The sequence below is a fragment of the Anolis carolinensis genome, chromosome 3, assembly GCF_035594765.1.
Source record: "Anolis carolinensis isolate JA03-04 chromosome 3, rAnoCar3.1.pri, whole genome shotgun sequence".
Lineage (NCBI taxonomy): Eukaryota > Metazoa > Chordata > Lepidosauria > Squamata > Dactyloidae > Anolis > Anolis carolinensis.
The window spans coordinates 111,606,190-111,881,597 of record NC_085843.1 but is presented as its reverse complement, the minus strand read 5'-3'; the positions used below and the strand labels follow the sequence as shown (position 1 = coordinate 111,881,597).

At 39.7% G+C, this 275,408-nt stretch overlaps 1 protein-coding gene and 1 long non-coding RNA gene across 3 annotated transcripts; one reads left to right on the top strand and one right to left on the bottom strand.

Moving 5' to 3' along the window:
* Positions 1–62,188: 62,188 nt before the first annotated feature.
* Positions 62,189–76,963, top strand: LOC134297539 (uncharacterized). Its single transcript, XR_010004313.1, has 3 exons — positions 62,189–63,301; positions 65,153–74,694; positions 76,055–76,963. It is a non-coding gene; the product is annotated as an uncharacterized LOC134297539 (long non-coding RNA).
* A 9,912-nt stretch (positions 76,964–86,875) lies between these two features.
* Positions 86,876–254,876, bottom strand: atp10a (ATPase phospholipid transporting 10A (putative)). 2 transcript variants are annotated; one of them, XM_008107099.2, is made up of 21 exons: positions 253,610–254,864; positions 182,035–182,239; positions 144,784–144,869; positions 138,255–138,361; positions 138,036–138,167; positions 136,832–136,965; positions 133,717–133,969; positions 125,275–125,492; positions 123,735–123,929; positions 120,856–121,423; positions 117,792–117,895; positions 117,471–117,597; positions 114,904–115,088; positions 111,703–112,024; positions 108,626–108,702; positions 102,645–102,770; positions 96,856–97,056; positions 95,214–95,294; positions 94,196–94,300; positions 89,268–89,455; positions 86,876–88,139 (listed from the first exon to the last, which is right to left on the bottom strand). In XM_008107099.2, the coding sequence occupies exons 1-21, from the start codon at positions 254,035–254,037 to the stop codon at positions 87,446–87,448; spliced, it is 4,536 nt and encodes a 1,511-aa protein (XP_008105306.2). In that variant the 5' UTR covers positions 254,038–254,864; the 3' UTR covers positions 86,876–87,445. The 2 variants fall into 2 exon arrangements, with proteins under 2 accessions (XP_008105306.2, XP_062831434.1); XM_062975364.1 differs by lacking the exons at positions 86,876–88,139; positions 89,268–89,455; positions 94,196–94,300; ... (4 more) ...; positions 111,703–112,024; positions 114,904–115,088 and having other exon boundaries at positions 121,037–121,423; positions 253,610–254,876.
* Between the last annotated feature and the right edge of the window lie 20,532 nt (positions 254,877–275,408).

The following is a 275,408-nucleotide window of genomic DNA, read 5'->3' as shown; positions in this document are numbered from 1 at the left end:
TAATAATAATAAGGAGCCATGGTAGTGCAGGAAGATGGGGTTATGAGAGTGCATAGAGTGTAACTGTGGGACCACAGAAGAGCAAATTAGCACAGTTGCACTATTGAAGAGAGGTGCAATATCAAAGGTACTCAATTTGGTATGATCTACTATCAATGCTTATACAGCTGTAGCAGATTGGTGTGATAAAGCCTTATATATGCTTAACGCTTAGACTAAAGAATGAGGGAGCACACTATATACCGTATACAAATACTGTACACACTCTCTACCCTTAAATGTTTTCCTTAAATATTTAGAGATGACAAAAAAATTAAATGGGTGATTGCTCACCAACCAATGCCGTTTCTTGAAGACAACCACTTTTGAGGTTGAGTGTTAGTAACTTGGTAACCTCTCCGACAGTTCCTACAACTGCAATTATATCTTTAGAAACAAACCAGCTATTAGAGCAATTTTCTTGAAGTAGAAACAATTTCCCCCTCCTGTACCCTTTTGTGATGTTCTCAGCACAGCTCTTTAACACCATCTGTCAAGCAGCAGCTGAATTTCAGCTGGGTATGTCTATGCTGAGTTGTTCACATACTTGCTTCAGTGCACAATTTTCATCTCCAGCTTTCAACCTGGTCATGAGAATTGACCTGAAGGTCTGTTGCTACACTACATAATCCTCATATTTAGCCAGGCCAGGAAGAAAGAGAGAAAGAGAGAGAGAGAGGGGGGGGGGGTGGATTTCCAGGTTGGAATCCAAGTTAGGAGATTTAATAATAAAACACAGAAAATCTATATTGGATTGGCCTGATGAAAGACATGCCTAAAATGTTTCTAAATTCTAATGTACGTTTTTAACAAATGACATCTACTGCGCCGACCAGTTTAGGAATTGACCTCTCTTTCCCCAATTGCTTAAAGGCAATGTCGGTGATCTGGATGGCAGCAGAGCTTGAAAAGGCTGCTTTCTTAAAATACATGTTCCAGAATCCTCCAGTCATTCTGGGAGTTGTAACCCAAAATCATAGTTTTTTTAAAAAAAATCCTCCCAAGATCTGCATAGAAGAAATGACAAAAGAGACTTAATTCGTCTGAATTCTACTGCCTCCTCCTTTTATCATAGGAAAAACAGCTGAGAAAAATGAAATGGCTTAAAAATCCCTTCCCTGGCTAAGTTCCTGCTCCTATTGCTTTTTAAAGCAGCGAAGAATCTGCACAAATTAAAGTTTGCCTGCGAGGTTCCAATTATGGAGAACACAAAGGGAAATATTGTTCTGCTTTCCATCTTTGTCTATTTGCGGCCTCCATGTCATTTTGTTGAATGCCTAGTTGTTTCCAAACTTATGGTGACCCTACGGTCAGTTTGACTATCACAGGGTTTTCTGGGATTGAGAGTGTGTGACTGAGCCGCAAATTGAATTCTGGTCTCAGAAGCACAGCCCAAGGCTCAAACTTTTATATCACACTTGTTTGTTGTTCATTCATTCAGTAGCTTCCGACTCTTTGTGACCTCATGGACCAGCCCACGCCAGAGCTTCCTGTCGGCTGTCGTCACCCCCATCTCTTTCAAGGTCAAGCCAATCACTTCAAGGATACCATCCATCCATCTTGCCCTTGGTCGGCCCTTCTTCCTTTTTCCTTCCATTTTCCCCAGCATCATTCTCTTCTCTAAGCTTTCCTGTCTTCTCATTATGTGGCCAAAGTACTTCATCTTTGCCTCTAATATCCTTCCCTCCAGTGAGCAGTTGAGCATTATTTCCTGGAGGATGGACTGGTTGGATCTTCTTGCGGTCCAAGGCACTCTCAGAATTTTCCTCCAACACCACAATTCAAAACCATCTATCTTCCTTCGCTCAGCCTTCCTTATGGTCCAGCTCTCGCAGTCATAGTTTACTACGGGGAATATCATTGCTTTAACTATGCGGATCTTTGTTGCCAGTGCGATGTCTCAACTCTTCACTATTTTATCAAGGTTGGTTATTGCTCTCCTCCCAAGAAATAAACATCTTCTGATTTCCTGGCTGCAGTCTGCATCTGCAGTAATCTTTGCGCATAGAAATACAAGGTCTGTCACTGCCTCCACGTTTTCTCCCTCTATTTGCCAGTTATCAATCAGACTGGTTGTCATAATCTTGATGTTTTCTTGATGTTTAACAGCAACCCAGCTTTTGCACTTTTTTCTTTCACCTTGGTTATAAGGCTCCTCAGCTCCTCCTCGCTTTCAGCCATCAAAGTGGTATCATCTGCTTATCTAATGTTTCTTCCAGCTCCATTGTACAGGCCCTGAAATGATATGGCTGACCTGGTAAAAATACTTTCAGATGTGTTTAAGAAAATAAACATAATAAAAATGTAAAATGTGGCTGAAGGTAAGGAATTTTTTTTTTGGTTTGTTTTTTTGCTCTGGGGAAGTAAAGTTGCTTGGAGGCAGGCAATTAGAGAAAGAAGCTGCTGAGCTTGCAGTCATAAGAGTCAAGACAGAAGTGCTTCTGTACCAATGGGACTATATTATATTGTAGCCTGAAAAGGTTGTACAAACATTGTTTCTATGGAGAGTGCCAAAACTGTTTGCTGCTCAGTTTAAAAGGGTAGAAGGATTTGCCTCTATTCTGGTTCTGTGGGAATACATGATGTAAACCTGTTTTAATATATTGTTTCCAGAAAACTACAGAGTAAATCTCACATTTTGCTCTGCAGTTTCCAGGAAACATTATTCTTTTAGCAATGTGTGTTCATCTGAATCGGAGTGATATTGGGGGCAGGGGGTGATAGTGAGGGTAGAATAGTTAAGTGGGTAGCAAGCAAGCATTGCCATTCAAAACCTGTCTGTGCTACTTTCTGGGGGGCAAGGTAACAGTATTGTAGACCACCTGGTAAAGTAGTGCCCTAGACCCTGCCTACATAACCACTCACAGGAATAAAAAGGGAGGAGGAGGAAGAGGAGGGGACCCCCCTTGACTCCACCATCGAAGGGGAGGGGCACTTTCCTACTTCATCACCAACGGTACCAAATGCACCCTGCTTTATGTATGGCATAAACAATTTCAATCCATCAACAAGGTTGTGTTCACCTGCCCTTGTATAGACTGATGAAAGGCTGTCATACATTAAACAAATGAAGCAAAATAGAAAATGAACTGGGCTATAGTGTAATGACTAATTCTTGCAGTTGACCATTTGAACTGGATAAAGGATTTCAGTGGTCATTGTTTATCTTTACATACCATTGGATGAAAATCCCAAAAATGGATTGCAGGACCAAGTTAGTACATTACTTTCAGTGCCTGCAATATACTTTCTAGGTGTGTGGCTCATGCTGTCCCATGCTTGTTTGTGCTAAATGGAATACTGTCTCAGGCAAGAAATTAGGGCAAGTCCTGGAAAAAAGCCAGTGACGTACGTGTGTGTGTTTGTAAGAGGAGGTTAGACGAAAGATGTTAATCCAACTTCATGTGAACACGTTGGCCACAATCCAGCCACAAACAATGCAATTATGTTGATTATGTGCATCTTCTTCCACCTGAGTACATAGAATGGGTAAAGTTACTCACCACTTCATCACACTCATTAAATACTACTGAGCTACCCACTTAAGAAATGGCAACCTACTGTGTTCATCACATGACGTAGGCTTCAAAGTGTAGGGCAGAGATATCGTGGTGTTTTAAAAGGGTTGCAAAGGGATATCTTTTCAGATGCTTTCTAAGCTGGTTGGCAAGCGACTATTATGCAAATTATCCAGATAGAGATGGGCAAAATGGCCAATTCGGCCATGTGATAGTATTCATCATTCTCAGCTTTAAAATTATACAGTTAAGCAATTTGTGGGAGGAGCCGAAATGTCCCTTTGAGAAAAAGCTTCACCATTATCTTTTGCTCACGAAGGAGGAAGATTGGCAGTATGCTGTGTTACTTTCTGTCTCATGCACTTTCAAGGAGCCTGTCTTCCTTCCTTCTCTGTGTTGTGTGTCCTGTGTGTTACCTCCCCCTCCTCTCCCTCTTTCCCTCTTTCCTTCCTTCTTCCAACATGGGGGAAGGAGAGAGAGAGAGTTCCTTCCCTCCTCCTCCTCCTCCGGTTGACCCCAAGGAACATCTAGTCCAACCTCCTTCTTTCTGCCATGTAGCAAAAGCACAATCAAAGCACCCATGACAGATGGCCATCCTGCCCCTAAATAATAATGATAATAATAAGGAAAATAAGGAAAATATTTTCCTTATTATTAAAATCTGTTTCAAGTGTTATTTCTAGTTGAATTGTGTACTTTGAAAGTAGTTGTTGTGCTCCAGAAATTTTGTTTTTGAGCCCACAGACTATGTTAAATTGGTGGAGATCTACAAGATATTCAATCAATGAGAAACTAGAGCAAAATATGCTATAGCAGGATGTCCCTCCTGCAATGACAAAGTTTTTGCAGTTTAATAAACTTTTCCCATGTGTTTATGATAGAACGAATTAGGAAATGACATTTATTACCCAGGAACAAAAATCATAGTCCAGGAGAGGAGGTGTTTCTTTTCACAAAGAAAATAGGGGAGGGACAGTGGGCGGAAACAACTCTCTACATGATGGCAAATCATCTGAGAACACCTGAATAAAATGGATAGTTTGCTAGTATGTGGGTAGGTAGGAAAATTATCCATTTAATTTCAAAACGGAGTATGCCTGAGCTGTATGGTAAACCCACTTTTCCAAACACTTGACATGTTCAGTGGGATGAAGTCTTCAAAAACATCTGTGCTATGAACTGAAAGGCTAGGGGTATAGCCATGAGAAGGGGGAATCTGTACATATTGTCCCTCCAAAATAAGAATTCTGCCCCCACTTGAAATTTCGCTTTAGTTTCTAAATTTCTAGCATTGTGATAATGAAAAACTCCAATGAAACATTTGGAAAAAGAGATTAGGAATCTATTCTAAAGAAAAGGGGCAGGAAAAATTACCATGGGAAATAAAATATAACAAATATGGGTTCTAGGTGTGAATGTTTTTCAACATCTTTCTCTCTGCAATGCTCAAAATTGAGGAACTGGAGGAAAAGATTCAGTGGGTGACAGATTTGGTATTAGTGGGGCAGTTCCCTCATCACCCTCTTTGCCAGATAACAGATTTTTTTTACACATTCTCTGTGGGAAGCTCACAGCAACTGATATACAGATGTTAGAAGTAATATACGTAGAGCTATCCTGGCTAATAGCCAGTGCCTTATCCAATCCAGTCTGCCCTCTGTCTCCAGCCAACATCTGTCTTGAAGTCACTTGAATCATGAAGTACCTGAGAAGTCCATTGATATTGGATACACAACGCCTGAATAGTTTTGTTGGAAAATCTGTGTGATTGTTTGTGTAGGGCCTTGATGTCCCCTACTACCAAGCTGTTCACTAAAAACATTTTTTTTTTGTAATTCTCTTTGCTTATTCCTTTCCGTTCTCACTTATGTAGGTAAACACAGTGTGCAGATGATATTGCTTGTCATTTATGAAAAAGCAATGCAAAGCAAGAAGGGAATTATCTATCCCTTACTCGCTTACTCTGTTTTAAACACAGACAGTCTCATATTACAGACAATCCCTTGGGCATGAGTTACCAATACAAGAGAGGAGTTTAAGGATTCATGACAAGGACTGGGAACCACTAAGCTCACAAAACAGGCAAACTGCCAGGCACACTCATGTCATGAGCTAAATATATCAGGCTTGGCTTGTTTCATGTGAGATTTGTCCAGTAATGGCATCACAAATTCTGCTTTCCGAAGGTGATGATGATGAAGGGCAAGAGCCAGTTGGTAGCTGTTATCAGGCATTACCTATCTAGACTGTTTCCCCTAAAATAAGACATCCACAGAAAATAAGACCTAGTAGAAGTTTTGCTGAATTGCTAAATATAAGGCCTCCCCCGAAAGTAAGACTTAGCAAAGGTTTTGTTTGGAAGCATGCCCGTCAAACAGAACACCAGAGCACGCAGGATCGGTAAATGTACGTATCACAGAGTGTTGTACATGGAAATAATGGTAGTAACAAGAAATTCTTGATAGTATTCACAGTTTGTCTGGTTATGATGGTTTGTGATGACAACTACTGAACAATATATAATAAATGTTCACTTTTTTGGTTCAACAATAAATGTGAATTCTTCTTCATGGAAAAATAAGACATCCCCTGAAAATAAGCCCTGGAGCATCTTTGGGAGCAAAAATTAATATAAGACACTGTCTTATTTTCGGGGAAACATGGTAGGACTCATCTTGCCCCAATAAATTGATGGTTTCCTATTGCTAATAAGGCTAAATAGAAGTTCTAATTCATGCGGAGACTCTCCAGGTGAGCAAAGACACAAAAATTTAGAGTTCTTCATTTCATAGAGACATTCCAAACAAATAGGAACTCTTCAGGGGGGTTTATGATCCTCAGCTGTACAAAGCATAGCCTCTTGCCTTTGTCAAATTTGAATGTGACCGAGGATATAATGATGTAACCTCTCTTTGCTGAGGGCAAGGTATATTCTTAGTGGGAAACATTAAGTGTGAAAAACAATTTACAATCTGCGTGGCACTTCATCACCATCCTGAAATTGCTAGGGCCGGAGGTGATAGAACAGCCAGTTGCCTTGCAAATTTGCACTGTGCTGTAAATCAGAAATAAAGTTAGAGCCTCTTCTTTCATCAGTTTGGAGTCTCTTATGTACTCTGGCTTTTGAAAAATGATTTTGAAAGTACAAAATGGAATTTGTAGACAAAAGCACATTATTTCCAATTTTCTTCATTTATATTATGCAGGTTAAGTTCAGTTGTGTTAAATTCAACATTGTGCAGTAACTATTGAGAAACTGTCACTGAACAGTAAGACTGGCTAATAAACTTAATTTTGGGGTGATATTCGTCTAAGAAGGCAGAGCTCTTATGAATCTGCAAAATAATTGCAGTTATTTAGAAAGATATAGTAATACAGGTACAATCTTAAGAGCATTTTGTGTGACTGGATTCTGGTGGCTTGGGTGGAGCTGGGAACTGAAGTACGGATTAGTTGTTGCAAGACTCTCTCATTTTATTTCCATGCTTTCATATCCAAGAGAAAGGCAGCTATACCTCAGTTAATGAAGTAGATATGTATTCCTAGACATTACTTCTCAAACAGAACAGTTGGTACCAGAGGTAGAAAAAACATGAAAAGGACAAGGATAGTTTCCTACAGCAGAAAAAAAGAATATTTTTATTCAAAACTAGGAATATCCACGAGAAATGAAACACCCATGTCAGATAAGCAAGCAAAGTAAGTGAAAATATTTTCAACCTTCTAGAGACAACTTGAAAGTTTCTTTCCAAATGCATCCAGGGCCCCTTCCACACAGCTGTATAAAATCCCACATTATCTGCTTTGAACTGGGTTATATGGCAGTATGAACTCAGACAACACTGTTCAAAGCATATATTGTGGATTATCTGACTTGATATTCTGGGTTATATGGCTGTGTGGAAGGGCCCTAAGAACGAGATAAGAAAGAAGAGCCAAATTGTTACAATGCACCAAATTACTAGGTAGGTTTTGAAAGATAGTAACTTAGGGTCCACCTACACTGCAGAATTAATATGTTTTGACACCACTTTAACTGCCATGTCTCAGTGCTATGAAATTCTGGGATCTATAGTTTGGTAAATTGGCATTATTTTTTTTATCAGAGAAGCCTTGTAAAACTGCAATTGCCATGATCCCATGTCAAACTGCATTAGTTCTACAGTGCAGATTCACCCCTGAGTGAATTTTAATACAAAAATCACACCCAGAGAGTCGATTTCAGTATAGTAGTCCCCCCCACCATCCAATTATTCTGGAAAGATATATGAGCTTTTAGCACTAATGTAATATGATGTAGATGCAAATATTGATAACTGTTAATTTTCATAATACAACTAGCTGTGCCAGGCCACACATTGCTGTGGTGTCCTAAGTGGGTTTTTGTTTGTGGAGGCAAGTATGAATGTTGTAATTAGTCACCTTAATTAGCATTGAATGGGCTTGCATCTTCAAAGCGTGGTTGCTTCCTCCCTGGGGGAATCCTTTGTTGGGAGGTGTTAGCTGGCTCTGGTTGTTTCCTGTCTGGAATACCCTTATTTTCAGAATGTTGTTCTTTATTTGCTGTCCAAATTTTAGAGTTTTTTTAAATGCTGACTTCCAGGTTTTGTTTATTTTGATGGTTCCCAGGAACCCAATTATGATGATGACGCTGAGGGGGAATCCTTTGTTGAGAGGTGTTAGCTGGCTCTGGTTGTTTCCTGTCTGGAATATGCCTGTGCTTGGCTATGTGTTGGTGTGGCACAGTCTGTTGTTATGGAAAATAATGTAATGGGAAGCAGCAATGAATACTTTACTTAAGGTATCCACTACTTCCTTTATGTTAAGAACTATACTAATGTAGTGAATGAGAATACAAGTAGTGGATACCTTAAGTAAAGTATTCATTGCAATATATACTACTAGTAAACGTAAGAGATTCCATAGGGACGGGGCTATGATCTACCACTGTTTCTAGTCAAATCCAGTTTAGATTGATGTTAATACGACACCATAATCCCCTTCTTTTGCAGCTTGTATAAAAAGTGCCACTAAAAGGTGTTTATATAGAAGATAATATTACATTACCAACATAGTACTTACATATTATATACCATACTTTCCTTTTTACGTTTCACTGCAGCTGGTTAGTAGCCAGCTGCAATAAATCACTACTGACCGCGAGGTCATGAGATCGAAGTCTGGGTCGGGTTAAGCCCTCCCGACCATTAATAGCCCTAGGCCGCTGTTTACCTAATCAGCCCGAAAGACAGTTGCATCTGTCAAGTAGGAAATTTATGTACGCTTTATGCGGGAGGCTAATTTAACTAATTTACAACACCATAAAATTGCCAGCAGTACGTGGAAAGGAATGAGGAAGTAATACCATCAAGGGCTCGGTGTCACAAGTGGACAGTGAAGCAGCAGCTCCCCCTGTGGCCGGAATCAGCATACCTTCATGAAGCCAGAAGCTGGAAAATGTTAACTTGCCTCTCTGTGTGTCTATATGTCGAATGTCTAATGGCATTGAATGTCTGCCATGTATATGTGCATTGTAATCCGTCCTGAGTCCCCTTTGGGGTGAGAAGAGCAGGATATGAATACTGTAAATAAATAAATAAATAAATAAATAAGAACCTCACAGAATTCCTAGCTAAGGTCTGGTGTTAGTCTTTTTGTTGGCAGGCAAAGCCTTTTGTTTATCCAGGCTGTTGACTGTAGACTGGCTGACAAGTGCTCTGTCTTTTTATAAAATCAATATTAGGTTTTAATGTCTTTTGTAATTTTTTTAAAAAAAATATGTTTATTAAAGTGTTTGTAAAAACATAATACAGACTTGTTTGAATTGTACAGTTGGACCTTGTAAACCTTGATTTTGCCATTTATATAAAGGAACCATTTTACAATGCCACTGTATATAATGGGATTTGAGCATCAAGCAATTTTGATATCCGGGGTCGGGAGGGGTGTGTGTGCAGGAACTAAACATCATTAGACACCAAAGGCCCACTGTACTCCATTTTAACTTATGGTATATATTTTTTAGGGCTGAAAAAGCCCCTCACGGCTTATACTCAAGTGAGGGTCCCGGCCAGCTTATATTTGTGTCAGTTTATACTCGAGTATATAGGTAATCAGAGTTGGACAGTCTTATCTTAAATTACAATTTTATGTAAATATTCAAAAACATTTAACCTGCTGATGCCTCAATTAATGTAATTTGATTGGTATTTTTATTTTTATCTTTGAAATTTACCAGTAGCTGCTGCATTTCCCACCCTCATCTTATACTAGAGTATACATGGAAACCGATGTCCCCACTGCGGGAGAACATGCAGATCAAGAATAGGTCTCTTCAGCCATCTACAGATCCATCCCCAAGATAGCGAAGACGGAGGACCATCATCCTCAAACTATGAGGGATCGCCTAAGTAAGTAAGTAAGTAAGTAAGTAACTTAAACTAGAGTCAATATGTTTTCCCAGATTTTTGTGGTAACATCTGGTGTCTTGGCTTATATTTGGGTCAGCTTATACTCGTGTATATAAGGTACACTAATTCACATAGGAACCTATCTTGGGAAAAAGAAGGGTAAATAAACAATTACATAAATAAAATGATAGGCATGCAGGGGTGCATCTACAACTTGCAACTTGATACCACTATAACTGTCATGGCTCAATGCTATGGAATCATAGGATTTAAAATTTTACAAGGTCTTTAGGCTTCTCTGCTTGTGCTTCACCATACCACAACCTACATAATTCTATGGCATTGAACCAAAACAGTGTAAATGAACTCTAGGTAGTCAAGCTGAAGCTGCAAAGGTCTCTTTACCAAGTTCAAAATGACAACATCTAGATGCTGGTTCAACAATCTATGGACTTGGCTGTGTCTGAGTTTTCTGGATCTTACAGATGAATGAGGTTGAAGCCAAGCCTGTGCATGTTTTAAGTGGAGCATCCTTGTTCTTGCCCACACCTCACATTTGTGCAAGTGCTTCAGCCTGTTTGGGATTGAGGCCAGAGGAAAGGAATGTCATCTTACAACTTCAGTCCTATCTTGATGGAGTACACTCAATGCTGCCTGGGTCCTGGAGACAAATGCATTGGCAAACTTACTGTATGGCCTATGGGTGAATTCTCAGCTTCATCTCAGGATGTCTGTTGAATTTATCTCTTTTTTACCATGCAAAAAGTACGTGTGGCAGGAGAATCCTGTCTGGATCATTATTTTCAAAATCTTTCTTTTGAGAGTACTTGCTCCTTGGAAGATAAGAAATGTTTTTGAGGATCATAGCCCTCATGACTGAAAAAAAACCTGCAGACTTTCCATACTCTGCAGATAAGGACAGAGTGGTTATACAGGCCAGACTGGGCTTTCAAACAAACGTGCAGTTTCAAATATATCTTTTTCCAGGCAGATAGTAACCTTTTTTTAATTATGTGTTTCTGAAAATTGATTTACATTTTTAAAAAATCCTAAATAATACTGGTAATGATAGTTTAAAATGGAATAAATGGTATAACTGCTTGCATGAAATTAAGTGATCCTTAATCATTCTAGCATAGAAAATCTGATGGTTTATTCAAAAAATTTCAAATAAATTTATAAATTCCCAACTAATCCTAGTGAAATTTCCTGAAGAGTTGTAAGATTTATAAGTTCATCTTCTATACCAGCATGTTTTTGGGGCGTGTCTTTTCTGGAGTACTCTGTTCTGAAGCTGCCCAGATACAACATGTATACATCCCAAAGCCATTCCACTCTCCAGACAGTTGTTAGGGCAACTGGTGCCTTGGAAATGATGCCCTGCTAAAAGCAGCTCCCCAGTAGAGCCCTGCTGGTGACGTTGTTTTTGGAGAGGTCAAAACAGGGTGCCCTGCTATGTGATCACTAGAAACGACATTGCCAGCAAGCTTTGCCAAGGAGCTGTTGCTGACTGGTGACATCGTTGTGGGTTTTTATTTTAAAAAATGTTGACAGTCCGATGGAGCTCTCCCCTCATCAAAAGCACTGGGATCACTCTGGAGTTTCCTAGAAGCTCTGGGGTAGCTTGTGGTTATACTTGTGTTAGAATCTTAGACTCATACAGTACTTCTGCTTTGGAAATGGCCCTATATCATGTAGTCTGCTCCCAATGGGTTTAAGGTAAGTTAGGAAAAAAAGTCATATTTGTTATTCTATATGGTACTTTGTTATTTCTTTATAAAACCTTTTCTCTTCTTAATTAATTTTGCTGTTTTAACACTCTTAAATTTGTTTTCCTTTGGCTTTGTTCCAAGCGTGTGGCTATTGGGGAAGTGTGTGCGTGCTTGTGAAGGAGAAATGAGGGCATTGCCAACCAAATAAGAATTCTGTTCCCCAATGATTTTTTTCCTTTCAATCCCCAAACTTCTATCACTGCAGATAGTGAGATACTGAAAATAGTTCACATCTGGAATTCTAAATGTTCTGAGTTTGAATTCCCCAGGTAACTTTGCCTATTCCGTTTTCTTGGAATAACTAATGTGAAAAAATATCATGAGCTAAAAATCTAATTGTACATGTTATTTACATTCTAGGGTCTGAATAATAGCTTTTGAAATAGTAAAACAAGACGGTCACTTGCTGACCTTAACTGTCTCTTAGTGTGGGTGTTAAGCCAGCACGTAACAATAACATCTCTGGACAGCCAGCCAGAGAAATGAAAACAAACATGGACTATGCAACTATATGGCTGGCCTAAAACAGGAGGGACATTATCACACCAATCAGCTATTCCACTCAATTCATGCTATTGTAGGTAATGGATACATATTGGGTTGAGCACAATTGCACTGATCAATCATCCCGTAGCCCCCCAGTCATACTCCTGCTCATTCTTGTAACCCTGCCTTCCTGCAATACTGCAGTTCCATTATTATTATTATTATTATTATTATTATTATTATTATTATTATTATTTTCATTATTATTATAGTACAATGGTGTGATTTCAGTACAAAAAAGGCAAAGATATGAACAAAATAAAATAGTGAAGTGGAAAGGGAGAAAGGAGATAACCCGATCCTATGATGTCATGTTAATGCTATCATGCTCACAGAAGAGAAACTGATTAATTGCACCAAGGTAAGTGATTAGAACATATCAGGATGGGGTGCTTTGGATGAATTCTATCCATTAGTAGCTTAGTGATGGGAGACTCATGGGATGGGTGGGGGAAAACTGGTAGTTGGAAGCAGACAGCATTGTGTAATAGGGGTCTTCACCATTGGCTGCTGCAATGCCAGGTTGCTTGCCTCCTGTGATAAAGCCCAGAGCATCACAAGAGTAGTTGTGTAGAGTGGGCTGGCAGTCAAACAGAAAATGCTGAAGAAGTTATTTATTGAGAAGGTGATCCAAAAACTGTATATAAAGTTTTCTATATGGATAGGCAAGGCCACTTCTCTTTTAAAAATTGTGCTGAACATGCAGCCAAGATTCTGCAGTGAGTGCCAATAGATAATATTGCTGGATGAGCATTTTTGTTGCTCTGTTGTAAATATTTATCACTGCTGGATAAAACACCAACTAGAACTTGTGCCTGAGACAAAAGTAGTAATATTCTATTCTGAGGTACTGATTATAATGTAAGAACATAATCACCTTCAAGTGGAGCAGCCACATTTTGTTTTGTACAAATAATTATAATATTTTGGTTTAAGGCTTTTATCACATGTGTCTTTTAAAATGGGTTCTCCTATAGTAAACCCGTCTGGCTGAGATGGGAGCATGCCTGCCTAGCCCCTCTTCTTACTGCACAAATCCTTTCTGAATGTGCTTTGAGCTCATCGACTCTACCGCAGTCCTTGCTGTCTCTGTCTTCATACATGTCTCTCTTTTTGTTTTGTTTTTTAATATAAGAACTGTGCAACTTCAATAGTTCACAGGGTGCACCTTCAGAACTCTTACTATTTCAGTTTTGAAGTTCTAGTAATACACATATTAGTTATATTTCTCATAACTTTGCAATGGAAATACTTTTGTTATTTTGTTTATTTGGCAATTTGGGAGTTGTACCTTAAAGCTTTATAAGGCAAAAGGATGCATGAGTGGAATTTCTGTAAAACGTTCTTGCCTTAAAAGAAGAGAAAACATTCCAATTAACAGGAGCTTGTTGTAGGGATCACAGTCCCGCTCCCGCCCCCCTTTTTAAGGAAACAATCAGGAAGATCAGGGGGAGAAAGGCTCTACTTTTTCCTTTGCAACCAAGAAGGAGAGCGATTAGATAATTGAGGTGAAAAAGTTAAGTTCTTCCTCTGTGGTCAAAAAGGATAGCCCACAATGGACATCACATCCCTCAAAATGAGTGGCTAAGGTGAATTTCCCTCACCATATTGTAAAATTCACTTTCTAAAGCTGATTGAACATTTGTTCAAAAGCCAAAAGATAGAGAAATCCCATTTATATGAAATACAACTTTGACACATCTTGAAACTTCATTTGGGATGAGACTGAGATGATGTTGTGCAGTAAAAACTGTTTTTATAGCCTAGGGAGCCCACAACGCAGTTTGCAGATTTGTATGATAATCTCCTAATTTATAGAAACAAATAGATACACACAACAGATGAAACTGCTAAAACTTCAGTTAATGTTCTTAAATCATAATGTCTGAAAACAAGATTTTAGGGAAGAAATCCTTGCCTGTCAAGTCAATACTCAGTTTAGTGTAAAGGTCAAACGTAGTTACCTGTGGATTGATACAGATCAAGAGATTTGAGGCTGAACCTCCAGTTTTATCCATTGATAGGTTTGGGGCACCATTCGTACTTCGTTATGACTCATCCTGTAGCGTAGAGGTCTATGTGTACCAGACATCCACCTGCAGGTGCCACATCTTTCAAAGAGGTTATGTTACTTTGAGAATTACTGAACTCTGTTCCTAAATGTTGCAGAAATGTGGTATGAGCCAAATGCTAATGCAAGTAGTAGGAGATTTTTCCTATTTTCAAGAGTCAACCTCTTGAGTGCTCATTAGCTGCTTCATCTATAGCTTTGAAACCGAGAGTTAAAAGGAAGTTATGATCACAGCAGATATGATTTCTTTAATAGTTTTAGCGCTGTCATCAGTATCCAAGTAGGTGAAAGAAGAATGGAAAACAGAACCCTGATTAAACCAGAAACAAATCAAAGCTAGAAACTCACTTATGATAAAAGTAATCCAGAATATTGCAGCTGCAGTCCTTTATTTTTTTTTTTATATGGGGAAAAATCCAATCTTTCCATATAAAATGGTATTAGACTACATTGTGCATCTGTGTGTGTGCAATAAATATGTTAAAATATTTAATCAATATTCTTTTTTTAGTGATAGCAAGACTGATGCATTCTGGGTGGACCATATTTTTGAAGCACATTTAGAATAAGTATACACCTAGTTCAAAATGCAACTATCAGGGCTAGAGCTTGCTGAATGGAACAAATAACTCCATTCCAGTTTGGCAAAGAATTTAATTCTAGGTCCCATCCAGAATAGTTGCCCTGATTTTTAAAGAGGCTGGCATCCCTTTCCATCATAACATCAGAAGCCTTCCCTATATTTCTTTACTGAGCAGATCTGTAGGGATCCAAAGGTGGGAATATCCAGTATCCTCCATTAATGCACATTTTCTATTAGGTCATGAAATTTTGAGCAGATGACATTATCTGGTTGGTTTGACTGCTTTATTTTATGTGTCAATGTTATGTGATTCTGGATGATTTATAATTATTCCGTATTATACAAAATTCCATGCTACAAGGATGTATAGCTTTTAAGCAAAGAGTTCTCAATATCTCAGCAGATCATAGATTTCTGGATTTCATAGCCTTACAGTGGTATCACGCTGCCATAATTGTATAATGCAGACACACCCATAGCTAGTTTGCACCACAGAAGCAGTTTGAGTCACCTCAGTCTAAAAAGAACAAACAGACTCAACGAAAGGGATTTAGTACCCATATGATTTATTGTATAATTTTTTGCTATAAATTCCACCCTGAAGGAATATATCATGTTATAAATCATAACATGAAATAAATGCTCAATATAGTAACATAATGGCATTCTAAGATCATAAGCCTGCCAAAATGATAATTCAGAAGTAACCCATATTTATTCAACATTTCTCATTTCCATGACATTCACTGAACGGAACTGGCATCTGAGCTTGTATTTTTCCTTCTTCCTCCCCATCTCCCTTTCCTAAAAAAAAATAATCAAGTATTTAGCTGTTATGAGCCTGAAGATAGAGATTATTTTACGGCTGCTGACATTTTGACTGAAGAGTAGGAATGCAAATACTAAAAAATTCCCTTATCCTCAATTAGAAAATACCTTGACTCACTGAAAATCAGAACAATTGCCAACTTCCATGGATTCCTTGCCCCTCCCGGAATTACTTTCCATAAAAAAGTTGTGAGTTTGGTGGGCAATACCACAGGAGTTGGGTGTTTTTTTTTGCATGCATTTGCTTTTGCCCAAAAAGTCTTGGTCCAAAAGCTCTTGTAATCCCACTAATAGGCTAATGGGTTACTTTGTGAGTTAATCAAATCTCCACAAGCTCCCTAGCATATAGCCAGTCGGCTCACCTCATATTTAGACACCTACAATTGCATTTGTTTGTTTCACAAGTGAAAACCAATACACATTACAACACTGGAGTGTGGTCAAGATGGCAATAATGGTCAGTAAGGAAGAATACATAAGTTAAGAGTTGCTGAAGAAGTTTGCTTTTGCCAGAAACTAAAGGGAAAGAGAATATTTTATTTCAAATTATTATTATTTCAAATATTTCTATCCCGCCCTTCTCACCCGGAGGGACTCAGGGCGGCATACAATTGGCAACAATTCGATATTCAACTCCTTCTCTCATCTCCCCTTTGCTGAGTTTAATTGAATACAAACTATACTTTTGCATTTTGAATTCAGTTTTAAGCAATGGAAATAACTAGAGGACAAAGTGGGAAAATAGGAGGAAATGAGAAAATCTGGAACATTTTAAAAGCAGATGAAAAAGTGGGATGACAGAGGATTAACCACCACTTTGGAAACTGGAATGGTGTGTAGCTTCATGACGGTATGGTAGAACTTGTCTACTATATTTCATCACACAATAGTTGCCATCACATACAAGTCTTACCCCCAATTTTGGGGAGGCAAAATTGATATTTTTGCTTTTCCATGCATAATAGTTGCACCCTTTATTCACACCCGGGGGAATGAATGAAGGGTGCAACTTGATGAGTGAGACTTCACTCTTCTGCACACTGTCTCCTCCAAGCTGCAAATGGGACAAATGCACAGGTGGGCAAGGCTTCACCTGCCTGCCTGCCCCCAAAGGGAACAGGTGATAGAGTGGATGAAGCCTTCCCTTCCCATGTGGCTGCTCCTTTTGCAGCTGCAATGGGGACAGGCATGGGGGTGGCCAAGGCTTCACCCATCTGTGCACTTCTTCCTCCGAGCCATAAGGCTTCTCATGGCTAGAAGCCCCATATCTCAGAGGGGAGAGGGGCTCCGGTGGGTGAAGTCTCTCACATAATAGTCACACTTCTTCCCCTTTTTTGGCTTTAAAAAAGGGGGAGTGCAACTATTATGAGGTGAAATATGGTAAACACACTCAAACCGCATTAATGTAGAGCCTCATGTTGGCTGGGGCTAATGGGAAATGAAGACCCAAACTCTGGAGAGCACTAAGTTGTGGCAGACTCAAATGCTTGGAAAAGAAGTAAACAATATCTGATCACACATAGACACATACAACTGAATTCAAATTACTGTGCCAGATTCTGCTCTGAACATAGTGGGATTAAAATTTGAACTCAGTAAATTGGGCAGCAATTACTTGCTTCATCACAAAGCACATTTAAAAGTTTCTGTTTTCCATATGTTCTATATAGCCCAATCTAATTTAGTTTAAGGAATCCTCTAATATCTAAATGGCTTCCAATTTCCCTCACGCAAACTTTTATGCAAAAGGGCATAAAATACGCAGGCAGAAAAGCATTTGTCTGTCTCATGTAAAAAATTAAGTACAGAGCCGTTGTGTCATTTTTTAACTTTTACCAGCAGATGTCACTGTTTACATGATAAATAAAACCGCCACACCAGTAACCAAGGAAATAAGACTTAATAGATATTGTACTTTCTGTTGCTGTCGTTCTTGTTATTGTTGTGTGTCTTCAAGTAGTTTCTGACTTACGATAACCCTGAGGTTGCAATCCCTTTTCATCCCCAAAGTAAGTAATAATATTTTTGTTAGTTGTAATGTTTACTTCTTTTCTGTTCCTTAGTGAAGTGACTATGTGTCATCCAAATGTTCAAACTTTTGGCATGCGATGTTAGATTTTTAAAAAGAACATCTTGAAAAATTGCTATTCTAATTTAACTGCTACCATGCTGCTTTTGTATGAAACTACTGTCATATAAGGGCTATCAGTGTGGGGGCAGTTCCTACCATATTTACGTGATTCTTTTGAGCCACTGATAACTCATCTTGGTGGACAGAAAGACATACCATAGGTCAACATACCTACTGCATAGATTAAAAGTGGGCACCATGTAGCTCTCCAAATGCTCTTTGGTTGCAATTTCAAAAATTCATTTCTTTATTTTATGTCATGTCATTAGATACTTGGAGTTGTAATTCAACAAGGCTTTATAGCACCTATTTTTGCCTTGATGTGCTGAGTTGGATGGAGGAAAACCATTATGCTAAAGGTGTATAATTGAATTTTCAGATTGTGTTTGATAATAGTTAGAATTATGATATGAAAAGCATGTACATACAGATGCGCCTAGTTGTATCTGTTGATGAAAGGCAACTGATATGGGAGAAGCTGGCATATTTATGAGCTAAGCTAGTAACTTGATTTCGTCTTTTGAACAAATCTTGCCATGCGATTGGTTTGTCATTGAATAGCTATATTTTGGAAATGACTTTGAGGGTATACAACACATACAACTTTTATAATGTGCACTTTACTTAGTATATTATCATAACCTCGCTGTTTTAATTCCATGTTTTATTAAGTGTGTTTTATTTCTAGAGGTTAATGTTTAAATTATATAATTTGTGTATTGTATATTGTTATTGTTTTTATCTGGTATTATCTGTGAGCCGCCCCGAGTCCCCTTTGGAGGAGATGGAGGCGGGATATAAATAAACTTATTATTTATTTATTTATTTATTTATTTATACCATGTCAAAACTATATCAAATAATAATTTAACCCAGAGGAGAATCCAATCTATGGGCTAAATCCAATGTTAGTACCAATTGGAAGAAATCCATTGAAATAGAGGGATTAATTTGATGTCACTGACAGAAATCTCATTGCTTTTAGTTGACCAGCTCTGGCTGTAACATTGGATTTAGGTGATTATGTTAATGAAGGAAATCCAAGGTAACGTTTTAGATATAATTGAATTTGGCTTGTTAGTAGCACAATAACCTTTTGACCCACAATGAAGGTTGTAAGACTGCTGGACCAGATCTTTTGAAGAGCAGAATTTTTCACTATGCAGAATACATTTTCCCCATATACACTGTAATGAGTTTTGTGATTAAATTAATTAATAAGTCAATATACAGCTAATGTACTGCATCATTTCTACTGATTCAAAGATTCGCTCACAAAGTAATGTCTGTGGGTTTTGTATCCCTTGAAACGGACTCGCTTTTTGATATACTGTACATCCACTCCTTTCAGCTCCACTGAAGGTCATTATAAAATATTTTCCACGCTTAACAAAATGCCTGTCTGACACACTCAAAGGAATATTTCTGCTCTAAGGGTTTAACTGCAGCTGGAATATATGACAGTGAATAAATTAAACTCAGGGGAGACTGGGGCTTGGAAGTTGAATTTGTCAGTGTTTAGGAAGGTAAATTGGGGCAGCTTCAGGACTGGAAGAAGCAGAACATTACTTTTATTCTTCCCAGGCTGCAACTCTATCCACATGTACTGTGATGAACACCAGACTGATTGAGCACAGTGGGAATTACTTCAGGGTAAGTCATACATAGAATTGAACTGTGCACATAGTTGGCCACTGTATCCATGGATTCTGCAGCCACAGACAGATTCAATCATCCACAGCTTGAAAATATTAAATCCAAAAAGCTAACCTTGATTTTGCCTTTTTATATAAGGGACACCATTTTCCTATGTCATTGTATATAATTGACACTTGAGCATCTATTGATTTTCATATCCAAGAGGGGTCCTGGAACCAAACCTCAGTGGATACCAAGGGGCTCATGCACTTACAAATAGTGAAACACATTTGTACATGCCAGGTGAGAGCTAAATGATGACCTGACATACAAGAACAATCGTAATACTACTGTCACCAGGGCTGTAGCCAAGGCAGGGAGGTTAGGAGTTAAACACTCCCTCCCCTGATAATTTTCAGGTTTTTAATAAAACCTGATTTACTCATGAATTGTAACTGGTTAACCAAATCCCCAAGAGTGTCCACTGAAGTTTATCGATGGAGTTCAATTTCTAAATTATTTTGTGTTATGGAACTACTCTTCATGATTCGCTAAAAAAAGTTTCACCTTGACTGTTACCTGACTCTCACCACTACTAATGGAGCCCCCGGTGGAGTATTATTATTAAAGGTTGAAGGTTGGGCTGCTGATCTGCAAGCTGCCAGGTTCGAAGCCCACCCGGGGAGAGCGCAGATGAGCTCCCTCTATCAGCTCCAGCTCCATGCGGGGACATGAGAGAAGCCTCTCACAAGGACGGTAAAAACATCAAAACATCTGGGTGTCCCCTGGGCAACGTCCTTGCAGACGGCCAATTCTCTCACTCCAGAAGCAACTTGCAGTTTCTCAAGTCGCTCCTGACACAAAAAAAAAACCCACTACTAATTTCTTACCCACATCTCCCTATGATTGAAATAAGAAATAACAAAAAATAGGACAGATAACATCTTTTTAAAAGGCATATCTATCTAGATAAAATAAGTGACTAGTATGTATGGTGCCTCACCAAACTGCAGTTCCCAGGATTCTATAGCATTGAGTCACAATAGCTAAAGTATTGTCAAACTGCATTATTTCTACATTGTAGATGCAGCCTTGGATCTAAATCATGTAGGCCTTTAAAAGTGACAACTAACTCTTTGTACCTTGATCAGAAACTAATTGGCAGTAAATTGGTATGAAAATAACTGCAACAAACACAAGTAGCATTTGATAATGTTTCAAAACTGCTGCTGATGGTGGTCTTTATTATTTTCCCCCCTGCTGTGACCCTGACAACTATTGCTTCTCTGGCATTGCTCTTTATATGGAAAGGAAGAAATTCTATATTGGTTATAAAAGTATTGGTGTGCCATTGGCGTGGAATGCACCAGTATGTGTGACAAACTGGATTGTAGTCCACAAAAGCTTACACCGTTAGAAATTATTTTTATAGTGATACAATAACAGAAGGTTGTTTTTCCTACAGTGGAAGAACATTACTATCCTTTCAGAAAATACAAATGTAAATTCATATTTCTATATGATTTCACATTTCTTTCTTTCATGCATGTGTATCAATGGAGGAACAGGAACTTTAAGTGGTACATGTAAACACAGACCAGATTTCTATATATGTAGATCTAGATCTGTCTCTCAAGGTTGTTTCTCTATTATTAAAGTTAGCACTGTAAAAAACTGCACAGAAAATAATAATTCTGTTGATGTGAAAATGTTACTCAGGCGTTTACACCTGCAGCTAGAAGCAGTTGCATCCCAGCCGTAGAATGGTAATTATGCAAACAAATTTCTAATGGAGCAGGTGCACTTTAAAGCCTTTTCCACCCCCAGACTGAGGACTGGAAAAAAACCCCATATTTGTATTCATTTGAAAATTAGTAAGCATTGGCACCATTCTTCAAATGAATACTATTTCAGGTATAACTTGGTTCTCCTTCTTGGATAAGAATCCAGACAAAACAAAAACAACAACAACCTGGCCTCCGTTTCTACACACTTCAAACATGAAATCCCATGGATCCCATCAATCAGTGCACAATCAGTTGCCCTTAGGATTCTGTCTTTGCAGTATGTAGAAACAGGTAGATTTTAAAGATGTGCTGGAATTGACCCCACATATCTCCCTGCACTTAGAAATGCTTGGAAATGGCACATTTGTTCATTTTTAGTTCATTTTCTGACGTTTCAGTTGTACATGCATGTGGTCAATCCTTTCATGCCTCTCGATGCTGCTTTTGCTGCCATTACTCATCAGACACAGAAAAGGGCTGGTAAATAATTATTTTCTCCTGACAGTTGTATTATTTGTTTGTTTAATTTATATCCAGTCTTTTCCTCAGAACTGGAACTCAAGGTGCTTTTTAGCAACCAGAACAAGTACAAATAAAATCAGAGGAAAATATAGAAAAATAGTAGTTAAAATACACAAAATCATAGACCAAAAGCATCTGGAATTCAATTGTTTACCACCTCTGATTTAGTAAGACAAGCTGGTCATGGAAGTAGAAGGAATGCATTGTCTAGATGCTTATAGAATCATAGAATAGTAGAGTTGGAAGAGACCTCATTGGCCATCTAGTCCAACCCCCCGCTAAGAAGCAGGAAATCGCATTCTAAGCACCCCCGACAGATGGCCATCCAGCCTCTGCTTAAAAGCCTTCAAAGGAGGAGCCTCCACCACACTCCGGGGCAGAGAGTTCCACTGCTGAACAGCTCTCACAGCGAGGAAGTTCTTCCTGATGTTCAGGTGGAATCTCCTTTCCTGTAGTTTGAAGCCATTGTTCCGCATCCTAGTCTGCAGTCTGCTTATGTAGTATATTACTTGGATTCTTATGGTATTATCATCTAAGTACTGAACATAGGACAACTTGCAGCTGAATGTCAGAATTGACACTAGTTAAGAGGCATTGCTGAAATCAGATAACATAAAAGTTTCTTTTATCTCACTCATGCACACAAGTAATCACTTGATGGACCAATCAGGATCTTATCCCATGTGTGTGTGTGTGTGTGTGTGGTGTGTGTGGTAGCATCATGTAATTGTGGTGTTTAGTCCAGTAGCTTTGCAAATAACAATGCTCCTTTATTCATTACTTATCACATGCCATCTAAATTTGCTGGTTTCTCCATTACTAACCGTTTTTATCCTTTTCCCACAAGCAAGTGGATTCTCCCTCCTCCCTCCCTTTTAAAAAAGTTGGGTCTAACTTCGACATCGCTTGAAATTAAACTTTCGTGATATTGAGCTTTGTGTTAAAAAAGGATAGAAAAAGCAGAAAACATCAAAGGCAAAGAAAATAACAATATACTAAAGTAGCAATATTGTTTAGTTTTTAATTTTAGAAAAATTACTGAAAAGGATTGAGCGGCTGCATTATGGCAGAGTAGCGGTGACTCACTGCTGGTTAGCAGACTGCCCACAGGACAGCCCGTTTGCCTATGTCGTTGATTCAATTCAATGCGTGAGATTCTAAGAGCTTTCGTCCCACGTGTTTCTGTAGGTTTGAAACAGAATATCCCAGTTCCTGAGTCCAGAAGACGATCTCAGACCATATTGTCCCCATTCTCTTTTTTGGGACTGTTTCTAAAATGTCCATAACTAGTCATGATGGATGTAGACAGGAAGTCCCCCTGCGTCGTGGGATGGGCTCCATCACTTTTCATTGCCTCAGTGGATTAGAACTGTTTTGAAATGGGTGGGGGCGGGTAGGATAAGGTCCCACATAACAAACATAAATGGATGAACTTCTATAAAACATCTTGGATAGAGAACGGCTTTAAAGAATTATGGCAGGTAATACAATAAGTTAGCTCAGTCTTCCATTCTGTACCCAACTGTAATGTTCCCACACTTCTTTCCTTATGAACAATTACTCTATTCATTAATAGGGCACTGCTCAGAAGTGCATAAAGGCATAAATGTTTTACAAAATCTGACTCAACTGAAGATCTCATCCCAGTGTATTTAAAATTTGTCAGCTGTTATCAGGCAGCATACAAACATTCAGTCAACTTTTATCAACCAACACACACTATTACCAAATAAGTGATTAAGGAGTTCACTTATCAGCTACCACCATATGAATGGCAGACAGTTTCTAATGTATTTGTTTAGCATTAAGCTGCCACAATAGTGAGTAGTATATTTTCTTCAAGGCTATAGAGACTACAGAAAGGACCTTCCCAGTCCCTTGCATTGGAGATTACAAGGTATAGAACTGTCAGCCAGTTGCTTCCCAATTGACAGAATAGCATACCCAATTGATTGCAGCAACTACTTCCTGATAAATGGGATTTGGAGAACATCTCCTAAACAGGGGATACAGAGCTATGATGAATACAAACCAGTTATGAGTGCCTTACTCTAGATTGAAAGACTTCAGATTGAAAGAATGCCAGAATTATCTGACCTTCTCATAGTTTTCCCTGGTATTTGAGCATCTAAAAAGTTGTGGAGATATTAATGGGTGTTTAAATTCTTAAATTGGAGCCCCCAGTGGCGCAGTGAGTTAAATCTGAGCTGCTGAACTTGCTGTCCGAAAGGTCAGTGGTTCAAATCTGGGGAGCGGGGTGAGCTCCCACTGTTAGTCCCAGCTTCTGCCAACCCAGCAGTTCGAAAACATGCAAATGTGAGTAGATAAATAGGTACCGCTCTGGTGGGAAGGTAACAGCACTCCATGCAGTCATGATGGCCACATGACCTCGGAGGCATCTATGGACAACGCCAGCTCTTTGGCTTAGAAATAGAGATGAGCACCAACCCCCAGAGTCGAACTTAATGTCAGGGGAAAAACTTTATCTAACCTTTTACCTAAATTCTTAAGGTTTGTTTGTTCAAATAACACTGACGTTTTTGGCACAAAAGCCCCACATGTGTAGGCACCATCATTCCTCTGCAACACTTTGTGACCTTCAAATACAGGGAGAATAGTGCAGAGGAATATTCCGATTTCATCTACAGCAGGAAGAAACTACAGTAATTATTTGTCTCCATCTGTGAAGACAAAATACTCAAGAAGTCACATCTCTCCTCCTGACTTTTGTTGGTCTTTATGTTATGGCAACCTAATATGGCCAAACTTCTTCTCCCAGGACTCATTTAAAATTTATGAGAAAAGAGAGAGCTGTTTCTGAACCATGGACCAGTTTCTGAGATGGAACGGAAAAATAAGACAAAGGGCTATAAGGCAGGTAATAGTCCATTGGTAATAATGAAAAATCATAAAAATGCTAGAGCAAAGTTGCAGCAGAAGTAAAAAAAATGAAAACATTGTAAATCTAAGGGGAAAAAGGAAGGAAATAAAAGAAAGGTAGTTTGGAAATCATGAAGTCTAGCTTCTAAGTCTGGAGAGCAGCAATGCGATTAGAAAAATATATATGGTAGCAATGGAAGAAAGGGGGAATGAGATAAATGAATATGAAAAAGAGAATTGACAGAAGTGCTTTTATAGAAGAAAAGAAATAGTAATTCTGGAAGCAAGTAGTGCAAATTCAGCCAAAAGTGGAGGCAGGCACACACAAAACGACAGACAAAGGCATTAAAGAAGATTGGCTAGCCACATATATATTCCCTAGGAGAATATCTACCTAAACACTCGCTATAAGGGAAAACAATATTCAATTTAAAACCATACATAAAGCACCATTGTTATGTAATAAGGAGTGATATGAAGGTGTTTGGAAAAAAACATTTTAAAAGATAATCTCAAACAAAACAGTGAAAAAGTGCAAAGACCGACATGTGACATTGACAGGGTATAGTGAAAGAAAGCAGGAGAAAGTATCGATTAAACATAGCATTTCAAGATATGAGGTATATCTGTAAACAACTGAGGTTGTTATTATTGAAAAAATAAGTACTTAAAGTGAAACAATGAAAAGAAGAAAGATTTGTTTTTGATGCAACATAACTCTCAACTCTTAATATCATATTGATGTGGGAGATTTTTTTTGAAGAAGATATGCATATAGTGGTCATTTCTAAAACAGATAAAATAAAAATTGGTTGTTTTTAAAAACAAATTAAATATAGCTACAGAGGAATGCTGACTCGTAGTCTGAGCAGAGTTGGGAGTGATAAAGTCAGTGAAATTAAGAAAGCCGAACTATAAAAAGCCAGGAATATGCCAAATGCAAAGTAGATGAGGATGCTTTTGGCATACATATATAACGAATGCATACATTAATCAGACCACAAGACAGAACTGTTGAAAAAAATCAAATTTATTCCAGAGAAGAAAATAACAAAGCAAAAAAGGTGAATGCTCTGTGAATAGATATAACGGGAAAAAATAGTAACATGGGAATTTTTGTGCACATATATATGATTTTTTAAAATCCCCAAAACTCTAAGCCTTTCAGAGTTCCAAATGTGTCATTAATTTTAATGTAGAAAATTTGATTTCAGGTATGAATAATAACCCTGTCAAACAATTCAATGATAAGAAAAACAGTGTTAATAAGACCTATTATAAAAATGAAAAAAAAATGTTTTAATGTGGCAAAATGCCTGTGTGTGTAATTTTCAGTTTATTGCAAACACAACACAAAAGAGCCTAAGAAACAACTGAAAGGAGGCTCAAAACACTTTCTCTTCAGTGTGAGGTAACAATGTCCAAAAAGAACTCAAAAGACCCAATCTGGGAAATAATCCAGATTAAAACAAACTTAGTTAAAAAGGCTGGAAACAAGCTCCACCTGCTGGTTTCACAAACACATGAAAGCTACCAGCAGTAACACACAGTGACCAACGGCCACACAATGCTCCAAAATGTTGCTAAAGCAAAACCATGTTGTAAAGGAGAAGTCATAGCTGCTACGTCCGGTTCACATCGTTAGGGAGAAGTCACAGGCGTCGAGTTCCAGTCCAAGTCGTCAGGGAGAAGTCACAGTCACAGAATTCCAGTCCCAAGGTAAACACAAAGAGCCAAAGCGACGGAGGCAAGCCGGTAGGTCCCAAAGCAGTCTTCCAAACACGTCTTCTGAAACAGAAATCCCGAAAAGCGCCCAACAAAACACCTTGCCGATTGCAAAGTTACATTAGCAGCAAACTTACTTTTATCTACAAGTCCTCCTCTGAACTTGAGCCAGCCAACGCCCCATCCACAGCTGGTTGCTGCAAATACTCATCAGAGCTGGAGTCACCCAACGCCCCACCTCCAGCTGCAGCCCTTCTACGATCTCTCCAGCCAGACCACCTTCTATCCAAACCCATAACTCCCCAGGATCCATCTGTATCTTCTCCGTGCCATCCCTCAAATGTGCCACTGCTTGTGGGCTTCTCAAGAATCTCTTGGATCTCCTGAACCTTAGTCCAATCCATCACCTCACTCCCAGAGTCTGACATCCCATCCTCCTGACTCCCAGTCCCACAATCCCCTTCAAAACCCTCAAAGGTATCATCATCAGAGGGCTCCATAAGTATTTCCCGGATTCTCTTCCTTTGTTGCTCCTCATCAGAGTCTTGCTCATGAGCAGTTTTCCTGCCTCTTCTAATACAACTAGTAGGGTCTCTACTTGAAGACTCCATCACAACATCAGGGGTCCCCAAATTAAGGCCCACAGGCTGGATGTGGTCCTCCAAGGTCATTTACCCACCTGCCCCCCATTCTAAACTTTAGTCTCTGGGTCTCCCTAAGTCTGAAACGACTTGAGGGCACACAACAACAACAACAACAATCCTAATTAACTTGACTATCTCATAATTCAAAAGGAGGCCCACACTTCCCATTGAAATACTGGCAGGTTTATGTTGGTTAAAATTATTCTTCCCTTTGAATATTGTATTGTTCTTGCATGGTTGTTTGCACTACAAATAAGATATGTGCAATGTGCATAGGAATTCATTCATGTTTTTTTCAAACCAAGTCAGGCCCCCCAACAGTCTGTAGGACTGTGAATTGGCCCTTGGTTTAAAAGATTTGAGGACCCCTGGACTAGCTCTTACACCTGGACTTAATAGATGTTGCAAAGGGTTTGGAAGAGCATAGCTGAAGGGTTTACAGTGACTCTAATGGAGGAAGAAAGCACAATGACTTAACACAAGTAGGAAAAATAGCTTATTATGTTATGGTGCATGACCAGCAAACAGAAATAATGTCAGTGGATTTATACTGTCAACCCTGTGATCTGTTTGATTTTTATTTGTTTGGAGCAGGGTGTCACAACTGCAGTGTAATTCATCTGGTTATTCAGAAATAAACTGTAGTTTGTGTCATGCTACAGGGCAATATAACCCAGTAACTTGGAGTAAATGGTTTCCACATAAGAGAGAAGCATTGGTTTGCATTCAGGATAATTGCGTTCATCTGATGTTCGTGTTGCAGGGAATGTAATTAATATGTGGTCTGTCCCAAAACTAATGAGAATTACTATTTTTAAATTATTGAACCTACATGCATGTGCAGTTTATTCCCTTCAAAATAAACTCAAGAACTCCAGCATTTCTGTCACTCTTCATTGCAGTGGAGGAAGTCCTCACTTGAGATGTTCAAAGTCGTTGTGGCAACTGCCTGGGAGTTTCAGCTGTCCCAAAATGATGTCCTTTGAAGTGAGTTTTGAGCTTTGGGAAAGAAATTGAATGGAGCCAAGTCAGAGCTGTACGGTGGGCAAGGAAGCATCCAAAACAGCCTTCACATGATAAACCACATTGTTCCCAGTTCTAGAGGTTGAGGTTTTCCTTTTGGTGCATCTACACTATAGAATTCATACAGTTTGGCACATTTTAAGTGCCATGGCTCAATGTTATGGAATCCTGGGAGTTGGAGTTTGGGAAGGCACTAGCACTCTTTCTCAGAGAAGGCTAAAGACCTTGCAAAACTACAAATCCCATGGTTCCATAGCATTAAGCCATGGCAGATAAAGTAGTGTCGAAGTGCATTAATTCTACACTGTAGATGCACCCTGGGACAGGAACAGGAAACAGAAGATTTGTGAAAAGTAGAGTGGGTGCAGGTCTAGCTTCTCTGGGAAGGAGTACCAGAGTTGGGGACAACTGTGGAGAAAGCCCTCTCTGATGTTCCCACCAGATATTCCTGTGAAGGTGGTGGGACAGAGAGAAAGGCCATCCTAGCAGATCTCAAAGTAAAGGCAGGTACAGTAGAGTCTCACTAATCCAAGCTAAACGGGCCGGCAGAAGCTTGGATAAGCGAATATCTTGGATTATAAGGACTGATCAAGGAAAAGCCTATTAAACATCAAATCAGGTTATGATTTTACAAATTAAGCACCAAAACTTCATGTTATGCAACAAATTTGACAGAAAAAGTAGTTCAATATGCAGGAATGTTATGTTGTAATTACTGTATTTATGAATTTAGCACCAAAATATCACGATATATTGGAAACATTGACTACAAAAATGGCTTGGATTATCCAGAGGCTTGGATAAACGAGGCTTGGATTAGTGAGACTCTACTGTATGTGAGAAATCAGAAAAAATGTAGTGCTAGAACATGTGTCCAGAGAACAGAGCAAGCCAGACTGGTTCTTTCTTCTGATCATAACAAGACTTCAGCCTGCTTATCATCCAAAATACTCAGTAACACAGAACTTGGAAAGTTACTTTTTGAATTACTACTTTCAAAATTGAGGAATCTCTCTTGAGAACTGACTGTGAGATAGCTTTCTTAGGCTGTATCAACATTGCCATATAATCCATTTTCTGAATCTAGATTACCTGCTTTGAACAGGATTTTATGAGTCTACACTGCCAAAAAATCCAGTTCCAAGCAGATAATCTGTATTCAGAAACTGACAGTGTAGATGAGGCCTCAGCGATTTTCATACAGATGCTCTATTATGTGTACATTTCTAAGTATAATTTTCTTGATCACTATAGGAAGAGAATGTGAGAGAATACCTTTTCCACTCACACTGTCAAGGACAGAACGCCACAAGATCAAAGATAACAGAGTTTATTGGATTTACAGAACTCAAAATGCCCGTAAAAGACAAGGGCCAGGCAACATTAGCCTCAAAAAGCAAAAAGGGGCAAGAAAAACGTTCAAAAGATAAACCGGATTAAACCGGAGTTTAATCCGGGTAAAATCAAAACAGCTTGCTTCAGCTTGGGAACAAACAAAACAGAAGCTGGGAAACAAAGAGTTCAAAAGAATGTAACTAATTGGCAGCAGATGCCTCTCTGCTGCCAGTACTATGTTTTGAGTAACTTAGAAGTCACTCCTACACCCAGCAGGCAAACTTCCAATACAAACACAACAGCCGAGGATTGAAGCAGTAGAGTAGTCCCAGTTCTTTCCGAAGGTCGATAGGCAGAAGCAGACGTTTGCAGTTTTCCAAGTCCAGAAGGAGAATCCAAGCCCGTAGTCAGTTCAGTCCGTAAATCCAGAGTAGCAGATGGCATCCGTCAAGAAGACGACGGAAGGTCAAAGCTATTGAGATTAAGCAGAGGTTTGCACAAACAAAAGCCCACACAATTCCTCCTGCCGTCTGAACGCAAATTCCAAAACAACTTACGTAATCAGCACACGAAACACACCCGTCTTCAGGAAAACGTCCCACACAGATCCCAAGCGTTTGTCCAGATTACCTTGCCCAACGCAATTTGCTATTGCTCCCAAGCCCCATTTTATGCCAGTTACAAGTCCTCATCACTATCAGCTGTTCTCCTTAACCCGGGCGTTTCCTCATCACTTTCCTCATCAGAACTGGAACACCTCTGACTACGCCCCACAGCATCCCCAGCTGTGGATCCCGTCCCATCCCTCCAGCTTGTCCATGGGTCTAGTCCTGAAGGTCCCCAATCATCTTCCATCCCATCATTGCCAGTGGCACCCAATTCCTCCCTTACCCGAGTCCAATCCATCTCATCCTCTTCTGAGCTAACCAGCTCTTCCTCCATTCTCTCCGTAAACCCCTCAAAAGACTCTTCGTCAGATGGTTCTGCAAAGATATCTCGCAGCCTCTTTCTTTCGCGCTCCTCGAGAGTATCTGACTCTCGAGGAGTCTTACGTCCACGTCTGCCAGAAGCAGAGCCATGAGGCTCAATCATAACACACACATTCTTCTCAAAGCATGGCATTCCTTCTCCCGGAACATTGTGGTATATTCCTTTAACTTGGTCTGCTCATGTTTGTAACTAAGACAATGTTGGTGTCAGGCTTGAGTGGGCACAGTGAAGCTATCCCCCCCTCATTGCCCCCAGGAGACAACTTTGTGTACATCTACAATGAAGACTCGATGCAGTTTGACACCATGTTAACTGTCATGGAATAATGGGAGCTGCAGTGTGATAAGGTACTAGCCTTCTTTGGCTGAGGCCAAAGACCTTGTAAAACTATAGCTGCCATGATTCCATAGTATTGAGCCATAGCAATTAAAGTAGTGTCGAACTGCATTAATTCTATAGTGTAAATGCACCCTTAGTTGCTCCACCATAGTCTCCTGGTGGAAATGCCAGAGTTTATTATTGTTCCCTGCTTCTGCTACCAGTCATTCTTGGCTCTCAGTTCAGTTTCCATGGCACAGGCACACTTTGGAATCAATTGCCTATTGTAGTCTGATTGCCAACAGGCAGTTTGCATGTTATGCTTCTCATCATGTAATGTTTCTGCCCTGTGATGAAGATGGATGCTGCCTGATGATGAATGGAGCTGAGAGGGATCCCAGCTTCCAAGATATGTACCATGCTAGGCAAGCCTCTTCAATGTGAGCAGGTAACTAGTGCTTCTAGATGAGGAATGGAAACTATGTAGTCCTCTTATCTACAGTTCTTATCTGGTTATACCATTGGATATGCTGTTTATGAATACTAGGAAATGTAGTCCGATGTCTAGAGGACTGCCATCTCTTCCTCATCTTTAGGTGTATCAGGCCATTAAATGCACAATTAGTGTTCAAAATGATGAAAACTATGCAAAATCTGATGGATCCTGTTGGGTCATAGGAACCACTGCAGGTACTTGGACCTAAAACTAGCTCAAAAATTATTTCTAGAGTTTGAAGGAAAAAGATGGAATTCCACCACCTATAACACACACACCGCTCAGCTGACATGATTATTAACCATATTTGTTTGGTAGTTCTGGAAACTGTAGTCTAATAAATGTTAATTTTAAGCTCTTCTGATGTCATAAAAATGTTATTCTTGTATTCTGCTAAGTTATTATATATATTTTTGTATATAATAGAGGGTGCTCCTCTGTCCATGAATATGGCTTTTATACATTAGAGATTTCTTTATGTTTCAGTGGCAGAATGCAAGCATTTGAATCAAGGCACTTGGCCAAGATTTGCTTGAAGTATGGCCTTGGTAGAAATCGCTAAGAAAAGGCTCTTAAAAGGTAAAACATGATTTTATTCATCCTTGGAGACACTAGTCAGTCCTGGTTTATATCACTTTCTATTTTTAACACTGCTTCATTAGAGTATACTGCACTATGTTGGATTAATGTTGTTGCATATTCTAATTCTGGATGCAGAAGGCAAAGTGGAATCATATAAATAAAAAAGGAAAACAGTGGTAGGCTGAAGACTAATTCAGATGTTAATTATACATATAATTCTAACGTTGAGTGCCTGGATATGCATTTGGTATGCTACATTCTCAAGGGCTGTTTGCAGATGTTTTCTCAAAACATGCAATTTTCATTGCTGAACAAAAGAATGCGAACTTCAAAAGAAGATAACATTAAATGCAGAGATGTGGATTCCCTGTATATTTTATTTGCTACATTTTTATTACCATGCTGCAATATTATGTTTTTTAATGAAATTGCTAAATATGTTTCAGTTCATTCCATTAGTGTCTTATTTTAAATTCCAGCTTGATTTAGCCAATTTAAATAATGTTCCCTTGATACGAATTGGAAGAGTTAGCATTCTGTCAAATCAATGAACCTGAAAGATGCCTAAATTAGCCTGGAAAGTATCCTTATTTTTACTTATCTGTTTCATTTATAAATTGTGTATATGAGCTTACAAATTATATATATGAGCCGCAAGGCAGCTAACATCCCTTTAAAAAGCAAACACAACCAAGAAGAATAAATACTACTTTCCCCATCTTTCTATTATGGGAAAAGCTGGACAGATTTTGCCAACTGCTTCACCAAGGGCAATGAATGTGTATGGCCAATATTTTTCCTGATGGAATTCCATAGTCTTGATGCCACCACTGAGAAGTGCTTTTCTTTTTGGTGATCCAACCTCTTGGTAAATCTATAATGCTATAGATACCTAAAGAAGGACATTAAAAATAATCTTGAGCAGATACATTTACGATGGATTGCATACCATCCAACATTTCATAGATGAAACTAGGACTCTGGTATAGCCAAGCAATACCAGAGTGCGTATGTGCTTCGATTAGAGCTGTCCTTTTTATCCACTTTGAATCATGTGATTTTCTCTGCATGTGCTATAAATATGGAATGTTGTTTGCATTTCTGTTGGTTTTTTTTATTGTCACTCATTTTGTCAAATTTATGAGTAACATTAGTACAAAAGTCATTGCTAAGGATTCGATTTACCACCTCATCACACTGGGGGTTTTGGGATTCATGGCAATGCCCGTCTGATGGGAGCAGGGACAGAGCGCCAAAACGCCTTGTCCCAATGCCCCATAGGACGTTGCCCCACATGCGCTGTTCTGCCCCCATGCTATCTTAACTACTTGGAAGGTGAACTGGCTGTGCAGGGAACAGATTGGAGACTATATAGTTGAATCAAACAAGAATGTATTAACTGACAAGAATTTTAGACTTTCTCTCCTCCTGAGTCTCACTACAAAGTCTTTTTGAGGAGAGCTACAATCTTTGAGAAATAGACACAGTTCTGGCTGAACTGAGGCTCTTGAATCTTTATTTCTTCTTACTGTCTCTTTCTTGTATGGTGTTCAACTGTCTTTAAGATGGTCCCAAAATTTTAACTCTGACCAGAGTTGAATACAGCTCCAACTGGGCGTGCTATTTTGTAGACCTTCTGGCCTTCTTGTCCCTTCACCTTCCAGTCATGAAAAGGCTGACTCTTCCAAGAAGCAGAAATGCCTTGTCTGAGCTTCCATCCCTGAGAGAAATCTTAAAAGGGCAGGGAGATGGAGGCTTCAAATGCAAAGAGGCTGTCTAGACTGACCCTCCAGAAACTGTACATAAAATATTAATTCCTCTAACTAAAAAGGGCTTAACTAAGGATAAACAGTGGGGGTCTTCATGGGCCATGACATGATTGGCCAGGGAAACGGAACTAAATAGGGGGTCAGGGGCATCTGTCTGCTGAGGTCCATGGTCCATGACTGTCCTGAAGAGGCATAAATGGCCATGGCTTAGATTTTCTATGTGAAATAGTATCTGACTCAATATCAAAGCGCACTGTTTCCTGGTAACACATTGTACTGAATGGCAGTACAATGTACCCAAAGATGGAAGAGCCTTTGTATAGCAGTTATTTTCTTGTCAGAATCTAAAAGGCATGTTGATTTCTTTGTATTATATAAAGTCAAATGCAGATCCTGTCAGTCTGGGACCTGGGCTACAGTTAGGGATGGACCAAGACATTTTGTTACCTGAAGGAAAGGATAAGATGCCTCTCCTAGAGCCAGTGTGGTCTAATGATTAGAGTATAGCACTAGGCTCTCAAATATCTGGTCACAATTAGTCAATAGTGACAAGTGAAAGGTGATGGTTGATCTTGGCCCAATGTGATTAAAATCCATTTTTAATAATAGCGTTTTTGTGAGAATAAAATATGACAGTCATGTATGCCACATTTAACCTCATTGAATAAAAGGTGGGCTATAAATGTAACAAGTAATGAAATAAACATACTGTATAGACGCACACCAGACTGCATATCCTTCAGTATTATAGAGCTTAAAAAGGGGCACAAAATGAGATATATTGGAAATGGGACAAATGTATAAATATAACATTCATTTATGTTTAGGACCCAACATTTGGCATTGTGCCTTGTCCTCACTGAAATTCTGATCCAGGTGTAGATCTTTATCTAGAATGCATTGGCACTACTTTCTCATGTTCTTATCCAGGTGTCATTGAATTTTACAAATCAGTTTATTAATATTGATGTGTGATTTGTTCAAGCGGGCTCCTTACTCAACTAAATCTGAACCCCCAGAGCCAAATTAATATGTTTCGTATGTAAATGGTTCAACATGTAGGTGTGCATGGAAGACAATTAAAAGATCGTCTACAATCTTGGAAACATAATTTGTGGGAAGTCAAATCATTTTGCTTCTTAGAATTTTTTAGGCCATGCAGATAAAATTGTTGCTATTTCTGTCTTCCACAGACAGATATCCTTCCAACGCTTTTAAAAGACACCTCTCCCCAATGCCAATTAATTTCCTTGTTATTTAGCTGGCAAAAGAAGAGCATGCTTTGCAGCTGAAAATTACACATCTTCTGGCATGGATTTATGGAAATGGAAAAAGATCTGTTAATAGTAGGTGTGGTAATGTCTCTGCCTGGCTTGTGCAAAGCATTCTGAAATAAGGCATATTGTTAAGCCTGGTATCTTTTTCTATGCCAACAATTACGAGCTGCTGATACATTTGCTTTATGAACTTTGCCTGGATGAGGGAATGAAACCAAAAGCACTGAATGCTGCAAATCATCAAAGGCATCAGTTCAAAAATAGTGCTCTATATAACTTCAGATTTAATGTTACTACAGCCCAATGTGTTATCCAATTATAGATTAGGCTGCTGTCTCTGAATCAGCCTGGATTCTTGTATCTGAAGATTTCCAAGGAATATGGAACAATTTGGTTGATTATTTTCTTGCCTTTCTTTTGGCTGCCTTGGGCCATATCCACATTGGACAGCTGGAGTGCCTTGATGCCACGTTAATTGCCATGACACCTTCCTAGGGAATCCTGGGAATTGTAGTTAATATTATCAGTCCTGTAGCATGCTGCCTCATGGAAAGCATGGAGAAACTTTATATCTTGATTAGCTTAACAGCCTAAGATAAGCATTTAATTGTTGCTCTAGGAATAAAAATGGGAATTGCTAGAGAGAATTCAAGAACAAGGTAGTGTTGTAGTTGGGTCAAGGGGCAGCTCTGGTACTACTGCTAGTAGGAGAAAAAGGGATAACAGGGAACAGGTGTCTGATGAACAGCAAGTGAAAAGGATTCGTGAAATACTTATGGCTCCCTCTGAGGATGAAACGTTTGAAGGATTCTCTAGTGTGGAAGAGGAGAAGCTAGAGGATGATGAGTTGACAGAGAGTAGAGGGATTAAAAGGTCAACTCGGGAGCAAGAGTCTGATGGGGAGAGGGAAAGAAAGAAGATCCGGGAAATACTTATGGGTCCCACGGAAGATGAAACGTTTGAGGGTTTTTCCGGGGATGATGGGTCTGGGAGTGAGATGGAGAATGCTGATTGGACTCAAGTAAGTGTGGATGATGAGCCAGCTCATGGAGCTGCATCAGGGGATTGGCAAGCCTCTCATACTTCTGGGATATGGGGAGATCTAAGTCTTGAACGGAGATGGAGGGACTGGAGAGATGAGGGGTGAGGCCTTCTAACAAGATCAAGATCAGCTGCAAGGAATAAGGAGAGGGCGGAGGTCTTATCAGGATCAGACTCCAATGAGTAAGCTAAAAGTGGAGTTTGGAGAATTGTTGCCTTGCAGAAGGCAAGGTGTCTCTTGGGACGTTGCTTTGTCGCTGCCTGTCCCCTTGGGTCCTGGCTGTACAGCTTCATGTGTTCCTGTGTCTGGTCTACTTCCTGGATTGGTGTTCTTCGACTCCGGTCTGTTCCTTGGCAACGACTTCGTTTGCTTCTGCTCAGCGTTTCCTGCTCTGGCAATCCGTTTGGTGTTCCTGGATCTTCGACTCCAGTCTGTTCCTTGGCAACAACTTAGTTTGCTCCTGCTCAGCGTTTCCTGCTCTGGCAATCCGTTTGGTGTTCCTGGCTCTTCGACTCTGGTCTGTTCCTTGGCGATGACTTTACTTGCTCCCTCTTCAGCGTTTCCTGCTCTGGCAATCCATTTGGTGTTCCTGGCTCTTCGACTCCGGTCTGTTTCCTGGTGATGACTTCGCTTGCTCCCGCTACAGTGTTCTCTGCTTTGGCGCCCCGTATGGCGTTCCGTTTGGCTCTTCTGGCTCTTCGACTCCGGTTTGTTTTCTGGTGACGACATCGCTCGCTCCCGCACTCCCTGCTTTGGCGTTCCGTTTGGCGTTTTTGGCTCTTGACTCCAGTTTGCTTCTCGACAATGGCTTTGGACATCCCCAGCAGTTTCTGGCTTTGTTTTAAGAGCAGTTAGCTCTTTTGACTCTCTCTGTGCTACAGCGTTGCGTGGTGTTTGTTTTCTGGAACGTTTTGACTGTGTTTAAACTGGATTATCTGGCTAGATAATCCAGATTATCTTTCTACTCCTATTTTAGTGCCTTTTTGTTGCTGAAACTACTTCCTTTTGTTTATAACACTGAAGTTAAGTGTTTATTAAATGAGAATTTAATCTAAAAAAAACGTTTAACACTATTTGTGCGTGTGGCACTTTAAGAGGAGTCTGTGTCTTGACAGCTAGATACTAAGAGGAATGTATCCATGATTTTATCATTTTATCTTGTATGTTGTTTTTTATGACTTGCTTTTATTGTCTGATTGATCTGTTTTATTGTTTGTTTTTATATTGTTCTGTCCGGGCTTGGCCCCATGTAAGCCGCCCCGAGTCTCTTCGGGGAGATGGGGCGGGGTATAAGAATAAAATTATTATTATTATTATTATTATTATTATTATTATTATTATTATTATTATTATGTATATTTCCTTTGATTAATTTATTACCCATTCCACAATGGGATTTCCTAAAAAATCCATGGCTCAGCAATCAGATTTGCAAATTCAGCTCTTTTTCTTCCACTGGCCAATGAGCAAAGCATTCTCAATGAAAGACAATATGTGAGACTTGAGGGACACATCTTCTACATATGTGCTGAACTGTTGTCTACTTTGACCTTCAAAGTTAAGAAGAGACCCTCCCTATATGTTACTGTGGAAATAGATCTCTAAAAAGACGAATTATGAATGTATGAGACATGGATTTGTAAAAATAGCTTCTATAGACGTACAAAATACAAAAGACTGGGATTGCAAGTGACTTTTTGCCAAGCAGACAATGTGAAATACTGTTTGCATGGTATGAGAAATGTCCTTTGGAATACAAGAGCTGGTTTGACCCAGTGAAAATAATGTTAAAATAGGTAGTGTGGCATAAAACAGATACTTGGAAGCTGCTTTATTCCGAGGTAACCCATTTCTCTCTCTAATCCAGTGTTTTTTTTAATGATCAAAAGTAGTGGTCTGAGGTTGTAGGCAATTTTCCTAGTATTAATCAGAGAATTTAGGATTAGATCTGATAACATCTGCACCGTGGAAGCTGTTGCTTTTTACATCAATGGGACAGGAAATCTGTTCCAGAGTTTGATTCATACTTTAAAGGAGCTATCCAAGACCCTGAGTTATATTCTCCAAATAAGATCACCCCCTTTGGTTGCTTCTTTAAAGTTTAGACTAAAGTTCAGGTTTATTGCCCAGTTGATACGGGAGCCATCAATTACCATGACTTCAAAATACAACACTCAAGCTCTGTCACATAATTTTGGCTTTCAATTAAACATGCAAGGATTTGGAAAAATGTCACTTCTCCAAGTGTCAGGTCAAATGCTCTTTGATTTTTGTCTGATCTTTGACAGATCTTTCTTTTTATCACAATAGCACAAGTCATTTGTCAGCCAGATTAGGGCAAAGGTGGTCAGAAATGAGAGTGGGATTTATTCTCAAGAATTTAATTTAATATAAGGGGAGCAACATGCGACCTTCTAGGCAATCTTTGCTGCCTCCACTTGCTGCTACTGACAACTGAAAATCAATGGTGACACAGAAAATGCCATGGCCACCATTCTTGTCCAAGGGGACATTGTGGCCTGCATACTAGCAGAGCTCCATGGTGCTGGAGAGTGCACCATCACCCCCAAATTTCAGCATGCAAAGGGATCTTGTAGCATCTCAGAGACTGAGAGAACAAAGGCTGTCCTGCCAAGGCAAAATAAAACAAATAGAGCAAGAAGCCCACATGCAATACAGCTGGTTTAACTACAGAAAAAAACAGTTTTACTCATTGATCTGGTACATTGGCACAATTTAATTTGTGGCTTCCAGGAAGCTCTGGAGTGACCCTGATGTTTTTAGATGCGGACAGATGGATCGGGCTGGATCAGATCCTCTTCTGTATCACCATCTAGAAGCAGCCCCTTGGCAATCCTTGCTGCCTCTTTGCTGATGGCATTGCTTCTTCAGATCACATGGCTGGACACCAGTTGGTGGGACCACGTCATCAATGATGACGCCAATAGCAAGTTGCTGCTAAGAAGCAGCTTGAAGCCAGTGAAACAGCAGTAGAATTGGACCCAATGTGCTATTGGCCCATCCATCTATCTGGATGTGAAAAGAGTTCTGGGATGCCCCTGTTCTGTATCCAGGGCAGCTCTGGGGCCCAGTAATCCAGATTATTTTGAAAGATACAGATGCAGCCTAAATCTACTTTTTCAGATGCATACAGATATTCCAGACTAGTCTGTTTTCAACTGTTAGTGGTAACAATGCAGTCCCTGTAATTTTTCCTTACAATGTTTGTTTCTGCCATTAAAGACTTGGAAAGCTGACTACCCCTGATTTGTGTGAGAGAAAAAAATACATACCTGTCATGGCTGACCTTATATTAATGATTTATTTATCATCATTGTTGTTCCCTAACTGTACATTGGGAGTGATTTCTTAAACCTTTGATTAGGACTTTGTTTTATTGGCTAGTTTCATAGTTTTGTGTGAAAAGTTTGGATGCCCTGTGTGAGTTTTATGGAGTGCAGTAGATAATGGATTTAGCTTGTGGAACTACCATTTTGTGACCAACTTTCATTGGTAGACATGCTTATTCTAGGGGAAAATAAAAGAGATCCCACTAGCTTAAAGTCTACCCCGAGACCAAATTACTAATCTTGCTTCATTCACCACATAGATATTCTCCCTGTAAAGGTATTATTAAAACCGATGAGTATTTCACCAAATACTCTTACATAACCTCCTTATTCTAGTTATTAATGATCATTTCATTTTAATATTGTAATTACTTCCATGGCAACCAATTATACTGTCTCCCATGGGTAGAAGATTATGAATTCTAGTGGGAAATAAGCAGGAAGAGCAGTGAATTTTTTAAAAGAAAAGAGATCCCATTTTCATTAAAATGACTAGAGTAATAGAATAGAAGATAGGAATGTATGCAAGCAGGGAAGTGAACTGTTTCCAATGAAATTATTTTCCAAAGATTTCCTTAGAAACTTGCAGTTCTTATGTTCATTTATGATGAACTAAATGTGATGTTTGTAGTAGAGATCATTTGGTTCTCTACTAGTAGCTTGGTTTCTGTGGTTGCAGAATTGCTCAGGAAGCTAAGTTGCAGTGATCTATGTTTGGTTTGGTATGCTCAATGGTTTCAAGAGATAGCTGCAATTATCAAATTAAATACTTTGTGAAGTCACCTCAGGAGCACCACTTTGATGTTTAATTACATATTTAAAGTTCTGTGATTAAATAAGGGTGTGTCATGGGTAGCCTCTGGGTGGTGGTGCTTTTGGCCAAAATGGTTAGGGAAGATTTGATGTTCTGAATTTACACAGAAAACATTGTTCAATTTATTAGATTAAAGTAAGGCAAAGTATATATGCAATGTGTTGGTTCTCAGTATCTGTGAGATTCCAGGACTTCTGTAGATACCAAAATCTGTGTATGGTCATAGTGCTTATTATAAAATGGTGGAAACATAAACACAGACACTCTAGCATCTTCTGGAAATCCGTGAAGCCCCATGTGTATGAGCTTACATGAGCTTCTGCTCATGTTTGTTTCACTTGAAAGCACACAGCCGCCCATAACTGCACATTCCCTGGCTTCAGCAAGATTATTTTCCCCAATACTTTCCATTTTTTTCAATCTGCAGGATGTTGGATCCATAGATCTACAGCTTATGAATATGTTTTAGGGTAAGAATTTGATGTGAGAGGAGTGAATGGTGATTGAATGGCTGAGAAGTTTAAAAGGCTGGTAACAGTAGTTCAACAAGTGAATCTGCCAAAATTATGAATTAGCATGGCAGATGAGTTTGAGAGGTTAGTAGCATGAGTCAAGGTCAGAGACAGAGATTAGTTGCAGTCAGAGTTAGTTAGGATATGAGTGAAAAAAGAAAATGAAAGATGCGGATGAGAGTTAGTGTCACTTATGCATTAAATTCACAATCTTTAATGCTATGTTAAATTTCTGTTTAATAAATTATATCTTTTTGCCTCTGAAAATGTTACAGAAGGGATGCTGGAAAGCTTAAGTTCAGACCCATAATGTATGGTGGCAACAGTTAATCAAGGGTGATGGTATTTCTAATGGAATATAAGATGAACAAAATCTAACACAGGAACCATGAGGGCATCTAAGGGCCCTTCCAGACAGGGCTAAATTATGAAAGAAACTAGGATTTGAAATCCCAGTTTCTCTTTGGATTTAGACCAAACAGCACTCCCAAATACCAGAATTTAGGAAGAGTTGTGTCCAGATACCCACCCGTTCTGATCTAAGATCAGCGCGAGTGGGCAGGGGCACTGCCAGTCTTCCCCTCCCTGCCCTCCATTTTCCCCTCCACTTACCAGAGGAAGGCTCCGATTGAGGCCTGAAGGCTTTGTCCACCCTTCTCGGAAGAGCTGACAGAGGGCTTTGGGGAGGGGAGAGGGATTCCTCCCTCAAGGCCCTCTTCTGTTGGCTGTTGTAGAGAGAGGGGAAAAGGCTCCAGGTTTCCATTGGAGCCTTCTAACCATATATTGAGGAGGAAATGGAGGGCAGGCTGGTAGTGCCATACCTCTTCTCCAGGCAGCCTGAGCCTGGGGAGGAGAGATTGCTGTATTAACAGATACTAGAGTCATGGAAGGTAATCCCAGGAGTATGTTCCCACAAACCCAATACCTCCAAAGATCCAAACTTTCAGACAAAGTCCAGACCTTTAGGACCCTTCTACACAGGCTCAAAATCTGTGATAGGTAATGGGTTTACCTGAGGCATCCAAATTATGCCTCAGGTAAACCAAGATTAGTCCACTGGGTTTAGTAACTAGTAAACCCAGTAAACCCAATTAGTAAACTGGTTTTCCCAGTTTACTTTGGGTTAATTAAACACCTCAACAGATTACTGCACCATCCTGGAAGGTCTGGGTCTGTTGAGGTGCTAGGCCTGTGGGGATTGACTTCTGGGACCACGTTTCACGATCCTGAAGGTCAATCCCCATTGCCGTCCTAGTCTTTCAGGCTCTTGGAGCCTGAAGTAGTGGAAGGGGGGGCGCCCCCATTCCTCTTTCAAAACTTAACATATAGCGCATGAAATGTGAGAGTCAAGATACAATGCAGAAAGCTACATAGATACATATATAATTAGAATGTGAATGTGAGTAGTGTTTGAGGGTCCAGAGACAGAGTAATTCTGGGCAGTGTATCAATCAAGTATTAAAAAAATGAGTGCCCACCAGACATGACTGAGAATAAAAACATGGCAGGTACCATGATGGGTGATGCAATTGACTAGCTGATGCAATCAGACTAGATCATAGCTAAAAGTAAAGATTTAACTATGGACAATTTGTTTATATTAATCTAATTGGAGGAGAGGATGGCTGACACAAACATCCCCTAAAGATCTCTTATTTCATTGAATCAGATGGAACAGCTAATAGGCTGGGTGGAGTCTACAGAAAGAATCAAAAGAGTGAATTGGAGATTAGACTGGTTAGGCCAGGCTCTACCATATGAAGAGAAGGTCACTATATTGCCTTCAAGCTGTACTGTTCATGATAAACTGCTAAATGATCCAGATAGGCTGATAACAAAATATATTTTCCATCACAGTGAAAGGGACAAGTGATTATGATATATGGGTTAAGATGGAAATCTAACAGCTGACTTGTATAATGACTGTCTTACCTGTAATACAGTGCGCTGGAATATAAGTGCCCAGAAAGTCATTTGTCTGTGTTTCTCCCTAAAGGGAATATGCAAGTTTGTGTGTGTGTAGGATTGTTTCTAATAAATAGCTAGAGACCCTACTCACAAATATCATTCAAATTTCATACTTAAGAATGTTTAAATAAAGTGCACATTAAATCTGCATATCTGGTTTTAACCACCATCATGAATTGGAAGCCCAGGAGGTGAGAAGGCAACAAAGATAACCTCACACAGAAACAGAACAGCTGACGAATGGCAAAAGACTCCCAATCCCTCAGAGATGGGATGATGGACCACCCTTGTTTCACTGCTATACTATGCATACCCTTCAACATTTCACATGTGACAACTCAGGCATGTGTGCCTAAGGGATCAGTGCGGCCAAAGGCATTAATGAAGAACCGACAAGCTAGAAGAGGCTTCAGCAGATTACTTTTGGCTAAGTCTACAGGGAAGGGCAAGCTTTCATCTCCCTATTGCTCTTTCCTCTCTGAGTGAATTGAATGCAAACTATTTTTACACTTTGAATTCAGTTTGCAGCAGTTGAAGTAAGCTGATGACAAAGGGAGAAAGTGGGGAAGAGAAGAGAAAGTGAGATATTTTAAAATAACAGAAGGTTAATTGGGGCCGTCCCTGTCTAATTGACATAGTTGGAGGCTATGCACTATGTTGAACCTCTGAGAGTGTCTTGTTATTGTCTTGGTATTTTAGTTCTGTCATATTTTAGAATCTGTTTTAAGGCAAAAGGCTGTATGATTACCAGCCAAAGTTGCCCTTGTTGCTCCTAATATTTACTTTTGGTTGTTATTCTTTTTTAAAACACCTCTGGGGTTCTTTTGGATAGGAAAATAATATAAGATTGTTCTTCCAGGGGACCAAGGTCAATAAGCATTTCAGAAACCATGAAAAGGAATTGTGATGTGAGATGTAATACAGTGATTCCCCAGGTACGGGTCCTTTGAAGAGACCAAGGCACACATCACTAGTTTGTGTCCCAGAAGCAGAAAGGGTTGTAAAAATGAAAAAACCCAGTTAGTTGGATCACCTTCAGAGATATTTACTTCCAGGCTATTGTATTTTGACAAGAGTTGTTTTAGGTGATATGAACAACACAGAGAAATGTCTTGGGAAGCCTTGGCTTCTTCGAATCATTAACTCTCATCTAGAGTTGTCAGCCTTATTTATTTATTTATTTATTTATTCATTCATTCATTTATTCTGTATACGCATAGCCCAGTCAAAACCACTTAAAAGACAGGGCCTGGATTCTGGCTTGATAGTAGAACCGAGGTGGACATCATTGTGTCCTTTCACACCTCTTAATCATAGTGTTTTGAGTCTACTTTGAAAGCTATGATAAAATTGTGGGATTGGCAGTTTAGGGAGGGACATTTACAATTCTCAGACAGAGGACTTCAGTGCTTCAACTAGTTGCAAATCTCAGGATTCCATGGGATACATACAAGGCATTGCAACTGGGTAATATGAAAGGGGCCATGGTCCTAGTGGAGGAGTGAGTTGTATAAGCATGTTACCTAAAGACCCAGAATTCTCAGAGGTAACAGGATTTGCAACCCTAGAATGAGGAATCATGACACTTAGGCAAGTAGAAAAGCCACTTTCCACTTCATGAAAATAATAGATGAAAAAGATGCCACAAACTTGGTTTGAGGTTACCAGGTGAAGAGTTTGGCTGCAAGGAAGGATGTCTTGGGAATAGTGGGCCTTCTTGAGAGAAGGGTTCTCCTTTTAGGGATACTGGTTATAGAAGTGCCTATATAGCTGAAATCTGGACAAATTGCCGGTCACTAGGCAATACAAACATCAGAGCAACATTTCTTGAAACAATATCATCCTGGCCAGCCTATATAGGTTAATAGATATCAGTTAATTTCATTTATTTGGTATACCAGAGAAAACACATTTGGGTTGGATTCAGATTCAGTCATACTCAAAGTAAGCCCATGGAAATCAATTCAGTTAAATATTGGGTCCTATTGATGTTTCTAAGGCTGGATCTATACTGCCCTATATCCCAGAATCTGATCCCAGTTTATCTGCTTTGGATTATATGAGTTTCCACTGCCAGATAATCTGGGATCAGATCCTGGGATATAGATCCAGCCTAAGAGCACATCTACTATGTTGGAATTAATACAGTTTGACAGCATTTTAAGTGCCATCGCTCAATGCTATGGAATCATGTAAGCTGTAGTTTGGAAAAGGCCTTGTAAAGCTACAACTCCCATGATTACATAGCATTGAGCTATAGCAATTAAAGTGGTGCCAAACTGCCTTAATTCTACAATGTAGATGCATCCTAAGTCAACTACACAGTATGCCCATAGGTGGAGTGATGCCTCTGTTGGCTTTCTGCAGAGCTATGCTGTGCTTTTATTCTCCTACCCATGATTTATTAGTGTCATAACAATCCATATGCTTTTAATCTTGCCAGTGCATAGCAGCAGCTGCAGAGCCATTTCATACTAATCAGTTTATTCCTCACAATTAAGAAAGCGTCCCACTCTGAGTGCCAAGTTCATTGACCTGGTGCTACTAAATGTATTTTCCCACCAGGCCATGTGTAGTCCTTTGAAACTCCTTTAAACCTGATCCTGTATTTAATCCCAGACTTAAAAACCAATTAGTGTGTGTGTGTGTGAACATGCAGGTATGGTCTGGTTACAGCAACTAGAAGGGAAATTGCATAAAATTCAGGTGCACTCATTCTACTTTGGATCTTGACCAAAGTTTATAATATCCTTGTAGTCTTGCTGAAAGTGATAAACCTACTTTGTTTACATGTGGGTAAACTGGCCTCTTGGATATCCAATAAGTAGTTTGGTGGCTTCATTCCAGGCTACTAACTTTTTTCTCTGCAGTTCCAGGTTGGTTCAGGAAGCAATTAGAGTTAATCCTATTAGACATGTTACATGGAAGATTTGGGAACGAACAAGGAGATTGCTTGGTGCCCTGTTCCAAATTATCTGTTTCCCTTGCAGCTTAGAATATCACTTATCTACTTTTAAACCTTAATACAATTTCCATGTATTTATTGAGACATATTTTTCAAGGCAATTCAGCTTTTATTGACACAGATTTTCAATTTAAAAAGAAAGAATGTCGAAATAAAAAAGCAGTCATATTATGGTGACCTTGCGAAAAGAGAAGAAACATGTATTGTATTTGCAAAAGGACTGTGTTTTGTAACATCCCTTTCCTTTGAATATTCTCTCCACCACTCACATATATTAATGATAAGGTGACCTAGTGCAGTAAAGGGCAGAGCTCCTCTCCTTGAATTAGGAGGAAGAGAGAGTCTCTAGAGGTACGGTTTTTTGTTATGTCTGTAGCTCCATAATTGCACACGGCACATTATGACCAAATTCTACCATGTAAGCTCATCACATTTTGGTTGCTGTTAAATATATGCTTCATGGACATATTCAGGATCATAAACACACTATGTTCTTCCTGTCATTTAATATTTATATTAGTTGAGTGTGCTTTAATCAGAAATATGGGTAAATTTGAAAACAAAGGTGAAAATACTCATATATTGTGAATGTACATGGACGGGATACAGTTTGACATGAATGCAGAATTACTTGCTTTCGGGTACAATCATATGCAGAGTTTCCTGGGAATTGATGCTAATGAATACAATAGATCTTCTGAATAGACCTGCTAAATTTGCATTGTTGTTTTATTAAGTTTACAATAATATACACTAACAGTAATCAGCCAGTAACCCATGGCCTCTTTTTATACCTGTGAAAGGAATAGCTGAGCCTATCTGGCTCAATCATGGCTCAAGGAATACTGTGAAGGTGGGCTGTGAGGAAAGTGAATACAGCAAAAACAGGAATGCATTTTTTAGAGTGAGATAGAGTTTGAAATTGACAGACAGGGAACAGCTGGAACTGAGACAGGAGACAGTGAAAGGAATGAATGACTATTGTTTTACATAGCTATGATCAATTAACAATTCAAGGTTTAATATTCATTTGTGTATTAATAAACATCAAATTGTTTTTTGTCTGTTTTTACCACTGTCTCTATCTCTCCTCATTATGCTGACCAAAGCTTTGTGTTGTACTTTCAAAACAAAGGGCTGCATCAGATTTATTGGCTTCTGTGGCCTTAATTCCCTTGGATAATGCTTTTCTTACAAGCCAGGTGGATGTATTTAAAGATATTTTTACTTTTCTGGTTTTAATAGTTTTAATTATACTGTTTAACTGTTTTCTGTTTTAATTATGTAATTTGAATTGCTTGTTTATGCCGGGCTTAGTCCCCATGTAAGCCGCCATGAGTTTCTTCAGGGAGATGGAGGCGGGTTATAAGAATAAAGTTATTATTATTATTATTATTATTATTATTATTATTATTATTATTATTATTATTATTATTGTATGACACAGCAAACAAGATAGATATGCCGGATTTCGTTTCACAAAATCACAAGTTGAACACTTCCCAAGTGTCTAGGACTGTGTGATGTATTTTTGGATGATGCGTGCAGATCCCAGTAGGATGGCCTTTTGCAGTTGGCAGATCATAATTTTGTCAATGTCTATTGTTTCCAAATGCTGGCTGAGATCTTTTGGCACGGCACCCAATGTGCCGATCACCTCCGGGACCACCTGCACTGGTTTCTGCTAGAGTCTTTGAAATTTAATCTTGAGGTCCTGATAGCGGCTGAGTTTTTCCTGTTGTTTTTCGTCAATGCGACTGACACCTGGGATGGCAACATAATTGATCCAACCCTTTTTCTTTTCCACAACTGTGATGTCTGGTGTGTTGTGTTCCAGAGCTTTGTCAGTTTGGATTCACAAGTCCCACAGTATCTTTGCGTGCTCATTTTCCACGATCTTTGCAGGTTTGTGATCCCACCAGTTCTTTGCTGCTGGGAGGTGGTTCTTGAGGCATAAGTTCCAATGAATCATTTGGGCCACATAGTTGTGCCTCTGTTTGTAGTCTGTCTGTGCGATTTTCTTACAGCAGCTGAGGATATGATCAATGGTTTCGTTGGTTTCCTTGCACAGTCTGCAGATTATTATTATTATTATTATTATTATTATTATTATTATTATTATTAGACCCCTCCAGCCTCTGAATTTTAAGATACCAAAGAACAAGAACCAAAGAATGCTGTGATGTTCATGTTCTGCTTATAGGCTTTCTAGAGGCAACTATGTGAATAGAATTCATCCAGCTAGGTCATTTTTTTTCTGTTTTTGTGTCATTTTGTTGAACAAGGAAGCTGAAATGACAGAGGTGAATGATGCTGCATTCCATGTCCCCTCACAGGTGTGATGAATATCACTACTTCTCAAGGAATTCTTTTCAAGGACTTTTGCCACCTTCCATGGTTTTGTGAGGGGCTTTGCCTACTGGGAGTGAGAGAATAGGAAAGTACTAGTAGAAGCTTCTCAGTACAAGTCACTAGATAATGCATCGTCAGAAGTGACTGGATGTCAGTGGTAATTTTCTTTTGAGAAATTGGAGTGTTTTCCGATATAGATTCTATGTAAAATATTGGTTGAATTTGGAGTGTTTGGTGCCATTAGAATGAGGAAAACCTTGCAGATTTGTGAAATTCACCTGCAGGCCGTTATGGGGGAGATTGGTTCTATCATGAAGCAGAGTGAAGCAATTGCCTCAAGCCAAGAATTTACATTGCAGCTTTTTAGAGTAAACCGAAGTCCATAGAATTAGCTGAGCAGATGTTGCAATGCTATCCTTATTATGAATGAGAGCATGGCACAACTGACTGAGTGTATGCTTATTGTTTCATTGAACAATGAGCACTGTGTAGTGTCCATCAAATGATGATGAAGCTACATTTCTGCAACCGGAGTGGTAAACTGAAGGCTATGACAAATAGTTATGCACTGGTTAAGTAAGAACTTATTTACACTGAATAAAAATGTACTTATCATATAGGCACTCTGATCCTGATGCACAACATCCACAATGAGTTGTTTCTTTGGGCTTAATCCATTAAAAAAAACCCTTCTACCCTGAGGTTTTAGAAAATATCCAGACTTTTAGGTGTATGGCTAGCCTTCTAAATGGCATCACTTTGCTGTGGAGGTTGAAACAAAAGTTTGTGGAGGGCAGAACTGGTTGGTGGGAGGTGCACATTGATACCAAGAAGTGGTCATTTCCTAGATTTTCTTTTAAAAAATAACCTATCAGTTTATTAGAATTTGTGCACCTGCACTTACTAGAAAATTTATTTATTCACATGCATGGCACAACTGAAAATAATGCATAGAATTAGAAATGTGGACCACACCCTAAGAGACTCTGTGTGGCCTGTTATGGTAATTTCACCACAACATATATGACCTTAACATATATATGACTACAAGGCCAATGCAGAGTGAGAAAATGTGGCCATAGGTTTTTTTCATCATGTAGACAAGCCCAAAGTGTAACTATATATGCAACAATTACACTGGTAGAAATTATCAACATCTTTATATCATGTTTTCTCCTCAATATTGGGAATGAAGGCAGCTTACAAATTAAAATTACAGTGTAATGAAAAAACATAGAAAAAGTCAACATTAAAATAGAATTAAACTGCAACCGGGAGCAACTGGGAGCCTTGTACAATTACTGAAAATGTTCATGGACATATATATGAGAAATGGGCATACGTGTATCACTAACTGCATTCTAGCCACAGGAACCAGATGATGTGTGACACAGTAGTGGCAAGGGTTAGGAGTGCAGTCTTTGTACCACGAGGCCTTCCCTGCTTCACTCCAAGCAAGGTTTCTGGCTCCAGGTGAAGTGGAAGACAATGTACTATCCCTAGTATTGAAGTGAGAAGGCATTCTGATATTGTGTACTTCACTTCAGGCAGTAAAATAGTTTGGGCTGGCTCAGGGTACTCTCCTACCTAGATTGTGTCAAAGTAATACAAATCCAGAAGGAGGGGATCTCTGTTTTCTGCCTAACTAGCATCTTCCAGAGTATGTCATGCAGGGGTTCTAGCAAAGCCCATCTGGAGTTCAGCCTAGAGCTTTGGAATAAGTCAGCACCATGGTCAGCTCACTGTAAACAGTAGTTTAAAATACAGTAGAGTCTCACTTATCCAACATAAACGGGCCAGCAGAACGTTGGATAAGTGAATATGTTGGATAATAAGGAGAGATTAAGGAAAAGCCTATTAAACATCAAATTAGGTTATGGTTTTACAAGTTAAGCACCAAAACATCATGTTATACAACAAATTTGACAGAAAAAGTAGTTCAATACGAAATAATGCTATGTAGCAATTACTGTATTTACGAATTTAGCACCAAAATATCATGATGTTTTGAAAACATTGACTACAAAAATGCGTTGGATAAGTGAGTGTTGGATAAGTGAGACTCTACTGTACTAGACATTTTGGCTTAGGATGCTCTCCTGCGTTCTATTCCTAGTGTCAGCTACTTATTTTGTTTTGTATTGCTGTATGGCTTTCTTAACAGTAACAACTTAGTCTTGGAGTGATCAGCTGTTGTAAATTAATGAATATGTTTGTTTAGATTTTATGTTTTCATATACAGTAGAGTCTCACTTATCCAACATAAATGGGCTGGCAGAACATTGGATAAGCGAATATGTTGGATAATAAGGAGAGATGAAGGAGAAGCCTATTAAACATCAAATTAGGTTATGATTTTACAAATTAAGCACCAAAACATCATGTTATACAACAAATTAGTTCAGTATGCAGTAACGGTAAGTAGTAATTACTGTATTTATGAATTTCGCACCAAAAAATCACAATATATTGAAAACATTGACTACAAAAATGCATTGGATAATCCAGAACATTGGATATGCGAATGTTGGATAAGTGAGACTCTACTGTAATATTGTTTGGCTACGTGTAGTTTAATGTATTGATGCTTAGGTTTAATTTGATGTTAGGTTTTAATTTTATTTTAATATGCGGGGTTTCTCTGGGATTTTATGTCTGTATTTGTTTATTTTATGGAGGCATTGAATGTTTGTCATTGTATGTTGGAATCCGCCCTGAGTCCCCTTGGGGAGATCAGAATACAAATAAAATTGTTGTTGTTGTTGTTGTTGTTGTTATATCTAAAAAGATAAATAAATAGGCCCTGGAGCAAAACAAACCAAAGCTCTCTCTAGAAACCAAGATAATTAGACTGAGACTATCTGACTTTGGACATATCATTAAAAGATCTGACTCACTAGAAAAGGCAGTGGTGCTTGGTAAATGAAGAGCACCACATTACAAATGAATAGACTCAATTAAGGAAGCTATGGTCCTGAGTCTGCAAGACCTGAGCAGGGCTGTTGGTGATAGATTGACTTGGAGGTCTCTCACCATAAGTCGAAGTATTTCTATTTACAGTAGTTAATAGAAATAATAGTAATACCCCCATATATCAGTTTCAGGAAGATGAGATGGTGGGAGCATCTGGAATCATGTCATCAGGATAGTCACTATGCAGACCAAATGTTGATCTAGATAACTCTCTCATCTGAGCCAGTAGGTCAAAATAAGTTGTGTTAACTCTGGCAAAGGCAAATTTCTCCCACAATTATAATTGTGCAAGGAGGAATACCTGAAAAGGGTTAATGAGACACAGAAATGAGGTTGACATCAGAATGAACTTTTTATTGGACAAGGCAAAATAAATGAATATGGGGAAATGTCAGCCAAATGCAGTTTACAATACAGTCAGAAATGGTAATATTTCGTTTTACCAGTAGATGGCAGGAGCTGCCTCCAGTTTAAGCAGATCTCATGCACAACGACATTTTATTATCATTAAAGTGACAGCAAAGTGTTCTTCACAGTTGTCACTCTGATATTATGCGTGTATGATAGAAGTGGCAGGATCTAACAGAAAGTTCAGAGGAACCCGAGCAGTAAACATTGATTGAAACCAAGCCTGTTAGCCTGATAGTAAGACTGCCACATCAGCAGATATGTGCTCAGAATGGTTCATAACAAGAGCCACACTAGTGTTATATCATAAAATAGAGAATTCTAGTGATGTGTGAGAATTTCACTCCATTGAGGATACTTTTTAATTTTAAAAAGAGGGATTTATCTAAAATACTTCTTGGACCTCACATGGATAGGGACACAGTGCTCAGCTTGAAATCCATTTGTTTGCAAAAGAAACAAGAAACCCACAATGCATTCAACATGTAGTCTACATTTCTGAAATGCTCAGAAACATGCTTAGTCAATAAAATTGCTTCCATTAAAACATCTATTAATATGTCAGTTTGTATGGATTTCTTCACTATAAACAGTGCTGCATGGAATTTGTACAAAATGGACTTGATGGAGTGCAAAGGAAGGTGTTCCCAGAAGCAGACTGAACTGATGTCCTATGGATGGCCAGCTGATTATTTACCCAGCAGTGAAATTTGATTTACCAGGAAATGTTGGTGTCCCAAAAGAGCCCATCCACAATAAGACTCTAACTTTAACTTGTAAGGATGGCATTATTATTTGCACAGAAAACGATAGTTCAAGTATCCCTTAGTACTGCCTCAGTCTTTGAGGTGGAAACATAACAATTTGTCTATCAGTCATACTGCCACATTTGAAGGTGTTCCTGGTCAAAATGCTTTGCAGGGCCATGTTGTCTTACTACACTATAGTCGGTCCCTTCCATCTTATTCCTAACATTCATCATCATTCACTCCAACCAGGCAAAATGGAGAAAACACACAAGCCCCCTGTTCATTTTTCAATTTCAGTGTTCACCACCCCCAAAAGGTTTTGGTGCTAAGCATGTTTGGCAACTCTTTAAAAAAAACCTGGAAATTTTTTTAAATGAAATAAAATATACAAAGAGACTATTTTCCCATTTTAAGTCAGTCTCAACCAACATCAAGAGCATTCCAAGTACCTGGAAATAAAGATGTTGAGTATTTTCTTTTATGATATCCTGTACCATACACAATTATCTTAGGATGAGGATGTAGGCAATAAAAAAAGCATTAGGCAACTGAAAACCATTAAAGCAGCAATTCACAACAGTTTACAACAAGTCACAGCAGTTTAAAACATTTTTAAAGAGTGTGTACACAGTATATATGAACTAAAATTCCATCGCTAATCAGACTACAATTCCTGGGTTATAATAAAAACAAAGAAAAGAAAATTCACAAGACCACACTAGACCAAGTCTCTCTCTACTAATAATCTCCAGCCTATCCACATTTCCTGGAATTCTCATGCAAGGCTGCCATGATGCAATAGCCACCCCACAGGCATTCTGAGAAATATGGGAGGTCATGAAGTGTTGGGGGCTAATAAATCAGAAACGAGAAACCAAAAGTTACAGGAGTAGCAAAACACAGTGCCCAACTCTTTTTCTTGGGAAGTGATTTCTTTCGATTAGGCCTCCTTTCTTACAAAATCGTTGGGAGGCGGATGACTAGATACACTGGTAGAACTTTATCTGGAGCATTCCCTTGAGCACAAAAATCAAAACTCTATGCTAGATGTTCCATTATGGATCCTGTACAAACCAAAAGATATGACTCCCCCACCCAACCTAAAATAAACTTTATCTGGAACTTGATCTAGCTGGCATCAAACTCACCTTCTGCTCCTAAAAACCCAGGGAGTTCATTGGACTGTGTATTATTATTAATTTCCTTTTCTCCTGCTTTTCTCCCACGTATGGGACTCCCACATAGAGGAAAGAATACTCAGGAAAAATTGTGTCACCCACCCATATCATTTCCCCCTATCAGATCTAGGAGTGAATAAATGCATAATCCAATGAACATTTTTGATTCAGATTCACCAGACTTTCAGAATAGCTTATCCTTACAACTGCAGCACCTTGGAGAGCAATAGTAAAATTTGCACCCATCTCACTCACCACTTTCAGTTTCCTTGTAGAATTATGAAAAGAGAAAATGTCCTGCCTTTCAAAAATTACATAAAAGTAGATCTGTTCCTTTAGAAACTTGCAAATAACTTTCAAGTGCAAAAATAGAAATGGCCTTATCTTCTTGGTGGGCTTTTACAAAGGCCTTTTTCTTGATGGAATATCATATTCTGAGCAACTGACTAATGCTTAATGACAGCACTGGGAACCAGTCCTCATAACACCAGCCTTGTAACTTATTCCAGAGAACTACCCCTTTAGAAATTCCTAAAGTTCCTAAATCTCATGTTTTGGCCCCGAAATCTTGAGGAACAACATAGTCCTGATTTAGTTACCCAAGAATGAGAAGAATTGAAGAGTCAAATCCAACCTTATCTTTCAGGACTAATTCTGAATTATGATTAGGTATGGGATTTGTTTCAGGGGAACCCAGAAATCCACTCTACCTGATTCTTCAGACACCCCAAAAGCTCATTTTGAGTGGGTAGAAGTGACATAACTGCGGGTATATGTCAGCTGGCAAATATTGCCATGGAAGACACTTGAGGGGATATGGCTGTTCTCACTGTGGGGCCTGATAGCTGTTTAATATACACCAGTCGTGGTCTTATACTGTGCTCGTGGAGCAAGGGCAGGCAATTGTCAACTCCGGCATGCCCATCACTTCTCTAACAGCAGTGTTAACACTGCAGACTAAGGACTTGGAAGCACAGGCACCATGCATGCTGTGCTTTCAAATTTACTTAAAGGGCACTTAAATGTGGATGAGAAACAAGCAGCACTAACTGTAATGGTTGTTACTAACATGTATGGGTTATGTAGGAGGTAGCTCTGTGTGCATCTCATGGTGGGGAGTAGATGCCAGATGACTGAGAGCAGATCCAGATACTGTTATCAGAAAGCAGCTCTTGCAGGAGATAAATCAATTGATCTATTCAGAGCCAAGGAAAATGCAGCCACATGCTGTCCTTCAAGATGTTGTTTGCAGACCTCAATCCATGGACCATTCCTTTTTTGGCCCAAACCAGGATGCATTACTTTACTTAGTGTTGATATATTGGGTATCTACATTTGGTTGAATTCAGCAAAGTTAGTGTACTATGAGTTTGTGATAGAAAAAGGAATCAAAATTACTGTGGATGCTCTTACAAAACAAAGAAAAAACATATATGTTTATCATCTCAGGAAATGCATTTTAGGATAGGAAAAAGGGATACAGAAAAAAAGATCATGACTATACTTGGTTAAAAGAACTACTGTGAACTAGCTTTTATACATAGGTGTATGTTAATAGGCATTACTAGGGTTGGATTCCTATGGATGTTTCTTCTCAGACAAAGGGAACACGAGACTAACTAATCCCTTAAAGAAGAGGGAAGTGACCTCTGCAGTTGAGAAGGGAAGAAAAGCTTAAGCGTATAGACCAAAAGTACAGAAAGGTGAAATAAAGGGCAGGTATTCTCTAGATTTCCCTCTCTCACTAATCATTTTATACAAGTGTTGATGCCTCTTTGCTTCCAACATTTGGAACGCCCCAGGAGCAGCAATTAGCCTCTGAAACAGGTTCCAGGTCTCCCCTCATGCTGTTTTACATCAAAACTAACCACTTTCCAAAAACCAGGAATGTACTTCAGTCACCTTGAGCTTTGTTTTAAAATTTCCCCTGTTTTGTCATTGCTAAGAGTTTTGCACCTGTATTTCATTTGCCTTTTTCTGAAGGTCACATCAATGGTGCACCCCTTTGTTTCTCTCTCACACACAGTTCATAAATCACATTGCAAATACTTGGAATGAATTAGAAGGGCAGAAAATGTGTTGAAGCAAAAAGCTGCTGCAATGAAAGTCACAGCATTTCAAAAACGAACAGGCCATTGCTTGTTGTGGTTATGTGCCCTATAGTGGTTTCTGACTTGTGGTGACTCTAAAATCATGCCATCATGTGGTTTTTACCAAGATTTAGTCAAAGAGGATTTGCCCTTTCCTTCCCCTGAGGCTGGGAGAGTGTGATTTGCCCAAGGTCCTCAGTGCATTTCCATGGCTGAGTAGGAATTCAAACCTGATATGTAGAGTTGTAGTCCAAAGCTCAAACCAGTACTGACCTGCATCCTTTGTTTGGGAGATATTAATTGTTCTCCTGTTTCTGAGTGTTTCATATAGCTAACAATCAAGTGTCAGTTAATGCTTCCCAAACAGGGGATGCCCCCAGGCAACAGAGACCAGGCCATCTGACTGGCCCCACTGACTGACTTTGCAGCTTCACGGCTACCCATGCTATTCAAGTTTGCTCATTGCAACATTCACATTTGCTTTAAATAGACAAGGGTTCTTTCTCCCACTCTGGACATTTCACAGACACACACACACACACACACACACACACAGTGTCCCCTCACTTATTGCGGGAGTTAGGTTTCAGGACCACCTGCAATAAGTGAAAATCTGCTAAGTAGGGACACTACATATTTATACATTATTTTAGTAGTTATACACTATTTTAAGTCTTTATCAACCAATCGTGTGTTCATAAATCGCCTCCTTCTCCTACTATTGCTACTTGGGCTTCTTTTCTCTCCCTTTAGCTTCTCCTCCCTCCCTTCCTTAGGCTGTAAATTGTATTTTTTTTAATGATTTATAATATTATTTTAGAGTTCATTGAAAAACCTCGGAACAGCGAATCCGCAAAAAGCGACCCGCAAAGTAGTGAGGGAACACTGTGTGTGTGTGTGTGTATACACAACTCCACTTGCTTCACTGCCAACAGAACCTTTAGATGCCAGCCACAGATGCAGGTGAAACATCAGGAGAGAATCCTATTGGACCATGGCCATACAGCCCGAAAAACTCACAACAATTAATAATAATTCTGGCCATGAAAGCCTTCGACAACACATATTCCATGGTTGTTGGTCAGACTGAGAGCGACTGGCCAAAGGTGCTCAACTTCTTATGGTTGAGCAGTGTTTAGTCCAATCGTCTGATTATCACACTCGGGTTGGGCAAATGTGGGACTCAGCAGCTAATGCTTCACCCCAGAAACCACTCACAGCTGCAAAGGCACCATAAAATATTATTGGAGTTGATCAAAAATCCACTTCTGATTTTGTAAAATATACTACTAAAACATTCATGGAGAGAGCCTACCAACATCAATGTTACAATTGTATGTCCTTCACAGAAAGTTGGATTGGGAGGATTGCAATCCTAAAGTCATCCAAAGTCATCCAGCAACCTGCAATCTTTCAATATTTTCGAGGTCGTAGTTGAAAACTGCCTCATTCAGCTATTCAAGTTTCTGCTTCTGAGAGTTTCGTTGATTTTTGCTGTTATCAGCTGCATGTATATGTCAGAAAGCGGGAGGAATAGATCCCCTCCCCGCCATGGCTATTTTGCTTACTTGGACAGTTTTACAGAGACACTTATGAAATTGTCCCTGAAAAAAATCTAGTAACCTTGCTCTATTAATGCAGTTAAAGGATTACAAATGTACACTGATATGAGCAAGTTAGAGAATTCATTTTTCAAAATGCATTTTCAGATTGTGCAGATAACAGTTCTTTCCTACTTTTGAAACATTGGGATTTTATGAGCACATACTTATTTCCAGAATTTGTAAAAGCTACCTTTTTTGAGCCATACCTTCCAGAACTCCCAACCAGCTTAGGCTGTGCTGACTGGGAAATTCTGGGAGTTGTAGTCTGTTGAAGAACATTTCTAAGCACTACTTCTTTTTATCTGCTTCAAGGTTCTAGGGTTTAGATCCAGTTTTAATCCATCTAGGCTCCTATATTTATCAGGTCATTCTGTCCCACGAGACCATGAGGAGAACTGAGAAGAGCATTGTCTGATCACCTTTCCATCCTGCATATTGAGAAGTGACAAAATGGCAAATCATATGTAGGTAGGTAAATGTAAAGATTTTCCCCTGACATTAAGTCTAGCCATGTCCAACACTGAGGGTTGGTGCTCATCTCCACTTCTAAGCCGAAGAGCCGGCTTTGTCCTTCCCTCCGAAGCACTACCTATTGATCTACTCACATTTGCATGTTTTTGAACTGCTAGGTTGGCAGAAGCTAGAGCTAACATGACATCATTATTTATTGTTACAATATTGCTGCTTTTATCCTATTTTTATACTGTAAATTGCTTTTTATGTATTTTTATTTTTATTGTGTTGTCGGGCCTTGCCCCCTTGTAAGCTGCCCTGAGTCCCCCTGGAGAGATGGTGGTGGGATATAAAAATAAAGTTATTATTATTATTATTATTATTATTATTATTATTATTATTATTATTATTATTAACAGCGGGAGCTCACCCTGTTCCATGGATTTGAACTGCTGACCTTTTGGTAAGGAAGCTCAGCAGCTCAGCAGTTCAACCCACTGCGCCATCAGGGCTCTTTCATATGTGTGTAGACGCTTCAATATCAACCCACTGGTGGCTTCTCCAAAGTCCATTGTTTGGGATGAATACTCTATTGGCATTGTAAAAATTTATATATCTATAAAGTGAGGTGGGTTCATGATCATGATGCTAAAATATGTGGTGGTGAGAGGGACCGTATGCAAGTTATTAAGAGCTATCCTATCAAGTGGTCCATTTAGACCACTGGCAAGAATTCTCAGTCTTCTGTGACTTTTTAAAAAACAGGCAATGTCTTTGAACCACGGACGGTACATTTGCAAAGCAGTATCCCATTAATATGTGACTGCTTTTCTATAGAGATTGCTCAAAGAAACAAGCACTTTCTGGATTGCAATCTCTAGGGTCACCAGATTCTTCAGAGATACTCCTGGGACTACTGAATGTTTCAGAGACTTTTAAAAGGCAAAGACATGGAGAGAAGGACTCTGCAAGGAGATATGTGTGTCATATGAAATGTAGGGAAGAAGCCTTATTATAGTATCAGGCTAATAGAAGTACCAATACCACTGGGATTAGAACCCCCTTAGCTCCCCATATCTTGAACTCTCCTTCCCTCTGTTATTTCTCCTCTCCTTTCATCACTCTTTTTCTCCTTTGTTTTTTCCTTGCCATTCCCAGTGTATCTGCACTCTCTTGCATTCTCTTTCTCTCCAGTCCTGGGCCCTGCGGAGGGGAGCAACACAAAGCTGTCAAGAGGCCCTAGAGAGAACAGAATAATTCAATCCTGCTTCTTCTCTCCAGGGACAATTAGAAATGACTAATATCTAAAGATGATAATGCAGGTTACAAACAGATTTTAATTGGTTGACTAAACCAATAACTCTGTTTTTTTTTTTTTTTACTAAGGGTACTAAAGTTTCCTTATTCTCCATGCCTAACTATGTTTAACAGTTTTGTATCTGTGCTTTAGGCAGACCCACATGTCTTTTATCATTTTTTTTTTAAAAAACTTATGTATCAGTGGAATATATCCAGGAAACATCAGACAGCTCTGGATTAAAAAAATGACTAGTAAGAAAGTCAATTATCAGTTGGAAGATGAGATGATTCTGATAGCAAGAGTGTTTTTTTCTCTCCTGACAGTTGCTGAAAAAAGCTTTTATTTAGTGTGAATAACATTCCTTGAGGAATTTGTATTGTATTTCCTGAACAGTAATCTGGAGCTGTTTGTTAGAAGAGTCCTGACATGTGTGTGAGTGTGTGAAACACTTTAATAAAATGCGAAGAAGGACGGTAAAATGTGAGATGTTAAGGCAGGATGTGTCAAGCAACAAACAGAATTTTTAATAAAATTCTCTTCCAAATGAGATGATGCTGTTTGTACTAGCAACCCTTTGCTTTTCCTGATTCATTTTTTATTACAAAACCTCCTCGTCCCCAGCTTTCTTGCTGCAACATTAAATGGTATGAAGCATTTGGCTGCCCTGGGCTTTGGCCAAGAAAATCCGTGACGACAGAAGCAGGCAGCCTCTTGAGGACACAGCGAATGCTGGCGTCCAATTGCCTGCCTGCCAGCCGTATCAAGAGCTGCCACCGAGATCACATTCCCTTTTTAATTATGAGCATCAGTGTGAAAACTCTTTGGGGACTTCTTCTGAATCTGATTACATCTCGAAATGAACCATAGCACCGAGGGGATCAGAGCGCTGGCTTCTGCACTCCTTTTACTTGTCTCTTAGATTCTCACCATTATTACAAAAACGATGAGCTAATATCGAATAAAATGGTTTCCCCCAAAGCTTAAGTGTGTAGCTAAACATCCCCCTGGGCAGCAATAGAGTTGGATAATACCAACAGAGCCAGAAGTCAAAAGCTCCAAAACTACAGCAAAATGATCCTTATTTTAAAAAAAATACTAGCAGTGAACTAAGCAAATACCTTGGGGTGGAAAGGCAGTCTGTCACTATGATATAGAGGACAGAGTTCAGCAGAGTTGGCTGTTCCTCCTGATATATGTGGAAGCATACTGGCGTTTTATGAGTTAATAATTCTTTCCCAAGTGGGTAAATAATTAGGGTGAAGCATTAATCCACCCCGCACACACAACACAACAGAACTGAATTAGTGTTGTATTATAATAAGCCAAAACACATTTTAGGCATGTTTCTTCCAATGTTACTCGGTGTACTGGCTGTTTCCAGACTTCTCCCAAGATATTATTCTCATGGGAGACTTCTCTCATGTCCCCGCATGGAGCTGGAACTGACAGAGGGAGCTCATTCATGCTCACCCCGGGTTGGATTCGAACAGGCAATCTTCAGGTCAGCAACTCAACCTTCAAGTCAGCCATCCTGCCTGCACAAGGGTTTAACCCATTGTGCCACTGGGGGCAATATTACAAGTTATTATTGCTTTTGGTCTAAATTTTATTGTTCATTCAGATTAGAATAGATCTGTTGAACCCATTGGGTTTACATATGAGTGGAATCTTCATTCAGCAACTCTAGTTCAGACTGAATAGCAGGGTTCCAACCTTTGTATTAAACATGGCTATACCTGTCTTTTTAAAGAAAAAGACACTCAGATTATGTAACAAATAACAAGAATAATAGATTTAAAGCAGCATTGGAAAATGTTGGGGCTCCATGGCCACATATAGCCCTTAAGACTGTTTTGGGAGGGATTTAACTTTTCCATAGTCCCCAAATTCCCCCCTTTCTGATCAGAGAAAAGAATAGGAAAGGTAATAAATGAATTGCTTTGCCCAAGTGAGCATAGGGATGACAATTCCCCTTTAAACAGATTGCATGCATTTGCTTGACTTAACTTTAAACATAGCTTTTCAAAACAGAACATGACTATGGACCATGCTGAACATGCTCCCCCCCCCCCCCCCCAATGACTTATTGCAGCTGCCCACTGTGACTGAAACCTTATGCAGGCTGACCCCACAGTTTAACCATAGGGCTCCTATCACTCCTCCTGTCCTTTACCTTTCTTCCTGGTCTAGTACTTGAGCCTCACAATGGCCGCTATACTGGATGTGTTGATCAGTGAGTTCAGAGTAGTAATGTGTGGATGATTCCTCCTCATCTCTTCTTAAATTAAAATGTGTCAGAAGGAAAACCATTACAAAACTGTCTAAGGCTTTCATGGCTGGAATCACTGTGAAATTAGATCCTCAGAAGATGCCAGCCACAGATGCAGATGAAATGTCAGGAGAAAATGCTGCTAGATCATGGCCATACCACCTAGAAATCACACAACACTCAATTACAAAGTTACTAAACAGTTCTTATCAAACAAAAACCCTTTTAAAAATAACTAGCCCCTGGATCCCACCCCCACCCCTAGGTTCCACATTCCATGAACTGTCTTTGGCCTTTACATTCACAACATACAATTGTAGCCCTCCAGGTAGTCCCCAGGTTATGAATAAGACAGGCTCTGTAGGCTTGTTCTTAGGTTGAATTTGATTGTAAGTCATAACTGGTATATTTTTAAGTATAACACAAGATATATGGATTTATATAGATAGATAGATATAGATATGGAGGCCTCCGATGGTGCAGCAGGTTAAACCATTGGGCTGCTGAACTTGCTGACCAAAAGGTCAGTGGTTCGAATCCTGAGAGCAGGGTGAACTCCCGCTGGTAGCCCCAGCTTCTTCCAACCTAGCAGTTAGAAAACACACAAATGTGAGTAGATTAATAGGTACTACTTCTGTGGGAAGGTAACAGCGCTCCATGCAGTCATGCCAGCCACATTACCTCAGAGGCATCTATGGCCAACGCTGGCTCTTTGGCTTAGAAATTGAGATGAGCACCACACCCCAGAGTCGGACATGACTAGACTTAATGTCAGAGGAAAACCTTTACATACACACATACACACACACACACACACACACACACACACACACACACACACATATATATATATATATATATATATATATATATATATATATATATATATAGTTTTCCTTTAGATAGCATAGGTTAACATCCCAGGTTGTGATGTTTGTTTTGCAGTCTGTGCCCCTGTTCAGAAGATTTCACCTCACTTTCTGTCCCTGTGAGAATTGGATTTTGAAAAATGCGGCTTGTTGCGGAAAAAAGGACTGATGATAACGCTTCAGTGGAGACCCCTTTTCCCCAAGATGACTTGGGGACTGCCCGTATTAGTTTTAACTGCTTGTGGTTTTATGGGACACTGGTGCTCCTGGGTCTGGAATCCTACACTGCAAACCTCAGGATATCAGAGGATTGAATTCTAGTAGTTAAAGTGGGAAATTGTGCAGTGTGCTTCCCACTTCTGGTTTAAGCGAATGAAACTCCTGAAATAAACTCTTCTCTAATTCGGTGCAAAACTATATTGCGGTGTGAGGGGGGAATGTTGATGTTGTCTTTCCGTCCATGTAGATGTTTGGAGACCTCGGATTTATCCTTCTCCTCAGTTCACATTCAGCACTGGTGCAGTGGATGAACAAACACCCGACACTGCAGAAACACCATCCCTTTTGTTTACTAGGGCCACAACGTGAATGGAAGTCACCTTCTCTTATTGAAAATGAGGTTTTATATTAAGTAGTATGTGAGGGAGCTGTGGCACCTTCCACGCCCACAACTTGAGTTTTCCAGAAGGGGCAATCCATTTCCCTCTCTTTTCTCAGTCAGAAATAAGCTACATCAGTATTGGGAGGACTCAACAAAATAAGGTTTGGGAGACAAATCTTTTTTTAGTACTCTACCTGGAGTGGCACAATGGGTTAAACTCTTGTGTTGACAGGATTACTAACCGAAAGGTCCGGGGAACAGGGTGAGCTTTCATCTGTCAGCTCCCCATGCGGGGACATGAGAGAAGCCTCCCACAGGATGGTAAAACATCAAACATCCGTGCATCCTCTGGGCAACGTCCTTGCAGGCGGACAATTTTTTCACACCAGAAGAGGCTTGCAGTCGCTCCTGACACAGAAAAAAAAAGTACTCTACCAGTTATGACCAAAAAGAGGCAGCATAAGAATATTTTGAGGACTGTTCTCTTTTTTATTTCCCTTAAAAGCAAACACTATCTTAATGCTAAACCCAAATTGCCTTTGCTTCCAAGTCTTTCCTCTCTATTTTCAGGCCCATCTTTAATTATTTTCAACCAGCAAGAGACTATGTCCCCAATTTATCTATTTGCAGCTGTTAAAAAAAGAAAAAGAAAAAGGCAAGGAAAAAAACCCCTCTGGAATTATTCCTACAAACAGAACAAGCCACAAAAGATGCTCCTGCTGGGGCTTTAAATGAAAGCTCTCTCCTCGTTGCTGGAGGCAGTCCTCTCTCCCGCCACTTTGCAAGGCTTGTGTAACCTCAAAGCTCTGACTCACTGCGTTTGTCCTCAGAGGAGCTGATTACCAACTGCCAGCAGGCTGCCTGTTAAGGTTTGTAACAAGGAGGCCAGGACCTCGCCAAGACATCCTCCTCCACAGCTGGTGAGTGATCTCCCTTCTCTGTTCCTTGGCTTTAGCGGTCTCTCTCCCAGCAAGGGAACTCTCCTCTCTTTGCCTCTGTTTTTCCAATACTACCAAATGATTATCCGGTTATCACAAGGGCATGGCACTCTTGAGTTAAGCACTCTGAGCACTGGCTACACATATTGATATAAAACAATGGCTCTTTTAGGTGAGAGAGGGAGAGGGAGAAACTCTGATTCTTATCTGCAGGGAAGCTGGAGAATTTCACAGCTCCCAGACTAATAATAGAATCATAGGCCCCCTCCACACAGCTGTATAAAATCCCACATTATCTGCTTTGAACTGGGTAAATATGGCAGTGTGGACTCAGATAACCCAGTTCAAAGCAGATATTGTGGGATGTTCTGCCTTGATATCCTGGGTGTGTGGAAGGGCCCATAGAATCATGGAAGAGACCACCAAGGCCATACGGTCCAACCCTTTGCCTTGCAGGAACACACAATCAAAGCACTCCTGACAGATGGCAATCCAGCCTCTGCTTAAAATCCCCCAAAGGAAATTCCGCCACACTTGGAGGTTTGTCTCCCAGCTATCCTAGGGACCTTCCACACAGCTACATAACCCAGAATATCAAGTCAGAAAATCCCACAATATTTGCTTTGAACTGGGTTATCTGAGTCCACACTGCCATATATTCCAGTTCAAAGCAGATAATGTGGGATTTTATTCAGCTGTGTGGAAGGGGCCTGAGACCCCTTCTACACTGCCCTATATCCCAGGATCTGATCCCAGATTATCTGCTTTGAACTGAATTATATGAGTCTGTACTGTCAGATAATCTGGGATAAGCAGATAATCTGGAATCAGATCCTGAGATATAGGGTAGTGTAGATCCAGCCTCAGGCCCCTTCTACACTGCTATATAATCCCGACTATCAAATCAGATAATCCACATTATCTGCTTTAAGCTTGATTGTATGAGGGGCCCTTCCACACAGCCATATAACCCAGAATATCAAGGCAGATAATCTACAATATCTGCTTTGAACTGGGCTATCTGAGTCCACGCTGCCATATAATCCAGTTCTATGTGGATTTTATACAGCTGTGTGGAAGGGGCCTTAGTCTACACTGCCAGATAATCCAGTTCAAAGGAGATAATCTGGATTTTATATGACAGTGTAGAAGAGGCCTCTGTAAAGACGTTCTTTCTGATGTTTAGATACAATCTCTCTTTTTGTTATTTAAATCCATTGATTCATGTCCCAGTTTCTGGAACAGCATATCTTCTATATGGCTTCTCTTTAGACCTTAAAAGAGAGTCACCATATCACTTCTCAGGCCCCATCTACACTATCATATCATGCAGTTTGAAACTGCATTATATTGTCAGTTTTGACTCATATAATGCAGTTCCACTGCACTGAGGCCCCTTGTACACTGCCATATAAAATTCAAATTATCTGCTTTCAACTGGATTATATGACAGTGTAAATTCAGATAATCCCGTTCAAATCAGATAATGTGGATCTGTTTTGATAATCTGATTTACATAGCAGTGTAGAAGGGGCCTCAGTTGTGTTCTGTGAGTTTACACTGACCATATAATGCAGTTTCAAACTGCATTATAAGGCAGAGTAGTTGGGGCCTCAGTTTTCTCTTTTCCAACTAATCATGCCCAGCTCCCTGATCCACTCCCCATAAGTTATACTTCTCACACATTTTACCATTTTAGTCACCTTCTCTGGACATATTCCAGGATATCAATGCCTATCTTGATGCCCAGGATATCGATGCCCAGAATTGGACACAGCATTCCAATTGATGTTTGACCTAAGAAGACTAAAGTGATAGTATTATTTCCCTCAGTCTAGACAGTCTGTGGTGTTGGAGGAAAATCCTGAGAGTGCCTTGGACCGCAAGAAGATCCAACCAGTCCATCCTCCAGGAAATTATGCCCGGCTGCTCAGTGGAGGGAAGGATAATAGAGGCAAAGATGAAGTACTTTGGCCACATCATGAGAAGACAGGAAAGCTTGGAAAAGATCATGATGCTGGGGAAAATGGAAGAAAAAAGGAAAAGAGGCCAACCAAGGGCAAGATGGATGGATGGTATCCTTGAAGTGGCTGGCTTGTCCTTGAAGGAGCTGGGGGTGGCGATGGTTGACAGGGAGCTTTGGCATGGGCTGGTCCATGAGGTCACAAAGAGTCGGAAGTGACCGAACAAATAAACAACAACAGACAGTATGTTCCTATTGATGCAGCCTAGAATGATGTTGGTGTTTTTAGCCACTTGGCAGTTTCCACTGGAGAAAAAAGATGCAGAATTGTATGGGGAGACCTACCCTTGGATGTTAGATCTTGGCCAATGAATGTAAAATGACCAAACATAAGAAAATCACTTGCAAGTACCTTTTGCCTTCATTTACTGTCACTCTACCCCAGCAAGTGTTGGGATATCAGCGGAGGTTACACTTCGTGCATTTCACAAAGGGAGCTAGAGTTCACAAAAGTTTATGTCAAGTTAAACTTGTTAAGTCTTTTCAGGTGCTACCAGACTATTATTATTTTTGCTGCACAGAAGATTATAAAATGATGTTGTCTTGTCAGATTAAGGATCCATAATTAGAAATAGGAGGCATGGCACTGAAATGCGTAGTGTTTGCTTGGAAGTAGGAAAATGCACTGTGAACAAGGAACATAACTTTATGAGCTGGCTAGCAGTTATGTTTCTTGTATGTCAAAAATATTTAAGTTAATTGTCAAGGTACATGTGAGTGAATTTTAAAGCTGGCTTGCATTTGACAAAATTGAGTAACAGGGAATTCTTACAGCTGTTTATTTCAGCTCTTCTTTAAAGCACTATGTTCCAGAAACAAAGGGGGGGGGGGGAGGAGGAAGGAAGGAAAAAGCACCTACTTAAAATTACTTTCTTTTAGTGGCTGAGTTCCAGTGATTTACAGCACTTTTTATTTCTAGAATTCCTACAAGAGAATCTCCATTAACACAACTAAAATTTGTAATAAAGCACAATGTACATGAGGCAACCCTCTTTTGTGCCTTTGTTGCAGTGATTACTGATGAACTTTTACATCAAAGAAGCACAGTCCAAAATCAAAGACCAATTCCCGTTTCTTCCACTGTTGTTCTTCAGGATTTCGTTTAATGAATGCAAAAGGTTACATCTACAATGAAAAATATGTTACTGTCATTTTTTTCTATAGAAAATTGTGAGGATGCAATTGGAGAATCTTCAGTTGTGATGTGTACTTGGAAGTGAAATTCTTTTGAATCTGTAATTGGATAGAAACATAGAATAATAAAATCTTTAGAGTTAGAAAGGGCAGAAAGGGCTGTCTAGTCCAACCACTGACCATGCAGGAATAGGGAATTACAGGAATCCTGAAAGATGACCTCCAAGTTTCTGTTCCAAAGAAGGAAATTCCTTTGCCCACTGAGGTAGTCTGTTCCACTGCAGAATAAAGATGGGAAACAGTTTATCATCGTCACTCGCTATGACCACCATGTAACCAATTGGTATGTGATATCATGTCTACTTTCCTATCAAATGGCAGAGATTTCTTTTGCCTTTAATTCATTATTTCCGGATACAATGAACACATTGAATTGATTGTTCCATGGTTAGTCAATACTTATATAAGACCTATTGATTCAGCGAGTCTACTGTAGTTGGGGCTAACAGTAGGATTTAAGACAATTTCAGATACAGATTTGAGACAAAGGGGACGTCGGTCTTTTACTCCCAAGAAAAGATAGTTTGAGCCAGAGTGGTGATTTCCTCATTAAATCCCCATGGAAAATAAAGTGATCCATAAGGCCAGTAGTCATGCTGACCCTATGGAATCAGGAGTGGGAGGCACAAACAGGAGTGGGAGGCACTATTGCCCTTCTGGTAGTGGATGTCTCATTGGTATTGGACAACCACTGTGGAAACAGAATGTCTCACTGATTATCCACAAGGGTTTTTCTTTTGTTCTCTCAATGGTAGTCCCCAGAGATCGTTAGTTTTGAGAGTAATTGCTGAGCTGCTGACCTTGGTGACTGAAAGATCAGTGGTTTGAATCCAGGGAGCGGGGTGAGCTTTCACTGTTAGCCCCAGCTTCTACCAACCTAACAGTTTGAAAGTATGCAAACATTAGTAGATCAGTAGGTGCCGCTCCGGCGGGAAGGTAACAATGCTCCATGCCATCATGCCAATCACATGACCTTGGAAGTGTCTATGGAAAATGCCGGCTCTTCGACTTAGAAATGGAGACGAGCTCCAACCCCCCAGAGTCAGACACAACTAGACTTAATATCGGGGGAAAACCTTTACCTTTACTTTAATTGCCAGTTGGCATATATTTCACCTGGAAATGCATCTCTTGGTGATATAGACCCAAATGTGAGATCTTTTTCTTCATGGAGGAGAGTGTTTTTCCTTCCTATCCAGATAATGGGACAAGTCAAAATAACATTATGTATCTTAGTAATTGAAGAAAGAGCATGGTGTTGCACTTTGAGCATTGGATTGCAGCTCTGGTGACCCTGCTTGGGCAAGGAAAGCCAGTGAGTCATCTTGGGCCAATCACACTCTCTCAGGCTCAAAGGAAGGCAACCACAAACCCCTCTGAATAAACCTTTCCAGGAAAAATGCATGATAAGTTTGCCTTAGAGTTACCATAAGTTGTAAATCATTTGAAGGTACAATGCCACAACTGTAACAATTTCTTGCTCCATTTGACATGATCTAGCCAAAGCTTTGAAATGGGATTTCAGAGTTTTTTTTCTAGTTTATGCCCAAATGTTTTCATGAAAAGCTGTGAGCTTGGCTCTGTTGTGAACTGGTTGAACAAAGCTGCACTATTTTTGTGTATGCTTCTTTCATTTTTTTGTACAGATGGGTAGAATTTTTCAAAAGTATATGTCAAGGAAGAAAAGAGAGCAGGAAGAAGGAAGCCGGCAATGATGCACTTGTTTTGCAAGGAAAAACTTTAGAGAGAACCTTGCAGAATATGAACTGCCAAGCTAGAGTAATATTTTACCTAAGAAAATTGTCTTTGTGGAAGCCAGATCTGAGATCTTTCAAGACAGGACATGACATTTCTGTATTCTATACATCCCAGGGATATTACACTTGATTGCCATTTCTGAGCCTGGTTAAACTGGATGGGAAATGCTTGTATTACTCAGCATGAATAAGTGGCAGATGAAAAAGATCTATTGGATCTGACAGCTCCTGCTGTGCTCAGTTTTGGCTACTGGCATTGACCCTGAGACATCCCAGCTGAAATATCTCTATTGAAGTAAGTGAATTAGGAACCTATGCAATTTTTCTTGTCTTTTTTTGTCATTAATATAAACAATAGGGAAATGACACAAATGTCTATGAACCAGGCAAAGCAATATTATAAGCTGGCTGCCCTTTAGAGCATTATCAATTAATTACTACACTAATCTGTAATGTCTGGGTCTCGTTCTTCAAAATGTTGCCATTTCTAAAACAATGTCCTAATAGGTCTAGGCCAGCTGAGAAACAACAGCCACATGCTCTTTCTGTTGGGACGGGAGAGTAGAAAATGATTGGACACAAAGACCATATCTTCCATTGTATAAATGATTTGATATTGTTTTAAATTATTTGATGCTTTAATACAATAGTTTGGCATTTTAAAAACTTTTCTTATTAGGTTTTAGTCTGCATATTTGTTTTAATTTATGTTAGGTGCCACCATGGGTTCTATTCAGGAGAGAATTGGGATATAAATTAAATTACTATATATACTTTTTATAATCAGCCTCATGTATATGTTGATGTTAGACTTATGGATTTTGATATGACTCATGGATAGGTCCAGGGTCATTCCACAGATGGGAAAAGCACCAGTCCTTTGAGAAGAAGCACCAAAGAGCTATCATGGTCACCATTTTCCTGCCCAGGCATTGAAAAGGGCAAGAAGCATCATTGTGGTGGAGAGAAGAGAGGGATGTACTTCTTTTAGATTCTCCAAATACAGACTAAGCTCTTGCATTTCACCACTCTACTCAGAGAGAATAAATGGGTCCTTTTCTTGATAAGAGTTAATGAGCAGTATTTAATTGACCTATGGGTAAGATGACCCATTTTGGCTGATTTTCATCTAATATTTCTAAACTTATACATGAGTATATAAATTAAATAAAATTAAATTCAAAAGCAGATGAAAGGCCCTCCCTCCACCCCAAATGCCACTGTCCTGGCCTTGGACTTAATCCCCTCCCGCACTGCCATCCCCCTTTTTTTCTTTTGTATCATGTCCTAATTACATTGCAAACTGAGGGTAGGGAACTATTTTGTAGTTCTTTTACTTGTAAAGCAAGGAACCATGTACAGTGATGACTCTATGTACATTGATAATGATGGTGACTGTAAATAAATTAAAAAGGATAAACACACATCTATTTATACAATATAAGCTGATTGTAGCAGACCTTAGAAATCCCCATCTCAACTTCTTTGAGAATGTCAGCTTGCTTGACCTGTTTCTATTCATGGCATCTTGTTAGAAAGGTCTTTGGCACCCTGAACTATTGCCTATTCTTCTCCTACCTCTCCTTTGAGCCTCAGGACTAGGCCAAATTTGGTCTGGGATCTTGTTACTCAGAGTCTCATTCTTTGTGGCCTTCTCAGACACCTTGCTCTTATATTGAGGTAAGAAAATGCATTTTGAGGTTAGTGCCAAACGTCTCTCTAGAGAGATGACAAAAATGTGTATGACACAAGCAGCTTATGGGGCCAAGAGTCAAGGCAGTTTGTGTTGGCTGCGGATGAACTATTTGCATTCTCTATATACCAAGAAACAAGAGAGTGCTCTGTGAGTCCTGTTGGTTTGTGTCAACTTGAGCAGACATTGGGCCCTTCTACACAGCTGAATAAAATCCCAAATTATCTGCTTTGAACTAGAATATCTGGCAGTGTGGACTCAAATAGCCCAGTTCAAAGTAGATAGTGTGGGATTTTCTGCCTTGCTATTCTGGGTTATATGACTGTTTGAAAGGGCCCATAGGTCCCTTCTACACTGTCCTAAATCCCAGGATTTGATCCCCAATTGTCCGCTTTAAACTGGATTATATGAGTCTCCACTGCTGGATAATCTGGGAGAAGCAAGTAATCTAGGATGTAGAAGGGGACTAAGTGTGAACCCTAGTTTGGTGTTGGGGAGGGGGATATATTGCTGAGTTTACCTTGGAAACATGAAACCCTCAACAATAGCAAACTCAGGTGAAATGAACAACAAAATATATCATCTAGGAATTTGCTAGGTCAATTATTCTGTAGAATTAATGAAGTCCAACATCACTTTAACTGTCATGGCTCAATACTATGGATTCCTAAAATCTACACTGCAGAATCAACTGCATATATTCTGCAGTGTAGATTTTTCTTGAATGTGTCCTCAGGAGGGAAGCTCCTGCTGTACTGACTGTGACTGTTTTTAATAGCTTAGTCCATGAGCAGCAAAATGTTCATTTACCATAGTCAGGCCCGGTCCAACCGCCAGGTGAGGGAAACATTTGCCTGTGGCGCCATCATCCAGTGGGCGCTGTCGAGGCCCCGGGATGATGGTGCCACCCCGCCTCCTTCTCCTCCTTTCCAGGCCTTCCTGTAGGGGAGGCCACATGGTGTGGGGTGTGTGGCCATGTGGGGGACGTGCGGTGCAGGGGCGGGGCTGTGCTGGGGCGGGGCCAGGCTGCACGGCGGGAAGGCCCAGCCAGGCCACGGTGGGAAGGCCTGGCCCCACCTCCTGTGTCGCGTGGCCCTGCCCTACTGCCCACGCCACCCGTGCCACGGGGGGGGGGGGGGGAGTGCCAAAAAGTACCTTTGCCTACTAAGGAAAATTACCTCAGGATGGCTCTGACCATAGTCCAGTTATATTTCTTTGAATGAGACTTATTTCTGAGTAAACAAACTTACACTCACAATTCTGCACTTAATCCTTTATTTTATGGTTTAGATTGGAGACGTAAACATTTTCAGTATGTGCATCACTGTAGTTAGGGTTGAGGAGACTTTAATTGGAATTCTTGCTCTACCTAACCTGCCTCAAAGGTTTGTTGTGAATAAAATTGAAGGGAAAACTATATGTGAAGCCTTGAGACTTCCTGAAGAGATAAACGTAATGCATTTAACAATAGTTTCAAAGAGCTGTTGTTGCTAAATGCTCTCCAAATACTTTCTGTAGTTTATTTATTTATTATTCAAACTTATATGCCGCCACTCCCCTAGGGCTCGAGATCAAAAGCCTGCTGAAACAGGTGTACTGGATACTCCTACATTAACTGTTTTTCCAAAGATTGATTGAGCTGCTCATGATTTTTCTGGTTTATTGGTGGAAAGAACGGGTATGCCTGATATTCCCTGGCTCATTTGTGGTCATCTCAAAAAAGTACAGCAGGGGGAGCCAGTTGACCGTTCTGAAAGATTGTTTGAGCCAAAATACAGCAAGTGGCTGTTTCATGTCTGCTTTAGATTTTGATGCATGTGTATTCATCTCTCTGCCCCACTATCACTCTGATAGTGGACACTCTTGAGTGTTATTCAAGCATATTGAATTGTGGAGTCTACCCCCTGTGCTAAGTTGAAAAGCTGCAAAGAGACTTGTCACTCATGTTGGTATTAACAGTGTGTATCAGCAACTCTGAACCTCAGGGTTTTGCACAGCCAGATTTCATAAGCTCTGTGCACAATATGTCCACAATCTTTCTTTAGAAGCAAAAAAGTGGTAACTAACAGTGTCACCCATCTACTTGGGGTCATGATTGTTGGAGTGCATCCTGCAATGGCAGATGGCTAGAATTTAGTACACCTTTGGCCCCAAACCGATGACTAGCAACATTTTCTTCACCATCTGCTTAGCGGCTTCCAGGTGGAGGGATGATCAAGATAGCAGATAAAAGGCCCCTCTTCCTCTGGATTTCTGCAGTAAGAAAAAAAGATCAAAGAAGCAATGGGTGGGATATGAGAGATTACAAAATAAAAGATTGCAAGTAGTGACTGTGATTAGCTGAACTGCAACATCAACAAGTGATGTGATGAAAGTGGGTGGCCTCACCCATTGGGAATTGCTCTTCATTCCTTGTGATGTTAAGATGCCTCTGTCTGTGGGCATCCTGTCCAGTCTCCAGAAGTACTTGTCCAGTCTCCAGCAGTACTATCATTGTTCATCTCCATTGAGATATCATTGGTTATCTTAAGGTAAATGAACTGAAGGAAATCTGGGGCCATTTTAAAACTGAGAGCTGAATTCAGTTTCAGAAAAGCCTTGGGTAGAACTAAAAGCAAAAATTCTCTGCTGGTAAGTAAGTATGTTTTTAGAATGGAGTATAACCCACACTGCAATTAAGAAATCCAAAGGGCTGTAGACATTTGGAGAAGCCCAGAGAGAAGGTTTGACCATAAAGCCTGGGGTTTCAAATGGTTCAGAGTCAACAGGCCTGCCTGATTTTGCTCCTTCTTTCTCTGCACCCCTTCCCCAAATATTCATCCTCGACTCAATTACCCATAGAAACTGTTGGAGAAAGGGTTATGTTTACAGGGCAGAACAAGAGAAGTGGAAGCTTTCCTTTCATCTGTTCCTTCTCTCCACTTACCCTAGAAGCCACATCCCCAGAGCCTTAGCTTAAAATAGTGGGTTTTCATTCCCCACCCTATATGTGTGCATGTGTTTTCTGTTTCAGATATGTTGTTGATGTTGATGTTGCTGTCATTGTCTGGCAGTAAACTATCACTGTAACAGGAGTAATATCGACAAAGTATTGTTAAGGTATCTGAGATCTCTTATACTTGTAAAATAAAATAATGCTGTTGCAGATCAGCAGGTTTTATTGGTTCTGATGGTGTCTCACTGAAAAAATAATTGATAATTTCTCATTGAAAAGTGTTTCTGTCAATTGCCCCATTTTCTTTTTCAGTATTTTTTTTTGGAGGAGGGAGTGTTTTAAGATTGATTTCTTATATTCCTTTTTTGTTTTCTGAAATGGTGGTACAGTAGAGTCTCACTTATCCAACACTCACTTATCCAACGTTCTGGATTATCCAATGCATTTTTGTAGTCAATGTTTTCAATATATCGTGATATTTTGGTGCTAAATTAGTAAATAAAGTAATTACTACATAGCATTAATGTGTAATGAACTACTTTTTCTGTCAAATTTGTTGTATAACATGATGTTTTGGTGCTTAATTTGTAAAATCATAACCTATTTTGATGTTTAATAGGCTTTTTCTTAATCTCTCCTTATTATCCAACATATTCACTTATCCAACATTCTGCCGGCCTGTTTATATTGGATAAGTGAGACTCTACTGTATTTACAGTAGATGGACAGAGAAAAGAAAACCCAGAAATGTATGCAAGAAGCCATCCCCAGCAAACAAAACAAAATAAATAAATGATATCAATATATTGAGTAGAGGGGGAAATGTATTTATTAATGAAATGGTACCTGCAAGATCTCTTAACAATGTTACACAAATGGCTGTGAGCCATTGGTTGCTGATCTGTGGTGAATTTCCAGAAAATGAAGTGAACACAGAAAAATTACAGCACAAATATGGTGCCAGTCAATGGTACATTGGGCTAAAAATGCCAGCCCACCATATCAGATAGCTTGAAAAGCACTGATCTACTGTACTGTGAATGAAGAAAACAGATTCTCAAAAATGAATGTATGAACTCATGTTCTCTGCTATTGCTCCCTTACCCTTTGTTTATAGGGCATTTTTTCTTGTCTTTCTAATAAAAACTGACCTTACATATACCCATAGTTTATTTTATGCAAGAAATCATCCTGGCAAATGACCCTAAGCCTTCCGTAGAAAGACAAAAACTTCAGTTGAATGTAGAAGTGTGTGTGCCATATTGGACACAATCTTTTAAAAAGTGTCTAAGACTATATACAGTATTGAATTCAGTTGCAAAGACTGTGCATCAATCAGGTGGAATGTAATCCAGAATGCAATGTAGAATGGCAGCTGTCAAGCCTTGGGAGGGTTACTGGTGGGGAGCAGGGAGGGGGGGGGGGGAGAAGAAGAGAAGCAATTGATATGAAGCAGCAGCAGCAAGTCTCAGCTTGGAGGCAAGGGAAAAAAAGAGTGTGCTCATATATGGACTACATCTTCTTTTCCACCCTCTTTGCGTCTAGACCAGCTTACATTCTTTCTCCGAACTGCTTCCTTGTCTCACTTTAAGGCTTGACTACTAATCGAGGGAGAAAGTTTTGGATCAAGAACAATGGCTTATAGAAGAAGCCTCTGGAGCCCACCTAAAAAGAGACACACGTACATGTAAGCCCAAGTATACATGTCATTAACATGATCCTCAATGGGACATCTGAGAAAATGTAAACAAGAATGCCCCATTACAGATTTTGGTAAGAAAGCAGACCAGTCATTAATGTTATCCTTTTATAATCTGGGAGGTTTGAAAATGCCTTCCTTTGCCTTTAATGTCCCTGCTCTTAGTAAAAGACCTAAATAAAAATGTGGAGGTTGGGGATAGGATCTTGGTTTTCATGCTTTCAGAATACATGAGTGTAAATAGTTAAAGTCGTCTATGGTGATCGGGCTGGGGGGGGGGGGAGGGCGAGGGGCTGGGATTAGGTCTTGGGACCACATTTAGTCCTTCTGGCGGTTAATTTGGCCTTCTGGCTGCCACCAATGACTATAAAACAATTTGGTTTGCCAGTACATCATCCCATTCCAAACGGTTGAAACATCACTTAATTACTGGAAGTAAGAACTTCAAGCTAAATTATATTACTTACCTTGGTTCTGTTCTTTGCTTCTGCCCACTACTCAAAGGTAGAGCACAGGAACTACTCCTTGGGCAGAAAGTATCTACCATTGCATCATGATGTCATTACACTCTGGTTGCCATCAAAGATAGGAAAAATTAGCTTCTTATCAGACTGCTTTCATGTTTACAGTATCCCCTTATTCACCCATTCATGGTTTCACTTACACATGTACCAGAAGTGTTTGTGGGCCCGTCTAGTCATTTCCAGTATAATTTTTTGGTATGTGTCCAGCCCAATTATAGTCAAAATATAGGGTTTGCTGTTGTCTACAGTTTCAAGAATTAATGGGAAGATTTTGAACATATCCCCGATGGATATATGAGTTGTACTATACTGATTATCAATTTTAGTGGTTTAATGGTTAATTTTTTTTAGTGATGATTGCATAGTTTTATTATTTAACTTTTTTTGGGGGGTGGGGGTGGGGAACACACTGTTTGACATTCTGAACACTGTTTTTTTAGTCAAATGTTCAGGTAAGCAATACAATACAATGACATGTAATAACATAACTTGTTTAAAATAAGTTGAAAATCCAACTCAAATGGACAGGTCTTGAGTTGTTTCTCTCTCATATGGAATAACTAAATTAAGCATCCTGCTATGAACAGGCTACATATAATTTGTAAATTCTATGAGGAATGTAACGTTACTGGAGTATGAGGAGTTGAGTGGTTGGAGGGTGAGGGGAAGAACTGAGGGCAGCCAACTGAATCCATGCGACATGAAGAAACAAACAACACACTGGAACTTGAGCCAAATGCATTAAAAAGCTACACCATCTTCCACCTCAAAAGCTGGCAATTTTTCATTTACGTTGCTAAATAAGTAATGAGCTTCGGTCTCCACTGTCTTGTTGCTGGTGTACACCAATGTAATGTAGGCTTAAAGTCCTGCCAAGTGAGAATAACACAATTTGTCAACCATTTTACAGAGGTGTAAACAAGTATATGAGACAGAGGCCAGGAGGGAAACCTACTGAGAACCCATGTGGAGGAGAGAAAAAAGTCTACAGCAGGTATCACTATTTCTATTTCTCCATGGATGTTCTAAATGGTTTTTCTTTTCTTAAAGGAAAAATTGCACCAGATATTAAAGTGCACATATATCAACAAATGGCATTTATAATCTTACAAAGAGAGTTGAGTGTTAATAATGACCAAGAAGATGATGATAATGATGGACAGCTTTGAACTGTAGTAACCTGTTTAATAAAATTATCATTTAACTATTATGGCTCCATCTTATGGACTCCTGAGCTTTGTAGTTCACTAAAGCGCATAGAATTTTCACTTGAAGGCTTTTATCTGTAGACCGTATCTCCTTCCATAAACCTGCCCGTTCTTTGCGATCATCCGGGGAGGCCCTGTTATCACCATTGCCTATATCCCAGGCCCGCCTTGTAAGTACAAGGGAGAGGGCCTTTTCTGCTGTGGCCCCCCGACTGTGGAACTCACTACCTACTGAAATTAGGCAAGCTCCCACTCTGTTAGCTTTTAGGAAAGAATTTAAAACATGGCTCTTCCGCTGTGCTTTCGGTGAGTAATTTCTGTTATAGATCTCTGTATTACTCCCCTCCGAATATCTATCCTCTAGATTACCCCTTCCAAATGTCCCTGCCCATAGTGGAGTACTCCTCTGTCCCTCTCACTCCGGGTTTTATCTCTGTGTTCACGCAGCCTGCCCTTGCTTTATTGTTTTTTTGATTTCTTGATGTTCTGTTTATTATTATTTATTGTATTTTGAATGGTGCTATGATATGTTGTTTTTATATCTTATTATGTTGTATAGCTCTGGGCATGGCCCCATGTTAGCCGCCCCGAGTCCCCATCGGGGAGATGGTGGCGGGGTATAAATAAAGTTTTATTATTATTATTATTATTTTATTATTATGTCTTCTCTTGTGTATGCTGCTTCATCAAAACTTTCTAGCAGAGAATTCTTTAAGATGTAGCAGAAATGGACAAACTTTTTCACATTGGGGACGCATTGCATTTTTAAATTAGACAGATGGGCTGGGCTGGGAGGGGGCACATGCTGGGCTGGGGGGGCAGTTGGATAGCGGTGGTTGGTGGGGGGGGGGTCATGTGTTTGACCCCACTTTAACTGCCATGGCTCAAGGCTTTGGAATCCTGGGAGTTGTAGTTTTTCAAGGTATTTAGCCTTCTCTACCAAAGAGTCTAGGTGTCTGACACACAGCTGTCCAGATCCCGCGGGAGAGCTCTAGGCAGCCACGTGTGCCTGGGAGGGCCTTTCTCTTGGCAGGAGGATGTAGCAGCTCACCGCGTCCTCTTGCTGAGAGAAGGGTGTGACATGCAGCTGCCCAGAGCTCTGGGGCCAGAGGAAGGAGCCCATGTTTGGGATATACTCATAGTAATCACAATGAGATGAAATTATTGAAAATGAAAAATGAATATGAAAATTGAATCCTTTTAGAGACATACACATATATACGAGGGTTGAATGAAAAGTAACGCCTCCACCTTTGTAACTCCTCAACAGATGGCAGTACTGGTATGCAGCAGGTGCCGGCTTGTTCAGTAGACTCTCCTCTACACTTACATTTGGCGGGAAGCCTTAGCATTGAATGGTTGTGTTGTTAAAGTGCGAAGTATGGAACCCTGTGCAGCCCGTCGGTCAATGTGACTTAAGCAACGTGCAGTCATTGAATTCTTGACAGCAGAAGGTGTCACCCTAAAGGAGATTCTTCAGAACATGCAAGGTGTTTATGGTGATTGTGTTGATGTGAGTACTGTGTGTCGTTGGGCGAGTAAGTTTAAAGATGTTGAGGTGGGAACATCTGACTTGCGTGACAAAGAGTTGGACGTCCTGTGAAAGCAACCACCGAGTTTCACAAGCAAAAGGTTGACAGATTGATTCAGGACGATTGTTGTATCATTCAGAGAGAAATTTCAAGCATAACTGGTATTTCACAAGAACGTGTGAGTCACATTATTGCTTTGCTTGGCTATTGGAAGATCTGTGCGTGATGGGTACTGTGAGATGCTGGTTGCGGAAACAGAGTGTCGACTTCTTCTGTGACGGCTTCAGCAAACTTGTTCGTCGTTGGCAGAAATTTATCCAATTGTCTGGTGATTATGTGGAAAAGTGACTAGTGGTAGTTAAAGAGCACATTCTAAGGATTATTTCTGCATTTGATTTATTAAAATATTCCCATCCAAACCCAAGTAACAAAGGTGGAGGCATTACTTTTAATTCAACTCTCGTATGTTTCCCTTATAGATTCACAGAATCACAGCCTTGGAAATGATTTCAAGGGCCATCCAGTCCAGCTCCATTCTGCTATGCAGGAACAATCAAAGCAACCCTAAAGGATGTCCATCCAGCCTCTGTTTAAAACCCTGGAGAAAAGGAGACTCCACCACACTCCAGTTTTCGGTTTCTATGCTTTATGTGTGTGTGTCCTTTTCCGGGTGCTGCAGCTCTTGGTGTGCCCTTTCCCTGTTTGTAGAATCCCCCAACCCACTGGACAGCCTCTGAAGCCCCTTGCACAACCATTTCCTGGGTCATGAGGAGTGGGCAGGATCATAGAAGTGTCTTCCTGAAGGCAGATGCAATATGATGACATCACCCTGAGATCCGCCAGCAGTCTCAGCATTTCTGTAATCATTTTGTGTCTGACTATTGTTAAATTGTGTTCAGTATATTTAAGGTGCTTTTGAAACTAGGACTTGAAATGAAAACTTTCTAGAATTGAGCAATGGCTAAAACAGGTGAAAACATTCAGAACTAAATAGTTGGAGACTGTTGATGTATATAAGTTACATAATTGGTTGTGTATTATAGAATGCTGCAGAGGAGGGCTATGGAATTAATATGCTGCTTGTGAGCTTGTCCAACCTGGAACCCTTCGTATGTGTTGAGCAAGAACATATCAATCTCAACATGACTCACTATGGCCTGACATGAAAATAATGAGGGGTTTTGGGTTCAGGGTAGAATTCTGAGGCACTACACAAGTCACTACTCACTAGGATGAAGAGGGACCATTGGAATATTTTTGGGTCTGTCAACCAGTTAACAGACTTCCTTGCCGATGATAGGCTTTTCCTCTTTTGTGTGTATATATAATAAACTTTATTTGTAGACCACCTTATCTCCCTGAAGGGGATCAGGGCTTTAAGTCACCCATTGACCTATGGCAACCCCATTAATTTCATTGAATATTTTCAGGCAAGGAACACCCAGAGGTGGTTTTGTTAGTTCATTCCTCCCTCTTAGGGAATCTTGTAGTCCCTTCCACATCCCTGGGCCTTCTACGCTGACAATATATGCAGTTCATAGCTGACTCAAGGCCATAGTGGTGACAAAATGCACATTGCCAATGTGTGCTGCAACACACATTTAAAGGTATACAGCACATTTTAAGAAGTCCAAAGAAAGTCAAAGTTCTGTCAAAAATGTGCTGCAGCAGATGCCAATATATCCTAGATTGTCTCTGCAAAATGCAGAACACATTGTAGGCACCACCCTCAAACAGGCAATAAGAATTAACTTTGGGAGCATCTGTGAACAAGATAGTGATTTATAGGTTTATTGCTTTATTCCCAGTTAGGAATTCAGCACAAATAGGGAAATTTGAGAAAGCAACAATGTAAAATCATACTGTATGGACACACTGGCATATCACTTAATATTATTATTATATTATTTAGCATCTATCTAACATTGCCAGAGTGCTCCACCGCTGATATATGACTCCAGCAAAACTTGGGAGAATGTACAAGAATATGGACAACAAATGTTGGAAATGTAAGATAAATGAAGGTACTTTTTTTCATTTATGGTGGACATGTAAAAGGACATCTGATTTTTGGAAAAAGTTCATGCCGAATGCCAAAAAATTCTTAAGAAACATTTTCCAATGAAACCAGAATACTACCTTTTGGGAATATTTGATCCGGGACTATTCGCAGACCCAAATATGGACAAATTGTTCACTTTCCTATCAACAGCAGCGAGAATAGTTTTTGCTAGAGGCTGGAAGTTGGACACGTCCCCAGATATAAATGATTGGATCATGAAGATAATGGATATAAAAGATATGGATAAACTAACCTTTCTACTAAAAGATAACAGTGGTAAAGGAAGGAAAAAAACCAGATTGGTCACTTTTAGAAGATTATTTGGAGAAACTTTAAAGATACAAGTGGGAAAGAATTTATTACTAGTATTAATAGTGATAGTACCAAGGTGTTACTCTTTTTTGTTTACAGGAAGAGTTAGAGCGGAAGTCACTGAAAATCCCTGTATATATATATATACATATTTTTTTTTTCAGTTGTATTTTTTATTTTTATTTTATTTTTATTTTTTTGTGTTACCTTTCTGGCTTTTCTATACACATACAGTAGAGTCTCACTTATCCAAGCCTCGCTTATCCAAGCCTCTGGATTATCCAAGCCATTTTTGTAGTCAATGTTTTCAATATATCATGATATTTTGGTGCTAAATTCATAAATACAGTAATTACAACATAACATTACTGCATATTGAACTACTTTTTCTGTGAAATTTGTTGTATAACATGATATTTTGGTGCTTAATTTGTAAAATCATAACCTAATTTGATGTTTAATAGGCTTTTCCTTAATCCCTCCTAATTATCCAAGTTATTCGCTTATCCAAGCTTCTGCCGGCCCGTTTAGCTTGGACAAGTGAGACTCTACTGTATTGTTCTCCCACATTCCATGTATATATATTTCTTTATCTTCTTCTCTTTTCCCACTTTCTATACTGCATATTGTTCCCCCACTTTTTATGTATATAGGTCTTTTCATCTTTAATAAAAAATATATGACAAAAAAAAACAATACGGGGAAACAGGGTAAAAAAACCAAAAAAAACCCCCAAATATAAACAGAGAGAGATGATAGAATAAAGGAAGGGTGTCCTGAAGGAAGGGTAACATCAGAGTGAAAGAAGGATAGGACATAACAGCATGATTGAGAAGACTTGAATTCTGCCTTTTGGTTCTCAGTGGAAAGGAAAAGATCCAGAATGCCCCCCCCCCTTTTTTTTTTTTTTTGCTTTCTCCCTTTTTTGGACTTTTAAAGGGTCTGAAATGACTAAGAAAGCAAGAAATAAGTAACAACAGGAAGAGAAGCAGACTCCTATGAAGATAGACGAGAAGAAAAGAAGAAGATTACAGATTATAGATTAGTGCTGCGAAAATAAACACTCCTGAATAGAATAAAAGGGACATGCCAAAGATGATGACATCCTGAAAGCATATCAAGCCCCAAGAAAATGAGGACAAGATTGAAGACACAAATTAAACAATACTAGATCAATGGAAGATTCTAACAGAGGAATAGAAAGGCTGGAAGAAAGGAGGGAAAGAATCCAAATAGAGGTGAGGGAGGAACTAAAAAAAAGTCCCCTCATCCATTTCAGAATTAAAAGACAGACAAGTGAATCAGAAAAAAAATAACAAAAATGGAAGGAAAACAAAAGGAGTTACAAGAAGAACTATTAAATGCAAAAATTCTACTCCAGACATTTGAAAGAAAACAACAGGTGAGAGGCATCCTGGAGGAGATGACAGAGATTGAGCAACTAGTAATGGAATTAATGGATTGACCAACTAGTAACGGCAGATACACTAGGGAAAACGGATGAAGAAACAGAAAAGGAAATTGACCAGTTGTTTAGGGTAAAATTGACCTATGCATCAAAATACAAGCTGCCAAGGGACATAAATCTTCTCAAAAGTCTTAATGAAATCAAGATGTGCTACATCCATAGGTAAGGTAAAGGTTTTCCCTTGACGTTAAGTCTAGTCATGTCTGACTCTGGGGTGTGGTGCTCATCTCCATTTCTAAGCCGAAGAGCCGGCGTTGTCCATAGACACCTCCAAGGTCATGTGGCCGGCATGACTGCATGGAGCGCCGTTACCTTCCCGCCGGAGCGGTACCTATTGATCTACTCACATTGGCATGTTTTCGAACTGCTAGGTTGGCAGGAGCTGGAGCTAACAGCGGCCGCTCACACCGCTCCCGGGGCTTGAACCTGGGACCTTTCGGTCTGCAGCGCAGTGCTTTAATGCACTTTGCCACCAGGGCTCTACATCCACAGCTTTCCCCTAATCTATGAAGTTTGTATCACTCTCTCTATGTGCAGTATATAAAAATTAGGTTATTGTTGTGCCCTATTTTCCAAACATTCTCAAAGAGGCTCTAAGATTACATCCACAAGTTCCTTTAGTACCTTTGACTGAAGTTCATCTAACCCTGGAGATTTGAATTCATAACTGGGCATTCTTGCAATACCTCTTCATCTATTATGGGCTGCTGTTCTCTTACTGCATAAGGCAGACCAGTGTTTTCCTTTTAGGAGAAGCCTGCAGCAGTGTTAAGCAGTTCTGCCTTCTTTTTGTTCCATGTTAATATTTCAGCTTCTACTCCATGTTTCCTTCTTCTTGCTCCAAACATAGCCAGAAATTCTCCTTTTATAATTTTAACTTCTCTGGCCAGCCTGAGCTTTAATTTTACTACTTTTCATTCTCTGTGTTCTGGCTATATAATAGATCTCATCTTTTCTTCCACTATGGTGAGTGAGAAATTTATTGAACTTAAGAATTTTTTTACTTCCAACAATATCAGGGTGGTTGATATTATTGCTGTATTAATTTTTGAAGATTTGGCCATTTATTCTAAGAAGGCATCAACAAAGATTTCAGTATACAGTAGTAGACTACACAAAGGTCTTCAGTATGTAGTAGACTCCACACTAATGTCACTGTTGTTTCCACCAACTTTCAGTGATGCCTACTAAATCATATTGCCTTCCTATGTTTAAGAGTTCAAGTTCATCTTATTTGCTTCCAATGCTCTTTGCCTCAATTTAGAGACATCTAAGATCACTGGTAATTTTTTCCAGGTAATTCCTTGCCTCTTTCTTGCCCATTGATGGTTCTTTTATTATCTTCCCAATTCCTTTTGTATAATTTAGGATATTTTCTCTAGGAGCAAATGTCTTAATGCCCTCTGGAATACTAACTTCTTCCTCAACTTAACTTAAATCCCACCTGATTACATTTGTGAGGCTCCTAGTAGATTTGTTTCCCTCATTTTCTGGGAAATGCATCCCATTATCAGCAGATGTATTTTTTTCATGAAAATGAAAACCATGGGACAAGAAGTCGAATCTTTCCCAGCAGCACCATCTGTGGAGTCAGTTGCTTACTTCCAGTATTCGCTCTCTTCCTGGGTCATGTCCTTCAACAGGAAGAAGTATTGAAAGAACAGACTATGTCCCATGGTCCTTCAGCTTTTTACTGAGAACTTCATAGTCCCTTGCAATACACTTTCCATGATTTAGTCAACATTTTGTTACATGGCACACTTCTTGCCAAATGAAGGATATGGAGGTATGTTGGGCACTGACACACTGCAAATCTTGTTCAATTACTCCTAAGATTCTGGTACATACCTTTCCAAGTACTTCCGAGTACCTACTATCACTCATAAGGTCTCAAAACCTGCTGAATTTGAACAACTGAAGCTGAGATTTTCAGGAAGCTGAATTCTATACACAGGACTACATTCTCTGTTTCTGAACTCCCTGATAATCATAATATTAATACATCATGTGATCTCTTCATCTTTCACATGTAATCCAAAGTGTATCATCTTGTGCCTATTTCTAATGTCATCATCACATGGATTTTAAGATTAATTACCTGTCAGTTTTTGCAGTTGGAGAGTAGATTTCTTGCTAATGGCATAGCCATAAAGGGACAAAATGAAAACTCAGCATCATTGAAGTCAGTGGGAGTTTTGCTACTGATTTTTTCTAAGCTCAGGCTTTACAATCAAGCAGTATATCATGCTGTCTACAGGAGATGTGCCACATGGAGGCACAAAAATCTCAGGAATTCTCAAGTCATTGCTGTCATTAATGGGTTAATATAATTGGATAATAAGAGTTTCCTTTCTGATTAATTATTTGGTACATATAAATGAGATGACGGGCTTGAATTTCAACCATCAGCAGAAATGGGTGTTCAGGCTGTCATGATTTCTTTGAAGCAATGTATATCTTGAATAGAATGTTAACCCTTTTGCGTCATTGCAGGATGGGCCTTGGAAAGATACTTTAAAAAGATAATTATCCTCTGTTACATAGTATTTACAAAATAATTTGTTGCCCATTTCCTTTTGTTTACATTACCTAATTAGTTCTTGATCAACTTATCAACATAAACACAATGCCAGCAATTCTGATCAAAAGTGCATGTATCCACATTGGATGATCCTGGGGAAAATGGAAAGTAAAAATTCTGAGAGTGCCTTGGACCGCAAGGAGATCCAACCAGTCCATAGTCCAGGAAATAATGCCCAACTGCTCACTAGAGTGAAGGATATTAGAGACAAAGATGAAGTACTCTGGCCATATAATGAGAAGACAGGAAAGCTTGAGCAGGAAACCTTCCATGCTAGGGAAAATGGAAGGAAAAAGGAAGAGGGGCCGACCAAGGGCTAGATGGATGGATGGTATTCTTGAAGTGACTGGCTTGTTCTTGAAGGAGCTGGGGGTTGCGAAAGGCAGACAGGGAGCTCTGGTGTGGGCTGGAACAAATAAACAATTGTGAAAAGAGGCTGCAACAGATCTATTTCTTGCCTTGGGTGAAAGACTCCATTTTAAGACTGGATCTAAACTAAAGCATATTAATCATGCTGGCCTCATAGGTTAGGACTCCCCTGAAACATCAGGCATATCCTCTACCTGAAATGAATAGCAACATTGGCATTATTCTAAGGAATGTGGTTGCAAGATAACAGGGCAAAAAATAAGGCAAAACAGGCTGGAGAAACAGCTCATTTCTAATTTAACGATTTCTCTTCATAGCAGCATGTTGTTAAAAAGGGAAACAACCACAGTTCTGGAGCCTAGCTTTACAGCTTACTGCAGTGGAAGAGTCACAGGAGTCCTTGGCGCCTAACCAAGCCCTTGAGCATCTGGGCCCTCATGGCTTGTCAGAGCACATTCTGCCACTGTTCTGTTGAATGTAGCATCCTTCAAGACATCAGTGGGAATTTTGCCATAGCTTTTCATAGCACTAAGATCTCACCCAAGGGGATGTAGTAAAAGTGGCTTCTTTACTAGCAAAGCCATCTTAAATGAAACAGAAGCACTGAGGATAGTTTTATTCCTCAAGAGCTGCTCTTTTTCAGATCTCACTATCAAATCAATGCAGCTTTACTTCCTAGACATTCACCTAAACTGCAACGTGACCTCCTTTGTGTCTGGAAAATGCTTAACTGTCTTCAGATCAGCACTGACAGCATTATACAGTCTAGGTGCAGGCTGAGTGTTCCTTATTTGTAATACTTGTGATTGGAAGTTTTTTGGATTTGTTTTTTTTTGGATTTTGAAATATCTGCATTTCCACATACATATATAATGAAATATCTTGGATATTTATTTATTTATTTTATCTTGGATCTGAGACCCAAACACAAAATTTGTGTTTTATATACACTTTCTACACATAGTTGGAAGGTAATTTTATACAAAATATTTAAAATGTTCATGAAACAAAGTTTGTGTGCATTGAAACACCAGAAAGCAAGGGTGTCACTGTCTCAGCCAATCCATGTGGACAATTTTGCATTTTGGAGAATTTCACATTTCAGAATTCCTGATAAGGGATGTTCAACCTGTAGCAGCATTTCTGAATCACAGATGCTGAATTTGATGAAACTCTTAAATTTTCTTTGAAAATCAAAATAAAGCACTGTTAAGGTTTTGCACTAAATCAGCTGCTGCTTATTAAGCAATCCACTTTATTACCTCTTCTCACTTAGTATGTTATTACTCCCCTTCTATCACTTAGAACAGTGGTTCTCAACCTGTGGGTCCCCAGATGTTTTGGCCTTCAACTCCCAGAAATCCAAACAGCTGGTAAACTGGCTAAGATTTCTGGGACTTGTAGACCAAAACACCTGAGGACCCACAGGTTGAGAACCACTGGCTTGGAAGGTATAGGATGAAAAGAGAAACAAATAAGCATCCTTCTATGAGAGTTAAAGTGTCTGCATTATTGGAACATGGCTGGTACAATTTTTCTCAGCTGAGTTCACCTGATTTCCCGGTGCATCATTTGCCCATATTGCATAGCAGTGTATTCTTTGGGCTCCCCTAGGAATCTGTCTACTCTCCTGTGTTATTTAACATCTATATGAAGGCTGCTGAGTGAGGACATTGGGGAATTTAGAGTGAGGTGCTATCAGTATGCTGATGACATTCAATTCTGTTTCTCATTTACATCTCAATTAGATGAAACAATGGAAGTGCTAAACTGGTGTCAAAGAACAGCAATTGACTGGGTAAGTGCCAATCAACTGAAGCTCAGTCACAGAGAGATAAGGACTGCTACTGGAAATGGACACATTGTATCTTGCTGTTGATAAAATGGCCCCATTGTGTCCTGGTTCACATCTAAGCTGAGCTCAATTTCTTATCCATCATGATTCTGTGAACTGTAGCCTGCAAAAAACTAGTTTCTGTGGGCTGTGCTAGACTTCCCAACAACCAAGATCATCATTGGAGAATCTCCTCCAGTTGCTTCTGTCTGAGTCTTACTAGATTATTTGGGAAGGGGGGCAGGAGCAGGTTATGAGTGCAACATTATCCTCTGTTTCTTTTTGGAATATGGAAAATGTTAAGTGACATAAAAATAGGCAAATACACCTTCAATATGATATCAAATAAATAACCCCAAACAATATTACACATTTGCAATATAGATCTTCATTTATTTATTGTTTTCTCTTGATATATAAGCTGCTATGGTTGTAATTAAATATATGAGGTCACATCTGGAAAATATCTGCATTATTTCCATTGCAGTGTAACATAGTTTTACAAAATGAAGGTTTGATTCTGTAGGGTTCCTTAATCACTTATTTCCATGCATATATTCATTTTCCCCACACTAAAAATCTAAGGAGGACTGCACCATATTTTTTAAAGATAATATGGTGGCCCCCAACTCATGAGAACTGTGAACCAATGGTTATCATATCAAGCTTTGGGTTGAAATACAATCGCTGTGACCTGGTAAATGAACAAAGAACTTCAAAGAGGCAAATAAAAATAAACATACAGATTTTGTATAAAATGAGATGAAAAATAAATATAGATATGTATCCTTTATCTGTATATAAAGCTCTTGTTTTCAACATATTGTGCTTAAAGTTTCTTTTAAAATAAAACTATGTACCTTGAGTTCCATCTTTTGGAATGGAATAAGCCTACACTCCTGTGCAAACAAAATATACAAGCTCAAATACCCACATCATAAAAAAGTTGACTCAAGAGATTCATTTTTAAAGCAACCATCTCCAGACTTTTCCCCTTGTTCCTGAAAACAGGCTGGGTTCTGTTCTGAGTCTCTGAAGGTGTGAGAACTGTGGGTGTATGGAGTTGTACTGTCTTGCTTTACATTCTGTAAACTGACGGATAACCATGGCTGATCTTTTCCAGTCTCATTAAACAATGGTGTCGACGTGATGCAGGTAAACAAGCTGAAGTCTGATTGGCCCAATCTTGAGCTCCACTGGAATGTTTCCTCTACTAAAGTTGGTTCAAATTCTGAAGTGTCTTTGGGAAAACTCATGGTTGCTTTATCTGGCTTATCAGGCACTGAAAGATTCCCATTCTCCTCATATAAGCGAGCACCAAGAGGAGGGGCAGGAATATTTAAATCTATTTTAGGCTCTGACTTTGGCAGCGGTGGAGATAGTTCATTTCCACATTGAGATACATCTATAAGAGAGTTTCGATTGCAGGCCTTTTGAGAGTGATTAGCAATGCAACATGAACTTTGTGGAGTATAATAAGCAGAGGGGTATTTATGAGGATCAATCTCCTTTTTGGTGTTCCATCTGTGTACAAGCCGGTTGCGAGTGTCTGGTGGCATCCTTGACAATTGGCGTCCAAGCTGAAGCTGGGTTGGGAATACTGTCCCTTGAAGAGTTCTGTATAGAAATCTGATAAGAAAAGGAATTTGTATTTTTAAAAGGGAGATAAGGCAATGTACTGAAAGAATAATGGTGCCTATTTCTTTTTTTTTAAAATGAATACTATGATAGGGTTAATTTGTTAGATTACCATCAGCGTAAATGTTGTATGTTTCTGGGATGTGGAGACAATGGCTGAAATCTACAGATAGTGCTGATTAGCATAGAGCCAACACCAGCATTGGGTATACTCTAGTTCAGTGATTCTCAATGTTTTGGCAACTCCCAGAAATCCTAACAGCTGGTAAACTGGAGTATCCGCAGTATCTCTTAATAACAACAAGCACCACTACTACCCCTACCAAGGAAGACTAGTGCAGATTCAATGTATTTTTAAAATGGTTGATTGAGCAGAGAAACTTTGTTATTATTCTATAAATATTAAATACAACATCAATATTGTTTATTAGTGGGTTTTAAATTTTTACAAATGCTCTGCATATATTATGTTTAATAAGAGCACACATCTGATTGCTGTGAAGGGAATTACATTTGATTTTGGACTTAAGCAACTTATCATTATGAAAATAGAAATAAATGCATGGCTCTACTATGACATTAATGTATTTGTGATCCTATTTGTACAGATATTGTTGCTCACTTAGTTCCTATACATGACTTGCAGTCCTCAGAAGTGAAGGACGCAAATCAGGTTTAGGAAGCTTATGTCTGTTTGCATATGCACCCCAATTCATCAGAATCTTGACAGTATGGAGATTGGATGTAAAGTCAGTGGATATGACCTCCAACCTCCCTAGTTTCTATACTACAGGAGTGGCTGTCTAGGGCTATGAAAATATATATGTAGAATTTTTATTGTTACCTAAAATTTATAGGTTTTCAGTTTTTCAAAAGAAAATCTGCCAACAACTGTTTTCCTCTGATTTGATATTCATTTCATATATTTGTTATGACCAATAGCTAATGAATAAAACCACTGATTCATTTGGGACTGTCAGCTTGATGACACATCTTGATTATCACAGCATATGTATATGCCTACAGCTTAGCTACATATTTCCAAGCACCATTAGGAAGGAATGAAAGCTGTAAAGCCTATCCACTAAAAATATACTCAAGGGAAGACAAATACTTTACCTGGGAAGCAAAGCCACAGGGGGCGTTATAAGACAAGTCAGATAAAACATAGGATCTCCCATCAGCTTTTCCATGATCCAGTATGGATTGGATGGAGGATAACATATTGGGCACGATGCATTGTAAAGGAGAGCCACAATGAAGAATAAAACAATACTGAAGACACACGATGACAAATGAAGCCACGTCTGAAAGAAACAAACTTAGCATTAATGTGGAATACTGGTATCTACAAAGAACACAAGAAACATGGACTAGGTTTGTACCAGAGTTTGGAAAAGGTGACTGTTGAGATTGCAATCTGGCAAAGTACTATATCCATCTTTTCCACCAAAGTGAGGAAGTGTTTGCTGTACGTGTGAAGAAATCTAAGGATGCAAAGTCTAGATTAGATGTAAAGGGTTTTCCTAGCTCCTGCTGAAGGGACTCTTCAGCCAAAACAAAACCCAGCTGAATGAATAAAACCCCAAATCCATCAAACATTCCCAATGTAGGGAAACTCCTGCTAACACATTACTAAAGCAAGTGTAGGAAATAAATACTATTATCTGAGCAAATAGTTATTCAGTTCTGTTATGAGTATGCCACTTGGGCTAGTGCCACCGGCACCTATTAGATAGCATCTGTGTAATCAGCTGCAGTAAGATTTGCCAATACTGTTCAGCTCAATTCTAAATGGGTTTAGTGATTATGGTTATCTTTGGAGAATGGTTGTAAAATAAATATTCCTCCCCCTGAATTCTAAACTGATGACACCATTATTATTTTAAACTTTAATCTACTGTAATGTGCATTAAATAACAATGAAGTTTCTGGGTTGAAAGTTACATCCTCCCTGTACACTGAAAATATAATATAGGCCAGGAGGATAGCAAGCTGCGGAAGTATCGAAAACCTTTTCAAAGGCTACAATCTGATTAGGTGTGGGAATTCGCTAGTGCTTGGTCAGATAAGCTCAGCATTATTATTTCCTTAACATTTATCTTAAAAATCCCCTTTAGGGATATATGTTTTCCTCTGTCTGAGCATTTTTTAAGGACTTGAACAGACTCACATTACAGGCACACAGAATGCATGGATAGAACATTGTTTTACGTTGTTAGCTGTATAACCCCCAATGCATCAGATGCTATGAGCTAGATTAATTTGTGCTCTGTGCTGGTTAATTATGAAGTTTAACAGCATATCTACATAAATCTTTCATTCATTTGCTAGCATGATTTTTAATTCTGATCTCTCCTTTGGCAATTCTTTTGTCCTTTCCTTGTCTTCTTTCCCTTTGACTAAAATGTCTCTGAACTGCAATCAGCTTGTCCATTTCCACAAACTATACATTAAAATAGGCTATCCTAAGCAGCAAAGCTGATCACATCCCCTAACATTATGTGGTTTACTTAATCAATTTACTTAATCCGTGGCTAAATAAAGGAATAGTAAAGGCAAATAACACCCCATGGGGGAAAGAGCTTACATGTGGAAAGGCTACCATTCCCCATTAAATTCAGTAGTTCATCTCATTTATAGGGAAAACACTAAAAAATGTGGCTTATGACATTGGGGATATGACCTGGAGTGAAAGGTTTTCTCTCACCGCCTCTTGTCTTGAGGAAGAAGCAATTTGCAGACAAAAAAGCTGGCTTGGGGGCTCCAAAAGTGAGATAAAATCTTCTAAGTATTGGTGAATTAGCCACATGAGTCATTAATCTGTTTTAAGTGATTTGTTAGCGCTGAGGGGAGTAGCATCACAGACGGAGGCTCTGGTCATCATTTTAGCCCCTCTATGAAAGTGGCCTCTGCTACAAGCTGAAGAACTCCAGATCAAATGCCCTTCCATGAATTATAAATCATCTTTAGTGAAGATTGGGAACCACCTTAAATTAAAGTAAGCTGTGTTCTTCTCACCTATATCTATTAACATTTGATCAAACAATTTAACAGCCAGCTGGCCTCCTCCTTTTCCTCTGATGTTGGAAGACTAACTCATCCCGTTTGAGAATTGGACTAGGCCAAGGCCAGTTAGCCTCGAGTTAAAAACAATGTATTACTAATTGGACTACACATTTGGATAAACCCGAAAGCTAAGATACTCTGAACTGTAATTATTAGCTGGCATTCTAAGAGGAGATAAACTAGTTGCAACAAGTGAATAATTTATGACATGTGCTGCTGGAAAGTAAAACTTTACTATCTATGTAAGAACAAGCAATTTTAACAGCAACTATTTTTTTTTTATAAAGATGCAATTAACTCCGTGTAGTATTTGCTTCTGCTGCCCCAAGATGTCACAGCTACAAATCCTGAAAATGTTATTGGAATTTAAAAAAACAACTTTTTCAAAAAGGAGGATTAAGCAGGACCTTAAAAGTATAATATCTGAAGCTAAAAAACCCCAAACCTTTGACAGCTGCAAAACAAACTACAGAAAACAAGAACAAGATTTAGCATGCCAGATTGATTAAGGACAGGCTGTGTCCTATACAATATTACAGGGAAGAAGATGTTGAAGTTCTTAAGTTTATCAAAAGAGATAGACAAACTCTGTAGAAGAAGAAAAAATTGCACAGAGGAAGCCTATGTGAATCATGTGATACCCCAGTTTAATGAGAGAAGCATGCTAAAAGTAAATGAACATATAAGTAGTTAAGGCTGGCTTGACTTACAAGAAAAACACCGAGACTAGACTGGGATAAACTAATGAAGAAGTCTGGAACAATTAAAGTAAACCAATGACTTTTTGTGGAAGGGGATGGCTTGATGAAATAAGTAGAAAAATGTTGGAATACAATAAGATTAAGCTAGATTAAAAGTAAAATTGGGGGAATAATTTAAGATAGATATGATTAATATCAATTAAAAAGGAGTAAAATGTGGTGAGATATTAAGGTAATCTAAAGATGAATGATTTAGAATTCTAGTCAAAATGGACAAATTGTTAACAGGAATGTTACTTGTAGTTGTGCATTAATTTTAAATGTAGAGGTTTATATTTAGCAGAAACTGAAATGCCATTAAGGAAAATAAGAGGTATATTTAATAGTCTGATTGTTGGCTTTGTTTGATGAAGGGAAAAGTGAGTTGTGTTTTTAATTTCTTCTTCTTCTTCTTCTTCTTCTTCTTCTTCTTCTTCCTTTCATGTTTTTATTCTATGGTGGTAGAGATGGGGGAATTATGGGGTAGGACATTGTGGGGTCTTATTTTATATTTGTTTTTACTTTTACTGTTATAAAAAAATAAAAAAAAATAAAAATAGGACTTACATAAGTGTGACCTTAAGAAGTCCTTTTACCTGCATAGCTGATTGTGTAGCTAAAAACTGGCTTTAGCTCTCTGTCTGCTCTTTTGATCTTGGTTGTGGTTTTTATGGAGAACTGGGCTGATCTGAATATTCTTGTTGTAGAGTGGGTACCATCTCATGTGATCTGGTCTCAAGTTGCCTAGCACAGTATTTTGTATAATAATGTTGGATGGAAGTTTCCAGAATCCAGAATCTAGACCCTACCCAGGCATAAAAATCAATTTCGTTCAGCCTGACTTACCATACAGGGTAGTTGTGAGGATAAGGTAGGAAGAAGAAACATGTGTCTCAATCCTACTTTTAGTGCCATTCAACAGTTGATTCAATGAGGCTACTCTTGTTGAAATTCATCAACAGGATTCTAACTATTACCACCTTTAACTCACTGCATGAACGGTGGTACAGTGTTTATAACTATAAAGTTAAAAATAATATTTGCACACAGAAAGCTCTCAGAGACTAAAATATGAGTTTTGTCTGGTGGCAACACCAAAGAAGGTAGCATCAGAACAGGAAGAAATCAAACCATCTGCAGGCTTTCCTTCATTCTTCCACTACATTACTCGTGTGTGGTGTGAGATTTGATTATCCCCAAATGGCTCTTAAAAATTATTATACAGTAGAGTCTCACTTATCCAACATAAACGGGCCAGCAGAATATTGGATAAGTGAAAATGTTGGATAATAAGGAGGGATTAAGGAAAAGCTTATTAAATGTCAAATTACATTATGATTTTACAAATTGAGCACCAAAACATCATGTTTTACAACAAGTCTGCTGCTTGTTTGGGAGAGTGGCTGCACTTGTGTTGTTGGGCGTGTTGGCTTGCTGCGTGTTGCTGCCTAAATAAACAGCTGTGGATCTGTGTTGGATAATACAGAATGTTGGATAAGTGAAGGTTGGATAAGTGAAACTCTACTGTATATGAATTGCCACATTTCTTGTTACAGATACGACCTGTGTGTATTTCTCAGATCATTTTTGTTCACTTTCTCACTTGTAAGCAAAAGGGATTAATGTGAATGTTACATGCCAGTGACCTCAGGTTCTTGCCACAGCCATACTTTCAACATGGGTAAAACAACTAAGGGAAGGGAATAAATAAAATTAGTGCACATGCATGAAAAGAACATTTCATCCCATGGGATTAAAGAAAGTTATTTTTGCAAGGTCAGCATTTTTAATTAACTATTTTGGAAGTAAATTTGTGTAAGAAATACATTATGTGATGTGTTTCTTAAAGCTGGTACACCTGATGTATTCATGGGGACCATCTCATACAGGGGAATAGCTACACGTATAATGAGGAGAACAGAAATTATGTGAAATGAAACTGGGAGGGCAAAAGTGAATCCTGGAATGCAGGCCAACTAATGGATAAGCTAGCTGAGTGGGGCTTAAAATGAAGTCAACTTCTTATGTGCTATTTCCGAGTCTCACATAAATACATTCAAGGTCATGATGGAATCCATAGCTGAACCAGGAAGTTGATACTTTCTTTTTCTGATAAGTGCAGAAAGTATCTGCAAATTGTGTGTTTGAATAATCCATGACTAAAACAGAATGAATAAAATGACTGCAATTCAAAGAGACTGGGGCAACTTCTACACCATGTTTGTGTAAGCAACTTACCCATGTTTTCGTTTCAATGGCCAAATGCAATATAATGGTGAAGAGAGCTATAGTGGTGATAGGGGTTCCCCATGAAAATATATCCACATCTGAATCATAATATATCTGAAAACATTAAAAGAAAATCAAGAAAATCACTCTTTTGGAACAGTAAACTAACAAATTTATTATTAATATTATATTTATTTATACCCCGGTTTATCTCCCAAAAGGGGACTCAAAGCCGTTTAATATAAAGCATTAGTACACAATTTAAAATATACAAATATGCAACTATTAAAACAGAATTAAACACAACCAGCACTAAAAATTCATAGTTAAAATCCATCAAAACATATTCAAAGTTAGCATGCGTAGTATATCAGATAATCTAATTTTAAAAAATAATATACCCTAGTGGGTGAGAACATAGCCTTTGGTGCCACAGTACAGTTTAGAAAAATTACATTTGAGGACTATAGTTCCTAGAACCTCCTAACCAATAAGGCATGTAGTCAAATTGACTAGGTTATTCTTATAGCTGTAGTCCAAGAAAGTTGTTTCCAAGTTCTATGCAGCTGTATTCTCTACCAGTATACATCAGACAGGAACTGAGATTTCAGTTCCTATTTGTTCCAAAAGGTTTCCCAGAATGATGTTCCTGACCACCTGCAGCCACATTGTTGCCACTTTTAAACTTTGTACAAGCTTCAGAGACCTGTGTGGTGTGGTGGTTTGACCAAGACTCTGGAAAACCAGAACATCTGAATGCATGTTCTAACATCATCATTTCTGCTTGGATACCTTTCCAGAAATAAATTAAACGAAATTGTTAGTTCACTATCATTTGATCCTTGCTAATGTCACACTGATCAGCTCTGTTCTTTGTCTTTTATTTTTTGTTATAGTACCATAAAACTAAGAAATACATATACAAAAGTATAGTATTGCCTATACAATATTTACCAAGTCTGGTAAACTCTTTCTTCCTAATTAGAGAACAGAAGAACAATGTGTTAACTCTGTACCTACAACTTACAAAGTAAGGGATGAAGAAGCAAGCCAGGCTTTGGTATAGAGCATCAATCATGTTCATCCAAAACATATGTGGTTGGTATTCCTGCAATAGAGAACCAGACATCAAAAATGTAGGTTTTGATGAACCATTTCAGAATTCTGTAAAAAGATGCAGAGTAATTTGTGGGGATTTAGATTCAATGGTATTTGAGTGCAGGGTAAAATATGAGGGCTTGAGGCTTGTAAGGGTGAGCCCCGGTGGCGAAGGGAGACCGAAAAGTCCCAGGTTCAAACCCCGGGAGCGGCGTGAGTGGCCGCTGTTAGCTCCAGTTCCTGCCAACCTAGCAGTTCGAAAACATGCCAATGTGAGTAGATCAATAGGTACCGCTCTGGCAGGAAGGTAATGGCGCTCCATGCAGTCATGCCAGCCACGTGACCTTGGAGGTGTCTATGGACAACGCTGGCTCTTCGGCTTAGAAATAGAGATGAGCACCAACCCCCAGAGTCAGACATGACTGGACTTAACGTCAGGGGAAACCTTTACCTTTTACTTTGAGGCTTGTAAAGCTAATTTAAAAGTAACCTTTGATAATAATCAAATTCTTCCCTAGTTCATGAAGTTGAATCCCAGTCTGGAAAAAAAATCCATATTTTACTCCATCGTATCAAATGTTTCCACTGTCCTCCAACCCCCTCTTTCCTAATTCACCAAAATGTATCCACACTGGTACACAGAAGCACTCCACAGACTTGGAGCCCTCTCTTTTATCTCTCCACAAAGGGCTAATGGATCAAATGTATTTTTCAACTCTCCCACTCTCTCCAGTCTAGGGGCATTCCTTTTGGCACAAGTAAGGATAGAGAGTCCTAGGAAAGCTCAAAGTAAGGTGACAAAGTAGGGAGGGGTTTGGGGAGACTAGAAGAATGGGTAGATGGTTTGGACATTTTGAAAATAGTTGTTATTTTGTGAGCCAATTTTCCACATTGAGGGCAGGACCTCGTCCATTTGTGATTTCATTAACAGTTGCATCTCAGACTTCAAAGCACGTCTTTTCCAATATGATTACAAACTGAAGTTACAGTTTAGTCTGACAATGGGTTTCCTTGATGTAGGTTCAGCTATCAGATGGTAATTACTGCTATTAATGCTATCTTGTAAAACAAAATTATCTTGATTTCAGGTTATATTAGCTAAACCTTATTTTCTTTAAAATCAGTGGAAAAAGCTTGTCCTGACTTTGGTTGTAGGGAACAATAGTTAGAGCAAAGCTAGTGTACTCAAAAGGTCACTGTGTAAGCAGAATATTGAACTAGATGGACCTTTCATCTGATCATCTGATCCAGCATGGCTATGAGGTCTCCTAGTTATAAGTACAACAGAAAATGTTACCCTCTATCTACAGCTGACCTCAGGTAATATTGTTCCCCACTGGGACTTGCTACGCAGGAATCAATGTGATCTCTGCCAATGCCTGTTCTTGGAAAGTATTTTATATGGAGAGATTTCTGAAAGAGCATCATCTTTATATAGTCAAGAATCTCCCCACCATTGCATTAGCAGTTTATTTAAAAACATCACCAACAAAGTTGCATGAAGTGCTAGTCAATAAGTTTCAAACCTACATGCAGGATAAGAAAAGACACAGTAAAGCTGATTTTATTACCTCCATGTTCTGGCCACTTGTGTAGAGCTGGGGCACAGCAATTAATACACTAGCAGGTACATCTTTATCGAGCACTCCAACAATCAGTTGGGGAAGGGAGGAGAATAGCAAATTAAAGAAGATTAGGTACCATTGATCAATCATGGATGACCCAGAAAATCCGCAGTAAAACTGGTACCAGAAAAGAAGGGCGACAAACATCTTTCAAAAAGAAAAAAGAGCAACATGTTAACAACAGGCAGCACTAAGATCTACAAGCACCACTTTATTCTGGAAGACATCTCCCTTTTCAGACACATTATTACTTTTTTTCTGTGCTTGAAAAGTTACTTTAAAGAAGAATGAATACTATAACATGCTGAAACCATCTATAACTGAACAGAATGGGGTCCCAAAATATCATTTCCCCACTACTCCATTATGGATGGCTCTGCTTCATGACATTCATTCTTCTTAAAAGTAACTGGCTTCCTGAAAATAGGCACAAATTCGGTTCTGTGGCTTTCTCTGAACAAAAGAAGGATTCAATTGTACAAGGTGTTACTTGTACAAAGAGAGAGAAGGGAAACTATATGCCTTCCCCAGCCCATTTGTAACATGGTTTAGCTGCAGGTAGGCGCTTCAGGGATTTAAATGGAGAAGGGCACAGCAGCGAGGCAGAAAATGATATGTATTGATGACTACAGAATGGCTGGCTTTGCAGCAAAATACCAGAAGCTGAAACATTTCCTGCTTCCATCCTGACCAGCCCCATGTGAGCATTGAGCAATAGAAGTTAAGTCACAGGTAAGGAATTGTATAGCTACACTGACTGAAAAAAGGAGGTCTTAGGTTGACATCCACTCTCCAGTGAAATGAACTGGCAAAATTGGACCACCAAGTCATAAAGTCACCTCAGGCACTGGAAATCAGAATTGTAAATTCAGAAAAATTGAGACAACATTTCCTATTGAGCCTTCACAGCAATAACAAAAGCTGCTTGCAATCTATCCCATGCACATATATTTAAGAATAAGCCACACTGAACACACACAGGGCCTTCCTAAGGACACATTGAGCATATCTTTCCATTTTAAGTCTGTCAGAATAAAAATGTTTTTGCTTGCTGACAGTAACGCGAGTGCCATTTTAGTATCCTTCCAAAAGGAGTTATAGAATCTAAGGACAGCCACCAAGAAGGCCCTCTCTTATGTCCTCATCAGGGCCATAGCCAGAGGGGAGGGGGGTTTAAAATTTCAACCCCCCTGACATTTGTCAGGTTAAAAAATCTTGGTTTACTCATAAATTGGTTAACCAGCTTAAATTCATGAGTAAAACAGGTTTCCGGGGGAGGGGAGGGGTTGAACCCTTAAACTCCCCTCTCTAGCTACGGCCCTGGTCTTCATCAATAGTGCCTATGATCACACTGGGAAAATACTCTCTCCTGAGGATTGCAGAGCCTGGGCAGGCTCACCTGGGAGATATTATCTTCCAGATAGAAGTATGGAAATGTGCTGTGTGGTTCTACCTCTAGTACAGGGAGTGTCCAAAAAGTAAGTTTCCCTATGCTAGGATAAATCAAACAATGGCTGAAAAATTACACACTAAAATTTATTTACACTCTATAAAATTCCTTCATTTCTTGACATAGTCCCCATGTTTTTCCAGGCACTTCTGAAAATGTGATAAAATTTTTTGTATGCCCTGTGCATACCACTCTACCTTCATACTTCTTATCCAGGTGTCTACCGCCACCTTGACCTTCCACCTCATCACACAAAGGTTTTTTGGCCCCTTACTTCTCTTCAGCCACAGATCCTGCTGAGTGCCATCACATGATGCAGTCCACAGCCCTGCCCCATTGATGGCTGAAGTGGTGAGGAAGCATCACAAGATGCTTCCTCGCACACCATGGTAATTTAACCAAGTTTTCCAGCTGATGCTGTGACCTTCGCTTTCTTCGGTGCACTCTCCTCCTTTTGTTACTACACCATACTCTGACAATTGGTTTCTGGAGTGCTATGGTGAAATGGGGGCAGAGTGGTGTGCACAAGGTTTACAAAAATTGTTACCATGTTTTAAAGAATGCCTGGAGAAACTTGGGAACTTTATTGAGAAATGAAGGAAAGTTGTAGAGTGAAAATAAATTTTGTTTGTAATTTTTCAACCGTTGTTGAAAAAGTTTCCTAGAATAGGAAAACTTACTTTTTTGATATCCCTTGTATATATTGCCTTGTATGCCAACATGCTTACTAAATAATAATAGGTAATTACTGCAAAAAAAAAATTCAATGAGTACATCTACTAGAAAGCCCTATGTTTCCATTTTCACAGTGCTGCTCATGTGCATGCAAGCAATATGTAGACCTGCTTTGTCACATCCTAGTAGCACGCTCATCTATCTGTTCTCCCTGGAGTAATTTTATTCACTCCAGAAAGGCTACTGCAGTGAAAGCAGTCTGAGCATTTCTGCCCCAGGAATTCTCAAGAAAGAAAATCTACAATTCAAACTAGAAGCGCTCTTTGAAAGATCAACGAGGGTCTTCAGAACAAGTCAATTTATAAGGCTTTATGTTTAATTTAAAGATAGCCTCTGAGCAAAATAGATTAGAAATAGCTTAATGGGACAGTGGTGTGTTCTTCCAGTCCAAATTTATACAGACTGAAATAGTGCATGCTTCCTGGCAACTCAATTTTATGGTTTTTATTCAGCTGAAGAGCAGACTAACATGGTGCCCACAGTATTTTGGCAGTCAAAATGGAAGAATATCAGCACTTTTTAATCACCCCGGATATTGTTATAGACATTTTTCTGAAATAGTATGTCCTGTCACACATTTATGAGAATACAGAAGAGAGTGATAAAATGTTTTATTTGAATTGATTCATGGATTACCTTCTTTATAAAATTTAATCAAAATTAACCTCTAGGGAAAGGGTCTTTTTGCAGTCACTACATACATATCCTTCATTACATCCCTCATTTTGCTATATAATCATCATCATCATCATCATCATCATCATCATCATCATCATCATCTTTATTTCTAGACCGCCCTCTCTCCCAGAAGGGATTCAGGGCGGTTTATAGACACAAAACAAAAAGGCAAACATTCAATGTCTCAATGAGTACCAACACATCAAAATAATGCAAGATAATGCACAGTAACAACAGTAAACTATGCAAAATAATACTTCAGATGTTCTACTCTTTGCCTGAGTTTCTCTCTTTGAACAAGTAGATTTGGGCAGTTTTTTATGTCAAAGATCAGTTTTTTTTTAAAAGACCCTTGGACTATGTTGATTACTGTGCCAAGGGAATTTACACATTGTAAGATGTGACATAAGTTTATTCTGTAACTGTATTATTATATCCCCCCACACTGACCTCTGAGTGATTGATGTGCAGGAAGGTGAAGATTTTTTAAAATTTCCAGTGGATCTGTATTGGCCTGATGCTGACATAAGTTTCCTTCCCTCAAACTGAACCAATGATGAAGACACAAGGTATGATCAGAACCACATAGGTTGTTATTTGTGGGCAAGTATTTGAAGGACTAAAAATTGGGACTGGTTAGGGAGAAATGTAGTATCATATCATCTCCACCCCCCAAATGCCTGTATCATTGCAACCTGACAGTGTTACTACTGGAAAAATTCATTTGTTTGAAAATTGCTGGAGAGATGACCTGAGCAGTGCCCTCTTGGTCACTGGACACACTGAGTTTACCGGGCAGCAACTCAGGTTTCTGCCATAACTGCTTGTCTCAATACGTTACTTCTAATAATTGTGTGTATAAAACAAAGTTTCTGTACATTGGACCATCAGAAACCAAAGGTGTCACAATTTCAGCAACCCATTTGAATGATTTTGAAGTATTTTGGATTTCAAAATTCTGGATAAGGGATACTCCACGTGCAATGTACTTCAAGGGTGATAGACAGGATAATACCATATTTAATCGGATCTACAGTAGAGTCTCACTTATCCAACACTCGCTTATCCAACGTTTTGGATTATCCAATGCATTTTTGTAGTCAGTGTTTTCAATATATCATGATATTTTGGTGCTAAATTTGTAAATACAGTAATTACTACGTATCATTAGTGTGTTAAACTACTTTTTCTGTAAAATTTGTTGTATAACATGATGTTTTGGTGCTTCATTTGTAAAATCACAACCTAATTTGATGTTTAATAGGCCTTTCCTTAATCTCTCCTTATTATCCAACATATTCGCTTATCCAATGTTCTGCTGGCCCGTTTACGTTGGATAAGTGAGACTCTACTGTACTTTTAAAGCTAAAATTGAGGTGTGCATTAGATTCAATTTCATGTTAGAATGGCTCACATAAACCCACCTGTGTGAAAAGGCCCAGAGGAACCCGGAACCCCAAAGGCCAGACAGGAAGGTGGAGGGAAATGAAGAGGCTGTTCCTAGTGATGGTGGCAGCCCTAGGGCTCGTGGCACCCGGAGAAGGAGGAGGAGAGCCCAGCTGCTGACCCAGTCATTCCTGCTACTTAGCCACAGATCCTGCCTCCTGCCTAGCTTATCCCCCCCCCCCCCCCAGTTCAATCCCATGCAGTTCCAAACTGGCCCCATTCACAAGTTGGGAATTGTGCAAGGCTGCCCAGTTCACCAGCTTTAGCCTGACAGCAGGGTGTGGCTTCCCAATGGTCATACCCATGTTGACTGCCTCTCTGAAGTACTACGCCTGTGCTGTTGGGCATATTACATTTGAGGGCAAATCCATTTTTTGTAATATTTACCTTCAAAATTAAGGTGTGCATTACATTTGATGGCAGGTTACATTTGAGTAAATATGGGTAATTAATAACCAACCAAATTTAAATGCTAGAAAATAATAAGCTTCAGAAATATACAATCATATCCATAATAAGGAAAAAGTGACAACAATGAAACAAAAACCACATTTGAGACCAATATACTTTTAAAAAATTGCTGCCTGCCTGATCATGTGGCTATCCTGGTGCATTTTTAGGTTTTGGTATCCAAATCCCTAACATGTAACAACTTATCCCAGGTTGATCTCCCTAGTCTATGTCATAGGATTTGTTGTCTTTATACTATATTATATGATGTTGTTTTATATTGTTTTATGATGTTGTTGTATGAACTTTATTGTGTTATATGTTAGGGAGATGGAGGTCAGATACAAAAACAAAGTAGTAGTAGTAGTAGTAGTAGTAGTAGTAGTTGTTGTTGTTATTATTATTATTATTATTATTATTATTATTATTATTATTATTATTAGATTGACCCTATTCTATGCCATCATTTTGTTTTGTTTTTTATAATAATTGTACTGAGAGTATTAAAATTACAATAAACATTAGAAATATTAGAAAAAACAGATAAAAACAAAATACTTTAAAATAAAAATTTAAGAATACAGAGGAAAGGGGGCAAAAGAAGGGAAAAGAAAAAGAGAAAAATGTGACTTAGTTTATATGTACATGTAGCTTTTCATTTCTCTTACCCAAGATTCTACATAAATGCCTCATTTGATAACCTAATGAATTTACACATACAGATTCTTCAGTACATGATTCCTGTCACACAGCAGGGTCTACATTCTCATAAATACCACATGCATTTTCACAAGTGCTGCATTTTTAAAAGCTGTTAAAATAAGCAATGTGAATGTACAGCACACTGGTATGAAATTGAACTTTTGAAATGAGGGGCTCTGAAATATAGAATAATTCATTATTACTATGACTAATTAAGTAAAAGGTATTCAATAATACAATTTAGATATGTGTACAACAACAACAACATACTAACCGCATTTTTGTAGAAGAAATACAGGACCATGTTGGCAAGACGAGAGTAGCACCAATGACCATGTACAAGCAAGAGTTTCTCCAAATGCCGGAACTTTGGTATTGCAAAGTCACTTGCCATCACAGCCTTCAAACCAAGAAAATTAGCAGTTATTTCTTGTTCAAATTTTTATTTTAATTACAGAACCTAAACGTATTTTAATGGAACCACATATATTATAGAGATAGATAACACTAGATAAGTGTCACTGTGTTTGCAAAAACCCCTCCAAAAAACCAAAAAACAAAAAAACCCCGCTAACACTGCCTACTAACAAGACCCACAACATAAAGTTTGATTCTTCCCTGCCATTGCCTGGTACCTCATCACTTGATGATATCTCTTGGTGACTTGTATCTGTTTGCATTGAAAAATACTACAGCTGATGTCAAAAGTTATAGATATCAAATGCTGAACTATCCTGTCCAATTATTTTCAGATGCTTTCTGGCTATTTCAGTAGAAACTCTGGTTGAAAAGGAAGAGCTGTTACCCAGGTTTTAAAAACAGTTTAGTGTAAGTTCTTCGTGATCTGCATTATAGTGTTTTGATTTGTACACAAGTGTTTGATGATCTCTAGGGACATGTCTACACTTACCTGGGCTGAGGGTGCATCGATTGCTGCATCACCACCAAACAGGTCCCTGCAAGAGGTTTCCTATCAGTCACGTTGGTCACATAACTAGGTGACCTGGTGCGACATCACTAGAAGTGACATCACCAGCAAGCCTCTGGCAGGGAGCTGCTTGCTAGTGGCAATATGGTGTTGGACATGTGAATAATAATGGACCAGATCAGATCCAGCCTGATCAAAGTGTCTAAACCTCTTAACTTCCATGTCCTCTTGACCCATATCAATGGCTGTAATCTAGCTGTGTGTCGTTTGGACTCCTCATAGGTGCTGAGCAATGAGTCAATTAGGGATATTATTTAATGCAGCTTCAAGAAGACTTCAAAGAAGCGGCAACAAAACACATGCCACAAAAGTATACTGCACCACAAATTAAAGGTTTATATATTTATTTACAGTATTTATATTCTACCCTTCTCACCCCGAAGGGGACTCAGGGTAGATCACATTACACACATAAGGCAAACATTCAATGCCTTAACACAGAACAAAGACAAGACAAACGCGGGGCTCCGAGCTGGCCTTGAACTCATGACCTCTTGGTCAGAGTGATTTGTTGCAGCTGGTTGCTCAACAGCCTGCGCCACAGCCCGGCCCAGGTTTTAAAGTACATCAAGGAAAGTTACAGGAAAATCTGAGTTAAACAACTTAATGTACTTCAGAAATTGCTAGGTCTGGCTTTTGGTCCCAACTTAGCAAATTCCCACTTGCTGAAGTTATAATCAATCTCGAATGCAGTTGTGTATCAAAATGCAGCACTTTTCAAGATTTTATAATACTGTTCTCCACCGAAAAGCATAAGTGTTAGAAATATACATTTTTTGGGGGGGATATGCAAAACTGCATTCTATTATGAAAAATAACTCACTTGCAAAAACTGGGTACAAAATGCCTTTACTGGGGAAAAGCTATACAAAAATGCAAATACATTTTTATGCAGGGTTTAACGGCATCCACAAATTGATGCCGATGCTGGCAAAAATGAACTCACAGTTGGGGAGCTACAAAGTGGGAAAGGAGGAAAAAGAATGACTCTCTTGACGATGGCATCTGACATTCCAGCAGTGATCCCTGTATACCTCTGACCATTGTCTCCTACTGAAGAAGCAATCTCTCTAACCACAAGAAGGCATGGACATGAGTGGCTAGCCAAAACAATGCATTTAATTTCCTGTATATAAACATTAGTAGGCTGCCCATCAGAATTTCTGTTTCTCTAGGCCAAGCAATCTTTCTATAATGGGATGAAAAGGAAACAGGTTTACTTTTGCATTTCCACAAAATTACTTGAGTGCATTTTCCCCCAACAGGTCTATTTTTGATCAGCGAGTGAAAAGAGGAGAAAGCTATTTGAATGCAAACTGACAGATTCAATTTCCTTCCCCATTTTATGGAAGCAACAGTGTGTAGCATGAACCACTCCTTAATTCCCATTCATAAAGGAACTCTTATAAAAGACAATATGCTCTTTGGTGGTGAAATCAATATTTAGTGGGACATTGAAAAAGATAACTTCCATTCATCATTTATAGGATTCTGTCATTGTAGCATCAGAGCATGCAGAAGTTCTCTTGTGACAATCCAAGGAGGGGATTATCCAAGAGAAATTGTCCATGAGCTCTTGCTTCCAAGTGTGAATAATTTATTGATGGACAGTAATAATGTAAGATAAATTAATCAAGCATATTTAAGAGCAGACAGATGAGTCCAAAATAAACTGGATCCACTGCTCAGGTGCCATGGGGACTCATCTTGATGCACAGCTGGATTCATAGCAGAACCGCCACATTCAGACCTCAATCCATGTCTATAGAACAGAGACTTTTTTTGGAGCCTCCAGAAGTGATGTCAGATTTTTGAAAGTGTGGACAACTAAACTGGTCTGGATCCAGCCTGCTCCACTGTCCACATCTCTAATAGCCCCACTGTTGCATTGTTGCCAACAAGCAGCGGCTTTTGAAAGACTTGCTGGTGATGCTGCTTTTCTGATGGTGTCATTTCTGGTGATGAGCCATTTCACCAGAAAAGCAATGTCACAAGCAAGTCTCTGGGAAGGAGCTACTTGTTGGTAGTGATGCAGTGGTAGCAACCCCAGCGGATGAGCTCCCTCTATCAGCTCCAGCTCCATTCGGGGATATGAGAGAAGCCTCCCACAAGGATGGTAAAAACATCAAAACATTTGGGCATCCGCTGAGCAACATCCTTGCAGATGGCTAATTCTCTCACACCAGAAGTGACTTGTAGTTTCTCAAGTCGCTCCTGATGTGAAAAAAAAGCTATTTAAAAATTATTCTGTATGTTGATCTTAAAATTAACTTTTAGGCAAAAAAGGAAAATGGCCACTGTGTCAGAAGCTGGAACAGGTTCTTTGAACTCATTATGCTGGAATTTTTTTTTAAAAACCCTATTTCTAGAGATTTATTTTTATTTAGTATTCTATTTTATTTAGTACAGTTTAAGCTTCCCTTATCTGGAATTTTGAAATCCAAAATAGGAAATTGTTTTCTGCATATCTAAGATACCTTTGTTTTTTGATGGTTCAGTGTATACTGAACCATACACACACACACACACACACCGTATATACCCGAGTATAAGCCGACCCTTATATAAGCTGAGACACCTAATTTTACCACAAAAAACTGGGGAAACTTGTTGACTCGAGTATAAGCCGAGACTGGAAAATGCAGCAGCTACTGGTAAATTTCAAAATGAAAATAGATCCCAGTGAAATTATTTTGAGGCATCAAAAGGTTAAAGGTTTTTGCATATTTACCGTATTTCAAAGAAAAACAGTAAACTAGCTCTGTGAGTGGAAAATTAGAGTCAACAAAAACAATATGGTATTAACAATAAATAATAATAATAATAATAATAATAATAATAATAATAATAATAATAACTTAATTTGTACCCTGCCCTATCTCCCCATGGGGACTCAGGCCAGCTTCCAAGATAGTAACAGGCAAACATTCAATGCCTACATAAACAATGCAGACCTAGATATAGATCTATAATTATATATGCTAATTTCACATATGCATTTCCCCCTGAAACGTTTGCAAATCCTTTCTCTATATATGTGCATTTCCCTCCAGCAATATTTGCAAGCCCTATATATTTATGTTTATATCTATCTAGAAATCTCTCTGTGTGTGTGTGCATTTCCCCTGCAATATTTGCAAGACCTATATATGTATATTCATATATATCTATCTAGACATCTCTCTGTATATATATAATTATATATGTATAGGATTTTCAAAGACTTGCAAACATGTGAAGCAAAAATTCATATATAAAATAATGTATACACATAGATACAGATATACAGGTACATGGAAATCTCTAGATATCTATGTGTATATAGGATTTGCAAAGACTTGCAAACATATGAGGGGGGAATTCATATATAAAATGAATGTAGATAGATAGATAGATACAGATATATAGGTACATAGGGATTGCAAATGCCTGCAGGGGGAAATGCTTATACAGTGTTCCCTCGCAAAGTCGCGGTTCGCTTTTTGCGTATTCGCTATATTGTGGTTTTTCAAAAATACTAATAAAAAAAAGGCGGGCTCGGTCCTCTCCCTCCTGCCACTGCCGGCGCCCTCCTCCTCGCCCTCCTCCTCGCACACTCCTCGCTTGCGCTGCTACTGGGGCGCCAAGCAGAGGAAGAGGACACATCTCATCTGGCCTGAGAGGGGATCTGGGCTGTTACCTGTGGCTCCCAACTAAGGAAGGGGCTTTGGGGTGAGAGGGAGAGGGAGAAAGAGTGGGACGTTTCAATCTATTCCCTCCCAGTCTAGGAGGGAGTCCATCCCATGCCGAGTTTGGGAAGGAAAGAAGGCTGCTGGCATCTCGAAAGGCATGGACTCCTCTCCTTGAGGCTTCTCTGCAGCGGGAAGGGATCACACCTCCTGGGGATGGCTCCCTCGCAGGAGGAGGAGATGCTCTCGGGGCTGAGGAGGAAGGCAGGGACTGAGGGAAGCAAGGAGAGAAGGAAGGGAGGAGAAGGGATAGCCAGTCTGTTCAGCCCTGGTGCCCTTGGAGGGGTGCTGAGGGGCGTCTCTCTCTTGCAATCCCTCCCTCCCACTCCATCCGCTGCAGTGGCCCTGCCCCCAAGCAGCTCCCAAGCAGCAGAGCCCTCTTTCTCCTTTTCCCTTTCCTTTCTTCCTTCTTTTGCCCTGAAAACATCCTAGGAAATTTTCCTTCTCCCGTGCCCAGGTAGGCAGGCAGGCTGGCACCGGCTTTCCTCCTCCTCCTCCTCTTCGTCTCCCTTGCCCAGATGGAGACCACCTGCGAGGGAAGCCTCCTCGGCAATGCCTCTCCCGCCACATAACCCCTTCCTGCCACAGTCCCCTGCACCCCTGGCTTCGCTCTGTATGTGTGTGTGTGTGTCCCTCTCCCTACTGCCTTTGCTGAGAGAGAGGAAAGCTGGGGAGAGAGAAGGGAAGAGTCCTTCGAGCCCTCTCCCCTTAGTGAACAGGAAGGACCGAGCGGGCATTGCAGCCTTTGTACGTCCTCTTCCAGCAACCGGGCATGGAGAAAGAGGCCCGCTGGCACTGATAAGAAAGGTTTCAATATACAGTAATGTATTAATATTAAAATAAAAAGAGTGCCGCTACTTCGCGGTTTTCCACTTTTCGCGGGCAGGCCTGTAACCTAACCCCTGCGAAAAGTGAGGGGACACTATATCTGTAGCAGAGATTAACAAATATTTCAGGAGAAAATGCTTTTATAAAATTAATGGGTGTATATATATATATATATATATATATATATATATTCTTCTTGCTGACTTGCAAGGGCTTCTTTCCCTTTTCAAAACACTCCCTTGGTTAAGAGCAAGGGAGGCTTTGGAAAAGTAAATACTGATAAGGGAGGGTAAGATGAGAGATAAATATATCATATATTGCAAGCAACGTCCTCCAGCCTCTGCTGCCGGCTTGACCTTGACCTGAAAATTAATGTATGGCAGCGGTTGGACTGGATGGCCCTTGTGGTCTCTTCCAACTCTATGAATCTATTCAATTCTATTTTGAAATAAAATACCTCTTATTTAAGTGTGTATATAGAACATGTCAAATCTGACCATAGCTTTGAGAAATCTAGAAAAGATTCACAATTTTTTTTACATAGTCTGCTTGGTCAACCTTAAGGCAGCTTGTAAGAACATTTGAATTTTTCAGCAGCTGTCAAGGAGCGGTTTCTTGCAACAAATAGGGAAAGAAAAATGCAAACAGACGTATGGAAAACATACAAACCCAGCTCTATCCTGGGGTTGCTTTTCAGCAAGCATATGTTACCTGCATGCCTTCTGGACCTGAGATCCCCACCCCGACATCAGCGACTTGGATCATACTGACATCGTTTGCTCCGTCACCTAGTAACAACCAGAAAATATGTTGTTTGCTAACAGCTGAGGAAGAGATTACTAATGGCAAAAGAGCAAACAGAAACCAAGAGAATGTAGAAGAAGAGACAAAGAGATGGGGATATTAAGCTTTGTCAAACTATAGTGACAAAACCCAATGTTTACTTATGTGAGATTATGTTCCACTCTAAAATACATTATTTGAGAACAATTTTGATTAGCATACAGATATCCATCAAATTAAGTATAAAACACATGTTCTTCACAGCAAAGTTGTCATCCATGGGATAAAGAGTGTGAATTACTGGAAACACCTCTCATGTTAAGCATTAATATTTCACCAGGAATATTACAAAGGGACTAAAACCAGGGAAGTGTTTATATCTAAATCTATACCATGAAATAAGAAATGTGGTACTGTATATGAAATCTTGACATTGCAGCTTTTATTTTAAAGAGAGAACAGATTTTTAGGCCTCTTTGCTTTCCTCAGTTTTACTTGAGCCAGTTTAATAACTTGATCCTGCTGCACTGCAAAACAGCATATTTTGAAAGGGGAAAGATAGATGTCTTCTTCCAGTCAATAATGGTCTGCTCTTTGCAATCAGAAGATATGAATCTAATTGTTAAGACAGAGGTATGCCAAGAACAATGTACAACAACTGATCTGTCTTTTTCTCATTGTTCTAAAACACTGCAGATAACCATATGGCATTTTATTTCAAAATAATACAGGTTTGCTACAAATCTTTGCTTCTTTATCTATCCACAATAGTCATATACCTAACAGTATTTTTCCACAGATAGAAATGCTGAAGGGAAACACATGGAGAAACCACTTCCCTTGTCTGTTTCCTCTTTAAAACCAAAGCAATTAGGTGTGAGAGAAAGACTAACATGGATTTCTCACACGATTGTTATTTTCACTGGATTAGACTAAAGAGCTGGAAAAGCTGTAGGTATTACTGGAATCTTAATTCCTATCAGCCCTATGCAGCCTTGACAGTGACAAGGAATCAAGCAAGCAGTCATTCATTAATTTCTGGCAGGCACAAGTCCCCTAACTCCACATTAGAACAGGGGATTCTCAGCCTCTTCTATGAAATGGAAGTCCAACTTCAATTAATGGTTGCTGCCAGAGAATGCTGGCACTGTACATCTGCTTTAAAGGCCATAGAAATGACTTGTCAGAAATGATTCCTAGTTTGGTGCATTCTACTTAGATTACAATGATACAAATCATTTGCATCAGGTATATACAACTGGAAATTCCTTTCCATGCTCCACACAATTCAGCAAGTCCCTCTCTTGTAATTTAAATGGTGTAAAGAAGGTGCTGATTCCAGCCAGAAAATGCACACCTTTTCATGACTTTATATCTCCGCAGTCATGCGAAACACATGTTTTCCTTCCCTTCCCCCCATGTAGACTGCTCCAGTGCCCATGCACTTTTTAAAAGCAAGAGACAGTGGATCAGGCTGTCAAATTGACACACAGGTGGCTTAAGGGAAGCACAAGTGGAAAGCAATGAGAACTTCCTGAAACTCTTTATTTTAAACTTTGTAATTTTAAACAGAGCTTGAATTAACAATTGCGGGAATAGAGAGATCAGGTGGAAGTTTTTTTAAAAAATTCCCTCCATTATGCATTGGACCTCTTATGTGCACATTCAAATCTGCTTATATTTATATTAAGATAGTCACATGTGCACATATACTGTCCAGCACATTTTTTTAAAAAAACTTCAGCCAGATGTCCCCTGTCAGCCCTCCATCTTGATCCGCTTCAAAAGAAGACTTTGAAGATGGTGGGGGACAATATCCCAGGACAGACAAGTGTGTCAGATCCCAGGATTTAAAATTTAGAATGTGGATTTTGGTGTTGTCTGGAATCACCCTCAGAAAGCAGTTACTGAGTTGGATCTAGACTTGGGCAGACACAGAACGGAATGACTGAAATAGAAGTAATTACAATGGACGATGCTTACAGTTTTTCTCTTCGTAATGAACTCATAGTTAATAGTGAACCCTATTTATATGAAGGAATTCAGGCCCAAGAATACTATTGGGTCACTTTGGGGGACCTAGAAAATGCCTAGAGAGTATATATTTTGTCAAACCAGTCCTGTGGTCATACTGTACTTGAATCCTTTTTGTCTAATGCTTATACTAGACCTTAATACAATGATAAGAAAATAGTTCAATCTTATTGTAAAACGTTTAGTGTAACATTTCAGTTAGTCTGTACTTATGATGACATGTTCAACACAGTTGAAATCTAATCTGGAAATGTTAATATGTTGATTTTAATATTAATTTTACCAACAGTTTTCTGAGATACTTTCAGCATTACTTTACTGTGGAAAAGTGGCATACAAACAGAACGGATGATGATTCGGGGCCTCAAAATAAGGTTTTTTTCTGTCTTCCAAAACTTTCTATTTATAAAATTCAAGCGGTTGGATTGAACCTAAGGCTTCCTTGAATTAGACCCATTCATCCAACAGAAGTGTGATGTCACCAAGCTTTTTTTGTTGAAACTAAATAAATAAAAATTGGCACAGGTTTTCCACAGCATCATAGTAAAAGGTCCATGGCTTGTGGGTGTATGCATGTGTATCAAACTCTCCAACCTCTGCATAATTAAATTTTTATCCCTTTTCAATAGTAAATACTTTGTTTCACAAAAATTATATTTTACATTTTACTTTTACATTTTACTCATTTTCCCCATTTCTTCAGTCGACCCTAATTTCTTTCATATCCATTCTATTTTAAAATTGCTTAGACATGTGACCATGTTGCAAACAACATTCCTTTAAAAAAAGCTTTCTAAGGAAAAAAAAACAAAACGGAAGAATAGCCATTTTTATATATACATATATTCCCAAGAAATGATGAAATAGGACTTGCAGATTTGAATGGAAGAGCAATAATTCTGTCTGAACAAAAGAAGACATTTTGCTTTTGCACTCATGCAAATCCATTTTTGTTAATGGGAAGTACTTGCCTATTGCCAAGGTCATTGTTTTGAGTTTGCTCCTGACCAGTTTCACAACCATTCCTTTTTGAATTGGCGTAGAACGGCAGCACAGTACAGAACGACACCTCCTGGCCAGCAAAAGAAACTTGTCTTCTAGGCCTTTATCGAGGGCATAAGCCAGTGTTCTTCCATCAATGACTAAGCCCAGTCTGGGATGTGTCAAAGATGATGTCAGGTAGACTGGAGTCAACTTTGCAGTTTGTTTCTCTGAAGATTTTTCTGAAGTTTCGTTCAAAAATTTAGACTCTAAGCAGTGCAGGTGTTGTTCCAGTAATGTGGCACACATTTCCTAGAACAGAACATAATAATAATTAGGAAAGAAAGGTATGCCATACCAGCAGCAATGTTATGGGCTCAGACTATCTAGCAAATCACATCTCCTTGTATAAGCCTGCCCGGGCTCTTCAATCGGCTGAGGAGGCTCTGCTCTTGGTCCCACCCCCATCCCAAGCACAGTTGGTGGGAACGAGAGAGGGGGCCCTCTCAGTGGTTGCCTCCCGCCTTTGGAACTCCCTTCCCAAGATCAAAATGGCCCCCACCTTACTCTCCTTGAAAGAAACAGCTCAAGACTTCCCTATGCTCTCAAGCATATAGTGAGGAGGAGGGATAGAATTTGTAGTATGAATAAAACAGAATGGAATGGGTATAGCACTCTGACTAGGCTGTTTCTAAATGGTTATAATTTAATTTGTTGTTGTTAATTGTCTAATTTTTTAACTTCATGTCATATAATGCTTGGTTTCATAATTTAATTTTTGTGATTTTTGTTTAAATTTTATGGTTATCTTTTTTGATATGAGCATTGAACATTTGCCTTTGTTGGGAACCGCCCTGAGTCCCCAAGGGGAGATAGAGCAGGATATAAATAAAGATGATGATGATGATGATGATGATGATCATCATCATCATCATCATCATGGTAAATGCAACTTCAAAGCATGCTCTGTTCAGATGGCATATCACCCCAACAAAATTGGCAAAAATTCACAAAAATTGTGATAAGAATGGCTGGAAACGCAAAAAGCAGAAAGGCACATTTCCTCATATATGGTGAACCTGCAAAAATGCTGTCTGGGTTGCAGTGAAAGAAGTACTGCAAACTTAAACCAGAGGTATTTTTCTGGGTTTAACTGATGGAAGTATAGGAAAAAGACAAGTTTTTCCCAGTAACAGCTGCTTGCATTATTTATGCACAAAATTGGAAATTAGAAAACATTCCTTCAGTGTATGATTGGCTACTAATGTTGATTCAATTGACAGAGATTGAGAAACTCTCTTGTATATTGAAAGATAAATCTATATACAACTTCCAGAACAATTGGACACTATTTTTATTGTATTGGAAAAATCAAAGAAGGATTGAGTCTTGGCAGGTTTTGACAATTAAGATAAAGTCCTTTTTATATTTCTGCTTTATTTTGGAAAGTTAACAATATAAATAGAAAATATATAAACCAAAGTAAATAGTTAAGGATGGTTTCTAGTGCAAATTGAGTTATCCTGGAATGATAATGTTTCTAGTCTATCGTTAGCACTGGAGCAACAAATAAATAAAAAAGTATCTCAAACACTAATCAAATGAAGGCAAGTAGAATTATTTTTAAGGTACCAAAATCAGTTCAAAATCTGGACTTTTTCAAAAATAAATAAAATAAAAGGCACCAGTTGGGCCCATAAAACTAACCACCCTTGGTGGCAGGCAAACAGCTCTGGGGAGACACCACCACTCTCACCTACCTAATGTTTGATAGAAGAGGCAGCTGAAGAAAAGCATTTGATTCAGAAACTATAGTAACACAGATCACATATATTTATGGATTCCTTTATTTTAAGAAGGCATTAAGATATGGGGGTCTGTAAAAGTGTATAAATTCCATACTTTTCAACCCTTATCCTTGGATCACATGGCTTTTCCAGCTTCCCTGCTGTCAATTATTTGGCTCTTGAGAAGGGAAAGGATCCTTTTTAGTGACAATGTCCCAAGGCTTCCAAGGGTTCAGTTCACACAGTGAATTTCCCTTTATTGTGGTGAGAGCTGAACCTTTAAGACTGTTTTTGAGGGAAGGGAACTGTGAACTATTCAGTATGTTATGAGCTTCACACTATTGTGACATAGAAAAGTCACCTTTTTGGACCACATAATCTTTTCCAGGCTTAGCTTTTACCATTTGTCAAAATCACAGGAATCAATTCCCACTTGTCTTTCTTTGCACAAGTGTGTGTTGAATCACAGATCAGGATTGCTATGATATGAAGGTAGAAAGATTATGGGTAAGAACATTAAGTATTATGTATATACAGTTTTCTGGTGAAGATGTAATCCATGAAAATGTAATCCACAAGAAATCTGCTAGTCTTTAATGTGTCACCAGATTCTCTGGCATTTTGCAACAACTAAACATGGTCATTCCTTTAGCTGACTACTCCTAGGGAAGTTAAATGAAACCTTTTATGTGCTTCCTGTGATAATTGAATGACAATCACGCTTAGCTAGTCATAATATTCTGGTCCCAAGGAAATATCCACACAGAAAAAGATGAGATTTAAAATAAGAAATTGAATAATAAAAAGACAATAGTATTTAATTTTCAGCAGAATTTCAATAAACAAGATTGTCCATTTCATAGTAGGAAATTATCTAAACAACCTTATTTAACTTGAGCTGCAAACCAGACACATGATATGACTTAACACACAGTTTGAACCCTTCTAGACTTCAACACTTCTAAACTTCAACTTCCATTAGTCCTAGCTAGCATCATCAATGGTGAGAGATATGAGCTGAGGTCCAATATGAATTGGAAGACCACACACGCTCCATCTTGGTCTGACATGTGTAAGACCATGCCTTCTCATTCCCTTGTAATTTCTATATCATTAAAAAGAAATAAGGAGTTTTTATTAAGACACTGCATTTTCCACAAATGTTTTATAGACTGTGTTTGGCTTAGTAGTTCACAGAGCATGCAGGGATGGTCCCGATTGCAATAGGACATTTATAATTTATTTATTTTATTTTATTTATATACCGCTCTTCTCCCCCAGGGGGACATTGTAGCTTGATAACTCTCAAGAAGCTTTCAAGCAGCAATACATAGTAGGCAAGCTGTGTATAGTTTGACACTACCTGTTTTACAAGCCTCATACTGCATGACAATGTAATCATACCAATGAATCAGCATTCAAGGTAATGATTTCTTCATCATGATCCAGCAGCTTGCAAGCATAAGCAATATTAATCGCTGTTTCTTGCTTATCTCCAGTTAGAACCCAGATCTGCAGCCCAGCCCGGCGAAGGTTTGCAATGGTTTCTGGGACTCCATCCTGTAAACGGTCTTCAATGCCAGTTGCACCTGTCACATAAGAAAAGAAGATGGAACTACGATTTCAAGGAGTTGTTGTTAAGGGAAAGAAATAACCAAACTGACATCTTAGATATAGGGCAAGTTTACTCTGTTGACCAATAACATTCCAGTGAATCATGGGATTTTCAGTTTAGAGAAGGGTATTTAGAATTCTCAACCAGACAACTCTAGCTTCTTTCTTAGTTGCAAATGCCTGCATTTCAAAGCATGGAGCCATGACACTTAAATTAGAATAGCTGCAAAGTGTAAACAGGCCCCAAGTAAAAAAGTTGAGGAAACAAGGGAAGATAGAAATCAGTAAAGTTTGGCTGCTTTCAGCTTGAAGTGTACACCTGAATTGTTGTGAATCATATCTTATCTGACCACCTCTGGATAAAGAACAGACCTTCTTAGGGGCAATGCTGATATTACCTTTGTCTATTTACAAAAAAATAACTTGTAATATATTAATATTTAGATTTGTGCCTAAGGTGAGCGTTGGAACTAAAGCTGGTGACTCTGATGTCAGTGAAGTGGCAAAGCTGCTCTAGTTTTAGTTTTAGTTGAAACTTTAAAGGCATCAAGCTAATGAACCTATTTTGGGATAGGTTTGAGAAACATGGACTGCTCATTTCTAGTTTACATCAAACTCTGGAGCACACTCCTTGTCTCTTGTATAGTGGAACCACCAGCTGTTACTGTGTCTGAAATTATCAGAGCTTGGAAGATATTTTTTGGGGCTGGAAATCCTACAAGCATCCATGCCGGTAGTTGTAGTATAAAGAATCCCAAGCTCTGGGAAAGACCAGCTTTAATGCAATTTGAAAGATAAAACATTTCAGAATCCAAAGTGACCATTCCTACATTTGTACAAATATGTATCATAGTCATTTCTCTCTCTTTTCTCCCACCTTATCAATTTCTTTCTCTTCTCAGCATGCAATCAAAACAAAAAGTATGAGCAGGAAAAAGTCCAGTGGAAATGTACTTTTGGAAGCAGCCGCTTTGTGTCAGTTTTGTTGCTGCTGATGGAAGTTGGCAGTGGAAACCTTTTTTTCTCAGTGGTTCCTTTTCTTCCGCTCTGCAGTTTGTGAGCATTGATTGGTCTATGAGCTTACATTTTCCCATTTCTGAGAAGGCTTCTCAGGGCTTAATTGGCAGAGCAGATGGTTTAGTTTTGACAGGGCGCCTGCTTTCATTTATCCAGTAGGATTTAATGCATTAAAGTTTACACCTACATCCAAAGTCAATAGTGATGAAACAGAACAAAACTATCTTTTGAATTGATACAAAGATCTCAGTGATTGAAAAACTTCATGAAGTCCAGGTACTGGAGTTAATGACAAAGCACTGAAATCATGCAACATGGGATTATAGACCCATTTTATGTTATATTCTTACTTGCCTAGAATTTTTGGTCTAGAAAACTGAATGCTCGAGTAGCTGCACTTCAGAATTTGCCAGCCATGTCAACTGATTCACCTCTTGATTGTAACTGGGTTGAGATCTGGACAATTGGTAGGAATGGCTTAAGCAGGGATGTGAAGTGATGTTAGTTTTACGCTTTCCTACATTTGATAATTTCAACCTGAAATTATTTCTATCTGGAATTGGAAAAAATGTGAATTTTAGTACATTCTTCCAAAAGGAATGTATCAATTTTACATTTATCTGCACTGTCCAAAGGCAACAGGTCCAGCTCTTTCCAACACTCACCGGTTAGATAGATATTAAAGATGAGGAGCCTCTCTCTCAAATCCCCCCCCTCAATTCAGCACAAACACAATGAAAGAAAAAAAGGATCCAGATTTTGAATAATTTAGCACTCAAAGCTCTAGGATCTAGAACAAGGATCCTCAAACATTTTAAATAAAGGGCCAGTTCACCGTCCTTCAGACTGTTGGGGGGGCAGACTACAGTTTGCAGAAAAGAACAAATTCCTAAGCACACTGCATGTATCCTATTTGCAGTGAAAAAAAACACTGCAAGAAGAACAATAAATATTAAAAAGAAGAACAATATTAAGCAACATAACTTTACCAATATTTCAGTGGGGAGTGTGGGCCTGTTTTTGGCTGATGAGATAGTCAAGCTAATTAGAATTGTCATTGTTGTGTGCCTTCAAGTCTTTTCAGACTTAGGGAGGGGGCCGGGTAAATGGAAGGCTACATCTGGCCCATAGGTCATAGTTTGGGGACCCCTGATCTAGAAGTATACTATATCCATTTTTTTCTACATTAGATTCAATTTCCTTACTTGCTCCATTCACATTATGAAGAAGTTTGAAAATGAAATTGAGAAATGAACTGATGTCCCCATTTATATCCCTATTTTCAAGTCATTCTCAATTGTTATGCATACCATTTTCACCTGTTTATATTCTGAGTTTACCTAATAGATGTAGATCTGTCTCTATACGAGTGGCTGACTGAAACAGCAGCTCCTCTCGGTTGTCAATAGAAGATTCTGCTTCAATGTGACTTTTTAACCAGCAAGAATATTCCTCCTTACTCAGCACCTGTTGGAAAAAGAAAGCAAGAATAAGAAGACAGAAAATATATGCTACAGGCCAGCACAGAGTTTCCTAATAACAAAATGGTAGAGTTTACTATTGATTCCAGGTTGTGGCCAAACCATTTTATTATTTAAAAACCTCCAAAACCCAAAAGACAACCCTTGAAAATAATTTCTCAGGAGATTTTAAGTGCTTACTTTTTTTGCAATGCACAAAGTCCTCAGTCCATCAGCAGCATAAAGATTAAGAAAATTTTGAGTTTTGCTTCGGATTTTCTTTTGATGCTTGCCCCTAGAGTCATCTGGATGTCATAAAAAAAACATGAAACTCTTAAAATGAAAAATACCAGTAATTTGGTGGCCTTAAAACAAATAATACTTTCCCCCCATTATTACTGTTGGAAAATAAACTTTAAGAACACCGATTAGCAGCATCCTGTAGGAAAGGCAATTCTGTGTAATTCACTGCATTTTATTTCCCTTTTAAATGTTCTGCAAACTGGAACATTTACAATTGTTTACTATTTAGTTTGCTTGTCCAGATGTACTTGGGAGTTCCAGCTTTACATAATAAAAGGGTCATGTAGAAGATTTTAGTGTACAGTATTTGGCATTTTTGGGCTGATCAAATGTAGTTTTCTATGGAAAGCTGAAATGGGCGACTTAATTTGTGTCTGTCACCCAGTAGCAATTATTGCACATGTTTAATGACTGTCTTCATGGAATCTTATTATTTATGATGAATGGAATCTTCTTATTTTTCTGTGTATTGTATTTCACAAATTTATTTAATTTAATTTAATTATCTGCTTGCAGTTTCCGTAAAAACATAGAGATAAAACATTTTTATTTAAAATGAGACCTAATGACTTAGTTTTAGTACATAAAAAGGAGATCGGTTTTCCAGGGAAGAAACCATATTCAATTCTGAAATGGTGAATGCAAAATATATCTTTCATATCTATCTTCATAATTAGTTTCGATTATAGACCTTTTGCCATAATGCATTTCCTTGTAATAATCACCTAGAATGCAACATGCATCCAGATATCGTTTTTAAATTATGCTGTATAGACAGCATTATCAGAATAGTAAAGTTCACTTTTTGCTTTAGAAAGGCATATGATTCTTACTTCTGCGGCTCTCTTCTGGCTTATGTTAGTAAAGATTTAATTTAAAAAGTTCAAGCCCTGCATTTTTCTATATTCATTAAACTAATATTGCACATTTGATTCCTTTTTGCTTCAGCATTTCCCAGTAATATTGACATAATTATGATAATATATTTATGCTGAAACCAACATTTACCATAATTTGGAAGACTACATTTCATGGATCTGCAAGGCGTAAGTATGTCAAAGAAAACAATCCAATTTGACTAGAAAACCTGAAATGCAGTACTTGTTTCAGCTCTGCATTTCATTAGCGAGGCAATATAAAAGAAAAATCACATTTTTATTGATTTAGCAGATACTTCCTTCTTAAGTGCTTGACAAGAATCTCTGTGAATGAGAGGGAAAAGCTCTAGGTTCATTCAAATCACACAAAGATGGTCTTCAAAGCCAACTGATTGAAATAACTAGTTTTTAACATTTCTCTTCTTGTTCACAGCATGATCATGTATCTTTGAGATGCTCTTCCATTCAAAATATAAACTTCTTGCCCACAGTTGGACATCTATCGCCATTCATTACCTCTTCCTCTGAAATCTCCACTAACTTTAATGGCTTGATTTGAATCTCTTATTTTTCAAAGCCAGAGTTATTTGGGCTTCATATTTTAAGACAATTCCAAAGTGTTTTTGAGTGTTAGCAAAGTTATGACCTATAACTGGCATTAGAGACAAGGACTTGGAATCAAGAGCAATGAGTCTGATGGTCACATTATTTCTCATCTATTTATTAGTTACATTTATAATCCACATTTCTTCCAACGAGCTCAAAGTGATACACATAGCTTTCCTCCTCAATGCTTTATCCCAGTCATGGGTATACTTTGTGGGGGTTGAAGTTCTAAACACCTGGAGGGGCAAAGTTTGACCAACTCTTTATCCTCAGAACAGTCTTGTGATGCCAATCAGGCTGAGAAAGGCACACAAAGTGACTGACCTAAGGCTATATATTGTATTTTACTATGCTATTTAACTATTTTAACTGTTTTATTCTTATTTTATGGTATTATGATGTACTGGTAGTGATTCTACCAGTTGTGTAAGTCGCCCTGAATCCCCCCGGGGAGAAGGGCGGGGTAGAAATATTGGAAATAAATAAATAAATAAATATGCATATCTCACTGCCCAGCCTGGCTGAGTGGGGACTTGAACCTTCAACTAAAAAATAACAATCCAACATCATAACCATTAACAGCTGTTTCTCCATTGTATGACTGCTCTTTTCATCTTTCTTATTCCAGTCTGAGTGTTATGGAAAGCAGAACACATATGGCCAGGAATTGGGTAGGAATTTCATGCTTTCTTGTCAGTTTCACTCCCAACATCCCCATTTGTGGTCAACACAGCAGTTTAGCAATGAATATGTCCTAAAACTGAACTTTTGCAACCTGAGGTCCTTTCACACTACACAAATATGGCACTATAATCTCATTTTAATTGCCAAGCCTGAATCCTATGGTATTCTGGGGTTTGTCATTTGTTAAGTTCTCTTGTTGGCAATTCTAAATATCCCTGTCTGAACTCAAAATAAGAAAATGTTATAGGATGTATCAAGTTGATCCAACCACAAGGGAGGAGCAAAAAAAAAATCCCACCAATCACAACTCACTGCTAGGTTTCATTCAAAGTAATAGGGCATGATAGTTAAAGTAAACTCTTATGGCATTCAGAGGGAGAGTCAATATGCACTGGGGTCATTATACGGAAGGGATCTAGGGATTTCTGAATTTACTCTAAGACTAAGCAAATGGTCACCAATTTAGGCAATAAAAAGGAGCTACAGCAAAAAGTGCTTTATTTGCCGCATTATGAAAAGATACACTGAATAGCATTTAATTCTGGAAGTGAATGCATAGAAATGAATACTTGGAGGGATGCAAGTATTCACAGCAATGAGGACTTGCTTAGATTTGCCCAGGTAAAGAAAGCAGAGTAAAATTATTGTTCCTGCATGGATCAAAAGAAGAAGACACTATGAACACAACTTGTCATCATTTTCAATGTACAGAACTACCAGTGGTGTAGCTGAGATATCCAGCCACAGTTTCCAATACACTTTATCATGGGAAATAAACTGAGTGCAAGTTATACCTGAAGAACAGGGCAGAAGAAGATCCATGATCACTGAATCGGCTCCTTTAGTATAAACATTTATTTTGTCAGTAAGGGGATGCCTGACAATGACAGACATTCTCTTCCGAACTGAGTCAAAGCCCAGGATGTGTAAGAGTTCAAAGTTTAATCTCCCCAGGTGAGGTAGCTCTATCGATACCTGGTCAGGCAGCCGGCCGACCAGAGCACAATCATATGCCCTGGCTGCATAGACAAGGGCAGCTTCATCTGGGCTCTCTGCCTCATAACGCAGTTCACTTTCTCCTGGGCCACTCCCATTCCCCAGGGTCTCTTTGGATTGTTGACAACTGTAGCTATTGTTATTCATCCGGGAGGAGTTTGCAAACTTTTCTTCTAGTTTCAAGAAAGTGCTGTCTGTAGAGGCTGATGAAATTACACTGGATCCAGCACGGTGTGTTGATTTGCTGGTCGCCAGGCTTGAGGAACTGCTGTTGTTAGACCCAGAGGTCAGGCGGCTGGGAGTGAGTCTCCGAATGAAGTCCTCAATGGTCTTTACTGGAGACTTCAGTTCAAATCTGTATCTAATCTTGAAAAATAAAGACCAACAACCGAGAAATGAAGTAGCTGAGATACTGGATGTACCGTATATCTTATTGAAAGCACAAATTAGGAAAGTTAGAGACAAAGAAATGGGCCCTGCACCTGTCATAGTTACATTTTTTCAAGACTTTGTAAAAACTATTTTCAAGAATGTTTAATGCCCAAGTGGTGTATATAATATGCCTAATGCCTTATTTACCATGTTTCTCATACAGTATGACCCCCATATGCACAGGACCAGTACCCAAGGTTTCAACTACCCGCAACTGACAAACTATGATCTCACTAGGAATTTTCTAGGTCCTCCAAGTGATCTATGGTATGATTCTGCTGAACATTACCATAGAAAGACCTAGCAAATTCATAGGTCTTCCAAGGTAACTATGGTAAAGTCTTGCAGAAGTTGTTCAATTCAATAGAATTTACTATTATTCATGTTCTGTTTTTACAGCATATTCGCAAACATACCCCCTTCTGTCCAAGGACATGGAAGTTATACCACATTGTAATGTAATCTCTTCTATGCTTTGGCATTGCCCTTTAAAAGCAGTTATTCAAGAGTTCTTGGAAGAACTTCAATATTTTTTTCCTTCGTCCCAGAGTTTGTTGGTTACAAACCATTCTATTTAACCAAGGTGGTGTTTTTTTTTAAAACCTTGCAGTGAAGTAGAGAAGGAAATATATTTCTTAAAACACAAGGCAGAGCTCAAGAGGAAAAAAAGATACAGTACAAATGAAAAAAACAACTCTGTTTTACATTGGATGGTGGCAATTTTCTGTGAGAGAGCTATGTCACCTTGTGAATACCTCTGAACTGGCCTTCAGTGATACAACAATAAAAATGAGACAGACTCCTTATTGGTATTATGCATGTGTGTGGTAAGTAGCAAACAGGAAATAAGGTTTCAGTTCTGTTGAGATTATATCAAAAAAGCACCATTATTAGCTTTGTTAGTGGTCACTCCCAATCTGAGGAACTTCCTGCCATGAAAGGCTACTTCTGTTCTCCGCTTTTTGTTCTGATGGTTCTTTGCACTCATGTTGAGTTTCCTTTCTAATCCACTACCACTAATAATTTTTGAACTTTTTTTTATAATGTCAGAAGCAACAAGAACATACTGCAAGTCACTTCTGGTGTGAGATAATTGCTAGTCTACAGAGACGTTGCCCAAGGGATGCTGGGATATGTTTATCTGGGAGGCTTTCCTCATGTCCCTGCAAGCTAGAGCTGACAGACCCATTGTGCCATTGATTTGTCTAACTGATTAAAAAGTTGCTATTTCTCATCAGTATATACTCTATTTATTTTTTTGGTTAGCTAGTTCAAATTCTAGTATGAGGGACAAAAGTGTGGTAGAAATAAAACAAATAAGCATTTCATATACCATATTTACTTGAAAATAATGTACCAACGAATGTAATGCACACCTCAATTTTGAAGGTGTGCATTACAAAAAAAAAAAGGATTTCCTGTCAATTGAAATGTGAGGAGATGGTGTCTAAGGAAAAACTGGTGGGAAGCTGTAGCCTTCCATCTGTCCTTTCCACCTTCCTTTTTGTGACCACCATCAGCTTCACACCAGCTTTTTCATGGTCACCACTGCCTCTCCCTCCTCTGTCCCCAGCTGGGATCTCTTGCCCAACAGTGCAGATGGGTTTAGGTGTGTAATTCCACCACGCCATCAAATCTAATGCACTCCTCACTTTTAGTTATGTAATTTACCCAAAAAGGTGAGCATTAAACTTGTGTAAATATGGTAGATACTTTTCACATTTGGGAAGGAAAGGATTCTAACCAAGGGATTAAAATTAGAAGTAAAAACAAAGATTTAAACTAAATTTGGGAAAGAATATTTTAATAGTACAGTCTGTTCAACAGGAAAAAGATTAATTTGGAATTTAATGGAGCTGATTCATTAGTGGTTTTAAAACAGATGTTAGATAGTCAACTATCAGGCAAACCGTCAATTACCTGAATAAGTTTGAGATTAGACTAGATGACCTTTGAGGTATCTTCCAACTCTATGATTACATTATTCTAAACAAGCAGGTTTTCATTAAATATAATGAGATCAATTGGAAAGAAGCTCCAGAGAGTGTGTAGGCCAAACACAATAAAATCCTTGGGAAAACATGCACTGAATTAGGATTCACACTCAGAATTGGAATTAAACTACTAAACCCATTGTCTTAATACTTAGGCAAAACAGACACAAGTCATACTGCAGTGAACTATTACAAAAATCAGCTCAAATACGGGATTAATTTTCTTTAAATGAGTCGTTTACCTAACATACCTTTTGACGTGGCTGATTTGGAGATGTCACTACCACTGTATTACAGATAGTCAAAGCTATGAAAAAGTCAAAGATGTCTGAAAGTTCAGGGGAGAGCTGGGATAATGGCTGGTCATAGCTCTTCATAATCTCGAGGTAGCTGGCACATTCATTTACTTTTTGCAGCAAATTTGGATCGGGTGTGATATCTTTCTCCTAGAATGGAAAGACAGGCAAAATGACTCACTTGCAGTTTGGTGCATTCCTACAGTCACTTTCACAGTCTCTCTCTTTAGCTTATTCTGCAGATATGCTCTATCAAGCATATATTTAATAATCCCATCTGTGTTTTTGAGTTTATCCATTTTGTTTCACTACAGAGAACATGACAACCCAAGTCTTGTGCTTACACATAACATTTTGTAGTAGGCAGGAAGAGTGAGATTATCCCTCACTGCCTGGCAAACACTTTTAGGCAAAATCATGAGGACCATTCCTAAACATCTTGGGATGATTAATGCTGAAACAAACAATCAACAACACTGGAATATATCTTGTGCGATGTTTAGAGAAGTATTTAGTCACATGCATAGGTAGATTATACATTCAATTCTCCAAAACAAACTGCAGTACTCATACATTCAGAAACTTGTTTAGGTAGAGTTGCTTTAAAGATGCATTACTGAAAAAAAAGTATTTTTATTGTATCATGGCACTGTGTTTGATGGCAATGACTGTGTAGCTGTAAGGTAGCAAGCAACGATAAGACATATTCTATCAGCCTTGCTTATATTATGTTTGTTTGATTTTTACTCTTTTCAATCTTTTAAAATGTGTTTGAAATAACAGACTAAGGTAGGTGTGGTGATCATGGCTAGTGGTTATTGAATTTCAGCTTTCAGTATTCCTCACCATTAGCTATGTTAGCTTTGGGTACTGGGATACATAGTCCAACAGCTAGAGGACCACAAAATTTCTATCTCTAGGTTAGGAATTGAAGCACAGTTATGTCAGAATGGTTCCTAGCAAGTGATGTGCAGGGTATATATAAATATCATCACCATCCTCTGTTGACTTTCTTCTCTTCATTCATCTACAGTACTCTAGTATTGCATTTACAATATCTATGACACGATGGACACTGTCCATCTCTGCACCAGTCTTCACCCATCAGTGCTTCTGTTCAATTTTTCTTCCTGCCCTTGCTATGTCTAACTGAAATCCTTTCACAAGAATCCCTCTCATTGGAACTGCGGATCCCCCACTGTCCGGAAAAAAAAATAAACATGTGAAGTATACATAGCTAGCTGTTCCCCAGCATACAATAGGATTGGCTATCCACATGGCTGATAGCATTCTCTTTTTCAGTACCTCAAAGGCAAGAAAACCAGGAAGATAAACTGAGCTCAGAGCAGGCTACTGTACATGACTCATGGACTATATCAGAGGTTGTGTTGTCAGAACTTTAGAATTATAAGCATGATCAGATCTGGTTGAATTACAACATAGATTTGGCAGGAAGATACCAGTGTAAAAAGGCAGTAGTACTTCAAACACTTACCATTGGGCTGCTAAAAGCTGTGTGCTTTGAGAGAATGCTTGCCCTTTTGGCCTCCACTCTGCTCCCTGTACGCCTATGAGATTTTGTGCTCTGGTTCCTGTGGATGACTTTAATGCTCTGATGACTGCTAATACTGTCCCGCTGGGACAAAGTCCCTGCCTTAGGTGCAGTTTCTTCATCCTCAGAATCAGCTTCTTGATACATAGCTATACGTTTTGCTGTTGATAAAAAGTGTTGTAAATATGTGTGAGAAAGGCAAACAAGTGGCTCTTTTTGCTCTGAATGCTGAAAATGTTAGAGTGAATTAGATAAAATTGCCACAAACCTTTTTTGGAGACTCAGAATACTAATTTGGATATGTTGCTGGAAATTCTGAAATTATTTGATATCATTGCCTGTAACGTTATCTGTTCTTGCTCTTTCGTATTATATTTTGTGCACCTTGTATATTTTGTATATGTATCTGTCATGGCCCTTGCCAAGTACAGTAAACATATACACTGCAACTGTAACTGAGAAATGAAAACTAGAGTTTAAAAACAGATGACTGGGGGTACTGAACTGTTAAATGTAGGCTGGATAACACTGCTAACACAAGTAACAGTTTGAGTCTCAGAATCATTTCAGAGTCCCAGCAGGCTGTATACAAACCTTTGTGATGTGTCAAACTATATTTCCTGTCACTCAACAGCTGGCAGAACATGACAATGACAACAACAATAACAACAACTTTATTCTATGATGGGATATGTAGTGCAACAGACTTGGAATAGAAGGGATACAGGGGATGGGGGAAGTTTTTAGTGGAAGTTAGGGGATGGAGAATTAAGAGATGTTTATATTGTTTTGTTTATTTTATTCTAATGTCTATATTTTAAAATGTTTTCATTAGTTGGATTTAAGTTGCATTTTCAATATTTAAATAAAAATCAAGCTAAAAAGTAGGAAAAGAAAAAGGAAGGCACCACATCAGAGAAAATTCCTTTTTACTTCTTTTGTGAAACAGGGAGTGGGGCACACATCCCTCTAACTTGCCAAGGCAACAGCACTGGCATTTGATTAAGTTGGAACAGGAAAATAATTTGACTGAGACGCCTGTCTGTTATCTCTAGATTACTTACTCCACAGTCATTTAACTGCCAGCAAAGGAAATATGCAGATTAAGTTATTTGATCATCACAGTTCGTAGCTTTCAGGCAACAGCTCTGTTTCACTAAGCATCCAACGCAAAAAATGGATAATAATGCACAAACTGGCATCAGCCAAAAGAGTAAAGTATTGAAACTTTAAATTCATATGGTTCATATTGTGATTCTTAGAATAAATGTAGAGTACATGGAAGGTAAATTAATTGTGCCATTATTATGAGCACTGTTCCCATTCCCATATAGGGAAGATGATTTTTTGGACTCTGCCTCCGAGAATCCTCCACAATCATTTGGCTATTGGGAGACTTTGGGAATTATCATTCACAAAAAGTAACTTTACAAAGCTCTATTCCCACTACAGATTTTACCCTTTTGAAAATAGAATGTAAGTCTAGGAGAAGATGACTCCCCCGGTAATTCATAATGAAGAGAGGAACATAATATAAGAGCAGGGCATATGCTTTATTCCATAAGGCCTTTGATTTAATCTCCAGTTAAAAAGCTATGAAGCTGCAAGACAGACCGTTGACAGAGCCCAGAAAATGAATGAGTTAGCAGTCAGCATATTGGGCTCTATGGACCAATGACTTTGTGCTGAGTTAATAAAGAGCACAGTAAAAAGTATCTTCTTTAATGTATTAAAATCCAGTAATATTCTACATTAACCTGCGGACTTTGGCTCTGACAATCAAGCTGGTGCTGAGCCATCATTTGTCATTGACCACCATGAAAACACATAAAGCAACCATAACTTTGGTTCAAAATACAGTTGACTTTCAGGAAGATGAGCCCCATTCAAGATCTAAACTCACTGATACTGATTACCATTGTACCACCAGGAGGGAACTGCTGTGAGATCAGTCACATCACCAAGGAAGTCTGACTGCAGGAACAGACTGTAGTGTAAGGGTAGGTAGCCTAAGATCCTGGCGTGGTTTCTTAGGATCACAATCCAAGCCTTAAGAATTCTCCAAATGGCAATGTCTCCTTTCCCAAAGCAATTAGTGATATCTAAGGTATTGTACAGGTTCGGTTCCCTTCTGCACCAAATACCTTAACAGCTGTAAGCTAACATACACTGGCATTTTTGGTCCAACGCTTCTGCCTGTGGTCCTACCCATCATTGGAATGTTGCTTCTAATAACTTCTCCAAAATTCAGTTCAGACTTTGGGCTTGAAAACTTCCCCCACACTTGCCATAGATCTAGATCTGATACTAGTCCTTAACCCCCATAATGCTTTCCAGGTTAGATGTTCTTGGTGGTTTAAGAACAGAAACACTATCAACAGGCAGTAACCAGGTCTGAGCAGTCTCCTCCAAAGCTCTATCCAAATGCACCTTGAATGATTTCCCATGACATCCTCATTTTTATTATATAGTACTGACTGGAGTTTGAGCACTAGCACATAACACAGATGAGTCTTAATTGAACATCAACTTTTAATGACTAATATAGTCAAAATAATTAGTTATTTAATTCAGGACATGGCTTTCCTCATTTTCTGGCTCAATGTGACAAGGCTATTACATTCTGAAATAGCTCATAAAATCCACTGGAGCCCATTAGAAAATTCCCTTTGCAGTTCAACCACTCCCTAAAGTGAGCTATATTATCTGCAACACATTCTAGAAAAGACCATGAAAAGAAAAGACTAAAGAACTCTGCAAAGTTGATTAAAAATAAACAAACAAAAGACAAAAAAAACCCACAAGGAAAGGCTTGAAACTTTGCCAAGAATTTTCTACTCAGGATATTAAATTAAAATTAGCAATGAAAGAGGAAAGGGTAGGTCAGAGTGCAATAAATACTACACTCCAAATAGCTGTGTATAATTTTTTTAAGCCATACCCCACAAAGGCTCATAGAAAAGCTCATTAAAGATGAAAATAGCTTACGTCTGGTAGTTATCTATTTATGGACTATCATACTAAGTGGCTGGAGCAATAAAAGGAGCCTTCTTAGCAAGGCATTTGGATCATCATTTCTATAAGCAACCATGTAACTGCAAGGGATTCCACAAGGCATTTGTACTGTTTTTATTTTGAGTCTATCAGAGGCTTATATTTGTGAGCTAATAGAATGTTAGTGGCTTTGTTTGTAATATGATAGGATTCATGTTGTTTGTGGAAATGCGATGACAACTGCATATTTGCTTTATGGATAAGGGAATACCAAAACACACCAGGTGGACATGTTGTGTTGGAGATGGTTCAATACTATGGAACCATAAGACTTTCGTTTGGTGAGGCACCAGCTCTCTTCGGCAGAGAAAGGTACAGATCTTGTAAAACTACAACTCCTGTGAGTCCACAGCATTGGCCCACAACAGATAAAGTAGTATTAACTTGCATTAATTCTACAGTGTAGTTTTAAGTAGCACAGTCAAAATTAAAATAGTGCTTCCATACTGTACGGCAGAGGGTCGACATTAGGAGTGTGATTTGTTGATGGCTTTGGTTCTATGGTTGTATATTTGATTTCGAATAGAATGGGCACATCTTTCTTTTAGCCAATGTAAGCCTTTCCCCAGAGTGTGTTTAAAAGGATTTGACAGTGTGTCATTTAGGTCAGACAGGAATGGACAGACTTCAAGCTTAGTGGAATCTATCCACCAGATGCAAAAGATTTCCACTGACACAGCTAAAGAATTCTGAGTCTGCAGATCTGGTTTCAATGCCACAGATGAATGGATTTTGAACTCCTTTCACACAAAAGTCTAAAATGAGTAACTCTTATTTTTTTTAGTTCAGTGAAACAATTTGAGGTAAGGTGCCTGTCTGTCTGTATGATTTTGTAGTTGCTTTTGAAAAGTATTTGGGATTCATTAATTCTTGTCAGATTGTTCAGTAGAATTGAATCTGTCACCTGTACATCCCTGGCTCAAAAAGCTTCAGGAAAGACTCAACTAGGATCTGTAAAAGATTGTAACAAGTGCACAAGCCAGGCCCTTCTCTTGCTTCTGACTTCATCTCAAGCGTGAATGGTGGGGACGAGGGAGAGAGCCTTCTCGGTAGTGGCCCCTCAGCTCTGGAACTCTCTCTGCAGGGAGATCAGACTGGCACCTACCCTGTCCACCTTTCGCAAAGACCTAAAGACGTGGATGTTCCGGTGCACTTTTGAGTAAGCAGTCCCACCAGATACTCAGCCCGCTTACATCTCATTATCAGTTATTGCACTTTATCACTGTTCCTTACCCTTTATGGTGTTAGTGTTTACTGTGATTGCTCCTCCGTCCCTATTTTTGATCGCCCTTATATCTCCTAGGAGCTCTATTCAGAGTTCTACACAATTTTATCCTTTGAATGTTTAGTTATTATTATTGTCCTGGTTTTAATTCTGTTGATGTGTTTTATTGTTTTATGTAATTATAATGTTTTTCATTGATTGTTCTGTGTTTTTTTAACTTGTGTTGTTGGGCTTGTCCCCATGTGAGCTGCTCCTTGTCCCTTTGGGGAGATGGAGGCAGGATACAAAAATAAAGTTGTTGTTGTTGTTGTTGTTGTTGTTGTTATTATTACATGGCCTTAGTCACATTTTTATAATCACATCAACTTTGGGAATTGGGTTACACTGAGAAACAGGTGATTGGCTCAGAACTGCCCAGTTAGATTTGTGCACGAGGGGGAATTCACCCAGTTCCACTCAATCCAATTCTAACACCTATACCATATTGGTCTCTAAAGTATGGTTGCCTACTTCTCTGGGGTCATTCACTACTACTCATATCTACATCTTCTATCAACACCAGACCTACTCAGGCCCTTTTCTCAGGCATAAAGGGGCACACAAACATGCCACAGCCAACTCCATCCCTTTTGTCATGCCACTGATGCTGGTTCCTGTAAATTCTATACACTGGATTACAATAATCTGCAACCAGAAAACTGCTGTACTCAAGTAGGATCTCTGCACAGTTTATAAATTCAATTTTGCAGATTATCTACATCGTGATAGGAATGAGTACATGCTCCCTGATATGGAAGTCTTCCCTTGGTTCACCCTTATTATTTTAAAAAGTGCATGAGTGACGAGAAAGAAAAGGTGAGAAATGTCCAAGAAGTTTAAAAACTGAGGGTTTTTTTTAAAATAGAAGTTCATGTTATCTACAGAATTCTTTTCCAGCACTAAATTTCAAATGAGTTGATTTTCTTCCTTTTTTATTGTCCAGCTTTCAAAACCATACAATGAAAAGGGAATATGAAATGATGGACAACTCTAACTTTAGTATTCAATTATATATCTAGACACTTCAGGATCTTGTCTAATTCCTTCAGTGATGTCCTTCCAAATCATCGTCTACTTCTGATTTATTGACTGCAATCTTTGCTCTGGTTAATAATTGAACCAAGATATGGGAAATATTAGGCAATTTTAATGTGCTCATTGTCTACTTTAAAGTTATGGATATAGGATCATGGCTATAATGTTTAGCTAAAGATTTTTTTTTTTTTAAAAAAAACCTTGCACACAAACTTGGTAAAAACCACTCCCTCCATGAGATTTTTTTTTTTAAAAAACTTTGTTGGTGCCAATAATATTTTGTTTTTCTCAACACTTGCCAATGGTCAATAAATGAAACAAACTTTAAAAAAGATTTGAGACCTTATAAACACTGTATAATTTAACTAATCCAAAACTAGCTTAATTAATGGTTTTCTCATATGTTTGAAACAGCCCATTGAAATGCAAAGTATGTAAATTCAATTCCACAATTAGAAATGAATCAAGTGTATTTAAAAACTGAATTCTGTCTTCAGCTGAAAAGAATTCACTTGATCCAAAATCCATTTTATTTCTTTGTAAGGAGAGAATGCAAAGCAGGGATCATTATAAAAAATGACGGCTGAGGTTTGTATTCAGATCATTTTCTGGCACAAACAATTCCAGATTTCTTCCTATGAAAAGTCTTTAATATTTAATATTTTTGAATGTGGCAAAACTGACAATATTCTTTTAATAGTTTTTTTTAAAGCAACATATACATGTGAGGTTTGTGTGAAACCAGTTGGACTCCAGAAGCATCAGGAAACTCTTAGGGGTTCCCTGGAATAGTTTATAATTTTATAAATTAATAATTCAAACATGATGATTTGAAGTGACCCTAACAAATCAAACAGCCAGGCCAGGAACAACAAAATTAATTTTAGCAGGGAGAAATGTAAAGTATGTGGCAAACTGGCAGTGGGATCTTATGCTGCAATGCCAGGGTGCTTTGTGTGATAAAGCCCTATGGTTCTAACAACATTTGCTGCCTAACCTATTTATATTTGGATCATCCAGTCCTAGGAACTTAAATGATAGATACAGATGATGACTTCTCATAAATAAGAACAAAGTGAGCTAGGTCTTTGAATTCACCCTTTGTTTGTTTGAGACATAAAATCTCATTGAATCTTAGACAAATATTGAAGAGCATTTAGAAGTTCACCTGATCTGTACTATGACTTTATTCACCACTGTACTGCACTGGGGACATTGTGTTCTTTTCACCTATTCCTCTAAACTCCCAAAAAAGTTTTTTCTATGAACCTTAAATTCCACAAGATGCTATGGTGGGATGGTTGCCAGTGTCAACACTTCTGCTCCTTGACTTTTGATGTTTCTGGACTTTCCCCAAACAGAAGGCTCTTTCTAAAGAGAAATAAATATGCCTGTAGGAACTACTGATGAACTCCTTTTCATAGAAGGCTATTACATAAATAGCATATAAATGCATGTGTGTGTTTCAAAATTCAGTACCTTAGATTCTAATATAAGTTCAGTTTTGGAAGTTTTCAGAAAGAAAATGTCCTGTCCTTTCTTCATGCAGCAGCCATGTACCCAAATCTTCTCTGGCCATGAAGGTGATATAAGGTGTGAGGAGCTGTTGTGGTAAATTGAATTCTAATTCCACACTTAAGGGCATTCATGGCAGGAGAATTTCCTATCCCTTCATTTCTCATTGCAAACCCTATGACTCATCCCATGTTTTTCAGAGAGGCCACAATTGAGAGAGATGGCATTGTTTAGATTGTGGGTGCAGGGGAGAAATGGGTACGAGGAATTAATTTTTGTTAATTAATTTAGTTTAGGATCCAAGCCAGTGAATGTCCCATGAAACAAGAATCTCACTTCAATCTGCCTGATTAGCATGCAATGAAGCCTGAGAGGACTGGGGTCACCTGTACCAAGATGTTTCTAACAGGGAATTAAGATTGTTCATTATGAATTCCAGTTACTTAACCATTTTACTTCATTTACAATTTGGCTGCTTATCTGCCAACATGTTGAAACATACTCTACACTGATATTTCCAAATGCCCTGAATGACTGGCCCCTCACACATCCAGCTGCTAAGAGTTGTTGCCAGTTCTCTAACACCATAGGACTCATGCTCACATGCTTTGTTTAAAAGGGATTAAAATTGTACTTTGAGCAACTGTAAAACATATAGATTAATATTATTATACTGACTACTTCCTTCTAGTGCTTGTCTGGCCACAGCTCTGGAAATCCTAGCAAATTAAGTAATTTCTGGTGATAATAGGGGAAGCAGGTAGGGAACGGGGGTAGAAATTCAGCTACGTCTTAACGCATGGTCCACAAAGTGAAAACTGCTAAAATGGAACTACAAACAGATGCGCTCAGCTTCAACATGTGGGTTGGGTAAATGATAAGTGAACCATGGCAAGTGGTACTATGTGGCCCTATACTTTTTGTTGGATTGCAGCTCTATTGCTGCAATTGTTAAAGAAGATGGGAGTTAAAGATTGTTAAAGAAGATGGGAGTTGCTGCAGCACAGGAATTCAGGCTTGGATCAACTATGGTTATTCCCAGGTTATCCAGACATGCATGACAATATTCTTAAATGCAGGAACAACAGTGACACCTTACACCAAATCAGCCTATTAGTTAGTTCTGCCCAGCCTTTTTACAGCCCTGCCACAGAGATCCTACAGCTTACACATGTAAAGGAATGAACCTGGTACCTTCTACATACAGGATGTGCTCTAACACTGAGCCATAGCATATAAATGATTATATGCCAACTAGTGGTAGCTGTTAATTCTTCTAGCTGACTTTGTGGAAGTGACTTCAGACTAGAGAGCCTGAACTTTGTTGTTGGAATGCTCTTTATTATTAGAATGCCCTAGTGCCACTAGAGTCATAAAGCAATACATAATATTTCTCACAATCATGCAACATGGTCAAATAATTTCAGGTTGTTCATGCATCCCAGACCATAAATTTTGCTTTTAAGGTGAGATTTGTGTTATATGCATTAAATTAAATGGAGAAATATTATACCTACCATTAGCATCATGGGAATATTCTATGCCAGAAACAGTGCATCTCCGGAAAACCATTTTATTTTCAGTAAGAGTCCCAGTCTTGTCTGAAAATATGTACTGTATCTGTCCTAAATCTTCCGTGATATTGAGAGCTCGGCACTGTAGCTGAAGGTCTGTTTCCTCATCATATAAATCCTTATCTTGATGAATAAAGAATACTTGGCATATTTTAACAATTTCAATGGAGACATACAAAGAAATGGGAATGAGAACCTGAAATGCACAAAGACACAAATGTCATTAATGAAGAAACAGACAAGGTGTCATGAAAATTTGTATGACTGAATCAACTTGTGAGGAAAATTGCAATGTGATACTGTACCTTTTTAGAATTTTAGACAGTCTGATTTAAGGCCAACACTGTAAAGTTACAAGAATACCAGCAAAGGTTTACCATGACAGATTAGGAAAGCTATGGAGCAGTTGTAGAGTTGATATCCGTAATTAGACCATATGGTGTTATTATCAAAGCTTGGAGAGAAGAAAATGTTTTCAGGATAATAAGATGAGCTTGAAAGAAGCTAGGAAAAGAAGAAGGAAAGGGGAGTGGAAGGGGGAACAGAAAGCGCAGTCAGAACGGTGCCAGCACAGAAGATTTCGCAAGGGGAAAAAAGTACTTTATCTATAGTATTCTAAAGTAGCTCCCTGTCAAAAGTTGAGGCAAAGGAAGACTGTGCAGAAAAACATTTTTTCTCAACAGAAGTTTTAGTATAAATGAACTTTTTTTGCAGAAATTTCCCCAGATATTCTTTTTATCTATTTTCATGGATTTTCTAAATCCATGCTAAAAACTTTACCTGCAGTGGAGTATTTTCCCCCCTTTGGAATGCATTTTATTTCTCACTGCAGATAATTCTCAATAATATACTGCTTGTGGAGGGGGAATCAAACTTGCAAGTGAGCTACAAAGCACATTCCAATTACATGAAGGGAGACCGCTGCCGTGGAATGTATTAATTGTTCTTTCATGGGTGAGAGTTTCTCCAACTCAGGACAATGAAAAGGAGGAAAGTAATGGTTGGTAAAACAACTAGAAATGAGAGGAATGGCCACTGATGCTCCTGTTAGCCTCAAACAATCCAGCCTGAAATATTTGTTACTATTAGCCACAGCAAACAAATCTTCAAAATTAGAGGGCAGAAAGAGTGATTTTGGCCCTCAAAAAAAGGTTCCCTCCCATCTTTTCTATCTCCATAGAGTAATAAATCCTGAACAACTCTGTTGGCAAAAAAGAACTTGAATCCTACTCAGATTTTATTTTGCTTTCTGGATATTCAGAAGAAAGAAGTAGTATTGACAAAGTCCAGGGATTTGTGGAGCCTCTCGGCTTCTGGCAGTCAATATAACTGACCATGCCAAATGAAGGTCTCTGGGAGTTGTGTCATAGGTAGCATAGTTTGATTGCCAAAAGGCTGTTTTTAGCTGCAAATAAAAGTAAAAGCCAAGTGTATGAGTAAAGTTCTCCTAGAAAGGACAACAGGAGAAATCTGGGTGTGGTGTGGCCTGACCAGGCAGCTAGCCAGGCAGCTAGCTAGCCATGTACTTGATTTTGGGGTGAACTGGCCCTGTCTGTATCTATAGTAAAACTCCAGTGTTAGGACTCTAAAGGTGGAATGGGGGGGGAGCAGTATCTTAAATATTTCTGCCTGTAATCCATACTTCATGGCCAAGGGGCCATCAGGGGAAGAGTTTCTCGAGTGAAAGCACAGCCTTTAAAATGGAAATTGTATCAGATGCAAGTATATTTCAGTACATCATTAAGTTTTTAAATAAAACACCAACATACATTATGTGATATGGGGACTCTGACAAGCTAAACTGTTCTGCTCAGTTCAATCAAGGACAGGGAAAGGGAACACTTAGTTTTTGCCTATTCTCTTTTGACTTAAAGAACATAAAAGATACACAACCCAGATAAGTTCCTAGGTTTTAAAAAATACAGCTCCCCAGAGCATCTGGCTGTAGTATCCAAGATCATGTGTTTATTGCCACTGCAAGGGATCTATCTCATGGATTTTGAGTGCCTACTGAGACTTTTGGTACTGCTTTAGATTTTGTTGTTTTTATTGCCTATTGTTTAGGAGACTCTCAACGGAAACTGTGTTTTGATGTGACTTTTGTTGTCAGCTGTTTTAAGCTTTGTAGAATTAAATGTTTTAAGATCAGCTATAGTTATACACCCATGATATCTAAGATCCCTTTGGAAACTTCAAAGGGCCCAAAATGTTGTGGCTAGATTGCTAACTGCAATCTGATTACAGAAAACATATAGTTCCATTATGGAAACAGCTTCAGTGGTTATCTTTGTTTTCAGTGCAAAATTCAAAGTGTTGTTTATGACTGGTAAACACTATATAGCTTGGGCACAACCTATATTAAAATCTCTCCTTTCCTATAATGAGCCATCCCAAATGTTAAAGTTTAAGGACTTTCTCTCCATACTGCCATCATCACAGTTCCATATTGTGAAAACATGGAGGAGAGACTTCTCAGTGGCTGCTTCCAATCTGTGGAATTACCTCCCACAAGAGAGTAATTTGGCACCCACTCTGCTGTCTTTCTGGCAAAAATCTTTTTATTTACACAGTCTTTTGATTCTTAAAATGTAAGGCAGAAGCTTTGCATGCAGTGTAGCTGGCTTTTATCTTTGATCATTTATGTTACATTTCAACCATGCTTACGCTGTTTTGAACAATGTGCTTTCAAGCTAATTCTTTATTTAATTGCATTTTGAACTTTTGCAAAATAAGATTATAGCATGAATTTGTTTTAAATTATTGTAAGCAAGCATGAGTCCCATGTCAGGAGAAACAAGGGGAATTAATTAATTCAATAAGAAAAGTGGTTGACCCTTGGACAATATCCTTTTTATAATGGAATTCTATACAGATCTATTCAAAATAAACTCCTCAAATTCAATGGGACTTACTTCTAAGTGAGAGTGCATCTGATTGCAGCCTTCTCTGGCCAGATGGATTTTTTTTTTTTAAAAAAAATATTTTTTAGCACTGGGTAAATGTAAATGTGTTTGCAAAGGCAACTGTAAGCTATCTCAGTAACATGCTGCTGGGTTACCTGAAAAACTATAATCATTGTCAAAAATAAATACACTGCAGCTTCAACTGGAGACCAGTATTTTCCATTGCGACCTGGGACATCAAAGACAGGCTTTCGTTTGTCATCGTATTGCCAGACCCAGATTCCATGACCTGCAAAACAGGTGGGAGCAGGTGGGAGAAATAGAAATACAAATTAAACATCAAGTGGAAAAGTCAACATGATTCACTTACATGCTTTTCCCCTCAGAGATAATATTATTGTGCTCTTTCTTGCACTTCTGTGCTATTACTGAGAAGCATTTCTCTTTTTTAAAAAGGTGTTCTGAACATGAGAAATAAAAGCATATTGCTTTTAACATGTTCAGAAATGAGGAAATTGGGTGCAACACATTTATTTGTTTTAAACTGTACAGGTTGTTTTCAGGGTGCCCCTCCTCAAACTGGTAAAGTCTGCGAATTCAGGGCAATTGCTGTGGTGGTTAGAAAAATGGACTTGGACCACTGATTTATGGGTTCTAGTCCCCATGGAGCTAATGAAACTCACTGGTTGACTTTGAGCTAATTGCATTATCTAATGAAACTCCCTGGTTGACTTTGAGCTAATTGCATTATCTAAGCCTGACCTACCTCACAACATTGTTGTGAGGGAAAAGAGCAGAGAAGGAAAGTCATGTATACCTTCTTGATGTAATTGATGAAAAGCTGGCATATAAATATAACAATCAAATAAACAAGGTTAATATAAACAATATGAAGTTATTCCTTATAAAGAAAAGTCCATCTATAGAAGTAACTCCTCTAATAACTTAAAGGCTGAACACAACACTTTTTGTGAAACAAGGAGCCCTGTCTCCAAATGCACAGCTACTTGCCTATGTTGGCGTTATCTCCTGCCAGCTATTGGATACCACAGAGATAAGTATCTGACTATTTCAAACACACAAATGTGCAGAACACTTTTTGAACAACAACTCCCAAGTCCCCCATGGCCAGCATACTTACTGGCTAATGTTGTGTATAAATTTTAAATATGGTAAGAAAATTATGCTTCTCTTAACTTAAGTTTCATCCAGCGGATCTAATTCTAAAAATATGAAATAAATCACACTGACTATGCTTGTTGTTAGAAGTGAATTGTCAGCATGGTCTGTAATTTTTAAGTTATTATTTCCTTGATTTCCATAGTTTATGCTCCAAAACTGAAAGTTAGGGAAACTCACCAAGAGCGGAAAACAAACACATTGTGATAAGTATGAGGACACACCAAAGGACATCGACATTCATTTGTCTTTCCAGCTTACTGCGCTTGTAACGTGGTCCACTGTTATTCAACAAGGCTTTTGTGTCATGCCCTGCCAAAGGAATTGCATTACATTATCTAATTGAAGGGGAGATCAAAAGAAATGCAGGGTAAAATTACAAAGGAAAGTATTTCTTACCTGCATAGATTACTATTCCTGAGACCTCTTCTGTATTTCTAATGGTACATCCACGTAACAAAAGATTTTCTTTATACAGCGCCATTTTCTTCCCACTTTTATGCACGCTGCAGAAGTAAAGGCACAACAAATTATTTATAAATTGCTGTTATTAACTATGGAGGAGGACACATTTAAATTCTCAAAGACATCTAAGAAGGACAGAAAGATTAGACTTGGCATCATTATAGTGGGTGTAAAAACAAATAACAATAATTCTCACTCTTCTTCACAGAAGCACTTCAGTAGAGTTTTTCATAATTTCACATGGATTTTTTTCCTTCCACCTTGATGAATATGAAGTGGGAAGAACATTTAATAATTTCTAAAACCTTGCAGTTACGCTTCTGAATGTGAGGAAATTATTGCTTTTTAATAATGCACACTGTAACTCATTCTGAAGTGTTTTCAGTCCCATTGCCTTCATTGTTATGATTTATTTAGAAACTCAGAGAGATAAACAGATAGAAAGGAATATAGATAGCTAAAATAAATGAAAAGCTCTTAGTAAGTGAAATAATGTCCTCTTATATTAACTGCCGACTATCAGTTATCCTTGCTTACTGTGTCAGCAGAAACATGAGGAACTTGTATTTGTGAGATGACACGGTTGCCAAGGTAGTTTGAGCCTTGAGAAAAAAAATATACATACATGGCAGATACAGAAAAAAGATGACCGGTAATAGGTTTTCGTACACTTTTCCCCAAAGAGATGTGAAGTTGTCAGTAGTGCAAAATTCTGCATGTTTGCATCAGTCAGGCCAGAAGTGTTCCACTCTAAATCATCCATACTAAGAGCAGTCCTAGTTCCCACAAGGCCGAAACAGCACCAGAGACATGAGCAGGTTTGATGAAAACTTGGGTTTGCAAGAAACAACTAACCAACCTCTAGTTGCCCTGTCCATTCCCCAACCTAAACAGCCAAATGACAACAGAACAAAAAACACTGACTGACTGTTGAAGGATGGGAACAGAAAACCCCAGTGCAACTGGTAAAGGAATAGAATAGCTTGTAAGAGAGAATGAATTTATATTTTACAGGATCTGGAATAGGTGGATAACAAAAAGCTCTCTGTTGCTGCAGAAGACTAACTCGTTTTTTAATAGTCACAGATAACAAACTAATTGTGAGATGTTGTTGATCACAGCTACTTTCTAAGAATCACAATGCTTTATGCTTTTTATTCCTGTTTTCAGCCCCAAATTATCAAAAGTATTTGTGGGGCCTGATTAAAGCAAGATAAAAAGTGATGTCAAGGGATGCATCTATAACCTAAGTGTGAGCTGCTATTGACCATAGCTACTTTCTAAGAATCCCAGTATTTTTAATTTTCTTATTCCTGTTTTCATCCCCTAATTATAATAAGTATATGTGAGACCTGTTAAAGTAAGATAAAAAATGAGATCAAGGAGTGCATCTGCACTGTAGAATTAATGCAGTTTGACACCACTTTAACTGCCATGGCTCAATGCTATGGAACCCTGGGATTTGTAGTTTAGTGAGGCACTAATGTTCTTTCTCAGAGAAGGCCTTGTAGAACTACAATGGCCATGATTCCATATCATTGAGCCATGGTAGTTAATTTTACAGTGTAGGTGCAACCAAGGAAAGGTGCTTTGAATGCAATTCCCTGCTTCTTGGCAGGGGGTTGGACTGGATGGCCCATGAGGTCTCTTCCAACTCTACTATTCTATGATTCTATGATTCTATGATTTCATGAGCCTTTCCTTGGTTGCATATGGGTTAGCTCTTCTACTAATTTGTCTGATACAGACATTTTATAGGGTTCAATCATAGCATAATAATAAATGAAGGCTCAAGAATACTAATTTTTGATCAGAACAAAGATAAGAACAGAGTATGACTCAAACTTTCTCAGGGAAATCTAATCATATCTTTGCTTCAAATCACATGATAGTTTAGAGAACCTCAGAAAGAGGCTGCTGGCTATGACCCTTTTGTCCTGAATGCCTGACTGACATCGTTTGGAGTTTTCCCCTATGCTTCTTTTCGTCAACACAGAGATGATAGATACTGTAGCACTGCACTGATATTAGCTGTTCTTTGCCAGATTGGTCAAATGCGCCAAAAAGAATACATTAAAATGGAGAACTGATGGCAGTCATTTTGAAACTATTTATACATTAAACATTTCTGTTCGAAAATTGCCAGTAGTTATGTTTTTACATATTTTTTAACTGGGCCATTTTCAGGGGAACATATTTCTCAAGAGAACTGAATTCTTGCTAGAGCAACAAAGCAAACTGTAAATGTCTGAAAAGATAAATATGGATGGCTATTTACCGTTCTGTCAGAAATACACTGATATCATTAAAGTATGCATTTCTATAAATGCTTTCAGAAAATATTCAAAACATTACCAAAGTTATTCAATGTCAAATAGCAAGTATATGTCTCAAGATAAATTGAGTGTGAATGCTGTAAAAACATTCACTCACAAACAGTTAATAATATTTTTCAGTTAATAATATTGCTTTCTATGCAGCTCAAATAAGTCCAGATCAGATGATAAAATCCAAAGAAGATTTAAATCACACATTGGCACCAACATGTTCTCTTTAACTTTAAAGAATCACAACACCATAATTTGAATTTTTAGACTATAACACCCAGATTCTAGAAAGAGGCACAATGATCATTTGTAAACTATAAAAAACAAAGGTACAATTATTATTTGATAACTATAAGGTGTTTGTGGAAGGTGTGTAGACATGCAGATGTGTCCGCCAGATGCAAAAGCTGTTGACAGTCACAGAGCTATACCCAGGAGTTGTTAGAAAGAGGGTGGGAAGCAATTTAAAATCATGATAAAGGTACCACCAATGGCAATGGATAATGTAGTTTTGAAATCCTGGCAGTAAGATGTACATTGATCAGCATTTTATTCCTATGTAAGACCCACTGAAACAATGAGTTTTACATGTGTGTTGGTTCATTATTCTAAAACACAGACCATCAAAAATAACTTTCTTGGTATCTTCATTTTTTAGGCCTGTTTCTGGGGTCATTTGGGGGCACTGATTCAGAAAATTGCTTTGGATATACCTTATCAGCACTAGTTTCTTAGATATGGTTATCATGATTTTTACAGGTGAGCAGATGAAGACTGATATATGGCATATCTTCTGTTTCTCAAAAACTAGACCTTATAGGGGAAAACTGGTGCCATTTTTGGAATCAGCAAGTCAAATATACCCAGAAACGGTTAATATTTGAGGCACCAAAATATGTGTTGGTCAGTATTTCAATAGGCTATTCTTGGATTCAGAATGACATCTTTGGAAATGCTCTCCTTTACTCATGCTGCCCAGTCTAGACCGTAAATAAGGGATTTCAGTACATGGCTAAAACAATGGTTGAAGGGATTAAGAATTTGCTAATCCATATTAGTGGAGTATCGGTATTAAGATAACCAAAAGGGTTATAAGAAATGTGCAAATTGAAAAATACCAAGATGTTTGAGATATCAGGTAGCAATGAAAGTCATAAACTGCAGGTTGGGGTCTGGACTGAAATTTTAAAAATAGATTGAATTGAAATGCTATTCACTCAATTAAATGTTTGGGTGCAGTTTAGGACAGCAAAATGGAAGTATTTCTTCACACAACATGTCATTACGCAATCTGTTTCCTCAAGATGTGGCAATACCCTTACTTTGGATAGATTTGAAAGATACAGTTGGGGAGAGAACAGCCTAGTTGCTTTCAAGCCCTTTTATGGGATTACTGGAGACTTTGAGTTGATAGCTTTGGGAAAAGGATGATGGACAAGATGGAACCCTGATATAATCCAGCATAATAGCTCTTGTGTTTACATTAACACAAAGACTTTAATATTCTCATACGAGCAAAATAGTTGGAGATTTAGCCCAAGGAATGAAAAAGAATTCCTTCATTCTACCGACTGATGTCATTGACCTAGAAGAAGCAGACCTGTGTTGAGCTTTAACAGCCTTTCCATGTACATTTTTGTTTTAACATATCTTCCTAAAATGGTTTGTCTTTGTTTCATAATTTATTAACTTGTTCAATTTATCTAATGGTCTTGAGTTTAATTTCCTCTATGTACTAGTCCTCTGAAGTACTTTCACTTCAAACTTTTCACAGATCTTGCCTTCATTCTGTCCTGAGCCACTGCTGAGTACAGAAGCATTAGACTAACAGATTCATGCTATCAGTCATATGAGTTCATTAGTGCATTTGCTTTTTGCTAATAGTGATGTTTGAGAGGTTTGGCTTTTGTGAATTTTGATACAAACTGACCTGATGTACAGCTCTTAGACTAATTTATGGAGCAAACTATAATTACTCTACAGATTACACATATAGTAAGGTAATGCTTAGTTCCAAAATATATTTGATGCATGCAAAATACATGTGTCACTTATTGTTTATGGTTCTTCTCTTTTAAAATTATATCCTATGCTTTTAAAATATATAGCAAAGCAGTTCATAATACAAAACAGAGTAAATACAGTAGCTGAGATAAAGTTATTGGGAGTTTGCTTAATCTCAATGGAGAGAACATCCACATAGTGGGCGTGGGTGGGTCACAACAGAATTAGCCCATTCTTTGCATAACAACTAAACACTAGGCCACAGTATATACATGTATTTACTCAAAACTAATGTGACATTGAATCTAATGCGCACCTCAATTTTCAAAATCCTGAAACTCAAAAAAGTATTTACCATACTAAAAAGATAAAGGTATAGGTTTTCCCCTGACGTTAAGTCCAGTCGTGACCAACTCTGGGGGTTGGTGCTCATCTCCATTTCTAAGCCAAAGAGCCGGCGTTGCCAGTAGACACCTCCAAGGTCATGACTGCATGGAGTAACGTTACCTTCCTGCCGGAGCGGTACCTATTGATCTACTCACATTTGCACGTTTTCACACTGCTAGGTTGGCAGGAGCTGGGGCTAACAGCGGGCGCTCATTCCGCTCTCGGGATTTGAACCTGGCACCTTTTGGTCCGCAAGTTCAGCAGCTCAGCGCTTTAACACTGTGCCACCAGGAGCCCCATTCACCATATTACGTGAATCTAATGCACACCCTAATTTTAGGAAGGTAATTTAGTAAAAAAAAGTGTGGATAAGAATTGAGTAAGTATGATATTTTAGGAGAAACCCCATACACTTAATTTAAAAAAATTACATTCGTGTTGAAAATTCATCACATTAATTGTTTCTTTTATGAAAGACTATTGGATTAATGGAGAAAGTAGTATGTTTGGCTGTCAAACCTGTCCCTAGTGATACATTTTATAGATGGATCATTTAGAAGAACTATTTGTTAATTTAAGTAGCCTTTCTCAAGGGAAAAAGCAAAAAGGAGTAGTCAGCTAGCTATTCCAGGCTGTTCAGGTCTTATCAATAACAGAACAGCCAATGAAGGGTTTCTTTTATATAACATAAAATCAGCAAAAATCCTGTTTTTCATGGCCAGACTCTAGCTAGCTTGAAGCCACTACTTGTGTTGCAGCAAGATGCATATTTTATAACTACTTCAAAAATACAAATTTATATAAAAACCATATTTAAAATTGCACATGATTACAGAAAGAAAATAGGCTTTTTTGTCTGTTTGTTTTTGACATATGGAGTCAGCATGGTATAGTGTTTTGAGCATTGGACCACGACTCTGAAGACTGCGATTCAGATTGTTGCCTGGCTATGGAAACCCACTTGGTGATGTCAGGTTAAGTTATGCTCACTTAGGGTTGCATCTACACTGTAGAATTAATGCTGTCTGACACCACTTTAACTGTTATGGCTCAATACTATGTAATCCTTAGAGTTGTAGTTTGGTGAGGCACCAGCACTCTTTGGTAGAGAAGGCTAAAAGGCCTTGTAAAACTACAACTTCCATGATTCATAGCACTGAGCAATTGTAGTTTAAGTGGTGTCAAACTGCAATAATTTTACAGTGTAGATACACCCTTAGTCTCAGAGAAAGGGAAAGACAAATTCCATCTGAACAAATGTTGCTAAAATGGGCTCATGATTGACCTTAGGGTTGCCATAAATCAGAAACAACTTCAAGTCGAACAACAATAATGAATACACTTCAAATGGACATGGACAGAAAATAGATAAAGCCATCTTTCCTTACTTTCTTTAAGGTAATTTCAGTTGGCTCTCTCTCCACCTACATACATGTTTGTGAATTGAAAAAACACACGGTTGTCTTCATTTTCAATCCATGATGACCCTATGAGTGAGGACCTACAAGACTGTACTATTAACAGTCCTGCTCAGATCTTGCAAACTCCAGGTCATGGCTTCCTAGACCGAGTCAATCCCTCTGGAATGTGGTCTTTCACTTACTACTTTCAGCTTTACCAAACTTTACAGTCGTCTCCACTGAGTCATGTATTATGTCCACCAAACTCTTGGCTTTATAAATAAATGTTTCAGAAACCTATAGAGCAACATTTCATGAATAGATGAAATTTCTGGTTATACTCACATGAAGCCTCGAAACCTACTAAGGTCATTATTTGGTTCTTCACATTCAATGATGCTAGTAAACTTCAATGGGTCAAATTCAGAGTCCTGGAATGAAGAAAATAATAGAGTGAAACTACTAGCAGAACACTTGAAGGAAAAATAATTATGATTAATTTGACTAATGGTGTCATCTACAAATGGTAAGTGTTTTTGTTCTGTAACCAATCTAAAATATTCTTCTTATTTGTCTCACCTGGGAGTCTAGGTAATAGCCCCTGACTTCAAAAGTTATTCTTTAAAAAGAGATAAAACGGCTCCTTATTTGTGTATAAAATGACAACATTAGGAACCTGAAAAGGAAGTTTCCTCTATAATCCATCCAGCTCTAATGCTAGTTTATTCTAGAAGTGTTCAGGATGCTATTGCACATAGATAACATGTCCTGCATGACTGTGGTGGCTGGGGACTCCCATGCAATGACCCTCCCATATTTTAGTCCAAACTTAAAAGAAGTTTCATATGCTACTGCATTAATTTTATGGTTGGGCTACAGTGACTTCAATAGTAACTTTATTTTATTTATATGCAGACACCTCCCTAAGGCATCTTGTGAAAACAATAAATTTAAAAAATACACCCTACCCAATGTAAAAACAATAAAAAAACATGTAATACATTTTAAAAACAATTGAAAATGTACAAAAGTGAAAAGATATATAAAACATGCCTAATAAAACCCAACCCTGCTGATACAATAAAACCCAACCCTGCTGATACAATAAAAGCTTGCGGAAATAAAAGGTCTTCAACTGTTAGCAAAAGAAAAGCAGGGAAGGAGTCAGCCTAGCCTTCCATGGAAGGGAGTTCCAGAAGGTGGGAGCGGTCACTGAGAAGGCTCTCTCTCATGCCCTCACCAAGTGAGCCTGCAATGGTGGCAGTTCAGACTAAAATTTGGGTCACATTTACTACCCAGATCACTTTGAAGCCACCAGCTGAACTGTGTCAAAGAACCATGCCCTCCAGTCACAGCATGTACTTTCAGAAGGGATGTACTCCCATCTTCTTCACCACCTTCATGCAAAAGTAAGATTCAGTGTCAAAGAAGAGTATGAAGAGGCCACCAAATTCCTAGGGAACACTGAATGACATCTCTGAGTACACCAAGAATCATTTAAAACTAAACTGGGACTATATAGATTGATCAGTATTGTGCAAATATCTAGTAATTAAACCAACATCCCTGGGCTTAGTAATAAGTCAGGCTGAAGCTGAAAATTTCAGACCAGAGTTAATTTCTTGTCTTGTATTATACAAAGTGCAATGCTAGGAACACTCAGCAAGAGGCAAAACTCATGGAACTCCAGGGGATTTTTACTACACCATCACTGGTTTAGTGATAGCTCCCATGCAAGGGGGTAGTGAATTTGCTTCAGATTTTAGCCTGAAATTTCAAGTAGCTTTCCAAGATAATGAAGCCTATTCTCAAATTAGGTTCAGCACATTAGACAGCTCCCTTAAAGTTAATATAAAATCTAGCTTCATGTCTCCACTGATATGGTAATCCACAGTAGCCCCTGCATTTATCTATTTGTTTGATTTGTAAGCCACTTGTAAAACACATTCTGCTGATACCATCAGTTTGCAAATCATTAAGTCGCATAACAAAATAACAATTGTAATTAGAAAATATACTATAATTTTACATTCAAAGGCAGCAGGAAAATATGATTTAAAAGCACATGTTACATTTAAAGCAAAGAGGAAAAGTTGGAAACAAATTGAAAATAAAATAAAGTATATAAAACAAAGAATTATATCATAGATGCACCAGAACACAAATCAACCTATTCAGAACCAACTTGCAAAAGACTTCAATCCCTCATTGGGCCACTTTCACATCAAAAGCAAGCTGGTATTAAAATGCAGATCTTGCATGTACTTGATTTTGCCCTTCCTTGAAGTTTTGAAAACACTTTCTTCACCAAGGAAAGATGCATTAGGGAACAGATTGAGTTTTACTTCCCCACAGTCCTTTTGAATATGCAAGATACTGAATATATGGGTAGATACTTCAAATATGGTAGTGTTTGAGTGCTGGACTAGGACTCTGATGACCAGGGTTCAAAGTCCTGCTCAGCTGTGGAAATCCATTGGGAAAATCACGTTCTTTTAACCTCAGTGGAAGGCAATTTTATGTTATTTATTTATTAGACTTGTATACCGCTACTCCCAGTTTGGCTCGGAGCGGTTTACAGAAATAGATTAAAACAATACACTTAACTTTAAAATAACAATAAAAACAACAATAAAAACAGACATAGCCCCGAGTTTTTCACCCATTGAAAGCATGTCAGAAGAGAAAGGTTTTGCAGGCTTTCTGAAAGGCAAGTAGGTCTCGGATAGCTCGAGTTTCAACTGGCAAGGCATTCTATAAATGAGGGGCTACAATTGAGAAGGCTCTCTGCCTAGTGGAAGACAAATGATAAGTCCGTATGTTAGGGACTTCAAGCAAATTTGGTCGTCGGACCGAAGTAATCTCTGGGGTTGGTAGGGGGATAAACGGGCCCTCAGGTACACCGACCACAAACCATGTAAGGCCTTAAAGGTTAGAACCAGTATCTTGAAAGTAATCCGGTACTCAATCGGTAGCCAGTGCAGCTGTTGTAGAATTGGGGTGATACGCCACCTCGCCGGCACCCCGGTGAGAAGACGAGCCGCTGTATTTTGCACCAGCTTCAGTTTCCGGATCACTGACAGAGGAAGGCCAATGTAGAGGGCGTTACAGTAGTCAAGCCTCGAGATGACCGTCGCCTGGATCACCGTAGCCAGGTCGTTCCTAGATAGGTAGGGAGCCAGTCGCCTAGCCTGACGTAGATGGAAAAACACAGATCTGCTCACAGCAGAGACCTGGGCCTCCATTGTGAGCAGAGGGTCCAATAAGACACCAAGACTTTTTACAGAAGATGACAGACATAGTGTCTCGCCATCCAGGGTAGGCAGCTCTGCAAGCCATCTCTGGACAAATCTTGTAAAGAAAATCTAGTGTTTGTCTTAGGGTTGCCATAGGTTGGAAATGACTTGAAGGTACACATCAACAAAAAAGAAAGAACATACAGTACTGATTTCCTATATCCTTAGGGAATATGTTCCAATACACACACACACACCATAGATACCTGAAACAATGAATAATAGAAAAATTAGTATTTTGACTATACCTGGGTGAGACACATACCACAGAACGACAATGGAGGGCCCAAGAGTCCCATAAATGCCTCTGGGTGGATATTTTTTTGAAGTGTAGGTAACTGAAGCCATCAGTATTGAATCCATTGATAAGGGAGTTGCACTGTACTATCTTTAAAAAATGGAAATATCTATTTCTGCTGTACAGAGGGTTTCTGCAATAAGGCATGTTCAAAATAAAAATTGAGTTGGTTTTGTCCAGGCAAGCTACAAATATTGTTTCTCTCCAAATCATTAGTAGGTTTTCAGTGTTTCAAGCTCAAGCAAAGCCACACTGCCGTCTGGGAGAACACAGATCAATACATTCTCAATTAGGACAATGTTAATACAAGCCTCCTGAAAATATAATCAGGGCCTCCTTAATTGCTTCATGCTGGCTCAGATAAATTAATCCTGTACAGTAAATTAGGCACATACAGTAGGATGCTTCTTTCCTAATTAACATTTAAAATTCTTCTTGATTCCCTAACTAATTAGGCTCAAGCTGGTACTTGCACTGCCTGCTTATATGGAACATTTACCCACTATTATAAGGAGTTATCATTGGACTTCCACAGCTGAGCAAATATCTTTTTTGTTTAGACATGGAAATTTAAATACTACATTTGTTCAGCTACAATCATGCTAATGAATTTTTTTCTGAAATATCAGGTTTGGGAAGAAGGATGTTGCATGAACAATTAGCCATTGGTTTTCCATTCATTGCACACGGCTTTCACACTGATCCTGAAAGTGGCACTGTTTGAATTGTTTATTGTACCAGCCATAGGTCATGAAATCAAATAATGTATAACTTTTAAAAGTACAATAAACACTTTACAATATAAACATTAAAACTTATTCCATATATTGGCTCTCTAAAATTACAGTAGCAGTGTAATTTCCCAAACTATCTCCATTTCCACTTGATCAACTTGAGACAATGGTCAGATATGGGAGATTGAACAGCATCCCTTATAGTGAACAAATTTATATCTGCGGAGCACCTGAAATTGAGGATACAGCACACATATTATTTGACTGTAAATTGTACCAGAAGGTGAGAGACTTGTACCTTGGTTCATATATCAACCAAACAATGTATTGGGAATCTCACATCAGAACAACGTATTTTATGTGTGGCCAAGACCAAAAAATAACATATAAAATCAGCTCTGTATTTAAGCAAAACAATACGTTTGAGAACCACATATGTGGGGCTGATCGGGGTAAATTGAAGGGGTGATAAGGAAATATGATGTATATATTCAGTTTTATCATGCTTATTTACTGTATTGTTGTAAGTGTCTTATTTTAACTTACTGCATCACATGTAATCAAATCTTATCAAGCTTTGTTATTTATTGAATATCTCCATTTCCATTTCTAGCCTCCGCTGTGGACTTTACTAATTTAGCTCTGATTTTTTGGGCTGTGACTGCAAACGTGGCAACCTTTAATGTTATATTTTTGGAATATAATGTGGCACTGAGAAAAACTGCATTTCCCCAAACCTGAAATCATTAACATTTGTATGTGAGGAACCCTGATACTTCTCACAGATGGAACATTTTTTGCTGTTCTACAGCTAAGCAATTCAGTTGCCTTTTGCACCAATTCACTTTGCATATTTCTTTACCCATCATTTCAAATTTCTGCCTTCTGATATTAATTATCAAATTAAATAGAGTTTTCTCTCTAAACATGTAACTTCCCATGTGGTTCATTGCAAGAGATGTTGCAAATTTCACCCTATGTAGCCTGTGTATTTCTTTGTATAAATGCAAACACTGATACTGTGCTCGTGAAGAAAGCTATAGAATTCTAGTGCACCATCCAAAATTACTAATGAGCTTTTGCTAATGTAAAAACTATTTTTGTTAATATTAAAACTAATAATTTTTATTTACATTTGTTGCTTCTGTAATGAGTAATCTTTTGCTAAGGCTGAACACAAATCCTGGCAACACGTCAATGCTGGCATGCCATCCCACAACAAGCTTCACCTGGCACTTCCTTTATTTTCCCTTTGGTATTAGGCACATTTTTTTTATTCTCACCAATTTTATAATCCTCTATACAATTATACAGCTCTGTTCTTGTAAAAAATTTTTTAACTCTGTTACTCTTTTAGCTCTTAGAAGGGTTGATCTCTGTTTTCAGTCTCTTAGTTTTAATTCATTCCTGTGTTGTGCTCATTTTGCATTGGCTTTACATGGATTTTTGGATTCTATGTTACTGTATTTTGCCTTGAGAGACATTTGTTATAGGATAGCTAATGCATCTTAAAGCAAATAAATAAAGTTGTGAATTTACAATTTGAAAAACATCACTAAACGCATGGAGAATGTTTTGTCTCAGCAGTCCTAGGTATAATCTAAATTCCATGTTGTACCTGGTACAGTAGAATAGAACTAATTCTGCTACATCAGTGTGTAGACTTAGAGTCTAAACACCTAGTCAGCCCTGGCTCTTCACAATGTTGTGTATTTATAGCTGATCTTAATAAAACTAGTCCCTAATCGTAGGTTTTCAATACTTTATCTTACGAACCCACTCAGTTTACTTTGTTTCATAGCATTATATGATTGTAGAAAGCCCTTTGCATGTGTAAGAATGAATGGACAAAAATAAATAATTTATTTTCAAATGTGTAAAAAGCCCAGAACTGTGTTGTTGAAATATGACTGCAGGTTGGAGAACTGTAAACCTTACTGGATAAAAAACCTTACAATTCTTGAATTGATTTGGAAGGGGCTGCAGTGGAGATGCAAGCAGAAGGAATTATTTGGATCTGGGTTTTATCAATGCTCTCTCTGCTCTTGCACCTGCCATTTCTTTGTGGAATGTAGTTATGCAGGTGTTGCAGTGATTTATTAAATACTATTTCTTGGATAAACATTGATCGAGGATACCATTTTCTTCCTCCTCACATCCCTGCGTCATTTTTGGAATCTATGAATTTGTCTTTGTCTTTTTAAATGTGCAATAATTTGTGAACTGTAAACTGCATGTGACTGTGTACTATTGGATAGTGGATACATTATGTTTCCTGCTGAGAAGGAGATTTTTTTTATAAAAAAAGCTTACAATTTATACATAATGTTATTACTCTTTCACAGAGTCTGTGTATGTACCTGTGCGTATGCGGATAGGAGATATACATCTTGAGTGCACATAGACACAATGAGACCAATCAATAACATTTGTAATTAATAAAGTAAACTTCTCTGGTTGTTTCTCTGTTGTATATTTGTCCCTTCTCTCCATTCAACCTATGCTTGTACTAATGCTGTGGAAGAGCTGGTCTGATCTGTAAATATAATTATATGGTGCCTTCATTCTCAATCTGCAACAGATGTGCAAGTCTGTCAAGACCCAGGCTGCAGAGCACCAATAACCATGCTGTCAGGACCCAGGCTGCAGAGCACCAATAACCATACACAGAGGCCAGAATCTATCTAATATCTTTATTGAGGAAATATATAAGGTTAATAAAAGCAAGTGTAGGAAATAGTTCAAAAGTAGACCTTTCAGGAAAGGTCAAAATTAGTCCAAGGAAACAATGTCCAATATGAAATATTAAGGTCCAAAGTTGTAATCCAATAACCGAAACACTCACTTTGCCAAGCAAAGTGAGGGGAGATGACAAGGTCCTTCAGTCCATGGAGTTTAATGCAAGGCTAGGAAGCAAACTAGATTCTTGGTAAACAAGGCTTGATTCAAGGCAACAAGAGGCGAGGAGCAAGAACAGGGTCCGTGGCGAGGGTCCGTGGCGAGGTCCGGGGAACAAGGCAGGGCTGGAAACGAGAGCAAGGTCCTGGAAACTGGAGTAGCGTAGTCCACACACAATCTACTCCCGAAGCTGACGAATTGACTCCGCAAGGAATCCTTGTGGCCAAGCATCTATATAGGATCTTGTTTCCCCGCCAAAGCAGACTTTCTCTGGGGAACAAGAATCGAAACCTAAACTGTCCAGATGCAGGACTCCTTAAACTTTCCCAAGGGAACCAGACTTAATCATCTAATTGCCTGGCAGCTATTCGGGCGCTTCGGCGAGTCGCCTCCCGTGCGTGTCTATCTTGATTATAATAAAGGCAGCGAGAAAATGGGGGAGATTTCTCCTCAAGGCTTGTTTGTGTGACTTCTTGAGGGCAAACATCCTGCAGCTGCAAGGGCTCCAATTCTGGCAGAAACGGTGGGAAACCCAAGTTTTCCTCTTCATCTGTCACAACAGTACTAGGAACGGGACTACATGGCCCATAAGTCATCACACTATCCCCCTCCTCAAGGCCCCTCTCCAAAATGGGCTCTTCACCCGAGGTGCGGGGCCGCGGCTTGGCGGGGTAGGCCTGATGGAAGCGGCGGGCTAAATCGGGAGCATGGACTGTAGAAGCGTCTTCCCAAGAGCGTTCTTCGGGGCCAAAACCCACCCAGTCAATGAGATACTGAAGGCGGCGGCGGCGGAAGCGAGAATCTAGAATGTCCTGAACCTCGAATTCCTCCTCCCCATCTACCAAAACAGGAGTGGGGGCCGGCCGGTCTGCATCAGGGCGCACACCTTCCGCCGGAAGGAGCAGGGAGCGATGAAACACTGGATGAATGCGCATGGAGTGCGGAAGTTGAAGTTTGAAAGTCACGGGGTTAAGTTACGCCACCACTGGATAAGGACCAATGTAACGGGCATCTAGCTTCCGGCAGGGACGGTGGGAGGGCAAAAAGCGAGTGGACAAAAGAACCCGATCTCCTACCTTGATCTCGGGGCCCGGCTGGCGATGACTGTCAGCGTGGCGTTTATAGTCCTCCTTGGCTTGGTCCAGTTGCTGGAGCAATAGTTGTTGCACCGCTGTGAGTTCTTGTAACCAGTCCTCCGCTGCGGGGACTTCTGAGGTTTCAATGACAGGAGGAAAGAAACGTGGATGGAAGCCGTAGTTTGCAAAGAACGGGGTTTCCTTAGTTGAATCCTGGACACCATTGTTGTAGGCAAACTCTGACAGTGGTAACAGGGAAGCCCAATTGTCCTGCTGATAGTTTACATAACAGCGAAGGTATTGTTCCAAAGTGGCATTGGTGCGCTCGGTTTGCCCATCCATTTGGGGATGGTGAGCTGAAGATAAACGAGAGTCTATGCCCAATAGTTTCTGTAGTGCCTTCCAGAAACGAGAGGTGAATTGAGATCCACGGTCTGTGACTAAACTCTTGGGCAATCCATGTAGTCTGAAAACATGTTGAAGGAATAAATCTGCAGTCTCCTTGGCCGTGGGGAGGCCATCGCAGGGAATGAAATGGGCCAATTTGGTAAAAAGGTCCACCACTACTAGGATCGTGGTGAATCCAAGGAACGGTGGTAGATCAGTGATAAAATCCGCAGAGATTATTTCCCATGGACGAGATGGAGTAGGAAGGGGATGCAGAAGCCCTGAGGGCTTCTCCCTTCTTGTCTTGGAACGCTGGCATACCGGGCAGGTGTTGACATATTTTTCTACATCCTTGCGGACCTTGGGCCACCAAAAATCTCGTAGGATCAAATGCATGGTTTTAAATAGTCCAAAATGCCCTGCTGGCTTGCAGTCATGACACAGACGAAGCACCTTTTCTCTGCCTGGTCCTGGAGGGATGTAGACGTGATTTCTGTAGCAAAGTAACCCATCCTTAAGTGAAAAAGGAAAATGTAGTCCTTGGCGAATTTGTTCTTGAGCCCAGGCATCCGCCTGTTGACTGGCTCTGATTTCCTGAGCACAAAGGGGCCCTGGGGTAGAGGGAGTTGATTCAATTGGAGTGGATTTGGTGTTCCCCACTGTGAGCGTGGCAAAGTTCTCGGGCTGCAGCAATTGGGATTCAAAGGTCTCTCTGCGCCCTGCAGCATACTCTGGTTTCCGTGATAGAGCATCTGCTTGCTTGGTCTGAGCTGGGGTTACATAATGGATCTGGAAGTCAAAACGCTCAAAGAATAAAGCCCAGCGCTGCTGCCTCTGATTTAACTTGCGGGCAGTTCTTAGATGCTCTAAATTCCGATGATCAGTATGGACCTCAATGGGAAATTTGGCCACTTCTAACCAATGTCTCCAATTTTCAAAGGCTGCCTTTATGGCCAAAAGCTCCTTTTCCCAAATAGTGTAATTTCTCTCTGGGGCTGTTAGTTGACGGGAGTAAAAGGCACAAGGGTGAAGATGGTCTCCCACTGGTTGCAAGAGTACAGCTCCAATTGCCACATCGGAGGCGTCAGCCTGCACAACAAAAGGGGTTTTAGGATCCGGGTGCTGTAGAATTGGCTGGGACGTGAATAATTTCTTTAGTTGCTGGAACCCTTTCTCTGCTTGCTCCGTCCAGCAGAAAGGCTGTTTTCCACGGATGCAGCTGGTGATTGGGTCAGACCAGCGGGCAAAGTCTGGAATGAACTTGCGGTAGTAGTTCGCGAACCCCAAGAACCGTTGCACCTCTTTCTTGTTGGTTGGCGCCCGCCATTCCAATACTGCTGAAACTTTTGCCGGGTCCATGGAGAGCCCTTGTGGCGAGACACGGTAACCCAGGAAATCAACCTCTTCAAGATCAAAGGCGCATTTTTCCAACTTGGCATATAGTCCATGATCCCGCAAACGTTGTAACACCATTCTGACGTGTTTCTCATGTTCTGATTGTGATCTAGAACACACCAAAAATCATCCAAGTAGATAATCAAGAACCGATCTAGATAGTCCTGAAAGATATCGTTGACAAAGTGCTGGAACGTTGCGGGAGCTCCACATAAACCGAAATTCATGACTAGGGACTCGAATAATCCGAATTTAGTCTGGAAGGCGGTTTTCCACTCGTCCCCCTCCCTGATGCGAATTAGATTCTAAGCCCCCCGAAGATCCAGCTTGGTATAAACCTTGGCCCCTCGGAGCCGGTCTAATAGGTCCGAGATCAAAGGCAGGGGATAGCGGTTCTGCTTCGTGATATTATTCAATGCTCTATAGTCCACAACCAAGCGTAAGTCCCCTGACTTCTTTTTCACAAACATCACCGGGGAAGCCGCTGGGGATTGAGAGGGTCTGATGAACCCCTTGCGGAGGTTTGACTCTATGAACTCCCTGAGAGCTTCTTGCTCTGGTTCCGTTAGGGAGTAAAGGTGCCCTCGCGGAATCGGGGCCCCCTCCACCAAGTCAATGGCACAATCATAAGGCCTATGCGGGGGTAGTTTCTCGGCTTCCTTCTCATTGAAAACATCCGAAAAGTCTGAGTATTTCTTGGGCAAGGTGATGATGGATTCAGCGTCTGTGGCATGGCAGACCTTGGCTACAAGACAATGGTTTTGGCAATATTTAGAAGCAAACTGCAGTTCTCTGTTGGTCCAAGAGATGCTGGGGTCGTGGAGTGTCAGCCATGGAATCCCCAAAATCACAGGGAAGTGAGGAACTTCGGTAACAAAGAAGGAAATCTCTTCCATATGTTCCCTTATCCACATTCTGGTGGGTTCAGACCATTGGCTTACTGGACCTGTCTTTAGGGGGCGGCCATCTATGGCTTGCACCACCCGGGCGTTCTTGAAATCGTGATATTGTAATCCCAGAGAGTCGGCATACTCTCTATCGATGAAATTGTTTGTTGCTCCTGAATCTATCATGGCATGGATCATGACGGGTCCTTTTTTCGCTGACCACAAGGTGACCACTAGGAGAAATAGGACCCCGGTTGGCGGCTCTTGAGTGGGGTTTCTGACCGGGTTGGCGAGCCTCTCTACGCCCGGTCGCTGGCTTCCCCCGCCGGCTTTGCGCCAGCCGCCTCGGCCGCTTCCGTCTCCACGGAGGACGCCGCCGCCAAACGAGCGGCGGGCTTTCTTTTGGCTGGACACTCTCTGGCAAAGTGGCCCCCGTCTCCGCAGTACCAACAGAGGTTTAAACGTTGTCGGCGGGCCTTCTCGGCGACGTCTAATCTGGGTCGCACGTTGCCCAATTGCATCGGCACCTCCCCGCTTTCTCTGGGGTATGGGGCTGGTGGCGGGGGTCTCCACACTGGACGTGGCTGGATGCCGGCGGGAGCGGGAGGTTTTGCTCCAGCTCTCCCACTCTGGCCTCGGAGCCATTGTTTTCTGTTGGCAAGCATGACTTCAGCTCGTAAACATTGGTTAATAAGTCCTTCAAGAGAATTTGGAGGATCCACCTTGGAGATTTCTTCCAACATCTCGATGTTGAGACCCTCCCGAAACTGTCCTCTGAGGGCTATGTCATTCCAACCGGTGCTTTGAGCCAGCACTCGGAACTCGGCTATGTACTGGGACAAGGGCCTGTCCCCTTGTGAAAGGCGCCGGAGTTTGTGGCCGGCCGCCTCTAAATTGTCCTCGATCCCCCAAGTCGCCTTAAGGTGATTCAGGAAATTTTGCGCGGAACTTAGGTGTGGGGAGGCTTCATCGAACAGCGCCGTGGCCCAATTGGCCGCTGGGCCGTCTAGGAGACTGTAAATCCACGCCACCTTGATGTCTTCTTAGGGAAACTTGGCCTGACGGGCTTCTAGGTATGCCTGGCATTGACGACGGAAAACATGAACCTTGGAAGCTTCTCCAGAAAACTTGGTTGGCAACGCCAGGGCAGGGAGACAGGTTCCGCGTTCCTTCAAACCCCGTATTTCCCCCTCCTGCGTATGGAGCATATCTCGGATTCTGTCCACTTCATCCTTGGCGATGGTGTAGCTGAGTGGTTGGTCTCCCGCCCCGGTTCCGGTAGACATTCTGGCCTAGGTTAATTGGTGCTTAAGGTGGCGGAGTCAAACTGTCAGGACCCAGGCTGCAGAGCACCAATAACCATACACAGAGGCCAGAATCTATCTAATATCTTTATTGAGGAAATATATAAGGTTAATAAAAGCAAGTGTAGGAAATAGTTCAAAAGTAGACCTTTCAGGAAAGGTCAAAATTAGTCCAAGGAAACAATGTCCAATATGAAATATTAAGGTCCAAAGTTGTAATCCAATAACCGAAACACTCACTTTGCCAAGCAAAGTGAGGGGAGATGACAAGGTCCTTCAGTCCATGGAGTTTAATGCAAGGCTAGGAAGCAAACTAGATTCTTGGTAAACAAGGCTTGATTCAAGGCAACAAGAGGCGAGGAGCAAGAACAGGGTCCGTGGCGAGGGTCCGTGGCGAGGTCCGGGGAACAAGGCAGGGCTGGAAACGAGAGCAAGGTCCTGGAAACTGGAGTAGCGTAGTCCACACACAATCTACTCCCGAAGCTGACGAATTGACTCCGCAAGGAATCCTTGTGGCCAAGCATCTATATAGGATCTTTCCCCGCCAAAGCAGACTTTCTCTGGGGAACAAGAACCGAAACCTAAACTGTCCAGATGCAGGACTCCTTAAACTTTCCCAAGGGAACCAGACTTAATCATCTAATTGCCTGGCAGCTATTCGGGCGCTTCGGCGAGTCGCCTCCCGTGCGTGTCTATCTTGATTATAATAAAGGCAGCGAGAAAATGGGGGAGATTTCTCCTCAAGGCTTGTTTGTGTGACTTCTTGAGGGCAAACATCCTGCAGCTGCAAGGGCTCCAATTCTGGCAGAAACGGTGGGAAACCCAAGTTTTCCTCTTCATCTGTCACAACAGTACTAGGAACGGGACTACATGGCCCATAAGTCATCACACATGCGCAGAGACCAGAATCTATCTAATATCTTTATTAAAGAAATATATAAAGTCAATAAAAACAAGTGAAGAGTATAGTTCAGAAGCAGACCTTTCAGATGAGGTCAAATATAGTCCAGGAAAATAATGTCCAATATAAGATATTAGAGTTCAAAGTTATAATCCACTTGACCGAAACACACACTTTGCCAAGCAAAGTGTGGGGAAATGACAGGGTCTCTAAAGTCCAGGGTAGCTTGACAACAAGGCTGGAAAATAGGCTTGAATCTTGGCTAGATCAAACTTGAAACAAGGCAAACATGAAACAAGAACTGAGTCCATAGAAGTCCGTGAATCAAGGCAAGGCTGGAATCTTGATCCGTGAAACAAGGCTAGGTTGAAAACTTGATCCGTGAAACAGGGAACTGGGGTACGAAGTCTACACACGATCTCTCTCCTCAAGCTGAACAAATTGACTCCGCAAGGTTCCCCTTGCGGCAAAACCCCTATATAGGGTCTTGTTTTCCCGCCAATAGAACACTTTCCCTGGAGAACAAGAAGTGAAACCCAAACTGTGTCCAGATGCATGACTCCTTAGAATTTCCCAAGGGAAGCAGACCTAATCAGCTAATTGTCTGGCAGCGATTCTGAGGCTCCGGCGATTAGCCTCCCTCGCCCCTCTATCTCTATTATAATTGTTCTTTTGGGAAAACGGGGGAGAATTCTGCCCAAGGCTTGTTTGGTTAACTTCCTGAGGACAAACATCCTCCAGGTGGCGAGGCTCCGATTCAAGCTGAACCGGTGGAAATCCCAAATTTTCCTCCTCATCTGCCACAATAGCACTAGGAATGGGACTACAAGGCCCATGAGACATCACAAAGTCAAGATGTGTATGACAAGGAACTTGAGACAGTAGATACCTGAGCTTAGTGTCCACAGCAGACAGCTTAAACTGAACAGACAACATGAAGTTTTTTTTTTTACCAAAGAAACTGCAGTGCATTGGTTTGTGACAAGGAGGTGGGCATTGACTACAAGGACTCTGTTCAGTCTTCAGCTTATCTTTATCCGCTCATGACTTGCTCAGAATAAGACTGATAGCATCACATATTGCGACACTGTGTTTTCTATAATATTCTAGAACACATACAATATTTTCAAAAACTTATAGCCACTCTTGCAATAATCTTGCCATTTTCATTTTATAAGTATCAATGGACGTGAGACTTGCTCAAACCTCAAGGGAAAATATGTGCCTTAGAAGAATTGGAACCCAATTCAACAGGGTTAAAGTCTGACAGTCTGTTGTTCAACCTGTATTGGTTCCCTATGCTATCTAACATCTATATGAAAAAGATGGAAGATTCCATCCAGAGTTTTGGAGTTAAGTCACCATTATGATGATTACATCCAATGCTATCTCCCTTTTCCATATAACTCCAAAAAAGCTGCTTTGGTGCTAAACCAGTATCTGTTTTTACAAATAGACAGTATGAGGGTAAAAAAATCTGAAGCTGAATCCAGAGAAAACGAAGCCGTGTATGCTCAGTTGGAAGGCATATCAGGGAATAGGGATCCAACCTGTGCTGGATGGGGCTACACTTCCTATGAAATCTCAGGTTTGCAGATTGAGTGTATTCCTGAACTCTGAGTCTGGATGCTCAGGTTTCAGCAGCAACCAGGAGTGTGATTATACAATTAAAACTAGAGTGCTACCTGGGCCTATTGCTTGATTTTTGGCCATAGTAACATATGCCTTGATCCTGATCATATTACTGTAACATGCTCTCCATGGGGCTGCCTTTGAAAAGTGTTCAGAAATTTCAGTGGCTTCAAAACGCTGTTGCCAGGCTGCTGACTAGGACTGGTTACAGGAAATATAAAACCCACCCCCAACCCGGCTGAAACAGCTTTACTGGCTATACTTCTGGGCAAAATTCAAAATGCTGACCTTTAAACCCAAATATGGACAGGTTGCTTACCTGTAACCGTGTTTCTTCGAGTGTACTCTGTGAATTCACACTAATGGAGAACGCTGCGCCTGCGCAGGCTCCAACGGATACTCTTCCAAGCTAAAGTTTGAAATTTGGCGGTAACCCCGCCCCTCTTCCCGGAGGGTATAAAGGGCGCCCTCCGCGCCCGCTCTCCAGTTCCTACGCCGCAAAGGCAGCGAGAAAGGGAGAGGTTTGCCTGTGGGGAAGGAAGGGCGGGATTGTGTGAATCACAGAGTACACTCGAAGAAACACGGTTACAGGTAAGCAACCTGTCCTTTTTCTTCGTGTACTCTGTGAATGCACACTAATGGAGACTAGCAAGCTAAGGTGTAGGTAGGTGGGATGGCAAACCCGATAACCAGTCTAGTGTCCAAACACATTTATTGAGCACAAGGTGCAAAAAAACAGGCAAATGCAATGGTCAAGTAAGCGATGCAATAGCATATAGTGCAATAAAACCGATCCTTGTGTTAGGATCCATAACACAATCATAACATAGTAAGTAGGCAATAGTCTGTAAGAAAATACAGAGGTAGGCATAAACTCCTTCTCAGAAAACAGAGGGAGAAGCATTCAAAAATTAAGTTTCAGTGCGGTGGGTAAGTATAGTACACAAGCACTATGTTAAAGAGACCTTGAGCACATTGAATACAAACAGGATGGATGACAACGGTCAGCCTGTAAGAAGGATAAACCCGAAAAAAAAGGGTTTGAGTAAGGCAACAACGTTAGGTAAGGCAGGAGGAGAGGACGGACCTGGCAAAAGCCAAGTCCTTGAGGTTCTTTGAGTCCATCCGGTAGTGTGAAACAAAGGTGGATGGAGTGGACCAGATAGCCGCTCGACAGATGGAGTCGAGAGGGACGCCCCTCAGGAAGGCCGTAGAGGTGGAAAGGCCCCTTGTAGATTTAGGGCGGATCGAAGAGGGGGGCTGGCGTTTGGCTAGCTGATAAGTGAGCTCAATGGTCTGAGCAATCCAGTGTGAGAGTCTTTGGGAAGAAAGAGGTTCGCCCAGTTTGTGGGTAGCGTAGGCCACAAAAAGTCTAGGTGACTTACGTATGTCCTTAGTCCTGTCCTTGTAGAAAAGGAGGGCTCTCCTGACATCGAGGAGATGGAGTTTCCGTTCTAGAGAAGAAGAAGGATTGGGGAAGAAAGCAGGAAGTATTATGTCCTGGTTCAGATGAAAAGCAGAGACCACCTTAGGTAGGAAGGTGATGTCCGGGCGAAGGACAGCCCTGTCGTGGTGGAAACGGAGGTAGGGTTCGTCCACCCGGAGAGCAGCTAGTTCCGAAGGTCTGCGGGCAGAGGTGATAGCGATGAGGAAGGCAGTCTTCCAAGAGAGAAGGTGAAGGTCTGCAGAGGCCATGGGTTCGAAGGGAGCTGAAGCTAGTTGAGAAAGGACTAGTTCGAGGCTCCATCCGGGAGTCGGAGGTTGGACTGGAGGATGCAAGTTGTTGTAACCTCGAAGGAAGGTCTTAATGAGGTTGTTAGAAAAGAGAGAGGGTTGTCCCTGACGTTGGAAGTGCCAGGAGAGAGCAGCGAGATAGGATTTTATCGAGGCCAGAGAAAGTTGACGATCCGCAAGGGAAAGTAGAAAGTCCATGACCAGCAGGATCGAAGTAGAGGCGGGATCGACGCGTCGGTCCCGAAGGAAAGTTTGGAATTTTGCCAGCTTGTAAGCATAGGCTTTCGATGTGGCCGGTTTGTGAGCAGCGCGAAGGATCGCCTGCAGGTCTGGGTGGAGGGAGTTTAAGGAAGTATCCTCCAGGCAGTCAGGTGGAGGGACGGGACGTCGGGGTGGAGAACCTGTCCCTTCTGTGAAGATAGTAGATGAGGGAGAATTGGGAGGGTGCGGGGGGGATCCGCACACATCCGGAGCAGCGTGGGATACCACGGCTGGCGTGGCCATGCAGGGGCGATCAGGATGGCCGATGTCGGTGTTAGATAGAGTCTCTCTATCACTCTCGAGATGAGAGGGAAGGGAGGAAAAAGATAGACGGGTTCGAGAGTCCAGTCGAGGAGAAACGCGTCTCCGAGACAGCCCGGAGTCGAGTTTGGAGGTAGTCTCGCTCCGAATCGAGGAAGTTGAGCGTTCGAGGGGGAGGCAAAAAGGTCCAGAGCTGGCCAGCCCCAATCGTCGAAGACGGATTTCAGGATCTCGGGATCGAGACGCCACTCGTGGGGGGAGGTCGTTATTTTGCTTAGAGAGTCTGCTAAAGTATTTTGAGCCCCCGGAAGGTGAACTGCCGACAGGGTTATGTGTCTCGCTATGCACCATAGCCAAATGTCCATCGAGAGAGCCATGAGTTTTCTCGAGCCCGTACCCCCTTGTTTGTTGATGTAGTACATGGCTACTACGTTGTCCGTTTGGATCAGAACGGTCTTGTGGGGAAGAAAGCGGGCAAACGCCCGGAAGGCTTTGAAGATTGATAACAGTTCTAGAAAGTTTATGTGGTGAGACCTTTCTTGGGTGGACCACAGGTCCCTGACGGTGAGGTTCGACATGTGGGCTCCCCAGGCAAAATTGGAGGCGTCGGTCGTGATGGTGACTGACGGAAGGGAGGGATGGAAGGGAAGTCCCACACAAACATTCGCTGGGTCCTGCCACCAGCGAAGGGAGAGGCGAACCTGGTTCGGTACCGTGAGAAACATTGAGCTCGGGTGCCGATGGGGTTTGAAAGAGTCTATGAACCATCTCTGGAGAGGTCTGAGACGTAGTCTGGCAAAGGGAGTAACCATGACCGTGGAGGCCATGTGACCCAGGAGAACTTGGACCGCGTGGGCTCGGATCCTGCGGTTGCGAAGGAGGAGGGAAAGGTGCTGTTGAAGGGCTAGGAACCTGTCCTTCGGTAGGGAGGCGGTTTCCGTGATGGAGTTGAAGAGAGCTCCGATGAAACGGATTTCTGTGGTTGGGAGGAGTTGAGACTTTGAGACATTCAACTGAAGGCCCAGCCGTTGCAGGAGAGAAAGAGTCTGTGAGACATGGTTTTGAAGGGATGAGGGATCGGACGCGACAATCATCCAATCGTCCAGATAAGGAAAGACCATAATGCCCTGTTTCCTGAGGTGCGCTGCCACCACGGCGACCACCTTTGTAAAGACCCTTGGGGCCGTGACGAGGCCGAAAGGGAGAACTGTGAACTGGTAAGATTGTCCCAGGAGCTTGAAGGAAAGGGAGCGTCTGTGTGATCTTCGCACCGAGACGTGTAAATACGCGTCGCGTAAGTCTATAGAGGCGAAGTAGTCTCCGTGTCGGAGCATCGGGAGGATGGAGGCCACTGAAACCATTCGAAATTTTGAAGGCAGAATGAAGAGGTTTAGGGCCCGTAGATCGAGGATAGGCCGAAGGCCTCCGCCCCGCTTGGGAACCGTAAAGTATCTCGAGAAGAAACCTCGAGTGTCCTGCTCGGAAGGAGAAGGCTGGATTGCGCCCTTCGCCAGAAGGGAGTCGACCTCGGCGCATATTTCCGGTGAAGGGTCGGTGTGGAGGATGTGACCCGTGGGTGGCAAAGTTTCGAATTCCAAGGCATAGCCGTCTCTGACAATGCGAAGAACCCAGGCATCTGATGTGATAGACTCCCATTCGCGGTAGAAAGGAGCTAGGCGGTCGAGGAAAGAGCAGAGAGGAAGGATCTGGTCGGGGCCTAGGAGCGGCATGGTAGTGGCAGTAGTAGTGGAGATAGAAAGATCTCCGAGAGATTGGGCGTCAGGCCCGACGTTGGGGTTGTGGCATAGCTGCAGGACCTTTGCCCCGACCTTTCGGGACCTGGTGCTGGCGGCGAGGTTGTTGCTGATGACTGTGGTGACTCGAGCTCGACGAGCGTCGAAACGGCTGGTGACGAAAAGGCTGAGGGTAGCGACGGTACCGTTGCGGGAACCATCGGGTCCGCTGAGCCTGAGGTTGATCGGTCCCGCACTTTGTTGCGAGAATCTTGAAGTCGTGATTGGACTTAAGTTTGTCATCAGTGCCAGAATTGAAAAGGCCTTGGGTGTCGAAAGGAAGGTCTTCGATCACTTGCCGAGAGGAAGAAGAGAGTCCTGAGGACCGAAGCCATGCATGCCGTCTAATCGCGACCGCGTGGGCAATCATTTTTCCGGCGGTATCACCGGTATGCTTAGCCATTTGAATTTGGTGGTGTGCGAGAGAGTCCGCCTCCTGCTGGAGGGTCGAGAGGACTGACCGGTCTTCGTCAGAAAGCTTGGCGAAGAAGGGTTGGGCTTTCTCCCAGAGAATCTGTTGATAAGCGCCCATGCAGGCCCCGTAGTTTGCCATGCGGCAAAGGAGGAGAGCGCCGGAGTATAGCTTGCGGCCTACCGCATCGAAGCGTTTGCCCTCTCTGTCGGCCGGGGAGTTGGATTGTCGACCCGACGATTGGGAGGCCTTTACCACCATGGAGTTTGGGTCAGGGTGATGCTTGAGCCATTCCAGGGTTTCGTCATCGGTTCGGTACCAGGCCTCTATTTTCTTAGAGGTTGGAGGTATCGAAGATGGAGTCTTCCAAGATGCCTGGATGACGTCCAGGAGGTATGGAAGAAAAGGCAGCAAGGTGGCCGGCGGGGCCTGGGCTTGAACCCTCTTGAAAACGGGGTCGGTAACAGCCTTTGAAGTTTGTTTAATTTCCATCCCCAGAGCGTCTGCCATTCTGACCATCTGGTCGGAGAAAGCCCGGATATTATCCGTCGGGGAAGGTGGGTCGACCTCGTAGGCGTCGTGAGGCGAAGAGAGGTCGAGACCGAGAGAAACCACAGAGGCGGAGAGTATCGACTCGGGGCGTTCGATATTGGGGTCATCCTCCTCGGGCCCTTGAGGGGACCGGGGAGGAGAAACGAGCACAGAGTCCTGATGAGGCATAACCCCAGGAGCAGGGAGAGCCGGCTGCGGCGGAACGCTCTTGGACGCGGAGGCCTGGGCGGCGCGGGCTAAGCGCGTCATCTGTCTACCCCTCTCAGGTGTTTGAGCCGGGGGAAAAAGTTCTTGTCGAGCCGGAAGACGAGATGGTGCCGGCTGGGGAGCCTTAATAACCGTCCTGACCGACCGGTCGGGGGAGGCTTGAGCGTCCACATCCGAGGACTGACCATGAGGAGAGGAAGAAGAGCGGAGGCGTTGTGCCGGTTGGATAGGAGAGGATCTCCTAGAGGAAGGCCCAGAGGAGGGGACGTCCTTCTTCGAAGACGCTGAGGAGGACGACCTCTGGATCATTCTTTTCTTTGCTGGGGGTTGTTTCGACGCGACCCTCAGCGATTTTCCCGGCGTCGGGGGAATCGGGCACACAGCTGCCGAGTCAGATTGAGCCCGTCTGGATTCCTCCTGAGCCCTTTTGAAGGCAATCTTCATGGCGGAAGAAGATGGCGGCGCAGCCAGGCGGGATCGAGTGGAAACGGCCGAAGCCACCGAACTCGAAGTTGATGAAGGGCCCATCTTGCTCGATCGGGTGGATACCGTAGCGGTGGTCACCGTGCAGGGCGGTTTGGTCGGTCGCGGTCTCGAGGTTTTCGAGGTTTTCGATGATACCGACGGAGCAGGCCTGGACGCCATCGAGGCTGAGGTGGAAGTGGAAGCCTCAGGAGCAAGAGTTCTTTCGTAAAGAGCTGCACGGAGCCTCGCAGCTCTATTTCTTCTGGCCTGAGCTGTAAAGGCCAGGCAAAAACGGCAGGTACCGACGACGTGGCTTTCGCCAAGGCAGAAAAGGCACTTAGCGTGGCCGTCGGAATCTGGAATCTTAGTGGCACACTGAGTGCACCGTTTAAAACGCGTGGTTGACATAAGAACGAAGAGTCCGAAGTGAGCTTTGCGGCGGAAAAAAAGGAACTGGAGAGCGGGCGCGGAGGGCGCCCTTTATACCCTCCGGGAAGAGGGGCGGGGTTACCGCCAAATTTCAAACTTTAGCTTGGAAGAGTATCCGTTGGAGCCTGCGCAGGCGCAGCGTTTTCCATTAGTGTGCATTCACAGAGTACACGAAGAAAAAGTCTTGGTTTTCATTGTTTGAAATCATCCTGTCTCAGGCTTTTTAGTGGCTGCTCCCAGATGGTGGAATTCCCTTCCATGTCTTTTCATTTTGCTGGCACTCTAAGATTTTCAAATTCAGGCAAACTTTTGGCTGAAAATCTATGTGACTGAAAGGTTTTGTGGTGGGTAGGTTTCTTTTATAATGATCATATTATTCCAGTCTTGTTTTTATTCATGTTGTTAATTAATTCTTTCAAAACTTTTGCTTAAATAATGTTTAATTGTATCTTGTTTTTAATGCTGTAACAAGCACCCAGTCTTGCATAAGGACAAAGGTGGTATGTAAGCTGAATGAATGATTGAATGAATAGGATTAAATACCAGTATCCTTTGTAGAAACTACAGGGAAGTAGGTTTCGGTGAAACATTAAACAAAATGTTTAGACATTTAGAGTTGTTCAAGAATGGGACTAATTTGCCTGGGGAAGTGCTGGGCTCTCATTTACTGGAGATATTAAAATATGATAATTCCCAGAGATTTGGTAGCTGTATCTTGGAACTGAAAATTCTGCAATGATAAGGGGATAGACTAGCTGCTGTCTAAGGTACTTTTTCAACTGGTATGAATCTATGGAGGTTTTTATTTCTGCTAGACGGCAACACAAGACGGCATCTGAGTTAGAAATAGCAGCAGCTGCAGCTTTATCTCATCTTTTCATTCAGCACTTTTTCAAAAGGAAAAATGTAATGTCTTAATTCCCTTGACAAATGTTTAGGTAGAAATCCTAGAGACAGCAGAGAGTCCTCCCGCTGAAGGCCAAGTTAATCAAACAAAAGCTCCCCATGCCTGCTGAACTCAGCAAACAGAGACTGATCCCAGTGCTTGGTAGATATATTAGGTTCTGCATCACTTGTAAGTTTATGAACACATATCCTTTCTCCCAGGAAGACATGCCAACAAAAGGCAAATCTCCTGCATACATTGGTTTGCCGTTCAGAAAGGAGGTCTTTCTGACTTAAGAAAAGATGTCAAGGTCTAAGGAAAGTAATTTCACTGGATTCATTTATCAGCACTGCAAAATGTACTTTAAAATAAAAATAAAACCCATCTGTGGCAGAATTGTAATGTGTTGACTCATTTGGGATTTAAAAGGAATGTTTTCCTTCAGTTCTGTTGATTATGAGTTGGTGATCTTTGTTTTAAAAGGTATTAGCCAGAAAGGAATAAGAAATGTGAGAAATGAATAAATCCACTTGCAGTAGCAGTCTGAGGAAGGAAAGGGAATCAATCCTGTCCCTCTTGAAGCTCTGAAATTTGATTTCTACTTCCACTCTTTCTTTGTGAAATGGAAGTGTGGCTGCAAGCTGTTCAGATACAGCCGCTGACAGTGTTGGCAGGAGAATTTTTATTCATCAGTGTGAGTGAGCAAAGACATTAACCAAGACCTTGTTGTGACTGCTTTGCAAGCGCAATTGCAAGCTTCACACTGATCAAAGCCATGCCATTCTTTACATTTGTCATCCTACTTCAGCAAGCAAGTCTCCTGCTGTGTCAATGTTCTGGTGAACTAACAACGTGCAATTTTTGATTTTTTAAAAAAGGTGATGTTAACACATTACAGATGGATAAATTCAATAATGGAAGACAAGAATCTGCAAGACCTGATTGGGTGACTGGGAGATCTCTCATTCATAAATTGAAGTCAACTTGATGGCAGTTGACAACAAAAACAGGAATGTGATCAAAAACAAGTCTTCTTTTAAAGGAGGGGGATGATTCTAAACACACAATACTTATTCTGAACACATCTCTAGTTCTGCGATGATTTAATGTCTCTCAAGCTTTATTCCCATTTCTTATTTGTCCCCTTGTCAATTCAAGCAGCATCTCCCTTACTTGTTCCTTCATTGTTCAAGCTGAGTTGTATCCAATAGTGAGAAAGTTGGAAAACAATCCCACACAGCTTGAAAAAGTTACTTCCTGTGAGACACCTTCTACATCCCCCACTGCTAACACAGCCAATTGTTTTAACCCAAGTAAGCAATTTTCCAAGATCGGGAACTCCAGTGGTTTATGATCCTTACAAATCCCAACCAGTCTTCTTAGAGAAAAATGTTGTTTTTGACTGACTAGGAATTCTTCTCCCAGTTAGTGCTATAATTAAACACTACATAAACAAAACACACTTATCACGTCAGTAAAGTAGCAAGGCTTACTGCAGGGAAGATCGTACAGACCACTAGTTTAATCTGAGGGTCCTCCATGTGGAAGTTCAGGAATGACCTTTACCCAAGACTGTGCAAATTGGCAAGGGCAGATACTGCCCTGTGCAGCAAAACTCCTACTTATGGGGAGAGCAATTTGGATGTCTCCAAAATAATGTTTCCCACTCCTGGACTACTCAAAACTGTACACACTTTCTGCATTCTCTTCACAGCAGAAGAGTGACAAGTTGTAGTTTTACAAGGTCTTTGGTCCTCTCTGCATAAAAGAGCTGGCTCTTCATTAAACTACAAATTCCAGGATTCCACAGCATTCAGTCAGGGCAATCAGAGCATTAAAATGCTTTCTTTCTACAGTGTAGAGGCACCATTAGTTAGGAATCAACTACATTGAACACATGAAGGGGATTTATACATGCACACAATGTTTGTAAGAGTCTTCATATTTCAGGATGTCTGAATGATCATGAACAAGAAAAGTATGCTTCCCTTGTAAATAAGCACAATTAATAATGCCCCCCCCCCCCGGTTGAGCCCTCTCAATTAAAAAACATTTATGGCGTATGAGCCCATTTCTGAAAAAGCTACCTTTGGATCAGGCAGACGGAAGTTTCTGTTGGAGAGCAGCCAGCATTCCACTCCTGGGCACGGTGCTCCAGCAGGTGGTTGCTGGGCAACTCCAGCATTTCTTGGATGGGATTGATAGGCTGCTGGGAAACCTCACCTAGGTTAATAGATTTGCAAATCTGCCATATGGAATTCCTCCATCATTGTTAGTCTGTTCATGTCTGTGTGAGAGTGTGAGTGAGATGAGCCAGGATAATCATGCCAAAATTTTGTCCTCCAGAATTCCCACTTACAATTTTTCTCTCTTCAAAATCAGAGGTGGGTAAAGTGAATTATTTCGGCCCATGGAAAAACATTTTGTGCCCCCTGAAGCCCCCACAGCCCCATAATCTAACAATTCTTTTTTAAAAAATTATGAGCTTTGGACAGTTTTAACCACCAAACTAGGCAAAAACTCCTTGAACATCTGAATACATCCAACCCCCAACCAAACTTCTGCAAGCATCCAAGAACACTGTAGTATCTCCAAATACCTCCTTTTTCATCTGCAGCCCTTTTAAAAATGGTGGCTTGAAAGAGAGTGTAAAGAAAACTGAGTTATATGGCATGCTTTGGAAGGGTGTGATACAAAGGAATGTGTGGATGGAAAACTGACCCTTGCCCTCCCTGCTCAAAATAGAAAACACATGAGTGGATACTTGTGGGAAGGGATGGTTGTATGACCTACTAGATAGAGGACAGTCTTCTATATAATGAGATGTCAGGGGATGGGGCTAAAATCCCACATAGCCTTTTGTTTGAAGGTTTCATCTATTAGGTCCTGGTCTAATTTTAAGTGTAAAGAACAATAAGAAGCACGTGGATAGGATGATACTCAGATCAGGGTTGTTGTGTGTTTTCCAGGCTGTATGGCCATGGATATATGGTATATACTTCACATAGATGTGGGCCATAGATGTGGGCAAAACATCAGGAGAGAATGCTTCTGGAACATGGCCATACAGCCTGGAAAACATACAACAACCTTGTGATTTAAGCCATGAAAGCCTTCGACAACACATTATACTCAGATCAGTTTGTCACAGGATTATTTCTGTTTATATCAGGGCTAGGGAATATGTGGCATTCCAAAAATGCTGTTGGGTTACAACTCATATAAGTCCGGGCACAACCAATGGTGAAAGGTGACAGAGGGGCAGCTTACCAATATTAGGAAGTCCATATACCTTCAACTTTGCTTTGCATTACTATAATTCTTTCTAATTTTTAAGGTAGCCCAGAAGCGAAAATACATGTAAATTAAAAAATGGCATGAAAATATGCAGTCTTCCTCATCTTAGTGATTCATTTCTTTCTTTCTTTTTCTTCTTTTTTTTTGGTAATACACAAGTGACCATTTTGGCTCCTATATCTAAAATATGGGTCATTTTGTTCAATGTAAGAACTTCAGTGTTCCTCCTCCTCCTAAACATTACTCAACTATCCTTGTATTCAGCTCTCAACAAAAAAATAATAACTCAGCTTTCTTTACTGGAAAACAGAGAAGAAAAGGCAGGAAAGGAGGATCAATGTGTTTTCAGTATTACAGTGCAGGCTGTCTGGCCACCACACCCTCTGTAATTGCCTATGGAACATTTTATGTGAGCTGGAAATATTTTGTCAGCCACACTGTGAAGAGTGTAAGGCTGTTCTATTCCTTGTTTGCACTAGTCAGGTTTCATAAGAATGATGCATACTAGTGTTTTGAAAATTTTAGCCTATACTGGGAGAAAGTATTTACGTCCCCACTTCTCTGCAGTATATAAAAAGAAAGCTCTCACAACCCCCCCCCTTTTTTTTTTTTTTTTTTTACAAAAAACTGAACTGTACTCTCATGCCTGCATACTACTGTGCTACTTAAACTCCACCGATTTCCCTGGAATTTAATGATCTGTAGGAATATGGTTTGTTTCTGGAGACTCTTGTAGGAAGAAAGAGTTGTTAACCAGGGGAGCCTTTCCAAACTATGAGCCAGGTCTAGAATATATTTCAACAAATTCAATTTAGGAGAAGTTGCTATCAGAAAAGTGCACTAAAATTTGAAAGGCTGGTTTGTGACTGCTCTCTCCACAATTTGGCCATGGGGGAATGCAAACTCATTGCTTGAACATTTTTTTCACACCTGTCAGCATGCCTGGAACTTGCTGCAATCAGAAATGTCCCAGTGTGTTAGGAAAGTATAAAGAGAAAACAGAACTGATAGGAAGATTCCTTCATCTCCCACCCTCCTGGGCAGATATAGGAGAAAGAGGGTGAGAGAGAAAAAGGGGGGAGATGTAGTCCTTTCTAGGGATAAAATTGGGCTTTGGGGAGTATTTCTTCTGAGCTATGGAGAGGCAGTGGCTGTTAGCTGAGTTGAGTCAGCTAAGCTGAGTCAATGGTGTCAAACTTGTAGTGTTTTGGGCTTCAGCTCCCAGAATTCCTTACCATTGCACAAGCTGATTAGGGTTTCCAGGAGTTGGAGTCCCAAACATCTGGAGGGTCACAAGTTCGATACTTCTGTTCTAAGTGAAGCAACACCGCTTGCATCTGATAGATTCCAGTTCACAAAAGCTTGGGCTTAATGTAAGTTCTTAACGTACTAGAGTTCATTGTATGGTAGTGAATCACATACCTCTACACAGCTGCAATCCTCAAAATGGTAGACAACACGTACCCGCTCTCTCTATGTGCACATTGGTTATGGTGATTATTGGTAGAGGAGGGATGCTTGTTACAAGACCTCATAATTCTTGAAAACCTTTGGGAGGCTCAACTTCAGCTTGCATATGCCATTGACAAGTGCCAGAGCCTTCACACTTCTTCTCTATCACAGGTGCCAACACCTATCATCTAACTGTCTACACTTAGTAGACAAGTTACCTAATGGTCTACACAGGGACTTCCAAAATACCTACCAGAAAAAAAAACCTTCTCTGCTCTCTCATTCAACTTTCTCTAATTTTGGGGAAAGCTATGCTTGAATAAAAGAACACTACAGTATTTTAATTTTGTTGGTAACAGGTTCACAGTCTACCTTGTCCAAACAACTCTCATTTGAACATTCCTGCCTTGTGCTTTATAAATATCCTTTCCACATTCCTTAGCACTCTGTTATTCATTAGAAGCTATTCTCAAATTCCCTAAGATTTCAACTGTTTATGTTATTTTACAGACCACCCTCAACCTTACCTGCCAACTTTAGACTCTGGTCTACTGACTTTCTTTCAATGGAGGGGAAAACTTGTATTTGAGTAAAGCCTGAGACAAATTCTGATATAGGGTTATGTTAAATCAGGAATGAGAAGACATGTGGCCCTGCAGATTGTTCTCAACTCCAGCTCCTATCAATTCTTACTAGTTCAACCAGGGATGAGAAATGATGGCTGGATTTTTTTTGTTGATATGAGGTTTGTTGCATTGGTAGAAACTGGTTAAGATTAATGGTGATTTGTATTCAGACAACAGAAATATGTGATGTTACTTTAAATGGCATGAAGCTTCTGTCCCTTCACAGCTGCAGTGGAAAAACATGGGCACGAAGGACACAAAACTATTTTTAAGCCCTTTCAATAGAATTATCTGTGTGAATTAGCTCAGTATTTGAAAGTAAATTGGGCAGTGTCATTCCTTTAAAATAAGTGTAGGCCCTCTAGATGTTGCTGGACTTCCACTTCCATTCCCCATAGCAAGAACGGGTAGAATATCTGTAGTTTCATGCCATCTAAAGGGACACATTTCCCACACTTTTGCTTTAAACCAAAGTTTTCTCAAACTTTTTCAGCCATGGAGCCTTTTTTGAAGAAAAAGTTTCTTGTTGAGCCCAAGAAATGTTTATCTTATATATATATAATATTTGCAGTAAAATAAGGAATAATCATGCCTTCAATTGAGTATCTTCTTAATATGCAAGGACACAATGAAGATAGGCGAGAGCTCAGAAAATGGTCATGAAAAGAGCCAGTTGTCATTTTTTCTAGTGCTGCATACATGCTAGGTAAAAAATACGAACGCACACATATGGTAACATATGATCTGCTTGCTGGAATTTTATATTCAAGCTTTCTGCACATTTTGTTCTATTTCATTTGGTGAAAATTCAAAAAACTCAGGAAACAGTTACGTAAAGTTCCATTTAAATTAAAGTTATATTAGCAGTCTGAGTCATTCTGCACACATCACTGAATGAGATCCATCACCGAGAAATAAAACAGCATTTAAAAGAAATAAGGAATCATAAGGTGGGAAATGTTCATGCATTTAAACCTGAAGTCCACTCTTTCACAAAGTGAATTTTAAAAAGAATATTTTATGCTAAGATTTTCAACAGAAAAGCCTTCTTTAGAATTGCCAGACTTTCAGTAAATCACACCTTGTTTTTTTTAATGCAATACCAGGTTGTCAGATTTGTTTAAAACCATATTCCAAAGGCATACTTTTTAAATCTTGTCTGTATTGCTTGAAAAAAACCACACTTCTGTGTGTCTCACACCCTCCAACTGTCCCAGTTTTGCAGAGACCATCCCAATAAATGCAGTATCATTCCATTTTTGCAAATACCTTAAAAATATCCTATTTTTTCTCTCTTCCTCAAACTTCTCCCTAACTCATTTCAGGTGATAAGAACTGAGTTCAAAGTGAAATACAGTAACAATTTACACTCAATTAGTTTAGCAGAGTGGATTGGAGAAGAGGGGAAGGATTCTTGCCCTTTCCAGCAGGTTCAGACATAAGCAAACTGCTATATCTTCACCTTGCTGTTGCATCTTTTCTCCTTAATAACCTTTACCATCACGATCACACATTGATGTTGCTTGGCCATGTGTGTCTCAGTTTTCATCTGTGGGGTATTGGGGAGGGAGTGTCTAAACACAAGCAGAAAGACACTTATGTTTACGCAAGGGGAAGGGCTCTGATTTCTGAAGTCTGTTGGAACAGTTTTTAAAAGACTTTAAATATCCAGCCATTATTGTCTGGTGATTCCTCCTATCCACGTCATTTCATATATTCCTGAATCTGAAGAACATGGGTTTATTTTAATAAGAACTGGCTGTGACCGAAGCTATGCACATCATTGCTCTCACAGAAGAAGGCTTTTAAGTGCATATCTTGTCCATGTCTCATTGGGAATTCTACAGAATTATGACTACATCCTCTTTTGAAACAGATGGAGGCAACCCCAATGTCCTATATCAGCTTTCAAAACATTTTGGAAACAGTGGTATTAGAGAGCTGTTTTACACATGCCTAAAGATTTGGTCTTTTCTTGGAGGGCTGATTTTAACACAGGTTGAATCCAATGCCTCTCTTCCTGCCCTGGTATTGGAGAATAAAAAGGAAACACTTTGTTGCTTCTATTGGCAACCAAAACTTCATATAACGATTGGGCCAGGCATGGGCAAATTTCGGTCCTCCAGGTATTTGGGACTTCAGCTCCCATGATTCCTAACAGCTGGTAGGAATTGTGGAAGGTCAACTGTATGGCACTCATAAGAAAGTGAAGCACATCCAATTTCTTCTACTCTGGAGGGGGGAACATGAACCACTAAATTGAAAGTATAACTTCCTGATGGTAAGAACTGTTCAATAGTGGAACAGACTACCTCAGAAGATGAAGGAATTCATTCACTGGAGCTTTTAAACATAGGTTGAACTGCCACATCTCAGGGGTATTTTAGCAGTGGATACCTGCTCTGTCTGGGGGCTTGACTGTATGGCCCTTGTGATCCCTTCCATGTCTGAGTTTAGATTCTAAACTCAGTTATATCTTTTTTTTTAATGTGAAAGTCTGATGGCAGGATTCTTTCATTTCCTCCCAATTAATTTGAGATGCTAAAATGTCTGAAAAGCAGGATGGCAAGACAGCAAGTAAAGGAAAGAAGGAAGGAAGGGAAAGAAAGAATAAATGTTAAGCCTAAAGTGTCACAACCCCTGCATGCACGAGGACTTCTCCACATCAGGAACAAGTGATATTTCCTCGCATTGCATGCAGAAACTCTGGTTGATCTCTTATTTGCCAGCTGCATAGTGTAAAATTACATTAGCAAAGTTGCAAAGGGGTTATGCTGGATCATACTATTGCTTAGAATTTGGCAGACACTTACTGGGTCGTATGTAGTTGTTGACAGCTTGCCTGCACTAGGGATTGCTTTTGCATAATGTTCTGAGCAATACAGCTGCTTCTACAGTGGTATTTATACCAGCATAAAGCACTAACTGGATTCTGACCCATGCGAATACATTTGTAAGCAGCTGCAAATCAGACTTTTTTTAAAAAATAAAAACCCCCAAACAGGTTTTTCAATTATGTTATTTTAATCAGATTCCACCACTCCTTGCCTCATTTTTAAATGTTTGTATTTTTTAAGTGTCAAAACATTCTAAATTCCATGAGCTAAGGTATTTTTTCAGGCAAAAAATGAAACTGTATCTAAATGGTATCTCTTATAGTAGTAATAAAATAATAATGATAATAATAATAATAATAATAATAATAATAATAATAATAATTTGTTTCTATCCCGCCTTATCTCCCAGAAGGGACTATTCTACATATAGTCAGGCCTCCGAATCTGCCTCTAATGGATTCAACTATCCACAAATTGAAAGGGTTGTTGTGTGTTTTCCGGGCTGTATGGCCATGTTCCAGAAGTATTCCAGAAATACTTCTGGAACATGACCATACAGCCCGGAAAACACACAACAACCCTGTGATTCCGGCCATGAAAGCCTTCGACAACACACAAATTGAAAATGTTCCGAAGTCTTGAATGTGCCATTTTATATAAATAATACTATTTTACTATATCATACTATACACTGAAATAAAGTATACAGATGTTATAAGAAAAAAACCTGCTTTTTTTTTGCACAGAAAGTTTTCTTTAAAAAAATTATAAGCTCAGGGTCAGACTACACCTCACTATGTGATGGGTTAACAGGACAGAACTTCAGTCGCACCAACATAATTTTCTTTAAAAAGTTTTTAAATTAAAGCATGCAGATGATAAAGAGTAAATTTCCCCCTCCCCAGTCTCAGTTCTGATCTAGAACAGGGTTGCCAATATTTACTTTGCAGGATTTTTTCAATGCTATAAATAATGGTGTGTAAACCTTTAGACGCATTGCAAACTTACGGAAAAAATTGATTGGATTATAAAATACCAGTGTTTTAAATTGCCATTACTCACATACATCTCCTATTCCCACCAAATCTCTTCATTTTATTATCTCCTTCTTGTAAATCTAGAGAACAATGTTGTGCACAACATTATACATGTAAGTATGATTTGTCATATCCTGGAAAATTGGCAGTACGGTTTATGAAATCAAAACTATGCATGGATGCCATCACTAACTCCTTTGAGTGGTTGAATGTTAATGTGGGAGAAGTAATTACAGACATGACTATACAAATTAGCTATATTTTGGCAGAGAAGCTAGGTTTATTAGCATCCCAGCCATGGACTGTAACAATTGTATCCCCAGGATGAAACAACATGCTCAAGGCCCAGAAAAATAAGAAAGTATGCGCATATTACTGAAGTAAAACTATCTTTACTAATAGTTTTCCTTTTCAGTTTTCATTTCTATTCTCTGTATTCACCTTCCCTTGTTTAAAAATGAAGAAACTTCAGTTTAAAATGACAATTGCCCCACTGCAAACAATCAAAGCAGGGGATGGTTTTTAAACTGGGTTGACTCTGTCTCTGAGCTTCATTTCTGTTCCTGAGTGTGAATTCCAGACCATCAGGTTCACCATTCGACAAGAATGTTGGCTTGTGCTCAAGAGGATACATGGGGGTGGACACAGTAGGTAAGCTCAAGCTGTGGCTGCTACTACTACTACTACTCCATTCACACAACCAAAATTAGGGTTTTTTTAAAAAAAGATCTGAGTATTTACAACAGTATTCTATGGTATGCTTCTACTGGAGGTTACTGCTTCTTAAACTGTGAGTTCCAACCCCTAATGGAGTCCCCTTAGCTCAATGTTGAGGTCATGAAAAAACTGGCAACAGTAAAAGGTTTCTATTTACACAAATCTGTTAGCAACAACATGCATTATTTACAGTGGATTCTGCAGAAAATGCTTCAGCTGTACTCCACAAAAAGGAAAATCAGCCTGTTTAGCAAACTTTGTAAATGTGGATTTATTATCAGCAAATTTTTGATTTTATACCTATTTTATATGCCTAAACATGTCATGGGTGGAAAAAAATTAAGGAGCTCTTATCTAGGGAACTGCCATTCAGCAGGGACCAAAAAGCACGTAATCAACGTCCTTAATGAAGGATGCTGGGAAAGGGTAGTGGAGACATAGAGGCTGCTATCTAATAGCACTATGAAGGAGATGTAAACCCCACAATTTAGTAAAGATGGCTAAAATCAAGGTCACTAGGCTTAGTTAGCTCGTAATATCTCCAGTAAGGACACTGGGCTCCCATCTTCTTTGACCATCATGCAGTGCTATTGACCTTTATACCTCCAGTGAATCAGTTAAAAATGTGTGACTGTTTATTGCCATATTTCACCAAATCTAATATGCGATTGAGCAGCAAGGCACCATCAAATATAATAATAATAATAATAATAATAATAATAATAATAATAAAACTTTATTTATACCCTGCCACCATCTCCCCAACGCCCTTTTTAAAATTTCAATTTAGAAAAAACCCTCAATATCTTTATAATATTTTTAGAATTTTCCTCTGCATGAACAAACCTTATTTTTGTTTCAAATGGGCTTTGTAGTGCAATCTTTCCTGTGGGGTGAGGAGTGTGTGATAAAATCCGTAAGTCATCTTGTCTGTGTGAGTCTATTTTCCTAACTCTGTGGGCCAGTTGGGGAGTCAGGGAGCTGTGTTTAGTTCAGCCAGACAGGTACACAATCTTCTGGCTGAGGACATAATGGTGAGGACTGGCAGAGTTGTTTGGGCTGGATCCCTCCTCCTCCTCTCTTGGAGATAAGCCAATAAAAAGGATCTGATCCCAGATTTTCTGCTTATCTCAGGTTATATGGCAGTGGAGACACATATAATCCAGTTTAAAGCAGATAATCTGTGATCAAATCCTGGGATATAGGGCAGTGTAGAAGGGGACTTAGGTGCTATTACTTGGAAGACACCCCATTTTTGGAGCTCCTAAAACTGAAAAGCGCACCTTAGAATAATTGAAATACAGTATTTATAAAAGTACAATGCACAATAATAAGATACAATTCTCTGCATTCATGTTAACAAAAAAAACCCCATAAAAACATAGGGCGTTGGACAAAAAGAAGCATCTTTGCATCATCAGAGAAAATGAAAGAAAAAAACCCCCAAATAATCCCACAGTAGTTAACCTAGGAATGTGAAGAAACAAAAGTCACACAGCACACAAAGAAGGAACAGCAAGAGATACAACTTTTAAAAGTGAGTCAAAGAAAAAGGTTAGTAGAAAATTGTAAGGGAGAGAGCTCCATACCTTAAGGAGGCAGAAGTGAGGAAGCACTGGGATGAAAGGTATGACAGGGAGAATTTTTGTCACTGAAGAAAATAATTGGTAGCAGTCAACGAACTGGAGAAAGATTGATTCTAGAGAATCTAACAAAGATCTTCAAGAATCAACAAAGTGTAAAGTCTCTCTAAGACTCCACTAACACCTAATGAGATTTCAGGTCTAAAGAGGAATACAGGACTCCCTGCCCTTTCACGTGCCATTTTTACTTGGATAACAAATACATGGCACTGTATCTAAGAAACAAGTCAGTCTCACCTTCCCTATATTGTACTGTCTCTCACACTCTATCTATAGTAATAGAGTGGTAGTAATAGTAGCAGCTGCAACAAGCCTAATGATAAAAATAATTCAGCAGAGATTATAATGCAATTCTCCCATTACACACAATACTAATATTATATACTGTAAAAAGTGGGAACCCTTAGATTTGAGGGTAGGTTTTTAAAAGCATTTGAGTATATACATTATGAAGGACATTTGATACTTATTAACAGAATATATAATCTGGAACTGCCAATAATGGTGCTGATCATTGGGTATAAACTCTTTAGTGTCTGTGATATGTAAAATATTTTGGGGTAGAAATTCCCCTTCAGAAGGAATATATTGGTGGTGGTGGCAAAGACTTCATGCTAGTGACAACCATGAGCTCTGTGTTAGGTGCTTCATTCTTCAGGGATACAAATAGAAGGAGAAATTTCAAGATGGAAAACTAAATGAGTGGATTGCTTTATCTACCAACAACAATAGTACAAGTCTCCTTCTTAACATACTTACATCATCACCATTAAAAAAATCTCCCATAAATTGTTGGCAATAAACCATTAGTTTTTATCTTTAATAATTGTAACTTGAAATAATTTATTTAGTCTGCATTTGCCAGAAACTACTAAATGACTAGCCACTGTTTTATTGATGAGTGCATCTGGTATTGGTATAGTTAGTATTTACAACACACTACTTTAAATGCCTAATTAATTAATTTCCCATTTCTCTAACCACATTATTTATTAACATCGAATAGTTTAAAAATCTTTCATCCCAATCTTGAATTCAAGGTTAAAATCTATTAAAATCAAATCTCATCAAATGAATTGAATTATTATGTACCAAACTTATTCTATCTCTATAGCTCCTGTTAAAAAATGATTTTTTATAAATGTTCTGGCTAATGTTTATGTTACTTTTCAAAACCCAGACCCATAAATACTGCCTGCAGTACTTATCAACTTGATTAGAAAGGTTCTTCTCACACTTAGAAAACTGCAGAGAAGTGCTAACAGTTATAATTTCCTAAAAACTTTAGCTACTGCTGCTGAAATGAATACTGCTTTATGACAAACCCTTGATATGTTGAAATAGGAGGGGATATCTATAAAAACAAAACTGTCCCTTTGACTTGTGACAGATCATATGGTCCATAGCCAGAAAAAATCAGGGGGGGGGATTTGAAATAATATTTATTTTTTAGTGAATCATAAAGAGCAGGTCCATAACACAAAATAATTAAAATTCTATATTCTTTGTACAGACTTAATTAAATTAAATTTCCATTTTAGTTACTAAGTTTCAAGTCTTTAAAAACCTGAAAATGACACTTAATTGGTAATTTAGTGTTATAAACGAATACCACACTGCCTGTTGGAAACACTTGAAAACTGTGTCAATACACCAGAAATCAGGCTCCAAAAATAAATTTCAGTGGACAATCAAGAGAGCAGGTCCAGTTAGTCTTTCTTGCCCAATTGTGCTTCTTATGTATGCTTTCAAATGTTTAAGAGTTGAAAACAACCTTTCATTTGTAGCTGTTGACACTGGCAATGTTGCAAAAATCTAAAGAAGTTTCTAGTGCATTTGATTATTTTTCTGCAGGTGTAATCTTTTCTTCATTTTCTACATTACAGGTCAAACTTTTTCATCAGTGTGTCAATATCCTAAAGGTATTCATTGTAAAGCTCTGTGCATTTGTTCAGGTTCAATTTTAAATGGCAACAAGTAATAGGGAGGACAACCTTGCAGTTCCTGAACTATCTCCCTTTGCCTTATAAAATTTTCTTAAAGCTGACTGAAGTAAAAATCCAGAAATGGGATGTACACATTTAGTCTATAATATTCCATTGGTGTTGGTGAAGTTGCCTGGATGTTGCTTTGACAAGTTTGCCTTGAACAGATGCAAGGAATTCCAATTTATCCACCCATAGACTCCATCTTGCTGTGTCAAAAACCTCCTGAAATTCTTTCACAGACTGTGTGCATCTCCCTGACTTTTTCCTAAGAGACTGCCGGCATGTTGCAGACTACAGAAAATGTCCACATCTAATCTTTGTAATGTTTTGCTAAGCTGAAAGGATGATGACAGAAGCTTTCTTAGGATGTGTATGGTTGCTACAAATTCAGCTTTCAGAACAGCTAAAAGAAGGTGTCCAGCTTGGGAAGAAGTGTCACTGATGTATAAAGGACTCCCTTTGAGTTCTTTAAGTGTTCTCACCACCATACAGTACCATTCAACAAAATGTAAAACTGCATCATGTCACTTATCCCAACAAGCAGCAGTTTTTTATATCTTTCTTCAACAGTTGCAGTATGATGGATGATGCTCTGAAGAAATTGTACACAGATGATAGTGTTCCTTGGCAGTTTCTGACAGGAATTCTGCAAGTCTTTGCTAAGGCTAGATTTAGTGTGTGAGCATTGCAGTGGATGTAGACAGCCACTGGATACCTCTGCATTGGATACCTATAAATGTTTTTCTTATGGAGTTTAATCTCGGGAGTCCAATTCTGATGTCAGTTTCAGTGGATTATGTTGTCTTCGTGTAAAAAATGTTGATTAAACTTGATTGCTTCCACTATGTCTGCTACTGCTGCTATTGCAATGTAAATTGGCATCAAGGTAATGAAAGTGTGAATAAATTATCAACATTTGGTTGAGATAGTGCTTGCAGTTCCAAAGGTATTCTACTTTTTTTTCCTTCTCATAGACTTAGCATGGGGATTTGGTTAACCAGTTAAAATTCATAAGTAAACCAGTTTTTTTAACCTAAACATTTTCAGTTAAACTCATACACCCACCCCCCCCCCCTTGGCTATGGGCTTGCGTATGAGTTGACCATGCATGATAGCACTAAAGAGAAAGAAAAAAATGTCATTATGTTTTCTAAACAAGCATCAGATAGCCAAAGGCAGAGTAAGAAAGCCCTTTTTTGACGATTTTTCAAAAATCAGGTACTAAATAAAAAAGAATAACTGATATTTGGTAATCAGAATTTCACTTTCAACATAATGATCTGGCAGGTTGAAGTGTTCCAAAGCAGTCTGGAAAATTATTATTTTTAAAAAAACTACAACAACTCAGATACACCCTCTGCCACTTTGGCCAACTGAGGCATCCTGGGAGCTTTAGTGCAAAGAGATAAAACATTGAAATTGATCAGATGACAGGAGATCTTAGCTATGTCCTTAATATTACTGGATCAACTAGTCAACTACGCTTTATCTCTAGATACAATCTATTGTTCTAGTAAGCTAGTTGAAGTTTGGTGAAACTGAAAACTGATAAACCATCCTCTTTCTTCCCCCTACATCTAGGATTAGTAGAGACTTAGTTGTTTTGATGCCCCCCTGGCATGAAAGTGTTTATTAGTCCTTTTTTTTGGAAAAAAAATCATGGTTTGGAAATGTTACTATTTGAACTATAACTCCCAAAATCCCCTGGTCAGCATGGCCAGTCTGGGAGCTATATTTAAACAAAAACAACAGAAAAGTTTCCAAACTCTGTAACTTATTTATGATTCCAGCTTAATTTCCATGAGCTCAAAGTAGCAGAGAAGGTTCTTTCTCCTTCTTTGAGTTTATCATTACAACAAACCTAAGAAGCAGGTTTGTGTGAGAGTGGCTCAAATGCATCAAAGGAGGCTCTGAACTTGCATTTCTGCAGGTACAGAAAACTGATTGAGATCTGATTTTTTGATACTGTATCCTCCTCACTTGACTTAGTGATTCAGCTCTTCAGAAACCAGATTGTTTCCACACTATAAAAGCAAGGGAGTTTGTGATGTCGGGGCTTCATGATAGGGGCGTGGCTGTAAAATAAGGTTTAAAAAGGAGAGCCCAGTGTTATTCTCCCTAATCCCCCTCCCCACGTCTGATGAGGTCCTTCATATTCTTCAAACACACATATTAAAACAAATTAACGTACCAGCTCCAAAAATCCACGTACAACTTGTCTCTGTTTCAAGTTGGTTTCCCCATCCAGATTAGCTGTCTCAATGTGACACAGGCCATCAGGGTCACTCGAAGAAAGCAGCAATATATCAGCAGGAATGATTTCATTGCAACGGAGCTGAATGAAGTCTCCAACTTTCACTTCTTTCCAGTATCTTGTGATGTATTTTCTTTCAATCCTGGATAAAAAAAGTTAACATGAAATAGATCAGAAATATTTCTCAATAAATGTTCCTGAGACTTATTCTTACAAAATGTTGCAGGACAGGCCACCATCTGTGCTGCTCTAAAATTGCGGTAGTCAAGTCTATGACACCAGATGGTTTCTGGAAATTTCAAATCTCAAGGAATGAAACTGTCAACAACAGAAGGTTCACAATTCAGTTTCATGAGAATGGAGAGTGGCTACTTAGCCTGGGTCTAAAATTCTGTAATGGTATTAAGAAGGAATTTTGTGGGGAACAAGGACACCTAGTTGTCCACAATGAGATAAAACAGATAAAAAGTGGATGGCGTCAATGTACGGAGGATAGAGGAATAAGAGAGAATGGGCAGGAATTAAGAAACAGAAACCATAGGCAAGGGCTGGGGATGGTGGGTCAGGGAACCCAATATGAAAATATGTAAGACAAGCACTGCTATAAGTGCAGTGTGGTGTGGAGGATGCAGGCTTTCACAACTGATTTATGTGCACATATTTCTGTGCAAGTACATAGGAGAGAATGATTTATGAAAAAGACGCCAGGGACCAAAAAATATATTTTCAGCAAACTGCATTTATGACTTCTCTTAGTAATAAGAACTGGGGAAAATATGTTCAAAATCCTTATATATTCTCAGTTCTAAACAAGTAGAGCAAAAGCATGGAATATGCTGAGCCAGAGGATTCAGTATCCAAGGAACTGCACTTGCATTTCTAAACAGAAATATCCCAACCTTTGTGGCCATATAGCAGCAATATGGATGATGTAGCCCACCAGATGGTATCAGACTAAAACTCCCACCATGTACAGTTAGCAACTATCTGCAGATTTCCTATCTGTTTGTTATTTTCACCCTCTTCTTTTTCACGAAGTACTCCACAACCATTATTATCTTTCTTCATATAGCTTGTATTTAATTAATTAATTAATTAATTAATGTATCCATTAGATCATGAACAAATATTTGTGAATATATTGTGATATATTCTCTGCTAAACCTTGTGGGAATATGGAAATGGTTGTTGCCTTGCCAATTTAATTACAGCAGGCCCTCCACATTTATAGGTATCATTTGGGTGGATTTGATTATTTGCACATTTGATTAATATGTTCCCTCTAAGAATCTTTTGGCTTCCCATCATGACTCTATCAACATCTGCAATAGAGTTACACTGGAGGACTTAGATTCCTAGAGAAAACTCTACTCTAGAATTCTGTAGAGTTGCTAGCATATTTCTATGGTCAAAATACAGATGTTAACCATAGAGTTGTACTGAAGTATCTAGATATTTTTAGAGATATTTCTCTTGGGGTAAAAAACAGGCAAACTTCATAATTTTACTTCCATTATGGATCTGAATAAATCCAGTCAAATGTTGGGGAAAGAGTATGTTCACTTGGCAGGAGAATCCTGAATTCATTTCAACACAAATTAAACTACTCAATATATTATGAGATTATAGTAAGGATATAAGGCACCTAACTTAAAAAAATTACCAGGGCTGCAATCCTACACAAACCTCTCTAGGAGTATGTTCTACCTAACTCATCAGACCTAAGATACATTATTTGCTGAGATTTAGCTCCCCATGGATACAAAAATGCATGGATATTTAATTTCATTATATATAATGGCATAATAATTTACTTTCTGGAATTATGTTTGAATATTTTCAAGCTGTGGATGGCTGGATTCAGAATCTGTGGCAAAAGGACTGACTGCACAATGAAGTAGGCATTTAGAAGACTGCAGTAGTGTAGTTATGATTACAGAAAGAATTCACTATATTTTTTCCTCAAAAGTGAACCTACCAACATAAAAGTACTAAATTAAGAAATGCTAGTTTTATCATTTGAATTCAGACTCCCTATCTTAATCTCAGTACAAGTATTAAATAATTTATCAATGGCTAATACAGATCTAGTTTGTGAATGGTCACTCTATTTTTCAGACATCTGAAGCTTAAACTGAAGTCCTTGTCTTTCATTCTCCTGCAATGTTTACATTTCTTTCCTCTGTGAGAGTGTGTTTATATCCCTGTCAGCTCAAGATCACATTCCATACATCTGAAGAAGCAGGCTTTGGTTGATAAAATCTTATGGCATAGTGCATTTGTCAGTCTTTGTCAGTGTAAACTGTTAGAACAGAACCGTTTCCGTCAACTTGCTCCCTCCAGATGTGCCTAACCACAACACCCATCATCTCTAGCCATCTCTAGCCAGCTGACTTGGGCTGGCGGAAATTGAGTTAAATATGTTGGAAGAGAATGAAACAGATGACTGAATCCCAAGTCCTTCCCTCTCTGCAGTACCAGTGTCTGAGAAGAGCCATCTAGTCAGTTAACAAAGATGAATGCCAGTATCATATAATTATCCAGCATAGGAGTCATGATGGAGTCTAGCCAGAGGTGCAACTTATGCTACTTGTTTAGCTTGTGGTATAATCCAGACAGACAGAATCAAAAACATTTAGAAAGATGTGGGCACAAAAAACAACAACAGCATTTTCAGCCACATAACAAGCAAAATTGCAGCTAACATCCTTGTGAAATACCTAAGAAAATTTCCTAAGTTGGCTTAAATATAAAAAAATATATTCCAGTACAAAATAGCTGCATTCCTACTCCTTCCATAACAACTATGAATTAATATTATTCCTTATAAGGAGAAAATATGAAGAGCCCAGAATGCGAAATGGAAATCTTGCAGCCAAAAATATACTATTGAAAATGCACTTGATTATAAATCACAAAGCCAGAGTCACTGTGATTATTCTGCTAAAAATGCAGACACAGAGCTAGTGTGGGAAAACGATATTCTTAGGTCTTTTAAGTTCTCTTCACATCTGTTAAGTAATTCATAGTCTCTGTACAGCGGTCACACTTTTTGTATTTTAACAGTGTTGAAGTATCATCACATGTCAATTCTTTTCCAGAACTTCGGATGATGAAGTCATTCTTTCGCTCTTAATTGAAACAGAGACCAGTAGTTACTGTTAGACTTGCAAAAGTATATTTGTCTTAGTGCCCCAGTTTATGGTACTATTTTCTGAGCTTAGGACTTGAGTGGAGTATGAAGAAATGTGGGCCACACTTGTTATCTTGGATTTAAGCATCTCTTTCATGACTTCCCTAACAGAGGAAAAAGACAACACCCAAGAGAGAGATTTTTAAAGAAGGGAAATCTTTTTGATAAAACTAAAAGGATATAAATGTGTGTTTGTGTATGTGGAAGGGGAGGAAGGAATAGTGCGGGAAGCGATAGAAACTTCAGTATAGCTTGACTAGGATATTAATGGACATGTTTGCTTTATAGCAGTGATTCTCAACCTGGGGTCCCCAGATGTTTTTGGCCTACAACTCCCAGAAATCCCAGCCAGTTTACCAGCTGTTAAGATTTCTGGGAACTGAAGGCCAAAAACATCTGGAGACCCCAGATTGAGAACCACTGCTTTATAGGGTTTCCAGAATCAGAGGTAATTTGCTTCTGAATGCCAATTCATTTAAAAAAAAACAACAGCAGGTGGAAGTAGTTTCCCTCAAAAGTATAAGGATGTTGTGTTACTAATGGTCCTGCATGTGGGTTTTCCATAGATATGTGGTTGATTACGATGGAAACAGAATGCAGGACAACAGATATTGCTAACCAGAAAAAGTGTTATTTGGGCTTTAGATTTTCAATCTGGATTTCCACAATTCTCTTGACTAAATCAGGCTGTATGGCAAAGGAAAGAGAATGCAGGGCTGGATGAAATTTTGTGCTGGTCTAAAATAGTTTTTTATCCCTTATCTTGTGAAGCATACAGGACAACTTTTCATTTAGAATACAACTGTTTATGTAAAATATTGGCAACACTCACACACATTGTGGGAGTTAAAGGGAGAAGAGAACAGAATGATGTGAGATATCAGCACTGAGCTGTACATATATCCCCTATTATCTGAGGTTATCACACTGCTGGTATCTCTATTACTTTCCCAACCATGGATCTTGCATTCACAGGTTCAACCATCAGTAGCTTGAAAATATTCTCCCCTTAAAAAAATAAAAAGGAAATCCTGCTTTTTCTAATTTTATAGGGGTGTGCACAATTTCGTTTTGGGTACTGAATTCAAACGATTTGGCAGATTTGGTTGCCGAATGTATGAAAACGAGCCTGGTGGGGGGCAGCCAAAGCCTTAGCTGGTACAGATCACAGCAGCTGGATCTTTTTGGCTAATGGGGGCTAATAATGGGGATCAATGGGGCTGAGAGGCACTCTACCTGAGGTGTGGGCAGGGCAGCCTCGCTAATGAGGAAAGCTGCAGATCTTACTTTGCTTTCTTCCCCAGCAGGCTCCTCCATCCCTTCCCCAAGCCCTCCCAGTCATCCATTGTCCTCCCCTCTTGTGGAGTGTGCTTGGATTTCAATTCCCAGAACCCCCTCTTGTGGTTTTTAAAAAAACATTATGGTAAAAACTTTAAACATTTGCAAAAAATTAGTGGATTAATGAAACATTTTGAAACTTGGCAGGTTTGTAGAAGATGTGGCCTATGAGTGGGGCCAGTTTCATGCTCTGTCTAAAATGACAGAGAAATTAGCTTCTAAAATTTCCCCACTGGCGCTAATGGGCCAAATCTTTTCAGCATGAAAACAGAAACACCTCCTGAATTTGGGAAGTTCCCTGAAAATGGAACTGGGAGGCAGCCAAAATCTTTCAATACCTGCTTCAAAAAATACCATCAAACTGATAAGGGCAAATATGAATATCTGTGAGTCTTTCATAATAAGTGTTGTCTCTATCTAAGGAGACCCAAGGTGAATTGGTAAGAGAGACATAAGCTACAGCTATAGGGAAAATCAGAATCAATTTCTCTTCATATAGACTGCATGAAAAATCCTATATTTTGTTCCTGTTTTGTTCCATTTTATGGTTGTTAACTGCCAAGTCACCCTATCATAAACAATCTTGATACCAGGTCTTGCATAATCAGGGCTGTGGCTTTCTTGATTAAATCTAGCCAGTTGGAAGGTGTTTTTCTCTCTCTTTTCCTACACATTTCTACATTACCAAGCATTATTTACTGTTTTAACGAGTCATGCCTTCTCTTGATTTGTCCATCATACATCAGTCTCAGTACAGGGCTGCGGTGGCGCAAGGGATTAAATCCTTGTGCTGGCTGAACTGCTGACCTGAAGGTTGGAGGTTTTTATCTGCAAGACAGAGTGAGCTCCCATCTGTTAGCCCTAGCTTCCCATGTGGAGACATGAAAGAAGCCTTCCAGAAGAATGGTAACACATTTGGGTATCCCCTGAGCAACGTCTTTGTAAACGGTCGATTCTCTCACACCAGAAGTAACTTGCAGTATGCTCTCAATTCGCTTCTAACATGATTTAAAAAACCAGTCTCAGTTTAGTCATCTTGGTATCTAAGAATTCAGACTTGATTTGATCTATGGTCCATTTATTTATTTTTAGTAGTGTCCATAGAACCTTTTTTCCAGCACCACATGCAGTCTTTCAGAGTCTGAATGCAGACTAGTCTTGAGTTTTATAGGTCTAAATTCATATTTTTTCTGTAGAATTTGAGCTATAAAATAATTTTTGAAAAAACAATAAAAGATGAGCTTCTGATCTTCATCTCTGAGCAGTTTCTCCGATCAGTTTTAAGTTTTGCTTATCTCACCATCTCATGGAAGGTGGGAAAAAGATTTGATCATCTTATCTTAGCAACATCCAAACAAATCTATTTGGTTCTTTGTGAATGCATTCAATAGAACAGTGCAGGCACACACTCAGCAGGTCTCAAATGGCACGTAGCACACTCTGGTAACTTTCAGAATCAAAGCAGAAGTTAGTTCCTGAACCCCACCCCAACTGCTGCCTGTTTGGTAGCTTTGGAAGAAACATTATCTCTGTTTCAAAAGATGTCAAATGCTTTGTTCTGCTACCCAAGGGAGATAAATAGTGGAACTAGAGGCGGCCTTCAGAAATGAAATATGCAGCTAGAAAAGCAACTGCTAAAGAATACAAGGAGGATGTGTACTAGAGATAACAACAATAAAGGTAATCTTGGAAACAGTTTGAAGCTTAAACTCAAATCAGATCATATCAACTAATGTGGGAAAGGGTTATGAGACAGCTATAAAGGCTGCAATCATAAACTCATTCATTTGGAAGTATGCTCCATGTAAATAAAATGGACTTATTTCTAAGTTTATGACCAAGATCTACTAGATTCTATTGTTTCAGCCAAGACTGGTGATCCATCCCACAGCCCTCTCTACATCTTAGAAATTAATATCAGAGGGTTGGGAAACTGCTTTAGGAATACCTAGGTACTCCAGTGCAACATGGGAGTATGCTGGGACTAAAAGCCACAAAATTTAATGTCATTCAGTCCTATCTGCAGTTTGAGGTAACTGTCACCTTGCTGAGAACCTACCCCCGGAAAATAGAACTTACTGTATTCACAAATGTTCTTGTCCCCAACATGAAATAGTGTCTTGATGCATCAAAACATCCTATCAGAAAATATAAACTGTAACACAATTTTCACACTTAATAAATCCATCATTTTATCATTTCCTAATTCAGCTTTTAAAATTCCCTGCACTTGAAAACAGCAAATGTTGGTGCAAGCGGGATTCTTTAAGCCTCTGCTTTAAATGTTACAGTGCACAAGTAAGGATTGCATTATTCACCTATAAGCTGTAGGTGAACAAATACATCCAAAATAACACATGAGTAATATTTTTCAGAACTACTACCGGTATGATGAAACCCTGGATACTAAAATAGTTTTAGAGTCCAAGCTTGTGGTGAGAACAGGGCAGGCTGGGGTGGAGAGGAGGAAAGCACTGCTTAGGTAAAACAGCAGGACTGAGACTAGTTCAGTCCTGCATTTGTTATTGTTAACTGCTGTCAAGACAACTTTAACCTATGGCTACTCTATGAATGAGACTCCTTCTACATTGCCATATAAAATCCAGAGTATCTGCTTTGAACTGGATTATATGGCAGTGTAGACTCGTATAATCCAGTTCAAATCAGACAATCAGACAACCAAGGTGAAAGAAGAAAGTGCATAAGCTGGGTTGCAGTTAAACATCAAGAAAACCATGATCATGGCAACTACACCTATTGATAACTGGCAAATAGAAGGAGAAAATGTGGAGGCAGTGACAGACTTTATATTTCTAGGTGCAAAGATCACTGCAGATGCAGACTGCAGCCAGGAAATCAGAAGACGTCTACTTCTTGGGAGGAGAGCAATGGCCAATCTTGATAAAATAGTGAAGAGTAGAGACATCACACTGGCAACAAAGGTCCGCATAGTCAAAGCAATGGTATTCCCCATAGTAACTTATGGTTGCAAGAGCTGGACAATAAGGAAGACTGAACGAAGGAAGATAGATGCTTTTGAACTTTGGTGCTGGAGGAAAATCCTGAGCGTGCCTTGGATCGCAAGAAGATCCAACCAGTCCATCCTCCAGGAAATAATGCCTGGCTGTTCACTGGAGGGAAGGATATTAGAGGCAAAGTTGAAGTATTTTGGCCACATCATGAGAAGACAGGAAAGCTTGGAAAAGATCACGATGCTGGAGAAAATGGAAGGAAAAAGGAAGAGAGGCCGACCAAGGGCGAGATGGATGGACGGTATACTTGAAGTGATGGCTTGACCTTGAAGGAACTGGGGGCAGCAACGGCCGACAGGGAGCTCTGGCATGGACTGGTCCATGAGGTCACAAAGAGTCGGAAACTACTATGCAATTGAGCAGCAGCAGCAATCTAGGTTATATGGCTTGGTAGTAGGGGTCTGGGAGACCTCCAGCCCCCTACTCTCAACAGGCCTTCTCCAGTCTCGCAAACAAAGGCTTGCTCTGATTGGGTCTATCCATCTGTAATACCGTCTTCTTCTTTTCCTACTGTCTTCTACCTTACCAAGCATTACTGACTTTCCTAGGCCCCTTCTACACTGCCATATAATCATGATTATCAAAGCAAAGAATCCACATTATCTGCTTTGAACTGATTAAAGGTAAAGGTTTCCCCTGACGTTAAGTCCAGTCATGTCTGACTCTGGGGGTTGGTGCTCATCTCCATTTCTAAGCCGAAGAGCCAGCGTTGTCCGTAGACACCTCCAAGGTCATGTGGCCAGCATGACTGCATGGAGCGCCATTACCTTCCCGCCAGAGCGGTACCTATTGTTCTACTCACATTGGCATGTTTTCGAACTGCTAGGTTGGCAGAAGCTGGAGCAACAGCAGGAGCTCACTCTGCTCCCGGGATTTGAACCTGGGACCTTTCGGTCTGCAAGTCCAGCAGCTCAGCGCTTTAACACACTTCACCATCGGGGCTCCTTGAACTGATTATATGAGTCTATATTGCTATATAATCCAACAAATTATCTGGATTTTGAACTGATTATATGAGTCTATATTGCCATATAATCCAACGAATTATCTGAATTTTATATGGCAGTGTAGAACGGGCCCTAGTGAGTCATGTCTTCTTATGGTGCATACAAATTATGGCAGACTGTTTAGTGATCTTAGTTTCTAGGGAGAGTTTGGGATTGATTTGCTCTATGATCAATTTATTTGTCTTTTTAGCAGTTCGTGGTGTCATAGAACTCTTCCCCAACATCACATTTCAAATGAATTGATTTTATTCCCACCGGGAAGCTATACTATTTACACAATGCTAAGTGAATTTATCCAGACCACCATAAACTGTAACAAGTTTCAAATCAAAGATTCACTAATAAAGTGTAATTCCATCCCATATCCGATAATGACTTGCAAATGAAATGTTTATTGAATAACTGAATTCACTACTTAAGACCAAAGTTATGGAGCCCATTTCTTGCATCTCTATGAAAATGAGAGTACCTTTAAAGAAGTCGCTTTCCATTGTTTGGAAAGATCTGGGTATTTTAACAGTTGGAAAGGAGGATAAGCAATACATTATTAATTTGCATGTGAGCTATCTAGTGAACAAGTTGTGTGTAGGAACAATAAGGCTTAAATGTATTGTCAAAAGCCTTTTGAGTTTTTGAAGCTGCTAATTTTTCCTTTTGTAAAACCAGCTGTCTTCAATTTGCTCTGCAGATTCTCATCCACGAAAATTGTGTGACTCAGTTTGTTAGAATTGTAAAGTAAAGCTTTTGCTGTCTTTCTGATTATTTTTCAGGGTATCATACAATTTACAAAACAAACTATCTTGCCTTGGATGAAATATCACAATTACTTGCTCTCACAAAAATATCTGGAAGAATTTTTTTGTCTGCCAAGAAACTCAAAAAGCAAAAAGAATAGCCCCTGAAAACACTGCAAAAGAGAGAAATATATTTTCTGAAAATAAAACACTTTTCACCCAAAGCAATGTCTAGCATTTTGTTGCTGTAGAACATATGTTGGTGTTATCCTTGAACATATCTAGATATTTACAAGGAACACTTAAATAGTCACACTTACAGCTCTCTTCTGGCAAAATAACAATGTGGTTGATTTCAGACCACTTAATGATAGCATCCCTCTAGTTTTCTGGTGATGTAAATCTTGTTTAATCTGAAGAAACATTTCCATAGTGAGTCACAGATCTATTGATAATTATAGTCAGATCAAACATGTTTTCAAAGTGTGGGTAGGTTCTGAATCACAGTACTCAGTTTCACTTCGGTAGTTAAACTCCAGACTGAAGGGACTGGCACAACTCAGGTTCCATTTGTGTCTTTGTCCGTCCTTGCATGACAATGTATGTATGCTCAAAAAAGTAAAAAAAACCACGTTCAATGTGGACTATTCTTTCCAAGCGCAAATGCATATGTTATTGTCATTGTTGTATAGTGATTAGTGTATTGTGGGACTGGGACATGAAAGCCAACCTCTAGTTCTGACTCAGTCATTAAGTTCAATGATTGAGACTGACACAGTCTCTCCCCCACCCCCCACCCCCATGTGTGTGTGTGAGAGAGAGAGGGGGGGAGAGAGAAAGAGAGGTACCTGAAAGGGTTGTTCTCATAATAAATTAAAGAGAATAAGAACCATACATGCCACCATAAGCTCATTGGAAGAAAAGCTGGATATCAATGCACAGTGGGGAATCAGTGTCCACTGGAGTTTTGATGCAGAATCCCATTGGATACCAATATCTGTGGATCTCAAGTCCTATTATATACAATACAGAAGTTTCCAAACTAAGACCTGTGGGCCAGATGCAGCCCTCCAAGGCCATTTACCCAACCTGCACCATAATCTTTAGACTTAGGGTCATACTAAGTCTGAAAAGACTTGAAGGCACACAACCACAACAACAACAACAACAACAATCCTGATTAACTTGACTAACTCATCAGCCAAAAACAGGCCCACACTTCCCATTCAAATACAGTAGAGTCTCACTTATCCAACGTTCTGGATTATCCAACGCATTTTTGTAGTCAATGTTTTCAATACATGGTGATATTTTGGTACTAAACTCATAAATACAGTAATTACTACATAGCATTACTGTGTATCGAACTACTTTTTCTGTCAAATTTGTTGTATAACATGATGTTTTGGTGCTTAATTTGTAAAATCATAACCTAATTTGATGTTTAATAGGCTTTTCCTTAATCCCTCCTTATTATCCAACATATTCGCTTATCCAACATTCTGCCGGCCCGTTTATGTTGGATAAGTGAGATTCTACTGTACTAATAATTTTATGTTCGTTAAGATTGTTCTTCATTTTAAATATTGTATTGTTCTTTCATTTTCTTTGCACTACAAGTAATATAAGTGCAATATGCGTAAGATTTTATGTTTTTTGAACTACAGTACACCTCCCCCAACAGCCTGGGGAACTGTGAACCGGCCCTTTGCTTAGAAAGTTTGAAGACCCCTGATGTAGTAAAATGGTATCCCATATATAGAATCACAAGTTCAAGGTGGCTTTTTGCATTTTTTTAAAGTATTTTCAACATGTGGATGGTTGAATTTTGCATACAGTATCCATGAATGCAAAGGGCTAAAAGTAACTAATAAATAAAATAATTCAATATAATATTGTAAATGTGTATATATCATCATCTGTTTTGGGGCTATAGTATATGATATAGCCCTTTCCTCCTGTCCTTTTTGTGCCACATGGTTAGTACAGCAAAGAGTAGGGATGCCAATGCAAGCATACATCATCACAATGCATATTTTCCATGCAGTACTCATTTCTAAATCCCCCTGCATGCAAAATGGTCACTAGTCCTTAACCTCTGTGATCCACTTGTCTGTTCCACTCTTCCTTTTTTATTTTAATCTAGCTGCACTGTAGGTCCTTGGTATCTGTTGGGGTTTGGTTCCAGGGCACCTGTGGATACCAACATCTGTAGGTGCTTCAGTGCCATTATATACAATGATATCATAAAGTGATGTTTCTTATATAAAATAGTAAAATAAAGTTTTGTTTGGGGAATTTTTTAGAACACTTCCAAGCTGTGGATGGTTGGATCCATGCCTTCAGAATCTGAGGATGCTCAGTTGCTTTACACAAGCAAATAATTTTGAAACATATTTTGCAGTGTTAAAAAGAGAGGGTGTCTCTTCAATGCTTCACTCAACCCTGTGTACATACACTGAATCAACTCATTCAGTGTTGATAGCACCTATTTCCTCAATGGGTCTACTGTAGTTAAGAGTATAAGTTAGATTTCTCCATGGTCACTGAGGTGAAAACACACTATTTCTGTGATACTGTCACACATAAGCAACAATGAAGCAGATTAAAGACAGATAGATGACTATAATACTATGGTCATATCCCTGCTATTCTCTAGAAGCTTGGATTATTATTAAAGACTGAAGTTTTACAACCTTCTGGGAGTATGGCTACTCCTAAGACGACATGAAAGAATTGCCACCTAAATATATTTTTTCCTGTAAATATACAGTAACAGTGACTTATAGAAGTGTATGTGGGATTCCTCTCCTCCAAATATAACTGCTGCCCCAGGGTTCTGGTGCCCATTCTTAACTTTATGGATCACTGCTTGTCTGGATATCACACAAATACTAATGTGCAGGAAAGTAAATAGCTTCAAGCTAAATTCTAGCACAAAGAACAGTTGAAAGTCTAAAGCTATTTTTCACACTAAAATGTTACTGGGGGGCAGGGGTGTGTGAAAAAAGACAAGTATTTATTATAAGGTGTAACTACACATTACCTCAGCAAATGCATGTGCTCAAAATCAGCTATGCTAAGGTAATGTGAACACAAAGGTCAAGAGAGGGAATCCGTAGGGAAGAATGTGGGAGTAAGAGGAGAAAGTACAGGACTTAACCCTTACTGTGAATGCTTCCCTGCAAAATGACCTACAGAAGCTGTTTTTCCCCTCCAGCAGGGTTACCTTTAGAGTTATACTGAAGGAAAATAAGCATTAAAATGCTAAGAGGCTAACTGAAAGACAGAGGAGAAAAGGATGAATGTTTAGTATCACTTTCTGTATATGCCTTTAAGTTGCTAATAATGACAATATCATGTATTTCAAAGGGTCTTCCTAGGCAAAGAATACTCAAAAATGATTTGCCATTGCCTTTCTCTGAAATATAGCCTACAACAGCTGGTATTCCTTTGTGGTCGCCCATCCAACCTTCCAAGATAAGATGAGATCTGGTGCCATGAGGGTATGTAGAGTGTATCCATCTTTTATCCTATACCTATTGCAAATTTATCTTTCCTTGACATTAGAACACAACATTTTCCCAGTGTCACAGTTCTTCTCCTCAGCTGATGTTAAATCCAGAACATGAACAAATTACTTCTTGGAGTATATCACCCAGACTCCAAAGTCAGCATGAAATATATAGTTCAAAACATTACTTTTTCAAGGTTTGGTGAAATCTAATATTATTCAAAGCTTAAGGAAGCTTGAGAAAAAGAATCAAAATTTCAGGAAGCGTTTTAAATTATATAGTTGACAATCCACAGTTGTGGATGAGAATTCGTGCTTTTATAAGGTAGGAATGGCTATACAAGCACTGTTCTTGCTTTCATGTATCTCAAATAGCACTCCTGTTGCAAATCCCTCAACCTCAAAATGTTTAGTTAATACTGCACTGGCTGTCATCCCTGCCAGAGACAATGTACACATATGTTAGGAGAGACTTGCCTCATCACGGAGAGGATTATAAGAGTGTTGGGTTTCAGTTAGGCATAATTGAAAGTGGGACTTAACTTAAAAACAACATAGTTTACTCCACAGTAGAAAACAGTTGCCCTCAAAATACAATTGGACTCCAACTGACCAGGCTAAGCCTGATAGGAGGTGCAGGTCAACCACACCAGGAGCACCGCAAGTTCCATCACTTGATTTATATGCTTCTACCTCAAGGGGTGAACCAAAAACGCTGCAGAATAGAAGGGGAGATGATCAATTCTATATGAAATGTGCCAAGACCTAAAATCAGTCTCCTAATAGCTATAAAGCTGCTTGGCATAAAAAAAAAAACCAGGGCCTTTTCTGTGGCAATTCAATTCTTGTAGCATGTCCTACCTTCTAAGAGATGTTTGGGTGACCTCTTCTAATTTTAATCAGCCAGAAATAACAATTTTGCTTTTAAAATAAGTGGATATCCCTTTTCTTTTAATAATTTTATTGCTATTTTCCTGTTGCTATTTTAATTGCTGTAATTTTGATTTTATTTTAACCTTGGAGAATGCCTTGAGATTTAATGTCAAAAGGCAGTATAACAATATTTGAGAAAGAGAAAAGCTTGCATTTTCTTTGCAAGTTCCTGTGTAGTTGCAGTTTTCGGCAGTCCATCAGCTGTCTTTGATCTTGGCTATCTATAAAGACTTCCTGTTATCTGGGCAACAACCTGGCACAGCTCTTGCAAAGCCCTCCTGCCTGATGCTTGCTCTCCTGTCTATTGGTTTATTCCTTTTGCCAAGGGCTTAAGTCAGAAAAAGTCAGCAAGTAGGGAGCTCATGCCTCCCCTACAACAAATAATTCTGACTCCAGGTCTAAAATGCTTTTCTTGATATGCCAGAACAATTATTAACTGTTATTTGGAACCCTGAAATGTTACTTCCCTAGGCTACAATTCTGGTAAATCCCCCTGCCACCAAATTGGTTTTTAAAAACAAAATTTCCAAGCTCTGCTACTTTCCCTCTATTGAAGTTTTGCAAGTAGGCAGTTAGTGGTAGTTGCAAAAACCAAGGGTTCAGCAGAGGGCAGATCAATTGTCCTACCAAGGCATCATAAATGCAAAAACCACAAACCACTAAAGTAACTAAGCATCAGTGATGTGACACTTCTTCCGTTTTGATCAGATAAAGATTAAAAAAGCACTTCCTAAAAAGTATTAATCACATATTATGTGTTACATGATGTGAACTTAAAGTCCATTTTTTTTCTAAGACTTGTTTTGGAAATAGACCACAGTTTGTTCATTTGTTTGACGTATATTCTGTTTTTCTCCCAATATGGAACCAAAAAATTTCTTTCCTACAAAGAGAATAGAAGGTCACCTAATAGAGAGCTCCCTTAAGTTATGTCAGGATATCTACCTTGGTATTGTTTATATCAGGGTTCGGCTAAGTGCACCCACAGGCTGTATATGGCCCACAAGAGTGATTATGCCCACCACTGGTTTACACCAAGGATAGGGAACTTGTGTCTTTCCAAATGTTGCTGGAGCACAGTTGCTGTCATCCCACCCCAATATGGTTACTAGAGCACAATAGCATCTGGAGACCACAGTCCTCCATCCTAAATCTATATCTTCCTACAGAATATCAGCAAGGAATTTTTCCCAGTCTTACTGAGGTGCCACGGATTGAATCTGGGACCTTTGCTGTGTAGAGCATGTACTTTACCAGCATAAAGCATATATCCACCTTTATACTAGGCTCAGAGGTTCTACAGTGTTCAACAGTCACACTAAAGTCAAGATACTTCCACATGTCTGTTCTGTACCCTATTTTATAACTGCCACTTTGTGTCACATTATTTTCATCATTTCTAAATGAAAGTTGTAATATTACCCAAACTGCCTCAGCTTTTTGTTCTTACTAAGTCCACTCCTAAACTTACCTTTTGTTATGCTGGCAAGGCTTACTATGACTTGCAGTTCAATAACATCTGGAAGGCTGAATCAAGTCATACCAAGTGAAAGAGAGTGGATGAAGCCATATGTACAAGTCATATCAAGTGAAAGAGAGTGGATGAAGCATGCTTTAGAGCAGGGGTCCCCAAACTTTTTAAACAGGAGGCCACTTCACGGACTATGGGGTTTTTTATAAAAAAAACTGTGAAATTCCTATGCACACTGTACATATCTTATTTCGAAGTAAAAAAAACAAACGGGAACAAATACAGCCTCAATGTTAATAATAATAATAATAATAATAATAATAATAATAATAATAATAATAATAATTCAGGCAGAATATGTAAAGCAAAGTGAAAAACCTGCTTTGAATGAAGTAAAAAATCAGAAACTCCTCAAAGCACAGCAGACAAAAAATAAGTACAAGAAAACCGCACTACAAACTAGAGCTGACAGCTGGCACAGCAAAACATTGCATGGAAAGTTCCTTGACAAAATTGAAGGAAAAGCTGATAAGGAGAAGACCTGGCTATGGCTCACGAATGGGACACTAAAGAAGGAGGCAGAAGACCTGATCCTTGCATGGAAAGTTCCTTGACAAAATTGAAGGAAAAGCTGATAAGGAGAAGACCTGGCTATGGCTCACGAATGGGACACTAAAGAAGGAGGCAGAAGACCTGATCCTTGCAGCTCAGGAACAAGCCATCAGAACAAATGCAATTAAGGCCTAGATTGAAAAATCAGCTGACGACCCAAAATGCAGACTATGCAAGGAAGCTGACGAAAACATTGATCATATCCTCAGCTACTGTAAGAAAATCGCACAGACTGACTACAAACAGAGGCACAACTATGTGGCCCAAATGATTCATTGGAACTTATGCCTCAAGTACCACCTCCCAGCAGTAAAGAACTGGTGGTTGTGGAAAAGAAAAGGTTTGGATTATTGATGTCGCCATCCCAGGTGACAGCCAGATTGATGAAAAACAACAGGAAAAACTCAGCCGCTATCAGGACCTCAAGGACTCTGGCAGAAACCAGTGCAGGTGGTCCCGGTGGTGATCGGCACACTGGGTGCCATGCCAAAAGATCTCAGCCAGCATTTGGAAACAATAGACATTGACAAAATTACGATCTGCCAACTGCAAAAGACCACCCTACTGAGTTCTGCGCGCATCATCCGAAAATACATCACACAGTCCTAAACACTTGGGAAGTGTTCGACTTGTGATTTTGTGATACGAAATCCAGCATATCTATCTTGTTTGCTGTGTCAGACTATATCATTGTGTCAATAATAATAATAATAATAATAATAATAATAATAATAATAATATAAAAAGAGTTGGAAGAGACCTCTTGGGTCATTTAGTCCAACCCCCTTCTGCTTTTGTCAACCAAAAGCACAAGCAAAGCACTCCTTAATAATTAATGAAATAATAATTAAAATACATTTGTAAACACAAGCAAAGTTCCAACTCCAGGCTGGCACATGGCAAGGGAGGAGGTGGGAAGCAAGAGGGAGAAGGCAAGAAAGGCTCCAAAGGCTTGTGCAGTGAGAGGGAGGAGGCGGGAAAGGCGGCAGTGGCACACACCTTCCTCAAAGGAGGAGGAGGGAACCACCATGGCGGGGGCCAGATAAATGCTTTCAAGGGACCTCATTTATTATTATTTTATTTTATTTACAGCATTTATATTCCACCCTTCTCACCCCGAAGGGGACTCAGGGTGGATCACATTACACATATAGGCAAACATTCAATGCCTTTTAACATAGAACAAAGACAAGACAAACATAGGCTCCGAGCGGGCCTCGAACTCATGACCTCCTGGTCAGAGTGATTCATTGCAGCTGGTTGCAGCTGGCTTGCTCTCCAGCCTGCGCCACAGCCTGGGCGCATAGTTTGGGGACCCATGCTTTAGAACATGGTGTAAAATGTGAGGCCTTCCAGATGTTATCAACCCAGAACACCACAACCAAGGATTAAAAATATTGGGAATCACAGTTTAAAGGACACACTTACCCAACCTTGCTTTGGGCAAGGGACCCATTTGCTCCTTACCCACAGAGAAGTCCTTGTTCCTACTACAGACCTCAGAAAGCCACAAAACATTTTTTGTTCTGGTTTTCAATTTTATTTCCATAAATGGAGTGTTTCCTTGTTTCACAAGTTTATTGGCTCAGAAATAGCAGGTGTGCAAATAAAATTGATAATTTTGCCATCAACACAGCAGCATTAAATGTTCCATGACATTACCCAGCTCTTCCAATACTATGCTTACTTTTTAACTTCTCGTTTCTATACCCTTTCTCATTGATTCATCCATTTATCTGGAAGGCATGAACTGCTGATTCCTACCTAAATATCCGTAATTTGCTCTCTTTTCCTTTGGTTATAGAAATCTTTGTCTACAACCAAGAGGTTCAACATTTCATTTTTAAAGAACAATTCTAGAATCCCCCAGGTATACCCAGAATCCCTCAATTTGAATATAATGTACCCATGCAAACTAGCACTTCCAATAGTTAATTATGAAGTTTTGACTTTTTTTAGCCTAGTGCAGTGCAATACTAGAAGGTGACCCTGAGTAGTGGTACTATGAGGGAGTAAGGAGCAAACTTACACACCAAAGTAAGACACACTTTCCTTCCCAAGTTTCTTAAGGGACATCCCAATGCTTGATATATGAGCTTGTCCATGATCTAAGACAGTAGTTCTCAATCTGTGAGTCCCCAGGTGTTTTGGCCTACAACTCCCAGAAATCCCGACCAGTTTACCAGCTGTTAGGATTTCTGGGAGCTGAAGGCCAAAGCATCTGGGAACCCATAGGTTGAGAACCACTGAGCTAAGTTCTGAAGAGGAAGGACTTTTGGTCTCACCACCACCCCATGCATGTCTGGTGAAGACATGAGAATTAGTCTTCTCAAGGGTTGCCCCCAGTGCAACTACATTCCCTAAGACAGTGGTTCTCAACTCTGAGAAATCCCAGCTAGTTTACTGGCTTGAGAACCACTGCGTCTGCTTGGCTCCCTCCCTGATATCTTTGCCCTGGGTAGCAAATCCCTTTTTACTAAAGGAAGGTTTTGTGATGACTCATGGGCCTTGTAGTCCTGTTCCTAGTACTATTGTGGCAGACGAAGAGGAAAACGTGGGATTTTCGCCGGTTCAGCAAGAGCCGGAGCCTCTTCACCTGCAGGATGTTGATGTTTGTCCACAAGAATTCAGCCAAACAGGCCTTGGGCAGAACTCCCCCCCGTTTTCCAGGAGGGAAAATTATTCTAAAGATAGGGGAGCCAGGGAGGCTAATCGCAGAAGCCTGAGAATCGCTGCCAAACAAATGGCTGATTAGGTCTGCTTCCCTTGGGAAATTCTAAGGAGTCATGCATCTGGACAGAGTTGGGTTTCGCTTCTCGTTCTCTAGGGAAAGAGTTCTGTTGGCGGGAAAACGAGACCCAATATAGGTGTTTGGTGCGAGGGATACTTTGCAGAGTCAATTGATCAGCTTGAGGAGAGAGATCGTGTGTGGACTTCGTAATCCCAGTTCCTTGCTTCCCGGATCAAGTTTCAAGCCTTGTCTTGTCTCACGTTTTTACCACGGACTATGTTTCATGCTTCATGTTCGTCTTGCCTCCAGTCAAGGATCTAGTCGAGAATCAAGTTTATTCCAGCCTTGTTGTCAAGCTTCACTGGACTTTAAAGACTCTGTTATTTCCCCACACTATTGCTTGGCAAAGTGTGTGTTTCGGTCAAGTGGATTAAAACTTTGAACTCTAATATCTTATATTGGACAATACATTTCTGGACTATATTTGACCTTATCTGAAAGGTCTGCTTCTGAACTATATTCTTCACTTGTTTTTATTGACTTTATATATTTCTTTAATAAAGATATTAGATAGAGTCTGGCCTCTGTGTAAGGTTATTGGTGCTCTGCAGCCTGGGTCCTGACAGTTTGACTCCGCCACCTTAAGCACCAAACAACCTAAGGCCAGAATGTCTACAGGAACCGGAGCGGAGGCTCAACCAGCCAGTTACACCATTTCCCAAGATGAATTCAATCGAATTCGAGACACACTCCGAACGCAGGAGGGAGAAATACGGGGCTTGAAGGAACGCGGAGCCCGTCTCCCTGCCCTAGCGCTACCAACCAAGTTTTCTGGAGAAGTCTCCAAGGTTCATGTTTTCCGTCGCCAGTGCCAGGCGTACTTAGAAGCCCGCCAAGCCGAGTTTTCCCAAGAAGATGTCAAAGTGGCGTGGATCTACAGTCTCCTAGATGGGCCTGTGGCCACTTGGGCGACGGCGCTATATGATGCGGGTTCCACACATCTAAGTACCGCGCAAAATTTCTTGAACCACCTTAGAAAGACCTGGGGGATCGAGGACGAGGAGGAGGCGGCCGGCCATAAACTCCGGCGTCTCTTCCAAGGGGACAGGCCGTTGTCCCGGTACATAGCCGAGTTCCGGGTGCTGGCTCAGAGCACCGGCTGGAACGATATAGCCCTTAGAGGACAGTTTCGCGAGGGCCTCAACATCGAGATGCAAGAAGAAATCTCTAAGGTGGATCCCCCAGGGACTCTTGAGAGACTCATCAACCAGTGTTTACAAGCCGAAGTCCTGCTTGCCAACAAAAAACAGTGGCTCCGAGGCCAGAGTGGAAGAGCCGGAGTGAAACCTCCCGCTTCTGCCAGTGTTCAGCCACGTCCAGTATGGAGATCCCCACCGCCAGCCCCAAACCCCATGGGAAGCGAGGAGGAGCCGATGCAGTTGGGCAATGTGCGCCCCCGACTAGATGTTGCCAAAAAGGCCCGCCGCCAACGTTTGAATCTGTGTTGGTACTGCGGGAATGGGGGCCACTTTGCCAGAGAATGTCCAGCCAGAAAGAAGCCTGCCGCCCGCCTGGCGGCGGCGTCCTCCGTGGAGGTGGAGGCGGCCGAGGCAGCTGGAGCAAAGCCGGCGGGGGAAGCCAGCGACCGGGCGTAAAGAGGCTCGCCAACCCGGTCAAAAACCCCACTCAAGAGCCGCAAACCGGGGTCCTATTCCTCCTGGTGGTCACGCTGTGGTCAGCGAAAAAAGGACCCGTCATGATCCATGCCATGATAGACTCAGGGGCAACAAACAATTTCATCGATAGAGAGTATGCCGACTCTCTGGGATTACAATATCATGATTTCAAGAATGCCCGGGTGGTGCAGGCCATAGACGGCCGACCCCTAAAGATGGGTCCAGTAAGCCAATGGACTGAACCCACCAGAATGTGGATAAGGGAACACATGGAAGAAATTTCCTTCTTCGTTACCGAGGTTCCCCACTTCCCTGTGATTTTGGGTATTCCATGGCTGACACTCCACGACCCAAACATCTCCTGGTCCAACAGAGAACTGCAGTTCGCCTCAAGATATTGCCACATCACGAAGCGGAACCGCTACCCCCTGCCTCTGATCTCGGACCTATTAGACCGACTCCGAGGGGCCAAGGCTTACACCAAGCTGGATCTCCGCGGGGCTTACAATCTAGTTCGCATAAGAGAAGGGGACGAATGGAAAACCGCCTTCCAGACCAAATTCGGATTATTTGAGTCCCTAGTCATGAATTACGGATTATCCGGAGCTCCCGCAACATTCCAGCATTTTGTCAACGATATCTTCCAGGATTATCTAGATTGGTTCTTGATCATATATTTGGACAATTTTTTGGTGTATTCTAGATCACAATCGGAACACGAACAACACGTCAGAATGGTGCTACAACGATTGCGGGATCATGGACTATATGCCAAGTTAGAGAAATGCGCCTTTGATCTGCAAGAGGTAGACTTCCTGGGATACCGCGTCTCGCCACTAGGGCTCTCCATGGACCCGGCAAAGGTTTCGGCAGTATTGGAATGGCGGGCGCCAACCAACAAGAAGGAAGTACAGCGCTTTCTTGGGGTTTGCAAACTACTACCGCAAATTCATCCCAGATTTTGCTCGCTGGTCTGACCCAATCACCAGCTGCATCCGAGGGAAACAGCCTTTCCGCTGGACGGAGCAAGCAGAGAAAGGGTTCCACCAGCTAAAGCAGCTATTCACGACCCAGCCAATTCTACAGCACCCTGATCCTAAAACCCCTTTTGTTGTGCAGGCTGACGCCTCTGATGTGGCAATTGGGGCTGTACTCATGTAACCAGTGGGAGAACATCTTCATCCTTGTGCCTATTACTCCCGTCAACTAACAGCCCCAGAGAGAAATTACACTATTTGGGAGAAAGAACTTTTGGCCATAAAGGCAGCTTTTGAAAATTGGAGACATTGGTTGGAAGGGGCCAAATTTCCCATTGAAGTTCATACTGATCATCGAAATTTAGAGCACCTAAGGACCGCACGAAAGTTAAATCAAAGGCAGCAGCGCTGGGCTTTGTTCTTTGAACGTTTTGACTTCCAGATCCATTATGTGACCCCGGCTCAGACCAAGCAAGCAGATGCTCTATCACGGAAACCAGAGTATGCTGCAGGACGCAGAGAGACCTCAGAATCTCGATTGCTGCAACCCGAAAACTTTGCCACGCTCACAGTGGGAAACACCAAATCCACTCCAATTGAACCAACTCCCTCTAAACCAGAATCCCTTTGCACTCAAGAAATTAGAGCCAGTCAACAGGCAGATGCCTGAGCTCAAGAACAGATTCGCCAAGGACTACGTTTCCCATGGGATTTTCGCCGGTTCAGCAAGAGCCGGAGCCTCTTCACCTGCAGGATGTTGATGTTTGTCCACAAGAATTCAGCCAAACAGGCCTTGGGCAGAACTCCCCCCCCCCCCGTTTTCCAGGAGGGAAAATTATTCTAAAGATAGGGGACCCAGGGAGGCTAATTGCAGAAGCCTGAGAATCGCTGCCAAACAAATGGCTGATTAGGTCTGCTTCCCTTGGGAAATTCTAAGGAGTCATGCATCTGGACAGAGTTGGGTTTCACTTCTCGTTCTCTAGGGAAAGAGTTCTGTTGGCGGGAAAACGAGACCCAATATAGGTGTTTGGTGCGAGGGATACTTTGCGGAGTCAATTGATCAGCTTGAGGAGAGAGATCGTGTGTGGACTTCGTAATCCCAGTTCCTTGCTTCCCGGATCAAGTTTCAAGCTTTGTCTTGTCTCACGTTTTTACCACGGACTATGCTTCATGCTTCATGTTAGTCTTGCCTCCAGTCAAGGATCTAGTCGAGTATCAAGTTTATTCCAGCCTTGTTGTCAAGCTTCATTGGACTTTAAAGACTCTGTTATTTCCCCACACTATTGCTTGGCAAAGTGTGTGTTTCGGTCAAGTGGATTAAAACTTTGAACTCTAATATCTTATATTGGACAATACATTTCTGGACTATATTTGACCTTATCTGAAAGGTCTGCTTCTGAACTATATTCTTCACTTGTTTTTATTGACTTTATATATTTCTTTAATAAAGATATTAGATAGAGTCTGGCCTCTGTGTAAGGTTATTGGTGCTCTGCAGCCTGGGTCCTGACAGGTTTTAATTTTTAGTATATTGTAGCAGATGAAGCATTTAACATTTGTGTGTTTAATTTTTTTTAATGTTATTATTGTCCAAGCATCTTTTTAAATGCTGTTTGTAACTTGTGTTTTTTTAAAAAACAGCAGTTCCGTTTACTTGTGTTTTAACTTTTATATTAAGCATTTTTATTGCATTGTGCTTTTAAGATGGTGGATTCTGTGTGGGATATAATAAATAAAGTAAAATAAAATACATTTCTCATGGCTTCAGACAGAAAGGGTCCAATTTGGCAGATGGTGTTATGAACTTTCTTCTATTTGGAACTGCAAGAAAGGAGCTATACAGTCTGTACAACTGGGAATCTGGACCTAATTATAAAATAACGGTTGACTGTAGGCAGCAGTAACTGTTAACTGCCTGGGATCAATTCTAAATCTAAAGCTGAACGTTCAGTGTTTAGATGATGACATTATAATTAGGCATGCTTAGATCATTATGCACACATGTGAAGGAAAAGAATGAAAAAATACAACACACATTTCTTTTCTTTGGATCATTCCTATTGAAAATAAGAAAATGTTGCATTTTGTGGTCAGACTAAGTATTTTGGGATGTAACTGAAAGCGGTATTTCCCTTCAATATCAATTTTTCCACTGTTAACTTTATTACAGCCCTTTCCCTGAAGTAGAAAACACTCCTCAGGACGAAAAGTTTTGACTGTGACTTAAAACTGACACACATGAACTCTGAGAAACTTTTGCAAAACAAGAGTAGCACAGGGGGGAGATAAAGGTGCGATGAAAAATCTTAAAAGGAAAATGTGTATGTGCCTGCACATGAGATTGATGTTCTCAAATTTTAGGAAACTATTCAAACATTTTGTTTAGTCAAGGAGAATTTAAATTAATTCTCAACCTGCCATAACAGTGGTCCAACTTGACAGCTGGATCAGAAGAGCAGCTGAAAGTGTGAACATTTTTTGGAAATGCAGTTTGCTTTGTGTTTCTACTGACATTCCAGTCAGCGGGTCTTCAACTTTCGTACTTCAGGACTATACAGACCACTTCCTTGTTCTCAACTGAAACAGCTACATATTTGCATTAATGACACCAAGAATAGGTTTTGTGGCATGTCTGGAGATGGATTGGAAGGAACAGGGCCTGAGCATCAATAACCACATGCTTGTCATCTGATCACACTTGGTAAGAGCTTTGTGTAGGTATTATTTGATCTGCAGATCTAACACTGTCAGTACAGTACAGTCGGTCACACATATTTCAAGCTTTAATTTTTGCAGAATTATTTGTGGATTTAATTAATATGTTATTACTAGTAATCTTTAGGTCAACTTCCTTGACGACCTAAAGAAGTGTTCTTCCTGCCAGTTGTGTAAGCCGCTCCTTGGGGAGAAGGGTGGGGTAGAAATATCGGAAATAATAATAATAATAATAATAATAATAATAATAATAAATAAAAAAGCGAGCACCTTTAAAAATAGTTTTCCATTTTCACTGCGATTCTGAACCTTTCACTTCTGTGTGTGTGTGTGTGTGTGGGGGGGGGGCTACTAAATTGTTTTCCACAATCTTTTTGTTTCCACTGAGAGCTAGTAGAATTAATGCAGTCTGACTACACTTTAACTGTCATGGATTCTATACGGCCATATACAAAAGCCACAATGTCTTTTTCTTTTTCTTTCAGTAGGAAATCTGTACCAAAGATTATGTTGCATTGCTAAGCATGTGTGTGTAGGGGAGGGGGAGGATAATCTCAGGAAGAAAAAGAAGAAAATTTCATATGTGTCAAAAGACCACCTTGTATATCCACATCTGAAGTCAACATCTGGAGACACATTCTCTGCCCCAATCCTGCCCCAGTGCCTTTGACAGAAATTAAGCAAATTCTAGTTTCCACTCAGAAAAAAAGGTGACAGAAAATATTTCATTTGCTCAGTATCCTTCCTTCAAGACACAGGAGCAGTACAACTGGGAGAAAGTAGCTGCTTACTTGATATTATTGATATTGCAGGCTGGAATGGTTTCACTAATGGTTTGGTCTGCCTTCTCATGGATGGGGCATCACTTCCTGCTTATTTATTTCGTGTCAAAAGCATTGCATAACAAATACATTTTAAAATGATGGAGAAAAAAAGGAAATCACAAGCAACTAAATAGTTTTAGACCAAAAACGGGCAACAGCAACCGCATTGTCCGTAGCTTTAAACAACTCCTCCTCCGTGCATGAGGCAGGACATTGTGGGCAAGCATACATATGCGGAGTTGTTTGTTCTGCTCCACAGTCACACAAGGTGGAGGATTCCTCCAGGTAGTGCCACCTTGCCAAGTTGTCTTTAGATCTGCCCACTCCACTTCTGAGTCTGTTCAGGGACTTCCAAGTTGCCCATTCTTGGTTTGCCCCTGGAGGAAGACCCTCTTGGGGGGCCATCCAGTTAGAATTGCCAGGTTTAGCTGCCCAGAGGGACACCCTTGCTGCTGCTGGAGGAACATCAAGAGGAGTGGTGGTTCTCATGGAGCCCTTCCTTGATTTGAGTCTGGCGGGAGGAGGCTGACTATGCAGTGGGTGGCTTTCACAGTGTTCAACCTTATTTCTCTCACCGTTAGCAGCAACTTCCCGTCGCACGTCAGGAGGGGCAATGCCAGCTAACTTGTAGAGTTTATCAACAGGTGTAGGTTTAAGCCATCCTGTGATGATTCTGCATGTTTCGTTTAGTGCTATGTCCACCTGCTTCGCATGGGCAGACTTTTGCCAGACAGGACAGGCGTACTCAGCAGTTGAGAAAGACAAGGCCAGGGCTGATGTTCACTTCCTGCTGAAAACACATGACCTTCAGGAGAAGATGCCTTGTATGAAATCACTCACTCTGTCAGTATCACAGATCTCCATGATTGATGGCCATAATTCATTAAGCCATCTTCAGTTTAGGTGATATGATGGAGAAAGGAATCCAGTGTATTCATGGATCTAATGCATCCTTAGTAAAGTGTGTGTGTGTGTGTGTGGGGGGGGGAGATGAAACCCCAATGATATAAAAACAGCCTCTTCATCACAAAGGAAAAAAATCTATCAGATTTATACAAATGTTGGCTATGCCTCTCAATGCCAAGCACACCAGTCTGGATCGGCTCTGAAAATAAAGTAAAGGTAATGTGACAACACTTGTTCTTTGAATATCAAGCCATGTCAGCACTGGCTGGTTATCAGACAGGATTTTATTATTTTGCTAGACCCTTTACCTGGCTTCCTTGGAAGATTAGTGGCTATTAGCCACAATTGCTACATTTCATTTCTAGTACAGGTTGAGTATCCTTATCTGTAATGCTTCAAATCACAAGTATTTTGGATTTTTTTTCCAGATTTTGTAATACCTGTATTTGAATATACTGCACTGTACATGCATAATAAAATACTTAGGAAATGAGATCCAAGTCTAAACCAAAATTCATATATTATTCATATCCATCTTATACGTGTAATACCCTGAAGGTAATTTTATACAAAATTGTTAATATTTTGGTTTTTTTTATCTGAAAGCAAAGGCATCACTATATCAATCACCCACACAGACGATTTTGGAATATTTTGGATTCTGGAATTCTGGATAAATAGTATTCAACTGATGGAAAGAATATTGAAAAATCTTTTAAAATGGTTTAAAAACCATTTAATCTAATGTTTTAATCTAATGTTCACAATTTTATTGTTTAATTTGTTACTTGATTATGTTGTATTTAGTTTATTATACTAACTGGATGTATAATTAATTGTTTTTCATTTTATGTATTGTACTTTATTTCACTATTTATGTTATAAGCCACCCCAAGTCCCCTGGGGATAGGGGGTGGAATATTATTATTATTATTATTATTATTATTATTATTATTATTATTAAAAACAAGTTTCTTGATTGCTAGGAAACCTTACTGAGGATGGCTGGATTGGCAAGAATCTTTGCAGTTTAGAACTTATTCTGTACAAAATGTGTGGTAGTCTTTTCTGTGCAGAAAAAAATGCTGTTTTCTCCACACATACGCACACTCAAAACTACATGTACATGTCTCAAACTGGGATTATTTTTTTTAAAGTCTCCAGTTTCCAGCAGTTTTCAAAGCCTTTCTCATAGCTAGAAAAACATTACTAAAATTATTAGCTGCTTCCTTTAAGAATGAATATGGGAAGGAATGTTATTCTACCACCAATAAACCTCTATATACTTGCAGGGAAATACAAACTGCAGATTGCTGCTGCACTCATGTCCTGCTTGTGGGCTTCGTATGGACATCCATTTGGCTATTTCTGGAACCTGAGTGATAGGCTAGACTAGTGCTACTCAAAGTGGTAGTTTATGGATCAGAGCTGGTCCACAAGCCATTATCTGCCATCTGTGCTGAGTTTCCAAGAAGAAAGGTAGCAGTTGTAGCTAATAGGCATAAATATGGAACTAGTCCTTAGTCTATTTTTTTAAAAATGACAATCTCCTGCATCAGGCAGCACCAGAAGCAATGAACTACAGTCTCAGAGAGAGAAATGTTACTTTTATATCAAAGTGTCTCTTGTCCTGAGAGATGGTGGTCCCCCTTCCCTTTCATTTGATGAGGCATTTTTCCTCTCTCTCTCCTCAGTGATCTCACTAACACTTTGTTCCCTTTCAGACATCAATTCCATATTCCATCTCCTACACCTTCTCCATATTGTACACCTTGTATAACAGGCACGAAAGAGAATAGTTTCTGGCTCCCTGGAGTATCTGAGAAAGTTGTCGGTTTAGTTGTATTCAAACATATTTACACACTGAAAGCCTAGTAGCAGTCCCTAGTGCCAGGGAAGTTTGCTAAAAAAAAGACTCTGCTCTTTGCAAGGAATCAGCCCATGGGTCAATCAGACTGACCTGCCATCTCTTAGAAACTCAAATAAAGATTCAAAGGTATTGCCAGAATCCACTTCTAAAAGAACATTGGTTATTTTGTTATGGTTTTTTCAGTATCAATTTCTGCAAAAAGATTCCAAAAGGAGTATTTCTGTGCTAATTATGTTTGCTTGGTCACCCTGAATAAAAAGAAGGTTCAAAGCCACTAGTCTCAGACAGGTGGCTAGTGCAAACATTCAACTGCTCAAATTCCGCCCAGGTTGAATTCCATCCATTCCATTAATAATGAAAAACATCCTGTTTCCGACCTACAGCATGCACCAGTAGCCTCATATTTCACTTTTACGGAAGCTAAATTTAAAAGTGAGACTTTTCAAAATTGTTATTTTGTTTTTCTTCTTCTTGGGGGTTATTTCATACAGAATTTAAAAACAAGATGTTAGATGTGGAGCTGCTAAGGGAGAACTCTATTGTAGAGAACTGCCTGAGGGAACTGCTATGGTATGTGTGAACTCAACAGGGAATGCTGACTCTTCAGAGCTTCCGTCTGAGAACAGTGACCTTTTGGCAGTCAAGTTGTGTTTCAGATGTCTCACTATGCCTTTGTACTGATATGGTAGTAGGATAAATGAGTTTAATGAGTACTTTTATTTTTTTATGATGTTCACAGTGCCTAGTGCATTCAAGGATGAGTAACTTTTACAGTTTCCTCCCTTGGATTTATGTAGGTTTTTTTCCCTTTTAGTTTTAAGAAACAGCAAGAAAAAAATGTTTGCACCATAGACAAGACAAGAATGGGATATGTGACTGTACATATCAGAAAGCTATTAAATAAATCATATTTCCTCCAAGTTTTCAATTTGAAATCTTTCTTGGCAGTTTTATTTTCCTCTCCCTCTTGTCCATTTCCTTTCTGAAAGGAAGCTTGTAAAGTGATAAAAGCCTTCCTTGCTTTGCAGTCACCTCTGACACCTCACTACAAACCTAAAATTGGATTCATCCACTACATAAGATTGGGTTCATATATAAAGCAAGAGCAACTATAGTAGATGACCAAACAACATGGCATAGTCCCAGTGTAAAGCTTGCAGAGATATATGCATACATCCCAGAGAAAATGATATAGATGTGCTCATGAAGTTACTGTGGGCTCTTGCTACCTAGCTTGCTTTCTATTTGCATGCATTGCTACTGGAGTGCCATAGTTTTTGGTAGCTAAGGTGGTGATAGAGAACCTATGTCAAGAGTCCAAGCCAGTGAGCAGCTCATCCTAGATAAATGAACCAGAATGGGAAAAATTGCAAAATGTCAGCACCCCTTCCTATCCAGCTAGCCTTGAACAGGATCTTACAGGATCTTGATGAGATTTTCTTTTATCAAATTTTCATCTTCTCTTTTCAAAAAGTCTCAAGCCAAAACAACATTGAGAATTCAGTAGCAATAACCAAGCACCCAGGTACTGGATTTAGAATTACCTTCTTCTTAATGAGGTACACATGAATACAATTCAGTTACCTCACATAATTTAGCTTCCTTAATATTAATTCACAATTGATTTGAGCTGGATAAGAACCAATGTTTTTTATGTATTCAAAGTATTTAGTCCCTATAGAAGCTGAGATATGGGGCAACATGTGAAGGTGTTTTTCAGTCAATTGATCTACCAGAAAGAATGATTTTGGCTTGATGGCAGAAGGTGAGAATGAGTGCTGTGAATGATGGAGTACAAGAAGCAAGAAAGGGGATCATTGTGAGAAGAGGCAGGGAGGGTGGATGGTGCTTGGGGAGGAATCGGGGCCCATGGATGCTGCTGATGCTGGAGAGACTTGGGTACCTTCAGAAGCAGATCCCACTTGGTCTGTTTGGAGGAATGAGGGTGGGTCCACAGGTGTGGATAGAGTTGGGTGTGGGCAAGATGATTGGGACTCTGATGAAGAATTTGGGACGCCTGACCCAAGGGCGTTGGCTGTGTGGAGCTCTGATTCGGATTAAGAAGTTGGGACACCTGTTCCTTGGGCATTAGAGGTTTGGATGCCCAGGGAGACCTGGATAAATTGGGGATGTTTGGCCATTATACTTTGTGTGTGGCAAGGTGTTGCTGGGAGCCATTGAATTTCCTGTGCGTGTTACTGAAGACTGGACTGGGACTTTGCAACAGATGTAAGTTTGATCCGGGTTATTCTGCAACGGAGGGCTGGAATTGTGTGGATTTTTCTGGACTGAACTGTTACAGTAGAGTCTTACTTATCCAACACTCGCTTATCCAATGTTCTGGATTATCCAACACATTTTTGTAGTCAATGTTTTCAATATATCGTGATATTTTGGTGCTAAATTCATAAATACAGTAATTACTACATAGCATTACTGCGTATTGAACTACTTTTTCTACCAAATTTGTTGTCTAACATGATGTTTTGGTGCTTCATTTGTAAAATCATAACCTAATTTGATGTTTCATAGGCTTTTCCTTAATGCCTCCTTATTATCCAACATATTCGCTTATCCAACAGTCTGCCGGCCCGTTTATGTTGGATAAGTGAGACTCTACTGTATTACTATTTTGCATTAGCTGCCGTTCGCCCTCGTTGCTTTGGCTGTCTGTGCCATTCCATGTTGTGGATCTCCTTTTGATAACTTCAATCCCTGGACCTTGGACTGGAACTCACCTCGGCTCTCCTCTTTGCCCTTAAACGCTGCTTGGCGTCGCTCTCTATTCCGTGGCTGCTTTCTGCTCCTGACCCCTGGCTTGTTTCCTCAACCTGACGCTGTCTCCTATCCCGACCTCGGACTGGCTTGACGACACTTCTACGCTCTGCTCCTTGGGTTCCTGGCTTGGCCTGCGCTCCTGTAGCGGTTTAACGCTGTCTCCCCACTCCGACTTCGGACCGGCTTGACGATGCTTCTACGCCCTGCACCTTTAAACTCCTGGCTAGGACTTCACTCCTGCAGTGGTTTGACGCTGTCTCCCCATCCCGACCTCGGACAGGCTTGATGACGCTTCTCTCTCTGCTCCTTTAACTTCTGGCTTAGCGTTTTGCTCTGCAGCGGTTGCCGCTGGCCGCCAGTGTCCTTCTGCTCCGCTTGCTTAGCTGCTCTCAGTTGAGAGTTTTTCTGCCCGGTTTGGGTTCCTGTTTGGGTTCAAAGTTGCTTCTGTACTTCTGGGCTTTAGGAGATTTTTTGGGGCTTTGAAGCTGTTTACTTTACTTTGTATGTTCATTCTAAGCCCGCTCTGAACTTTTGGGCTTATTTGGAGGACTTTAAATTTAAGGACGCAGAACAATGGCTTCAAACTACAGGAAAGGAGATTCCACCTGAACATCAGGAAGAACTTCCTCACTGTGAGAGCTGTTCGGCAGTGGAACTCTCTCCCTCGGGTTGTGGTGGAGGCTCCTTCTTTGGAGGCTTTTAAGCAGAGGCTGGATGGCCATATGTCGGGGGTGCTTTGAATGTGATTTCCTGCTCCTTAGCGGGGGGTTGGACTGGATGGCCCATGAGGTCTCTTCCAAGTCTACTATTCTATGATTCTATGATTCTAATCCGGATTATATTCCTGATTAATCCGGATTATTCGCCAATTCACGTTTTTTGGCGTTTCTATGTTTAGACTGTTTAATAACACTGAATGTTAAATGTTTTAAGCCATTTTTAGGTTGTTGAATTGTTTTTGGGCTATAACTTAATTAAACTCTGTTTTGCTTTCCATTGGCGTCTGACTTTTGACATGCATAGCAGCGTACAAGAAGCAAAGGGCCTGTAAGTCAGTTTTATTAAGGCCTGCTAGTGATGGCCCAAGGTCACATGGTAAATTCACTTCTTCACTTCACTTCACTTTATTTCTTAATTAGTCGCTCTCTACCAGAGTGCTCTCAGCGACTTACAATTTAAAATATCATTCCACAATATAAAAACATTCAACAGTGACTATTTGGCAAATTAGATCTAAATTACTTAAATGCACAACCAAACAGCCAAGTATTGAGTGCTTTTACAAAAGGTCGCAACTCCGACACTGCTCTAACATTTGGACACAATGAGTTCCACAGAATTGGAGCATAGGTCGAAAAGGTTCTACGCCTTGTAGCTTCCAGGCATACCTCCCTAGGGACCAGTACGTATAGGAGATTTTCCTGGGAGGGTCGAGGTGACCACTGATGAAAAAAAGGAATGAGGCGGTCCCTAAGATATAATGGTCCTTGGCCATTTCGAGCTCTAAATGTCAGGATCAGTATCTTGTAAGAGATCCGATGTTCTATTGGTAGCCAATGCAGTTGTTTCAGAATCGGTGTAATATGGGATCTTATAGATGATCCTGCTAGCAGCCTGGCCGCCGTTCAACCAAACAGTTGAACCTGGGTCCCCCTGTTCTCAGTATAGTACTCCAAACATCACTCTGTACAGGTTCTGTCATATCAGTTGTAACTGCAAAAATGATGTGAAGATTGAGACATAGAGAGAGAGAGAAATGCAATAACTGGGCTGAATTTGAATATTTAGAATAATGTGCATAATGTGCAAGTGAGTTGTCTGATTTGAAGTGTAAGCAACCCTAGAATTACTGGACATGTAGACTACCTTTTCCTAAGTTTTATATACAACAATGAGAAACAAACTTGAAATGATACCTAATAGACAAATTTTGCATGTAGCACTTACTATGTGCTAGGGGAATGCGTTGTCTGGCAGAACAGATGTCTACACATCCCCCAACAGCTATTCATGTCCCCCCAAATCTGTTCTAAAGAGATAGAAGGCCATCTGGAGCAGATATCTATAGCGTTCCCAAACTCCAGTCCTTCAGGTGCTTTGGAAGCCAACACCCAGAAACCTCAGCTTGCTTGGCCAGTGAACAGGGATGCTGAAAGCTGAAGTTCAAAACTCTGAAAGACCAGAGTTTGGGGAACATGGCACATACAATTTAATACTAATGTTTTGTATAATTTTAGCTGATGTGATTTAATTTTTAAAATCTTTAAAAAATTACAAAACAAATTTTGGTGTGAAAGCAAGGTATAGTTATTGGTTGATTGATCCTAGGAGATAGCAGAGGTCCATGGCATGGTAGCAGGAAAGGAAAGTGTTGGGGCTGAGGTAGAACTCTATAAGCATGATAACAGATGTAGCCAAATGTGATAAAAACAATGGCCAGAATTGGAGACATCACTTTGAAAACTAGAGAGGGTCCCTGTACCTTTAACAGTTAGATAGAAGAGGGAATTTCAGCAGGTGTTGTTTGCTGAAACTAAGCAACAAGCAACACCTGCAGAAATTCTCTATTAAACCATGAAGGATATAGGAACGTTTTTCAATTTTCACTCTGGCAACCATAATCAGAAGATATCTTTAGCATCAGAAACTTTACATGACTCAAAGATGTAAATTTAAACTCTCATTGGTCTTTAAACATTTCTCACAAGAGAGTATGTACTCCATTGAAGATGATTGGTAATATTATCTACAGACATTATTTTTAAAGGCATGTGCCTTCAAGGCGTCTGTTAATTTCAGGGATTCTCATGAATTTTATAAGGTTTTCTTAGGCAAGAAAGACTCAGTGGTGGTTTTGCTAGTTTCTTCTTTTAAAATATAGCCTACAGTACCTGGTATTCATTGGGAAGCTCCCAAGAACTACCATATCAAGTATGGATTACTTAGCCTCTAAGACAGGGGTCCCCAAACTAAGGCCCGGGGGCCGGATGCGGCCCTCCGAGGTCATTTACCTGGCCCCCGCCCTCAGTTTTATAATATAATATATTGTATATACATATAATATTGATAATATTATAATGTAATACAATACAACACTAATAATAATACCATATGATAATATTAATTATATATTATATATTACATATAATATTACTAATAATATTACAGTATAGTGGTATAGTTCAATATAGTAATATATAATGCTAATATTGTGCCATGCTAATAATATAATATATTGTATGTACATATAATTTGTAAGCCACTCTGAGTTTCTTTGGGGTGAGAAGGGTGTGATACAAATGTAGTAAATAAATGCAGTAAATAAATAATTAATAAATTGTAGACTTAGGCTCACCCAAAGTCTGAAATGACTTGAAGGCACACAACAACAACAACAACAACAACAACAACCCTAATTAACTTGACTATTTCATTGGCCAGAAGCAGGACCACACTTCCCATTGAAATCCTGATAAATGTATTTTGGTTAAAATTGTTTTTATTTTTAAATATTGTATTGTTCTTTCGTTGTTGTTGTTGTTGTTTTTGCACTACAAATAAGACATATGCAGTGTGCATCGGAATTTGTATTTTTTTCAAATGATAATCCGGCCCCTCAACAGTCTAAAGGATTTTGGACCGGCCCTCGGCTTAAAAAGTTTGAGGACCCCTGCTCTAAGATCAGTCAGGATCTAATGTCTTTAGGGTATTTAGGGCCTATCACTGATTTAATGGTATCACAAGTTAAGTGAGTACCAGACTGTTTCATAAAATACCACAAGATGTAAAAAAACCAGATCTCAGTTAAACTGTGCCTAATAAAAAGCTCAAGCCAGCTTTGTACAAAAGAAGGAAACACACACAAATCAGATCACTGTGTTCTGCAACTAATAAATTATAACAAAGTTATATTTGTTTATATGTTTCAGTATGCAGAATCAACTGTAGATTGGGTTGATCTTGCACAATCATCTGGAGGAAACATTGTTAAAAATGAGTAACTTTGGCACAACAAAGAATCTTTGCTTTGTCTCCACCCAAAGTGTAGCCTTCTAAGTACACTGAGAATTGTTATTAGATTAGTAAACACCCATGCCAACAACATCAAAGCTACCCAACCCATTAGTAATAAATTCTGCCACTCAAAAAACAAAATATTTTCTACTCATAAAAAGGTAGGGGAAAATATTTGCTTGGCTAAGTACTGGAGTGTTTTGTATTGGGTTGTTTTTCATTAAAACATTTTTGTTTTTGTTTTTGGAAAAGGAAACATGCTTCAAAGGCAGAGGCAGTTAGCAATGAATTATTTCTTCTGGATGATGAAAGTCAGGGCTGCAGAACTTGTAACCCACCAAACCCAGAACAGCTGAACGGCCTACCAGCCATAAATGTGAGAGGCTTCAAATACATGATAAATGTACTGTCATTTCCCTGCAGCCATGGATTCAGCATCCACAGATTCAACATCCACAGCATGAAAATACCCCCGCTCCCCCGCACAAAAGAAAAAACATTTAAAAAGCAAATCTTGATTTTGACATCTCATTTCAGGACACCAATTTATAATGCTTCTGCATATAATGGAATTTCACCATCCAGGGACTGGGGACCCTGAAGCTAAACCCTGATGGAAACTAAGGGGCCACTTTGCTGTCAACTGTTTTTTTTTCAACTGACTCTAATCAGCTTGGAAGAAGATCTTGTATCAAATGCTGATTTTTTTTTAACTAGAAGCAAGCTTCCCCTAAACCTAGTACCATCAAGATTTCTTCTTTGGGGGCTTTTAAACAGACGTTGGATGGCTATCTGTCAGGGGTACTTTGATTGTGCTTTTTCTGCATGGCAGGGGCCTGGACTAGATGGCCCTGTGGTCTCTTCCACCTCTGATTCTATTATTCTAAGATATATTGGACTGGAACTTACACCACTTTTAGCCAGCATGAAGCCTATTTATTTATTAATTTGTTTTATACCCTATCTTTCTCCCAAGATGGGAGTTGTAGGCTACGGTCATGCTGCTTGATAGGATTTATACACTAATGCATCTGAACAGGGCCAATTGTAAGGCGGCTGACTAAAATAAACAGAAAGACTATTTGTTCTTGTGAGAAGGAGACAACTGGACAGTGAAAACCTCATAGCACTACATGCCACAGAGCATGTCACTATGAATAAAACGTGCTTTGAATCTAAGATGAACTATTAAAAAGTCATTTTTAACACATGGAAATATTGGAATGAGCATAAGAACTGGGTAACAGAAAACAAGTTTATATATTTTTTGTTCTAAGTTCAGCTCTCCTTCCCATCCCCACCTCTTTAAATGTTTATTTAACAGAAAGGTTTTTAGGACATTCTGAACATTCTTGACATAATGTTTTATTGCAGACACCTTGGGTTTATTTCTCGTGGGGTGGTCTTAGTTGCTGATTGTTAGTGGTATTTTGAAGCCTCCCATAGGTTCAGACCTTTTGGGCTAAAAAGCCCCGTGTTAAGAATTCCAAACATGGTGCAAGGGACGAAGGCTCTTTTAGGCAGGGGGGAATCTTTTTATCCCACCGCTGCCACCATTAAATGCAAGGGTCCACTTCAAAAACAGGCAGGGGGCAATCCTTCTTTCAGGATCCCAGCCACTGCCAGCTATAAACCCTTAAGTCTGTCCGTGTGCATGTACAATATGATGTGTCACTCAGGGGCAATATTTGAGACAAATCTTCTACTGATACTAAGTCGAGCAATTTACCACTCAGAAGCACTTTCTTTATTTGAAACAGAGAACTATTTATTTATGGTTACTTCAGTCCAACAATCGTAACTTGTGTCAATAGTTTACTTCTTCAGTTTCACATATATACAATATCAAACATATCTTTCATTCTTCAACATTAACCACTTGACTGAAACTTTGTCTCTACCATATTCCTTTTCTTTAGCTCCTCCTCACAAGAAACCCTAGATCTGACTGAACAATAGTCACTTTTTCCTTCAGTATTCCAACTGAAGTCCCAAACTTAAACTTAGATCCTTTTCCCTCTAGCTCACCCAGCTAGAGACTACCATAACTGAACCCCAGACACACACATCTTTTCTCTAGTTTCCCTCACCAGAAACCTCAACATCAACATAACTCCACTCTTTTCAAAACATTCCCTCCTTTACTCCTCCAGCTAGCTCCGCCCCTTTCACTAGCTTAGAAATTGTTACATTTCTACCGAAGCAGCTACATTACCATGGTGACATATGGCCAATCATCAGTAGCTAACTTCTGCCCACTCTTATCTCTAAATCAACATTAAATAACATAGGCAAAAATTATCAATAAAATAAAGCTTTCCGTTACACATGGAAACAAAACATGATCAAATCTGGAATGATGGGCACTGGTAATTGCAGTTTCCACATTTTCCCTTTCTGTGCCATGATAGATAAAGGGTCTGTTTTACAGAAGAACTAGAACTGGTATTGGAATTCTGCAAACTACAATCAAACTGAATGAGGTCTTCAAAGGTTTCCAGTTTTGGTCTCTTTCCAAAAGATATGGATGAAGGTTTCTTTAGTTTGCAGTACAGAAAAAAGAACTCCACTCCCATTGGTAAAGTAATGCTCCCCTGTCTCCCAAACTATAAGAAACTGTTCGATTACCCCTCATAAAACATCACAACAGAGAATGCAACTCCTGATGACTAAAGTTCAGATATATGTCTTTTTCACTCAGGAGAATGAAGCCACCTTCACAGCACAGTACTGTGACCCCCCCCCCCCCCCCCCCGCCCAATATCACCAGCAGCAAGGAAAATGGTGCTTCATTTGGCATGACATCTCATTATATATTGCATATGTGTTGTATTTTGTTTTTCCTCTTACATAAATTCCAAATCTATCCACAAATTTCTTTTTGAAAAGTAATTATTTCCAGCTTTAGTACTAAGAGCCCGCAAAGAATTAATTACTGTGGTCATTTTCAAAAAGGGGAAATTGTGTTATCTCAAAAGGAACAGTAACTATGTTACTAAATGTTCTCTTTAGTTACATTTTAAAAATAAGCACTGAATGCTGTTGTGTGTCATCCTGTGGTACAACATACTCTCAGTATCCAAAACAGAAAAAGAGTAATCACTTGAACCATGTTATTTTCTGCCACCAACATTTAATGAGCTTATACCTCAAACTGCAAAAATAACTAAGTTATAGCTATATCATAGCTATAAAGAGTTATCTTATAACACTACAATTTTAATCTAATGCAGTTATATTGTGAAGACAACTTATTTGTATTTGTTATTTGTAACTAGTTCCTTACAAATTCAAGATCTACTATGCCACCCCAATTTGGACAACTAGTTACTAAAGTAGCCAAATAGCTATTTTCTGTAGTGCCAGAATATCAAGCTGGCTTCTCAATGACTAACTACAGTGTGATCCCTGTCTTCCTGTGAACCTAAGAGCCTGACATATTTTCCCCAGATATCACATGTTTAAAGTTCAAGTTAAACTAGGCCCCACATCTGAGCAGCTGAAGCCCCACAACAGAGCCTCCAGATGTTCTTGCACTGGACTTCTAGATGTCCTGCAAGCAAAGTCAGGGAAGAGGAATGCTGGGTGTTGCAATCCAGCAATACCTGGAAATCTGTACTTTGCCAAGCTCTACCTTAGGCAATACCTGATAGATGCCATCTGGGGTCTATTAAACTAAAAATCTGACATTGTACTCTGTGGTCTTGTCTTGGCGGGGCCATGACCTTGGGTGTAGACTGTACTACTCTAAAGCTATAACTTTTGTGTGCTTAAATGTCTTCATATTGCAGTGTTGGCATATGAAGAAGGGATCTTGCTGATGAAATCTTGGTTCATGCACAAATGAAAATGTTTGTATCATGTGAATTGCCTGCCACAGGTACAAAATGAAAATGTATGGCCCAGGTACATGTTGGAAACAGCAATCTTCTATAAGTCTCCTATACTAGTTATTTGTTATGTATATCACTGGGATTACTGACTATTTTGGTGTGTATTTTCCCTTAACTCTATGTTGTTAGAGGTTGTGGGAGGAACTACAGACCATGTGACCCAGATCTGAGAATGTTCAGAGTGAGACTCCATTTTAGAATCTGTTTGAATCAGAAGTCAAACTGGAGTCGGTTAAGTCAATTAGAAATCAGTTGAGTCTTGAGTCAACTGGAAGTTAGAAGTCTGTGAAGTCAGTATGCTGCAGTGAGATGTTCAGTTAATATATGAGTTTGTTTGCAGCAGATGTATAGTACAGTCAGTTGAAGTATAGTACAATTTTAAGTATGTCAGTTAACATGAAACCAATAAGCAATGTACCTGTATGTTAAATACATGAAGTTTGTAAACAAATCAACTATGCTAACTTTTAATGAAGACTACTTATTTTTGGTCTCTTGAGAGTGTTGTCAAGCAAAAGAGGATGATTTATATATATTTTATGGGAGAGTACACACACACACACACACATCTTTGACAACTGAAATAGCACTTCTGAGGGTCTGCTATATATTTTGTGCATTGACATACCTTTGTTCCTAACAGTTCAAAGAGATAACCAGGGATTTCAGTCTAATAGCTGAGAAACCTAAGTTGTCTTGTGTGAATACTAGTGGATATTTACTACTAAGGAGAAGATTGACTCAAGAGAGTTTTTAACTCTTCTCAGGAAGATCATACTTTACAAAATGGTTATCTCTAAAAAGGTCATGCCTTTCCAAAAGGTAATGATTATTCCAAATGGTATGAATGCCAATCTCCAAAAGGGTCATGCTTCCAAAAGCCTGTGGAGATTCCTGGTTTTCCCAATAAAATAGGCATACCAAGTTAGTAAAATGAGGGCTGTTTCAAACAGGAAGCAGTCATGAGCACCAGAGGGGCTAAAAGGAGGTCAAAATAGCTGTCTTTGGTTGTTTTTCTCATGAATCTGGCGTTCCCCTTGTGCCACAAAGGGAAATATTATTGTCCTTTGTACAAATTAGGGACATCAGGATCTGCACAAACTCTTTCCAGATCAAACTAGTAATCTGTGGTCACTTTATGACTCAACTATGTGCTTTAACTACCAGGGGAAAATCATTATTTGAGGCAGCAAGACTACGCAATTACCTTTGGATAATCCCTACTGAACTAAATAGGACTTCCTTTCAGCCTAAAAATGGTCTGCAGGTGATCAAAAGAGCATGAGCTAACCATATAAAATTAAATATCAGTTGAAATTATGTACTTTCCTTTACACAGTGTGTAACTGAGTGGGGTATTCTCAGATCTAAGTGAACTTTTAGATCTTCATTTTTTAGGCAGAAATGAAATAAAAGGACTACGGAATAAAATGATTGTGAAAAATATGTATTCCCAACCAGATTTGGAAGAGAGTAAAACTAAGTCCTATAAACACTTTCCTGTGTGTGAGCCCCATTAAATATATTATGCTTTTCTCCTGAGTAAACTTACAGGGGATTATACTGTAAGCTTCTTTGAATACAGGGTTTTACTTTTAAGGGCTTATAGCACTAGTTGGTTTAAACATAATGTACTTCACAATGAAAAAAAATAAACTAAATAATAAAATATGTAATTTTTTTCAAAAACAAATTCTAAAAATAAAAAAAAATCAAACTGACATCTGAGTTAAAAAGTTAGAATGTTGTAAAACATTACAGCAAAAATATATTTAGCAATAACCAATTACAACACCCATCTATTATAGAATTTCTTCTGGGAATTGAACAATGTAGTCAATCAAAGTGCTTGGGTGAATTGAGGAATATTTGTAATTCAAAGTAGGGGCAACAGGAACTGGAAGGACAGATCATAAATGAGGTACCATCTCTTTTTTCTTGTGTGAGAACATACAGAGAATTTTATTTTATAATGGTCTACAGTTTTAGAAAGGTTCTTCAGAAACTACAGTCCAATGGCCAGCATTTTGAACACTCTTGAAAACATACAGAAAGCCAATAAAGCTCTCTCAGCACAAGCAATCTGATGGCCAGGCAAGATATACTGTACATACTTCAGGTGGCCACCACCAGCTATTGGATTCTAAGCCAATTGAAGTAGTTTTCAAAGGCAGCCTGTACCAGTCTAATTTGATGATTACCTATATTTCCCCTTTCTAGCTAGAAAACAGAAGCAACAGTCCTTCTCTTAGAGCAGGACAAAGGACTGTATTTAATCCCCCTCCCCCCAGAACTCAGATGGCAATTGTATTTACGATCAACACAATGCCAATTAGTCCTTGATAAACTATTGGAACAAATATACTCACCAGCCTTTATAAAACAAATGTGGCTCTGAAGGAGACTAGTAAAATATAACTGAGCATGACTCCCTGTGTTTGTGTGATATTTATGTTACAGTCTCATTCAGTAGCCAGAATTTCATAATATCTATAAGCTTCTTAAATGGGAAAACATGTCTGACTGGACATACAATTACAGACAGAGACGGTCCAACAATGAGGCGAATTAGGCAGTCGCCTGTGGCGCAAAACATACGGGGGCGCAGTTGAGACTGCTTTTTCTGTTGATTTATTATAAAACATGATGGTTTGGTGCTTAGTTTATAAAATCTTAATGTAATTTGATGTTTAATAGGCTTTCCCTTAATCCCTCCTTATTATCCAACATTTTCGCTTATCCAACGCTTTTATTTTTCAATGATTGGTTTGGGGGGGGGGGGCAAAATTCTGTTCGCCTACACTTAAAAAATACCTAGGGCCGGCTCTGATTACAGAAGATGTTCTCAGATATGTACTAAAAAGGCAATATACATAGTACAGACTACAATATACTCCATTTTTATTATATGTATAATTTGATTTACTTTTGTTAAACAAATTAGTTTTATTTGATTCACTTTAGTTGATACCCTTGCAGATTTGCATTAACATTTGGAAGAAACACAGAATATACAGTAATTTAAACTGCAGGCTAGAAATGGGATTTTTCATAGTGCTATTAAAAACAATCTAGAATATACCCAAAAAACTCACTAAACCCTCAACTATTTTAATTTGCACAGTCCAAGTCAAGAAATGTCTCTGATTTCTATATTACTTCTGCAATAGGCTCACATTAGGTTTTTTGTAAACTGCCAAAGGAAAAAGTTCCATAACTGTAGAACTAAAAATAACTACACATGGAAATGTTAATGTACTAAGTTTGTTAAAATCTAGCACTCTCAATGTTGTTGATATCTGAAAAAAATACCAACTTATCTAAAAGTCCACATATACTACTTAGAAGCAGGCAGATAATTTTTTACCAGGTATTTTGGTCTGATAATGATGCCAATGTGTTTTAATACATTTCCTTAAAAACACTTTAATAATACAGGCCCAGTTTATACAGGCTAGAGTGAAAGAAAAACTGGAAAAGTGGGGCAATGGGGGCATATAATGTGCTAGTGTTCATTTCTAAGAAAGACTGCCTACGATTGGAGCTGCCACTCAAAACAGCTAGAAAGCGTCAACTCTTGCAGATCCTCCAGAAATAATATTTTTCCTCAACTGGGCTCCACAACGGAAGGCACTGTTCTTGCAATATACTCAAAACATAGTCCTCTGCTCTCCTTGCAACTGACTGGGCAGATTCAAAGCTAGCATGCATGGTCTGGACAGTAAACGGGACCTATACCAACAAGTGAAAGGTGTAACACACTAAAATTTGTGGGGCTGCAGTTTTGTTTTGTTGTTGTTGTTGTTTTTAAAAAAACACTATTCATGAGGGTAGATTTAAAATTAATTCCAAACTAAAATATGAAAAATGAAGAGTATGCCCAGAGTTTGGAAGTTTATTTAGATTGGAAATTCCATAATCCTCCAACGAAGGTAGTGGCTAGGAGATTCTGAGAGTTTTAGCTTTGGCCTCATTTAGAGCTTTGGCCTCATTTAGCATACAGAATTGATAGAAACACAAGGCAGTAAAAGGACTATTCTTCTTAGTGCAAGGGCTGGGTTGCCATTATTAATGTGCCTACGTTTTAGAAGGATAATTAAACACTCATCTATAACTTCAAATAAATAAGTGGAGAAGAACACATTGTAGCAGAGACCCTTTCACTACTGTGCTATTTTTGTTATTGCACATGTTGTGGGGAGCCATGAAGACATTAAAGAACATGGTTTGAATCTCTGCTCAGCCATGGAAACCTACTGGGTGACCTTGGGTGAGTCATGCTCTCTCAGTCTCAGAGGAAGTCAAGGTCAGCCCTCCTTTGAGCAAATATTACAAAGAGAATTCTGTGATGGGCCTTAGGTTCAGCATAAGTCAGAAATGACTCAAAAGCAAGAACATGTTGCTAGACTATGAGACCCAGCAGCCCTAACCATCTCAGTAAACAGAAGTGCTGGGAACTGTATAGAGCATTTTTATATGGGAAAACTTATCATTTTCCAATGGGCAAGTGGTCTACTTAGTAAGCCAGTGTTTGCCAAGAAGTGAGGAGAATTTACCACTTCTTTGCTTCCTGATTAGGTTAAAGTAGATGCATGGTCAAATCTTTTTTACCCATGTGGCAAGAGGTTTCAAACATTTGGCTTCTCTGCTGGTTATATTTGCACAGTAATTAGTTACTACTTGACAAATCGCTGTTCGTATTGAGTAACAATCTGATACGGACTTCTGAACAGGAAATTAATTGGGCCTGACGGGACTTCTAATGTCTTGGCCTTTTCACTCTTTGGAAACTTTTCCAGCTTCTTTGTAATTTGCAGATCAGGATCAACTGCTTAGGTATGCAATAAACCAAGCACTGCTCTGACACCTTTTCATTTAAATGAAATCTGTGGGTTATGTTCTCACCACCATAGAACTAATTCTTCAGACCTTTACTTTGTAGGGTTGTGGAAACCTCCTTGAGAAGCTTAGAATCGGAATTTGGAAGAGAAATACAACTAAAAGAAAAGTCTTATGTATTTGAAAAGATATGACACAATCAGAAAGTTTAACAACTGGGTATAAGAAAGCCAGATTTGGAAGGCAAAACTTTTTAGCTTGGACTCATCAGAGCATGGGGAAGATTTAATTATATGAGAAGCCAGTGATTATAACAAACACTCAAGAAATAACAAGGCCAGGTGCAATAATAATAGGCCAAAGAGTTCTGAAACTAAGCAAATCTCTTGAAAATCAAAAACAGTATCCAAAACCTGCCACAATCCTTATCTCTGGATGTTTCTACAAATTCTGGGTTTTTAACATTAATCATGTCCTATACTGACTTACCCAGGAAAAGAATCCACTGAAATCAACGAGACTCATTTCTGAGAAACTTGTCAAAGATTGTGTGGTTAGCATTTTATCACAATCTGTTATCATTATCTAGGATATGACAACATGCAGGAAGCCTCTTAGTGGTCTGCTTCCACGAATACACACTGTCTTCTAGTAAGCAATGCATGGATTTAAAATTTGGGTTTTCTAGATTGCTTTCTTTCACATGCATAATTAAGTAGGCGAAGACTACATCATAGAATTGATTTGGTGAAGCTGTGAAGCCAACAGAAAATGTGAACATTCACCAATTAATATTTCTTGATGGGCCTTTTACTGTGTAATTGCACTAGCTCATTCACTCAAGTATACATAGAAGAGATACAGAAAACAGCCCTCAGTCTTTGACCCTTCCATGTTCATCCTTCCATATTTGCCCTTCTAACTTTTCTCTTACCAATACAAAATCATTCAGGAGCATGCTGCTGCACAGTGTCCTTTGGTGGTGAATGATAGGAGCCTTCTGTTTGGAAGCATTCCTCAGAATGAAACAATTCACCAAACATAACCTTTCTGCAAGTCAACATCTCAATAAATAAAAATACAACTAAAAAGGCATTCGATAAACAAGGTAAATCATGAGGAAGTCTAAAAGCATCATTATATCTGTACTGTACAACAGATGTCTGTCTGTACCGAAGTTTGTACCTGTAAAAAGAATCCCTATGTATTTTCTCCCCTGTGGGAAATGCCAGCTTTGGAGAAGGTGTAACTCCCTCTTGAATTGTCTGGATCAATTCCCATCTCAGCTTCATCTGCTAATTCAAAAAGACATTGAAGTTCTAATCATTAATTGCCTTCTTAGCACGAAGTAGTTTTCCATTGCCTTTCTCTGAGGCTGAGAAAGTGTGATTTGCCTAAGGTCAACCAGTCCATTATTATTGGTGAATTCTGGCCTCCAGAGTCATAGTCCAATGTTCAAACCACTACACCATGGTGACTCCTACTGCTTAGCCTTTAAGCAGTATTTTTTATAATGTGCAACTTAATACAGGCAAGCTGTGTTTATTTTCCATAGTACACAAAGCTTTGCAATGCAAAACCTTAAAATTCTACACATTATAGGACTTAAGAGAATGTGAAGAAGATTACCAAGGATCTTGTTGAGATGAAACTTTTTTTTGCTGAGGGAACATGGGAATCAACTATGAAGGTAATTAACTTTACTGCTAAGGCAGTGATGGAGCCAACCAAGAACAGACTGACTGGACAAAGAAGGAACTGGGCCAATAAGTCCATATGTGGGCCAATAAGTCCATGCCTCCTCAAATAAGTTGATAAAATAGCATTTAAAAAACCATAAATAATCTGAGATGCTGAAATGTGACGTTGCTACCTAAATGTTTCCAGCTTGGGCATCAAATTTTAATTGTTCTATTTGCTTTGCCCTTATTTCTTTGCCACTGAAGTGAATAGCCTTTCAGATGAGCATACTGAAGTGTAGTCCATGCCCTTGGGATACAATAGTGGGAAATGTGTTTGAGACAGCTTTGTAAGAACAGAGGCAGAAAATGTGGTCTTTCTCTGTGTTGCTTTTCTCATCAGGGACCAGAACCACCAGAAAACATTGTACAGTGCACATAAAACAACCGATCAGCTCCTGGGAGCTTGGCACATCTCTCATATTTACAGTCCAACTACAAGACCTAAATCCAGCAAGTCTCAAGAATGGCGGGTCACAAATTAGGTAACCCTCCTAAACACCAGACTCTGCTGTTTCACAAGCAGAATAGAAGGTGCTTGCAGTTTTTGGAGATATGTAGCAGAAAATGTAACTTGCAAGTTTTGAAAACCATATTGCATCTCATAATAATTGCCACTGCAGCCCAAAGAACTCTCCTTCATTCTCCTTCCTGTCAATATACAATTTCCTGAATAGAAGGAAGTTGTTATGCCTTCTTTGCATCTAGAAACTGCTATAGAAGAAAATCCCTTAAAATTACTCCCATTCATTCATTTCGAGAGTAGTAGTAGAGAGAAAGGCCGAAACATTACAGGATATATTCTTTCTGAAGCTAAGGGCCAGCAATGGCTGGAAATTAGATGAGTCTAAGGGAATGAAGGAGTTAAACCACAGTGCTAAAAATAAAACCTCAATTTTCCCCTCCAGGACTAAAGAAGCCAGTTCTTCCCCACCCCACCTTCACCTCAGCCTTTAAAAGATGTAGCCAGGAGGAATATAAGTTGGTAAAAATGACAAGGTGAGCAATGAAGCTGCTGAAGTAATACTGGAAGGGAAAGAAAAATAGACCATGCATGCAAAAGAGTCTTATGAAACATGGCAACCTTATGAACCACAAAATCTGACTGAATGCCTGATGAAAATGCTGCTCTGTAATTATATTAATGTCTTTGCGGGCCAGATTGGATTTTGTACAATTCATTTTGGTTTCCAAACATTTATCATCTGATGTGCACATTTAGGTTAAAATTCTTACACTCCAAGGGTGCCTCTAGTTAGATTATAAATCACATTTGTAGAATATGCTTATGTAAAATGTGGTCTCTGAATTTATTTTTTTAAACACTTGGGTAAACTAACTATTCCCCCTAGCACTCTCAAAGTCACTCATGCTTTTACTCACCAAAGTAAGTTCCCTGTTGCTTACACCTGCTTAAAGGAAGCTTTCATACTGAATAAAACCCCTGAAAGGCAAACCCAATCATGTTAGTAGGTAGAAAAACACTCCTGACTTTTTGTGCCTTATTTTAAATTCCAGTAAAAATAAAGAAAACAAAAAAGAGATGAGTGCCTGTCACTTCTATTTCCCGAGTTTCTTTTTTAGTACATGATGTTGCGCTTGCCATGAGATTTATGAACAAAAGACTTTTGCAGCAAATATACTCAAGCCACAAAGCTTCACCAGATGTTGCCATGGGAGGAGGAAAATCTATCTTAATAAAGAAGCATAGCTCTGGAATTGTGAAACCTAGATACCTGAAATTCTGCACAAGTACTACAGGGAGCCCAAAACAACATACTGTATGCAATTGCTGCTCCCCTATAGAGCTCCCAGACTCTCAAGAATAAGAAGAAAGTAGCCTGTTCCCTGAGATGGAGAGGGATCAAGGGGAAAACAGAATTATCACAGTGCTGTAGTAAGAGAAAGAAGGGAGGAAAAGAATGGTTCAAGAGATGGTGGACAGAAAAGAAAGAGTAGAACAAAATAAAAAAAAATGTACCAGGATAAGAAAACAGGAAAAATATCTGTGTGCATATATGAGAAGGGAGGAGCATCATCTGGGAAGCTGTTGGAGAAGGAGGGGCGAGGGTCAGGGTTAGATGTGTGGGAGAGACACAGTACTAGGATAGCAGAGGTGGCATGAAAGAGTAAGAAACAAAATACATCTGCTCCTCACAGAATCCCAAAGCTGAAAGGAGTTTACAGCTAGCTGATTCAGTCCAACCTCTTTCTTAATGGTGAAAATATAGTATCTGCTTCAAAACTTCCAGTGAGGAAGAGCTCACAATCTATTGCTTCTATTCTGAACCATTAGAAGTTTCTTCCAATGGAAAACCATATTTTTTGGCCAATAACATAAGACTGTACTTCTGACCTCTGAGCAAATACTCACAGTCTTCTCTGTAATAGCCTTCCCATTATTTCAGGAGTGGGCAAAATTGTTTATGGTCCCCAAGAGCCACAGGAGGCCTCCAAACATGGTGGAAAAGCCACCCACATGCCCACTCCAACATTATTTGAGTACAGTATGTCTGAAGACAACTATTTTTTACTCCTGGGGACCACAAAAATGGTCCTGTGGGCTCACTTTACCCACTGCAGCATTATTTGAGCAGTGCTATCATTTCACCCATGCTGCCCTAATCCAACAATCTCTTCTACAAGCTAATTTTTTCCATATCCTTCAAGGTTCACTCATGGTTTGATTTCTGCACTACCAAATCACTTTTTGTCCTTCTCTGGACCTGGTCCAAATTGTTTACATTCACAATAATGTGGAGTTATTACTTCCTGGCAACTTGAAATAATAGTTCTATTAAAATCACATTAGCTTTTTTTTTGTAGCCACCTCACAGTACTCACTCATGTTCACCTTACAAGATTACAATCTTGAAAACCTTTTTGCAAGTACTACTGCAATGCCAGGTATTCATCAGCCTTTACTTATGCATGGGGGAAGAAAGGTACCCTTGTTTGAAGAGGGAGCATTGTTCTTGGAAGAACTTTGCATTTGTCTCTCTTTAATTTCACTTTATTTTGGTGATGATTTCCATTTGAAAATGAAGAATCAGTAAGTTTCCCTTTAAGAATCCAACAAGATGAGAAGGGAGAGACACACACAGTTTCAGCACTGTTCACAGCAAACCACAGAAGGTCTGTCTTCTCAAGCCATACTTTTTGCCAGATCACTCGGTGTATTTCTTACAGAAGATATGTCTATATTTTTTTCTCCCAAACTGTGCTATTTATTTAATTAACTAATTTATATCTTATCTTCATTCTAGCACAGGTGTACCTCAGTTGCATGTCTTATATCTTTAGGTAAATACTTGATATTTGAAGGAGTTTGGTTACAGGACACAAAGATCTGTGGCTGCTCCAGTTCCATTATATACAATGGTGTAGTAAAGTAGTGTCCCCTATATAAAATGGCAAGATCCAGATTTGCTTTCTGGATTTAAAAAAAAAAAATCCATGGATGCAGAATCTGTGGACATGGAGGGCTTACTCACAATAAAACAACAAGACTTAAACAACTTTAAATTTCCAACACAAAGTGTTTAACACCCAACAGAAAGAAATACTATATTTAGTTATTGAAACAGTTTTACAGAAGAGCAGTTTAACACTGTATGTGTTGTAGTTTTATCCTTACAATATTCTTAAATGATTTATATTGTTTTAAATTATTGATGATTTTAATATAACTTATTTAATCATGTTTAAACTTTTCCAACATTTGGTCTTTTAGCTGTGCAATGTTTTAACTTTGCTGTCAGTTGTACTGGGCTCCAAGTTAGAAGAAAGGTGAGATATAAGCAAAATAAAATTAAGTTTAAAAACATATCTTTATTAAAGATATAAGCAACCAGCAGTCAGTATCATGCAGCGCTCTTTACAATTCTCGATGATTAGTCAGTACAAAATGGATATGTGTTGTTGACATCAAGCCCATACAGTAATTTCCCAAATATACAGTGTGGTGTCAGTTTTAAAAGGTTTTATTACTTTCTCTCAGCTTTTATCACTTTTGTTTAAAGATACAGATATTAAAACTGTTTTAACTCTCATACTTAACACTGTCTCTTAACTGTTTTTAGAAACTGTATTTATATGCCCAACAAATGTATGTTTTAATTACCTTTTACTGTCTGTTTTAATGCTGGTCATTGCCCGAACTAAAATTTTCATTCAATGTGGTGTTAGCAAACTTAAGGGGTGGGTGGGGTTTGACTGGAGAACAGTGAATTTCCCACCACACTGTGTATGAATAGAAATCGCTCCCAGATTTGAACTCATTTGCCTGCCTTGTTCAGACAAAGAAGCCTGGATTTTTTTCAAACTTTGAAATATTTAATACAAATGTTTCTGTCATTATACAATCTAAAGGGAGCTGATGAAAGTATTAGCCAGAATGCACAATTACAATTACATGATTATTATTTTATTTGTCCTTATATTCACTTGTTCTGTCCAAGTGTCTCCCTTCTAATCCTGCACTTCCAACTATATCTGTGACTAGCTGTGCCTGGCCACGCGTTGCTGTGACGAAGTATGGTGGTATGGGAAATAAAGTATTGAGGAATTGGTGGTAGTTAAGGTAAAGGGTAAAGGTTTTCCCCTGACATTAAGTCCAGTCGTGTCTGACTCTGGGGGTTGGGGCTCATCTCCATTTCTAAGCCAAAGAGCTGGTGTTGTCCGTAGACTCCTCCAAGGTCATGTGTGGGCAGAGCTTAGCTTTCTAACTGGCAGCAATTGGATAAAAACAAGTCTTCCTCTCCCTCTAATTAGGACTTTATTTTTCTTTTCTTTTTGTTGTATCAACCTGGAGGCATGGATGATGGGTTGTGTTATCAAATTTCGAGGTTGGGGAGCCTTTAGTTTTGTTGTTTTGTCAGTCACCGGGATTCCATCACTCTTTTATATATATAGATAGTTCTGCTTGGATGGTTTGATAGTGTCTCAAACTCAAAATGTCTAAGGCAGGGGTCCCCAAACTAAGGCCCGGGGGCCGGATGCGGCCCTCCAAGGTAATTTACCTGGCCCTCGCCCTCATTTATAATATATTTTTATATCCGTTTTAATAATATAATATATTGTATATACATATAATACTGATAATAATATTATCATTTTATACAATACAATACTAACAATATCATATAATAATATTAATTATATGTTATATATTACATATAATATTACAGTATAGTGGTATAGTTCAATATAGTATAATGCCAATATTGTGCTATGCTAATAATATAATATACTGTATGTACATACAGCTGCTCTGAGTTCCCTTCGGGGTGAGAAGGGCGGGATATAAATGTAGTAAATAAATGTAGTAAATGAATAAATAATTAATTTTGGACTTAGGCTCGCCCAAAGTCTGAAATGACTTGAAGACACACAACAACAACAACAATCCCAATTAACCTGACTATCTCATTGGCCAGAAGCAGGCCCGCACTTCCTATTGAAATCTTGATAGGTTTATGTTAGTTAAAATTATTTTCATTTTTAAATATTGTATTGTTCTTTCATTGTTATTATTGTTGTTTTGCACTACATATAAGATATGTGCAGTGTGCATAGGAATTGGTTCGGTTTTTTTCCCCAAATGATAATTTGGCCCCTCAACAGTCTGAAGGATTGTGGACCGGCCTTCTGCTTTAAAAGTTTGAGGACCCCTGGTCTAAGGGCACATCTACACTGTAGAATTAATGAAGTTTCACTCCACTTTAATTGCCATCACTCAATACTATGGAATCCTGGGAATTGTAGTTTGGTAAGGCACCAGCCCTCTTTAGTAGAGGTGGTCAAAGACCTTGGAAAATTACTGTTCCCATGAATTACAGTTCCCATGATTCCACAGCATTGAGCCATGGCTGTTACAGTGATACCAAGCTGCTTTTATTCTACAGTATAAATGAACCACGCCGGGGAGAGGGAGTGAGATACAAATAAAGATGATGATGATGATGATTATTATTATTATTATTAATTCAAGACAAACGTTCTAATCTTTCTTCCCAAAGATTCATAATCCATTAGCAGTGTTACTGGATACATAACAGAGCATGCCAAAGGTTTTGTTTTGTCTCTAAAGCCTATGTCTTCTTCCTTCCCATATACAGATTCCCAAGTATTCCACTTCCTCTCTATAAAATACAGAATTTAAAAACACTAATGACAAAAAGTGTGGTCCATATGTTTTCTCCTCTTTGGTCCTTTTGCTCACCTTGGCCCTTTCAAGTTTATTTAGCACTCTGCAGACAAAAACAATTTATTAACCTGATCACATGACATTCATTCGAGTACCTGTGATGACACCTTGTCTGGTCTTAAATCCAGAACACATTCCTTGCCCATACCTTCAAAGTGCTCCAAGAACTTGCTTCAACACATACTCTATTACTTCACCCATACAACTTGATATATCCCCTGTCTATAATCACTGTCCCACCAAAACTATTACCCTACAAACTATTACCACCCAAAGATCTCTTGTGCACTCTGGAAATCATGCTTCGTCTCACTGGTGAGTCTATATAACTATCCACATAATTCACCCTTTCTGTGAAGTCTTTGCTTTAACTCCCTGCTTCCCATGGCCTCATGTTTACATGCTCTAAGTGGCCTGGTGATTTCAACATTTACTATTATTCTGAGACCATGGTTCAAATCTCTGCTTGGTACATGGAAACCCACAGAGCAGCTTTGAGGAAATCATTTTCTCTTGCCATTAGATGAAGGCAAAAGCAAACCCTTCTCTGAACAAACCCTGTAATAGGTTTTCCTTAAACTTGTCATGTCAAAAATGACTTGAAGGCACACAGCAAGAACAAGTTGATGTAGATTCAGTCAATGAAAGCTTGCGTTACAAAACTTCTTTCAGTTAGTCTCAGAGGCCCTACAATATTTCTGAACAATAAGTTTGAATGACCCTGAAACTAAAAGTGCTGCATATTTATTTTTTTGCTTCCACTTTCCTTTCCTCCAGTGCTCTTCCTCTAGGGCAGGCATGGGCAAACTAAGGCCCAGGGGCCGGATGCAGCCCCCTGGGCACTTACCTCAGACCCTCCTCATTTTCCCTGTCCTCTTGGTATAGAGCTGTGGCAGTCCGCCACATCCTTATGATAAAGGATGGGGGAGGAAGGCACACTGCAGCTGAGAGACTTCTGAAATGCTCTCAGCCAACGCGTGTCTCGCTCTCCTCCTGGTATAAGGATGGGGTGAGCAGTTCTGTCCTTATGCCAGGAGGACAACCTGAGAATAACCCACCCCACCTTCTCCCAAGCCCTCTCCCTCCAAGGTCCATCCCACCCTGCGTGTGCAAGGCTATCCTCTTTCCTGGCCCGGCCATCACGGCCATACCCACAATGTGGCCCCAAGGCAAAAAAGTTTGCCCATGCCTGTTCTAGGGACAAGGTGAAATTTTAAACTGTAAACTTCAAGACACAGACATACATCCTTGAGTACTATAAAGCCACTATAAATCTCAATACTTTCCATGATGACCAACACATAAGAAACAAAAAAATCAGGTAGAGTCATTTTATTGGAGTTTGCCTTTTTGGATTGCAACCCACAGAACCCTAGAATCTACTGTTCATGCTGGCCGGAGATTTGGGGAAATTGTTGTTAGAAAAATGAATGGTTTCCAGTCACCATGTTATGCATTACAGCTGAATAATCATTAGATAGCTGTAAAGAAATAAGGGATAGCCAAAGGAACAACAGAAACTGCAAGTCATAGTTCCTCAGATGCCTCCAGACTAACGTAACCATGGGACTTCGAGACTATAATTCAAACAGGGAACCACAATACACTAATCATTCACTCCAAGTTTGAATCCTACAAACTTATCTGATGCCAGAAGAAAAATCTTAATGCTAGTTTTGGTTGAAAAACTCTCAGGTGCAACCAAATAATGTTTGAGTACTAAACACTACTTTTTAATTTCCAGTGAGTTTCAATTGCTACTCTAAAGTGTTTTAGTTGCTACTTTTAACTGCTATTCACTGTGGATGGAGTGATTGTTTCACTTACATGTTGTAAATTGGCCTAGGCATTTTTCTAAATGAAAATGATACTCTTGATTGTATTTAATTTTATGCATTTGAAACAACTAATTTGAACATAAATGTTTATGAATTGCATAATTTGCAATAATCAGGTGAAATTGATACAGAATATTGTTCCAAGAAGGTTTCTTCCTTCAGAATCAAGCAGATGCAGAGAGCTTCCTAGCTAAATTGCTTCTAGTTCCTTCCCCTGAGCACTTACTGACTTGACTCTCATACTCCTGAGCATCATCCTGTCATGCCATGTTTTAATTCGATGACAAAATGAATCCAACGTTGGAGAGAATATCATTTAATAACCAAGAGTGAATGTGGTGTAGTGATTTGAGTAATGGTTCTCAGACTTATACAGATAGTATGAAACAGCTAGTTACCAGAGTGTTGTTGTCCTTGCCCCTAGAAGAGACGGCCCAGTTCTACATCTCCTTGCAGTGTAGTGCTCCCATAGGGATAAAGATGAGGTACCATTGAATACATGTCACTACTCAGGCAAGCATCAGTAGGCAAAAGTCTTCTTTCAAGTACTAAGATATCAAGCCATTTAGGGATTGAAATGTTATTACCAGAACCTTGGGATTGTACTGGCAACCGATAAACTTTTAAAAGATGGTTTTGATATAATGTAAGTAATCCAGCTGCATTTTGCACTAGCTGCAGCTACTGAGCTATCTTCAAGGGGTGCCCCACAGAGTGCATTGCAATAATGTAACTGGAAATTCCCCAGCTGCTAAGGTATCCCTATCCAGAAAAAGCAGTTTATGGACCAGCCAAAAGAGGGAATAGGTGCAAGTACGTGTTATCCCTATTTATTCCCATTTTTCAGAATTTTGTAGCTGGTATTATTATTACTTTCATATACAATATAGTCCAGAGCCCCAAGCCCCAGTCTTTCAAAATGCCATGTTTACTGGCTAGCCAAGTAGCAGCATACAATAATGCCATCAATGCAAGGCAGAGATCCAGGCCTCACCCATCTGGAGGCCCTCAGGTGCTGGAAATAGCATTTTGAAGTGAAGACTTTCCCTTTAAGAGAGAAGGCCTTAAAGGGAAAGGCCACTATGCCCTAGTCTAAAATTACTTCAGTCTCCCAATCGAAATGTTTAAGCACTGTAATAATGGCGTAAACCAATTATGTGACATGAATACTTAGAATGCTAATAGAATATTAGATTTTTTCTTTTAAGAACAAAGCACACTGAGTCATCTTTTTAAAAAGCTATTACCTTCATGTGTACTAATGAAACCATGGCAATATTATGTTGCAATAATATCTGTATACCAAATGTGAACCTCTTAAAGGCAGTGAAGGTCTTTTCACAGAGAAATCGTATCCTCAATTGAAATAGGATCTATGCTATTAGGTAACAATAACAAAAATACATCCAAATAAACTAATTCTGTCATTATCGCAGCATTCCCAAGACAGTGAGAGTTTATAGAAATAGCTGGACATAAGACAAGGCCTATTTGGTACACCTTGCAGCCTCATCCATGAGTAATATTACCATAAAGGAAGTTGGCCAAGCAGTAAAACAGCGTTCTCAAAGTTTCCCCAGGGGAACACTGTTCTTTCCCATCTATAGCTGCTATTATCAAAATGTCCATATTATGACAACTATTTATATACATTACTTTCAAAATGCCATGTAAAATATTCTGCAGTCTTGATCTGCTTTGACCTTATCCTAAAGACATTAAATTAATCAGACCTACTGCCAGAATCTAGCCATGTGAAGAAGCCACCTCAGTCCCAAGACCTGACAAATAGCTCTTTTACTACAATGTTTTCCAAGACCCATGACAATTGCAGTCTCCGAAGCCTTCAAACAAGATCTTAGATCTCAGAAAGAACATCAGGCAGACACAGTGTGGACCACTGAAGAATTAATATCTCAAAATATCCTGGATTTGAGCCTGTAATCTTTACATTAAAGCTGGAGGCCACAGACTGAGAGACTGAGAAACCTGTGAGGATTCAGTGAGGATTTTAATCCTGTCCCAGGTTTTACACCTTGTCATCTACACTGGTGTTATATACTGATACAGCTTCCAGTTATAGCTATATAAAGTTATAGTTCCCAGAATTCAGCATTCAAGTTGCATTATAATTTTTTTCCAAAGCCACCCCCATATTTGTACACTTCTAAAGAACTTAAAAACAACAACCAGAAAACAGAAGCACATATGCAAAACTCACAGTTCATAAAAGTCACAATAGCATCTTACACACCAAGTAGAATATTTTATTTCTCTTTATGCATCTGAAGGAATGGGCAGTAGTTAGATAACATACAGACCCCATCCCCAGTTGTTTTTATGGATCCTTATCTTCTCAGTTGGCCCTCTCTCAGAAAATAAAAAAATAAAAAATAAAGACAGAAGCCTTTGCCAACAGGCAATAATAATGTTCACTATTAGATTTTCTTTTCTGTTTCCATCTCTGGCATTTTTGCTAGCCAATAAAACCTCCAGGGTCTCCCAAGGGAAGAAAAATGGTCCCTAGCTCAATGAACTTTGGTGGGGATAAGAGACAGGGCTTTCTCGGTGGTGGTCCCTCGGCTGTGGAACTTCCTCCCCAGTAATTTCAGAACAGCCTCTTCCCACCTGGTTATTAGGAAAAAAGTAAAATCCTGGCTATGGAAGCAGGTGTTTGGAAAATAGCATAATTAAAGTGCAATAGATTCTCATGGAACTGACACAGGAAGCAACTTGGACAATGACTGCAGGATTAGTGCTATGTATTATATATTTTATTGAGCTCTTAATATGTTTAATCATTTTAAACTGTATTTAAATTGTATTTATATGTCTTATTTGTTTTGATGGTTAATTGTGGTATATATCATTTGATTTTGTATCATTTCTGGCATTGAATATTGCCAAAACTTGTAAGTCGCTTTGATTCCCCTTCAGGGTGAGATAAAGCAGGATTGTTGTGACTGCGCCTTCGGGGATTATGGTTGATGGTGATGGGATCCGAAGAGGAAGAAAAAACCCTCGTGATGAGGGTTCACTGCAGGAGTTGCGCAGGAAGCGACTTAGAGAGCTATATGGGGGATCTTCTGAGGAAGATTCAGATGGGGAGTTTGGGGGAATGGATGCTGAGGAACAGGTGGTGGCTGGGGAAGTGGGCACTGAATGGGCACAGCCACCAGAGATGTCTGGGGATTTGGGGCCTATGGATACTACTGAACCTGGGGTTTCTGCAGGAGCTGATCCCACTTGGGATGCTTGGAGAAGGGAGGATGGTTCTTTAAGTGTTCATGGGGCTAAGTGTGGGCAGGATGATTGGGACTCCGATGAATTGCTAGGTACTCCAGATCCACGAGCTCTAGCTGTGTGGAGTTCGGACTCTGAGTAGATTTGGGACACCTGGTGTTTGGGTGTGAGTGTTTGGTCACCCAGGAGGAAGGGGAATAAAATGGGTATGTTTGGCCATTGCACTTTGCGTGTGGCAAGGTGTTGCTGAGGCGCCATTGGGATCTCTGTGTTTCCGTGAAGACTGGACTTGGACTGTGATTCGGATGTAAGTTATCTGGGACTGCTCTGCAGCAGAGGGATGGAACTGTGTGGGTTTCCTTGGACTGCATTCTGATTACTATTTCTAGCTGCTGATACCATCTGGCTTGGCTCTCGCTGTGTCTTATTGTGGATCTGGTTTGGATGACTGCACCCTCTTCGGACTTTGGATTGAATTTGACCTGGCTTCTGTCTACGCTCCCTGACTGACGACTACTCCCGGCTTCTGACTTCTGGAATTTGCTGCTGCCTCTCGACCTGACCTTGGATTCTCCTGACGACGGCTATTCATCATCCCTTTGAAGCTTCGGCTTTATCTGCACCGTGGAAGCAGTTTACTGCTCTTCTGGTTTGTTTGTTTTTTAAGCCAGTTAGCTGTTTTTCTTTTGGGAACTGTCCCTTTAACTCCGCAGAGCCGGCTGTCTGTTTTCAGAAATGGTTTGGAGCTAAAAGAAGCTTTTGCACATTCTGTTATACTCTGCAGCTTTTGGAAGGTCGCAAGCCTTCGTTTATTTTGCATGTTATCTTGCAGTCAACTCTATTTGTTTCTTCTAAGCTGAATTGAAGCGTCCTTAGTTTTTATTGAATGCCAGCATGGGAAAATAGCATGGCTTGTTTTTGTGTTATTTTTTGGCTTATCTTCAGAATAAACTCTGTTTTGTTTGTTAACTGGCGTCTGACTCTTGACAGGATAGAAAAAAAGGAAATAAATAAATGAACTTGGCTATGTTTGCACCTGCATAACTGAAGATTGAAAGCATATTATATGTACTATACAATTAAACTACCACTTCCTCCCTCCACCTCTGCTCAAGCAGAAAGACTACGTAATAGAGAGACTAATTATTTGGGGCAGGCTTACCTGTGCTTGACAATTATGTGGACTTCATTTCCCATCAGTCACATTCAATACAGCTAACAGTCAGGAATTTTGATAGTTGGAGTGCTCTCTATGACAGGGCTAAGATCTTGCAGATGGGTGGGGGTCACAGAGCTCTCTGGATGTAGATGTACTACAACTCCTATCAATCAAAGTCAATTTCCCCCAAACCTCTCCAGTATTTTTCATTGATCATGGGGATTCTGTGATCAATGGGGTTTCATTGATCATAGGGGATCAGTTGCTGATCAATTCTGCTCTGTTTGCAGTGCACCATAGAAAAGAGTAGGAGGTGAGATCATGCGAATTCCACACCAATGGATAGAGTAAGAAACACTGAGAAGTCTATGGTGGAGGAAACACATAAAATCTAGGATGAAATTGTCCCCGTATGAAAGCATTTGCTTGGGTGGTGGGCTGTATTGTGTCTGTGGAGGACATTGGCAAGGGTTGGCAGCTCTTGTACAGCTCTCTCTATAACCTGCAATGTCATTGGACAGAGGGCCTTTGGTGGCTACTCAGTGGTGAGGCTCATAGTTGCTTGTGGAAATGGGAGCCTGTGGAAGTGGGAGTCCCAGTCACATACATACATACATACTTCCACTTGTATTATGGAGATAGAAGGTGGAGGGAGATCAGTGGTTCCCAACTTTTGGACCTCCAGGTGTTTTGAACTTCAACTCCCACAGTTCCTGACAGATGGTAAGATGGCTGAAATTTCTGGGAGTTGAAGTCCCAGAAACACTTAGAGGCCCAAAGGTTGGGAACCACTGTTACAGATAGATATAGATTACATAGATATAGATTACATGGCTCTTTCGCTGCGCTTTTGGAGAGTAACCATTTTATATTTCTTTTCCGTTGCTCCCTCTAATATCTATCCTCCAGAATACCCCACTCCCTTATGACCCTGTTCGCTGTGGTTTTTATTTTTATGTCTTTCTCACCCCGAGTTTTAACTTAATGTTCATGTGGTCTGCCCTTGTTTTTATTGTCTCTTTGTTTTATTTTGTAATGGATATTATTTACTGTATTGTTTATTGTATTGTGTTGTGCTGTTCTTTTATATGCTGTTTACATTGTATTGTTTTGGGCGTGGCCCCATGTAAGCCGCCCCGAGTCCCCATTGGGGAGATGGTGGCGGGGTATAAATAAAGTTTTATTATTATTATTATTATAGTGCCTAACTATTGTAGGTACTCTGTAAACAATATTGTAGCAAATAATTCCACATTACATTTAAAAATAAAAATCCCAAGGCACCTTTCAGTAAAAAAATATATGACAATACAACTGCAGTCTCAATATAACACATTAAATAAAATTCACAACAGTATAATAATGAATCTGAAGGGCCAACACTACTTTATGATCAGAGGTCCACAGATTTTCACTTTAGGCTTTGTAGCAAACAATATCCCTAGCAGCAGGGAGACTAAAGTGTAAAGACATATTGTTAAAGTTCATGAGTAAAGACGTATCAAAATACCAATTCCAGAGTCACCCAGTCATAATATTTCCAGTTTCTATATATGTTTGTGAAAACATGATATTAAAGAAAGGTGAGAAGAGGGAAGTTCACCTCATTTGAAATGTGATGCCAAAGAAGAATTCTACAAATACTGTGGACTGCTAAAAAATAAATGAATGGATTCTAGAGCTAATCAAGCCTGAACTCTTACTAAAAGCAAAGATGACTAACCAAGTGCCTCCCCTACTTCGGACATATCATGAGATGATACTACTTACTGTAATAGAAAACAATGCTTGGTAAAGGAAAAGACAGTCAGGAAAGAGGGAGGAAACATTACAAGGTAGATCGATTCAATCAATCAATCAATCAGTCAAGGATGCCACAACCCTGAGTCTGTGAGACCTGAACAGGGCAGTTGATGATTGACTCTCTCAGTCATAGAATTTCCATAAATCAAAGCTGACTTAAGATCATGTAACAACAACAGAAGGGAGACTCAATTCCTTTTTAAAGAAATTATCATGCAGACAATCAGAGCAAGAGACAGAACCAGGCCTTTGAATCCTATCCTTCCGTCACATTCTGAAGATCCCTTCCCTGAAGATCTTAAAACACAACCAGGCTCCTAAAGGGAGACAGAATCTTTCCGATATTCTGTGGGAGATTTAAATTGGTGCCTTAAAAACAAAAGTACCAAAAAGCCACAAGGAGGTTATTTATTGAAGCATTGAGAAGAACCATAAACTTTTCCTGACACCTCCTTTGACAGTTGTCTACCTCTGGCCAAACCCAGTAAAAACATTATAGTACAGTATTAAAAAATTAAAGTAAATAATGATTTGTGATACTGCACAATTCATTAGGAAATGTATTAAATTCTACTACTGCTGATCTTACCCTGAAGAGCTTATTAGCAAAATGGACAAAGCTTTTCACCTTGGAAAACACATCCTGAGACAAATATTTACATACATTTCGGTCTTCAAAAATTGCTAGTTACTTGAGAATCCTGGTTGCTTGAGTTCTGGTTAACTGAGAGTCTACTGTAGTTGAAAAATAGTTAAAAACTAGGTTTTTCAAGAAAGTCTGATGTGAAGAATCATAGACAATCTTTGCAGTTAAGAATTCATTTTATATGAAAAATTCACATTTTGAGTACAGAGTATAAAACACAGCATCTGTTATTAAAATAATTTATATGAAAACAATGTTTTCTGTCAAGAAGTCTCCAATAAAAAGCCAAAACAGATCCACATACATTTCCCCCAGCATAAATCCTGATCTATTAATATTCTTCATGTTATAGTTTTTAATGTTTTTTTTACAATGAAGAGAAAAATAGTGAAATTATTTATTCTTGCATGCAAGAATGACATTCATGAATTTTTACATCACTAACACACATTTGTATTTAGGATGGAAGAGAATGTAAGAACTTGCTTTGCTGTCTATACTTGTGTCCAGAAGTTTTAGATGTGTCCAAAAATCTCTTTCTATGAAATACCTGTGGGAAACTTCAAATCAGTATATCTACTACAATCAGAATAATGATGCTCAGAGTATTTTATCCTTAGTAGCATGTGTTTCAAATTATCCAAAATAACTCATCACTAACATTTCAACATAGAAGGCGTGGCACCAGCCCACACCACTCTTGGGAAATTAGGGTAAGATTCAGATTCACTGTTGGGTCTAAGCTGTTGTTTTAATTTTTTACAATGCCCCGGAGACTAAGGAATTATTTGAGGGACTGTGTGTGTGTGTGGGGGGGGGGGGGATAAAAAATGCTTGGCATTAGGGTGCCTTGGCATCCTGAAAAAGCTGATAGGGCCTCAGAAGGATCTCTTTATAATAAAACCTGCTCACTGCGGCTCACCAGTGGAGGAGAAGCAACTGTAAAGATAATTCTGCTCAACATCCCTCAAAGATCGAGCTGCCCTCCAAGCCTAAGAAACTCCAATTAAGTTACAGCTTCTAAGTAATCTCCAGCTTTCCAACAGCATGGCTGAAAGAAACCACATGTTAAGTTTTGGAAAAGCAAGCAAAGTTTAAACAGTAAGGGAATAGCAGCTGCTGCCCTTATTCCAGAGGCTATTACTGCTGCATTGCATCATCTTTCATAGCACTGTCATTGCGATGCTTCTGCCAAGTTTAGTCTGGATGACGTCTGGATGAGCACTGCAGGAACACCTGCATTGTTTAAAAAGTAAAGGGGGAAGGCTATAGGTTTTATACCAGCTTAAAGGCTCTGACAAATGCATTTTAAATGCTCTGAAGAGTTATCATCTAGCTATCTAGCTAACCTCAAACATCCTTTACTGCGGACACTGTTCTTGGCTGTATAGTACTGACACAGTGTTACTGCAAGCACTGGCAGTTACTGTGATTATCAGCTTTCTCTGTCTTTTTTTTTTGAGAAATAATTTGTGCTCTTAAAGAAGTCAGTATATAAAGTGATCAACACACAGGCAAATAAACCTACTGCCAATGCAGAACTGTTGCTGATCTTTCATTGGGAATACAGCAACATCAGAAAGCAATGCTCACAAGAACCCATTTATTGATAATGTTCTTAATGCTATTTTAGGGCAAAACACCCAGAGGAATATAGATAGATATAGTTTTGTTCTTTGGCATATTGGGGATGTCTGGCCCATCCCATTTGCTACGATTAATTTTTGAAGCTATGTGTCCCAAAGTACAGGCCTCTACAAGTTATAACCGTTCAAGCCAGATACAGTCCATCATTCCATGACCTGCCACTTATTTAACAATATGTCTGTTTTGACAGTTCCAAACATCAGCAGGTCAGTTCTCAGTGGGATAGTGGATTGCTTTTGAATGGATTGCATCCATCATCTCTCAAAAGCAAGGAATCTTCACTAGGAAAGAAGCGAACTACTTCTTAACGTCCTTAACTTTATCTTCCAGTTTCCTTGCTGGTTCTTATTAGGGCAACAAACTTCAGATCACAAAGACACCTCAATGAGCTCAGTGAATTAATGACTATGTCAGAGAGTAACAGCAATTACTTTATTGTTTCATATGATGCTTAATTAAGCTCCAGTATTGTAACTTGTTTGCTAAGCAAGGGAGATGCAATGGGGAAATAACAAGTCATACACTTTTCCTTGGGATGCCCACAGCTCTCAATCCATGTAGACATCCATTCATCCTGCCCATTTCCCAAGCCATTTCAGACCATCCAAACTATAGCTTCTTATTTGTTTACAGATTCTTCATACCTTTAAGAAATTAAATATTAGTGTTCACTGAGCTTTAAAAACTTAGAAATATGGGGAAGCAGTATTTGTCCTGTATTGCTTTAAAGGTCTGAAGTGGACGCATTGAGTATATGTTACACAGGGAAGCAGATTCTAGCTAAATATTAGGGGTGCGTTTGGACTATAGAAAGAATCATGAGATTTATAGTTTGGTAATGTACCAGTGCTATTCGGCAAAGCAGACTGAAGAAATGATTGTTTTCATGATTCTACAGCACTGAACCATGACAGTTAAAATGTTGTCAAGCTGCATTAATTCTACAGTACAGATGTACCCTACAAGAAGCATCCTAACAGACATTGCTATTGAAGGTGGTGGGTTCTTCATCATCAATATTTAAGCAAATGCTGGATGACCATCTACCAGAAACATTATGACTGCATCTTACATCAAGAAATGGTAGGAACTAAATCACCCCAAGTTCCATTCAAGCCCCATGATTTGATGACTAATTCTTAGATGTAATTTATTAGATATTCTAACTGCATTAGGTATTACAATATCTCTCCTTTCCAGTCTTTAAAAATAAAGGAAGCTGGAAAAAATCAACATGCAAAACTAATTGACTAGTCCAAACAACTTGGAAGAACAACCAAGACATTTTGGAAATATCAGAAGTTCAATTAACCAAGATGCTATTTACACAGAAGGTATTTAAACACAGGGTGATGTAGAGGTCACACGATGTGCTCTGATAACAAGATGTTTCAGATAGTTGGATTAAACTTACTGGGGCCATGCCATATCTTCAAATAAACTTTGTGTTCTTCTGCATCTCCAGAGACTATTTGCCCAACCCACTTGCTCTACTAGGATGGTCAAAATTTTCCATTTAGCAAAAAAAAAAAAAAAGCCAGAATATTGCTCTTGCTATGCATATCTAGCTGCAGTGGCTCAGACCTTCAAATGTTGGAACAACTGAGGAGACACGCAAAACTAATAGCATCACAAAACCTGGTCTGGCTGTACTGGCTTTCTCAAAGTGAATTTAAACAAAAAGAAGGCTCTATAAACACAAGGAAAGACCAAGAAATGTCAGGTCAAACCAGAACCAAGCAATTTCCAATCCATCCAACTAATACATCTAATACATTAGGACTAGAGTAAGTCACAAATAGATGACTTTAAAAAATCACCTACCCTTTTCTGGGTGAAACTAAGGGTTTAAATACTTTCTTCTGAAATTTGTTTCCATATGGGCTGGAGAGATGGACTTGTAAGCAATGGTTCTATGCACTTGACTGGCAGCCATGCATCAAACAAGCTAGGATGCCACGCATAACGAACATCCTTCTGTCAGGCAATTTTGAAAGCTTTGATCATCACGTAGGAAAAGCCTTCAATGCTATATTGTGGTTTCTGGAAAGTTTACTTTTGAATGACTGCTTTAAATTATGTGCACATCTGATACTCAAGTACAATATCTAGCCCTAGAGTGAACTACTGGCCTGTAGTTCAAATCATTATTCATTATTGGTTCTACTAGTTAAAACTGATGGGATTTGTACTCTTGTAACATCTGGAGGCCATGTGTTGTCCATTCGTGATTGAGGCCTTCATTTTCCAAAACGCCTGGATCTAGAATCCTATACCAATAATTTACGCAGCTTGACAGAAACACAAACCTAGGTATTTTTCTCAATGTTCACTGTTTAGGAGCAATTCTAGGCACTGCTGTCACCCTGCCCTCTTTAGGGGCGCATCTACATTGTCTATGCTTTAGAATCATCTACAAGGTCTTTAGCCTCCATGTGAAAGAATGCTGGTGCCTCACCAAATGACAACTCTCAGCATTCCATTATCATTGAATCATGGCAGTTAAAGTGATGTCAAACTGCATTAATTCTACAGTCTAGATGCACCTTGAGGTGAAAGGGAGATAAATTGTGTGACTTTTCTTTGCAATTGTAAGCATAAGCATCCTGTTTTAATGTAGAAGTGCAGGCTGGAACAAAAGTTTGTTGCATGTGTCCTAAATTGATGGTTTTGTCAGCAGCCTCTCTTCACAACTAATGTCTCTGTCAGACCGGAGCACAGAGTTGAATACAGCATTATCGTATCTTGGCCAGAAATGAAAATTAAACTATTATTGAAATAAAAAAGACTAATGAAGTTCTGATGAGTGCAGGCAGCCCACGTGATACTTGTCCAAATGCCTTGCAACGTGATATCACAATACCAGCCACCTAGTGGTCACAATATGAACAGCACCTGTGTTGTCAACTCCTGTCTTCTGTCCCCATTAATTATGACAAAATAAATAGCCGAGTTGCCTCTGAAATGGGGGGTCTGCATGCAAAAAGCTCTCATAAAACCAGAAATGACCATGCATAACTGTTGTACTGAATGAATGGCATCTGAAAAACTGCATCTGTTAACTGTGATAGTTCATGCTACAATATGTCAGAACCCTGCTACTAGAGCCTGGATGTGGCTCTGAGTTTCAGGGTCACTGACATTAATAAGACACCTGCGTCTCAGGACTCGGAGAAGAAACGGCTGCTGGACTTGGCGGGGAATCTGCGCGGGGTTTTGCTGAGCGGGAAGAGACTTTTCAAATGAGGGGGAGGGTATATAAAGGATGGTTGGCCGGAGCCTCCCATTCTTGGCTTTTCTGATGTTTATGTTTCCTGCAGTAAAGTTTCTGGTGATACCACAGAGAGTCTCGTGTGTTCATTCAGGAGCGGCTGTAGTGAGCTGACAACAATATATAAGTTGGTCTTCAAGGTGATACGAAACTGTCTTCCTTCACAGCCCATATTTTTCTTTTGAAAGCCAGTGAAAGGGACACTATGTTCTTGTAAATATCCTTTTTGCTGGACACAGGCCATACTTTTAGAAAGTGAGCCTAATAATGGAATTTCACAGAATCATCAAAAAACCAACCAAAGCTTGAGTGCTTTGGGATTGCCTGAAATATGCTAGGTAAAATACATGTTCATCTAGCAAGCTTATGATCGCCCAAAGTTTTGAATAGATCCACTTGGCCAAGCGAGTGTATTAATGCAATTATTTCATTTCAATTTTTGTTGCTCATCACCCTTACCTTCTAAAACACAAACAAATAAAAATGCATTGTTGCTTATTCTAAGCAGCTCTCATTGTCCAACCAGGCTTGCTAAAATATAGTTGCATATGTCTTGGACATCATGGGCACCATTTACAATTTGTAACTACTGAAGCCACACAGTCATAATTTCAAGTATAAAATCATTACATTCTCCGCTTCTGCCCATTTTCAAGCCTGCCCAACTCTACTGGAAAACATCCGTGTGAAACCACGAAATCAATAATGCGATTTACCATGAACTCAACATTCAGTTTACATTCATATGTTTACAGATTGCTCCTCTACTTGCATTGTTTGACTTGGAGCCCAAGGAGGTGGCCTTTCTCAAGACAGAAGGCAAGGATAGTCGGGATTCTCAGCCTGTAAACTGTGATGGCTGTTAAGAGTACACAGAGATGGCCATTGCAAGAGCCACACATCTATTGGCTCATAGTTATACAAACATTTTGCCACTTGGGGCTGAGACCACCATTTCTAACTGCTATATCAACATTATTGATTGACAGGCTAACAATAGCTTCCTTTTGCTGCTTCCCACTTTACTGCATCAACAAGACATGATATAACAGGCAAATTCCAAGGAAAATATTATCTTCTTCTTCCATTCAAATGTGTTTCTGACTTCTCTTTCATTTCTTACTACTCTCACATGTTATTTCTGGCCAAAATGCAGCACATCCTGTGGTATCTGCTGGAACACCCTATGCAACCACTAGATACATAATGGCAACCTAGGCCTTTTATCTGGATTGCTTATAAAACAAACCATTTAACTAAATTTGGCACACCCCTTTTTGTTTTAAAAAACAACTACTGTTCATTGCTAAAAAAATTCTGTTGATTAGTCAACTTTAATTTTTTTAAAGTACAGAATTGCAATGTACTATGGCTTCTATACATTCTCCCCTTCTGTTCCATCTACATCGAAAAGGCAATTTCATCTCATTAGGGTGGCTGTTATCATTTAGAAACATTTTTTTTACTCACCCGGAGAGTGCTGCTTGGATTTCAGATGCTGAAAACTATAGCACACTGTTCTCCCATCCATATAAGAAAGTAATTTTTTTAATGGGATAGATGGTCTGCCTTGCCTCTTTTCTGAACTATTCGAGTTATATCTACAACAGGTTTCCAGGGCAAAGAGAGATGGCATAAATTCCAAAATGAAGAATCAGTCAGATTAATGTATTTTTAAATCTTAATCTACTTTAGCAATTCAGACTTGTTACTTCAACCGAAGATAGGGAATGAACCACAAGACAGAGAAAGTACCTTTTTCTGCCCACAAACCCTTTTTAACACACTTTTCCCCCCACACAATGTGGGATGGCTACTGTGTTGAACTTGAATTCAGAAGACCCAGGGCCCTTCCACACAGCCATATAACCCAGGATATTAAGGCAGAAAAATCCCACAATATCTGCTTTGAACTGGATTATCTGAGTCCACACTGCCATATATTCCAATTCAATGCAGAAAATGTGGGATTTTATTCAGCTGTGTGGAAGGGGCCCCAGGATAATATCCGTCCTTGGCCATGAAATTCACTGGAGATCTTGGAAAAAATCAGTACCTCTCAGCCTAACTAATCTTGTCTTGCAGACTTAATGTGAAGATACAACTTGGGACATGGGACGGAAAAAATCACTTTGACAGATTAACTTGAGTTCCTTGCCAGAATGGTGGAATAAATATCAAAAGACAATGAACTTTTTTTAAAAAAAAGAAAAGAAAAAGAAATTCTAGTGAGATGCAGCACAGTGTAGTCATTTGAGTGTTGGACTAGCATGTGGAAGATTACAGTTTGAACCCCACTTTACCATGAAACTGACTGGATTATCATGGGCAAATTATACTCTCTTTGTCTCAGAGGAAGGTAGAGTCAGTCCTCCATATCTATGGGCTCTGCATCCATGGATTCAACCAACCATGACTTGAAAATATTCTAAAAATTAAAAAAAATACCTCTAAATATTGATTTTGCCACAGGGAAAACATTATGCTAGTATGTAATCCTCCCATCATTTCACAGATCCTCAGGTCCACTCCAGCACCATTTGATATTTTTTTTGTAAGTTTATGTAAGAGGTGCCATTTTATTGTACCACTGTATATAATGGACCTTAGGTATCCATGGATTTTGTTATTCATAAGTGGTCCTGGAAGCAAACTACAGCAGATATTCAGAGTCCAGGTTTTAGCCAGGTTTGCTTCTGGGCAAACCTGGCTAAAAAAAAACCCTGTGATACAGTCATCTTAGGGTTGCCATAAGTCAAAACAACTTGACGACACACAACAACAACAACCACTCTACCAACTGTTAAACATGTTTCCACTAGTATTCCAAAGCCTAATTTAAGATCTCCTCAACCCATCATTAATATGAAATGTTCACTCCATTGTTTCCTAATTTGGATATTGCAAAAAACAACCCAACAACCTGTGGTTTTTCAAACAGGGAAATCTTCAGTGAAGGCGAAGTGAAACAGAAAGTGGGAACAAGGGAGTATCCTGATATGCAGTGCAGCAATGATATAGTAAACCACAGCTGGTTAAAACAGGAATGCGAAGTCTGCACTAGGTTTGTGTTTTACAATTAAATTTGCTCACATTGCTTGCCTGCAAGTCATTAAATGGAGAGTAATCGGGAGATCTGCACACGTATATAGGTCAGATCTAACAGAAGGGAAATGCAGCAAAACATCACTAAGTCATACTTTCCTAATCTATACAACCTATAATTGAAAAATTGGAATCTCTATCCTTTTCTGTCTGGTCAGCAAAGATTTAACTGCATATTGCTGTAATGAGGTTTCACATTACCAGGACACAATTACTCTAGTGCTATAAATATAACCATTTTCAGCAACAAAGTAATCTCAAAGATGTATGAATGAAACAATGCATCTCAGACTCAGAAATAAAGTTAATTTCATGCTGCATGGCACCAGCATGGCAATTTTAAATTGCTCTGTGCTATATATTTGGCAATATGGTAATTGGTTAGGTAATGTAAAGTTAAACAAATAGTCCTACAGAAATCCTAGATGAATAACATGAAAAGTCCTTGATAGAATTGGGATTGATTTGCCCATTTCTAAAATGTGTAGGGAAAATATTTCAGGAATATTAACAGAAAAAGGAGGGAAAATGACACAGGGTATGTAACTGAAAAGGGCAATCAAGGACATGGTTTCAGGGGGATGCAATGTCTAATGCCACAGTTTTACTCAAGCTTATATATCAAGCCCATGGGCATTAGGTATTCATGGTAATTCACGGGTTATCTTCCAAGACAATGTAATACAGTACAACCACCATAGTCATGGTTTCATTTATCAATGCATGACAAAATATGTTCTCTCTGGGCATACTGTATAACTCTATGCTCTTCTTGAGCTGGAAGTCCTTTGTTTCAAAAGGATCTTGCTCCATGGTTTCATGCATCCACACAAAGTCTGGGAACATACCCCCACGGATACAAGGTTGTACTGTAGAGCAATTCTTAACACCTGGAAGAACATCTCACTGACAGCAGTGGAACTTCCTCAATGGAACCTGGGATTATAATTGACTGCTATAATACCGTGTTTCCCCGAAAATAAGACAGTGTCTTATATTAATTTTTGCTCCCAAAGATGTGCTAGGTCTTATTTTCAGGGGATGTCTTATTTTTCCATGAAGAAGAATTCACATTTATTGTTGAACAAAAAATGAACATTTATTATATACTGTACAGTAGTTGTCATCACAAACCAGCATAACCAGACAAACTGAATCCTATCAACAATTTCTTGTTACTACCATTATTTCCATGTACAACTGGTATGTACGTTTACCAATCCCGCATGCTCTGGTGTTCTGTTTGGCAGGCGCTGGGCATGCTTCCAAACAAAAACTTTGCTAGGTCTTACTTTTGGGGGAGGCCTTATATTTAGGAATTCAGCAAAACTTCTACTAGGTCTTATTTTTCGGGGATGTCTTATTTTCAGGGAAACAGGGTAGGTACTTTTTATCATGTCAGAAGTGACTTGAGAAAAATACTGCAAGTCAAGTCACTTCTGGTGTGAGAAAATTTGCCATCTACAGAGACGTTGCCCAGAGGACGCCCGGATGAGTTAGCTGAGAGGCTTCTTTCATGTCCCCGCAAGCTAGAGCTGACAGAAGAGAGCTCTCCCCATCTAACGGATTTGAACTAGTAATAGTTACTGAGGAAGTTACCTTGTATTTAGCCAGACTTATGAAAAATCCAGAACAATGGTTGTCAATTCAGCTTGATACTAATCTTTTGGGGTTTCAAGACAGATGCTTCCCTAGCCCTAAAAATCCTACTATTCTCCTCGTTGGCTGCTCAACCAAGGTCTAACTAGGCCTGATTCTGCTTAGCTTCTAATGAAATTGGATGCATGTGGGTGGTATGGAGCACTGACTAGTTCTTTCTGACTAGATGCTGTAACGGTCAGCAGAACACTACAGAATTGCTCAATCCATTCAAGAAAATGTTCAGAGAGGGAAATATACTATTCCTGCAATAAAGCCTATAATGCATTTCATTTTATATAAAACAAATCATAGAATCGTAGAGTTGGAAGAGACCTCACGGGCCATCCAGTCCAACCCCCTGCAAGAAGCAGGAAAATCTCATTCAAAGCACCCCCGACAGGTGGCCATCCAGCCTCTGTTTAAAAGCCTCCAAAGAAGGAGCCTCCACCACAGTCCGGGGCAGAGAGTTCCACTGCTGAACAGCTCTCACAGTGAGGAAAATCCTCCTAATGTTCAGGTGGAATCTCCTTTCCTGTAGTTTGAAGCCATTGTTCCGCGTCCTAGTCTCCAGGGCAGCAGCAAACAAGCTTGCTCCCTCCTCCCTATGACTTCCCCTCACATATTTGTATATGGCTATCATGTCTCCTCTCAGCCTTCTCTTCTGCAGGCTAAACATACCCAGTTCTTTAAGTCACTCCTTGTAGGGCTCGTTCTCCAGACTCTTGATTGTTTTAGTTGCCCTCCTCTGGACGCATTCCAGCTTGTTAACATCTCCCTTCAACTGTGGTGCCCAGAATTGGACACAGTATTCCAGGTGTGGTCTGACCAAGGAAGAATAGAGGGGGAGCATGACTTCCCTGGATCTAGACACTATACAAAGGAATGTGCATGGAATTGGAAGGGTGTTTTTTGTGTCAGGAATGACTTGAGAAACTGCAAGTCACTTCTGGTGTGAAAGAATTGGCCGTCTGCAGTGATGCTGCCCAGGGGATGCCTGGATGTTCGATGTTTTACCATCCTTATGGGAGGCTTTTATCATGCCCTGCATGGGGAGCTGGAGCTGACAGGGAGCTCACCTGCTCTTCCCGGAATTGAACCACTGACTTGTCGGTCAGCAGGTACAAGGATTTAACCCATTGCAGCACCAGGGGCTCTTAATTGGAAGGGGTGAAATAAGAACAAATAGCACATACAATTAAATTAATTGGAGAACTATCTAGATGGGAAATTATCACTGTATCAGTGGTTGGTCCTCAGGTGTTTTGGCCTACAGCTCCCAGAAATCCCAGCCAGTTTACCAGCTGTTAGGATTTCTGGGAATTGAAGGCCAAAACATCTGGGGACCCACAGGTTGAGAACCACTGCACTATATGGTTTACCTCTACTTCACAAAAAGAAAATTGGAAGGGGAGTACAGGAATGTCCACATGCTGCAGAGGATGGGCTGTGGAGGTAATAGGAGGTCAGGATGAGCTTTTGGGATAGATACAGACAGCCCCACGAAAGCCTTAGGCCTGCCCTGTCAAATTTGAAGTAATTTAGCAATACATATTTAAAGGAATAAGACAAAACCATTCAATCTTGAATCTGAAATGTACTCAATTGTACCATTTGATATTTGTTTCCATGAAGAGGGGGACATCAAAGATCTTCCCTAAAATAGTTAATGGAATGAATTTTGTTTCGTTTCTCAACCAGCAACCTGTGGTGTATATACACTGCAGAATTAATGCAGTTTGACTCTATCTCAAAACTATAGGATCCAGCGAGTTGTAGGCACTAGTGGTCTTTGATAGAAAAGGCTGTAGGCCTTATAAACTACAGCTCCCACAAATCCATAGCATTGAACCATGACAGGAAAAGTCATATCCAACCTCACTAACTGCATATATAACCCTGGTTTCTCTTCACTTTTCTTTCAGCTCATTCCCAGTTCCTGCCCTAGTCAGAGCTTGGAAAAGTTACTCTCAGGACACAACTTCCAGCAATTATTGGTTTAGTTACCCAGATAATTAATTTTGCCGCGCTCTAGCCTTGGCATTGAAGGTCAGAAGTCCAACACACACTCCAAATCCTTGGTCTGCCCTTCCAACATTGAGCAATGAGCATCACTGTCCCCATCAGGGGAAGAGAGCCTTTGTATCCCTCCCATTACCTGCAGTAGACCAAACACTCCATGTGGTTGATCTCCTGGTCTGAGCGGTATCGACTGTAGTCTTCCCATAAGTCCTTGACAGCTGTGACTGCCAAGATGAAGAGCACGGGGGCCAAGGCCAACTCAGGCTGGAAGGCGTTGACAGCAGGCACAAAGTTGAGCAAGGCGATGAAGACAAAGTATACATTGGCCAGGCGGTGGAACTGCTCAAAGAGGTTCTTGGGCAGGAAGGACATGGCGGTGTATTTAGTGGTCTTGAGCCTGTTGTTGGCCGGCGGGGCAGAGTTGTCCACTTGGGGCCAAGGGAGCAGCAGGTTCGAATAGACGGTCCTTGTCTTGCATCCCTCTTTCTTCCTCCTCCTCCTCTTCTTGGCCTGCCTTTCTTTCTGCTCCTGGGAAGGCTCTCCTCCATCTGGGCCTTCCGTCATTATCTTCTCAAAACTAAAAAGAAAAGAAAAAGGCACCCCCAAAAATTCAGGAAATCAAAATGTGACTTTGGCGCACATGGAGAAAGGAGACCACCCACTCTTTGCACTATGTGATCATCTTTTCCAACTTAGTCATCTCTAAGGAGGGCTATGTGTGTGTGTGTGTGAGAGAGAGGCAAACACACACACACACACACACACACAGAGAACGAGCCCTCCTCCCACTTTGAAGCTCTGGAAAAGTTTTAGAATAGAGTTGTCTCTTCCCCTCTTTTCGCTTTTTTATTTTTTTGGTCTCCGCGCCTCGGAGTTTGAGAGGCGGGGCTTCTTCTTCTCTTCCTCCTCCTCCAAACTTTATCTGCCTTCTTTCTCCTCACAGGCGGGCGATGGGGTGGCTTTTGTGGTCCTCCGAGGCGCCCCAAAACTCCTCACAAAGTCGTCCTTGTTGCCGCTGACTCGTTTCCGCCCGCCTTCGGGGGCTTCTCCGCTCCAAGGAAGGGAAGAGCAAACCCACGTTGACGGGAAGGACGCGCCGACACTCCCCTGGCAGGCCGCGGAGGCGCGGGAAACTCCCACAGAGCCCGCGGAGGGAGGAGAGACTTCCCCTCGACCGCCCGCACACACACACACACACACACACGGTATAGAGAGATGGATGCAATCACGGCGCGCCAGGGATGGGACCGAGAGGCCTAGGCTCAAGCCCGCGCTTCTCTGTGAGGCGGTCCGCGAGCCAGGCCCCCTTCCTGTGGGTCTCATGCGTGGAAAAGGTGGGGAGCACGGCGCCTTCTCCCCACGGGCTCGAGAAAGGGCTCCTTCCTCCTGCCTGGACGCGCCGAGAGAGGAAATGGGCGGGAGGCCTGAGCGCGCTCTTCTAAAAGGCGGCCAGCTTTTTAGAATGAATCAGAGTTGGAAGAGACCTCATGGGCCATCCAGTCAAACTCCCTTCCAGGAACCAGGAAAATCACATTCAAAGCACCCCCGACAGATGGCCTTCCAGCCTCTGCTTAAAGGCCTCCAAAGAAGGAGCCTCCACCACACTCCGAGTCTGCTGAACAGCTCTCTCTCCCAGTGAGGAACTTCTTCCTCATGTTCATGTGGAATCTTCTTACTTGTAGTTTGAAGCCACTGTTCCACATCCTAGCCTGCAGGGCAGCAGAAAACAAGCTTGCTCCCTCCTCCCTATGACTTCCCCTCATATTTATACATGGCCCTCATCATGTCTCCTCTCAGCCTTCTCTTCTGCAGGCTAAACATGCCCAGCTCTTTAAGCCGCTCCTCGTAGGAATTGTTCTCCAGACCCTTGATTATTTTAGTCGCCCTCCTCTGGACACTTTCCAGCTTGTCAACATTTCCCTTCAATTGTGGTGCCCAGAATTGGACACAGTCTTCCAGGTGTGGTCTGACCAAGGCAGAATAGAGGGGGAGCACAACTTTCCTGGATCTAGACACTATATAGTCCTATTGATGCAGGCCAAAATCCCATTGGCTTTTTTTGCCGCCGCATCACATTGTAGGCTCATGTTTAACTTTCAAGAGGATTCCAAGTGAAGTGCCATGGCACAAGGCTATATGGAGCCATAGGAGTTGTGGTTTTTCGAGTTTTTTCACCCTCTGTGCCTAAGAATACTGGTGTTTCACCAAACTTCAACTCCCATGATTCTATAGTGTAGATCAGGCATGGGCAAACTTGGGCATTTTGGACTTCAACTCCCACAACTCCTAACAGCCGGCAGGCTGTTTGGAATTGTGGGAGTTGAAGTCCAAAACACCTGGAGGGCTCAAGTTTGCCCATGCCTTGTGTAGATGCCTCCTTTGCTCTCTTCTGGACACCGCATGGGTAAGGGTTCTTCCCTTTTTTTTTTTTAACTCTCGCCGTAGTTGTGTGTGTGCGTGTGTGTGTGTGTGTATGTATGGAGGAAATGGTTTTGTTTTTTTTTGACGCCCTCGAAAGCGCGCCCCTCCCAGAACGGGGCTCTCCTCCTCGTTCGCCTTTTTAAAGTTTCGAATTACCAAAAAGCAGAGAGAGAGGGGGAAAAACCGAAACCAAGTCGAAAGAAAGATAGGGAGGGACGTTAACTGAATTCTCCCAACTGTGCTCAGCCCAGCTAAGGCCTGAAACCACAGGCAGCCACCCGTTGCGGGGAGGAAAGGACGGGGCTCCTAAGCCTGGCACTTCAGCCTTTACAGCTCAGTTTTATGTGAATGTACTTCAAAGTAGGTCTCATTGTGTCCAGTGGAAACGTCTTCGCAGGTCAATGGGGTATCTACCCAAGCAATGCTCCAAGAATGTTTGCATCACCTGGGGCCCGCTCACAGGGCATATTTCTAGAACTAGGAGTTCATCTTTAGAATTAATTCACTTTAACCAGTATGGCTCAAGGCTATAGAATCCCAGGATTTGTAGTTTGGTAAAGCACCAGCTCTCTTTGGCAGAGAAAACTAGACATGTTGACATTTTAACCAGTTAAAAATTCATGAGTAAACCAGGTTTTGGGGGCGGGGGGGGATTAGAACCCTTAACATCCCCCCTCTGGCTACAGCCCTGGGTGAAGGCCCCTTCTTTGAAGGCTTTTAAACAGAGGCTGGATGGCCATCTGTCGGGGGTGCTTTGAATGCAATTTTCCTGCTTCTTGGCAGGGGCTTGGACTGGATGGCCCACAAGATCTCTTCCAACTCTATGATTCTATTATTCTAATTCTATCACATGGACTCCTGGGATTGCAAGGCATTTAAAGTTCCCAGTTGAAGCACCTCAGTACCTTACCAAATCCCATCATCCCATGGGATGGAACCATTGCAAAGTGGAATCAATGGGCAGTAAGAATAATGTAATGTAATAGCTTGAAAATTGGACTGCAACTCTAGAGACCAGGCTTCAAATTCCTGATCAGCCATGATTGATTTTGAGCATGTCACACTCTCCCAGCCTCAGATGAATGCTATGGTATGGCAAATCTCTTATGACCAAATCTTGCTGAGAAAACCTCATGATAGGATTGTCTTGGGCATAACTGTCTCTTGGAAATGACTTCAAGGCGCACAATAAAAACGAACTCTGCTTTCGGATGGGCCCCTGAATGTTCGACATAACATCATTTCTGTAATGTATAAATTTGGATACCCAGTAGTCATGACATTCATGTAATTAATAGTTTGCCCTGCATAGTGATGGTTCCATATTGATAAATATAGCAATTTATGGTATTCATGTACCTGTAACTAAGATGGTCAGCTTTCTGTATCAGGACTGGGTTCGATCATCCATGGCTTCAAAATGTTTAGTGAAAAAATAAAGCAAATCTCCTTTTTATAGTTTGCTGAGCATAATGCTGATGTGAAGGCATTCCCTTGTAGCTTCCCATCGTTTCAGAGATCTTCAGGCTCTCTCCAACACTCTTTTGAGGTGCTCACTACTTCATATAAGAGATACCATTTTACCATTGTATATAATTGTACTTGAGCATTCATCGATTTTGGCATCCATCGGTGGTCCTGGAACTAAACCTCAGCAAATACGAATACCCACTGGAACCTATTTGAGTCAGAAAATATATGGAAGGAAATGTGTGTTAGACATTGTATATGACAATCCAAGACAATCCTGAAGTATTTTTCTGCCTGAGGTGTAGTAAGAGATAGAGTGAAAATACATGGTATCCAAAGTCAAGAAATTGATTCTGGCATATGTGTCTGGAAGCCTCATGTTTACATTTAGAGATTTTAGTCAAAAATAGCAACCCCAAACTTTGGTCAATTTAGCTACAAGTTGTTATGAGTAGTGTACCTTAACTCTTAGCAAAAAAGTAATCATCTATATAGAATCACTCTATATAGAATGGCAAAAGGCAAGTGCTTAGTTTTTCCCTGGAGAACATAAAAGAAGCATTGATCGTTTTTACTCTCTTTCCTGTAGTACCACTTCTGGTGGTAGTACCACTTCTGATGCCTAGGCAGCAAAATAGCAGCTGTGGTGGGTGATCCCCAACTTATTCACATGTCATATCAAAATCCATAATTTTGGCCTTAAAACCTGCCCTCAATTTACGTATGAGGCTGATTTATACATGAGTATATACAAGAAACACAGTAATACCAGATTAAAAAAATCTGTTTACGGGCATCTCAAAACTACTGCCTGAAGTAGCCACAACCTATTATGTAATAGTAATGATCAGCCCTACATGATGTCAGTGCAAAATAACATTATCAGTATTTGTGGGATGGTTACCAGCATGTCTTTGCATAAATATATAATCACACACATAGAGCACTTAACATACAGATGTTGAAAAATACATTAGCACATTAAGGAACACCCCTCGCTCATGCCAAAGAGATGAGTTGAGTAATGTTTTGCAAACCACAACTGCTAATCCACTACAAGATTCAGATCACATACAAAATCATGTCAACGCTTATGGAGTTATTATTTAAAGCACGATGAGTTGGCACCCACTTGCCTTCTGTCTCCTTGCCCTGAGTCACAACTGGGAACATGGGAAGTACCAGCACAGCTCAAAATCCAACAGCTGAAGCTTCTTTGTGCCAAAGGGAAAGATTCATTATGGCATTTCTGCTTGCCATGCTGTTGTTAATTACACACATTCCTTGCTAGAAGCTTAACAATGCAAAAGTGGTAAAACTATGGAGAAACGCTTTTCTCCTCTTTCTCTGGAAATGCTATTGTTCACTAGGAAACTAGAACTGGACACTGCAGTTTCCAGTCATCTTTGGAAACTGTCCAAGCTGGCCTGTGCACGCTGTGAGATCAACTGCAATGAAATTGAATATCTAACAACATTAATACTTTCAAAGATCTACTATAAGGTTGCCATACATTCTCCTTTTCCCAGACATGTCCTCTTTTACACAGCTAAAATTTCATTTTTCAAATGTTCATTGAGAGCTTTGCCAAGAGAAGTGATGAATACCGGCCCAGTAGAGTGTTCAGAGAAAGATTGTTATTGGAAGAAAGAAGGGAGGCATATCTGGGGTGCATCTACACTGTAGAAATAATGCAGTTTGACACAATTTTACCTGCTACAACATGGCTCAATGCTATAGAATCCTCAGAGCTGGAGTTTTATAAAGGCTTTAGTCTTCTATGCTGAAGAGTTCTGATGCTTTACTAAGCTACAAATTCCATGATTCCGTATCATTGAGCCATGATAGTCAAGGTGGTGTCAAACTGCATTAATTCCACCGTGTAAATGCACTGATGGAGAGGAAGTGCAAGCTAGCTGAGGTAGCTGAAGCATTCTCCAGAATTTAGGGGCCAATATAACAGCTCAGCTTGGTGGAGTGAGTGAAATAGCTGTGAAGGGGGGGGGGATGGGAAAAGATAATGCAGAGTTATTGTTCTTTAAATACAATGAAGGTTAGTTGTATTTCAAGTAGCAATTATCACAGCTTATCTAGACATGACTCACTAGAAACTACAATGTTTGGCAAGATAGAAAGCAGTAGAACAAGAGGAAGATCACATTCCTGGTGGATAAATCCAACCAAAGTAGTTATGTCTTTAAATTTGCAATATTTAAGCAGGGATGTTGATACCAGAATGACTTGGAAGTGCCACCATAAATCAAGACCAATTTGATGATAGTTAACAACAACATCTATTTAACAACAGATATCTATTTAAAGTGACATTCATTATAGTACTTGGTGAAGTAGTCAGTTCATAAATTTGTCCTCTTTTGCTTTCCAAAATCTAGCAATCCTAATTTCCTAGCATCCAAAAGGCATTGTACACTCATTCATTAAAACAGGGTGACAATCATGTGGCCTACATGTTGGAAGGAACACTGGGAAAACTTATGAAGGTTATAAATGGAAGCTGGTGATATTGGATCCCGCCTTGTCCAATAAAGGTTTTAACAGAAATCACGGAAGGTGTTTGTTTCTTTTTTGGAAAATGGTATTGATTACCATTATGAGTGAAGGGGAAAAGCTTACTGTCTTTCCTATTGTTGTTAACCATATAGGTAGAATTCACTATGGATACACTGTGGCTTTAATACAGTTTGATACCACTTTAACTGCCATGCTTCAATGCTATAGAATCATGGGAGCTGTGATTTTACAAGGTCTCTAGCCTTCTTTGCTAAAGAGTACTAGAATGTCACCAAACTATAACTCTGGTGAGCACTGAAAAATGGCACTTAAAGTGATGTCAAACTGCATTAATTCTACAGTGTAGATTCACCAAGGAACTCAGCTTCTGGCTGTTGTACTGGAGATTACGCATGAAAAAGTGTTTAACCATCAGTTACCTACTTCCTGAGTGAAAGGGGAACACCCCTGTCAACTGCAATGCTTAATGCCTGGTTAGTGGGAATTGGAGGAGTCCGTTTGGGAGTTTCTGCATAGCTATATAAATATGGTAGCTAAACCGTTCGTGTATTCCTGGTATAATTTCCAATATTGATTAATAATTTCTGTATCCGGATCCCAATATGGATGTCTATTGGGGAGGAAAACTTATATTTTCATATGTCCTCTGAAGATGTGGGAAAAAATGCCTCATTCCCATCCTTTCAACATCTATAGAATCTGGATACATTTTGAGCTAATGGAGCCCCCAGTGGCACAGTGGGATAAACTGCTGACCTGCTGAACTTACTGACCAAAAGGCTTGTGGTTTGAATCCAGAGAACAGGGTGAGCTCCTGCTGTTAGCCCCAGCTTCTGCCAACCTGGCAGTTTGAAAACATGCAAATGTGAGTAGATCAATAGGTACCACTCCAGCGGGAAGGTAACAGCACTCCATGCAGTCATCCTGGCCACATGACCTTGGAAATGTCTACAGACAATGCCAGCTTCTTAGCTTAGAAATGGGGATGAGCATGAACCCCCAGGGTCGGACACGACTAAACCTAATATCGGGAAAACCTTTACCTTTACCATACTTTGAGCTAATAGTGATATGCCAAATGCCAGCAATTCAGCAGCCTCCTTTGGGCACTGTATGATCATGATAAAGGGCTCTCAACTGCTGCTTTTTTCATGTTGCTCTACACTCCTGGTATCAGTCTCAATTGGACCTTATGCACCTAGGAGTTCTTCGATAGGATGCTGACCCGATGATTTATTCATCAGCTTGCAGTAAGTAACAGTTGCATTGCTGGCTTTTAATGCCAGTCTAAAGGTTAAATGCCACATTATCAACTGGTGAGAAATCCAAAGATTTTTCTATAAGGCTTTGAAGATTTTGGGTGAGAAAGCGTTAGAGATTTGTGGTACTTATGGAATATCTGTTGCGTTTACAAATGTACAAGGAGAGCTAATCCTTCGGTAGGCAGCAAATCCACTGATATTGTGTCAGTCCTTTTTCAAGTTGAGCTAAGTGGCTGGAAACTCACAGATGTTTTCTACGCTCTACTCATCCACTTTGTAAATACTGTTCCTCCCTTTCTTTTCTCTCGGCCCACAACTAGATTGGAGTTATTTTATTTCAATCTTCAATAAGAATCTCATCTCCCAGCTATCAGAAACATTGCCTGTCACTACATCCTATTGATAAAACTGCAATTAGTGAATAGTCTTCTCTACAAAGGATGATGGTCGATCAGCAGTTCTATCGATGTATTGGCTTTAGTTTCAGAGTCTAGACAGTTTTTTCTGGATTGAAATGATTGTTAGGGCCTTTAGCAATAACTGTTTGGAATGCAATTACATGAGTTACATTGTAGCTCAGCATTGTTTATCCTCAACATGGGCTAATTTCAGTTTGCAAGATTCAATTATTATTTTATATAGCAAACATGGTCCTTTGTAGCATTTGTCTACACAGAAATTATCCCTCTGTGCACTTTCCTTGGTCCTATGTTTCTTATTTATCGCTTCTCTTTATAGAAATACAGCTTTAAAAACTAAATTGGAACAAAAATGATATTGGTAGTTTAGACATAAACAATTTACTAGTTTTGTACTTTAAAAAGGAACAAAGACAAGGAAGGCCCATTATGATTCTTCCACAGAAGTGCATTAAGCCAGAAAAATTCTGTAGATTTCACAAACTGGTGTACTGAAATCAAAAAATCTTGTCTTAAATTGTAATGTAGATCAGGAAAAGAAGTAGTCAAGGGATTTTTTAAAAACTGCAATAGCACCATGTTTCACAAATTTTTGAAGTAATTTCATAACTTTGTTACCTTTGTGTTGCTAATGAATTGAAATGTTGTTGTCTTTTATTGCCCTTTGTCCTGACATGGCCAAGAAGTGGAATGGCTAGACCATGGGTGTATCAGGTAGGACGAATGCCATTTGATATCTCTTTAACTGCCATGGCTCAGTGCTCTGGAATCCTGAGATGTGTAGTTTGGTGAGGCACTAATATTCTTTCACAGAGAAGCCTAAAGACCTTGTAAAACTACAACTCCTAGGATTCTATAGCATCGCCCCATGGCAATTAAAGTGTTGTCAAATTGTATCAGTTCTACAGTGTAGACGCACCCCATCTTAACCAAAGCTTCAAAGCTTGCATGAAGTATTTGTGTATTTTGGCTAGCCAGTAAAGGTTTCCCTCTTTTGTGGGTTTTAGATTTTTTTGTACTTTGCTGCATGGCCAACATGGCTACTCCTGGACATGTTTCATTACCTTGTGGTAGTAATGGGTGAGGTCAAATGAGCTCATAAGAAAAGAATGAAAGAACTGTAAGATGCATATTATCCAATCTAGTCCATAGTTGCTCCCACAGTAACACCCCTCTGGTCAAAGTATTAGTGACTAAAGAAGGGAACTACATACATGTTGGTGTAAGTGGACACCGCTATCCCATGTTTTTTCATGTCAGGAGTGACTTGAGAAACTGCAAGTCATTTCTGGTGTGGGAGAATTGGACATCTGCAAGGACATTGTCCAGGGGGTGCCCAGATGTTTTAATGTTTTAGCATCCTTGTGGGAGGCTTCTCTCATGTCCCCACATAGAGCTGGAGCTCATTCGCGCTCTCCCTGGTTGGGATTCGAATTGGCAACCTTCAGGTTAACAACCCAACATTCAATCCAGCAGTCCTGCCGGCACAAGGGTTTAAACCCACTGAGCCACCAGGGGCTCCTAACTATCCCATAAATGAGGCACATCCATTGGCCACAAACTTCCTGCATACAGCCTCCCTTATCATTAGGTAGGAGGAAACAGCTGCCTCACATAGCAGATTGGGCATATTATGAAAGAGAAATTATATCATTGAATCTTTATTGCCAGGTAAGGAAAGAGAGTCCTTCTTCTTTACAAGAATTTCTTGTAGATGCTAAAATAACTTGACTGTTTTGATATGCATCTTTACTTGGATGGGTGCAATTCTCGGAGAGTGAAATGTGTTGGTTTGGTTTCACATTGTGCCCTTCAATCCTTTAAGATGTAGGTGTGTCCGTGACAGACTGACAAGGAGTTTTTAGTCAGTAGGTTTCTCATATGTCCCCCCAAACAATTGTTATTATACTTGTATGTATGTGTACTAGCTGACTTCAAAGCCCATGTGCCATAGATTTTTTTGGTACCTTGCTTAGTAAAAAGGTCTTAAGCTTCAAGGTAAATAGAGATGATTAATTGTATTAGTTCTGGAATTGATAAGAAGCTCTCTGGGAGCAGGAATTTTCCTCCTGTTTTGGTCTCAGGGGGAAGGAGGAGGGAGCAACTACACTCCGTCATCTCAGAGCTTCTAGAAGGCTTACAACTGTTAAGGTCTATAACACCCCATCTGGGAGGGATTTCTTCTGTCCTAGTCTTGGAAGGGGGAAACACTAGCATCATGCCAAGAGCTTGAATCATCATCATCATCATCATCATCATCATCATCATCATCATCATCTTTACCCTATCTACCCGAGGGAACTCAGGGCAGATTCCATTTTTTTTTTTGCAAACATTCAATGACATAGTACATTCATAAATACAAGTACAAATAATGAACCAACCAGATCTCAAAATAAACCAAAATCTAAGACAGAAATATAACCAGAAATTAAATAACATAACCCAATAATAATAATAATAATAATAATAATAATAATAATAATAATAATAATAATAATAATTTATTTATATCCTGCCACCATCTCCCAGAGGGACTCGGGGTGGCTTACAGAATACCCAAGGTGCAACATGCAAAATACAACAAGTACAAAACAAAACACAGACAACAAACAGTCAACACAACATCATAAATTCACAGTACCCCCTGGTAAAAACAATAAAGTACAGCAATTGCTGTAGATAAAACAGCAGAAAACCCATCTGGTGCAAAGAAAGCAATGTAGCGTCTGAGGCTTGTATGTATTTGAAGGTGTAACAGAGTTTCAGCTGAAGACACATGGGAACACTTTTCCCCTTATATTTTCAGTTTTTGCAACAGTGTCTTACTTCAACGTATCCTTGAACCTAAACTGAACAGAACCTGGGTGATACAGGCCCTCCAAATCCATATGAAGGTGTGTTTGTTTCATTTGTAAATGGGGAAAAATGGAAGGACAACATAACTCAGTGGCCTGAAATGTTTGTATACTGGGAAAAATAAACAAAAACTTGATGACTGGGTGGCAGCATCCACAGCAAATAGACAAAAGGATACAATCCACCCAATGTGGAGGCTAGAAGTTGAAGGGGCCAGGAATCCCACACCCTTATGCACCAGTTTTTTTGTACACAGTGAGAAATTAGAAAACCTGACATGTTGATGGCAAGGTAATGGGGTGGTGCCATTTTTAAAAAAAAGGTATGTTGGAGTGATTAAAGAGCAAAAATGTAGGAAAGGGATGTCTGTGTGTATGTGCCTCCAGTTTGCCTGTTGACTTAGGCTGGCATTATGAATTTCATAGGGTATTTTTAGGCAAGGAATGCTCAGAGGTGGTTTTGCGAATTCCTTCTACAGCATCTAGTATTCATTAATGGACTGCCATCTAAGTGTTAGCGAGGGCTGACCTTGCTTAGCTTTCAAGGCTCTGATGCCTTTAGGTAGGAGGAACAGATACACATATACAGAAAGGGATAGATAGAATCATTTCATTGGGTCAAATGTTGGCGCCTATTAACTTTAAACTGTCCCTAGAGCTGACTGATTGGTAGCAGAGGTGTCCGCTTGTAGAAATCAGTGGAGATTTTTTTAAAAAAACATAGCAAGGATTAAGCACATATGAATCAACTCTTTTTAGCAAAAAAGAAAATGAAAGAAGGGGAAGTGAAACAAAATGAGACATAGCCCTGCATCTTCCAAGCCAGATTCAAAGTGATAACATCATTCATAATGCGGTCCTCCTGAGGTCTCAATGGTGAATGTAAGCATTTTGCATCTGGTTATGGCAGTGGTTCTCAACATTCTTAATGCTGTAACCCCTTAATACGGTTCCTCATGATGTGGTGACCCCCAACCATAAAATTACATTCATTCCTACTTCATAACTTGCTACTATTATGTATTGTAATGTAAATATCTGATATGCAGGATGTATTTTTATTCACTATACCAAATTTGGCACAAATACCTGATACGCTCAAATTTGAATACTTTTGGTAGGAGGATTTCCCATCTGTTTCCAAAAAAGAAGAGAGGGACAGACAAAGAGATCTTCAGCCTTCTCTGCCAAAGGGGTTCCTAAGACTATCAGAAATATGTGTTTTCTGGTGGCCTTTGGCAACCCTTCTGACACCCCCCCTTGCGACCCCCCTCCCAGGGGTCCTGACTCCCAGGTTGAGAAATGCTGGGTTATGGGGAAATAGCCAGGTGCTTTTCATGTCCCTCTCTCTACCAACCAAAGGCTGCCTATGAGGAGGGCTGTGTGTTGCCACAGGATCTTGCTGACCAGGGAATAGAAAATCAAGTGGAAGAACAGAACACAGTACCCCAGTAAATACTCTAGAACTGACTAGCTGGAATACTGAACAGGAGCACACCACATGCCAGACATCTTGTAGGATCTTCTGGTAGAAGTTACAGTTCTCCCCTTCTTTATCATTAATGTTTAGTCATATTATGTTTGGTGGGTAAATGTACATAGGATTGCAGACATATGGAACAAATCCATTCCTTTTTCTATTAGAAGTCTCAACATTTCAAATGTCACTTGAGGACACACCAAAACTATATTCCTCTATTTTTTCTCTCTCCATAAGATGACTGTCATGTCTGGATTAGGATGATATAGTGCAGTTCCTGAGTATGGCATGAAACCAAAACCCTTTTTGTTTAAACTTGAAATGCTGACATTTAAATGCCTCTCCAAAGAGAAATTTACTAGCTTCTCAATTTTGCCTTAGGTAATAAGTACTATAGAATTGTACATATGAGACAAAGACAGGAAAAGAATATAGCTGAAGAATGCATACCCTGCAATGTCAGACTTGGTGGAGCTCCATACTAAACTAATTGAGGTCAGTTTTTATGATAGTGAAAGTAACTTGAATTTCCCCCTTGTTATATGTTCAGTTTAACATATTTTCAAAGGGAACGAGCCAAGGAATAAGACAAGGGACTCATTTAACTTCCCAGTAAACAGCAGCAAGCATGTGTGTTTTGTGATGACTTGGATCAGGTTTTTGGTTTCAGTTGTATTTAAATTCTTTCATTTATATCTTGCCTTTCTTTTAAGGAGCTCAATGTGGCATTTATGGATTCTGCAAACCCCCACAATTTAAGACAAACATCTTTGTGAGTTTATTTACTGAAATACAGTGACTGGCCAGGGTTACTCTATATCAGTTTCTTGGCTTATTAGGTATGTGAATTTACATCTCCCCAGCTCTAGCCTGGGACCAAAATCCTTGTTCCAAATCCCAATGCAAACAGTACAGTTCTTAAAAACACTGAAAAATCTTGTTTAATGCTAATTTCTTTTTAATACATTTATCAAATGACGTTTTGGGAACAGGCTTGACACTATCAATGGATGAGAATTTTTTTCATTTTCAAACTTCTCTTAGTCCAGAAATCTCTGCATTTCAAAATTTGTGATGTAATTATAGGGTCAGGGCAAGGAAAATTACACATGGAAAATGCATAGATGAGAAATCTGTGCCAACATGAATAAAACAGAATGGAAAAGTTAATGGAAAGATGCATAGCAAAATGTGAATATTTAATAGACACTAACAAGAGACTTTGCCCTTGGCACCATGCAATCTCAACTGTTGGAGGTCTATTCCTTTTATCATGCCATTTGCAAAAACTAAGACACATATCATTTACCTAATCTAAACCACAGACACATATACATCAAGCAATTGGGGTGAGTGCAGACAACAGAAGTGTAATCTTTACTTCTGTAAAATACCTGAAGTGTACCTATGTGAGAAAAAACAGCTAAACCCTTCTCCCATAGACCTCCAGCTCCACGTAGAACCAACTGCTTTAATATCGGAGAGGCTGTGTTTGCAGAGACGTCGAACTAGTTGCCCTCCAGATGTTTGACCTCCAACTCCCAGAAGCCCTAGCCAGCTTGTCCAATGGCCAAGCATTCTGGGAGCTGAAGTCCAAAACACCTGGAGGTCCACACATTTGACACCATTGTGTTAGAGAGAAAGAAACTTGAATTTCTGTCTTCATTGGGGCAAGATTTAGTTTGTGTGGCATAGTTCTCTGCTCTCGCACACATTCTTTTTTAACCATATAGTTGAGCAAAAGGAGGGCTGTGTGACTTATCGTGGGATGATGTTGCAAATTAGGGCAGAGAGTAGAGTGTCAAAGTCTCCTCCCTCACTTTCTGACAGGACCAGCTGAGCTCCCAGGTGCCTTTGTAGTGCTGTATGGTACTTGGCCGTGGGAGGAAAACTAACCTACTACTGGTTTAAACTCATTGGCTGGCTGGGCTTCGCTGGTGTACCCAGATGTTCCTTTCATTGCAGCCAGGCATTGGGGTGTAAAAAAAAAGGAAGTCTACTCGATTTCCAGCACTTGCTGCCTGAGCGTATTTTCATCCTTCCACTCTGCAGTTATAGTTTGAGAATGTGATCAAAGCTTTTACTGGTGTACAACCATTGGGCTATTTCTCTTTGTGAAAACTTGTGGGTGCAGTTGCCAGGGGTCTTGAATCCAGGAGGTATATATCCATTGTATCCTAGACATTATTTAGGGAATCCCCTCCAGGGGACTCAGGCAGACTAGAGTAGAAAAGGTCTTTCCTGATGTAGGGCTGAAGCCATTTCCAGCAACCCCCCCCCCCCCCCCCCCGGAGACAAAGGAAACATATAGGGTGGCAGCTTCCCGTATGGTCCCTCTCCTGTCACCCCTAGGGGCTTAGCAGCAGCCTAGAGGGTTGGTCTATATGTTCTAATCCAGATCCATGCTGGTGTCAACCTTTTTTAAAGCTTGATTGATGTGAGTTTTCCGGGCTGTATGGCCATGTTCCAAGAGCATTCTTTCCTGACTTTTCGCCTGCATCTATGGCAGGCATTCCCAGAGGTTGTGAGGTTTTTAAAGCTGTTACCAATAAAGCTGTGGCCTATCTTTCCCTCAACTAAATGTGTGTAGTGTGTGCTTACCAAAGAGCATATTTGCATCTGCTCCTTTGCCACTGCTCCTTTGCAGCTGAGATAAAGAACAGCTGCAACCTAATTTCTTATCTTTCACTCAAGTTAAGTATATGCCAATGTATGCATGTAAAGGTTATGAGTAAATTATTTTTTGTTTATGCTAAAATTGCCACCTTCCCCTAAGGGTTGTTTAGGGAAGAATATGGAGCCAGTTTTTTTTTTCATTGTGGTGCATGGCAGAGGCTTGTAGCCTCTCAAGGTTGTATGAAGGCTCTGGAACTCGCTCCCCAGGGAAATTAGGTAAACTGCCACCTTGGCTGCATTTAGGAAGAGCCTTAAAACCTGGCTCTTCACACAGGCCTTTGGATAAAAACTGCCCATCTGCATGATAAACTTTTGTTTTGGTGTCCACTTTCTGATTGATTGCACTTTTGCTTTGTTAATTTTCTGATATAACCACCGGGTCTACCCCACTCCAAATCTCCCATGATTTTGTAGCACTTTATCAACTACCTCATGTTTACAAAACTCAGTGCACTTTTGCCCAGCTCGTTTTTATGATTCTGTTGCTGTCTTTTACCAATGTTTTTGCTATTTTATTTTTTTATCATAGAAGAGTTGGAAGAGATCTCATGGGCCATCCAGTCCAACCCCCGACATTCAAAGCACCCCCGACAGATGGCTATCCAGCCTCTGTTTAAAACCCTCCAAAGAAGGAGCCTCCACCACAGTCCGGGGGAGAGAGTTCCACTGCCAAACAGCCCTCACAGTGAGGAAGTTCTTCCTGATGTTCAGGTGGAATCTCCTTTCCTGTAGTTTGAAGCCATTGTTCCGTGTCCTAGTCTGCAGGGCAGCAGAAAACAAGCTTGCTCCCTCCTCCCTATGACTTCCCCTCACGTATTTGTACATGGCTATCATGTCTCCTCTTAGCCTTCTCTTCTGCAGGCTAAACATGCCCAGTTCTTTAAGCCTCTCCTCATAGGGCTTGTTCTCCAGACCTTTGATCATTTTAGTTGCCCTCCTCTGGACGCTTTCCAGCTTGTCAACATTTCCCTTCAACTGCGGTGCCCAGAATTGGACACAGTATTCCAGGTGTGGTCTAACCAAGGCAGAATAGAGGAGTAGCATGACTTCCCTGGATCTAGACACTATACCCCTATTGATACAGGCCAAAATCCCATTGGCTTTCTTAGCAGCTGCATCACATTGCTGGCTCATATTTATGTTAATGCTTATTCTCATTCACATGTGGTTTTTGTTATTTTATGTGTTTTATGTTTCTTATTGTATTTGCCTGGGCTTTTGCCCCATGTAAGCCACCCCGAGTCCCTTCGGGGAGATGGAGGTGGGTATAAGAATAAAGATTATTATTTATTATTTTAACACTTGTTGCCAGGGCCATAGCTGGGGTGGGGGTTAAGAGTTCAACCCCCCCCAAAAGGAATCTCTCCCCCCCCCCCAAAAAAAACCTGGTTTACTCATGAATTTTAACTGGTTAACCAATTTGTGAGTAAACCAGGTTTTTAAAAAATCTGACACTTTGGGGGGGGGGGGGGTTGAACGTTTAACACCCCCCCCCAGCTACAGCCTTGCTTTTTGCCCACTTGTTTTATGCTTTTAAAACTGTAATAAAGTCATATATAACTAACTCATAGTTTTTTTTGTAGTCCTTGGGGACTATAGATTATCTTTTCCATTTTTCATTTAGAGGACTCTAATACAGCTCAACTACCATACTTACTGTTATATATCACAGCACTGTTTGTTTCAGCACAAAAGAAACTGCCCACTTAACCATGTTAATTTATAGTCACGTTCCCTGGAGCCACTGGCAGTACTGGCTAGAAATTTATCAGGGTAAATTAGCTTTTGCTGACTTTTTGAATTCATTGGAAATAAGAAGTATTTCATGAACATTTTGCATTAAAATTCTAGTGTGTTTTCTGCCCTAAAGTTATATAATGGAACCTTTCTCCATGCTTTTAAGATTCACTTTACAAAGCCTTCAGATGTTTGAATCTCTGTGAAGATGGGGGCAGGAAGTGTCAGAAACTATCGCTTCCTAGGTTTTTTTTTTTTTTTTTACTGATATTCACAATATCTGAAATAGCAATTCAAGGGTGATGAGTGCACTGAGAAGAAACAAACGTGCTCCTTACCTTCAAAGTTCTAAGGCTACTTTGGATCCCATGTTGGGAGAAGCAAATCAAATAAGTCAAATATAAATAAATAATTTTATTTAGTATACATCCATATCTTTTAAATGCGCAAAAAAGCTTGAATGTATTTGCATACATGCTCAAGACAGGCAGCATAGCACCATTTTTTAGAGCTCTGAACAAATCTTGCTAAGTAAATAGGTCACCATAAATTGAAAACTACTTGAAGGCAAGAACAATGTGCAATAAATAAAATGGTCTTAGCTAATATGGCGCTTAGCTCAGCAAAAGCCCTCAATTTCAGGATCCCAGTTGCATGTCTTTGTGCCTATACTGGGGGAAGATGGTTTAGTTCAGTATGTAAGAGGTGCTGCAAACTGAAGCCATAATACTGTTCAGTGTACGACTGCTGGCTCTTTGCCTTTTCACGTGACCAGGCTAGGTCTGGAGGGGGATGAAAGGAACTAAGTGGCTTCAGTGCCTTGATTATTTTGCCTTGATCTACCCTATCCTTGTATACCTTGTATATGCCACATCATATCTTCCAACAGTCCTTGGCTTATCTAGAACAGCTGATTGTTCAGTGGAAAGAACTTGACACACACTGAGCTGTAGTCGTGTTCACCAAACACTCCAGTCTTCTAATGTCTCCTAGGAAGACATAACAGCTAAAAATGCAAGCAGAGATAAGCATACAGTGACATCTCCTCTCTCATTTTTTGGATCTTGCTTTATAAAAACAATAACCTTTAAACTCTCCCTGGAGTTCTTCTGCTAAAACAGCAGACTTCTGTGCATAGAAAATGAAGTTCCACATCCCTATCAATCTCTGCTAAGACTGAAGATGCCAGATTGGGAAAGGGAGGGAAGGAGAATATCACTTGAGTTCTCACGTTGTCTAGTGTGGATGGGAGGTTGGGTTTTTTGAGCATTGGTATCTACTACTTCAGTGATAAGGCTTTAGAGAAAGCTTTTTTTTTTTAAACAACAACAATAAAATGATTCAAAACTGGAAAAATAAACAGTATTTTGGAATGTTTCCTCCACTTGAATTCTCAAATTCATATATGTGTGTGGAGAGTGATTTTTCTAAGCACAGGAGCCTACTAATTTAGTATTACAGCTCTAGACAGAGTTTAAACTGGGGACACCTTTGGAAGCTTTCCTGCACTTGAGTTCTCTTGAGTGCAGAAATCCTTTTAAATTTCTAGAGAGATTATTAAAAATTAAAATCATAAAAAGGGGGTGTTTGGGAACAGGGGACAAGAAGAAAAAATAGAGATAGGGGTGAGGAAATAGAAGAGGGACAAGCAGGGTAAGTAATTAATTTTCCTTTTCCATGCAAGTATTTCATCTCAACAATCTCATCATATATGTATATGTGTCTTCAAGTCACCCATCAACTATGGTAATCTTTCAGAGGTGGTTATGCTTTTTTTGTTCCTCCAAAATTTAGCATACAGCAATTGGTGTTGATGTTCTCCCATTCAAGCACAAACCAAGGTCAGATGGGATCTGGTACCATTATGATGTTTAGGCCATACCAGTGCTACCCCTTTAATACCTAAAAAGAGATTATTTAGATGGGGAAGTGACATGAAAAGATGTGGAACATATTAGGACAAATAACCATCTGGGCAGACTTGCAATAAGAACACACCTGGACACACTGGCTTTCCTGGCCCTTGACCCTTTTAGTTGGAGTGAATTCTGCAATGTGTGGGATTTACAGCATCATCCGGTGGATTGGCCAGATGTTGTAGGCAGCAGATCAATTGGTATGTCAAGAGAGAATGGAACAAAAGTGATAAATCCTTCTGAGGAAGACCAGGATGGGGAGACTTGACAGAAACAAGGTGAATGAGGGAGGACTGTCAGGAAAAAAAGCAGGATCTTTTGATGCTAGGTGTAAGGGAGAAACTTACCACTGAAAAAGCATAAGAAAAATATACCCTTAAGCCAAAGAGTATAGAAGCAGTGCTAAGTATGAGGTCAGTCACAGAAGAACCTACATTATAGAGGACACTTCCCTTTTAAAACAGCTGTCATAGGATGGCTGGCAGGGGATCCAGGTTTTTGAAAGCATATATCAAAAGCCGGGACCTAAAGGTAAAAGAATAGAGCCATAAAAAGAGTGTTGTTGAACATGGGATTCATAGTTTCCTCAAGGACAGACTACTAAGGTGAAATGTGATGGAGTCCTTCCCTTAAGATGAGCTTCTCCTCAACCAGCACTGGACTAACAGCAGCCCAAACCCCTTCCAGTGACCACTGACCAAAAGCTATAACTCCTTTTGGTTCGAACCCCAAGATGTGTGCTGATGTGAACCAGCGCATACCTCCAACCTCTCCAAAGCAGTTCATTTCCCATTTCCCACATCCTCGCAACAAAGAACACAGTTCCCTGAAATAAATTGTATCTTTTTGCCCCAAATGTATCCTTTTAAATGAATTCCTTGTCTTTCTCTATCCTTGCCTATATCTTGCTCTATCTATCTGTGCTTATCTGCATTCCCTGATATGCACAAGTGCATAATATGGACTTTAAAAGAACAAAGCATAGCCCCATTCGAACTGCACAATCAATGTGCTGCAATTCCAGAACTTTTATACATATATATTATATTTTAATGGACTCTATCCTTGAATGTACTAGAAGGCAAATGACATGAACTGCTTCTCTACCTCTGCTTAGCCAGGCCAGGATGACTTAAAAAGCAATTATCATGATAATACACTTTCTGAAGAACTTATGATTTCATCTGGATCTCCCCTTCGGGGACACTGTGCAAAGAGAACTCTGTTTGCCTGACAGTCCTGAATAGACATCTCAGTCCAGCCTGAAAGCAGATAGTGAGGATCCACATTCATTGCCCACAGGAAAACTGAACTTAATTACATCATCCGTGGTCTCCGAATCCCTGCTGTGAGCATAAACCTGCCAAATCTAGACTGGCCTTACTATGAACTTCTCACCACTCAGGGCCAGCTGATTGGTGGCTTCAGGACTGCCCAGCTGGGAGGGGAACCCTGGTCATGTCATCCAATGCTCGGTTTTGGCTGCCTATAGAACCGGTAACCAAAGTGTATAGGATTCAAATTTTGACTTCAGAAATACTGTAATGGCCTTGATGTTAAACATCAAGCTTAAGTGCTTAAACAACAGACTAGTCCTCTAGGGTGCATCTACACTGTAGAATGAATGCATTTTGACACCAGTTTAACTGCCATGGCTCAAAACTATGGAATCCTGAAACTTGTAGTTTGGTGAAGCGCCAGCACACTTTGGCAGAGAAGGCTAAAAATCTTGTAAAACTACAACTCCCATTGAGTCATGGCAATTAAGATGGTGTCAAACTGCATTACTTGTAGAGTGTAGATGCACCCTTGGTCACAATCTTACCCATTTGAGTGAGATTTATATCTAACATGTTTTGTAAATGCAGCATAGTAATGCTTTCTAAATTTGCATCTAGACAATACAAATTAAAGCAGATCCCCACTGAACTGTATTTTGGCATGCCTTTGTGCTTGTTCAACTGTGCTGTGCCAAGGCTGTGGGTTCTTATAATGAGCTGTCTTCAGCCAGCCTTGACAAAACTGGCCTTGGCAGGATGACTCCAGCTGAGCTTTCTGGTGGGTGAAGGTGGTGTGATCTGTTGCTGACTCTCCATAGAGCTTGTGCAATTAACACTGCAAATACATATCCTGTTCTGCCAAGAGTGCATGGCACTCTCAGTCTGCTATACCCAACAGATACACTTGCTCAAGGCTCAGTGCCCTTGTTTTTCACAGTTAATCCAAAATCATTGAATTCTGATTCATGTTACCACTTAAAGCCATTTTGCTCTGCCAGCTTGTCATTGGTCTGGGATTTAGCATGACACAGAGGTTGGAGCATCCTGATATTTGTAGTCTAAACACAGCAGCTATTTCCTTTTAATTGTAGAATCACCATGGCTACATTAAACACCAGGAGCCTCTTGTTATGTTTTCAGTTCCATCTGACTACACGTAAAGCGTGAACCTCTTTCCTCTTTTGTACTTTTATACTGTACTGTATACTGTACTGTACTGTTTTGTACTGTACTGTATACTTTTTCACTGTATATGTTGAGACCAAAAATTCTAGCTGCAGGAAGAAACAAATAAGGCAGCATTCAAATATTGTTCTGCACTATAATCAAAGTGATGGAAAACACTGCAATTTATGGATTTGCCATCTACTCTGAAATCATTTTGCTGCATTTTGCAGTCTCTACTGAGCTGAGATATATTCATCTTACTGACAGAATGACTTCCATCCATGGCACAGGGACAGGACTCTTCTCAACACAACCTGCAATAGCTGCCACAGAAGGTTGGCAGGGCAGACTTTCCACAGCAGATTGGTAGTGGTGGTGACAGGAAAGCTGCAGTGAACAGGAGGGAAAGCTCAATTGAACCAGGACAGGTCTGGTCAAGAAACATTGGATTTTTCTGCAAGTATGCTAGTCATTAAGTATGAAAAGTGTCTTTTTTTTTTTTTTTAAAAAAAGACCTTCTACAAGCTTGCACTACAATACCATTTCTAATTTAATTTGCAAAACCATATGCTCTTCAAGTGATGCTTAAGACAAATTGGCAATACAAATTACTGCATCAATCATGGAGATGTCATTTATTCAAGTGTCATTTGTGGTTGGGTTTTTTTTCTTTTGTGACATGATTGTTGATAATCCATCTCTAATATTAAGCTCTTC

Excerpts from the sequence above, each read along its gene's own strand:
- atp10a (XM_008107099.2), bottom strand. The coding sequence starts at position 254,037 with ATGACGGAAGGCCCAGATGGAGGAGAGCCTTCCCAGGAGCAGAAAGAA. Across the intron at positions 123,930-125,274 it reads CAGCTTTTAGCAGCCCAATG|GAGAAAGATATCACACCCGA; the intron begins GTAAGTGTTTGA and ends TTTCCATTCTAG. Across the intron at positions 121,424-123,734 it reads CAAATCAGCCACGTCAAAAG|ATTAGATACAGATTTGAACT; the intron begins GTATGTTAGGTA and ends TTATTTTTCAAG.